General features: G+C 39.9%; 1 protein-coding gene and 1 pseudogene across 2 annotated transcripts; both read left to right on the top strand.

The window, feature by feature from the left end:
- Positions 1-16,195: 16,195 nt before the first annotated feature.
- LOC124726300 lies at positions 16,196-16,313 on the top strand (annotated as a pseudogene).
- An 88,160-nt stretch (positions 16,314-104,473) lies between these two features.
- LOC124788213 (cytoplasmic dynein 2 intermediate chain 1) lies at positions 104,474-280,903 on the top strand. Of its 2 annotated transcripts, none has more exons than XM_047255396.1 (19): positions 104,474-104,612; positions 114,308-114,397; positions 114,495-114,527; positions 114,645-115,119; positions 116,940-117,463; positions 131,840-132,099; positions 133,039-133,189; positions 138,707-138,847; positions 153,879-154,028; positions 173,610-173,720; positions 183,137-183,342; positions 187,646-187,854; positions 187,983-188,095; positions 213,612-213,784; positions 219,266-219,408; positions 221,439-221,497; positions 243,915-244,063; positions 262,776-262,899; positions 280,222-280,903. In XM_047255396.1, exons 2-19 carry the CDS (start codon positions 114,383-114,385, stop codon positions 280,342-280,344), a joined length of 3,159 nt encoding a protein of 1,052 aa, XP_047111352.1. In that variant the 5' UTR covers positions 104,474-104,612; positions 114,308-114,382; the 3' UTR covers positions 280,345-280,903. The 2 variants fall into 2 exon arrangements, with proteins under 2 accessions (XP_047111352.1, XP_047111360.1); XM_047255404.1 differs by lacking the exon at positions 104,474-104,612 and adding an exon at positions 114,150-114,176.
- The last annotated feature ends 7,455 nt before the right edge of the window (positions 280,904-288,358 follow it).

Below are 288,358 nucleotides of genomic sequence, written 5' to 3'. Positions count from 1 at the left end.
AGAGGATGAAATGGACAGAGGGCAGAAGAGGACACGATGGACAAGAGGGGGGAGGGCTTGGAGATGACAGGCAGAGAGAGTGGGGAGGGAAGATGGACAATGAAAAATGGTAGGAGGGGATAAGAAGGGGGCAGGAGGAGATGGATAGAGAGAGGAGGAAAGAGGAGATGGACTAACAGAAGATTGGTTACGAGTACATAACTGGGCAACGCCAGGTACTCAGCCAGTGAGGTTATAAAATATCAACAAAAGTAAAACAAGGGTAATGAAATGTAGTCGAATTAAGTAAGCGATCCTGGAAAAATGAGAGCTGAAAGCAGTAGGCGAGTTTTGCTATTTGGGCAGCAAAATTACTGATTTTGGATGAAATAGAGAGGACATAAAATAGAGAGTGGCAATAGCAAGAAAAATGCTTCTGAAAAAGAGAAAGTTGATAGTTTCGAATGTAAATTTAAGTGTTAGGAAGTCTCTTCTGACTATTGTTCTAGACCGCACTCTTGTATGGAAGTAAAACGTGGACAATAAACAGTTTAGACAGGAGAGAATATACGTTTTTTGAATTGTGATGGTACAGAGGAATGGGATGAGTAGATCCGAACAGGCGAACAAGAATTTTGTGATTCAACTTAACTAAAAGAAGGGATCGGTTGATAGGACAAATCCTGATGCATCAAGGATCCATCAGTTTGTAATAGAGGAATGTGTTAGGGATAAAAACTGTACAAAGAAACAAAGCGTTGAGTACAGTAAGTAGGTTCGAATGAATGTAGGTTTTAATAGTTATGCAGAGACGAAGAAGCTTGAAAAGCATAGCCCAGTGTGGAAGGCTGTACCAAACCAGACCACAACAATAACAGCAACATGGTGACTACACAAATTCGTGACATAAGTCTCGTTTCGTTTCTGTAAGATCATGCCCACGACAATTCCTGATAAAAGTAAAGCGAATAAATGATGAGAACTTTTTGCAGCAGATTTCGGTAGTAACTCTTTCTTAAATAATGACAACAACTCACGTTTTCCGACGTTATTTCACACAATATCTTCTCAGATTCAACAACCAAACATAGATGTTCTGGTTTTATATTATTTCAGACACTATCTGATTCCTCGTTTTCCTCGCTGGTGACATGGGGTCTGGAAAGTCATGTACGCCAGTTGCTTCCTAAACCCAGTTAGACCCTACGAGGATTTGTAGTGATTGTTAAGTATACCGTTTTTATGGCACAAGAACAAAAGTGTAAAACAGTTAATTCCAATTTCCCCGTCTCCTGGCTGCAAGAGTGAAATCAATTATCTGGGACTCTGGTAATCACACCAATAAATTATGGGGAGCAAAATTGCACCGAACTCATACTAATGACTGCCACAATCAGTAGCATTACTTAATCAAAATACTGAAACATTATTGCATGGAGTGCAGAACTAATTTCGAACATGAGGGTCTTCTATTTTGACTGACATGAATAACACAAATAAAGATGAATAACATCTTAAATACACCGTTCAAGCTCCTGTGCATATAGCAGCTTTGCTTAGTAACAGTAATAGTTCTTTTTTTTTTTTACTTAATAGGAGGATAATACGATGGGGACCCATTAACTGGTATATTTTCACTAGCCAAGGTTGTTTGATTATTACAAAAGTAAAAAACTACCTCTAAAAGCTTATCATTCACTTAAATTACTTTGCAAGGTAACAAAATGCAACACTGGGCTTCATTAACTTCAGAAGGAACTACACTATCTTTGAAAATGTACATAACTTCACTTCTAATAGTGCTACCGTAAATCGGTTCATTAAAGATTTATATGTACTTGTGCTGTAATCACTTGTGAAGCAGGTATTCTTAGCAATAATATTTACACAGTCTTTCACTGTAATCCTGCAAAACTATATTTTATAATAAATTAAGGATACTTTGGCAAAAGCCTTCCCAACTTCACTTTTATAGTTTTAGCTTTTAAATAATTAAGATTTTCTCTTTCCTATTGATTGATCTTTAAATTTTTGTACTTAAACTTCCAGCCTTAACAATTTCACTTGGAGTAGTCCATAAACAAAGGATCCAAATTTTACTCTTACATTAACTTCTGCTACTCCTTTTACTTTAGACAAAAAATCACTTTTAAACACATGAATGCCAGGATTGATCATTTAAATCAGGATAGTCGGTTATAGTAGCACTTAAGGTGAGGACCCTGTGTAGGTTCGTTATCAGGATTGAAATTGTGGTTTCGAACACGAATTGATGTTTTATGTGATTATTATTGAAATAACACACAAATTAACTGGTCCATGCCAATATGCATTACATACCTGAACGTATGAAGTCTGTGAAGCAGTGACGAGGATAAGTGGCAGGCGAAATGGCGGCTAACTGTACTCACGAACTGCGAATGCTCTACAAAATCTCTTCTTGGCGTCGGATTTTCAACATATTAGAGCCATTCCATTATTCCGTAAATACCAAATAATAACCAGATCCACATCCGAGGCAAATCCCTTCTAATGCAGCTTCCGATTGTCTCTCTTAGCACCGTCGAGGTGTACCGTGCTAAGGCTAGTCACACGCTACGTGCCCTTCAAACAAAGTTCGACCGCCAAACCCACCTTTTACATTGCGCCATGCCACATTCGTTGCGGAGGGACTTCCCTACAGCGTTTATGTGTTACAAATACGGGGCGTTCAAAAATTCTCTCCGCAGTGCCGTACGATTGTTAGCCGCGCGTGCCATATGACGCAGTGAATATACCGAAATGAAGTATTTCACTTAACACAAGTTCTCCTATGAATGGGTACGGAATACTAGTGCAGTATCGTTGTGCGTTTATTGTTTCGTTGAAAAATATGGGACCCACAATCCGACGTCTAGAAATTGGAATCCAAACTCCTATTTTCACAGAATGAAGTGGTTCCTCATGAATACACAATGGATTTGCAGTACTCCACATACTTGAATTTTGCGAGTTCATGTACCCGCATAAATGGAACCACGCCTCATCAGTGAAAAACGTTTCATTAAGAATATCCCTTCCATTTTGTTGAACAAAATTTTTTAACCATTGACAATGCAGTATCTTGCCATGATCAGTATTTTTCAGTTCTTGCACGACTGTCGCTTTGTATGGGAAAAGTTCTAATTTTTTCCTTACAGCTGTGTGGGCCTAACATCGATTTCCTGGGCGAGTTTTCTTACTGACTTGTTCGGACTCATGGACATTTTATGGGAAATATCGAGTAGTGTATCCTCAGACAAACCGGTAGGACGACCACTTCTCGGTGCATCTGTCACTGAACCCGTACTTCGAAATTTGTTAATCAAATCTCGCACAGTATCGCGATGTGGGAATGTTTCTCCGGGAAAACTGTGTATTTATCGCGAGCTTTGAACACTTGTTCGACTAAAAACACGCGTCTTCAATGGTTAGCATTTTAACAGTGACAAAAACGAAACAAATGAACAAAGGAACTAAACTGAAATTTTCACGTCAACATGAAACGACACACACCAACGATACAATGACGCTGGCTGAGATAAGCGAAACAGTGGGATGTTGGGAGAGTCCACTTGAAGGGGAGTAACCCAGGCAAGCGAACAATCATACGGCACTCGCGGCTAACAATCATACGGCACTGCGGAGAGGTTTTTTGGACACCCCGTACAACTTCCCTACGCATGAACGAGCTTTTAACAAACGTACTTCTTTCTTAAACATATTCATATTACAAGAATTTAAAATTTCAACATATTCTTTTGTTTTTCTCATATATACATTACAAAAATCTAATTTTCTTGCCACACATCAAGGATTTCAAACAACACAGAATGCGCACTTTATAAATTGCAGATACTCATTTACTTAAAATAAACCTACTCCTAATCGATATAAGTGTTTCACCCTCATCATCAAAACATCATGGCTATTACATACCTGCCCGACATCGCCAGTTTCCCCCAGGACAGACCTCGCTGCCCCCCCCCCCCCCCCCCTCCCTTCAGCTATTTATATGGAAAGTATTTAAGTATTTCCATTCTTCCCTCCCACGCTTGCCGTCGTCAGCTTGATTGGCTGAAGTCACGTCACATGCCACTTCCATCCGTACTGCGCACTCCTGTTACGAGTGTGCCATGGGACGCGTGATTCATTTTCGTCTATTTCTACGGAAATAACGCAGCAGTTCCGCGTCTTTGGCTGCCAAAAGTAAGGGAAATCTTTCAGGGTTCTTGTTAAAGGGACAGTTACGCCGCGAAGAATTTTTGTGAGGTAGTGAAAATCGTTTTTCTTTCTAATATATCACTTAAAAAAGAGTTGCAATGTTTTAATGTGAACGATTTCGTGGTCAAAGTTTTGAGTAATTAAGCGATTTTAAATTAGTGATGTATAACTGCTTTTTATTTGTCTACATATGATAAAACACCCAGGAAAAATGGACAACACATTTGAAAAATGTTTCATTCTGTTTCATACTTAGTGTTTGAAAACTACTGCATTCTTTTCTCATGCGTTTACTTGCGTTTAGTGTATCTTTACAGTCAAAGAAAAAATAAGGAAAATATAAGCGACATGCAAATGCAAACGGAACAATGTAGTCGACTTCTTTAATCTTTGGTATTTTGCAGCTGGTTTTCTACTACACAAGGAATTTGAAACGCAAGTACTAGGTACAGTATGTGGTGTTAATGTTTGTTGCACATTTCTCCGAAAAGTTTAGAGCGTTAATACAGTCGTCCATACATACATGACGCATGTAGAAATCACACTGTAGTCTAGGTATGCATGTGTGAGATTTTAAATACTAAGTTAGGATATTATGACAGCTCCTTGCTTTAATGACACATCAGTACGGACGATACTGTTCGTTGTATGCCCTTTATCAGTACGCTATTTGTCTTTTACACAATACTTTGCTTCATTTAAAATTGCATGACAAAAATACGACAGTATTACAACACATGTAATGTACAATATACTAAGATTCTTCCTTTTCAATGTATGAGAGCTTATGAAATATCTGCAGGAGAAAAACTTTTATTCTGATCTCTTAAACAGCCTTACTGCTGGACGAAAATGTTTTGTGTACTAACAAATTTCCTTAGCGAAAATTGTTCCATAATTCTGGTGTTTGTGGTGCAGTTTCGATTTTTTCTTGTGAAGACGATATTTCAGACGTAATACTGGTCACATTTTACGGATGTTGCTGAGGATTGGATGGAGATGATGAATTGAAAAGTACTTACGACTGTACTAAGTATTTGATCTCGCTACTATAACAAGGGCTGCGAAACCCATCCCCCTCGCTGTTAATGAATGACAGAGGAACGAAAACCGATGTTTATCTTCGGCAAAAAACATATTTGTCGACATGTTTTGCACATACGTTTTTGCTGCTGCCGATTCCAGGCGTTCAGTTGGAAACTAGCGCTTAACGTTAGCAATACACGCAGTGAGTGAGTTCGCTACTTCAATACAATCGTGTAAGTGCACTGTAGCGGCCATTGTATGAACTGCAGGACGATGGGACCAAAATGGTGGCAAATAGTGAGCTGGACTGACTTTCGCTACACAGAGCCTTACCCCTCACCCCTGAGGAACTCAATCATCACAAACATAAATATTTTCTCTATTCACACGCTAGATTTGTGGTTACCTGCGGAGAATAATTTCTGATTTATACGGCAGGGAGATTTTACTAAATTATAAGAACGCGGCCATGTGATGCAGTAGAAAAGCTATTCTATTGCTCACCTATGGAAGCACATGTATAATTCTGGTCTAGAACGTGATATTTTCTGCGCTACAAGTGCAGAAAAAAGTTTTGTCAACTTCGAAAAAAACCGCAGCGGCCTGAAGTTTGCATTCTCGACATCAACAAGGTGGCAGCACCATTCCCAGAGCGGAACTACAACTACAAATTCTGTAACGCACTGGAATTACTTGATACAAGGCATCGAACTGGCGGTAAAAAGACCCTTTTGGTGTAATCCTAGGTTGATAACAATGGGTTGTACCAGACAGTATGAGTACGATTTTAGAAGACTGACCACATTATCTAGATTAATACTGGGTCTGCGTCACATTTTGCATCAACAGCCCAAAACAAGTGACTTACCACTTTCAACTTTATGTCACTCAGTATTTAAAAAAGTAATACGAAACTTATGATTCAATTTCAATTTTTTTAAACAAACGAATTTTCATATATCGTTTGGCAGCAGTACTGTTATGAAGTTCTTTTTGGGGGGGAGGGGGGAGAGGGGCAGGAGGTGAGGCTGAAGGATTGGATTCCTGGCAGTAAAAGAAGAAAAAAATCCCTATTGACGTATACCTTAAAAGGTTTCATTTTTCACTTTCTACTGAAAGAACACTCATAAAAATTATCTAGTCACAAACTGCTAAAAAAATGTCCAAAATTTTCTGTGGTTGCCTGTAAACACACATGCGTTTGTAGGACCACAAGCTGTCTCGAATATTCAAACATTTCTACATGGTGTGAATTTTTTTTTTCGAAGCTTTCATGACACAGATATTATTACAAAGTATGAGATCAACCTCTCCGGAGGACAACACCTTGACGAAGCACTGTCCATGTGGATGGAGGGGCTTGCGTATCTGCGTGAAGCTGAGGGCTATGCCGAAGGTAGATGGTCCGCAGCTCGTGGTCGTGCGGTAGCGTTCTCGCTTCCCACGTCCGGGTTCCGATAGTGCTCAGAGCCATTTGAACCATTTGAAGGTAGAGGACCTACTGCCAGAAATACCTCAGCTGATGGATCAGACTAAGAGTGTCCCACAACGTCCCATCTTCCCTATCCACTCCTAGCCCTACCCAATTCCCTTTCCCAACCCAAGGTATGATGCAATCCGTGCCGAGGGGTGCGTGGTACATGGGAAGATGTGTCGCAAACGGAGTCTCAGGGATACCGGGAGACCTCCCTGAGTAAGTAGCCTTACACTGTGCAGGGTATTCGTGGTGTGGACACGATAAAATAAAATAAGAAAAAAAAACTGAGGGGCTAAACTGAGACCTCAGACACCCAAACATCGGCGTCAGGACCGATGGAAGGCATTCCCACAATTGAATCATGGTCTACACCTGAACCAGAAGTGGGTCAGGACCGATGGAAGGCATTCCCACAATTGAATCATGGTCTACACCTGAGCCAGAAGTGGGAACTCTAACTGAGGAGTTGGACCAGATCAAGATTAAAGTCTTGTCTGGTGCCCAGAGGAGGAAACTACTCAGGGAACAGAGGAAAAAGGAAGGGAAAGAGCGGCTTCCTAAAGTGGAGAGAATTAAAGGGGCTTGAACCTAAGACCCCCAAGAAAAAACTGTCTCAGGTTGAAGGGGATATGCAGACCCCCACAACGTCGAAGACAGGCAGCAAGAGGATAAGGGAGGAGTCTAAGACTCCCTCCTCCCTGGATAAGTGAGCCCAGAAAAAACTGAGGCAAGAAATAGGGTAACAGATATACAGTACTACAGTCTCGGTTTTTAAGGTGGGAGTTATCCAAGAAGGCTATCCACTGGTGGCCATCACCTCAAAGCAGGAGGAATCTGCACAGATGGCCCTCTTTGAAAAGATTGTGGCGGGGGGGGGGGGGGGGGGGACGCTGGTCCAAGACCCAACTTAAGGAGGGTCTATCTAGATCGTGGTGCCTTCATTTTTGTCTGTGAGAGGATGCACATGGTGGAATAGCTTAAGGACAAGATGCCCATGATGTCCTCATGGCCTCATGGGAAGATGCGAAGTTGCTGGTCAAGACAGCAGCGGAACTTCTTAAGACCGCAAAGGTATCAATATGGGTACCAAAGATCCTTCAGGATCTCTCTCCTGAGACACTGTTCGAGAAAATAGGGGCTCAGAACCGAAAAGTCACGACAGAAGACTGGAAAGTGATCAATCATAAGGTTGTACCAGAAGGACGAACGCTGGTGGTAGAGGTCAGAGAGAAGTCCCGGAAGGCGATGCGAGAGCAGGATCTGAAATAGTCTTTAGGGTTCTCGCAGGTCACTGTCAGGGTTCTCAAAGACCTCAAAGGCAATTATGGAAGCAAGACGGAGACTGGAGGTGCTGCAGATTAATCTGCAGCACAGTAAAGGGGCCTCTGCTGCCCTGAGCCACTACCTGTGGAGGCAGGAAGTGGACGTGACCCTGATACAAGAACCCCTCTGATTTATGCTAGAAATCTACGAAACTCCAGAACTTGCATCTATGTAAGAAATGTAATTTCTTTAATGTCAATGACGGATTTCTGCTCCAGGGACCTATTAACCATTAAAATGCAGCAATGTGAGGAAGGTATCAAGAGGGAAATTATTTTGGCCTCGTATACCTTCCTTACAAAGACAGTTCTCCTCCTCCTTTGGAGGTGAGGAGACTGGTAGAAGCCTGCCATTGGCAAGGTGACCTACTGCTGGTGGGATGCGATGCCAACGCCCACAACCTAGTGTGGGACAGCAAGGACACTAACAGTAGAGGTGAGTACCTTCTCGAATTTCTTTTAGCTAAGAACTTGGAGGTCCTGAATAGGGGCAATGAACCTACATTGGCTGGTTCAAATGGCTCTGAGCACTATGCGACTTAACTTCTGAGGTCATCAGTCACCTAGAACTTAGAACTAATTAAACCTAACTAACCTGAGGACATCACACACATCCATGTCCGAGGCAGGATTCGAACCTGCGACCGTAGCAGTCGCTCGGCTCCAGACTGTAGCGCCTAGAACCGCACGGCTACACCGGCCGGCGAGCCTACATTCAGGAATAGCAGAAGGGAAGAAGTAATTGACATAACTTTCGGTTCCATGATGATGGACAGCTATTCAAACAATGACATATGGTGTTAGAGCCATCCTCATCAGACCATACGTACATTAAATTCAAGGTTTAAATGGGAATCAGACAGACCATGACCTATAGGAATCCCAGGAAAACGGACTGGGGTACATATAGGAGGGACCTTGACTTCGGATTATCGCAAATTAAAACCTCGATAAGGAATCCAGTAGAGTTTGAGGAAGTAGCAGAGGCTGCTACCTCTGCCATAGTGATCTCACATCAGGACAACTGCACAATCACCAAGTGCACAAATAGGAGTGTGCCTTGGTGGAATAATAACTTGGAAATTCAAAGAAAACAGGTACGAAGATTGTTTAACATTGTGAGACCTAAAGGACAATGGGTTAAACATCGTGAGGCCCTTGTCAACTACTATCTTGCAATCAGACAAGCAAAGAAAACATCCTGGAAGGCATTCTGTGAGGATGTGGAGAACACAGTGCTCAAACCAGACTTCACAGAATCCTCACTAGAGTACCAATCAATCCAGGAGGTACGTTGAGGAAGGAGGATAGGGAATACACCTTTGGGTCAATATTGAGGCAGCAGCTGGGTGGGGAATACAGACTTAAAACTGGCAAAAACTGAATCTCATCGGGATATCCAGAATCACACACTAACGTAGTGAGTGAGGTATAGGAATGGTTGGGGAAATGCCTGACGACTATATAATAACTCCCAACTGCTTCAACAAGCGTTATAATATAATAATTGGAAGCAGGGTGCATTGGAAAAAAACAGTTCGAAACCGTACAGGGGACATTGGTTCACCGATGGGTCGAAATCATACCAAGGCGTTGGGGCAGGAATGTACAGGATTCAGCCAAGACTGGTGGGTATCATCTTTCTAGGAAAACTGTCCTCGGTATTCCAAGCTGAAATTACTGCAATCAGGGCATGTGTGGAGGAGAATATGCGTAGATGTTACAATGACCGTAGCATCTACATCTATTCAGACAGCCAGGCAGCCCTGAAATCACTGGCAGCTGCTGCAAGATCTAAGATTGTTGCAAAATGCCACAGGGCTCTGGTGGAGCTAGGTGGAAGCAATAGGGTAAACCTAGTGTGGGTCCCTGGTCACTCAGGGATCTGTGGCAATGAACAAGTCGAAAGATTGCCCAGGATGGGGGCAACGACTCCATTTATTGGAACGGAACCTGTCCTACAAGTCTCACCAAGGCTATGATCAAACTATTACTACGGAATTGGCTCAGGAAACAGCACGTAGAATATTGGACCAAGGTCCATAGCCGCGCGGGATTAGCCGAGCGGTCTTAGGCGCTGCGGTCATGGACTGTGCGGCTGATCCCGGAGGAGGTTCGAGTCCTCCCTCGGGCATGGGTGTGTGTGTTTGTCCTTAGGATAATGTAGGTTAACTAGTGTGTAAGCTTAGGGACTGATGACCTTAGCAGTTAAGTCTCATAAGATTCCACACACATTTTAACTTTTTTTTAACAACGTCCATAAACAAAAACATGTTAAGGTAATGATGCTCAAGCCATGTTTTAAAAGAAGGTATGTAATCCTGGGATTGAACAGGAAAGAGATCAAACTCATGACTGGACAGATGGCCGGCCATGCGAATTTCAAAAAAACACCTACACACAATGGGTATAATGGAAGAGGACCCTAAATGTATGATCTGTGATGAAGGTGAACAAACTGCATCACATCTAATCTCCGAATGTATGACGTTGGAGAGCAAAGGTACAGAATCTTCGCGGCAACTAGACCTGAAGAAATTGTGTCAACAAAAAACTGGTAAACGGACCCCTTGCACTATTTAAGGGCATTGGTTGGCTTTACTAGATATACAGGGAGCGATGCCATACAATAAACTCGGTTTCGGTGTGGACAGTAGCGGGTTAGACCTAAGCTGTTTTAGCTTCCCTGTCAAAATCAAATCAAATCAATCCAAATGAGATCAAGGGGAATTTACAGGCCTTGGAAATAGTTCAACCTTGTCTTTCCATCTGTCCTCGTATCACTCACTGCATCTCAGAGAATCTACCTGTAACATGCTGCAACCACATAATTCATAAACCAATTCATTCCTGTTGTGGTCAGGGACTTATCGTATTGAAGGTTTAGAAGAATGTTCTGAATAACGTCTGTCTAGACTGAAACTATAAGGCACGCTAGGAAAACAGAGGTAATAATTCCAGCACGCATGTTGATCTTAGACTGCCGCTGGTGTCTTGCCCAAGCTGTAGCGTGGGGATTTTCATATCTTTCTAAAATCTGCTGTCACATCTCTTCCAAATTTTGACTGACATGTAAACAAAATTGAAGATACAGACAACGTATTGGCAGTTTGAACAACAAACAATGAGCGAAAGTCCATTAAAGCTTGTCCAAGTGCTACATTTTATCTGCAAATCTTACATGTGCAGACTCACATCGCTGCAGTTGTACGTCCACAAGGTTGTAAGACTGATTTTCCAGCCTGCTGTCGGACCACCACCTATCAGTCTGCTGTCGGACCGCCGCCTATGAGCCCAGGCGCGAATTATCAGCTTCAAGAATGGTAACTTTGTCCTTTTTTCTATTTTTTCAATTTTTTTCGGGGTGGAGGGGGTGTAATCATCAATCATTGGAGAAGTTCGATGTGACCCACCAGCAATTACTCTTCTGTACCACGTCTTTGTCAGACTAGCACTTGCACCTAATAGCCACAAAATTTTCTGGATATATTCCAACTTTTTATCTCCCTACAGTTTTTACCCACTACAGCTTCCTCTACTACCATGGAAGTTATTCCTAGGTGTCTTAACACATGCCCTATTACACTTGTCAAAGTCTTTCCCATGGTCCTCCCATCGCCGATGCTGCGGGGGACCTCCTCATTTCCTATCTTATCAGTCCACATAATTTTCAAAACACATCTACATCACCACATATCAAACGCTTCGTAGGGGAACTCGGAGTAGAACGGGGTAGCGGGTCAGAATGAAGATGTACGTATTTTCGTGTCGAGGAGGTGCTGCCAACGATCGGAACTAAGTAGAACTAGTTCAGACAGTTACTGCTCAACCTTGGCAGCCATGTTTGTTTGGTTTTCGTAAGCGTTGGATCGTGAAGTTTTCGTTGCTCCTGCCTTGTAACTTCTGGCGAATTGGGAGCAAGAAAAGGTATACCTACTTATTTACAATAAGACTATTCTTAGTAGATGCTTAAGATACGTTTAATAATCTTTAGTTTCATGCGGTTGAATGTTTGTTTTCGTATCTTTGTTTAGTGGCCTTACCTCCACAACCTAAACCATGTACCTAGGGCGGAATGGGGAAGTACCCCATTCTGCCCCACTACATTTTTAACAAAGAGGTCGCTTTTATTAGGCACCTAATCCATTTTACTTTCGATTTCAGATGGTTCAAGTCCATAATAGAAAAACAAATAGGCAGCCATGGTCTACTGAGGCCATGAACAATGCTGTGGAGGCAGTTAATTCTGGCCATTGTGGGTATTTGAAGGCTTCAAACCAAACTGACTTTTCCCAGACTACTCTGGAAAGATACGTTAAAAAAGAAGGGAAAACTCTGACTACAAAACTGATAAAATGGCTGGAAAGTTTAAAAACGTATCTACAGAGGAACAGGAACTTGAGCTCCGTACTTAAAAAGTATGGAGTCTATGTTATTCGGCTTAACAATCACAGACTTGCGTAACCTAGCTTATCAGTTGGCTGTAAGAAGTGGTATTGTTCACAGATTTAAAAATCAAATTGCAGGCGAAGATTGGGCCAACGGATTCCTTAAAACACATCCTACCTGATCTGTTCGCAAACCCAAAGCAACATCTGGTGCAAGAGCCATGGGTTTTAATAAAGTAGCTGTTGATAATTTTTTTTGCGTTACTACTAATTGATAAACACAAACTAATGGCTTCCCAAATATTTAATTGTGATGAATCAGGCGTTTCGGTTAACCCTAAAAACCAATCAAAGCTCATAGCTTGCAAGGGGAAACGTCACGTAGGATCGTCAACATCTGCAGAAAGGGGCGAAACTGTAACATGCCTCATTTGTATGTCAGCAAGCGGAGCTTACTTGCCTCCAATGCTTATTTTTCCACTAAAGAAGAAGCAGAAAGAATTTGAGTTAGGACTGCCACCAGGAGGTTGGGTTGAGGTCCACAGCACCTGATGGATGACCACAGAGTCATTCTTTGTATGGTTTCGAAAATTTGTGGAATTTTCTAAGGCATCAAAAGACTTCCTAGTTCTTCTTATATTAGATGGCCATTCAACACATACCAAGAACATTGATGTTCTAGACTACGTGAGGGAGAGTGGCGTTTCGACAGACTTCAACCGCTTGATGTTTCTTTTATGAAGCCTTTAAGTCTTCATTATAATGATGAGCTTTGAAAATGTCTACGAAGCAACCAAGGAAAATTCATAACACTCTTTCAAATTTCAACGCTTTTTGGTTTAGCTTTCACCAAAAGAGCAACAATGAAAGCCGCTCTTAAAGGTTTCGAAGCTACTGGAATATGACCCACGGACCCATCCATATTCGCCGATGCAGATTTCCTTCCGGCAGACGCAACTGACATCGGGCTTGATAGACCGTGAAATAAAGAGGTTATTGTATCTGGAGCTGAACAATTCGAATTGCCTTCACCTAGCACACCAGCTAAAAAAGACGACGCCAAGGGTTGGATGATCAAGCTGGCGAGGTTTCAGTGAATTGTAACAATGAACTGCCACCTAAGAACGACAAAGTTATGGAGGCTAATTATACTAGTCCTGGGTGCTCTTGGATGACAACTGACAACACGGCCTCCACATTTCATATTTCACCTGAAATTCTGATGTCCTTGCTCAAAGTTAACGAAAGCACAAAAAGGACGAAACGGAAGAGGGGGAAGACCGTTGTTTTAACTGATTCGCCTTACAAAAAAGAGTTAGAAGCCATTATTAAGGAAAAAGAGGAAAAGAACTCTGCCAAAGAAGAAAGAGTTAAAAATCTACTTGTGAAAGAGAATAAAATTAAGAATTCACAAAACAAAGGAAAGGGCCTGAAGATAAATGGAAAAAAGAAGGAGAGAGCATCCAATACTAACGAGAGTTCTGACTGTGAATGTTTATATTGTGGTGAGTTTTATTCAAAATCAGTTGAAGGGTGGGTCGCTTGTTCCATGTGCAAAAAATGTGCGCACGATTCTTGTGCAGGAATAGATAGCGAAGATGATGAGTCTCTCCTCACGTGTGAATTTTGTAAATAGCCTTAAGAAAAGGATACAATACGTGAAAACTGTAGTTTGACATTAACATTCACTTTAAACTAAATAAATACCGAGCAAGACAATATTTTCTGCTTTTCCGATGATTTTAAACGTTTTTATAATCACTTGTACTTAACACCACAACCTGCCCTGTGCACGGGGCAGAATGGGGCAAATGACATACCTTTCTGTTTTTGAGTGATTTATTTTATGGCAATGTTCTTGTATTTTTGTGATTAATAGATCATAATGCGTTCATATGATAATCGGTAACTCTCTTATTTAACACTTTTGTACTTTTAATCAATGTTTTCAACTTTGTATCCCTTTCTACCCCAGGTTCCCCTATCTGGTTTTCTCACATCTCATAATTCACTTCCATACCATGCTGTGCTCCAGATGTACATTCTCTGAAATTTATTCCTCAAATGAAGGCTGCATTTGATACTTCTAGACTTCTCCTGGCCATGAATGCCGTCTTTGCATATGTTAGTCTGCTTTTAATGTCTCCTTTGAGAGTTACCTGTTTGGTATCAGCTATAGAATTTAATTTATTCTGAACTCTGTAACATACCCTGCGACTATTGGGGGCAACATCACCATCTTTGGCCATAAATCAAGCTTTATCAACACTCAGATTTAAATTAGGCAACGATTAACGCAACATTTTTTTTTAATTTAGGTGATGTATTTATACACTAATAGCATTTGAACAGGTCAGGATGAGACGTGGCTTGCAAATTAGAAGACCGAAGGCTTGTGTAAGACTTATTTTCAATCCCAACAGAAATCAAAATCGACATGACGCATTAAATAATCTACATAAGACAATAATCTGTGGCCATAATAAGATGAATTATAAACAGATGACAGGAGAAAGAACTCCCGTTTATTTCAAATAGAGGTTTGGATCATTGAATCATAATGCGAAAATGGGAAAGGAAACACATGGCTTCGAAGGAAAACAATAAAGTATGGAAATAAACACTGTACGACCCATTTGAAAATAGATTAAGCAACAGAGGAGCTACCACACACCATATATATTGAAACTACTGGAGACTTAGCAGAAAATCAAGTAATCAAAATGCACAGGTAAAAAGCGGCGAAAATTCTTTAAAAAGAGAAAAACAAAAATTAATAAAATTCCACTACACACATAGGTAGTCATTCTCCATCAGACAGAGAGTGGAATCGATTACAGAAAGTATAACACACCGAAGTATAATCTGATGATCACGTGGGCAGACAGAAACGATCACATAAGAAAATAATCGAAAGATATTACATCATAGATTATAAAAACAAACAACATTTAGCTACACGAATAGGTGCTCATTTTACGAAGAAAATTTAGCATAATTCAGCGGTGAATACAAGAAGACACCTCAACATGTATTTTTGGGGAAGACTGTCAAGCGTATGAAGTACGAAACTCAACTATTTAGCTACGAAAAACACATGTTAATGAAAAAGCACACATTCTAGACAAGCACTGAAGGTGGAAGCACTTATGGAAGACTACAAAAGCAAAACACACCGGTCCTATCAGAGTATCACATGAAAATAAGGGTGAAAGAATGACTCAATTACAAAAAATCGGAAAATTTAGAACTGGAGTACCATGTTAAGTGCAAATAGGCCCCAATAATCACCTAAAGCGTTGAAGAAGAAACAACATGACAAAATATCTAACTTCAGGTCTTTCCTTTGTCTTACCACTCCATGTGGTAGCTAGACGAGCAATACATAAAGTACCATACATGTAAAAATTAGAAACATTCACACAGGTGTCACACAAGAAATAATTTAATGAATTTAAGTTATTAAACAGCAGTGACCCTAGCATACGTGAAACATGGGCGCTATAGCTCACAGGATGATAGGCAGTTTCATCAAACAAATGATACAAGGGTCACTATAGAGCCATATTTATTACTATTTGCTGTAGACTTCAAGTTAATCACAACTGCACAAGGACATGAAAACGTTATGTTCATTAAATGTTAATACAAGTTACAATGGAATTAAAATATCGACAGCTTGGCAAAGGCAAGCTAATGAGGTTGAGGGGACTACGTTAAAGTCAAAACAACATTTTGCGGTACGGTTATGCTTGTGGAACGGCAACGGCCTTGCCGCAGTGGATACACCGGTTCCCGTCGGATCACCGAAGTTAAGCGCTGTCGGGCGTGGCCGGTACTTGGATAGGTGACCATCCAGGGCGCCATGCGCTGTTGCCATTTTTCGGGGTGCACTCAGCCTCGTGATGCCAACTGAGGAGCTACTCGACCGAATAGCAGCGGCTCCGGTCAAAGAAAACCATCGTAACGACCGGGAGAGCGGTGTGCTGACCACATCCCCCTCCTATCCGCATCCTCATCTGAGGATGACACGGCGGTCAGATGGTCCCGATGGGCCACTTGTGGCCTGAAGACGGAGTGCTTTTTATACTTGTGGAAGGCGCACAGTGACTGCCAAATATTAATCAGAGAGGAAAGAAGGAACTACAGAGAGAATCTTGTATGCACTCACTATCTTGACGGGACCCACGTTGAGTTTGACATTACTAATAAATGTACTTGACTTAGAAATGTAAAAGCCTTAACATCAGCCTGAAAACTCTGTGTACATTCTGTCATTTGATTTGCGAACAGTGCAGTCGCTCACCATACTGAAAATTACGGGTACCTGCGAGTAGAAATTCTACGTCATCTGGCCTCCACCGAAGGCCGCTCTGCCTCAGAGCCCGAAATTGAAGCCCATATCTTGGCTGGAGAGTCCACTGGCTAGTCTCAGATGGAAGAAGTTCCCTAGAGCACTCGCAGCAATAACCAGAATTTTTTACTCAATCTTTCTCATGTGAGCTATGTGCATGATTTTGAGCACCAGTGAGCAGTCAGGTCTGCTCTAATACTGCAACAATCTCACTTCTGTATTCAGTTTTAACTTAATTGACTAGTGGGTGCTTAGTGTTGGAGTTCACAAACAAGCAGCTTCTGCCATCCAAGATTTGTCCAATTCTCCTCATAAACACAGCGATTTCAGTTTTCCCACTCCATAATTTATTTGTATCATACAATGATAGTTAAACAAGGCCAATACTTACGGCTCGGCGTGCTTTGATCTTAAACACAAAAAGTCAGATGGCCTCTTGTCTCACTTCACTTCAGAGATCTTATCTTTGCACAGCTCCAGACCTACATTTCACGGAATATTGACTTCCTGTAGAGGACAGGAACCTGCATTACTGCGCTCCCTGTCACTGTCTACTTGGAGCACGTTTCCTTGATACCAGCAGACTGCCCACACTAGGAACACTATCCATATTTAGGATGCAAAACAAAAGGTTTCCAGAGGAATATAGCCCCCATGCAATACAGCGGTCCCAACGTTTTACTTGCCTTCTCTTCGCTCTCCACAAGTGACGGTGTTGGTAAACTTTATTTTGTGGAACATAATACTCAAAGGGATTACCAGCTCACAGATTTTCATTCACTCTTTTATACCAGTTTTACAATTTTATCTACATAAACTTCTCATTCACACTCATTTTCTTTATAAAATGGAAATGCCTCACTATTATCACATGCTCACTGGTTTACGAATTAATTCAGATATACTCCTTATTGAAGATAGAATTATTAAATCAAATTCACTATTATTTTATATAGTTGAATATTCACGATAAAAATAATATCTACATACCAAAACACAAATAATCCAATTACATATACATTTTCAGTGTTTGTTTTCATGTGCATAACAAAAGTCACATATATTTCTGTAAACAGTGGCACAGCAAAATGGTGTAAGAATTATGCTAAAGCATGTTTGTATCTCAAAGTACCAATAATATTTATATATATATGTACATCATAGTACAAGTAATACGAATCCATAGGTACAGAAATCATAAAAATCATTTCACTATACAGGGTGGTCAGAGAATGTGTGAAATGCTTGTAGGGATGTTACAGGGCAGGTTGTACTGAGACATAAATGTTAAGAAAGAAATTCGATACGTTGCTCCGTTTCCGAGTTATTTAGCATTGAAGTTAGCCAATCAGATCGTCGCCCGCGTAAATTCAAGTTTATGCTAACGAGACAAAGCACTCGTTGGGCAACACCGCCCCTGGCAGGCCGCATGAATGCGAGCGCGCTACGCCCCTATTGGCTAAATTCTATGCTAAATAACTCGGAAACGGAGCAACGTATCGAATTTCTTTCTTAACATTTATGTCTCAGTACAGCCTGCCCTGCAACATCCCTACAAGCATTTCACACATTTTCTGACCACCCTGTATATGTTTGTGTGGATCACAAACAAAATTAATGTACGTGTGCGTAAATAGTGGAAAATAAATATGATATAACTGTTACGCTAAAGCATCGCACAAGGTTTACATCCTCCACATAGTCCTCAAGGTTACATAATATTGCTGTTTCACATTATATTTTATCACAAATGTTGAATGGTTAATGCAGTTACACTTGTGATGGTGTTGTTACTAATTCGCCGTTAGACTGACAGTTCCTTTATGTTTAGATCATACGCACTGTTCATTATTACGGCCTACAGGCCAGTCCCTGCGAAAAAATATTCTACAACTCATCTAACAGTTTGAAGTTTTTTAATCAGTCCCAGAGAAAACCTAACACACAACTACAGCACTGGTTCAAGTATTTTCGATATGGTCGTCATACAAGACAGTTTCTGCCGCTATTCTAAGACGAGGAAACAAGTAAGATTAAGAGTCATAGTTCAGTGGAATGAGGCTATGTTCATTTGCAGTGTGGAATTGGTTTAGTGTAATAGTCGATCAAGCTTGCGAGATTCATATCAGCACCAGGTTCCTCCTATCATCTTTAAGTGTACATTCACTGAATAAGGTATTCATATTGTTTATGACCACACCCTACCTACCAGTATATATGGGTTGTTCAAGTCTAAGATTACGCCACCACTGTTCTTTGTTCTAGCTATATACAAGTTTATGTTATTTATTAAATGTTCAATCTTTCAATAACGCTATGAATTTCATGGAACTTTAAGCATATTATAGTGTCCTTCACTTACTGAAGAGTGGGTATTACTTACCGCCTCGTCCGCCCGACCACAGCTTGCTGCCATGACCTAAACCCGCTGGGGGCCATCTTGGAATTCTGCCATCGCTACATTACGAACATTCATTCAATTGACTGTCCAGCACCAATAATAAATGAGCCAGACATGCTTTATCATATCTGGTGGATAACCATGTTTACATGTTGCGTGCACGTGGAAACTATAGAAATATTCATAAAATGTTCCTCATGTAGCTCAGTGAACTCATCTTTACTTGCATCACACATTGAATTATGACGACAAAAAATGCTGTGCATGGGGGGTAATTTACACATGGCACAGAAAAACTGGAGAGATGAACACTGTTTTTATCTCGAAACAATCTTGTTTGCTAACTGAGAAGGGACAATGTGAAGCATCTCTCTCTCAAGCGATAAGTAATACTTGGACTCTTGAGGAGGTGAAAGGATACTGTAATTTTCTCCAAGAGCTTTGAGCGTAATAGGGCTGACAACACTATCAGAAACACAATTGTAAAACTTAAGATTCTTTCCTTTCTTGCTATGTGACAAAAAGGTATGGGACTTATGAACATGTATAATAATTCAGTAGTAATGTTAAATATGTGAAATTATGCAGTTTAGTGTGAAATATGTATTATAACTGAAAAATGTAAAAATATGTAATTTAAAACTTTTAAATACGGGCCCTTTCAGTGCAATTTGTCGACATTTTAGTTTTTCTTACAACTACGTATAAAAGAACAGAATATATATTTACATGAAATACAGGCTCTAGGGAGAAGGATGACATGATAAGATTCTCCTTCTGTACTACAACCAATGTTCCTCTGTTCCACTGACTGACGCCAGTATTTCCTTTAATTGCAGTAAGCCATTGATATCCTAGTGTTCATGCAAATTTGTCAGAATGGTTCTATCAGATGACGTGTCATTATCTTCACTTGTTCTGCAGCTATGGTCAAGACTTCTACTCGTCCCTCTCCCTCCTTTACTTCATTTTACTGCAACTTGACAGTTCCCTTGTCAGCTTTCACCTCCTCCGTGGCCTCTTGTTTCCATACACTGTCTCCATACTCCTCGCATAAACATCGACATCTTTCCTTAATTCATCGATGGTTTCTTTAATGATTTGCGCCAACGTCTCTAATTTATTATCAAAACCACGTGTATATTCATCATCTTTTTGAATTAGATTATTCTGCATCTGCCTGACTTGATTTCAAGTTTCTTATTTTGCTCACCATTCCTCGTTGCTTGTTTCTAAATCTTTCTGTCTACTTTTTGCGAATTTCTCGACTCTCCCAGCGTTTCTGTATTAAACAGATTTGGTGGTTAATCGAGGCTGGATTTTGAGGATTTGCTGCTGTTTCGTGGCCGGTAGTTTCGGATGCTTTCGTCGCTTGTGAAATTATTAGATTATCCTCTCCCTTGGATTCTGTTTCTAAGGTATCCCAGTTTTTCTGCTTATTAGTGGGTTCCTCTTCTACATTTATTTCGCCCGCATCTCGTGGTCGTGCGGTAGCGTTCTCGCTTCCCACGCCCGGGTTCCCGGGTTCGATTCCCTGCGGGGTCAGGGATTTTCTCTGCCTCGTGATGGCTGGGTGTTGTGTGCTGTCCTTAGGTTAGTTAGGTTTAATTAGTTTTAAGTTCTAGGGGACTGATGGCCATATATGTTAAGTCCCATAGTGCTCAGAGCCATTTTTCTACATTTATTTCACCATGTGAGCTTACCGAGAGAGGTGGCGCAGTGGCTAGCACACTGAACTCGCATTCGGGAGGACGACGGTTCAATCCCGCTTCCGGCCAGTCTGGTTTAGATTTTCCATTATTTCCCTAAATCTCTTCAGGCAAATGCCGGATGGCTCCTTTAAAAGGGCACGGCCGACTTCCTTCCCCGTCCTTCCCTAATCCGATGAGACCGATGACCTCGCTGTCTGGTCTCCTTCCCCAAACAACCCAACGCAACCTGTGAGCTTCCTCTCCGCGGTTCGTTAAAATCAATCTGCTGAATGTTTTCCTGTTAAATATCCAAGATCAATCCTCTCATCCTTGCTAGACTTGTCGCTCGCACACGCGTTATCTTCGGCATACTGTTATAAACCTAATACTTGATCAAAGTCAACAAGATCTCAACGAATTTCGATAAAACTATGTACACAACACAGTAGAACACCCAAAAAAGCAGAGTGTACACAGACAAACTTCTCCAAAAGTGTAACGACACCCTTCAGACTGGACAACGACCCCTCTTCTTGCTGAAAGAATGTACATGGGTTAGTTATGCGCCAACTTAATGATATTTTACCCTCGTTAATTCAGTGATTACCAAGGATTCAACAGTGATTGTTTCAGCACTGCACTATTAAGGAAAAGGTAAAATTATAATTCAAAGTAAAAGCCGGACTGCACCAATCAACAGTGGTGGGATCCCACTGGCGTACAGCCGTATCGACGCTTCCCACGCGGAAATTAGCACTCCTTGATCAGAGAACCAACATTAACATAACTACCGCTCCGACCAGACAAACTCTGATTTCGATCGACAAAAAAAAAATGCTGCCATATGGACGATTGGATAGGCAGCAACGTATACAACAGAAAACAAACAAGCGAATATTATTGGCTAATTGTCTTATATCCTATATGAATTTGCGAAGATCGAAGACGATCCAAAGGCTAGAGAATCTCGGGATAGTACGAAAAGGGCTTTAATTTCAAAGGGTGCAGGGCAAACACGGGACGCCATAAATCGTCGTAGCAGTGTTGCGAAAGAACCTGAGCTCCAAACGCTAAGTTATAGGTACTGTAAGTTGACTAAAGCTGAAGATACGTTCAGGGGAAATTTTGTAATGAACGTATTGGTCTTCAGAAAGGATAAGTGAAATGCGATTGCTGGTGGTGTGTTTTTTGCTGTTAGAAGTAACTGTCCTTGTACCAAAACTGAAGTAAGTGGTTCCTGCAATTTAATGTGGGTCAGGCGGTTTACTTGACAAGAGGAATAAATTAATACGTAGGTTGGAACTTAAATAATGGCAACACTGCTGTGGAGACCTATGCAATGGAATCTACTATTGTCGCTGATAGTACACATTGTTGACATGTCTACCTTACCTCCGAGCATATGGACTCGCCCGTGCCACGTCACCGGCGTGCGCACAATCGAGGGAAACACAATCACTTGTGAGCGAGCGGTCTAACATAAAATGTTACTGTGTTTCCGAAACAGGAACAACGGAGTTGGACAAGATTGAATGTGCCAGATGTCGTACAGCACAACAGTGTCATCAGAGTCTTCAAGAGCCGTGCGGGGAATCGGCATTGCCGTACAGAACAGTGGCACGTTGGGTATAAGCCTTCAACGAAGGTAGGCAGACCGTGGCAGACACGTATCGGGCAGGTTGTCCTAGCGTCTGTGAAGAAAAAGTGCCACGTGAGTGGACAGTGATAGACTCCATGCGATTCGTGAGCGGGCTCACGTGACCGAATTAGCGCATACGACTGTGCTTCGCATCCTGAAGGAACGCCTGGGCATGCGAAAAATTGCATCATGATGGGTCCCGCATGACTTGACGGAAATGCAGAAATCGATGCGTTACTACGCTGCTCAGACGCACTTGGAGCACTATGAGAGTGAAGGAGAGGTTTTCTTACGCCGTATTGCAACACTGGATGAGACATTGGCCACATCGTACGAGCCAAAACTGAAAAGCCAATCCAACGAATGGCATCATTATGGGTCGCCGGGAAAGTCGAAAGTGAATTAGAGCCCCAGTATGGTGAAAATTATGGTGATTGTCGTGTACGACTGTAATGGTGTTATCCTAACGCATTACGTTCCTCCACGGCAGACCGTCAGTGCACAGCATTACTGTTCGTTTTTGGAGCATCACCTGCGACGAGCTTTGGGAAAGAAGCGGCGACACTTTCTGCTCAACCCACCCACCATTTTGCTCGTCAATGCGCGAGCGCATACAGCGCAAGCTGTGGCTGCTCTGTTCGGTCGATGAGACTGGGAAGTATTGCACCATCCACCATATTCCCCGGACTTAGGTCCTTGTGACTTTCCGAAGATGAAGGAACCACTTCGCGGCATTCGCTTCAAAACTGTTCCAGAGGTTCGACGGACAGTAGACCGCTCCATTCGCACCATCAACAGAACAGGCTCTGCTACGGGTATACTACATCTTCTACATCTACATCCATACTCCGCAAGCCACCTGACGGTGTGTGGCGGAAGGTATCTTGAGTACCCTTATCGGTTCTCTCTTCTATTCCAGTCTCGTATTGTTCGTGGAAAGAAGGATTGTCGGTATGCCTCTCTGTGGGCTCTAATCTCTCTGATTTTATCCTCATGGTCTCTTCGCGAGATACACGTAGGAGGGAGCAATATACTGCTCGACTCCTCGGTGAAGGTATGTTCTCGAAACTTCAACAAAAGCCCGTACCGAGCAACTGAGCGTCTCTCTTGCAGAGTCTTCCACTGGAGTTTATCCATCATCTCCGTAACGCTTTCGCGATTACTGAATGATCATGTAACGAAGCGCGCTGCTCTCCGTTGGATCTTCTCTATCTCTTCTATCAACCCTCTCTGGTACGGACCCCACACTGCTGAGCAGTATTCAAGCAGTGGGCGAACAAGCGTACTGTAACCTACTTCCTTTGTTTTCGGATTGCATTTCCTTAGGATTCTTCCAATGAATCTCAGTCTGGCATCTGCTTTACCGACGATCAACTTTATATGATTTTAATCACTCCTAATGCGTACTCCCAGATAATTTATGGAATTAACTGCTTCCAGTCGCTGACCTGCTATATTGTAGCTAAATGATAAGGGATCGTTCTTTCTATGTATTCGCAGCTCATTAGACTTGTCTACATTGAGATTCAATTGCCATTCCCTGCACCATGCGTCCATTCGCTGCAGATCCTCTTGCATTTCAGTACAATTTTGCATTGTTACAACCTCTCTATATACCACAGCATCATCCGCAGAAAGCCTCAGTGAACTTCCGATGTCACCCACAAGGTCATTGATGTATATTGTTAATAGCATCGTACAAGGTTTACATCCTCCACATAGTCCTCAAGGTTACATAATATTACTGTTTCACGTTATATTTTATCACAAATGTTGAATGGTTAATGCAGTTACACTTGTGATGGTGTTGTTACTAATTCGCCATTAGACTGACAGTTCCTTTATGTTTAGATCATACGTACTGTTCATTATTACGGCCTACAGGCCAGTCCCTGCGAAAATATATTCTACAACTCATCTAACAGTTTGAAGTTTATTAATAAGTCCCAGAGAAAACCTAATACACAACTACAGCACTGGTTCAAGTATTTTCGATATGGTCGTCATACAAGACAGTTTCTGCCGCTATTCTAAGACGAGGAAACAAGTAAGATTAAGAGTCATAGTTCAGTGTAATGAGGCTATGTTCGTTTGCAGTGTGGAATTGGTTTAGTGTAATAGTCGATCAAGCTTGCGAGATTCATATCAGCACCTGAAATGCCCTGCGGCACACCTGAAATCACTCTTACTTCGGAAGACCTCTCTCCATTGAGAATGACATGCTGCGTTCTGTTATCTAGGGACTCTTCAATCCAATCACACAACTGGTCTGACAGTCCATATGCTCTTACTTTGTTCATTCCACATCGTTGGCAACGGGTTCTACACAGCGCTGGTGACTACCTTGAAGGACAGTAACAGGTGCAAATATGTAACTCTTTTGTATCGGTCGTGAATAAATAGTTGCCACTTTTAAGTTCCAACCCTCGTAACTGGCTCTCTTTACCGAACTCATGACTCAAATGCTACAGTTGCTGCAAGGTTCAAAGAAAACATGAGTCTCATTTTAAATGGGTACCCCACTTGTACAATTCTAGCTGGTTGTGGTGTCGATCTACCCTCGATATGTTGATGAAAATATATATTTCAAGTCGTTAGTAGACACAAAACATCGTCCGAAATCGTACTAAATGCTTTCTCTGAAAATTATTACGAACTATTAGTTCAGGAGCCCACTCGAAGTGTAAATGATTGCGAAAACGTACTTGACCACTTGCAACATACAGTCCTAAGCAAATAGGGATGATCATGAGAGATACAGGAGTCACGGGCCACAAGGTCGTTGTAGTGAAACTGAATACCGTAACACCCGAATCAACCAAAAATAAACGCAAAATATACACTGATTAAAATGGTTCAAATGGCTCTGAGCACTATGGGACTTAACTTCTAAGGTCATCAGTCCCCTAGAACTACTTAAACCTAACTAACCTAAGGACATCACACACATCCATGCCCGAGGCAGGATTCGAACCTGTGACCGTAGCGGTCGCGCGGTTCCAGAGTGTAGCGTCAGAAAGGTCACAATTCATAGTAACTGACGGACGATCACCGAGTAAAACAGAAGTTATACGTGGTGTTCCCAAGGACGTACTAATTATACGAAGTCTGCTGTTCCTAATCCGTGTAAATGATTTAGGAAGCAGTCTTAGCAGCCTTCGTAGATTGTTTGCAGATTTATCGCCTCGCAAAGTCATCAGAAGGTCTAAACTAATTGCAAAATGGTTTCGACAACACATCTGTGTGGTGTGGGAATGAAAATTGACTCTGAATAATGAACAGTGTGAGCTCATCTAGATCAGTACTAAAAGGAATCCCTTAAATAGATATTATTAGATATTTTATGTTGGTCACTGTTTCTACCAATTTGTCAGCAGTAGCGTAGTTGTACAGTAGCAGATTTCTTTTCCTGTAAATGGGCACTACGTCACATTTATTTACGTTCATAGTCAACTGCCAGTCGCTGCACCACTTATCAATGCTCTGTAGGTCCTTCTGCTAATCGTTATTGTCTTCTGGCGTCGCTGCCTCCTTACATACAATCACATCGTCTGCACATACCTTTAAAGAGCTTTCGACGCATTCTACTAGATCATTAGTATACAATGCAGACAGTAGCGGTCCTCTCATACACCCTTGGGTACTCCGGAAATTACTTTTACATTTGTCGATTTCACAGAGGGAGTTTGAATAAAAGCGCCCACAGTCACAACTTTTTTCGTGTTTTGTTAAATTATACTATGCTTTTCTGACCCCGTGGGTCCATCTTCAGATGCAAATCGTCTAGTACATAATTTATATTTTCTCTTGAGTGAGAGGAAATGTATTTTCCTGCATGAGGAAATTAGATGTTAGGTTTCGTATTTCGTGAATCGAGTGCGGAAATACGTGAGAAACAGCGGGAAAAAACAGTGAAAAACTTACCGAATAAACTAGGAAGGCCATTTTTAACTTTTGAGGCCAGCATACACACTGTCGTCGCACTCACGTCGCTCATTTGTTTACAACTGCTCAAAAACACTTCGCAGATGTAATTTTACTTGATGTTATCAAAGATGAAGTTTATCAGACTGTCAGAGGCCTGAGTTCTAAATTCATATATGCGAGGAATAAATTAAAATACGAATTTAAAATTACTAAAATAACAATGGCTAGCAAAATCTGATTGTTCGTTTAATGCAGATTCAGGTTTTATTTTTTTTTATTTTGTGGAGGTATATTTGCAATTGTTCTACCAGATTTAGGGTCTTACCACTGGCTTCTTTATTTAGTACTACCAAATTGTTGCATATGTGGGGACACAAGCATTATGGACTTCCGCCGCCAAGAATATCGCTGCACCGAGCGAGGTGGCGCAGTGGTTAGACACTGGACTCGCATTCGGGAGGGCGACGGCTCAATCCCGCGTCCGGCATCCTGATTTAGGTTTTCTGTGATTTTCTTAAATCGCTCCAGGCAAATGTCGGGATGGTTCCTTTGAAAGGGCGCGGCCGACATCCTTCCCCGTCCTTCCCTAATCCGATGAGACCGATGACCTCGCAGTTTGGTCTCTTCCCTCACACAATCCATCCAATCCAACATCGCTGCAAGAACAGTATCTCTGGACATTAGGCAGTGGGTTCTGAGACGCCAAGTGTTTCAGTTGTATCTGTCAGTATAATGTGTATAAACAAATATTGTGTATGTGAATCGGTAACGTTGACAGTCATTACACATCATGAACATCGTGTTCGTTACCCAAATCCTACGTATACCTCGTTGATCACATGTTAAGTTTCTAATATATTCTGTGCAGTAACTGATTTTTCGAAGTCTGAAAGCATTTATGTGTTCTTGGAAAGCGATTTTGAGATTTCAGCGTGTTTTTCTTGCATAGTAGGCAGGGCTACTGGAGCATGATGTTTTATACACTCCGCAACTGTAAAAGTTTTGGTTATCTGTGTTTATGTAGTGGGCTAGTAAGTGTCCTAACTTATTATCAATGGAGAATGCAATTGAATCTGTGAGTGCAGAAAGCACTTCAGTCACAACATGCAAGTTTTTCAGGATAGAGAAAAAACGTCATAACTCCTCCAAATTATCAAATATTATAACCTTTTTCCCTCTGCTACAACATGCATTTATGTTTCTGTCATGCAAAAATTTCCTATTTTCGACATAAATTAGGCTAAGGAAAATTTAAAATTTGATCGGGACTTATGCTGTTTCTGCATTCAACTGGTTTTTACAGACAGCTGAAAACTAGGAAAAGGGTAATCATTCATTTAAAGTCTATATTTTTTCATATTATATCAAAATGATGTTACAATATTGCAAAGTTATCAGAAAACAGGAATATAACAAAGCAAAACGCTCTTAAAATAGATCATTCTCGACCAATGTATGATTGTTATGTGCAATGGTTGGCCAGGTAAATAGTGCATCATAAAAAACTTTGAAATTTTCAGCTATATGAATTATCATCTTCTTGATGTACTCCATTTTCTTGATATTGATTGGAACTTTCCCTGATGGGTAGGCTGCAATACTTGAAGGAAAATAAATACCTACCTTCCGGGAAGCAGGTTTCAGCGGCTGATAGCTATGCTTTTGTAATCCATCGATTACCCCTTTTTCGTTAGAGTGGGACCAAACTTGAATTTTGCTTCTTTTGGCACACTCCTCCCTCGACATTCTCTGGGTAATGGGTTTTTTGTATAATATTCCTTCCACCAACCATCAAAATCTTTTACGTCAGTGGTGAGTAGCTTGACGATGTGAAAGTTGTTACTGGACTGAGCACACAACTCTTCATATTCATCAGGTGTATATATCCGATCATTTTTACGTATCATCCTCTTAATACTACCAAAATCTTGATCGTTTGGAAGATATGAATGCCTTAAAGCCGGAATGTAATGAAACCTTTGTTCAAAACGCCCTGTATTTGCAAGAGCAAGGCAGAATCTTATCATGGTGTGATTCCAGTTCTGTCCGCACGTGCTATCGGAAAAGAAATACAGATTTTTAACATTTGATGGAATATTAGAGTCAATGTATTTCAATAGCATGCTGCATATCTCATTGGCTTCTTTGTGGGCTACTCCTTCGTGGTACAGGAATATTTCAGATTTCATTGTTTTTGGGTTTATTATCCCAAAACAGTTCACTCAAAGTTGCCTCAAGTAAAATATGTCCTGAACTGGGATCGCTGGACGGAGGAGATTCTGCATAAAATCAAATGAAAGTACGACTGTGTCTTCACATTCCGCACAAATCTTGGTGACGCTTCGAAGTTTATTGTAAAACTTCTTGGCTCGTCTCTTTTGCATAGTAAGTTCAGCAAGAGCAGCTCTTTTAGCTGTATCACCAATAGCGGAGCTCTTGATTTTTACATCAAGTTCTTCAAATTTTATGCAGGTATCTACCTGCGGACGTCCGAATTGTAATGAAAAGTTGTCATGAAAATATGTAAGACAAAACTCATATTTTACATCCAAACGAGGGTACTATTCTTTAAACAACGAATGAATTTTTTTAACATCAAAGCGGGCATCAAGATAACTGATATCATTGGTGGCATAGTGGGTAATCTTGGTGGGGAATGATGAAATATGCTCATGTATTTCAGAACAAACTTTGGTAGAAATCGTGTTCTTCTTCAGACTTTTACCTCGTTTATCTTGAGGAGATCTACTCTCTATTAGGAGAACAGCAAGCCTTCGAACACTGCCCTCAGTAATGCCTTAGAATGAAATAAACGCCTTCTTATATACCCTTTTCTTTTCTCCTTTGTGTAGTAGGAGATATTCGAAACTGGCTGCTGTTTCTCTAGGCTGTTCAGCACGAGGCCTACAGTGCTCAATGGTATGTTTTACAAACAGTTGGTGTAGGAAAATATCTTGCTCGTCGTTTGATTTCAGCTGATTCAAATTAGCAACAAATTCAGATTTTTCATCTTCACAAAACTTAGTAAAGCATTTTAATTCACACTTACAAGCCGGACCTGTTGTTCTAGATGGGATGAGACGCCCTTTCCAATTGATGTGTTCAACCCCACGAACTTTAGACGCCGGCCGCGATGGCCGTGCGGTTCAAGGCGCTGCAATTCGGAACCACGCGACTGCTACGGTCGCAGGTTCGAATCATGCCTCGGGCATGGATGTGTGTGATGTCCTTAGGTTAGTTAGGTTTAAGTAGTTCTTAGTTCTAGGGGACTGATGACCTCAGATGTTAAGTCCCATAGCGCTCAGAGCCATTTGAACCATTTTTTTTTTAACTTTAGTGGTTCTAATGACGTTTCTTCGATGTTTTCCTTCATCTCTCCTCCTCTTCTTAGGAGAGTTTAATGGTCACTTTCACTGCTTGTGGTACTCACAGACATATTGAACATAGAACAGGAAATGAGCACGAACTTGGAACACATTGAAAAACTGACTCGCTCAGCGTTCGAAAAAGACATCCTGTATCTACTGATCTACTCAACAGACTAACTTGTTTCTTGCACTCAACACGCGTCTTCCCTTTCTAAGCATCTTTTCATCGAAAACGATTTTTCGCATTTTTGTGACTGAAGTGGTTTCTGCGCTCACCGATTCAATTGTTATATGGAATTTTTTTTATGTTTAGCGGATTTTTGCGACATGAGGTTTAGGCATGGAAAGCTGGCATATATTTTTCTTCTTTCTTCCTCTGACACTTTGTTGCCTTGTTCTTGTGTATCTGAGTGTTGCTTTTGTTCCGTTAAGAGCGACGTAGTGAGTTCTGTGGGCAAGGAAGTCTTCAATCAGGTTGCAAATCTGGTTCGATACTCGGAAGGATTACTGCGGTACCTTCGGGACATGCAAGTCGCCGAAGTGACGTTTACTTGAATGATGTGCACTACACCATTGAGCCACACGTAATTATTATTAGTACTGGATCGAGCAGAAGTTTGACAGCACACGCTGTTGTTACGATAACTTACAAGGGAACCTCCCCATCGCACCCCCCTCAGATTTAGTTATAAGTTGTCACAGTGGATAGACCTTGAAAAACTGAACACAGATCAATCGAGAAAACAGGAAGAAGTTGTGTGGAACTATGAAAAAAATAAGCAAAATATACAAACTGAGTAGTCCATGCGCAAGATAGGCAACATCAAGGAGAGTGTGAGTTCAGGAGCGCCGTGGTCCCATGGTTAGCGTGAACAGCTGCGTAATGAGAGGTCTTTGGTTCAAGTCTTCCCTCGAGTGAAAGGTTTACCTTCTTTATTTTCGCAAAATTATGATCTCTCCATTCGTTCATTGACGTCTCTGTTCACTGTAATAAGTTTAGCGTCTGTGTTTTGCGACCGCACCGCAAAACCGCGCGATTAGTAGACTAGAGGACGTGCCTCTCCAATGGGAACCGAAAACATTTGATCGCAAGGTCATAGGCCAACCGATTCCTCCACAAGAAAACACGTCTGATATAGTCTATACGACACTGGCGACGGCATGTGCGTCACATGACAGGAATATGTTGTCGACCCACCTAACTTCTACACTTGGCGAATGGTAAAAAGTTTCTTCTACCTTGGACGATTTAGGTTTTCTTGTGGATGTGATAATCACTCCCAAAAAAGTGATGATAACGTAAGGTTTGTCACATAAACTGCAACAAACGAATGCAACAGTTTCACAGTCGCACGGTTTTCCCTGTGCTCTGTCAAAACATATGTTTTTAACGTTTTCAAATTTTTCCGTGTGTAGAGCGTCACATCCTGCATATGTCCAAGCATATCTGAACATGTCCTGGAATTTTGGAGAGCTAAGTTGATTATGTGTGAGTGACTGAACTTTGATAATTGTCTGAAAATAAAAAATTAAACTTTTTACTCGAGGGAAGACTTGAACCTTTTTTTTGTAACCATATATATTTGGTTAAATATATTAACAACGATACATTTTAAAAAAAGACATTTTGTTCTATTAAACTATTATATTCCTAGTGTTGGTTAATATTACTGTCATTTTATAGGTTTTCGTTTTTATATTTTTCCTTTTTCGTTTCTCTCTTATTGTTGTTCCTTAAACACTTTTACACGGCCATTTGTCATCTTTTTTCTTTTTTTGGGGGGGGGGGGGGGTAGGCATTGCAGGACAGGCATAACAGTTTATATTTAGCATCGATGCATTGATTTTGAGTTCATGTTTCTGTATGTGATGCAGTTGTGATGCCACAGGCACATTGTGTATTCTGGTTTGATCTCTTCCTCTAGTTTACACTGTTAGGTGTGACAGTATGAGGGAAACATCACCATGATAGATGGAGCAGAAGTGGAAGAAACTTTTTCACATATACTACAGATTATACCTAAATTGAAGAAGAGAGAAAATTTATTAATAATAACAATAACAATAATAATAATTATGAGTAGTTGGCACTTTCCACTAAGTAATGTTTGTCTCCTAGACAATAAAGTACAAATAATGAAAAAAAATTAATTAAAAAAAAACAGGTAGTATTACTGGGCATACTTTTGACACTGTTTTGGCTGCGAGCATGACAGGTGTTTCGTGAGAAGCACTTTGTATCACTGATTTCACTAAGAAGAAACACTTTATATTACTATACCTCACTATTTGAGGCGAGAGGAGAAAGCACTTTATCTTTTGTATTGCACTTATTCACTATCACTGCACACGTTATTCTAGTGGTGAATATAGTGAGGTAGCTGGTGGCGGTGCTGGGGGTCACAGGCTGGGAGGGACTCTGGCGATTGCTGTCTGCAGTGGAATCTGCAGGAAGCTTTTGAAGTTCTCGCGGTAGCGCCAAGGACCTTTCGTTCCGCAGCTGCTCACACTAACCACGGGACCACGGCGCTCCTGAACTCACACTCTCCTTGATGTTGCCTATCTTGCGCATGGACTACTCAGTTTGTATATTTTGCTTATTTTTTTCATAGTTACACACAACTTCTTCCTGTTTTCTAGATTGATCTGTGTTCAGTTTTTCAAACCCTATCCACTGTGCCAACTTCTAACTAAATCTGAGGGGGGTGCGATGGGGAGGTTCCCTTTTTAGTAGGGGAGTTGTGATAGACCAGCGGTCGATCCGCAACCCTGCCGGCGCGGGGTCTGTCCGTCCAAGACGTGTCTACCGGGGCAGGGGTTGGAGGTGCCCATTGTGTCGGCCGCATCTCTATAATGCGGCTAATACAACTGACAGAACGCGCGCGGCCGTGATGTATGGCCACCGAAACACGCCTGCGCCGCAGAGCCGAATTCGCTGCAGGCATTGTCCTCATAGCGTCTAGCACCCAGCACTGGGCGCTGTCATACCTCGTGTCCGGGTGCTCTCTGTCCGTTATATGGGTGTCGCAGTACAGATCCGTGGCAGACAGCAAGCGGCACACACACACTGCTACCGCTCCTCCACCAATATATACGTCCCTCCTTCCCTTGAGCTGCAGGCTTACAGTCTCCTACTCTACTGGCCACGAAGATGACGTGCTACACACACGAAATTTAACCGACAGGAAGACGATGCTGTGATATGCAAATGATTAGCTTTTCAGAGCATTCACACAAGGTTGGCGCCGGTGGCGACACCTACAACGTGCTGACATGAGGAAAGTTTCCAACCGATTTCTTATACACAAGCAGCAGTTGACCGGCGTTGCCTGGTGAAACGTTGTTATGATGCCTCGTGTAAGGTGGAAAAATGCGTACCAGCACTTTTCCGACTTTTATTAAGGTCGGATTGTAGCCTATCGCGATTGCGGTTTATCGTATCGCGACATTGCTCCTCGCGTTGGTCAAGATCCGATGACTGTTAGGAGAGTATGGAATCGGTGGGTTCTGGAGGGTAATACGGAACGCTGTGCTGGATCCCAACGGCCTCGTATCACTAGCAGTCGAGATGACGGCATCTTATCCAGATGGCTGTAACGGATCGTGCATCTACGTCTCGATCCCTGAGTCAACAGATGGGGACGTTTGCAAGACAACAACCCTCTGCACGAACAGTTCGACGACGTTTGCAGCAGCATGGACTGTCAGCTCGGAGATCAGGGCTGCGGTTACACTTGACGCTGCATCGCAGACAGGAGCGCCTGCGAAGGTGTACTCAACGACGAATCTGGCTACACGAATGGCAAAACGTCATTTTTTCGGATGAATCCAGGTTCTGGTTACAGCATCATGATGGTCGCATCCGTGATCGGCGACATCGAGGTGAACGCACATTGGAAGTGTGTATTCGTCATAGCGATACTGGCGTATCACCCGGCGTGATGGTGTGGGGTGCCATTGGTTACACGTCTCGGTCACCTCTTGCATCGCATTGACGGCACTTTGAACGGTGGACGTTACATTTCAGATGTGTTACGACCCGTGGCTCTACCCTTCATTCGATCCCTGCGAAACCTTACATTTCAGCAGGATAATGCACGACCGCATGCTGCAGGTCCTGTACGGGCCTTTCTGGACACAGAAAATGTTCTATTGCTGCCCTGGCCAGCACATTCCCCAGATCTCTCACCAATTGAAAACGTATGGTGAATGATGGCCGAGCAACTGGCTCGTCACAATACGCCAGTCACTACTCTTGATGAACTGTGGTATCGTGTTGAAGCTGCATGGGCAGCTGTAACTGTACACGCCATCCAAGCTCTGTTTGACTCAATGCCCAGGCGTATCAAAGCCATTATTACGGCCAGAGGTGGTTGTTCCGGGTACTGATTTCGCAGGATCTACGCACCTATATTGCCTGAAAATGCAATCACATGTCAGTTCTACTACAATATATTTGTCCAATGAATACCCGTTTATTATCTGCATTTCTTCTTGGTGTAGCAATTTTAATGGCCAGTAGTGTACTTCTAGAAGATCTTACAATGGCACCACAAAGTATTGGCAGACATACAATTATGCACTGAAGTGCCAAAGAAACTGGTACAGGCATCCATATTGAAATACAGAGATATGTTAACAGGCAGAAAAAGGCGCTGCGAGCGGCAACGCCTATGGGAGACAACACGTGTCTGGCACAGTGTCCGTGTCACGGTATTTGTCCGGAAAAACCACTTCAATCGGATGTAATTGTAATGGGTAATTTGGAGGTCTGTTTAATGTTGTTGTTGTGGTGTGTAAGTGTTATTGTAAAACATATGAAAACGTAGCAGCAAGAATAACAGTATTATTTAAAAGAAATAAATAACCTCTGATGATTCTTATTTATGTGCTGCTGAGCCCGACTATGATGAGTTTCAATAATGCCATACTTGACATTAAACTGTATGCACCGAATAACTAATGTATCAGTCCACCACCTCTACCCATAACAACACTGGTGTCGCAAATATTTCTATTTAAAGTCACTGATGAATTAGTTTTGGAAACATTAATCTTACGCATCAGCCATTATATTATTTCATTACGTTAAGTCTAAGATTGTTCTACTGAATGTTATCTTCACTTTTACTATAGAAAAATAATAAATTCCTGTGTGTTCTTGTCCACGGAGTTCAAATATTGTAATATCGATCGAAAGAATTAGTGTCTGGTTATTCCTGCAGTTTAAAATTGCCGCTCCATACACTCACGTAATGGCGGCAAACAAAGCACAGTCTAGGCTGCTGCAGACTTAAAACTTAAAACATTCATAGTTGGTTATTTAGTTACAAATAAAAGTCCATACACTAGAATTCCATTTAGTAAATTTTACTTATACTTTTCCTTTGACAATGGTGAGTACTTTTTACAACATTTAAAAGAACAGACCTCAGCTTATCTTCGATCTCATCCGCTTCATACAACACAGGGAAGAAGAACATAAGAAGGAAGAATTCCACAGACAATACATAGCCAATACACTCTTTTAGTGGTATTACCTTTTCTTATGTTTTTATTCTTTGTAGGAAACTGGTTATAAAATAATAAAACATATAGTTGTTATTTCACAATATAATAATAATTCGCAATATAATAATAAGTCTTTTCTCAGTTAAAAGCCATTTCTGCAAAAACACTCGTTATTCACAAGTCCCGAGCACTGTCCCACACACTGGCGACACAAGATATTCGCGTTGACATTACATATTGCCATATCTCGATTTATAAACCCGGTATAGTTTTTAATATTGATACTTGTGTATGCCTGCAGAACTAAGACCACTTGTGACAGTAACATACAGTAGTTGTTGCGAACGTGTTTTTTAACATCTGGCAGTTTATAAGACGTTTACGCTTCTCTTTCTAAGACGCAGTGGTATCGCTCGCAGGAAAAACCTATGAGACAAGTCCACCCATCGCCGATTTTCGGTCAGTATTATTTCGTAACTCAGGCAATCAGTTATTGGCGAAGTATTATACTTAGTAGTAGAGGGTGCGTGATAGGTTCGGCTCGAGAATCAGCCTTATAAAGTATGTGTATGTGTGTGTGTGTGTGTGTGTGTGTGTGTGTGTGTGTGTGTGTGTGTTCTGACATGTGCAAGGGAAATGACTATGTCCAGTTGTAAGGAAGGTATGGATCTGACGTGGAGCACTGTGACAGCAAAGGAAAAGTATGTCACAGTTTATGAATGATTCAGATATTTCTACTTCCAAAGTCGCTGCCATCAGCAGGGTGTATTTCCGACACTTTGCTTATTGTCAAATGTTGTCCAACTGAGATCGCGATCGTAATTGTAAGTACAGTGATAATATATGTATATGGCCGGTTTCCTAGGACGAGTCTGTCTAGGGGTTTGTGGTGGTTGGTTCAAATGGCTCTGAGCACTATGGGACTTAACTTATGAGGTCATCAGTCGCCTAGAACTTAGAACTACTTAAACCTAACTAACCTAAGGACATCACACACATCCATGCCCGAGGCAGGATTCGAACCTGCGACCGTAGCGGTCTCGCGGTTCCAGACTGTAGCGCCTAGAACCGCTCGGCCACTTCGGCCGGCTGCGTGGTGGTGACCTGTGCGTGGAATGAGTCACGTTTCCCGCTAACGGCAGTAGCCGTCCGAATGTAGAGGCTTGTTGGGATGCAGGAATGTAGCTGACTTAACCATGTCGTCCCCTAGATGACCGATTAGCGAACTAATACTTAGTGTGTGTTCGATAGCTTTCGTGATCGTGTGGAAATTTGAGAAGATTCAATATGGATGTGTGTTTGCGCTGGACCATTATTCCCTCCCACGTAAATTGTCTGTTGACTGCTTCTGTACATTTTACGCCCTTATTTAATTGAGGGAATATCGATTGTGGTGTGCGCCTCTAGCAGGTGAAAAACGGGTGGAAAACACATCTGCTGGTTCTCTAGACATGAGAAACACCTTAGTTGGCTTTGTAAATTATAAGAATGATTTGGAATCTGTTACATCACAGACATCGTTATTCGCAAGTGGAGATATCAGTTTCCTCTATTTTTTTGTGGTTTCACGTAAAGTTCTTCGCAGACGAGATCAGTTTCTAGGTACTCAGTGGTTTATAGCAAGCTCCACCTCGCTGAAGTATCGAGTTTCCAGGGAAATAATTTCGAGTCTATATCTTCGGAATTGCAAGCGATACTGCTACGCAAGTGATATTGCTGTGTGCTTGATATCGAGAAGTATCGTGTAAATGGTATAATATTCTGGCAAACCACGTGAAAATACACGTGTGTTTGTAATCCTAGAGTCTGGAGATGGGTGCAAATAGCAAGCAAGCAAGCAGGTCGTGGCCAGAAACAGTAACGTTTTTATACCATGGGAAATGAGCCAGAGTTTGTACAACAGTTTAGATAGTGACTTCGGTCCACTGAGCGCACTGTGGTCACGTGTCAGGAGTGGATGACTTGTGACCGTCGGCTGCGGTGGATGACCGTCCATCATCGCAGGAAATGTCTAGTGCTATTAAGCGTATATATGGTGCATCTACTTATGCTGTCTGTCTTTGCAGTATATGTACGAGTGTCTGGCAGTGGATAGCTATAGGCATGGTGCAAAAGGAGCGATTTTGTTTGGCGCAGGATACGAACTATGTTTACTACATCGACACAGTATGCAGTGATATATTGCAAGGCTGAAGATCGGTTTCACGCTGTAATATTCAAGCTTCTGTCCTCAGCGGCAGAGCAGTGTAATTGAACAAGTGTCTTTCCATATTTGATGATATACAGGAAACTTCTGCAGGGTTTAACTCTCAGTGCAATATGGCGACCTGTACAAAATAGTTTGTCACTAAAAGTCTCGTCTGCAGAAGGAAAAGGGCAGAAAGTGCTTCCACACGGGGGTCGTGAGTAATTTGGCGGGTAAATTCAGTAAGAGCCGATCATAATGCTCCATTCATTCATCAGACATCCTTTGTGCTGGGACATAGGAGCCTATACATAGCGTTTCAGAGATATTTGTTGAAAGCAGGACTTAACGATTTCCAGGAAGGGTAACACGTTATGGACAGGGTGCTACGTTAGGACCATCAGGAGGAATGCATTGGGTGTTATTCTGGGCTATTTTCATAAACAGGTTCTGCGAGGACAAGAATTCCATCCAGACAAGTTGGGACTTCACAGGAGCTCCTATAAAAGCGATGGTTAACTATTTCTGCAGCACTTTACCAATTCCAAGAAGGGACTGATTAGTAATGGATGGGCTCTCCCGTTAGGATCAGAAGGAAGAATGCAGTCGGTGTTATTCTGGGCTATTTTCGTGAACAGGTCCTGTCAGGGCCAGAATTTCCATCCAGACAAGCTGAGACATCAAGGAAGCTCCTATAAAAGTGATCATTAACTATTTCTGCAGTACTTTACTATTTCTGAGAGGTAGACTTGGCTCTTATTTACATAGACATGTGATGTCAGTATAACATTGAGAGCCTTTTAGCTGCACCTGCGCAGGTGAGCCACTATGCAAACATCTCATGCTTGGCAGTTAGGCCTGTGCTGGACCAGCAGGTCCGCATGGTGCCTGAGTAAACATATCTGCAGTCAGAGGCATCTCGCATGTCCCATTAGGATCGCTAGGGAGAATCCTGTGCTATTCTGGGAAGCATTGCAACACATTTCTATAGCGCTTTCAGAGGGGAGACTTGGCTCTTATTTACGTAGACCTGTGGCATCAGTATATCATTGAGAACCCTTTAGTCATGTCTGAGAAGGTGAGCCACTAAGCAAACATCTCTCTCAGCACTGGACCAGCAGATATGCCTCAGCCACGGTGGTTATGTGAACACATGCAAGTCCAAGGGGTGACTTGGCTCTTATTTACATAGGCATGTGACATCAGTGTAACACTCAAAGAACTCTAACTCTATACCCAAAAATAGATGCGACTTCCACCTGCTGGCTGCAGGCTACAGTGGTATGAGAGCGATGGCTCGCACCCCGGTGTTCGTCTCTCCAGGGCTGGCTTGCGTGCAGCTGGCCCAGCAAAGCACCTGTGAAGTATCGGTGGCAGGTGTGCGCATGGGAACAGTTTGCTGGTTCATCGCGGTTGATGATAGTTTCAAAGCGTTTTTTATGTGCACTGAGTGTTTGTGCACTGCTTTATTTTCGGCTGTTCAAGTGTTGCAAGCGTGCTTGCAGAGCCTTTTACATGCATTATTTTGATAATTGACGAGTGGTTTGCAACTCTGTGTGCTATGTACTACATTATTTCGACAGTTTATAATTAGTGAGAGTGCCTGCAGAGCATATTACATGCTTTATTTCGGTGATTTACGAGTAGTTTGCAGATCTGTAGGCTATGTAATGTGACCCCAGGCATGTCAGAGCGAGTGTTTTGTATTAGTGCAATAAATGATGAGAAATTCATCCCTAAATAAATTGTTCTAAAATAAATAAAGTACACTCCATCCTCTCTCCAGCAGCCCAGAACAGCCTGAGTCCTTTACCAGCCATTTTTCCCATACTGTCATCTTGGATTAACTCACGAGATGGATGATGGCACTCTCTGGTGGCAGTACCATGTACTAGGTCAGTTGGACTCTAGACCTCGTAGTGAACACACTGGATGGAGCTACTGCCTGTGGCAACTTATATTTTTAAGTAAATACATTCTGCAAAATAAAGACTGACATCCATCCCATACAGCACCAATTCCAACGAAGAGGCAGCGGTTGCACAACAGTACAGGTAGCCCAAGTGACCTATTTTCCCACCATTTTCTTAGTTTAGTGGAGGTAGCCCGGGTGACGTTTTCCCACAAAAAATTGAACTTCCCGCCATTTTCTGGGGAAGGGGGAGGGGAGAAGAGGGGAAGGGTTAGTTTAGTGGAGGTAGCCCAACTAAACTATTTTTCTGCCAAAAATTTGAGTTTCACACCATGACATCATTGTAATGTTGCCACATGTATCGCCGCCATCTTTGATCCGCCATCTCGAATACATTTGGCAACAATGCAGAGTGGGGCAGAACTAACTTTGTCCAACTACTATCAGTTACTGCTGCTGCAATGGCAGGTTATCGAGATTTATGTGAGTTTGAACGTGTTGTTACAGTTGCTGCACGAGCTATGGGACACAGTATCTCCGAGGTAAAGATGAAATAGCGATTTTGCCATATGACGATTTCACGAGTAATGCGATGAAACATCAAATCTCCAACATCGTTGTGACCGAAGAAAGATCCTGCAAGAACGGGACCAACGACGACGTAAGTAAATCGTTCACCGTGACAGAAATGGAACACTTCTGCAGATTGCCGCGCATTTCAATGCTAGGCGATCAACAAGTGTCAGCATGTGAACCATTCAACGAAGCATCATTGATATGGGCTTTCAGAGGCAAAGGCTCATGTACCCTTGACGACTGCACAACACAAAGATTTACGCCTCGCCAGGAACGTCAATACCGACATTGGACTGTTGATGACTGGAAACATGTTGCATGATCGACTGAGTCTCGTTTCAGATAGTATCGAGCGAGTGGACGTGTACGGGAATGGAGACAACCTCGTGAATCAATGGACCACGTGCCAGAATGTTCGAGCTAGTGGAGGCTCTGTAATGGTGTGGGGCTATGTAGTTGGAGTGATGTGGTACCCCTGATACGTCTAGATACGACTCAGTCAGGTGACACGAACATAAGCATCCTGTCTGATCACCTGCATCCATTCATGTCCATTGTGCGCTTGGACAATTCCAGCAGGAAATTAGACACCCCACACGTCCAGAATTGCTACAGACACTCTTCTGAGTTTAATTACTTTCGCTCGCCACCAACTTCCCAGACATGAACGTTATTCAGCACATTTTGGATGCCTTGCAACGTGCTGTTCAGAAGAGATCTCCACCCTCTCGTACTCTTACGGATTTATGGACAGTCCTGTAGGATTCATAGTGTCAATTCCCTCCAGCACTAGTTCAGACATTAATCGAGTCCATGCCACCTCGTGCTGCGGCACTTCTGTGTGCTGCCGCGAGTCCTACATGATACCTAGATAGGTCAACCAGTTTCTTTGGCTATTCAGTGTATATACGAGGTCTACTCGAAAAATTCCGGAACTTTGTCCACAAGATTTTTCTGTGCTTACCTTTTACTTACTGTGTATTGTCTCCTTCGAAATACTCTCCTCCACAATCGATACATCGTTCGCAGCGCCACTTTCGGAAGCAGTCTTTGAACGTCTCTTGCTGGATCGCGCGAATCGCCGTCTGTGAATTTACGTTTATCTCCTCTATCTTTGAAAATCTTCGTCCTTTCAACGAGGTTTTAACTTTTGAAATAGAAAGAAGTCTGCACGGGCCAGGTCTGGAGAGCAAGGAGAATGAAGCAGTGCTGTGATTTCGTTTTTTGTGCAATAGTCACGCAACTAAAGGGATGACGTGTAGCTGCTCATAGTGATGTAAAAGTCATAACTGTCTAGCCACATTTCAGACGGTATCTTTCTCACATTTTCTCACAGGCGTCTCAAAACATCACGATAGTACAGTGGATTAATAGTTTGTGCCTGTGACACGAATTCATGATGTACTAATCCTTCAAAGTCAAAGAAAACTATCAGCAAGGCTGACATTTCACCTGACCTGACGAGCGTTTTTTGTCTACGAGAACTTTTCCCCACCATTGTAAACACGGAACATTGGTCTGAGCATTATAACTGTAGACCCACATCTCATCACCAGTCACGGTTATCGTAAGGAACATCTCGTTCTCATTTGCCCGATCCAAAAGCTCTTCACATATTGCGAGGCGAAGGTCCTTCTAGTCTTGATCCACGAACGTGGGACAAACTTGCGAGCAACGAGTTGCATTTCAAGGTTCAGTGTCAGGATTTCATAACATGATCCAAATGAAATGCTGCATTCTTCGCAATCTCTCGGAGAGTCAGTCTTCGACTGGCACGAAAAAATTGACTTGCTGACGCGAGCGTCATCTGTAGACGTCGAAGGGCGTCCTGAATGAGGGTCATCTTCTAACTTCCGTCCGGCCATTTTTAAACCGTGTGAACCATTCGTAACACCGAGTACGGCTTAAGTACTCATCACAGTAGACTTCCTGCTTTATTTGATGTGTCTCTGTAAAGGTTTCACACAAAATTTAACGCAAACGCGTTGCTCTTTCAACTCTGCCACCTCGAAATTCGCAAACTTCGTGGCACAACCCCAGTACTGAACAGTAACTAACAGACGTACAACGATGAAACTTCCGTCAGTTACACATTAGACAAATGCAAGGGATGTCAATCAAATTTCGCTCCAACACACCATTGACGCGAAATTACGGATGTTCCGGGATTTTTTGAACAGATCTCGTACATTGATGTGATAAAAGTGAGGGCATACCGATATGCACATATACAGATGCCGATGGTATCTCACGCACAGGGTATAAAAGGGTAGTGCATTGGCGGAGCTGTCATTTGTACTAACGTGGTTCGTGTGATTATGGCCGCCGTAGGAATTAACAGACTTTGAAAGCGGAATGGCAGTTGGAGCTGGACGCATGAGACATTCCATTTCGGAAATCGTAGGAAATTCAGTATTCCGATATTCACAGTGTCAAGTGTCTGTCGAGAATACCAAATTTCACGCACTACCTCTCACCACAGACAACGCAGTGACCGACGGCATTCACTCAACAACCGACAGCAGCGGCGTTTGCGTAGAGCTGTTAGTTCTAACAGACAAGAAACACCGCGTGAAATAACCACAGAAATCAATGTGGGGCGTACGACGAACGTGCCCGCTAGGTCAGTGCGGCGAAATTTGGCGTTTACGAGTTATGGCAGCAGACTACCGATCCAAGTGCATTTACTTGAAATCTGGTTTCGCAGGACAGAGCGAATCAGGTTGTGGAAAGGGGCCCATATCAGTTGCTGCTAGTTGCACAAATGTACAAACTTTATTTGCTAAAACACTTAATCACTCATGCCCTTAAAAGAATTCAGGAACAATACGGCTGAAGGCCAGAACACAAGTTATTAAAATTGAGTTAAGGAATACATATGGCTGAAGGTCTTAGTTACAAAATAGAAGAACTGAGGGCTTAAGGACTGGATAACAAGAACTCCAGTAAGGAAATTTTAAAAAGTTTTAGACAAGGACCTTTCAAATTTTGATTTAAGTAGGCTGAAGGCCTAATCTTAAAATATTTCACATAAGGTTCGGCTGAAGAGCACATACTGAACATAGAACAACTCAAGGCTTAAGGTCTTGGTAACAAATTAAGGTAGAGAGGAAAATTTTGAAATTTCAAATGATTCTTTCTTAGACGGCTGAAGGCCATATCTTAATATACTTCACATAAGGTTCAGCTGAAGGCCATATACTGAACATAGAACAACTCAAGGCTTAAGGCCTGGATAATAAATTAAGATAGAGAGAAAATCTTGAAATGATGACTTTTTTTTTTTTTTTTTTTTTTTTTTTTCAGACGGCTGAACGCAATATCTTAAAATATTTCACATAAGTTTCGGCTAAAGGCCACGTACTGAACATTAAAACAAAGTAAATTAATACACGGCTGAAGGCCTCGCACAGTACTTGAGAGAAAAGAAAATCACAATCCCAAACAACAGAACAGTGGTGCTCAGAAGTGTTCCAAGGGTCGGCCTGGGGAGGAATCACTAACAACAGGTTAGGTGAGACAGGCAACCAAGCGCAACACTAAATAATCGCGTCGCATCACGCGCTAGAGATGCCTGAAGAAACAACCAACAACCTAATCAATTCCCTTCCACCCAACCAACAGCACGACAACCGAAAATATCAGCGAGGATGAAGATCACAGCAGCACTACGTCTTGATAATTGGCATCTAAACACAGTCAAGGCACAATAACCACTCAAAGGAAAAAAAAGGAGAACAACATCAAGCTGTCGAACTACACACCTTACCAGGCAGCATCAATATGGAGAGGAAAACACACTGCCGGAAAACTATACTAACGACCAGGGCAGGTAACCAGAACGTTAACGGCCACAAGGCAGAAGATGCCGCTGGTGCACTTCACTAATAGGTTACAACCATTTCAATAGTTAAACACCATACAGGAAGACGGCTGCAAAATTTGACGACTTCAGCACACCATACGCTGCTGCCTTCAGGAACATCCCAAGAAGCAACAACCAGCAATGAACGAAGAGATGTCACAGGAGTTGAGTTTTCGTAACAGGTTAACTGATTACTCAACTCCAGGATGCAGGTTCGGTGGGCGACGAACTTTGCAGCTGTCGCAGCTAGTGACCAAACGTGCACGCCTCCAGCGGCCCCGGCTTGACCACATGCCATGGAGACTTTCTCACTGCTCTGTCGCAACCGACCGATTACTCACACACACCACCACATGGAAATATATCGGTCACACCAAAGATGGTACACCAGTACTAGTATCGATAAACACTGCTGCTGCCACTGACGAAGGCAAGTGAGCAACTCGTTCAGGTAGTAACTGAGGGAGGCATAAGGCGCCACTTGATGGTGAGAAAATGCCGAAAAAGAAAAAACGGCATCCGCGCGAGCCAGCCACGGCTCAACTAACAGTACGACATCACCTGTAGCGCCTCTGCTTGTCTCGTGACCATAGCGGTTGGACCCCAGAGGAATGGAAACCCGTGACCTCGTCAGAATGAGTCCTGATCTCAGCTGGTAAGAGCTGATGGTAGGGTTCGAGTGTGGCGCAGGCCCCCGAAGGCATGGACCCGAGTTGTCTACATGGCATTGTGCAAGCTGGTGGTGGCTCCATAACGGTGTGGGCTGTGTTACATATAATAGACTGGGTCTTCTGGTCCAACTGAACCGACCATGGTTGTGTTCGGCTACTTCGAGAACTATTTGCAGCCATTCATGGACATCGTGTACCCAAGATGGAATTTTATAGATGATGATGTGTCATGTTCCCGGACCACAATTGCTGGCGACTGGTTTGAAGAACATTCTGTACAATTCGAGCGAGTGATTTGGCCACCTACACCATTCGACACGAATTCTATCGGACATTTATGGAACATGATCGAGAGGTGATTTCGCGGACGAAATCCTGCACCAGCAACAAATTCTCAGTTGTAGATGTCTATAGAGGCACCGTTCCTCACAAGCGCCTTCTAACCAAACTGCGTGCCTACGGAGTATCGCCTCAACTGTGCGACTGGATTCGTGATTTCCTGTCAGAAAGGTTACTGTTCTTAGTAACAGGCGGAAAGTCATGGAGTAAAACTGAAGCAATATCCGGCGGTCCCGAAGGAAGTGTTATAGGCCCTCTATTGTTCCTGATCTATATTAACGACATAGGAGACAATCTGAGTAGCCGTCTTAGATTGTTTGCAGATGATGCTGTCATTTACCGTCTTGTAAAGTCATCAGATAATCAAAACGACTTGCAAAATTATTTAGATAAGATATCTGTATGATGCGAAAAGTGGCAATTGACCCTGAATAAAGAAAAGTGTGAAGTTATTCACATGAGCACTAAAATGGCTCTGAGCACTATGCGACTTAACTCCTGAGGTCATCAGTCGCCTAGAACTTAGAACTAATTAAACCAAACTAACCTAAGGACATCACACACATCCATGCCCGAGGCAGAATTCGAACCTGCGACCGTAGCGGTCGCTCGGCTCCAGACTGTAGCGCCTAGAACCGCACGGCCACTCCGGCCGGCTGAGCACTAAAAGAAATCAGCTAAATTTCGATTACCCGATAAGTCACACAAATCTGAAGGCTGTAAATTCAACTAAATACTTAGGGATTACAATTACAAATAACCTAAATTGGAACTATCACATAGACAATATTGTGGGTAGAGCAAACCAAAGACCGATTCATTGACAGAACACTTAGAAGGTGCAACAGGTCTACTAAAGAGACTGCTTACACCACGCTTGTCCGCCCTATTCTGGAGTATTGCTGTGCGGTGTGGGATCCGCATCAGGTGGGACTGACGGGTGACATCGAAAAAGTACAAAGAAGGGCAGCTCGTTTTGTATTATCGCGAAATAGAGGAGATAGTGTCACAGACATGATACGTGAATTGGAGTGGCAATCGTTAAAACAAAGGAGTTTTTCGTTGCGACGGGATCTTCTCATGAAATTTCAATCACCAGTTTTCTCCTCCGATTGCGAAAACATTCTGTTGCCACTCACTTACATAGGGAGAAATGATCATCACGTTTTTCCCGCATGCCGTTCTAGACTGGAACGGTAGAGCGACAGCTTGAAGGTGGTTCATTGAACCCTCTGCCAGGCACTTTATTGTGAGTAGCAGAGTAATCACGTAGATGTAGATGTAGATTTAGATGGATCAGTATTTTTTGCAGGGGACTTCCGATGACTTCTTGAGTCTGTGCCACGTCTAGTGGCTGCTCTACGCCCGGCACGATATTAGGAGGTACCCCATGACTTTTGTCACCTCATTGTAAGTTCACAGTACATGGAGACATAAAAAAAAAACATATGAGCTGCAGTGCTCAACTCAGCTAAGTAAAAGTTATCTTGTACAGCCAATATTAAAACCGTGAGTATAGCAAGCGACTAGGACTGACATCAGACTGAAATATTTGGCAGCTGATTTTGCCTCTAAGTGGAAACAGCGCAGTGTGTACCACCAGTGGGGCGGGAATTGCATAGAGCGGCACAAATTAAGAAAACAGTAATATTACAAATGAAAATACACCGCTGGCCATTGAAATTGCTACACCACGAAGATGACGTGCTACAGACACGAAATTTAACCGACAGGAAGAGATGCTGTGATATGTAAATGATTAACTTTTCAGAGCATTCACACAAGGTTGGCGCCGGTGGCGACACCTACAACGTGCTGACATGAGGAAAGTTTCCAACCGATTTCTCACACACAAATAGCAGTTGACCGGCGTTGACTGGTGAAACGTTGTTGTGATGCCTCGTGTAAGGAGAAGAAATGCGTACCATCACGTTTTCGACTTTGATAAAGGTCGGATTGTAGCGTATCGCGATTGCGGTTTATCGTATCGCGACATTGTTGTTCGCGTTGGTCGAGATCCAATGACTGTTTGCAGAATATGGAATCGGTAGGTTCAGGAGGGTAATACGGAACGCCGTGCTGGATCCCAACGGCCTCGTTCAAAATGTTCAAATGTGTGTGAAATCTTAAGGGACTTAACAGCTAATCTCATCAGTCCCTAAGCTTACACACTATTTAAGCTGAATTATCTAAGGACAAACACACACACCCATGCCCGAGGGATGACTCGAACCTCCGCCGGGACCAGCCGCACAGTCCATGACTGCAGCGCCCCAGACCGCACAGCTAATCCCGCCCGCCAACGGCCTCGTATCACTAGCAGTCGAGATGACAGGCATCTTATCCTCATGGCTGTAACGGATCGTGCAGCCACGCCTCGATCCCTGAGTCAACAGATGGGGACGTTTGCATGACGACAACCAACTGCACGAACAGCTCGACGACGTTTGCAGCAGCATGGACTATCAGCTCGGGGGCCGTGGCTGCGGTTACCCTCGACGCTGCATCACAGTAGGAGCGCCTGCGACAGTGTACTCAACGTCGAACCTGGGTGCACGAATGGCAAAACGTCATTTTTTCGGGTGAATCCAGGTTCCGTTTACAGCATCATGATGGTCGCATCCGTGTTTGGCGACATCGCGGTGAACGCACATTGGAAGCGTGTATTCGTCATCGCCATACTGGCGTATCACCCGGAGTGATGGTATGAGGTGCCATTGGTTACACGTCTCGGTCACCTCTTGTTCGCATTGACGGCACTTTGAACAGTGGACGTTACATTTCAGATGTGTTACGACCCGTGGCTCTACCCTTCATTCGATCCCTGCGAACCCTACATTTCAGCAGGATGATGCACGACCGCATGTTGTAGGTCCTGTACGGGCCTTTCTGGATACAGAAAATGTTCGACAGCTGGCCTGGCCAGCATATTCTCCAGATCTCTCACCAGTTGAAAACGTCTGGTCAATGGTGGCCGAGCAACTGGCTCGTCACAATACGTAGTCACTACTCTTGATGAACTGTGGTATCGTGTTGAAGCTGCGTGGGCAGCTGTACCTGTACACGCCATCCAAGATCTGTTTGACTCAATGCCCAGGCGTATCAAGGCCGTTATTACGGCCAGAGGTGGTTGTTCTGGGTACTGACTTCTCAGGATCTATGCACCAAAATTGCGTGAAAATGTAATCACATGTCAGTTCTACTATAATATATTTGTCCAATGAAAACCCGTTTATCATCTGCATTTCTTCTTGGGGTAGCAACTTCAGTGACCAGTAGTGTAGTTATGCGAGAGAGACACCTTAACAACAGAAGTAAAAAAAACAAGTAATAAGTTAGATGTACATGAAATGCTGCAAAATGAGACAGCAGTTGATACACGTCAACTGTCCAGTGCAGACAGAATTAAAGTGTTCCAAATGAACAGAGTTGACCCAGCAGGAGAAACAGCCATGGAATACAATAAAAACAATTAAAAGATGAGGAAAACGATTACTAGGAAACTTCAGCAAAGGACGACAGCATGTCAAAAAGTTTGAACAGCGGGTTCGAACCGTTAAAGTAATTTTTATCTGGCAGTTGTAGCTGTTCGTTAAGTATGAGACCATCTTTAACGGACATATCGTTAAAAATTTCCTGCTTTTCATGGATATCAATTCTATATCCTTTGTTTTCTTTGTGCAGGCCGACAACTTCATCGACTCCCTTCAGTTTGTGGCCTGCAACAAGTAAATGATCCGCAAAGGACGAATTACGCAGGTTACTACACTTTCTTCCTAATAAAAGCTCTTTGTATCTCATAGTGATGGGTCTTCCGGTCTGTCCTATGTAATAAACCGGACAAGTGTCACAGGTTATTTTATATACCCCTGAATTAGCCAAAGGAGTAATTGAAGATTTCAAATTGTGAATTAGATATTTCTGGAAACTGTTGTTGGTGGAAAAAGCGACTTTGAATCCATATCCTTTTTTTTTTTCAAGCAGACGATGTTTTATGCAGGAAATTGTCCCTAAGTGCGGTATTGAGAAAATATCATCGCTCTCGTCGCTGCCATTATTAGCTGTATTGCCTGAAGCAGTGATTGTGCTGTTAGGTTTTCCTTTGACTGTAGAAGGTTCGTAACCATTACTAAATGCTATAACTTTTATTAAATTCATTTCAGCTTTTAAGTTTTTGAGGAGGTAAAGATGTTGAAACATCGCGATGAGTGGCTGAATGGAAAAACTTTTTCTATAAGATTGGAGATGTGCTGAAGGGTTAAATTTGGCCTTTACTTGTTTCTTTTCGAAAAATGTCGAACAAGATCTTGTCATTAATTATAGTTAGAGTAAGATCTAACTAATTAAGATGCCGATTCTCACGAATATCATTAAAAAATTTTAAAAAACCTTTATCAAACGATTAATTCTGCTTTTAGATCAGCTGTAGACAATCAGAAACTCATCTGCGTCCCTAGAAAACAAATGAATACCTGTATTAGCAGCTAAATAATTTTTGAAAAACTTTTCCTCCAGTCAGTTAATAAAGATGTCTGCAAGAAACTCTGCCAATGGGTCGCCATTGCAAGGGCGTCAGGTTGTTGGTAAACATTTCCCGTCTAAACTCAGAGTAATTTTACTTCGCTACTATCTCAAGCAAACGAATGAGATCAGTGATTTTTTTGCCATCTAACATGGGGGAAACAAAAAAAAAGAAAACAGAATAACAATGCCGTGGGCGGAGCTTGTGTAGTATGCATTTCTGCCGCTAGGCGTGTATAAAATAGCGCAACTCGTTACCAGTTCAGCGGCCCCAGTGTTGCCGGCCTGGCTTGTTCAAAAATGTTCAAAAGAGTGTGAGTTCCTAAGGGACCAATTTGCTGGGATCATCGGTCCCTAGACTTACACAGTACTTAAACTAACTTACGCTAAGAACAACACACACACCCATGCCAGAGGGAGGACTCGAACCTCGGGCGGGAGGGGCCGGGCGATCCGTTACATGACGCCTCTAACCGCGCGGCCACTCCGCGCGCCCTGGCTTGTTCTGTTCATCTGCAGTGATTATTTTCGCTAGCGCTGTTTTGTTCTTGTTTCGTTTTTTTATGATGGCAAGTTTAAGTGAACAACGTGCGGCTGTGAAATTCTGTTTTCTACTCGTTAAAAATGCTGCTGAAACTGTTTTGATGTTGAAGACGGCTTACCAAGATGACGCTTTGGGAGAAATTCAAGTATATGAGTGGTTTGCTCGATTTAAAATTGGCAACATGTTGACTGATGACGAAACTCATTCTGGACGTCTATCACTGGCCGCATCGAATTCAGAGTTAGTCCCCCAGGTCAGACCGTCAATCAATCCTTTTATTTGGAAGTTTTAAGAAGGTTGCACAACAGTATTCGCAAAGAAAAGACCCGATTTGTGACAGACAGGAGATGGTTCTTCCACCACGACAACGCACTTGCACACACAGCCATCTCTGTTAGACAATATTTGGCTAAAAATGGCATGGTTCCGCTGTCCTACGCACCTTGCTCGTCTGACGTGGCTCCGTGCGACTTTTTCTTATTTCCACACACAGGAAGGAACATGAAAGGACATCGACTTGGCAATATTGAAGAAGTCAAGAAAGAATGAGGCAGGAGCTGTCAGCCATTTCTAATGATGCCTACAAAAAGTATTTCGAAGAGTGGAAGCAACTGAGGGACAAATGTATTAGTTGTAATGGAGAGTATTTTGAAGGGGATAAAGTTGTTTTGTAAACAATTTGAAGATATATTGTTTTTAAAGAATAATTCCGGTTTATTTGGGTACCCGCTCGTAACTTCCGGTTAACCACGTCTGACCACAAGAGAGGATCGCTGTATTCTGCACCAAGCACATTATAACCTCTCCACACTGTGCATGACAACCGATAATAAGTAGTGGGCTCCCAGCGACACTCTACACTAAGGCGACAAGGCATGGTTCAAATGGTTCAAATGGCTCTGAGCACTATGGGACTTAACATCTGTGGTCATCAGCCCCTAGAACTCAGAACTACTTAAACCTAACTAACCTAAGGACATCACACACATCCATGCCCGAGGCAGGATTCGAACCTGCGACCGTAGCAGTTGCGCGGTTCCGGACTGAGCGCCTAGAACTGCGAGACCACCGCGGATGGCGACAAGGCATGGCATACCTCCCAATTTCGTGTCCGACCTCCTCCTGCCCGACATAGTACAGCAGCTGCACGTGACATGGGCTTATCAAATCGTTGGAACTCCACTGCAGAAATGTTGAGCCATAATCGCGAAAGTGTTGCCGGTGCAGGATTTTGTGCATGAACAGACCTCTCGATTCCGTCCCATAAATGTTCGATGGGATTCATTTCGGGTGCTCGAACTGTTCACTGTCCTTCAAACCAACTACAAACAACTGAGGCCTGGAGACATGGTGCATTGTCATCCATAAAAAATCCATAGTTGGTTGTGAGACGCCAGCTAAACCCGCAAGACAGGACAAGTAGTAGGAATTGTGGAAGGGGGCCAGAATGAGCGGTTGTCAGTTACACTCTAAACAAAACACTTTATTTAGCTGTCCAAACATTACAGCGCAACTTCTAAGCTTGACTATCGACAGAAAACGTCTTTAATTCTAAGATGTCTGAAGTCCCATGAATTAAATACGAGGGCAGTTCAATAAGTAATGCAACACATTTTTTTTCTGAAACAGGGGTTGTTTTATTCAGCATTGAAACACACCAGGTTATTCCCCAATCTTTTAGCTACAAAACACTATTTTTCAACGTAATCTCCATTCAATGCCACGGCCTTACGCCACCTTGAAATGAGGGCCTGTATGCCTGCACGGTACCATTCCACTGGTCGATGTCGGAGCCAACGTCGTGATGCATCAATAACTTCTTCATCATCCGCGTAGTGCCTCCCACGGATTGCGTCCTTCATTGGGCCAAACATATGGAAATCCGACGGTGCGAGATCGGGGCTGTAGGGTGCATGAGGAAGAACAGTCCACTGAAGTTTTGTGACCTCCTCTCGGGTGCGAAGACTTGTGTGAGGTCTTGCGTTGTCATGAAGAAGGAGAAGTTCGTTCAGATTTTTGTGCTACGAACACGCTGAAGTCGTTTCTTCAATTTCTGAAGAGTAGCACAATACACTTCAGAGTTGATCGTTTGACCATGGGGAAGGACATCGAACAGAATAACCCCTTCAGCTTCCCAGAAGACTGTAACCATGACTTTACCGGCTGAGGGTATGGCTTTAAACTTTTTCTTGGTAGGGAAGCGGGTGTGGCGCCACTCCATTGATTGCCGTTTTGTTTCAGGTTCGAAGTGATGAACCCATGTTTCATCGCCTGTAACAATCTTTGACAAGAAATTGTCACCCTCAGCCACATGACGAGCAAGCAATTCCGCACAGATGGTTCTCCTTTGCTCTTTATGGTGTTCGGTTAGTCAACGAGGGACCTAGCGGGAACAAACCTTTGAATATCCCAACTGGTGAACAATTGTGACAGCACTACCAACAGAGATGTCAAGTTGAGCACTGAGTTGTTTGATGGTGATCCGTCGATCATCTCGAACGAGTGTGTTCGCACGCTCCGTCATTGCAGGAGTCACAGCTGTGCACGGCCGGCCCGCACGCGGGAGATCAGACAGTCTTGCTTGACCTTGCGGCGATGATGACACACGCTTTGCCCAACGACTCACCGTGCTTTTGTCCACTGCCAGATCACCGTAGACATTCTGCAAGCGCCTATGAATATCTGAGATGCCCTGGTTTTCCGCCAAAAGAAACTCGATCACTGCCCGTTGTTTGCAACGCACATCCGTTACAGACGCCATTTTAACAGCTCCGTACAGCGCTGCCACCTGTCGGAAGTCAATGAAACTATACGAGACGAAGCGGGAATGTTTGAAAATATTCCACAAGAAATTTCCGGTTTTTTCAACCAAAATTGGCCGAGAAAAAAAATGTGTTGCATTACTTATTGAACTGCCCTCGTACAACTGCTGTAACTTTTTTTTTAGACACATGGCTCTAGGCTTAACCTTAATTAGTATTTAAGACCAAGCGATGCAAGACTTGACTAGTCAGATAGATTAAGATTTTTAAGTTTTTCAAAAGTGACTGAAGGCCGATAAATTTGAAACAACATAACTGCAATAACGTTTCAATAGGCAGAAGGCCCAGGCCTTATGACCAATAAGAAACCTTACTCCAAAATGGCTGAAGGTATTTATTTAAAAAAAAAAAACTGGAACCAGTTTTCCAAAGCAGAAGCTTCTAACCTTAAATGGTATTTAATCCCAAGTGATGTAAGACTTGATAAGTAAGAATCCAAAATTTTAAAGCGGCTGAAGGCCCATCGTTTTAAGAACTACGATAAATTTTAAACAGGCAGAATGCCCACAGCTTTATCTTAAAAGAATGTAATACTTGATAAGTAAGAACCTTGAAACCTAAAGCAGCTGAGGGCCCATGCTTTTAAAAAACAATACAACTACAATAAATTTTCAACAGGCAGAAAGCCCACAGCTTTATCTTCCAAAGGGTAATACTTGATAAGTAAGATCCTTAAAAGTTAAAGCAGCTGAAGGCCGATGCTTTAATACAATACAATAAATTTTCAAAAGGCAGAAGGCCCAAGCTTTACCTTCAGGCAATATAAGACTTGCCCAATTTAGAAAAACTTACTTTTAAAACGGCTGAAGGCCTTTGATTTTAAAAACGCAATTACAAGCATACAAATTCTAACCATCGGCTATGAGCCATTAAAAATACACAATTAAACGCCAACAAGAAGGGCAGTATAGGCAACGGTGCTCAAATGTTTCCAGGGCGCTCGGTCTGCCCTTCGCTTAGGTGAGACAAGAAGTCGACCCAACTATACTCGATCTACCGGAAACACAAGCAAGAGACAGTCAGGGACCCACTGACTGGACGACTTGCTAACCACCGACCAGTATACATGAATTCCAAAGCCAAAACATTACAGACATAGCCGCCCACAACCAAAAATACATTAAGCTGTCTAAAACTACATACCAAGTTGGACAGTGACAACAGGTGAGGAAAGGACACTGCCTGAATTCATGTCAGCGACCAGGGCAGGTAACCGGAACACTAACGGCCACAAGGTAGAAAATTTCGCTGGTCCACTTGAATTTCAAACCGACAAATATAGTTAATTTCACCACACGGCGGCTAAATCTTCACCAACTCGAATACTCACTGTTGCTCCCAGGAATACCGCCAACAGTGAACCACTAACCAAAAGGACAACATGAACAGACGTGGCTTCGGTAATAAAATCACCACTCAACTTTCATGTCCTGGGTCGATGAGCAACGAACCTAGTAGCACTCGGAACAGCTCCCACACTCTCCGACACTGCGTAGAGTCCACCAGCGGGCCCGGCCGACTGCGCCGCGCGGAGACTTGCTTGCTGATCCGCTCCAACCTACCGACTGGTTGCACATCGCCAAGTTGGAACTATAAACACCAGATCAAATATGGTATATGGTGCAAATATCAGTACACACCACTGCTGCCACACGTAGAAAGAGGAAGAACAACGCCATAATCGCAATAACCGTGGGAAACCAAACGCAGAGTAACAGCCAAGTTTTAAAGCAGCGCATAAGATGAGTCAGCACGGCTCAGGTTGGGAACATGAAGTTCATGAATGGCTGCAAACGGTCTTCAGGTAGCCCATCATAACCATTTACAACATTGGTTCAACTGGACCAGAGGACCCACTCGATTCCACATAGCTGGCCGCGGTGGTCTAGCGGTTCTAGGCGCTCAGTCCGGAACCGCGCGACCGCTACGGTCGCAGGTTCGAATCCTGCTTCGGGCATGGATGTGCATGATGTCCTTAGGTTAGTTAGGTGTAAGTAGTTCTAAGTTCTAGGGGACTGATGACCACAGATGTTAAGTCCCATAGTGCTCAGAGCCATTTGAACCATTTTTTCGATTCCACATAAACGCAGCCCACATCATTATGAAGGCACCACCAGCTTGCACGGTGCCTTGTTGACAACTTGGGTCCATAGCTTCGTGGGGTCTGTGCCACACTCGAACCCTACCATCAGCTCTTACCAGCATAAATTTGAACTCATTCTGACCAGGCCACGGTTTTCCAGTCGGCTAGGGCCAACCGTTATGGTCACGAGTCTAGGAGAGGCGCTAGAGCACGCGCGTCGGTGGTCTGGTGTCGTAGCTCGTTAACGCCAAATTTCGCCGCACTTTCCAAACGGATTCGTTCGTCGTACGTCCTACGTTCATGTCTGCGGTTATTTCAAGCAGTGTTGCTTGCCTATTGGCACTGAAAACTCTACGCAAACTCCGCTGCTCTCGGTCGCTAAGTGAAGGCCGTCGTTGAGCGGTTATATCTGAAATTTGGTATTCTCGGCAGACTCTTGACACTGTGGATCTCTAAATACTGAACTAACGATTTCCGAAATGGAATGTCCCACATGTCTAGCTCCAACTACCATTCCGCCTTCAAAGTCTCTTAATTCCCATCGTACGGCCATAGTCAATTGGGAAACTTTTCATATGAATCACCTGGGTTCAAATGACAGCCCGCCAATGCACTACCTTTTTATAGCTGATGTATACGATAGTACCACCAAGTGTATACGTGCATATCGCTATCCCATGACTTTCCTTTTCCTTCTCACCTCGGTGTATGGTTTGTACTCATGCTGTGGTACGGAGCGAGGTGGCGCAGTGGTTAGCACACTGGACTCGCATTCCGGAGGACGAGGTTCAATCCCGTCTCCGGCCATCCTGATTTAGGTTTTCCGTGATTTCCCTAAATCGCTTCAGGCAAATGCCGGGATGGTTCCCTTGAAAGGGCACGGCCGATTTCCTTCCTCATCCTTCCCTCACCCGAGCTTGCGCTCCGTCTCTAATGACCTCGTTGTCGACGGGACGTTAAACACTAATCTCCTCCTCCATGCCGTGGCACTGGGAATAGAACATATTATTTTCAACATGCCGACTTCATAATACAAGTTAATGTGTTTCTTTATTCTATGATGTGGCGAGCTTTATTGGAACAGAATGAGATTTTCACTCTGCAGCGGAGTGTGCGCTGATATAAAACTTCCTGGCAGATTAAAACTGTGTGCCGGACCGAGACTCGAACTCGGGACCTTTGCCTGGTTCGCAGGAGAGCTTCTGTTAAGTTCGGAACGTAGGAGACGATGTACTGGCAGAAGTAAAGCTGTGAGGACGGGGCGTGAGTCGTGCTTGGGTAGCTCAGTTGGTTGAGCACTTGCCCGCGAAAGGCCATGGTCCCGAGTTCGAGTCTCGGTCCAGCACACAGTTATAATCTGCCAGGAAGTTTCATTGTAACAGTTTGGTTGTTCAGAAAATGTTGTCGGATGAATAGCAGAATGGTAGTTTTAAAACAATGAACTATGCCTATGCAGTATTAACAAGCCAAATATTTCTGTGGCAGATTCAGTTAATGTTTCATTGTGTACCATTTTACTGCTAACGAATATTCATAGATAAGCCACTCTTTGTTTTAGTAATTTTGTTTCAGGTCACAGAAGGTAACTTTAGTCTCGAGAGTTTCATGGCAGCGGCAGTATCGTCGTCTTGTTGTTGTGGTCTGTGACAACGCTACATTACTATGTCACAATCAATAGAAGTTCGTTTCAGATGCCTAAAGAATTGCGTCTCTGTGACGAATCATTCCTGACACAGTCAGATCGACTAATAATATTATTTCCTTTGGGCTTTATTCACTTTGTTAGGAGACATATTTAACTAGAGCAATGTGAAGTGGAAATGTCATGTATAGTACTATAAGAAAAGTCATGACCCATTTAACTATGTAGGTTGAAACTGTAATGATTAATTTGTTTTGAAACGGAAAATTTATAGAGATGTTTAATTAAACTGAGCTTAATTAATTATATCCTGAGAGATAATACACTACTGGCCATTAAAATTACTACACCAAGAAGAAACGCAGATGACAAACGGGTATTCATTGGACATATATATTATACTAGTGCCGGCCACGGTGGTCTCGCGGTTCTAGGCGCGCAATCCGGAACCGCGCGACTGCTACGGTCGCAGGTTCGAATCCTGCCTCGGGCATGGATGTGTGTGATGTCCTTAGGTTAGTTAGGTTTAAGTAGTTCTAAGTTCTAGGGGACTGATTACCACAGCTGTTAAGTCCCATAGTGCTCAGAGCCATACTAGTACTGACATCTGATTACATTTTCACGCAGTTTAGGTGAATAGATCCTGAGATATCAGTACCCAGAACAACCACTTCTGGCAGTAATAACGGCCTTGATACGCCTGGGCATTGAGTCAAACAGAGCTTGGATGGTGTGTACAGGTACAGCTGCCCATGCAGCTTCAACACGTTACCACAGTTCATCAAGAGTAGTGACTGGCGTATTGTGACGAGACAGTTGCTCGGCCACCATTCACCAGACGTTTTCAATTGGTGAGAGATATGGAGAATGTGCTGGCCAGGGCAGCAGTCGAACATTTTCTGTGTCCAGAAAGGCCCGTACAGGACCTGCAACATGCGGTCGTGCATTATCCTGCTGAAATGTAGGGTTTCGCAGGGATCGAATGAAGGGTAGAGCCAAGGGTCGTAAAACATCTGAAAAGTTGCGTCCACAGTTCAAAGTGACGTCAATGCGAACAAGAGGTGACAGAGACGTGTAACCAATGGCACCCCATACCATCACGCCGGGTGATACGCCAGTATGCCGATGACAAATACACGCTTCAATTGTGCGTTCACCACGATGTCGCCAAACACGGATGCGACCGTCACGATGCTGTAAACAGAACCTGGATTCATCCCAAAAAATGACGTTTTGCCATTCGTGCACCCAAGTTCGTCGTTGAGTACACCATCGCAGGCGCTCCTGTCTGTGATGCAGCGTCAAGGGTAACCGCAGCCATGGTCTCCGAGCTGATAGTCCATGCTGCTGCAAACGTTGTCGGACTGTTCGTGTAGATGGTTGTTGTCTTGCAAACGTCCCCATCTGTTGACTCAGGGATTCGAGACGTGGCTGCACGATCCGTTGCAGTCATGCGGATAAGATGCCTGTCATCTCGACTGCTAGTGATATGAGGCCGTTGGGATCCACCACGGCGTTCCGTATTACCCTCCTGATCCCACCGATTCCAAATTCTGCTAACAGTCATTGGATCTCGACCAACGCGAGCAGAAATGTCGCGATACGACAAACCGCAATCGCGATACGCTACAATCCGACCTTTATCAAAGTCGGAAACGTGATGGTACGCATTTCTCCACCTTACACGAGGCATCACAACGACGTTTCACCAGGCAACGCCGGTCAACTGCTGTTTGTGTATGAGAAATCGGTTGGAAACAATCCTCAAGTCAGCATGCTGTAGGTGTCGCCACCGGCGCCAACCTTGTGTGAATACTCTGAAAAGCTAATCATTTGCATATCACAGCATCTTCTTCCTGTCGGTTAAATTTCGCGTCTGTAGCACGTCATCTTCGTGGTGTAGCAGTTTTAATGGCCAGTAGTGTACTTCTAAATTACAAACAGATGTAGGATATCACACAAACGCATTTGCGAAGAATATGTGTCCGTTTCCTGGAATAAAATAGAGCGTTAAGGCCGCCATATTGAGATCATAATAATCTAGTGCCGCCTATAACATTCAGGATTTGCTAGCGTTCAGTTGCTAAAAAGATTCAAAGTATCCTACCGTTCAGTAAATAAGTTACTAAACACATAGGGAACATACTGAAGAAACAGAAAATCGCCTAGTGGAGCCGGCCGAAGTGGCCGTGCGGTTAAAGGCGCTGCAGTCTGGAACCGCAAGACCGCTACGGTCGCAGGTTCGAATCCTGCCTCGGGCATGGATGTTTGTGATGTCCTTAGGTTAGTTCGGTTTAACTAGTTCTAAGTTCTAGGGGACTAATGACCTCAGCAGTTGAGTCCCATAGTGCTCAGAACCATTTGAACCATTTTTTGCTTAGTTTACAAACCCAATCAAACGGTTCAGGAATGCATAACATCTGCCAAGGATGTTCCCTAGAAAAAGCAGGAATTTACAGGATTCCGTGTAGTTGTGGAAGCATACACACAGGTACAACAAAAAGGACTGAGCAAAAACGACTAGGAGGACGCAAGGAAAACTATAGCAGGAAGAAACAGGCAGGTCAGCAGTTGCCGAACACGATTTGCTGCTGGGAGACCATGAGATTCGATTTGGTACGACTCAGGTCCTGACTACCATGGGCAGATGCTACTATATGCTCTAATAGAGGCGATATAGGTTATTAAAAAGACAGTATTAAAAATGGACTTCATGTAACTGAATGCTATCTGGATCCTGGAGCACACAGATATGTGTGCCAGTCTCCAAACGAGTGGTGACAGCAGTAACGAACGATGGCAAATGACACCGAACAGCTGGGCCCGGAATAAGCAATGAGCCAGGGAGTGCGTGGGGCCTTCATCGAAGCCACAACGTCCGTTGAAAATGTCCTCCGCAGATGGTGACGAAATGTTGGCTCTGTCCAAGAAATTCATTCGACCACAGCAATGGAACAGTTTTATAAACGAGACAACTTCGGCCCTGAAAGTTTCCATTTTCCAAGAATGGTGTAAACCAAAAATTTTAGCAGTTCAGTTGTCTGACTTTAATGTGTGCCTTATCGTTCGTTTTGTATCATCGTAGTAATTATATTTGATAATATTTACTGAATATTCCGTCGGTTCTTGGAGGAACATAGACATATTAAAAACATAAATTCACAGCATTAATGTTCCATATTTCTTTATTTAATAGTTACTTATGACCCGGCTATGTGCCAACCGATGACGTAAATACTGCTGCTGCAGTTTTCTAGTTACAGTCGATAGTGATTCTGTCGGAGGTAAAAAGTCCTTCGGACAACGAATTATTGCAGACCTTGATATTCAGAGTATTGTGTAGCCGAAAGAAATTTGCTCGAGGTGAGAAGACACACACGTGAGAGGAGAGAAAACACTCTATGGAATGTGGGCCCCGAACAAGTTATAATAGGCATATTATCTAATGGTGAGAGAAATATTACTTCTTGATACTTCAGTAAGAATGAGTAATGGAACTGTGTTTGCTCGTTAAGGATCAGATCAGGGTTTATTTGATTGGTTTTTATTAATGCCCATGATTGCGTGTAATGTCAGTTATTTGACGTTGGTTCTCTATGGAGAACATCGCACTTAATATCGTATAAATGGGATTCATTCAGAGCACGTTCAGAAAAGGTGGGATCTTTCTTTTTCGCTTTCCAAGTCCTTTCATGCTCAGTCACTCTAATAGTTGTAGTTCTTTCTGATTGACCTAGGTATAGTTTGCCATACATTGCAGGAAATCGTATAAATTTCATTCTATTCTGAAGGTGCAATTTTATGTTTGTTCTTGGGAAGAATGTGGGCAACAGTATTCCTAGTGTAAATAGATGGAGTGTATTTCGTGGATTTTAGTTTCTTGGTTAGTATCTGTGAAGTCCTACCTACTTATAGTACGGGGGCCCATTTGTTATTAGTGTGGTTTTGTGATATCTGAGGAGGATAAAGAAGTCTGTTACCCTCTGTCTCTTCTTTTTAGTGAGTATATTGTCAATTAGTGTAGGACCATAGTCATTGCTCTATGCTGTTTCTTTAATTATTTTCAATTCATTTCCAAAATCTGGTTTGGTCTGTGGTATGTACAGTATACGGTGCACCATCTGGTGGAAGGCTGAACGTTTGTGTGTTATGGGATACTGCTAATTGGCCGGTATTACTCTGTCTATTGGCATCGCTTTCCTGTATATCTTAAACAAATGTTGTTGGTTACTGTCAATGGTGAGGTCTAAAATGTTGACAGTTTCCTCCCAACTCCATTGTAGAATTAATTTTACTGTGACGTGAATTCAAATGTTGAAAAAATTTATTTGCCTGTCCACAAGCACAATACATCATCCACATACTTAGTCCAGAATTGTATTTCATAGCTTAGAGGCTCTTTATCTAAAAATGTTTGTTCAAAATTATGCATAAACTTTTCAGCTAATAAGGAGGACCCCATTGCCTGAATGAACGTACCGAGTCTGTAGAAACTGGAAATACTTTTGCGTTGAGCATGTCTTAGTTGCCAATGTCATATCCTCTGTCTCCACTGCATTTGTTCTGGTTTTATGTAACAATTATATTTACATTTTCATTTCTACAGCTATGAACTATCGATGAAGCTGTGTGGACTATCTGTTTAGCATTAAGCTATCTGACGATAGCGTAGAAAGCCGAAAGACTGTTCATAACGAACTGTTGTTGTTGTGGTCTTCAGCCCTGAGACTGGTTTGATGCAGCTCTCCATGCTACTCTATCCTGTGCAAGCTTCTTCATCTCCCAGTACCTACTGCAGCCTACATCCTTCTGAATGTACTTAGTGTATTCATCTCTTGGTCTCCCTCTACAATTTTTATCCTCCACGTTGCTCTCTAATACTAAATTGGTGATCCTTCGATGTCTGAGAACATGTCCTACCAACCGATCCCTTCTTCTAGTCAAGTTGTGCCACAAACTTCTCTTCTCCCCAATTCTATCCAATACCTCCTCATTAGTTATGTGATCTACCCATCTAATCTTCAGCATTCTTCTGTAGCACCAAATTTCGAAAGCTTCTATTCTCTTCTTGTCCAAACTATTTATCGTCCACGTTTCACTTCCATACACGGCGACACTCCATACAAATACTTTCAGAAACGACTTCCTGACATTTAAATCTTTACTCGATGTTAACAAATTTTTCTTCTTCAGAAACACTTTCCTTGCCATTCCCAGTCAACATTTTATATCCTCTCTACTTCGATCATCAACAGTTATTTTGCTCCCCAAATAGCAAAACTCCTTTACTACTTTAAGTCTCTCATTTCCTATTCTAATTCCCTCAGCATCACCCGATTTAATTCGACTACATTCCATTATCCTCGTTTTGCTTTTGTTGATGTTCATCTTATACCCTCCTTTCAAGACACTGTCCATTCCGTTCAACCGCTCTTCCAAGTCCTTTGCTGTCCCTGACAGAATTACAATGTCATCGGCAAACCTCAAAGTTTTTATTTCTTCTCCATGGATTTTAATACCTACTCCGAAATTTTCTTTTGTTTCCTTTATTGCTTGCTCAATATACGGATTGAATAACATTGGGGAGAGGTTACAACCCTGTCTCACTCCCTTCCCAACCACTGCTTCCCTTTCATCTGCTTTCTGTACAAATAGCCTTTCGATCTCTGTATTTTACTCCTGCCACATTCAGAATTTGAAAGAGAGTATACCTTTCAACATTGTCAAAAGCTGTCTCTAAGTCTACAAATGCTAGAAACGTAGGTTTACCTTTCCTTAATCTTTCTTCTAAGATAAGTCGTAGGGTCAGTTTAAACAGATATTATCGTAGAACGTCAATACTGCGTATCGAAGTTTATAACTTGTGTTTGACCTTACGACGTCAAGCTGAATGATATTCTCGTAACAATGGTAACACTGTGAGTCGACAAAAAACTGCACCTGGAAACATGGGGTATTGACAACTGAAGTGAAACGACATAAACGTTTCACTTCAGTTGTCAATATTCCATGCACCTCCAGACAAAAGAAGATGTTTAGGTTCAAAAAACGCGGGAAGAGATGTGCTCTGAGGTCAGCGTGGCAGAGAGTTTGCTGCTGTGGAGTGCACGAGACTCTTTGTTTCGAATTCCTAGTAGCGAATGACAAAATCTAAAAACAAATGTGCACCAGGAAAGCAGTTAGCCCCTTCTTGCAGAGGAAACTGCGCCCGCCCGACATTGCCCTAACGCCCAGGCGGCACGAAAAAGTGAGGCGGCAGGCGGAAAGGAACAAAAGGGGGAAAAAGGAAGTACACAAAGCCGAAGGCAGCTGCACGCAAACACTTGCCCTCGTTTTAGTCATGCATGAACTCTCCCTCCCCTCCACCCCCCCCCCCACCACCCAGTCTCCATGAGACCGGGCTCTTTCACCCCTCCCCCCGCCGCTAGGGGTAACGCGTCGCGCCTTTTGTAGCGACTGCAGAAGCCGGGGGAGGACGTTGGGCGAGGAGGAAAGGCGCGTGCCGTGCAGGAAATGCGGAGGAGGTGGCCCTAAGACAAAACCGGGACCTCGGAGGAGGAGGCGCAAAGGAGCACGCAGAAGAGGCGCGGGGGAGAGGGAAGTCGCCTCGGGCATAAAACGTCACCACCAGTAACGAGCAGCGGCGCCGGGTTTATGGATCGTCGCCGTCGTGAGGAGGCAAGAGGTTCATTAGGCGAAAGAACTGCGCGCTCGAGTATACATAAGCCAAAACAACACCGCCGGTCGTGCCCGTGTAGTTCACCGCTGGAGGAAGACCGCGCGGTAACGTGGGGGGAAACCGGAGAGAGGGGGGTGGGGAAGGGGGGAGGGGTTGGAGACAGGTGCCAGCAGCGAGTGTGGCGGGCGGCATGAATGTTTCAATCGGCCACCGCGGACTTCACTCCTGCAGGTGCGCCGTGTCGCCCCCTCGCTCCCAAGGTTGCCGCCGTGCATAATGAATGGAGTAGCGACGCGGAGTGGCGAACGTCAGCGCGATCTGGCGGCGAGAAGCGGCAACTCGGCCGGCGTCTAGCTATACTGTGGCGCGCTCCGGTGTCGGAAAACAGCGTTCACGGATTACTGGGTTGTCAAGCCAGCTGAGGATACAAGAAGGATACAACAAGCAGCACTTCACGATTGGTGTCCTTGACATCGAAAAAGCTTACGATAAGGTGTGGCGGCCCAACCTTATCGTCAAACTGCATCGCACTGCCCCTATTGCGGATTGTTACATTAGACTCATAGACAGCTTTCTGCAGGACAGGAAACTGTATGTCCGAGTCGACGATAAAAACTCCGAAATGAAACTGATCTCCGCAGGAATTCCGCAGGGCTCTGTCATTTCGCCTCTGCTTTTCAACTTATATATAAATGACATCCCAACAGTCCCCCTTGTTACGGCGAGTTTTTATGCGGACGATACACGGCCTTTCTGACAACTGGACGACACTTGGACCAGCTAATCGCTAGGATGCAACGGCAACTTGCTGTAATGGAACGCTGGGCGCTGCAAAATAAGATCACGATCAACCCGACGAAGACGGCAGCCGTTCTGTTCAAACGGAGGAAACCAGTTCTGAACTACAGACTCCAAATAGCTGACCAATTTATCCCATGGTCGCCGGGAGTGAAGTATCTCGGTGTCTACCTTGACAAAAAATTACTCTTTACGCAGCATATTGACGACAAGAAGACGGCAGCCCGGCAGCTGGCCAGGCCATTGATTCCGTTCCTGAAGAGTAAGGATCTCAACCCTAAGACTAAACTCCAATTGTATAAGGCAACGGTGGAACCCACAATGTTGTATGGCTCCACCTCGTGGGGAACTACGTGCGTCTCCAACTACAACAAACTCCAAGCGTTGCAAAACATTTGCTATCGATGGATCACAGGAGCTCCATGGTGGACAAGAAACGTCGACATCCGCATCGCACTCCACGAGACCACTATACAAGAGAAGGTCAAACAAGGCTCTACGAGTTTTTGGCAAGATCGATGCCCTTAGGGACAATTAGAATCGGTAGGGACGGTAAACCCTGCAAGATGGTACAAGTATCGAATACCGAAGACAATAACGTTTCACCCCCCATAGGCAATCTGTCATAACACACCTACCAGCGTTGACACATTTCACCCTTCACAGGAGATAGACATCACCAAAGACAGCAGGCTAAAGGACCCATTGCGTGCCCAAGCCTAACTGAATGTGTAATAAATAAAGTGTTTTCCTTTTATCCTTACATCCCATCCTAGAAGAATAAGTCATGAAGGATGATCTCTTCAGTCAAAAAAAAAAAAGAAAAAAAAAGCCAGCTGAGGTAGTTGCTTGTACTTTCGCTGGAGTGGTCGCGAAATGTCAGTAGAGACCTAGCAAGGTACGCAGACGACACTGTGTACTGGTGGTGCCATTCTGCTATATAGTGGCTGAGCTCACACAAACAATAACTTTCTCCCGAAACTAAGACTCTCTATTTATCACTAACAAACGAAAATAATAACATCATTAATATCTGAAGCAGCCATTCTTTCTCATTTGTTAGTTCAATCTTGTTTATCATGCAAATATGAGTAAACGAATTTTACGTGTTTTTCACGCTGTGGCTCTGGTGGGCCACGCAATGTACAACAAGCAGCACCTTCAGGTTTTTGTTTTAGCTTTCCTTTGTGCCCATATTACTTTCACTCCCTCAGAATGGGCTCTTTCACGCTCCTCAGATCCTTTTGATCCGTTCTGCTTACGTTTTTCTGGCACGCCTGCTGTCGAGTCGCGAATTTGCTATCCAAATATTCTCATATCTGGTATGCCATATTGTGTTATTCCTGCTTCTTTCGAATCTGCTTTTACTGCACCGATCCATTTTATCCTTTCAGCTATCCCTCTCAGATCTCCTGTTAATCCATCTCCTCCCTCCTCCCCTCTCTGTGCATATCTTCCACTCCTCTCTTTTTTCCTTCACTACTCTCTATCAATATGGTCCGACACTCTTCTTCTCTCTCTCTCTCTCTCTCTCTCTCTCTCTGTCTCTTTCTCTCTCACTCACTCACTGTCCATCTGCTCATCCCCTCTTTCTTTGCCCATCTTCTCTTCCCCCTCTCAATGTTCATCCCAACCCTCCTCCTCTGTCCGTTTTTTTTCCTTTCTCTGTCCACCTCCTCCTCTCCTCTCTGTCTGTCCATCTCCTTCTATCTCCTTTTCTGTCTGTCCATCTCCTTCTCTCTCCTTCTCTCCACGTCATCATCGCCCCTCTAGTAGGAGGCTGCTGATTATTATCCCCAAAGTATTTCTTTCCAGATAGTTAGTGGTATATGTACCAAATTCACTTGAAATCATTCCTGGGGCTTAGGAGGCGTTTTTTATTCGTGGCTTTGCCCACGTAAACATGCCACTTATATTTCACATACATTTAACATATTTCATACGCATTCGTACACATATTTCACTAGTATCTGTAAAGAATTTCGCCCTGCTCTTTCGCTTTTACACAGCTCAATGATTATGACTTCATGTCTCCTGAACCATGAACATCTTGATCTACATCTATATAGATACCGTGCAAACCACCATACGGCGCGTGGCAGAGGGTACCCTGTAGCGCCGCTAGCAATTTCCTTTCCTGTTCCATTCGCAAATAGAGCGAGGGAAAAACGACTATCTACATGACTCCGTATGAGCCGTAATTTCTCGTATTTTATCTTCGTGGTCCTTACGTGCAATGCATGGTGGCGGCAGTAGAATCGTTCTCCAGTTAGCTTCAAATGTTGGTTTTCTAAATTTTCTCGATAGTGATCCTCGAAAAGAACGTTGTCCTCACGCCAGGGATTCGCATTTGAGTTCCTGAAGAATCTCCGTAACACTTACGTGTTGTTCGAACCTACCAGTTCAAATATATCAGCCTGCCTCTCAATTGCTTGGAAGTCTTCATTTAATCCGACTTGGTACTGAACTCAAACACTCGAGCAGTACTCAAGAACAGGTCGCACTACCTATCTACATGCCGTCTCTTTTACAGATGAATTACACTTTCCTAAAATTCTCCCAATAAACAGAAGTCGATCATTCGCCTTCCTTAACCCAGTCATCATATACTCGTTCCATTCCAGGTACTTTCAGTGGTATTTGTGGATACTGTCTGCGAAATGTGTTGCGAATAGTTAGCAGTAAAGAAGTAATAAACTGAAACGTCATACATGATGCACCAATTTTCCACGCACCCCAGTATTTATGATGTTATGTCTCAATGGACTATGTGTCGTACAATGATGTATTTTTGGAGCTAATTCAGCGACATATTTGGATATCGTCTGCGAAATGTGGTGCGAAGAGAATTAGTAGCAAAGAAGTAATAAATTTAAACGCCAAGCATTACGCGGCAGTTTTTCACGCATCTCAGTATTTATGACGTCATATCTCCCGACCTATATGTTGTACAATGGCATAATTTTGCTGGTAGATCTGAGGCATGTGTGAATACTGCCTGCAAAATGTGTCGCGAACACAGTTAGCAGTAAAGAGGTAGTAAATTAAAACTACATGCATGATGCGGCAGTTTTACTGCACGAATAGCCATGATGTGGTAAGCGGTAAATTTTCTTCCTTTCATCGTTTTGTGGGGATTTTCAGAGAAAAAAGTATCGTAAAGGTTTGAAATTACGTGTTAAGTTTGTTGCAAGTCACTAAGTGCTCTCATTCTGAAACACTGGATGAATAAAAACTGCGTATTAGCGCTTCGTGAGCTACATTTCGTTTTCATCCCCACCCCCAACCCTTTGTTAGATGGATGGTTCTTACCACACATCAGTTCTTTCCATACAGTAGTGACATGTGTACGAAGTTTCCTTGGAACTCTGTCCAGTAGTTATAATTTGTATCGATTTTTCGATTTACTGAGAATTTCGTAGAATTCCACAAAATGTCCAATTAATCTTATTGGTTCCGTTCTTTTAATATGCCCGTAGAATTTCAGTTTTCGTGTTTTTCACTTCTAAATTCAATATGTTGGTATACTTTTGACTTTATATATTTATCCTTATTCTGTAATTCCTTCTTCAGAATAATTTAGACCTAACATTTTCCTGATTATTTCTAGTTCTCTCTTCTTGACATATAGTTAAATTATGCTCATCTAGTTTATACAAAAGAGAGCCAATGAGCACGTGAAAAGAATAGTAAACATAAAAGTAAGTCATAAATCACGATGTTATGATTGTAAATAGTGAGATAACATGTGAATGAAGGAAGATTAGGGTTTAATGTGCCGTCGACATCGAGATTATTAGAGACGGAACACAAACTCAGAATGATTCATGGAGAGAGATGGAAATCGACCGTGCCCTTTCGAAGCAACCATCTTGGAATTTACCTGGAGCTATTTAGGGAAATCACGGGAAACCTAAATCTCGTTTGGCGGGCGCGAATTCGAACTGTGGCCCTCCCTAAAGTGCCTCCAGTGTGCAAATCACTGCACCATCCCGCTCGGTGAGAAATTATGTGTGCTGCCAGCAAACACTGTATGTCTCATAACAAAATATGTACAGCTAAACAATTATCTCTTATTTTAGAGTCCACTGACGATGCCTATGACAAACAGGTGAAACACCTTTGATGGGAAACAAAATAAAAACTCAGTTGCAAAAGATGTAAATCTTTTTTGTTCTTGTCTACATGATAAATATAATTCCAGGGAATAATTGTAGGAAGAAAAATATCATGTACGAGGGAAAGTCAATAAGTAAAAGCAATTTTTTCTGCCCTTTAGTGAGCCGTGGTAAATTTGCTGTTTTGAAGAGCGCGCCGCAGCGCGTAGTGTAAAGCAGTCGCGTTCCGTTTCTGGCGGTGGCGCCGCTGAGGCAGTCGCAGCTTTGGTGTCTCCGTCTGGTGGAAAAGGGGAAAGGTTGCCTCTTCACGTGCATTTAAGGGGCGCGATAAGCCCGCTAGAAAGTCAGTCGGAGGCAGTTGGTCAGGAGAGTCAGTCTGAGTTGGTCAGTCGGAGTGAGGCTGTGGCAATCTGTCAGTCTCGGCGAGTCTAGCCAGTTGGTCAGCCGGCTCAATGTGGGGCAGTCAGTGTCTGTCTGTCGTCCGAAGTGAAGTGCTAGTATGTGTGAGGCCGCCAGTCTGTTCGAGTTTGTTCAGGCAATGGGCATTGGCGGTTGGATCGATCGGTTGGTCGGTCGCGCACTGAGACACCAGATGACTTGTCCGCCTGGAGCGTTGGCGCATGGGAGGTGGCCACGTGAGTCCAGTGGGCCGCGCCGTATAGCGAGGGGTGGTGGCTTCGCGGTTCACACGAGAGTAACAGGGGCGAAACCACGACATCGGGCTGGCCGGGGCGAGCTGCGACGCCGTGAGACGGGAGATCGGCGCGCCTTCCTGCGTCCCTTGAAGCGGCTGGCAGCGGACGGTTCGGGAGAGCGTTGGGGGTGCTGCGCCAGGTCTTCGCCAGAAATGTTGTTTCATTTACTTGTTAAATTCTACTTGTTTTCTTGGTGAGGTGACCAGCCGCTTTGTTTTGGGGTCGTCCCACCATTCTTCTCCGTCTGCCCACCCGCGGGGAGGTGGTTATTTGTGAATTGGGTGATCCGTTTTTCCCTTGTGGAATTGGGGAGGTTTAGAGCAATCTGCGGTTCGGGTTGTTTAGTAACCCCCCCCCTGTCAATCTGTCATACGTTAATAGCTGCCTCTGTCATGTTTGTCGGATTCGGTGTTAACGAATTTATTGCTTAAAGGCCGGATTCTTGAAATATGTTTTTATCTTGCCTATCATCTTGCGAGGTGGTTTATGTGTAATGTAGAGCATGTTGTACATTTTTGTAAGCCTGCATTTTATGAGTTTTATTTTAATAGTCATTTTACGTTATAAGGTTGCCACACTTCCACCGTAAGAGCCCTTTAAAAAAAATTGCACTTTCGGTGGCAAATAATTTGAGTGTTGTACCATTTCCATCCCTCTTACGGGATGCATAGTTTGCGTTTGTGTGAATTGTTAAAAAATTTTCAGTTTAAAGCAATCTGCTGTGTTGCAGATTTGCACCAGTGTACTCTGTGAGAGGTTATTGCGAGCGGTCATGACTTCGGCCGTGTTGAAAGGGAGCAGGCAAGATTCTCGGCCCGAAGGCTCCTACTGTTAATATTGTTCTTTCTGCCTCTAAATAAAATTGTAACTTGATATTTCGAGGGTGCTTTTCTGCTTATAATTGTAAATCTGTTTCGAAAAAGCTTTTAGGAATTAAATTCACATTTGTTAAAAGTAATTTCGTTTTCCATCAGTTACTTCCTGGCAACTACTGTTCTTCCCTGGTGCAAGTCGCAAGTGGGGCGGTCATCTTTATACTGATACTACGACGATATGTGTACATCTGCACTATGCTGCCACCTACAGGCCATTCTGCACACTGTTTGTAGCAAGCTTATCAACTTACAGGATAACGCCGCGAAATTTCGATTTGTTATTAAAAATTTAAAGTTTTCATTTGACTCACCCTCGTAGTTACCAAATGCGACCAAACACGACCAACATGTTGTTATTGTTTTCCTGGCTGCCGAAGGATGAACACCCGTAGACAACTATCGGAGAATGGATAATGTGTACAGGGCAGTACGTCTGTTGAAAACCACCGTTGCGGAATGGTGCACCAAGTTCCGTGCTGCTGCTTCATGATAACACTCGTCACATATCGCGAATTTCATAACGCAGAAGTTAAGCCAACTCAAATAGGAGGCCCTCGAGCACCCCGTGCGATTATCACGCCTTCGTTCCCTTAAAAAAGGCCTTGAATGGTCGACGATTTCTGTCGGACGAGGATGTCCAGCAGGCGCTTACGGACTTGTTCACGCAGCAGGACACGACGTTTTACCAAATGGGTATCTTTACCCCGGTGCGTCGTTGGGATAATAGCCTCACTGCTCACAGCGACTTTGACTGATTGGCATACGGATTCTAGACTGTAAGGCCTTTAAAAGTGGTTAGAGGCGTCATGTCGCTGATTGCGAGTCCCCTCCCATCGGAGGTTCGAGTCCACCCGCGGACATGGGTGTATGTGTTGTTTTTAGCATAAGTTAGTTTAAGTAGTGTGTAAGTCTTAGGGACCGATGACCTCAGCAGTTTGGTCCCTTACACACACATTCTCCACTGCCCGCCTGCCAGTTCGAGAAACCATCCCACCTTTCTGTCCTGTAGACTTTTTTCTCTGCCGTGTCTTCCAAAGACACAGGATACAGCCATACATACACTGAAACGCCAAGGAAACTGGTATGGGCATGCGTATTCAAATACAGAAATATGTAAATAGAATACGGCGCTGCGGTCGGCAACGCCTATATAAGACAACAAGTGTCTGGCGTAGTTGTTAGATCGGTTACTGCTGCTACAACGGCAGTTCATCAAGATTTAAGAGAGTTTGAACGTGGCGCACGAGTGATGGGACACAGCATCTCCAAGGTAGCGATGAAGTTGGGATTTTCCCTTACGACCATTTCACGAGTGTACCGTGAATATCAGGAATCCGGTAAAAATCCAATCTCCAAAACTGCTGCGGAAAAATATCCTACATGAACGGTACCAACGATGACTGATGAAAATCGTTCAATGTGACAGAAGTGCAACCCTTCCGCAAATTGCTGCAGATTTCAGTGCTGGGCCTTCAAAAGTGTTATCGTGCGAACCATTCAACGAGCCATCATCGATACGGGCTTTCGGAGCCGAAGGCTCACTCGTGTACTCTTGATGACCGCATCACACAAAACTTTACACCTCGCCTGGGCCCGTCAACACCGACATTGGACTGTTAATGGCTGGAAACATGTTGCCTGGTCGGACGAGTCTCGTTTCAAATTGTATCGAGCGGATGGAGCGAATGAATCCACGGACCCTGCATATCAGCAGGGCACTGATGAAGCTGGTAGAGGCTCTGTAATGGTGTTGGACGTGTGCAGATGGAGTGATATGGGACGCTTGATACGTCTAGATACGACTCTGACATGTGATAGGTACTTAATCATCCTGTCTGATCACCTGCATCCATTCAAGTCCATTGTGCTTTCCGACGGACTCGGGCAATTCCAGCAGGACAATACGACACCCCACACGTCAAGAATTACTACAGAGTGACTCCAGAAACACTCTTGTGAGTTGAAACACTTCCGTCGTCCACCAAACTCCTAAGACATGAACATTATTGGGCATATCTAGGATGCCTTGCAACGTGTTGTTCAGAAGAGCTCTGCACCCCCTCGCACTCTAGCGTATTTATGGACAGTCCTGCAGGATTCATAGTATCAGTCCTCTCCAGCACTACTTCAGGCATTATTCGAGTCCATTCCACGTTGTGTTGCGGCACTTCTGCGTGCTCGTGGGGGCCTAACACGATATTAGGCAGGTGTACCAGTTTCTTTGGCTCTTTAGTGTGGAAGAGCTCTGAGCTGTCTAGTACTCCGATGCAACTGAGGCTGGTCTACAACAGAGCTCGCACAATTGAAGGATTATTTTACGCATACATTACAAGATGTCCTGTTGGTGGGTGGGTATGTGGGTGCATCTGATGAACTTTTGCATCTGAATCACTCTAAGACATAGAATCACCACCACCCCTCCCATTTACACCATTGTAAAATTTATGCACAAAGGAATCCAAGCACAAATTTAATTATTGGCCCCGTGTAGTGAAACTGAAGTTTGTCATAATGCATTTATTCCAAGATAATGAAGCAATCAAAGGCAAGCTGTCTAACTGAGCAACAAACGGCGTTTCAGTATTATGACATATTTATTGCCAAATGACATGTAACGTATATCATACAACATCGATAACATTCGTCCTCATGTTTCATGAAACGAAGTGTACTCATATACAGTTGGCAAAGTTCTGGCTTTAATATCGGATAACACGAGCTGGCTGTAGATAACATGATTGGCAGAGGTCGTGAACTGCTACTCAAAACAACCACAGTATCGGACAGCGACTGCTGTAAGAGCATGCCGCACTGGTAAAATTGACTGTAAAGATGTCTAACGCCCATGCTGCAATACGCTCACCATATGCACGTACAAATCTAAAATGCGATGACCAGTGCACCTCTGTCTCGGGTGGAATGGTGGACCTCAATCTCGTTCTCTCGTTCGGCTATGAGAGTGTTTCTGCTAGATAGAGCAGATAATCAGACGCTTAGACAGTGAATTGGCATCGTCTAGTTCCAGGAACATGGATGTAGAGGAATTATGGGCAAAGTTTAAGCAGGTTGTAAATCGTGGTCTGGAGAGTTATGCGCGTAGTAAGTGGATAAAGATGGAAAAGATCCATCATGGTTTAATAACTAAATTGGGCGGATGCTGAGAAAGCAGAGGCTGTTGCACGCTGGGTTCAAAAGTGAACGCATAAATGACGACAAGCGAAGGTTAGTAGAGATTTGTACCTCCGTCAAAAAATCTAGACGTGAAGCATACGACTATTACCACCGTCACAGCTTAGCAAAAGATCTGGCAGGAACCCGTATGTAAAATCGCTAAGCAGGTCTAAGGCATCCATTCAGTCCCTTGTTGACCAGTCTGGTGTGCCAGTAAAAGATAGCAATATGAAAGCTGAAATTTTAAATTTCACGTCAAGAAATCGATCGCACAGGAGAATCGTAACAACATAGCGTCGTTTGACCAGCGGACAGACTCCCGTATGGACGACGTCGTTATAAGCATCTCTGGCGTAGAGAAACAACTGAAGGATTTGAAAGCAAATAAATCACCACGTCCGGATGGAATCCCGGTCCCATTTTAGAAAGAATACTCTAGGGCCCTGGCCCCTTACCTAGCTTGCATTTGTCGTGACTTTCTCGCCCATCGCGAAGTCCAAACCACTGAAAAAAAGCACAAATGACTCCAGTATATCAGAAAGGTAAAAGAACGGACCCACAAAATTGCAGACCAATGTCCCTGACTTCTGTTTAGTGCAGAGTTCTTGAACATATCCTCACCCCGAAATCAGCACGGTTTTTGAAAGCATCGCTCGTGCGAAACTCAGCTTGCCCTTTTCTCACATGATACACTGAGAACTGTGGATGAAGGACAACAGACAGATTCTATATTACTAGATTTCCGGAAAACATCTGACACGGTGCCCCGTTGCAGGCTGTTAACGAAGGAACGAGCATATAGAATAAGTTCACAGATATGTTAGTGGTTCGAAGACTTCTTAAATAATAGAACCCAGAATGTTGTCGTCGACGTGAGTGTTCATCAGAGACAAGGGTATCGTCAGGACTGCCCCAGGGAAGCGTGACAGGACCGCTGTTGCTCTCTATATGCATAAGTGATTTGGCTGACAGGGTCGGCTGATGGTGCCGTAGCGTACAGTAAGGTGTCGAAGTTGAGTGACTGTAGGAAGATACAAGGCGACTCATACAAAATTTCCAGTTTGTGTGATGAATGGCAGCTAGCCCTAAATGTGGAAAAATGTAAGTTAATGCGTATTAGTACGAAGATCAAACCCGAAATATTCGGCTACAGTATTACTAGAGCCCTGTCAAGTCGTTTAAATATCTAGACATAACACCAGTGGCTGAAAATACCGCTTCAGTTGTTAATTTCTCATATTATTACACGACCGGTTTCGGACTCTCATAAGCCCATCCCCAGGTGTCGCACTGGAAATAGCAAGTGACGGGAGATAATTTTCACACGCCGCAACATACATAAAAAACACAAAATTTCATAAAAAAGTTTACTAGGGGACAGATGACGTCAGATGTTAAGTCCCATAGTGCTCAGAGCCATTTGAACCATATACAATGGCACGTCATAAAAGAAGAAAAGGGAACGCGGCTGACTCGCACCTGACTCGTTATCAACGTAGCAGATGACAGTCCCAGAAAAATGTATTTCTTGGATTCGGATAAGGATGGGGCTTAAGAGATTACCAGATGACTGATTGTAATTAATACCTTCAGTGTATTCAGTATTCAACAATAGGTGAAATCCCAACAGTACGCTTTTGTATCACACACAGCTCGCTCAGAATAATTACCCTGTGTTAAGTTAGGAATTTTCGTCGCTCTTGTTTGTCATTAGAATACTACTTAGGTGTGAACGAGAGCGTTTTATGATTTCCGTCTGGTCACCTAAGAAGCGTACGGTAGTACCGAAATTTTGCAGAATATTATTTCATTCTATTTAAAAGCTAAATGACATTCGAAGCTATACTGAACGTCTGAACTGCAACGGCTCACATCATTGCAGGTTAGTTTGACCAGCTGGCTGGCCAGTGCAGTTATAGTTAAATGCGCAGGTAAGGTTATTGTCCCGCATTATCTCTCAGTCTATGTGCATGTAACACAGCAGGAAACGTATCCTTATGATCGTACTTGACTGTGCTGGACACGGCTTGGCTTCCGCTCCACGTGAAACGAAATACAATGAGATTCAAGCAAACGGCGAAGAATAAATGGTTTAATGTTTACATCAGTTTTGTTCTTATAATGAACAGAGCATAGCGCGGCACAACCAGAAGTGGCGTGAGGCATGTCACACAACAAGCGCATTGCTGGCACCAACTCAGCAGCCAGAGGGTTAATGGAGGAGATAGATGAGGTCTAAGTTCCCGTTTACACGTTCCTTAAGGTGCGCAACAAAGCAAATTGGAAATATGGCGTGTGGTTAGTGTTGTACCTTGCCTGCTCGTCGAATATGGGAGGCCTAGGAAACCTGCTTTCTCGGATTGCTAGGCAACAGTTACAGCAAATCGTATTAACGAATCATACAATGTAAGCTTTCACGGCCGGTATTGTCTTCACTTAAAACTTCCGGGCTGATAGGCCGTGGTCGAAGTACAAAACCACCACCCTAGACAAAAAAGAGGTGTAATGAAAACTTTGGTAGACAGGGCGTACAAACTTTGTGAACCTGTTTATTTAAAAGATGAGATTGAACATCTACGGTCAACGTTCGTGAAGAATGGCTATTCTAGCAAGGATATAGATCGAGCACTTCGCTCTAGGCAGAGAATCAGGAGTAACGACGAACAACAGTCGTCCAAGGGCAAAGTTTTTCTTCCGTTCATTAATTAGGTCACAGACCGCATTGGCCAAAGTTTTAGGCAAGTATGGGGTGGAAACTATTTTCACACCCACCAGAAAAATAAAAGAATTTTTAAGGTCGGCAAAAGATGCACGAGACCCTTTGGCTACACCGGGGGTATATAAAATTCCTTGTAGTTGTGGACAGGTTTACATCGGCACCACAAAGAGAAGTGTGAACACCCGTCTTGTTGAACATAAGAGGAATTGCCGCCTGGGTCACACGGATAAATCGGCCGTAGCGGAACATGTTTACCAGGAAGGTGATCAAGAAATAAAATTCAGCGAGACGAGCGTCATATCAAAAACCTCACATTATTATGCACGCTTGTATAGAGAGGCTATCGAGATTGATAAACATCGTAATAATTTTAACAGGAAAGACGAAGGTGTTAAACTGGATAAAATTTGGATGTCAGCATTGCACCGCAAGCGTGACGATCGATTACTTTCAATCGAGAATGTTGGCATTACCAGAGACAATCTCATAGCCGACGCCACGTGATCGACTGTGGCGCCCTCTGTACTGCCTATATAATCAGCGCTTCGTCGAGTTCTCTTCGCAGTTCGCCGCTTTACCTCCGAGGATGTCTCCCGCAGTCGGAGACGAAACGTCAGGAGAGAGTTTTGTACTTCGACCACGGCCTATCAGCCCGGAAGTTTTAAGCGAAGACGTATTAACGAAGTTTATTACAAAAGGAAATGATTACAGTACTTTGTGAGATACAGATGTGTCGTGAACAAAGGGCGATAGGCAAACAAGAAATCTCTTCAGCATGTACAGTTCATAATAAAAGAGAAGTTCCTACGTCGCTGCTATACAAGTTCCTATTCTTGAGGCCGCTGTGGAAGTTGCAGAACTGATAGTCTTCAATTGGGCCGCGGCCGGGCGGCGCGCGGCTTATGTTCGCGTCGAGGGCGCCGCCGTTGGCTTGTCGTGCTAGAGAGAGGTGGGTCCGCGTGCGATTGGCTGACGTCTTCTTCACAGCTCTCTCTGCTCTAAACGCTGGAACAGTTAGAGACACCTCAAAGTGCACATCATTATCTCACTTACAGGCAGCAAGCTATGATGACCTTGAGTGCTGAAAGGATATCAACAATTCTTGCTTTCACTGCGGCCGCTGAGTTTTATACTGTGACATTGACCAACACGGAAAGAAGGAGGTGGTTCTCATGGGTGAAAAAATAGAAGCGCGGAGGCAAACAGAGAGGGAAGGTCGATATTTCTTTGAAAAAATTTATTTTAGAGACGAATATTCACTTGGAAATTGATTAAGAATAACCGAGAGTAATCATCGATTCCTGCTAGATATTGAGCAACAGAAGTTAATGAAGCAGGACACTGTGAAGAGAACGGGAAAAGCAATTACTTCTCCTGAGAATTTCTGATTATTCTAAAATTCTATACCACTGTTGAACCGAAGCCTATCAAAGGACTATATTTATCGTATGTAAACGGTATTACTGCCAGCTCTTCGAGATCTCTACGAAGTGTCTTTTCCCACAGTACTGTGAACGCAGTGTTTTTATTTTCTTTTTATTTTCTTCCGCTTATTTTCTTTGCCGGCCGGAGTGGCCGTGCGGTTCTAGGCGCTACAGTCTGGAACCGAGCGATCGCTACAGGCACAGGTTCGAATCCTGCCTCGGGCATGGATGTGTGTGATGTCCTTAGATTAGTTAGGTTTAATGAGTTCTAAGTTCTAGGTGACTAATGACCTCAGAAGTTAAGTCACATGGTGCTCAGAGCCATTTGAACCAATTTATTTTCTTTCTAAATTCCTCCACTGTAGTCTGTGGCTTACGTTCTTTTAAGATACAGAGTATTTCGTTTAATACTTAATCACTTTCGTTGCTGTTATGATGATATTTAATTCTGATGTGGAAACGACGTGGTTTCAGTTCATACTGTGCAATTAAAACACTCGCGTGTTCTTTGCATAATGTTACTTCCTTTCTTCTCGAAAATCACTTCCTCAGGACATAGGATTCACAAACATTCTAAACTACCCACCATTAACTCACACATGAAAACAGCTAAAGAAACAGTAGGAATAAATTAAGTCGCTGGACCTTCTGCCAATGCAATTTCGGGATTACAAATCCGTACTTACAATAAATCTGTAAAATCGTCGTATTTTTACACTGCAAATATTTCCCAAAAACTAATTGATGCAGGCTGTGTAACTGACTACAATTACACTATTTTTGAAAACTTTGACTGTCTGTCTGAATACGCTAACCTCCTAATTTCGCAATTCATATTAAAAGAGTAACGGAATTGATTTGCTTCTTTCGATACCGTTTATTTATATTTCTCTTCTTCGCTACGAAAAACGACTCTATTCAGTTTACTTTGTGATTTAGGTGCCTTCTTATTACATTTCGATATCGTTTTGTTTGCAAATACAAACGCCTACAAAACCGTTGAGTCTTACTCAGAACACTAGAATGGCTAGAAGAATGAGGACCATGCTGTCCCAAAAATCCAATGAAGAACGTATGGTCAGACTTGCTGCGCCTCGAGAACATCAAGCTTTAACTCGTCCCTCGAAACTCCTTTTACAAGCGAGTGCGACGTAACTCTGTTCAAGACTGCCATGAATTTTCTCGTTCCTCACTGATTTTTATAAGCAAATCGTCCTTTCATAGATACTTAAAGCTAATCATGATGCTAGAAAAATTAATAACTTACGCTATGCTTTACACACGTTCTGTGGTACAAAGGATGGGGCTGGCGTGAAATTCCCTGCCTCGAAATGACTCGGTGTTGTTGTGTTGTCTTCAGCACCATCATTCATCCTCATTACGGCTAACCACCTCCGCCATCACATTCCAATCGCGCTCTGTGGGTGAAAAATCAGAGGACCAGGCAAGCCAGTCAAGGATCAGTACACTCTTCAAGTTGTTTATGGCATGGCATGAACTGCAGAATGAGGGCCTTGTATAATTCTGCTGGAGTATATCTTTTAGCACCCTGGTTATGAAAAATGTGACAACAGGGTTTACCATTGTTGCCACTTTCTGGTCAACATTGAACAAAAATTATTTGATGAGTCTCGTTGTCACATCCAGTAGCTCTCCACGCCATGGTTCCAGAACGTATGAGTCGCGAGAATCACTGCTTTCTGTGACATTTCACAAAATTGTTTGTGTATCGACACGTTGTTGTCGATTTGACAACCAAAACAGAAGTGTGACTTTACTTCGAGCCAGTACCACATTTGAAACTGGCCAGTAGTGGGTAGTAAACGGCAATAACAGCGGATGATGAAAATATTGTTATTTCAGAAAAGTGAGACTCATCACAGAACAATTTATTCCGCAGTTATCACATTACAGCCCTTGTTTGTGCTATCTGCATATACATCTAATTACATCTACGTGTATATTCTGCAAACCACTGTGAAGTGCATGACAGAGGATACCTCCCATTGTACTAGTTATTAGAGCATTTTCCTGTTCCCTTCAGGTATGGAGTGCGGAAAGAATGATTGCTTAAATGGCTGTGTACATACAGTAATTAGTCTAATCTTGTCTTCGCGATCACTATGAGAGCAATACGTAGAGTCCTGTAATATATTCCTAGATCCATTGCATATGTTGGTTCTAGGAACTTTCTAAGGAGGTTTACATAGGAAAGTTTTGAAGCAATCTTCAAGCATCTACCAGTTAAGTTCTTTCGGCAGCTTCGTGATACTCTCCAACTGGTCAAACAGACCTGTGACCATTATGCTGCCTTTGTCCATGTCCATTCAATATCCTCTGACAGTGCTATTTGGTAAGGGCCCCATACATCAGAACAGTTTTGTGTGCAGTTTCCTTTGCAGACCACTTCCCCACCATTCTACCAACAAACCGAAGTCTATCACTTGTTTTATCTATGTCTGAGCCTATGCGGTCGTTCCATTTCATATCCCTAAAAATTGCCCCACCCAGGTGTGTGTATGAGCTGACCGATTCTAACTGTGACTCATTAATATTGTAGTCATAGGATATTATGCTTTCTCGTTTTGTAAAGTGCACAGTTTTACATTTCTAATTATTTAAAGCAAGCTGTCAGTCTCTGCACCACCTCCAAAACTTATCAAGATCCAACTGAATGTTTATGCAGCTTTTTTCAGGCAGTATTTTGTTACAGATAACAGCATTGTCTGCGAAAAGTCTGAGGTTACTATTAATATTGACCGCAAGGTCATTAACATAGTGTGAATAGTAAGGATTCCAACACAGTTCGCTGGAGCAAGATATGATGCTTCCTTCTGCCAATGATTCGACCTTTCTCAAAGCCTGACAGATAGCGGTAAGTTGGACATGCTGTGTTGCGATCTCCACTTGAAAATTTTCAGTGACCTTAGCCATAATTAACATGCGTCTTGTACTCACACCATTCTTCATCTAAAGGAATGACTTTTCGCTCTGGTGAAAATAGTCTCGCGTTGACGATGATATCTTAATCACTATACCTTACAATCATGGAAGTAAATGAGGATCAGTTTGGTAGCTATCCGTCAACGTGTTCATGGTGGAACACTTTCCATTTCCGTCAGCGTCTTTGAATGTCAACTAAATATTATTTTCCTTTCGTCATTTTATACATAAGGTTTCCAGTTTTTATCAGTATAAACTTTATTTCAATACAGCACTCTTTCAGTGGCTGGCATCTACATCGTTTTCCCTTGTGCAGAATATCTACGGAGAAAAACGGTGCTTTTTTTCAAATGCTTGTATAAATATGTGCCTTCTTAGAAGCGTAGGTGGGGTTCTCCAAATTTTGACTAGGTCACAAATTCATAGGTCTTCTTCATCAGCTCTATATCTACATTCATTCATCATGTTGTGCGTATTCCATCAAGAAGATAAAACTTCGGGAACGTGGAACGAGTGAAATTATACATTAACAATAGGAAACCAAGTCTTGAAACTTAATCTGTATTCTGCCATTAATAATGAAGACTCACTTTATTGTTTAATACTATTTGTGCCCATACCAGTTAAATAAAATCTCGGAAATCCACTGCTCCGCAAAAGAAAGCTACTATTTATGACTTATAGTACATAGCTGCTGTTTTTCTTCTACTCGTTGTTTAATATTTACATAAATAATCTTAATCTGTATTCTGTCATTAATAATGAAGACTCACTTTATTGTTTAATACTATTTGTGCCCATACCAGTTAAATAAAATCTCGGAAATCTACTGCCCCGCAAAAGAAAGCTGCTATTTCTGGCTTATAGTACATAGCTGCTCTTTTTCTTCTACTCGTTGTTTAATATTTACATAAATACATTGATAATTTTCAAAGGTAAATGTTATTTACATCTGTACCAACAGCAAGTTTACAATAAACATTGCCACTTTCCATGCAGCTGAGGCAATTTTCAGATACTGAATGCAGGTGTTATCATAAGTTGTAGACAGAGTGGCTAATGAAGTATGGTTTTAATTTTCTTTTGGATTGATAATAGTTTCCAGTTTCATAGTTTACGTTAGATAAGAGTTTGCTGTAAAGCTTAGCACAAAAGTACATTACTCCATTTTGAACCTTAGACAGGAAGGCACAGTCTACATGAAATTTGTATCTTGCATTGTGATTACTCAGATTGGTTCGACTGGAACTGATTTTTTTTTTATAATCAGCAATAAAATTCATAAAGGAGTAAGTGAACTGAGAAGCGAATGTAAGAATTCCAAAATCTTTGAGAGGTGACTGCAGAATATCAGTTAATTTACTCTAGCTACTGCTCGCGTCTGCTAAACACATACTTCGTAAGACAACAGAAATTCGAAATATACTAACACATCTTTCGCAATGTCAACTAAATGAAGTGCAAAATACATCCAAGAGAGCTACTGATTATTTTCTCTATGTGTTGTCTCCATTGTAACTTGTTGTCCAGTATACACAAAGGAATTTTACACATAGAATTTCATTTAAAGTGTGACCATCAATCTCGCATCTAATCTAACAGGTCCTCTTTGTTTGTTTAAAATTGTATAGTATCAGTCTTCGTGAAGAAGAGACATACTGTTCCTAGTCGTAGTGCACGCTTAGCTATTCAACTAAACTTAAAACATATTACAAATCCTCTGGAGGTATATTTTACTCTTTAAGGCAGTTGTACCAAATAATAAAATCCAATTTCGTACATATTGTGGTACAAAGAGTCCAGGACACTTTAATATTATCAATTGTTACTTGCAACTCAGGATGAAACACAAGAGGAATTTTCACGTGTAATACAAAACAATAATGTAGCCACGTTGTTGTTGTTGTGGTCTTCAATCCTGAGACTGGTTTGATGCAGCTCTCCATGCTACTCTATCCTGTGCAAGCTCCTTCATCTCCCAGTACCTACTGCAACCTACATCCTCATGTATCTGCTTAGTGTATTCATCTCTTGGTCTCCCTCTACGATTTTTACCCTCCACGCTGCCCTCCAATACTAAATTGGTGATCACTTGATGCCTCAGAATATACCCTACCACCGGTCCCTTCTTCTAGTCAAGTTGTGCCACAAGCTCCTCTCCCCCCCCCCCCCCCCCCAATTCTGTTCTATACCTCCTCATTAGTTATGTGCTCTACCCGTCTAATCTTCAGCATTCTTCTGTAGCACCACATTTCGAAAGCTTCTATTCTGTTCTTGTCCAAACTATTTATCGTCCATATTTCACTTCCATACATAGCTACACTCCATGCAAATACTTTCAGAAATGACTTCCTGATACTTAAATCTATACTCGATGTTAACAAATTTCTCTTCTTCAGAAACGCTTTCCTTGCCATTGCCAGTCTACATTTTATATCCTCTCTACTTCGACCATCATCAGTTATTTTGCTCCCGAAATAGCAAAACTCCTTTACTACTTTAAGTGTCTCATTTCCTAATCTAATTCCCTCAGCATCACCCGACTTAATTTGACTACATTCCATTATCCTCGTTTTGCTTTTGTTGATGTTCATCCTTTCAAGACACTAGCCATTCCGTTCAACTGCTCTTCCAAGTCCTTTGCTGTCCCTGACAGAATTACAATGTCATCCGCAAACCTCAAAGTTTTTATTCCTTCTCCATGGATTTTAATACTTACTCCGAATTTTTCTTTTGTTTCCTTCACTGCTTTGTCGCCATGTGTTTACTAAATAGAGACCATGTTTTAGTTATTAAACAGCAACTGAGCAGTAAAAATTTCAAGGGTAAGATTTTTTTAATTAGCAGAAATATTGCCTTAAACCTACAATTGTAGGAATTTTAATTTTAAATGGAGTTTTTCCTTTGGTTAAAAACGTATATTTATAGTAGGATCAGTTATAGTAAGGCAGCGCTCAGAAGTGGTGGATGACAGCAGTTTCTTTCTGCTGACGTATTAATCCATATTCGAATTATTACGTACTAGGAACTAAAACAAAGTATGACTATATAATTAGGCTGTCCGCCCGCGTTAGCTGAGCGGTCAGCGCAACAGAATGTCAATCCTCAGGGCCCGGGTTCGATTCCGGGCTGGGTCAGAGATTTTCTTCGCTCAGGGACTGAGTGTTGTGTTGTCCTAATCATTATCATATCATCACCATCGACGCACAAGTCGCCGAAGTGGCGTCAAATCGAAAGACTCGCACCTGGCGAGCGGTATACCCGATGGGAGGCCCTAGTTCAAATGGGTCTGACCACTATGGGACTTAACTTCTGAGGTCATCAGTCCCCTAGAACTTAGAACTAATTAAACCTAACCATCCTAAGGACATCACACACATCCATGCCCGGGGCAGGATTCGATCCTGCGACCGTAGCGGTCGCAGGGTTCCAGACTGTAGCGCCTAGAACCGTGCGGCCACTCCGGCCGGCGAGGCCCTAGTCACATTTAGATTTAGATTAGGCTACAATTTGGAGCATAAAGAAGAAAACAATAATACGGTACTATATCATGTGGCCGTGTTGCTATCACTTTTCATATATCGCACGAATAGATATTTATGTGTTTAATAGTAATAAATAATGAATGTTGTAATGTGACTTCTCTAACGAATGAAATGTCCTCTGTGTCACGACTTTACCCTAGATGTAGCTTGTATGCAAGGCCAGCGGGAATGGCAGATGGCTGTTGCATAATTACTGAGCACCGACAGTCCATTCAGACAACAAACAAAACACATCTGCGGCAGAGTGCTCCATCAAAGGAAGCTAAGGGAATTCAGAAACATAACAGACATCCCATTGGGAGCACTGAAAGCAATGAAAACAAATGTAATTATTGGCAACAGTCTATGATCGATATCGACGGTTTTTTTTTCCAATACGGAACACGAATTTCCCATGACAATCTGAGAGTTGCGAAATATATTATGCTGGGCTCTTGCTAATAATACAAGAACTGTGTAAACCGTAAGTGCAGTTAACATACTATCAGTAACCTATTCATCAAATGCATAAGCCCATTTCATTGTTAGGGAATCGTGCATACACTGAGGTTATGAAACTTCATGGCAGATTAAAACTGTGTGCCGAACCGAGACTCGAACTCGGGACCTTTTCTTTTCGCGGGCAAGTTCTCTACCAATTGAGCTACCCAAGCACGACTCACAGACTGTCCTCACAGCATTACTTCCGCCAGTAACTCGTCTCCTACCTTCAAAACTTCACAGAAGCTCTCCTGCGAAACTTGCAGAACTAGCACTACTGGAAGAAAGGATATTGCGGAGACATGGATTTGCCACAGCCTGGAGGATGTTTCCAGAATGAAATTTTCACTCTGCAGCGGAGTGTGTGCTGATATGAAACTTCCTGGCATATTAAAATTGTGTGCTGGACCGATACTTGAACTCGGGACCCTTGCCTTTCGCGGGCAAGTGCTCTACAAGGTTAAGCCTAAGATCGTACCTCAAGGTGACCATTTGCGAAAAGTGAGTCATCTAGAGTGGTGGAAACTATTCATAGTTGATGGTTCAAGCAAATTTCGGGCCTGCAGCCCGTCGTCGTTCAATACTTCGCACGATATTTCAACCTGCCAGTCATCTTCAGGTGAGCCGTCGCATATAGTTGATGGTTATGTACCATACTAAACAACATGTCATAGTTCTCTTATAAAAAGAAAAAATATTCTAACATATTTCTCTTGGGACAAGTCAATCTCTTACTCAAACACAATTATTCGAAACGAGTTAGTAGAGAAGATTTTGAAAGTAGCCTATCTTACAATACTTATTTCCTACTAGGACAAGATTCAGCACTAAACACGGAAGAAACACGATGGGAGACATAATTATGAAACAGATTATATGTGAAAGATAATTGAAACACAGATTCTAGAAATTTAAAAAAAAGACAGGTTTGTATTTAAAATGGAAATACAGGGTGTGTCAAAAAGAATCATTCGATTTGGCATGTCTATATTTCTGTAACTAATAAACATATAAAATGAATTTTGTTTTTTGGTAAGTGGGAAACTCGAGAAGTTTTTTTTTTTCATGCCTTTTCATAGGTGCACAGCGTATGTCAATGGTATTCAAATTGTTCCCACACTGCAGCGAGGATGTCTTGAGTCACAGCTTCCACAGTTGCTATTATGGGATGTCTCAGTTCATTCATTGTTGTTGGTAACGGAGGGACATAAAAAGTCTTTTATAAACCCCCACAAGAAATAATCACATTGTCCGGTCCGGTGACCTTGGAGGCCAGTAATGTAAGGCTGAATCTTTTGGTCCAGTGCGACCGATCCATCGTTTAGTAATCCCTTGGTTTAAAAGTTCCCGCATTTCCAGATGCCAGTGTGGCGGTGCCCCATCCTGTTGTAAATGATGTCGTTCGAATCGGTATCCAGCTGTGGGGAAAGAAAGTTCCCAAGCTTATCGAGATATGTGCTACCTGTAACAGCGTTCTCAATAAAGAAAAATAGACCTTGCACCTTTTCCCGTGGAACTGCACAAAACATATTAAAATTTGAAGAGACCCTCTCACGTTGTACAACTTCGTGTTGTTATTCCATATCCCATATTCTCACAATATGACGGTTCACCTGTCCGTTTAAATGGAATGTTGCCTGCTATTTACAATAAAGTGCTTGGAAGAGGGTTCAGTGAATCACCTTCAAGCTGTCTCTCTACCGTTCTACTCTCGAACGGCACGCGGGAAAAACGACCACTTAAATTTTTCTGTGCGAGTCCTGATGTCTCTATTTTATCGTGATGATCATTTCCCCCTATGTAGGTGGGTGCCAACAAAATTTTTTCGCAATCGGAGGAGAAAACTGGTGATTGAAATTTCATGAGAAGATCCCGTCGCAACGAAAAACGCCTTTGTTTTAATGATTGCCACTTCAATTAACGTATCATGTCTGTGACACTATCTCCCCTATTTCTCAATAATACAAAACGTGCTGCCCTTCTTTGTACTTTTTCGATGTCATCCGTCAGTCCCACCTGATGCGGATCCCACACCGCGCAGCAATACTCCAGAATAGGGCGGACAAGCGTGGTGTAAGCAATCTCTTTAGTAGACCTGTTGCACCTTCTAAGTGTTCTGCCAATGAATCGCAGTCTATGGTTTGCACTACCCACAATATTATCTATGTGATCGTTCCAATTTAGGATATCTGTAATTGTAATCCCTAAGTATTTAGCTGAATTTACAGCCTTCAGAATTGTTTGTCACTAAATAATACGCGTGGAAGAAAACTGTCATCCTCCATTTTCTCAAGAACGAAATTACAGAATTCAACATGTTGTTGTTTGTCACCTTCACGAAGGGCTTGCAGAAGCTGATTTTTGTATGGTTTCATGTGTAAACGTCGCCGCAACACACGCCAGACGGACATCGGGGCAAGTTGAGCTATCAAGCTGCACGGCGAACAGATTTCTAAGGATTCCTTGTGAAACTATGGCGGATGCGTTTGACGTCTGTGTCACACACTCGGGGACGACCCAGCGATTTACCTTAACACAAACAACCTGTTTCTCGGAACTGTTCATGCCATCGTCTAACGCTCTCTGCTGTAAGAGGATCCACACCTTACCTAGTAAGAAAGTCGTTCTGAACAGTTATTACTGACCAGCACTGCGCAAAAACGTAGAACAAAAAACGCTTTCTGTTGTCCCGACACCATTTCTACTTGAACTGAGGTGGGCGCACACTGCTGCTACCTAGCGGGAGCCATGTAAAACTCGAGAGTTTGCTCTTTCCACACACGTATCTGAAATAACACAATAGTTATGATTTTGTTAATCGGATGATTCTTTTTGATACATTATATGGTCAAAGGTTTCCGGACATATATTAGATATCAGTATGGGGTGTGTCCATCCTTCATCTTTTTGACAGCTTGAACTTTTCTGGGAACACTTCCAATGACGTGTCTAAATGTCTTTGGGAGATGGCAGCTAATTCAACTTCAAGAGCCGAAAACAGCTGAGGTATTATTGTTAGATGCTGCGGTCCGGAGGGAGGTCAGCATCCTAACTCATCCATAAAGTGTTCCAATGGGTTCAGGTCGGGACTCTGGGCAGGCCAGTGCATTTCAGGAATGTTATTTTCCGAAAATCATTGCCTCACAGATACTGCTTAATGACATGGTGCATTGTCATGCTGATACAGACGGTCACCATCTCAGCACAGTTTCCTCTACTGTACGAACTGCACAATGCTGTAAAATGTATTTGTATACACCTGCATTTAGCGTTTTCTTAAGCGCAATTAGGCGACCACTACCTTACCACGAAATACATTCCCATATCGTAACACTACCTCCTCTGTACTTCAGCGTTGGCACTACATGTGATTAGAGTTGCCAGGTCTAGAAATATAAAGGCAGTACTCGACGTAATGTTAGCCGGCCCCCATGGGAGGTTCGAGTCCTCCCCAGGACATGAGTGTGTGTTATCCTTAGCCCAAGTCAAGTTAAGTTAGATTAAGTAGTGTGTAAGCCTAGGGACCGATGAGCACAGCAGTTTGGTCCCACAGGAGCTTACCACAAATTTCCAAAAAATTAGCCAGAGATTTTGCCCTGAAAGCTGGACAGTCTATTTTTTAAAAAAAATTAGCAGTTGGGTATTTTCAGTCGTATTTAATAATAATCAGTTACAGTCTGTTTTCTTGCGAGACCTATCTCAGACATGCTAAACTAAAAGGAAAAAGAATCAGTAAACAGCCTTATAATCTGGCAATTATGAGAGCAACCAAGAGCTCAGTCTTCTAAATTTCTGCCTTGTTCCTAAGAATCTTATGTCAAAATAGACTAAAAGTTCTCCAATAAACAAAATAAACAATTGCCTAGATAGTCAGTAACTTGGGCGATTTCAATAAAACTTATGAAGGAAGAACAATAATCTGTAGCTGAATAGCAATATCTCTTGAATGAGATTTTCACACTGCAGCCGAGTGTGCGCTGATATGAAACTTCCTGGCACATTAAAACTGTGTGCCGGACCGAGACTCGAACTCGGGTACTTTACCTTTCGCGGGCAAGTGTTCTACCATGTGAGCTACCCAAGCTCGGGAAGTGAATCGTCCTTAGGTAGCTCAGATGGCGAAGCATTAGCCCGCGAAAGGCGAAAGTCCAGAGTTAGAGTCTCGGTCCAGCACACAGTTTTAATCTGCCAGGAAGTTTCATATCAGCGCACACTCCGCTGCAGAGTGAAAATCTCATTCTGGAAACATCCCCCAGGCCGTGACTGAGCAATGTCTCCGCACTATCCTTTCTTTCAGGAGTGCTAGTTCTGCAAGGGTTGCAGGAGAGCTTCTGTAAAGTTTGGAAGATAGGAGACGAGGTAATGGCGGAAGTAGAGCTGTGAGGACGCGGCGTGAGTCGTGCTTGGGTAGCTCAGTTGGTAGAGCACTTGCCTGCGAGCGGCAAAGGTCTCGAGTTCGAGTCTCGGTCCGGCACACAGTTTTAATCTGCCAGGAAGTTTCATATCAGCGCACACTCCGCTGCAGAGTGAAAATCTCATTCTGGAAACATCCCCCAGGCCGTGACTGAGCAATGTCTCCGCACTATCCTTTCTTTCAGGAGTGCTAGTTCTGCAAGGGTTGCAGGAGAGCTTCTGTAAAGTTTGGAAGATAGGAGACGAGGTAATGGCGGAAGTAGAGCTGTGAGGACGCGGCGTGAGTCGTGCTTGGGTAGCTCAGTTGGTAGAGCACTTGCCTGCGAGCGGCAAAGGTCTCGAGTTCGAGTCTCGGTCCGGCACACAGTTTTAATCTGCCAGGAAGTTTCATATCAGCGCACACTCCGCTGCAGAGTGAAAATCTCATTCTGGAAACATCCCCCAGACCGTGACTAAGCAATGTCTCCGCACTATCCTTTCTTTCAGGAGTGCTAGTTCTGCAGGAAAGCTTCTGTAAGGTTTGGAAGGTAGGAGACGAGGTAATGGCGGAAGTAGAGCTGTGAGGACGGGGCGTGAGTCGTGCTTGGGTAGCTCAGTTGGTAGAGTACTTGCCTGCGAACGGCAAAGGTCTCGAGTTCGAGTCTCGGTCCGGCACACAGTTTTAATCTGCCAGGAAGTTTCATATCAGCGCACACTCCGCTGCAGAGTGAAATTCTCATTCTGGAAACATCCCTCAGACCGTGACTAAGCAATGTCTCCGCACTATCCTTTCTTTCAGGAGTGCTAGTTCAGCAAGGTTCGCAGGAGAGCTTCTGTAAAGTTTGGAAGGTAGGAGACGAGGTAATGGCGGAAGTAGAGTTATGAGAACGGGGCGTGAGTCGTGCTTGGGTAGCTCAGTTGGTAGAGCACTTGCCTGCGAACGGCAAAGGTCTCGAGTTCGAGTCTCGGTCCAGCACACAGTTTTAATCTGCAAGGAAGTTTCATATCAGCGCACACTCCGCTGCAGAGTGAAAATCTCGTTCTGGAAACATCCCCCAGGCTGTGGCTAAGCCATGTCTCCGCACTATCCTTTCTTTCAGGAGTGCTAGTTCTGCAAGGGTTGCAGGAGAGCTTCTGTAAAGTTTGGAAGATAGGAGACGAGCTAATGGCGGAAGTAGAGCTGTGAGGAGGGGGCGTGAGTCGTGCTTGGGTAGCTCAGTTGGTAGAGCACTTGCCTGCGAGCGGCAAAGGTCTCGAGTTCGAGTCTCGGTCCGGCACACAGTTTTAATCAGCCAGGAAGTTTCATATCAGCGCACACTCCGCTGCAGAGTGAAAATCTCATTCTGGAAGCATCCCCCAGGCCGTGACTAAGCAATGTCTCCGCACTATCCTTTCTTTCAGGAGTGCTAGTTCTGCAGGGTTCGTAGGAGAGCTTCTGTGAAGATTGGAGGTAGGAGACGAGGTACTGGTAGAACTGTAGCTGTGAGAGCGGGGCGTGAGTCGTGCTTGGGTAGCTCAGTTGGTAGAGCACTTGCCTGCGAAAGGCACAGTTTTAATCTGACAGGAAATTTCAGCAATATTTCTTATCTGAATCCACTTTATCAAGAACGTTATTTTTCTTGGAAATCAATTAGAGATCTCTTAGTGATATAATTTTCAAATTAAGCAATAACATCATCTGCGTGATATTGTCAGTTTGCAATTTATTGCATTTCTTTGTCCATGGCGGCGGTAAACCCTTATAAAAGTTGGTGTTGTTTCCTACAACGGCAAAGTAATATTCTGCCAGTTTCAATCACTACAAATAAAATTCTTCATTACGTACTTGCACGTGTCAACACGGATAAGAGAGACGCGTGAACGTGGAGGGCCGGGTCAGGATGGCATCGGCTGTTGAGCACATTCTACTTTGCATCGCTGAGCGTCCTAGTGTCAGCGTGTGTGAGCCTCGTTCGGCCTACAAAGAAAACCATAGGATACAGACATAGCATTGCTTGCTATATCTACGTATCCTTATGGTTGGGGCGATCAAAAACTTTCCGTTTTAGGGCACTGCTGTATTGTTTGTTGTTGTTGTGGTCTTCATTCCTGAGACTGGTTTGATGCAGCTCTCCATGCTACTCTATCCTGTGCAAGCTTCTTCATCTCCCAGTACCTACTGCAACCTACATCCTTCTGAATCTGCTTAGTGTATTCATCTCTTGGTCTCCCTCTACGATTTTTACCCTCCACGCTGCCCTCCAATGCTAAATTTGTGATCCCTTGATGCCTCAAAACATGTCCTACCAACCGATCCCTTCTTCTAGTCAAGTTTTGCCACAAACTTCTCTTCTCCCCAATCCTATTCAATACCTCCTCATTAGTTACGTGATCTACCCACCTTATCTTCAGCATTCTTCTGTAGCACCACATTTCGAAAGCTTCTATTCTCTTCTTGTCCAAACTGGTTATCATCCATGTTTCACTTCCATACATGGCTACACTCCATACAAACACTTTCAGAAACGACTTCCTGACACTTAAATCTGTACTCGATGTTAACAAATTTCTCTTCTTCAGAAACGATTTCCTTGCCATTGCCAGTCTACATTTTATATCCTCTCTACTTCGACCATCATCAGTTATTTTACTCCCTAAATAGCAAAACTCCTTTACTACTTTAAGTGTCTCATTTCCTAATCTAATCCCCTCAGCATCACCCGATTTAATTTGACTACATTCCATTATCCTCGTTTTGCTTTTGTTGATGTTCATCTCATATCCTCATTTCAAGACACTGTCCATTCCGTTCAACTGATCCTCCAAGTCCTTTGCTGTCTCTGACAGAATTACAATGTCATCGGCGAACCTCAAAGTTTTTACTTCTTCTCCATGAATTTTAATACCTACTCCGAATTTTTCTTTTCTTACCTTTACTGCTTGCTCAATATACAGATTGAATAACATCGGGGAGATTCTACAACCCTGTCTCACTCCTTTCCCAACCACTGCTTCCCTTTCATGCCTCTCGACTCTTATAACTGCCATCTGGTTTCTGTACAAATTGTAAGTAGCCTTGCGGTCCCTGTACTTTACCCCTCCCACCTTCAGAATTTGAAAGTGAGTATTCCAGTTAACGTTGTCAAAAGCTTTCTCTAAGTCTACAAATGCTAGAAACGTAGGTTTGCCTTTTCTTAATCTTTCTTCTAAGATAAGTCGTAAGGTTAGTATTGCCTCACGTGTTCCAACATTTCTACGGAATCCAAACTGATCCTCCCCGAGGTCCGCTTCTACCAGTTTTTCCATTCGTCTGTAAAGAATTCGCGTTAGTATTTTGCAGCTGTGACTTATTAAACTGATAGTTCGGTAATTTTCACATCTGTCAACACCTGCTTTCTTTGGGATTGGAATTATTATATTCTTCTTGAAGTCTGTGGGTATTTCGCCTGTCTCATACATCTTGCTCACCAGATGGTAGAGTTTTGTCATGACTGGCTCTCCCAAGGCCATCAGTAGTTCTAATGGAATGTTGTCTACTCTAGGGGCCTTGTTTCGACTCAGGTCTCTCAGTGCTCTGTCAAACTCTTCACGCAGTATCTTATCTCCCATTAACGTATATGCACCTAATGCGACTCCGATGCGTGTCTGTAAGCACCGTCTTGTAGGCAAGGAATTAGTGCGACATTCGTGCCTTTCCGACGTCCGTGCAATAAATGTGGAAACGTGATCAATGGCGACGTTATTACCAAAGAGTTCAAACAGGACCAACGTGCTGTTATTCTTTTCTTGGCTGCGGAAGGACAAACACCGGTGGACATCCATCGGATGCTGGAGAACATGTGTAGGACAACACGTCTGTCGAAAACCAGCGTTGTGGAATAATGCGCAACAAAGGGTGCTGTTTCATGGTAAGCCCCCGTATCGTAAATGAGGAGCGCCGGAACAAAAACCGTAAAATCCACATATGCTGTTAATACAGAAAGTAACAAATAGTGATCTCTGAGTGGTTGCACAAGCTATGAAAACAGTAACACACCGTGATTCAGTTACAGGAAACACTATTCAGAATGTCCAATCGATTAACAGATTTCTCTTACTATTACCCAGATATTAAACGCAACAAAAGGGAGATATCTGGTTGTGATCCGACCGCTCGGAGTTATAGGATCTTGCTCCGACCGCATTGGATATATCGAGTTTTTTGCAGGCAGCTTAGTTCGATACTATCGTACTGCGACTATAGGAGTGTTTCGGCACTGGTCATTTGCTGCCAGTCAAGTGAGGAAAACATCGAGACAGTAATACGGCTCCGTCATACCTACGCATAACACGTTGAGGTTGTGGTATTGTGGGGTGTAAAATGGATGAAGGACGCATAGTGAAAGATAGACCCAGAAGACGAGAAAGGGAAACAGCAGTGGAACGAGAAAACCGGTATGTATAGTAAACGTGTTGTCGCACTGCATTATTAGGGCATGTGGCCTTCATGGGTTATAAGGGTTGCTTGCTTTTTGTGGGTATCGTGATGCTGATCCTCTAGGATTAGACCTTCCAAGCATAATTCAGCAAAGTTACAATATTCAAGAATATCGATGAGATATCTTCTTCGAAACAGGCAAAGGTTTTATAAAAATCATTCAAAAGTGGCACAGGACGTGTTCCTTACTCGTTTAATTGCACACATGCACCACGACGGCGAAGAGAAAGTAGAGTATCACCAGGAAAGGAAAGGATGGACGTGCATTCAATACCACATAGTACCTAACGGATGTAAGACAAAATAGACCTGTATGTAACGAATTGTTTATGAAGCTGTTTTCTGTCAAAAAGGATACCCAGCCGCTGTGGCCGAGCGGTTCTAGGTGCTTCCGTCCGGAACCACGCGGTTGCTGCGGTCGCAGGTTCGAATCCTACCTCCGGCATGGATGTGTGTGATGTCCTTAGGTTAGTTAGGTTTACGTAGTTCTGTCTAGGGGACTGATGACATCAGATGTTAAGTCCCATAGCGCCATTTGAATAAAAAAGGATAGGGTGCATGCAATTGCTAAGACAGCGTTTGAGGGACGGGTTCCTAAAGAAGGACGAGGTGGGGACCGGAAGTCCGTAAAATCAGCTGAGAAGAAGGCAAAATTGAGAGAATTTTTAGGTAAACTTCCGGCATCCGAGAGCCACTATAACATACATAAATCCAAACGTATTTATTTGTCATGCGAGCTAAGTCAAAGGAAACTACAGAAACTATACAACGATCCGATTCTTCCGCATTTGCAGGTCAAGAAGTCTATGTTTCACGAAGTACTTACATCTACATCTACATCTACATCTACATTGATATTCCGCAAGCCACCCAACGGTGTGTGGCGGAGGGCACTTTACGTGCCACTGTCATTACCTCCCTTTCCTGTTCCAGTCGCGTATGGTTCGCGGGAAGAACGACTGTCTGAAAGCCTCCGTGCGCGCTCTAATCTCTCTGATTTTACATTCGTGATCTCCTCGGGAGGTATAAGTAGGGGGAAGCAATATATTCGATACCTCATCCAGAAACGCACCCTCTCGAAACCTGGCGAGCAAGCTACACCGCGATGCAGAGCGCCTCTCTTGCAGAGTCTGCCACTTGAGTTTATTAAACATCTCCGTAACGCTATCGCGGTTACCAAATAACCCTGTGACGAAACGCGCCGCTCTTCTTTGGATCTTCTCTATCTCCTCCGACAGACCGATCTGGTACGGATCCCACACTGATGAGCAATACTCAAGTATAGGTCGAACGAGTGTTTTGTAAGCCACCTCCTTTGTTGATGGACTACATTTTCTAAGCACTCTCCCAATGAATCTCAACCTGGTACCCGCCTTACCAACAATTAATTTTATATGATCATTCCACTTCAAATCGTTCCGCACGCATACTCCCAGATATTTTACAGAAGTTACTGCTACCAGTGTTTGTTCCGCTATCATATAATCATACAATAAAGGATCCTTCTTTCTATGTATTCGCAATACATTACATTTGTCTATGTTAAGGGTCAGTTGCCACTCCCTGCACCAAGTGCCTATCCGCTGCAGATCTTCCTGCATTTCGCTACAATTTTCTAATGCTGCAACTTCTCTGTATACTACAGCATCATCCGCGAAAAGCCACATGGAACTTCCGACACTATCTACTAAGTCATTTATATATATTGTGAAAAGCAATGGTCCCATAACACTCCCCTGTGGCACGCCAGAGGTTACTTTAACGTCTGTAGACGTCTCTCCATTGATAACAACATGCTGTGTTCTGTTTGCTAAAAACTCTTCAATCCAGCCACACAGCTGGTCTGATATTCCGTAGGCTTTGTTTATCAGGCGACAGTGCGGAACTGTATCGAACGCCTTCCGGAAGTCAAGAAAAATAGCATCTACCTGGGAGCCTGTATCTAATATTTTCTGGGTCTCATGAACAAATAAGGCGAGTTGGGTCTCACACGATCGCTGTTTCCGGAATCCATGTTGATTCCTACAGAGTAGATTCTGGGTTTCCAAAAACGACATGATACGCGAGCAAAAAACATGTTCTAAAATTCTACAAGAGATCGACGTAAGAGATATAGGTCTATAGTTTTGCGCATCTGCTCGACGACCCTTCTTGAAGACTGGGACTATCTGTGCTCTTTTCCAATCATTTGGAACCCTCCGTTCCTCTAGAGACTTGCGGTACACGGCTGTTAGAAGGGGGGCAAGTTCTTTCGCGTACTCTGTGTAGAATCGAATTGGTATCCCGTCAGGTCCAGTGGACTTTCCTTTATTGAGTGATTCCGGTTGCTTTTCTATTCCTTGGACACTTATTTCGATGTCAGCCATTTTTTCGTTTGTGCGAGGATTTAGAGAAGGAACTGCAGTGCGGTCTTCCTCTGTGAAACAGCTTTGGAAAAAGGTGTTTAGTACTTCAGCTTACGCGCTCGTTTAATATTGGTTTCCGGTCACCTTGCTCTGATGCTTGCAGTACATGCATGTCCGCCCCCGGTAGCTGAGTAGAGGGTTTACCTACCCTCTGTAACAAAAAAACTGAGTGAACGGATCAACGAACAACCTGAACGAGTGTCATCGGACGTCCGCCATGAACAAATTCAACGAACAATGTAGAACAAAATGAGATCAAAAAAAAGAAAAAAGTGGTGATCGCGACACAATGTCAATCCTAAGGGCACAGGTTTGATTCCCGGCTGGGTTGGAGATTTTTCTCCGCTCAGGGACTGGGTGTTGTGTTGTCCTAACCATCATCATTTCATCCCCATCGACGCGAAAGTCGCCGAAGTGGCGTCCAATCGAAAGACTTGCACCCGGCGAACGGTCTACCCGACGGGAGGGCCTAGCCACTCCACATTTTATTTTAGAACATGCAATGTATCAGCACAAAAAATAAAGGTCGCAACCTATCCTCACAGGAAGAGAGTCTTAATGAAAGAGAAACGAGTACATACCTTATGTGCAAAGGCATTTTATAACTTGTGTAAAACCAATGATCCTGATTCAGTGTCATTCTGTTTTGACTTACAAGTCCAGCCCCTGCCTATCCAAGAATCATTTTATGCACGACAAATCAGTTTCTATACTCATTGTTTCGTCGGAATGGACTCGAGGAACCCAACGCTTTTTCAATGGACCGAAGACGTAGGCGCAGAGGGACTACGGAGGTTGGTTCAGCACTCCTGCATTACTTGGATTCGTTGGCATTGGACAGAACAAGAATGTGGAGGGTCAAAACAAAAATTCCCACATCATACGCACCATCATGTTTTGGCTTGTCAAACAATCACCTGCACAATTAGAGGAAATAAATTTAACATTTCCAGTAAAAGGCCGTAGCTTTCTCCCGGCAGACCGTGTGTTGAGAAGCACCTTTGGACAACACCGGTTATTACACAAATTGACGAATATCAAACAATATACAAGGAGCATGGTACTGTACGGACCTTAGGACAGGATTATGCCTTACAAAATATTAAATCCCTTGGAGAATCCTATAAAAAGGTTCTTGGATTGAGGGACATAAAACGATGTAACTTCAAGAAATACATCGTCATTCAGGGATAAAGACAGAACAGACAGGCAAAAACATTGTTGTTGTTGTTGTTGCGGCCTTGGTCCAGAGACTGGTTTGATGCAGCTCTCCATGCTACTCTATCCTGTGCAAGCGTCTTCATCTCCCAGTACTTACTGTAACCTACATCCTACTGAATCTGCTTAGTGTATTCATCTCTTGGTCTCCCTCTACGATTTTTACCCTCCACGCTGCCCTCCATCACTAAACTGGTGATTCCTTGATGCCGCAGAACGTGTCCTACTAACCGATCCTTTTCTTCTAGTCAAGCTGTGTCACAAATTCCTCTTCTCCCCGATTCTATTCAGTACCTCCTCATTAGTTATGTGATCTACCCACCTAATCTTCAGCATTTTTCCGTAGCACCACATTTCGAAAGCTTCTATTCTCTTCTTGTCTAAACTATTTACCGTCCATGTTTCACATCCATACATGGCTACACTCCATGCAAGTACTTTTAGAAAAGACTTCCTGACACTTAAATCCACACTCGATGTTAATAAATTTCTCTTCTTCAGAAACGATTTTCTTGCCATTGCTAGTCTACATTTTGTATCTTCCCTACTTCGACAATCATCACTTATTTTGCTCCCAAAATAGTAGAACTCATCTACTACTTTAAGATTCTCATTTCCTAATCTAATTCCCTCATTATCACCTGATTTAATTAGACTACATTCCATTATCCTCGTTTTGCTTTTGTTGATGTTCATCTTATATCCGCCTTCCAAAACATTGTCCATTCCGTTCAACTGCTCTCCCAGATCCTTTGCTGTCTCTGACAGAATTACAATGTTATCAGCAAACCTCAAAGTTTTTACTTCTTCTCCATAGATATTACTTCCTACTCCAAATTTTTCTTTTGTGTCCTTTACTGCTTGCTCAATATACATATTGAATAACATTGGGGAGAGGCTACAACCCTGTCTCACTCCCTTCCCAATCGCTGCTTCCCTTTCATGCCCCTCGTTTCTTACAACTGCCATCTGGTTCTTGTACAAATTTTAAATAGCCTTTCGCTCCCTGTATTTAACCCCTGCCACCTTGAGAATTTGCAATTCCGATTAAAATACTACCGGAATTACAAGCATGAAACTGTTGCGGAAAGGAAGCGATTCTGTATTTTAAATGGCGCAGAAACCATCCACAGACATTGGAGACTGTAGATGTACGGCATAGTCTGACAGCGGCCGAGAAACATGATGAGCGAGGTTTGCTGGACAAGCAGTCTGGAAGGGACTGGGCAATGGATGCTCGTTTCCTGTGGTACAAGAGCCTGCTTAATGACTGTGAAATCCACGAAGAAGATGCAGATGAAGAAACAGTACTCGCAGATGAGCAGTGTGATTGTTTGGAAGATGAATTGACATTGATAATATAATAACTATATTGTATTATAAAACATGTTGTCCCCGATAAAACCTGCCTTGTGGTCTCAATAGTGTATTCCTTGGCCGGCCGGAGTGGCCGTGCGGCTCTAGGCGCTACAGTCTGGAGCCGAGCGTCCGCTACGGTCGCAGGTTCGAATCCTGCCTCGGGCATGGATGTTTGTGATGTCCTTAGGTTAGTTAGGTTTAATTAGTTCTAAGTTCTAGGCGACTGATGACCTCAGAAGTTAAGTTGCATAGTGCTCAGAGCCATTTGAACCGGCCATTTGTATTCCTTGCTGGACTACTCCAGGGCGTTGTTTTCCGAGCGTCGAATAAGTGCTTCCCGGGAGTTGTCGGATTTTGATTCAGTTGCGTTTTTCACCTGACGATATAAAAACTTATGTCGCGTTGTGCTGAATATTATGTTGTGGCAGCATGTATTACCCCCGTATCTCCCCCCTGCAGGTTAAACACGCGAATACAGCAAAAGTGGATTTATTGGGTTTTGTTCCGGCACTCCTCAAATGTCGTAACGCCTCATAGCCCACATCTCTTCTCGTGATTATCAGGCCTTGGGCCACTTAAAAAAGGCCTTGAAGGGTCGACTGTTCCTCTTGGACAAGAATATGCAGCAAGCAGTTAGAAACTTCTTCACACAGCAGGACACGGTGTTCTACTACGCCGGCATCTTCAACCTGGTGCGCCTGGTGTTCACGGCAGTTTTGCCTGATTCACATACCGGTTCTGGACTGCACGGCCTCCGAACGGAAACTTTTTGATCGCCCCTTTATAGGATGTTTGAAAATTTCCGTTACAAACTTCTAGGACTTGTATAGGGGAGCGAGTACATAATAATTTGAATAGAAACCCATGTCCGGAAACGTACCGTTTTCCTTCTACGACGCTTTCATTTCAGACGTTTAACGCATCCACTTTTGATTAATTTAGAGAGATCCGCTTCAGTTATGCTAATGTTTATTTAAACCACGACCGATTTAGAGATTTCAATATCCCATCTACAGGTGTCATCCACTTCTGCTTGAGGAACTGAATTAGGCTTGACGCATTACAATTATTATGTAACAGTTCGAAAGGGAACATCCATTTATCACTTAACCTCATTTATTTGTATTAAGACTGAAACAACACATGTTTACTGAGCCGTGCTGCGGCTCGCGTTGGTGTTGTTTGTAGGTTTCCGCCCTCTGTTGGAGGCCAGACGGTATCGTTTAGTTGGCATGGTTGCGGTTGTTTTGTCTTCTGCTCGTGTTAACTGGCGTCACTCGGTTTCGCAAGCGTTGCCTGTCCGCTAGTGGCAGCAGCGGCGGTTATCGATATGTAGTAACTGTTGCCCTGTCTTTGGGGCGACGTTGTCGGTTTTCCGTGTCGTGTGAGTGTAGCAGTTCGGTTGGGGACTCAGGGGAAGCCAGGTCCGCGCAGTGCCAGAACACGCCGGGACCGCTGGCGGCACGCATGGACTGCCGGATGGAAGGGCTGTGGTCACGAGGGTGCACGACCTCGTCGTAAACCGGGTCCAGCATGCCTTAAGGTGAGTGCATTTCAGTCCAAGTAGAGAAACCTCCACCATTGTGATATATCGCGATTCTCCAGTGACTTTGGTTCGTGTTGCTGCTCGTAGTGTCGCCGAGGCGAAGAGCAGCGAGTGGAGTGCTTGGGGAAGGCGGATCTGAATAGCTTTCCTCGACTTCTTTTTACTATTTACTGCGTTCAACTTGTTACAATTTGTTAAGTTAAACCAACGGTATTTTTCCTGCCTGGTGACCGCTAGCGCCCCAGTTACCTGCCCTGGGAGTTAGTTTATGTAACGGTAATGTACACGTTTCCTCGCCTTGCCGCTGCTGTCCGGTGTGGCGTCTAGTTTTGACACCTTTCTTGATTGTAGGCCGGTTGGTGGTTCTTCTACTCTCGTGGTAGTGATTCCTTTCTCGTTCTGGGCGTTCTAAACACAGTATTCTGGGGACTTAGAGCAGACCGCCGGTTCCGGCTTTGGCGTATTATTCCACCGTTGCATTTGGTTTATCGGACGTCAGGTAGCGTCAGCACGATTATCATTAGCCATTCGTTAGTCTGAGTTACCATCTTATGAAGTGAATGCAACTCTTGGCTGCCTATCTCATCGCTCGCGGAAGTGTTTGTTGCCGGACCTTCTCACAAGTCGATTCCTGGAGCACTGTCTGTGGCCACTTGGTTCTTGTAAGATATGTGTGTTCTAAAAGGAGGTCTGATGGCCAGTAGGTCAGTGTAACGCTCCTTTAGTCCTTGTGTTTTTATTATTATATTATTTATTAAAATACCTTGAAATGCCTGCATTGAAGGTTATACAGGGTGAGTCACCTAACGTTACCGCGGGGTATATTTCGTAAACCACATCAAATACTGGCGTATCGATTCCACAGACCGAACGTGAGGAGAGGGGCTAGTGTAATTGGTTAATACAAACCATAAAAAAATGCACGGAAGTATGTTTTTTAACACAAAAATACGTTTTTTTAAATGGAACCCCATTAGTTTTGTTAGCACATCTGAACATATAAACAAATACGTAATCAGTGCCGTTCGTTGCATTGTAAAATGTTAATTACATCCGGAGATATTGTAACCTAAAGTTGACGCTTGAGTACCACTCCTCCGCTGTTCGATCGTGTGTATCGGAGAGCACCGAATTACGTAGGGATCCAAAGGGAACGGTGATAGTCCTTAGGTACAGAAGAGACTGGAACAGCACATTACGTCCACATGCTAACAACTTTTTATTGGTCTTTTTCACTGACGCACATGTACATTACCATGAGGGGTGACGTAAACGTACACACGTGGTTTCCGTTTTCAATTACGGAGTGGAATAGAGTGTGTCCCTACATGTCAGGCCAATAGATGTGCAATGTGGTGGCCATCATTTGCTGCACACAATTGCAATCTCTGGCGTAATGAATGTCGTACACGCCGCAGTACATCTGGTGTAATGTCACCGCAGGCTGCCACAATACGTTGTTTCATATCCTCTGGGGTTGTAGGCACATCACGGTACACATTCTCCGTTAACGTACCCCACAGAAAGAAGTCTAGAGGTGTAAGATCAGGAGAACGGGCTGGCCAATTTATACGTCCTCCACGTCCTATGAAACGCCCGTCGAACGTGTACCTCACCCCTCATGGTAATGTATATGTGCGTCAGTGAAAAAGACCAATAAAAAGTTGTTAGCATGTGGACCTAATGTGCTGTTCCAGTCTCTTCTGTACCTAAGGATTATCACCGTTCCCTTTGGATCCCTACGTAATTCGGTGCTCTCCGATACACACGATCGAACAGCGAAGGAGTGGTACTCAGGCGTCAACTTTAGGTTACAATATCTCCGGATGTAATTAACATTTTACAATGCAACGAACGGCATTGATTACGTATTTGTTTATATGTTCAGATGTGCTGACAAAAATAACGGGGTTCCATTTAAAAAACGTAGGTTTGTGTTAAAAAACATACTTCCGTGCATTTTTTATGGTTTGTATTAACCAATTACACTAGCCCCTCTCCTCACGTTCGGTCTGTGGAATCGATTCGTCAGTATTTGATGTGGTTTACGAAATATATCCAGCGGTAATGTTAGGTGACTCACCCTGTATATGTCTAGTTAATAGTTCTGGTCGCCCTCTGGAATAAGTCTAGCAGTGTAGTGTTCACTGGATGTTAAGGGTTGTGTACAAAGTTTACCATCATCTTATTTCATCCGTTTGGTGATCAGTTGCTTGTTTTTTTAAATTAACCTTTGATACTGTATTTGCTGTTCGACAGCAGGTTTTTAAATTTTTTATATTATTACCGTTCCTGGCGTGCAAGGCCTTCAGCCGTGATTGTGGTCATTTGCCTTAAAATTCTAATTTGATGTTTGTATTTTAGCAGTAAGCCTTAAAACCTTATTTACAGCCAGTCCTGGCGTCTGATGTCGTCTGCTGTGTTTGTGGCTACTTGCCTTTAATATTTCAATGCCTGTAATTTGTAAGTTGCAGCGAGTTTTAAACAGTTCTTAATTTATTGCCATTCCTGGCGTGTAAGGCCTTCTGCCCAGATCACAGTGGCTTGCTTTTAAAACATTATCTGTATTTAATGATGATTTGCTAAATTGTAACTCATTGAAAACACTATTATTTACACAGCTGTTTAGTCCTTCATTAATAACGTCTGATATTTTTATTTATTGTTGATTCTGGAATTACTGGTTAAAATAAATTGTGTGTAACTGTAAAAGGCAACCAATAGTAACTGATTATGGCCCCGTCCACAGTGGTAACCGAATCCTGCCTTCCCTTGACTGTTAGGTTTCATTTACACTATTCCAAAACAAAAAAAGAACCCAAAATACTGTATGTACAGAACGGTTCTGATGCATTACATCAGTGGGTCGATGTGGCAACCCCCAACGTTTCTACAGACATTGTACCTACGAAGCATGTTGTGGTACACACTTTTCATCCCACCTGGTGTCTCCTCAATTCCTATTGTAGCGGCCAGAACTTGTGCCAGCAGATCTTCCTCTGTCTTTACACGAGTCTGGTAAATTAAACTTTGCATGCGACCCTACAAGAAGGAGTCCGTAGGAGTAATACACGCAGCACACGTCATCCTGTTAACCCTATCGCATACCAGGAAAAGCAGCGCTGAAAATTTTATCTTTTTCCAGCACACGTGGCGGCGTTACACATTTGAAATGAAACCGTCGCAGAACGAAACGGTACCTTTCCAGACATGGGTTTCCATTCAAAATCCCCTAAACAGGACCTAGAAGTTTTAAAGGGAATTTCTGAACACCTTGTATATCTCCTTATTTATCCTTTTACTTACTAGGGATACTGTAATAGTACCACAAGGGATACTGTAATAGTATAACTAATTTGCTGGATGTGGTAATGTGTACTGTGGAAGAACAGTTGGGGTGTAGCAAGCACAAGTCAATATATTTATGGAGCCACATTCTTAATAAAGAGAGGAGGCAGCATATAACAGATTGACATTGAATTACTTAGTTACATAATTGCCTATGTCTCAGTGCATAACTTGGTACATATGTTAATAATGTAAGGTGTGCTTGTTTCGCTAATCATTGGGTTTGCTGGGTATCTGATCACTGAAATAGGAGTACTCCATAAACGTAAGAACTCTTCAAAATAGTTCAAAACTCAAATTTAAAGCATGGTAGCAGGGATAATATTCTGGACATTAAAGAACATGTTTTATACAGAAATTAAGTTGTAAGGATGTTTGAGAACCTCTGCATAATGAGTTATTGTCTTTTATTGTGAAGGTACTGTTCAGTTTTCGATCTATGTAGAGCAAAATGAGTATTTCGTATGCCACACCTTTTAGGCAAAGACGTGATTAAACAAAAGAAGAGGGGTGAAACTGCCAAAAAGTGGAGTACCCTTAAATATGTAAATAATCTGATGATTGTCTACAAAATAATATAAGGTATTTTAGTTTTACGTATTTTAATATTGTAATGCATGATGGTCATGTTTGGAAATAATATACTTGACTAATGTAGTGTCAGCCGGCCGGTGTGGCCGTGCGGTTCTAAGCGCTTCAGTTTGGAACCGCGTGACCGCTACGGTCGCAGGTTCGAATCCCGCCTCGGGCATGGATGTGTGTGATGTCCTTAGGTTAGTTAGGTTTAAGTAGTTCTAAGTTCTAGGGGACTGATGACCTTAGAAGTTAAGTCCCATAGTGCTCAGAGCCATTTGAACCATTTTTTAATGTAGTGTCACGTAACCGGACACGGGACAGAGGATAGGGGACAAATGTCGGGGTCTTTTGATCGGGTGCGGTGTGGCGGCACGGTAGCTCAGCGTGTTCGGTCAGAGGGTTGCGTGCCCTCAGTAATAAAAAAAAAACTGAGTTAATCGATTAATAACGAACTTACACAGTTGTCTTACGACGTCCGCCCCGAGCAGATGCAACGATCAAAAGCGAACAAAATGAGATTTTAAAAAAAAAATTTAAAAAAGCGGGTCTAGACGCTACAGTCTGGAACCGCGCGACCGCTACGGTCGCAGGTTCGAATCCTGCCTCGGGCATGGATGTGTGTGACGTCCTTAGGTTAGTTAGGTTTAAGTAGTTCTAAGTTCTAGGGAACTGATGACCTCAGAAGTTAAGTTCCATAGTGCTCAGAGCCATTTGAACCTTTTTTTTCATTCACTGCTGTAATAAGGCTGGCTATTTACTCAATATAGGGCGCGAATGCAACTGTGCACAACCGAACCCCTTTTGCAGACGAGTCATGATAAAAGGTTGTGTACAAGCCCGAGTGAAGTTGCAGTGTGGAATGTGCGTTTGTTGTGTAAAAACCCTAGTAAAAGTCTGACAGGCCGGACTTTGTATGTATTTGGCCAACCACGACCATAAAAATCCACACATATCCGGTAACAGCAGGACATCCGGCAATGCGATACCCAAACCCTTCCAACGAATTGCCATTGGGTACAGTGTGATTCGTCACTACAAATTACTCGTTTCCATCGTTGTCACAAGACAGCCAGAGAAGAATTACTAATTGCAGAAATGCTCTCCAGACCGCGCATTGAAGCAAAAGGAGAGAGAAAGCCGTTTGACGTCAAGCACTTGGCGCGGCCTTGAGGATACAAACGCTGGATGCGGGTGCCTTCGCCAGGTAACCGCCGACAGCAGCTGTCTCTCACCGATGGCGAAGGAAGCAGTGGCAGCTGGTAGCCAGGTGCACAATAGGGAACTGCGCCAGTGAACACGGAAACAGCGTAGACTACGGACGAGGGATAGAGCGCAGCGTGGGTGATCTTTTCTTGCTTACCAGGCTAGCCGGGTGTCAAGGTACGTCTGCAGTGTACTGTATTTCCGTCAGTCGTTAACACAAAACAATAAAACAGAATATACAAACGGAGTACGTTTGTTTGTCTTCAAAGCAGTCTCCAACGCCTACAATACAGTTTTGACAACATTTATAGTGTTACAGGAGAAATCTAAGGCTCATTTAGGAATCAACTCAGTGTTTGGACTCACACGTCTTTTGAAGCTGGTGGAACAAATGGCAGATAGATGTGTTCTATGGCTAAGTTCGTTGCCTCCCTACAGGCACGGATCCAAGGGGCATAGAGGGGAAGAGCGGTGGGGAAGGGGGGATGGGGGCTGTTCGAGCACTTGCGCGGAATGAAACTTCTGTGAAGAGACGTTTCTGCAGAGCCTGGGACTCTTGCTGGTATAAGCGACTCTTCACAGGTAGTATACGGGCACCAGGTTGTGATGACTGACCTATCTGATCGAGAGGTCTAGGTTAGATTGAACGTTGCTGCCATCTATGTGGCGGAGCCAACGAATGTGAAAGAAAAAAAGACCTGGATATGGTGACAGACTGATCTGTAGCTTAGCCTGAGATCTAGGTTAGGCTGGAATGCGACAGTTTGGTTGTGAGTTGGCGAGTCAACGAATATGAAAGCAAAAAGGTACCTAAAGTGTATTCAATACCGCAGAAATGTCAGCACATTCCATCTCTATACATGTGTCACTGCGCACAACTGTCACTCGATCAAGGGGGGCTAATGCTGGGGGGGATGTGGGTCGTGGGGGAGAGGAGGGGGGGGGGGGAGAGGACATCTGTGAGCCTCCATATATCCTTTCTTGTTGATATAAACTATTTTCACTGAATAGGCTCCATGTCCATAGGAACTGTATCCCCCCCCCTCCATCCCCCACCCCTTATACACACACACAGATTATAAATATAAACTGCATCGCCTATAGTTTTAAGGTGCAAAAATGCTTAGGATTTAAATATTAACAACAGTGACAGTGAAATATTTAAAATGTTTTAATTTAACACTTATCATTTATTTAAATTGTGCTTATACATCGTCTAAACACAACTCCCTAGAAAATTCAATTAAGAAAAATCAGACAAATCATTTTACTTTGAAAATTTTAGAAGTACATGTGTCATGCAACGATTTAACTGTGATAGCAGCAAACTCTCACAACTTTGACACCTTCATGATTTACGCAATATAAAATGTTAACCCACCATCATCAGCCTTTCACTTAGCAGTACAGTCGGCGAAAAGCAATTTAATAATCCAAATCGCGAGCAGTTATTTCACTCTTAAACAACAGCGTCATTATCCCAGATACTGGGTGCCACAATTTTTGTGCTATTAAAGTCGCAGAAACCTGCTCAGTTATGTAACGGTAGCCTCTCAGGAAACTGACATATTTCGAGAACCAGTCTCGTTGCATCTCCTGACAGTGTCGTTGCAGTGGAAGCAAAACTTCAGCCAGTGATTAGCCATGTCTTCCATAAAACACTTAAAATAGAATCAGAGAATCCTTCAAAATCCATGCCAGTTTACCAACAATATCGCTGTCCACTAAAAGATATATCACACCCAGTGCAGAAGCAGCGTCAGACAAAAAAAATAATCTGGCTGTTGTGGTTAGAAGAAAACTTAATAGAGACATGACTAGTTACGATGGGCAAGGTGGCGTGTAGTTGCTTTTAAAAGATGTTTAATGTTGACATCAATGTGGTGCGTTTATCATAGGAACCTTGAAAGTGTCTGACAACCCAAATATCTCCCTCAGATCAAACAATCTTAACTCTGGAAATTGTCCTTAATGTTGATGTAATGCATCATTCGTAGAGAGACATGGACATGTTGTTCAATTAATTACCTTGTTCCCAACAATACATATGAGTAAAACTATGTCGCCGACTATTTATAGGACAAATCCATGTCAACTGGGCATATATGATACTTTTGGTCCACAACGTGTGAGTGTTGTAATTGTTTTCTATAGATGGCAGCCATGAGCTGTTATAGGTGTATAGTGCTGTGTTTTTATTGTTGGTGGCAAGGGTGACTGTGCTGGTGTTGAAATCCGTGAAGGAACATATCAAGGCCGTATGCAAGATCTGAGTTGGGTGGTGGAGGGATCGGGAAGGGAGACACAACTCATTTTTGTTTCGTGGAAAGGGAGTGGAAGAAATTAAGTACCGTTCCTACAAAAAAAATCAGAACTCTATAAAAATTGTATTTGTCATCAAATATACTAATGTTTCTACATGCGATCTACTTGCCTCGCTAGCACCGTGGGAAATTTGAGGCGGGGAGCGGAAAAGTAGCCCGGCCATATGCTCACATCGGAACGGCGCATATCAGCAGTGGTAGTATTGCCAATACGATAAATTTTGCCTTACTGTGTACTGAATTTTATTGCCTTTGGGTAGTGTTTCGTTTTCGCCATTTAAACGCTCCAGCTTTCTTCGTTAGCACGTTATACTTTTCTGTTATTTATATCTGCATAGTTTTGTTTTGTTTTTCTTCTGTCAAGAAAAATGTATACTTCACTAACTGATGAGCCATTGGCCGCTGGAATTGCACCATAAGCCTCCGCGATGTTTTCAGATCGCAAGAAGGGACAGAGGGTAGAGAATAAGGAAGCAAGGAATATTATAAAATCATGTGATTAAGAATCAAGGCAGAAAAGTAAAGCAAGGTTATATTCTCGCTGCCTAGTAAGCTAGCGTATCAGTACGATCTGCTACAAAAATTTACAAAGGGATAATCTCCACAGGTGTGATCCCTTTGTTGTTGTGGTAAAAAGCGTCCAAGATCTGAACTATAGAAGTTTCACTGTGATTACTCTGATATGGATGTAATAATGTAATACGACACACTGTACTACATGCATGTGAACAACATATTTCCACAGCAAGCTAGAAACAGTCGAAAAACAGTCACAAATAACAATGTTTTAATTGGTTTGCCGTGATGAGAAAAAGCATTTCAATTGTTGCATGGACATTATCAGCATTAATAAACTAATTATACAACAACAGGCTACACAAATGAAGAAAATGGTCGGTATTATTACGAAAGTAGGGATATCCTAAGAGAGTGTTATGATTAGATACATTTAATTTGTTGAAATGTGCTGCTGACAAAGGCAGATCTACTTTCATGACAATGTTTTTCGAACTCCATCTCACAAGGCACACATGGCTAGCTTGTGCATTCCTGTCACGCGCGTTATCCTTCGCTGCTGACAATACACTGACCATTGTGTTGTGTTTTCTCAATAACAACTATTTTATTCGCGATCACGCATTGTCAGTTTGGCAAGCCCTAGGTGAGTAAACAGTATCTGGCATGTGCCTATCATTCCGCCTGAAGGAACGCTCGTCATTACTTTAATACTGCTCAGATCAAGAGAAGGAATAAAATACTTTGGTAAGTTTCCATTCCAGTCGCTCAGTGTTAAAAATACGATGGGTTACGGGGATTCCACCAAAATTCCAACAGAATTGCCAATCTGTTTTTGTGTGAGTTGTTAACCTTTTCTCATTCGAAGAAGCATCACCATTTATGAGTAAAGGCCACATTTCTCTTGGTGACTGGTTTAATTGTACTTCCTTTGTCACAGTGTAATTTGCCAAACTCATCTCACATCAGCTGTTGAGACAGAATTCCGAAACGGAGGGCCTCATTAAACAAGTAATTGGCAATCACAGAGCTCAATAGCTTACGAAAAACTTCATAGTATCGGTTTGCAGTAACATAAAAGAAGAAATTTCATGTTTATTTTCATACTAGGAAGCTCTTGTTTCCCTAGCTGTCGATAACTCTTAAAAAATACAGTCACTGGAGTGAAATAAATAAAAAAAGAAGTATAAGTAGTGATATATCGCTATAGATAAGAAAGTTCCGTGTGTTTAAGAATTGGCAAAACACTCTCCTCCTTGTGTGCTGTCATTCGCTAAACTTTCGTTTCGATGTCTCGAGCGGTTTAGGAGATACGAGATATGTTGCAAGTATTTCATTCTCGCGGGCGTGAGATCGGAAGTGAGCGCGCTACATGGGATCCATTTTCTCGAGATCGGAGGTAGATAGAGATCTCCTCCCAAGTCTAAACAAAAATTCAGCATGTTAGCTAAATTTCATACGCAGCAACATATGGTGTAATATGCACCAAACGCAAAATCATAGCGACCTCTAATTTTCGTTGCAAACTTTTTGAGTTTTGCGTAGTGTCGTCACGAAGCTGACATATAACGCTACAAGTAAGGCAAAAATCATATATTTTCAGAGAACAGTTTCTGTAAAATCGATTGAGAAAGATAAAGGTTGCGCGCGCTTCGGTTCAGTCAGCGCAGAGCGTCGCCAGTATGGTGTCGTGTCTCGTAACACGTGCTATACGCGTCTCAATTTGCGCCTAGACTAGGCTAGGGGCAAATTGAGACGCGTGTGGCGCGACGCAGCGCAGCGCGCGTTTTTGTAACTTCACAGGTTCAAATGGGACCGCGCAAATTGGGACGCGACGCGACTGGGACACGACACGCGCCTGCGCAAGGTCGCGCGGCGTTGCGCATCCGAAAAATCAGCCTTACGATATACTGAGTTTTATTGTCACTGAGTGGTGTTTTGTTTTTCGCCGTTTAAGGGCTCCATATCTTTTCGTTAGTTCATAAGTTTTCAGTTACATATATCTGTATACTTTTTTGTTTTGTTTATTATTTTGTCAAGAACAGTGCACAGTTCATACATGCTATCAACATTAATAAGCTAATTACACTACAGGCTACACAAATGAAGCAGTGGTCGGGATAATTACAAAAGTATGAGTATCCTGAAAGATTGTGGAGAGCCATTAGCGGCTGTAAGTATATCTTCTGCCTCCAAAATGTTTCCAAATCGTAAGAAGGGACAGACGATTCGTGGTGAGAGTAGTGAATAAGGAAGTAAGGAATATCATAAAACCACGTGATGTAGAAGCAAGGCAGGAAAGTAAAACAAGGTTCTCTACTTGCTGCCTGTTATGCTGACCTATCTCTACGATCTGTTGCAAAAAGTCGAAAAGGCGTTATTCGACAGGTATGACCCCTTTGTGCGCCTCGTAAAAAGCGTCCGAGATATGAAGTGCACAAGTTTCACTATCATTATGTGGATTTTGGTCTAATAAGAGACATTATACTGTGTACATGTGAAAATCACATTTTCACTGCAAGCTAGAAACAGTCGAGAAGCCCTCACGAATAACTATGTTTTAATCGGCTCGTCGTGACGAGAAAAAGCATTTCAGTGGTTGCATACATGCTATCAACATTAATAAGCTAATTACACTACAGGCTACACAAATGAAGCAGTGGTCGGGATAATTACAAAAGTATGAGTATCCTGAAAGATTGTGGAGATTTGATGTATTTAATTCGTTGAAATGTATTTCTGACAAAGGCAGATCTACTTTCATGACAAAGTTTTTCGAACGACGTGAACTCTTCCTCTCGCACAAGCTTCCGCATTCCCATCGCGCGCATTATTCTCAGCTGCTGATTATACACTGACATTGTGTTGTGCCACGTATCAATTGTTTACTTTTATCAGTAATAACCATTTTATTCGCGAATCATGCATTGTCGGGCATGTGCGTGTCATTTGTTTGAAGGGTACGCTCGTCATTACTTTGACAATGCTCAGATGAAGAAAAGGAATAAAATCTTTTGGTAAGTTTCCATTCCAGTCGTTCAGTGTTAAAAATACGATGGGTTATGGGATTCAACCAAAATTCCAACAGAATTGGCGATTTATTTTAGTACGAATTGTTAACCTTTTCTCATTCGAAAAAGTAGTACCATTTACGAGTAACGGTCACATTTCTCTTGTTGACAGGTTTGAGAGTACTTCTTTTGCCAAAACACAATATTGACAGTTGGCGAATAGTTGTTGAGACTAGAGGTGGAAGTCAAATGGCGTTATTGTTAGAACTCGGACGAAAATATGTGAGCCATGCAAAGTAAAAATATGTGCTTGTACAGGGTGTTTCAAAAATGACCGGTATATTTGAAACGGCAATAAAAACTAAACGAGCAGCGATAGAAATACACCGTTTGTTGCAATATGCTTGGGACAACAGTACATTTTCAGGCAGACAAACTTTCGAAATTACAGTAGTTACAATTTTCAACAACAGATGGCGCTGCAAGTGATGTGAAAGATATAGAAGACAACGCAGTCTGTGGGTGCGCCATTCTGTACGTCGTCTTTCTGCTGTAAGTGTGTGCTGTTCACAACGTGCAAGTGTGCTGTAGACAACATGGTTTATTCCTTAGAACAGAGGATTTTTCTGGTGTTGGAATTCCACCGCCTAGAACACAGTGTTGTTGCAACAAGACGAAGTTTTCAACGGAGGTTTAATGTAACCAAAGGACCGAAAAGCGATACAATAAAGGATCTGTTTGAAAAATTTCAACGGACTGGGAACGTGACGGATGAATGTGCCGGAAAGGTAGGGCGACCGTGTACGGCAACCACAGAGGGCAACGCGCAGCTAGTGCAGCATGCAGCAGGTGATCCAACAGCGGCCTCGGGTTTCCGTTCGCCGTGTTGCAGCTGCGGTCCAAATGGCGCCAACGTCCACGTATCGTCTCATGCGCCAGAGTTTACACCTCTATCCATACAAAATTCAAACGCGGCAACCCCTCAGCGCCGCTACCATTGCTGCACGAGAGACATTCGCTGACGATATAGTGCACAGGATTGATGACGGCGATATGCATGTGGGCAGCATTTGGTTTACTGACGAAGCTTATTTTTACCTGGACGGCTTCGTCAATAAACAGAACTGGCGCATATGGGGAACCGAAAAGCCCCATGTTGCAGTCCCATCGTCCCTGCATCCTCAAAAAGTACTGGTCTGGGCCGCCATTTCTTCCAAAGGAATCATTGGCCCATTTTTCAGATCCGAAACGATTACTGCATCACGCTATCTGGAAGTTCTTCGTGAATTTGTGGCGGTACAAACTGCCTTAGACGACACTGCGAACACCTCGTGGTCTATGCAAGATGGTGCCCGGCCACATCGCACGGCCGACGTCTTTAATTTCCTGAATGAATATTTCGATGATCGTGTGATTGCTTTGGGCTATCCGAAACATACAGGAGGCGGCGTGGATTGGCCTCCCTATTCGCCAGACATGAACCCCTGTGACTTCTTTCTGTGGGGACACTTGAAAGACCAGGTGTACCGCCAGAATCCAGAAACAATTGAACAGCTGAAGCAGTACATCTCATCTGCATGTGAAGCCATTCCGCCAGACACGTTGTCAAAGGTTTCGGGTAATTTCATTCAGAGACTACGCCATATTATTGCTACGCATGGTGGATATGTGGAAAATATCGTACTATAGAGTTTCCCAGACTGCAGCGCCATCTGTTGTTGAAAATTGTAACTACAGTAATTTCGAAAGTTTGTCTGCCTGAAAATGTACTGTTGTCCCAAGCATATTGCAACAAACGGTGTATTTCTATCGCTGCTCGTTTAGTTTTTATTGCCGTTTCAAATATACCGGTCATTTTTTAAACACTCTGTATTTATTTATCATAAAAAGAAAAATTTCTGAAAAAATTAGATACATTGTGCTGTTTCCGACCTAATTAGCATTTACGCAATCAGGCCGTTGCGCTCAAATTCAAGCAATCTTCCGGAGACGCCGTCGCCAAACGTGTGCTTCGTTTAGTTATGGATACGCCAACGTAGGGGGAGGGTTATTTCCAGTAACGTATCAATTGTTGGACCATCAACACGCAGTAAGTTCTGATTATCTTTCTTTTCTCGTTCAACCCCAGTTCTCTTAACAAGTTTTGGTGAATGATCTTTTAACCAATTTTTCATCCACCTTTTTTCTGCTTACAACTAGGTACGACAATTATCACAGCAGGAACATTGTCGTCGTCCGACATTCCGAACGACAGTATTATTGTGCAATATTATTTACAATACAATTGACAGTATTACTGAGCAGTGTAGGGAGAACATCAGTAATATTGCAAATTTATTCTTGTGCAATATTATTGACCGCCTAGCGGGCGCTATATGGTATCACACGCGAGCTACGGATCGCTGACTATATCGCGTGCAATCGATCGCTCCATTCGACCCGCCACACATTAGCGATCTACCAAGCAATTTCATTCATTATTTCGAACGTCACGCTCCTTAAGGTCTATTACTCTACCGTAGAAAATGAGCTGCTTTGTTTAGCAACTGTGGCAATTGTTCACTAACACTTGCAAAAAATATTTTTAAGGAAACTGGAATTGTCATTTATTAAACTTGTTTTGAAACGCTTGTCTTGGGAACTGTAGACTAGGTTACACAATACATGTTTCGTTGGCGCCAATTGTGTTGTGCTACGTGTTTCTGGTCTGTATTTCGCAAAAACTGCACTTCTTAAAGTCGTCAGTTCGTTTTTCATTTATTGGTCTTTTGGTTTAACTTCAAGTATTTACGCAGTGGTTTGAAATCTCGATGTGTTTATAGAAATGTTATTAAATGCAGCACTGCTGGTTTAAAACACTCGTAAGTTCTGTGAGGGGCCAGTTTATATGAAATGACAAGGGAATTAAGTAGTGGCACAGCTGTAGAATAGGTATGCCACTTAATATTACTTCATTCCCTTTAGAAGTTAAAAACTGTAATAATGCGTCTTGTTGATTCATAAGTAACTCAAAATCGCCAGATGGAGCCGTGTATATTGTGACTGTAGCTTTGGATTTCCCAGGAATTTTCACTTGTACCATACAGCTTCAGATTGCTAATTACTGCAAAATGTGTGGTTATTGCATTTGTATTTCTTCTTAACACAAGTGTTGGCTTTGGCTTCAACTTCGCCTTTAAGAGTGAATTGTGATTATTGAATAACTGTAAATTCTAACATAAAAGTTCTTACTTTCCACGGACATAGCGAAATAAAAAAAAAGATAACCATGCATTTTGCATTTAAACAAATGAATCGTAGCCAGCCAGCCATATTGTCACACGTCGCATGCGATTCATGAAATTGTATATGAATATCAAGGGGTCAGCGATCGATCGCTGCAATTTACCCACATACATGTGATCTGTGGACAGATCGCACGACCTGCTAGGATTTGTCGCTCGTGTGAGGTAATAGCACACGTGGTGTCAATAAAAAAATGCAATGTATTGCGTAATGTAGCCTACAGAATATCAGCATTGTAACTTGAAAGTTTCGCTGGAAACAATGATTCAAAAATTTATGCGCTGTCAAAAATTACTCGAGTGCTACCAGCTGCGTCCTTGGTACAAGTAAGTATGGGCTATAGGTATTACAAATTTTAGGCAGCATTTAAATGCTTAGGAAGCTCATATAGTCTTAACTTTCCGCCGCCCTGGCGACATGAATGCAAACGGGAAGACACGTGCCCTGCTTTTGTGCTATTGGTCGGTCCCTTGTCACGTTACAATGCTGTGGCGCGCAACTGCCCGTCAGTTTCTTGCTGCGCGAAAGACAGCGCAGCGGAGAAAGTGCGGTAGTTCTAATGTAATGTCAAGACGAGTATTGTATCGCAATTAGATGATAGCAAAGTCAGTATCTGTAGATTATTTTAGTTGTAATTCTGCTTCTCACGAGTAGAAATCCATTAGAGGCATCAGGCTACTTCATAATTCCTCCTTGGTCTGTTTGATCAATAAACAGCGCTCTTCGTTTGTTTCAGCATATTTCCACTCAAAAGTGTCGCACATGGTGCTTGTTCAGAAGCAGTATTGGAGGGTGAACATAATCGCGAAGAATGCCTCCAGATAGGGTAAGAAACAGAAAATGAAGACCATATGAGCGTACAGCAATTATCTAATCCGTTTTCTATGTTTGTGTGGAATATACTGTCTTCTTTTTATCTTTAGGGGTCCACAAGAAAACCAGCACCCCCAGACAAAGTATGTGATACACCAGAAGTTAACATGAGTATGATTTCTTGTTGCATTTATCGCCATAGGCGCGTAACTTTGTTAAGTGTGAAACATGTGTGAAAAATGTTCCTTTTGATTTTCTAGGATGGCACAAAGAAAACGACACCAGTTAAAAGTCACAACTCTAGACAAGAAGGTACTAAAGGCAAAAGAACAGCGGATGATAAAGACAAGCGCAAAGAAGATCAAAAAGCGACTGTCGAACGTACACCGAAAAGTAGAGACTCGTCATCACTGCGCACGAATGACATCCGATCACAACAGAAGACGTTACGAAGGGGAGATGATGCGCCAGTAAAAAAGCGAGAGATTGATAAATCCGATAGAATATCGTTAGATAAACGAGACAATAGGAATACAACAGATGCGTTGAAACAGAAGTCTTCAAGAAATGTAAGTAATGATGTAAACAAACTGAAGGAAACATTAACGAAGAGAAGAAACGCTGGACAGTCTGCTGAAAAATCTACAACACCACGCCGCCCACCAGACGTATCATCTCGAGAGCTACGTACGTCTACTCACAGCCTCTCAAAAAAAACGACAACTTCTCTAAAACGTGAGTGTCAAATTTCAATCAGAGATCGCACTGGCGTAGTGACACTTGCTATAATTTTATGAGCCGGTAATATATAAGTATGTACTGATTCTGACAATTCGCATATATGCTAATTTAAACCAGTAGATATCATTGTTACAAACCGTTTACATTTTTACTGAAAATAAGCAAAACGTGTTTACGACCGTACAGAAAGTTCTTAGTTATGACAGCTGCCAAGTAAGCCATAGATTTTTCCGCTTTATGTCGTATTATTTAGAATATGTCAGTTGTTTCGTTTCTTTTCTTTCCTTTAATTATTAATCCTGCTCTGAGACTACTTTTCAAAAGTATGCACAAGAATTTTGCTAATAAACAGCAAATAGAGTTTGATGGTGAATTTGAACAACATTATATTAGTCAGTTGTTAGAAGAGTACTGCATAGTGAAATCACCCATCTAATGTTGGGCACAGAACATTTGTCCTTCATTTATTTATTTATATTTTTATTTATTTATTTATCTCTTGTTCCGGTGATCCATGTTGTGACACTATCACAGGATATGGAACGTGTCAATTTTACAAGCTTTTGGCCAGAATTTATGGTAATACATAAAACAAAACAAAAACAGTAACTTAGGTCCCACTACAAAAAAAATACATTTTAGAGATAGATAGAGATTACAAAACAAAAAACAGTAAACAGTAACTTAGGTCCCACTACAAAAATACATTTTAGAGATAGATAAAGATTACAAAATAATAAGTGCTACAGAGAAATAAATATTGCAAAATATATGTTTGCAATAAAAATATTCGGTATTACAACACAAATTTGGGCATACATTTGCAATTTACAATACAAAAAATGTTAAACACTTTAGTTCAGGAACTCTTCTAATGTATAAAATGATCCTTGCAATAGGAACTGCCTTAAGGTTTTTTTAAACAAGAGATCATCATCTACCAAACACTTAATTCTTGAAGGGAGGGCATTAAAAATCTTACAGCCACTGAAATGGACTCCTTTCTGCACCATACTTTGCTCATTACACTATTCATCACAATTATTAACAATTTAATTCATAATTACCTATTTTATGGAATAAGAATGTTTGCACATACCAGTAGTATAAAACTGAGGGTTAATATACTTTTTATTGCCTCACTATGTGCATGCACCTAAGAACTGATTGAGAGACACACTGGACTTGTGTTTGATGGTAGTACTGAGGTTGAAATCTAGCCACCCAGATTTAGGTTTCCCATGGCTTCCCTAAATCACTTCAGGCAAATCGCGGGATAGTTCCTTCAGAATAGGCACAGCAGATCTGAACTTATGCTCTGTATCTAATGAATCTTCATCAAAGGGATGTTACATACTAATGTTTCTTCCTTCCTTCCTTCTTAATAACATGTAAATTAAGTTACAGTATTCCCATTGCCATGGACATTTCAAAGGCAATGAAATTCTTTTATGTTGAGTGTTGAAATACAAGGTTGTTCCATTCATTTTGTTCTAATGAAATTGAGCAGCAATTAAATTGGTATATTCTCTGCCTAATAATATAATATTTTTCTCACAAATTATAATTAAATCTTGTACCCAAATACGACCATTATAAATATAAAATGTCATGAGGAAGACAGTTAGGTTGTCACCTTTCAAGCAGAAATGTCTTATGAACTTAAAAGTATCAGTATTAATTTTCATGATATAGAACTCGTTCATAAATATTAAAAGTATTCATTTTCTAAGTTGAGTTGTGTGTATTTGTAATTTTTCTGGTTATAACTAAATACTCAACAGTAATTATAATTGTATTGATATTATTTCCAGCCTCTTCTACTAGTTCTCCAAGATATGATTCAAGAAGTCAACAAAAATTGTCAACAACCACATATAGACAGGTAGATCAGAATAAGCTACAAAGAAATGAAAGCAAATCAAGAACACACGGGAAGGAATCCATTTCTGGAATCAAACAATCATTAGTTACCAACACCACTGATTCAAATGAATTGTCTGCTGCAGTCAATGCAGAGCCTGCTGCATCACATAAAAAGGATTATGAAAGGCACTCACGCAAGAGCATTGAGGAAAATATGGCTCATCAGAGAAGTCAACCACAGAAACTCAGTAGGGACCGAACAAGAACCAGGACCCTTAGCCCAAGGGAAGTGAAAGTTGTAAAAGATGTTGGTACATTTGACAAGCAGAAAATGAAAGATGAAATCGAAAAGTTTTTGAATACACCTTCTACATCTTCAGCTGTACCTCTTATGCCCCCAACTATGGTAGCATCAAAAGAAGAACCAAATATTGAGAATGATGAAGACTATGAGTATGAGGATGATTTTGAAGTAAGTTGCTCATCCTCCATTAATCACTTCAGTGTTTTGGTTTCTTGCAGTTAAATTGTGGTATTGGACCCACCTACCTCCCCCAAAAATCTTGGTTGCGGTGATCTGTAATGCACCCCGAGGTCTAGGTTATGTTGAAAGGTGACAGTTTGGTCATGAGTGGCAAAGCCAACGAATGTGAGAAACAAATAATGGTTGTGGTATTGAACCGATCAGTAGCACAGCCTAATGTTTACATCAATGCCATTTTGAAAAATGCAAGGTGGGTCCAATATGTAACTTTTACTGTTCAGCAAGGTGTGTGTGTGTGTGCGCGTGTGTGTGTGTGTGTGTGTGTGTGTGTGTGTGTGTGTGTAGCTTAAAAAATATTTGTCTGAAACTGTCGTAGTTTCTTTATGCTTGCCTGTCAATAACTCAACACTGCTACTATTTTGTGAGTTGTTTCTTTTAGTCCTACATTGTCATCATCATAATGTATGAGGGCTCCATAATTTACTAGAAGAATTCAAAGATTTGAGTTTTGATCCCTGCACATTTCTGCTGTGTTGTCTGGCATTTATGGTAACAAGACATTAAAAATGAGGTTTCCTTCCTTCTTCATTTCATGGGAAGGATACACCAGCTGCAAAGGTGATCATGTATATTAAAGAACTGTGTTTAAACCAATTATGAGTTGACAGCTATTTTTTATGATCTGTTAATACTGTAAACAACACTAAAGTCAGTGTGAAATCTTTTTTTATGTAATAACTTGAATCTTGTTTGCTTTAATCGTCATGCTTTGATCTGCAGTATTCACTGGATTGGTTTACAATCCATTTTGAGTTTTTAACAACTGGTCTCCAATCACTGTGCACATCTAAAATATTTGCTTCTTTCTGCTGATAGCCATATACATTGGTCAGCTGTACCGATGTCCATGTTGCCAAACCACAGTTTCTCATTTGCACTTTGCTGTAGTTTACAAGTATAAAACAGCACTAATGAGAATTTTTTCATCCCTGTTTGTCTGCATGTCAATGGTACACTTGTAAAAGTTCTTTATTTGAACAGTGTGAATTAGACTCAACATTTTGTTGAAACCTGTTTATTAGAAGGGTGAAAACATGTAATTTGTGTATGAAGATAAGATTTAATTCAGTCATTGTTCTTCTATGGTTTGTGTGGTAGAAGTGTAGATTTCAAACCGTTATTTCTTAATGCAAATTCACCTACATTAACATATTGTAGGCACAAATCAATGATAATTATACTCTACAATTTTGCATGTAAGAGGAAGATGTGCACTCTGATGATGATTCATTTTTATTAGCACTTGCCTCATGATCACAAGTATGATAGGATGAAATTTTCAGTTGTGCTTCACATTTTTCCTCTGCACAAAACGTCAACTGAGATGGCCCAGTCAGAAAGGAATCAATATTCTTTCAACAAGCTTGTGGCAAGTGTTAGGCTGGTGAATAATTTACATTAGAACAAAACAGTAGTGATGCTTGTTTAGTTCAGGATTGATTCCCATTCACAATCTGTGTAAAAAGCTTATTGCAGAAGCAGTAAGTAGTAATTGTTGCTGAAACACTGGTTTTTAAACATGTTGACAGTAGGGAATTCATGAATCACATGAATCATAATCTTGCTATTCACTATGATTTACTTGTACTGAAGCTGACAAAATACTACTTACTGAATGGTTAGTGAAATATGTCTATAATATTGTAGTCAAGATTTTTTTTAAAGAAAGCTGTAAATGTTTACACTGTTGTTACTGTCAGTGTTCAGCTCACCGATGCAGGTTTGTGATAGATAATCTGACAGCAGACTATTACCTTACTGTTGCTTTGTGTGAGCTGTAGAGAATTACATAAACTGTTTTAGAATAAAATTGTATGTACAGTGCTCATTTTTTATTTACAGGAACAAGATATGAGTTTTTTGGCTGTCACCAAACTGCATAATAACAACGTTGTTTTACAGTATTTTCTAATTCTTTTGTTTGTTGTAGTCTTTGTTTCTCATTGCCAGATCACCAATGCACTCCTATTCTTCATAGATATCTTGACAATTAACCATTGTGAGTCAAAAGTTATGAAAGAATTGGAAAATATTCTAGAGATGAACAAAATGAAGAAAGCAAGCATAGTAGGAATAACCCATTACACATACCTTGTGAAGTTTACAATAGGAAAATCACTTCACGTGGCGAGACAACAGTTATCTTTTGACTTGTAGCAATATGCATTGGAAATATTTTAACTGAGCCAAAGACAAACATAAACAGTTTAAAGTCACTGCTTGATGAACATTTCTCTTTTGACTTGAGCAGTATGGATTGGAAGAATTTCAACTGAGCCAATGACAAACATGTAAGTTTTTCACTGTTTAGTGAAATTGTGCAAAGAGATGAAAGTCCTTGTGGAGATCCATTTGATGCTTCTCCTGGAGCAACAATGGTCTCATGACTGTTATATGTGCAAAGAATCAAATATTTATATTTTGATGTGCTTCTGTTCAGTGGACGCCATAGATTTCCTGCTGAATTTTCATTTTCAGCTGCTTGGTTAAGCTCTGTGATTCCTATTCTGAAGTGCTGTTTCAGGATTTGAATGTGAGAGCTGATGTATCAGTATGTAGAGCCAAAATGGTGTAGACACCCTCAGAATGTTTAAATTGCTTAAAATATTCTGGTGGTGAGATCACCTGTTAAGCAACCTATAAGCCTTTCTTGAACCAGTTGAAGTCTGAGATGTGTTCTACAGTAAAATTCTTTACATGAATCTCTACAAAATAATGGTGACCCATGAACTAAGTATGAGAACTGGGAAACCTACCAAATACTTAGCACTATTGCCCAACATGTTCACTATGCATACTTTGCATCTTTTTTTGATGTTAGGGAACTCAAACCCTCGAGTATTTAACTTTCTTGTGCACATAACTAATTCTGATATGAAAACCCAAAATTGGATGAATTTGGAGAGTATGTGGCCTTCAACAGGAAAGGACAACAGCCCTTAGTTCTCAAGCCTCGCTCTGCTGGGCATTTTATAGTGTAGCAGCATCTTAGCACTACCTATCAAAATTTTCTGATCTGTACAATCACCCGGTGAGGATCACAAATATATGTTTGATTTAGATCAACCAAATATTCATCAATGAGGCCAATTTTGACCCTTTTTTGGGTAGAAATGTCTTTACACCAGCCAAACTAAGATATCGGTGATAGTTTAAGTCATTGTCCAGAAAAGGTCTGCATTTTATCAAACTGTACTGTTGTAGTCTCATGAAATAGGCAGATGGACTACAATATGTATAATTTATGCAAATCAAAGAGAGCATCGCATCTGTAAAAATGTGTGGTTTCATGGCAATATGTATCGATAAAATTTTCTGAAGCTTCCAGACATGTCAAGTGGCTAAAACCCACAAGATTTCAGCTAAGTGGTGACTGTTATGCGATTTTATCTGTTTATATCATTTTGAAACCACACATTCGTACATAATGTATTTCTAAGTGGAAGAAAGCTGTGCACAAGAAGGCTAATTTTTTAAGTTTTCTCAGCTTCCTACTGTGCTGCCATGATGAGAAGACAGTTCCACAATTTGCCCTTGTGAGCCACCATATCAACATTGCTGTGACCAAGAGAATATTTTGTCGTGTCATCTTTGCCCTGCTGTGGGAAAGGATACATCACAATAGAAAACAGTTGATAATTTTTTCATAATGTGAGGCCACAGTCATAATATATTTCTTTAAAGTCAGTACCATCATGAGACTGTTTCTTATTTGCAGTGTTACATTTTCACTACCAAGATTTCGGCTTAAAATGCCATTATCAAGTGTTTTAATGTTATACAGTGCCTAAGATGGCATACTGTCATATTTAAAATACACTATTAGACACACTGTCTAAGGTTCAATATTTCTGATAAAAGCCTACTGCTGAGTATACTCAGTGATAAAATAAAGCAGTAGGCTTTTACCAGAAGTATTGAACCATAGACAATGTGTCTAATAGTGTATTTTAAATATGACAGTATGCCATCTTAGGCACTGTGTAACATTAAAACACTTGATAATGGCATTTTAAGCTGAAATCATGATCATGTAAATGTAACAATGCAAATAAAAAACAGTCTAGTGGCAGTACTGACTTTACAGAAAGAAAACAGTTGGATACAAATGGCTGTGAGCTAATGGCCATCTGCCTTTGGCTAACCAAGTCACTTTCAATTTTGGATTGGGACTTGATTGACACAGTCACACAACTGATATCATCACAGAGGATATGGGAAAGGATACATAACATTAGAAAACAGTTGGATACAAATGGCTGTGAGCAAATGGCCATCCATCTGTGGCTGACTATATCACTTCCAGTTTTGAATTGGGACTGGATTTACACAGCCACAGTAACACAACTGATGTCATCACAGAGGAAAACTGTGGAAATACAAAACTTTCGAAACAACATGGGGCAGGACATAAAACAACTGAATGTGCAGTTATCGATACAACAGCTGTGAGTGTCAGACAGTTACAAGGGGTTGAATTATCACCATTGCCACAGTCTTATCTGGTCTGCTGTCATAATAAATGGTGTGGAACAAGCAGATCACAAGATTCTAAGTGAAAGTGCAGGTGAAATATGTCAAGAAATTTTTAAAGGCTTGCAAAAGTTGTGGCCAGTCTCGTTACTCCTATCAAGAGTAAAATTCGTTTCATCAGCCAAATCAAACATTTGCACCTTTCAGAAGAAAATGTGGTGGTCAACTTTGATGTGGTCTCGTTATTCACGCACATTCCCATCAAAGACACTATGGATCTGCTCCCAGTTCTTTCATTACACTTGTAGATTTATTTCAGCAAATTCTGACCTTATTGTGTTTTTTGTGTGGTGGAGAATATTTTAACCAGATGGATGGTATTGTGATGGGAGGCCAATAGCTTCGGTTGTAGACATTGCCCTGCCCATGGCTACTGTAAAGCCTAGGTGCTTTTATCATTATATCAGTGACACATTTGTTCTCTGTATTTCTCTGCCACATTGTTTACTAAAAACCCACCAACATGTACTGACATCTGCCTGCTACCACTTACCACTACCCAGCACAGAAATGATCTGCTCTGAGGGCATTCGCACGTCAAGCAGAAGCTATTTCAGATGCCAAAAGTCTGTTGCACTGAGCTACCATGGAAAAGCTTGCATTTTTCCATTCTGCGGATCAGTAGCAGGATAGTTCTGCTTGCATCTAAAGAGGTATGAAATCGATTCAGTCTTCTGGCCTCCAGCAAAAATTGACAACTCATGTAGCCTTTGAAAGATAATATAGGGCTCAGAATGCCAGGGATGTACAAAATGCCATGTGGGTTGGATGGTTTTATGTTGGAGTGGCTATTCTGACTATTGAACAGCACACAAGAGGTGTTCCTGCCTGTGGTATCCTGAGAAATTGGAGGCAGCAGAACTTGCTCTGGAAAATGGACACCAATTTGCATTCAACAAGAAATCTATTACCAAGTGGACGAATGATTTCTGGGATAACAATATAAATTAAGCAATCAAGGAAAAATAATTGTGAAAACACACTCAGTGGAACTGACCACGACCTGGAACCCAGCCATCAGATGGTTGAAGAGGAAGTGGTGGTCTTGCAACCAAAATGTTATCTTATGTGGTGCTGGACTTGGGTCTGTAGTGATGTCAAAGGAGGTAGATGATTACTTAACAATGAAAATTATCAATTTTTGACAGTATAATGTTTATGGATAGATAAAAAAATCTAGTCACCAAGCAGTGGCAAGAGAACACATATGTAAAAAATGTTTTATGTGTGCAAGCTTTCAGAGCCAGTGGCTCCATGTTCTGGTGGAAGGATAGAAGAGGGGTGAAGGAAAAGGACTGGACACATTTAGGGAAAGGGGTAGAGTTTATAAGTCACCCCAAACACCAGGTCAGGGAGACTTACTGGATGGGTGAGAGGGAAGACTGATTGTCATGGTTTTACATATGCAAGCTTTCAGAATCAAAGGCCTCTTCTTCTGGCGGAAAGGGTGAAGGGGAAGGAAGAGGGGTGAAAGAAAAGAAATGGAAAGATTTAGGAAAAGGGGTAGAGTTTGGAAAAATCAGTTAGGTTAGGTTAACAGTTGGAACAATGAAGTCAGTAACAGGTCATAGCAAGAATCTGATGTGAAACGATACATTCTCACATGGAAATGGATGGTTCACTGTTGCCATAGTGAGAGGTGCTAGTGGAGTGTCTAGTGTTCCTGGACTTGAAAGATTCTGATGTCTTCAGCATTGGCAGCAACACACAAGTGGTAAAATGTGTTCGAGTATTGTGTTGGCTGGCTGGCTAATGTGACTGCTCCTGGTGGTCATGTAACTGTTTGTACAAGTGGGAACCAAAAATAACTAAAATCCCCTCCTGCAAGTAGAGAGGTTTTCAATAGTTTTTGTTTCACCTCTTTTGTCTCCTGAATACACTTCTCACTTAGGTCTTTTTCATTTTAGAGAACAGGGCAAAGTCACAGGGGACTAGATCCATAGAAGACGGATGTAAACCATTGTTATTTTGCTTTTGTCCTAAAACAGGCTGCACTTTTGATGTGTGAATGGGAATGTTTCGGTGGAGGATCTAATACTTTGATTGGCATAATGCATGTCAGTTTTCCCACACTGCATCATGCACTCATTTTAGACCTTGAAGGTTCTAATGCAGCTCAAATGTGGTACCTGTGAATAAAAAAAGTCATTATGGACTATCTGCTTCAGTTGAAGAAATAAACAAAGAAACATTATTTTCATATTGGTTATTGTGTGTTTTGCATGCTTCGGTAGTGCTGATGAAACAATTTTTCACTGATTCACCTAGGATTTGGTTTCTTGGTCACAGCTATAATACCTCATCTTGTCACCTGTCACAATTTTTAACAATATCTTGGTAATAGCAAATTGTTCTGTCAGGTCCATAACTATAAAATCGCCAATCAAATGTAACAATGTTTTAAAAAATAAGTGCTCTATGCTAACTGACACTTCCTCCTAGATGACAGTTGATCATCATATTCAAAACACTGTTTGGATGAAGTTCATAGCATCCAATCCCTCACTAGCCTTGCTGCATGAAAGGAATTCATTTTATTTCTTGGTTCCACCTCCTCCTCAAATACCCACTGATGAAAAAGCAATGCATGCAATGTGAATCACGTGATGTGTTCAGTCTTTGTTGTAATCAATGTCTTGCATTCCAAAGTGAGCATGAGTATGACATGCACTCGCTTTGCCAGAAAAAAGTTCTAGAACAGCTTTTTAAAAAAAAAAATAGAAAAATGCCCTTACCAAGTAATGATACTAGCCTCTATTGAAGTAGTCCCCTTGGCTGTCTATACACAGTTGCCAACTTTTCTAGAGGTTTTGGAAGCAAGCAGGGAAATTTTCGGCTGTGATGCTTGTAAGCACTTTTGTCACAACCCGTTGGATGCCTGAGATATCTTGATGAACCTTTCCTTTGTCACATTTTCACTCACAGTAACTAGAAAAAATTGCAAGATGAGAGGTCAGGCTAATATGGCGATATTAGATGGCAATAACAGAATGTCTGGTGAGATACTCGGTAACAGATGGAGCAGTTTGGGGTCTTGCATTTTCATGCAGAAGGAATCTTTCCTTAGAATGTTACAATTCAGGGCAGTGACATTGAATTGCTTGTTGCAACAATTTCAAGACTTCTATGTAAAGTGTTTGGCACACTGTTTGACTGGGAGGAACATACCAATGGTAAACTAATCCTTTACTATCAAAGAATGCAATCAACATTGTCTTTGTTCTCAAAGGTTGTTGTTTTCATGGCTGGTGATCCAAGACTCTAGCATTCAGCACTCTGAAGCTTTGTGTGAGGTCCTACTGGTAGTACCATCTTTCATTCCCAGCAGTAATCTTCAACAGAAATGCGGGATCACATTTGGTTCTATCCAATAGTTCAACAGAAATTCTTCGGCCTTCCTCTTTCTGTTCATTTGTTAGTGTTTGAGGGATGAGCTTTGCAGTAAGTTCAGTTTTCCTAAATTTTCACATAAAATCTTATGACACACAGTATGACTCACAGTTACAGGATCGTGTTCTTGAAATAACTGCCTTACACACTCCATGTTTGCATCAGTATGTGCTGTAGACAGGCAACCAGCTCTACGATTATCTTGCACTGAATCTCTGCCCTCACAAAACCTTTTGTCCTACTTGAAAACAAAATTTCTTGAATGTGCCTCACCTGCATATGCTTGCTTAATCATCATGCACATTTCACTAAGGGTTTTTCTGAGCTTAACACAGAAGTTAATGTTCACTCTTTGCTCACAATCAGCACCCATTGTGTCACTGTAACTAATGCGCCAAGAAAACAACCAGTGTGTTGCTGAGTACAGCCCTACCACTAGTGAGATTGCATGGGAACATGGCCAAGTCATTTCAAGGTCACACACATACCAGGTAACAGCATTCGTCTCTTTTTAATATTGCAAACTCAGAAATAAAAATACCTGTCCTCGAACTTTTCTGACAAAGGAAGTATTTTTCCAAAACTTTTGAAACCACTGTACTACCAAGTCAAGTGTATAATAGTTTACCTACCTGCTACTTTAGAATTGTTGTTTCTACTGAATAATTCATTATTTCAACCTTGGGCATAAACAGTTGCAAATTTTCTGCGAGGGCTCTCCTATCAGATAAGCACAAAATAATTTGCTAAACAAATCTTTGTAGTCAAAATATGTAATTTTGTTAATTATGTGTCTAGTTTTTTGTAATCATGAAGTATTTGCCGCGAGTCAACATAATGCATTTATATTTAACTTTATATTTTTAGTCACTTGTCAGAACAACTCAGCAAATTTTGTCTTCATTGGTCTCACAGCTACTGTCAAGATTAAAGAAGATTACTGTCTTTGTTTGGTATTTCATAATTTTGACATTTAGCTTGCCTTTACATCATGTGCATGGTGGACAATGTCTGATGCTTGCTGAACTCCTATATTAACTCCTCTTAATACAGTAACTCCTTACTTTAATTCACAATAACTTTCATAGTCTTGAAAACGTATTGTTATGACTGACTGAGCCTTACAACACCTTAATTCAGACAAGTTTCAACTGACAGTTCATTAGATTTTTACTTGTCACCACATTTACACTGTTGTCATGACAGTCCTTTTCTATCTGACAGCAAAACACTTCCAACCCATGATGTCAAGAAATAAGAGACCCCACAGCAGATGGAGACACTAACTCACCACCATGTAGATGTGATGCACCCATGTCTTTCATCACACCTCACAAACTGCTACCCACATACTGGGGTGGGGGGGGGGGGGGGGGGGGGGGGAGAAAAAACAAACTTTCAACTTACTAAAACAACTTGTTATTCATTGAATACAAAGAAGTAACATAACTAATGCTTATCCACGTAATTCTCAGCAATGCCATGCGTATAACTTCAATTCACATCAACAAACTTAGACAAGAGCATGGCTCTCCCACTTATTAACAATACTTTTATTTTTTTTTTTTGTTCGGTTTCGTTCATTGTATCTGCTCTGGGCAGACGTCGAAAGACACCCGTTTCAGTTCGTTGTTTATCCATTAACTCAGTTTTTTTATTACAGAGGGCAGCTAACCCTCTGACCGAACACGCTGAGCTACCGTGCCGGCTACTGGAACATTCACGTGCCACTTTCGGTTGTAGGTGCCTTCTCTACAGGACCTTTGTTTAAATATTTTTCATTTAAACCTTTGTTTTACAAGATATCCCACAGTCTCTTAATTTCAGTTAAATCTATGAATTCATCTTTTCTTCATAAAGATAATGACTTCCTTTAACTTGCATATGCTGTAGTGCATAACCACTGCTTTTTTTTTTTTTTTTAAAAAAAAAAAAAGAAATGCTGTAATTCTTTTAGCGATACATATCTTTTATTGTCTTGTTCCTATACCTTATACATTTTTATTACATAGGTATCTTATCTGTGTAGTCTACATTAGTTTTAAGCTCTCTGTTCTTTGAATTTGTTTCATTTTATATCATACTTAATGCATAAGCTTTTTCGGGAAATTTGTGGAGAGCCTCCACTTAGCTTACTTTGTTTTCGTTCTGTTCTTAAACGGTTAATGGGTACTGTTTTCCCTTTTATTAATCTATAGGTTACTTTACTATTGTTGCAATATACTTGATTTTGTCACTCTTGGGGAGCTATAAGATGCCAGATAATCATTTTTAAATTTCTCTTGTAAATCATCCCACGATTTGATGTCCTCAGAATGAGCTACTCTCCATACTGCTGGCCCGCCTACTAGGTAACTGAGTGCAAAAACTATCTTCCTTGAGTCTTACCACTTACTGGGTAAAAATATGAACACCCTCAAAAAGAAAGCTGTATGCACTACCCCAGCTGGTTTAAATTTTGAAAATTGTTTAGGCAAATTAACTGCATTACCTAATTGTAGTTCATCTAACAAATCTCCCAGAATACCAGTATTACCAGTAGTCTGCCTTTTGATACATTTTCTTTCATTTTTTTCTAATTCATCCTACAGATTTTGAAAATCCCTTTGATTTTCTATAGTATCCCCACAGAAGTAGTATAGTATTAGGAGAGTCAATCCTTTATGGTCCTTTGTTCCATTAATTCTTGTAACCCTGCCTCCAAACTAGTCAATGTATTCTGTGTACTTATTCTTCCATTAGATCTATTAATGTGCTCTAATACCTCTATTCTTCTTTTCATGTCTGAGATTTTTCTCGTTAACGCTGTCAAATTTGTGTGTAGTGAAATCTTTCATTTGTTTCATTTTGTTGGTTACCTCTTTAAACTGCTCTTGAACCTCACTCCTGAATAAGTCACATTGTTTAATTATCTCCATTTGTAACTGCTTGGTTAGAGATGGTATGGTTGTTTGTAAACTTTTTAACTCTTCCCCTTTGGATTTTAATGTCACTAGACAACTCTTCCCCTTGATATTAAATAAATCTGTCTTTAATACAAGATTTGTTTTAGTCGGTTATTCTTTGGTGGTTTTAATACTGATAGATAACCCTTCGATACTGTATGTAATTACCAGTATAGACAACAATATATAAGGACACTGAGGTGATGAAAGTCATGGGATACCTCCTAATATCATGTCAGACCTCCTTTTGCCCAGGGTAGTGCAGCAGCTTGACATGGCATGGACTTAATAAGTCAATGGAAGTCCTCTGCAGAAAGATTGAGCCATGCTGCCTTTATAGCCATCCATAACTGTGAAAGAGCTGCCAGTACAGGATTTTGAGCACAAACTGACATCTCGATTATGTCCCATAAATGTTCTAAGGGATTCATGTCGAGTGATCTTGCTGGCCAAATCATTTGCTCAAATTGTGCAGAATGTTCTTCATACCAATCCTGAACAATTGTGACATGGTGCATTGTTATCCATAAAAATTCTATCATTGTTTGGGAGCATGAAGTCCATGAATGGCTGCATATGATCTACAAATAGCTGAACATACCAGAAGACCCAGTGCCTTCCATGTAAACACAGATGACACTGTTATGGAACCACCACCAACTTGCACAGTGCCTTGTTGACAGCTTGGGTCCATGGCTTCATAGGATCTGAACCACACTCAGTCTCTACAATCAGTTCTTACCAACTGAAATTTGGATTTACGTGACCAGGCCATGGTTTCCAAGTTGTCTAGTGTCCAGTCGATATAATCATGAGCCCAGAAGAGGTGCTACAGGCAATGTCATGTTGTTAGCAAAGGCAGTCACATTGGTTGTCTGCTGCCATAGCCCATTAATGCCAAATTTTGCCACACTGTCCTAGCACATATATTTGTTATACACCGAAGCACGAAAGAAACTGGTATAGGCATGCGTATTCTAATATAGAGATATGTAAACAGGCAGAATATGGTGCTGCAGTTGACAACACCTATATAAGACAACATGTGTATTGTGCAGATGTTAGATTGTTACTGTTGCTACAATGGCAGGTTATCAAGATTTAAGTGAGTTTGAACATGGTGTTATAGTCAGTGCACAACCAATGGGACACAGCATCTCTGAGGTAGTGATGAAGTGGTGATTTTCCCATACGACCATTTCAAGAGTGTGCCATGACTATCAGGAACCTAGTAAAACATCAGATTTCCAACATCCCTGTGGCTGGAAAAAAGATCCTACAAGAACGGGACCAACGACGATTGAAGAGAATCATTCAGTGCGACAGAATACCAACCATTTCACAAACTGATGCAGATTTCAATGCTGAGCCATGAACAAGTGTCAGCTTGTGAACCATTCAATGAAACATCATTGATATAGAGATCTCCACCCCCTCATACTCTTTACGGAGTTATGGACAGCTCTGCAGGATTCATTATGTCAGTTGCCTCCAGCACTACTTCAGACATTAGTTTAGTCCATGCCACATCATGTTCTGGCACTTTTGCATGCTCACGAGGCGTTACATGATGTCAGGCAGGTGCACGAGTTTCCTTGGCTCTTCAGTGTATGTCCCACATCTATTTCTGTGGTTATTTTATGCAGTGTTACTTGTCTGTTAACACTGACAACTCTATGGAAATATCACTGCTATCAGTCGTTAAGTGAAAGCTGTTGACCATTGCATTGTTTGTGGTGAGAGGTAATGTCTGAAATTTAGTATCCTCAGCACACACTTGAAGTTGTGAATCTTCAAGTATTAAATTCTGTAACGATTTCTGAAATGGAATGTTCCATGTGTCTAGCTCCAACTACCATTCTGCATTCAAAGTCTGTTAATTCCCATCATGTGGCCATAACCACATCAGAAACCTTTTCACATGAATTACCTGAGTACAAATGGCATCTCCACCAATGCACTGCCCTTTTACACATTGTGTATGCAATACTACTACGATCCGTTTAAATACATTTTGCTCTCCCATGACTTTTGTCACCTCAGTGTGTACTTGATAGCACTTACAGAATGTCACTGTTTTGACACCACTACACAAAGCCAGTTATCTTTGTTTGTCCAATCTTTGTTCAACCACACACTGAACAAAGGAAACACAGCTTTGTTCTGAGTACAGCTCACTGGATAATTCAAGTAGCTCGTTGCACTTCAATTCCAATAGGTTGTCATGATCTGGTTGACATGACAATGAGCTGGGGCATCGAGGATGGTCTGTATGTAGCTGGATCTCCCAATACCATTGAATGGTGAACCACCTTCATCATGAAATGCAACTGCTGTAGCATTGTCAAGAACTGATGACCCAATTGTAGTACTTCGATCCCAAACAAGAAATCTTCCAGGGTGTCAAACAAATTTTCTTCTATTGCTGTGCCCAGTCTTGCTACAGTTCCCACTTATTATTTCCACAGGAACCAGTAAGACAAGTTTAGACTATTTAGAACTAGTACAGAACATTTAAACAGTCATTCATGCTGCCCTCCATATGCAAATTGACAGGCAAGGAACCCTAATATGTAGTAAAGTACTCTCTGCCATCCACTTCAATGTGATTTCCAAAGTATCAGAGTAGATATGAATACCTATCATTTATTTAATGTTAGATTAGTTTCATACTCAGGGAATGATTGTAGGAGAGCAGATGCAGGACTCTGGCATTTTCATTCTTGGCAAGATCCTAGTTAAGAAATGTCAAGTATGTGTTTGTGTTATGTAGATTGTGTGGTGAGTGCTTCTACACTGTCGTTTTGGGTTTGTGTTGTTACGGATGAATGTTAGAGAGAGGATGAAATTCAGTGCTGGCACATAGCTTAATTCTACTTCCGAATAGCATCATGGTGGTTGCTGAGCTTAATGTCCCCATCCACTGGGCAGATCACCATCAACAGTGTAACATGCCCTCACTTCATGAGACACTATGGAGAGGTATCAAATTTAATCCATGGCATTTTCGCAAGGACTGTTGACTGGGAACTTTATGCCACCACCTCTCATCCTGTTGCCATCCAAATGCTGGGAGTAAATTTTTGCATCACCAGGATTTAAATTCCCTTACCTCTTGAGATTTGCATTGGCATTCTCGGCTACAGAGGCTGGTCATAGGTCATTAACAACTAAATAAAGTGAACACAGTTGCATGGCAATTGTTTTCATGTATTTGAGGTACTGTTTGTTTTAGGCTATTACTTACTCTTTGAAATTGTGAATGAATAGCTTTTAAAGTACATTTTTGAATTTTTGCTGTTAGCCACTCCTTACCTGCTCTGTTAATTTATGATGATATTTCTGATTTTTTGAAATGAGACTCCTGATCTGAATGCTTATTTTTTGAGCAGACAAAAGTTAATACTAGCTTCTAAACAATATTTTGAATTTGTAGGACTATGAATCTGACTTTGAAGAGTGCACGGATTCTGATGAAGATAGTGAATCAAGTACTTCTGACAGTAGTAACAGTGAAATTGTTGCTCAGGATAATGATCTGAAGAATTCTTCACAACAGCAGAAACCTTCAGTTGAAGAAGAAAAGAAAATGGATTCTGGTAACTACGACTTGGCTGAAAATCAGCGCAAAGAAAAAAGGATTCAAGAATTAAAACTGGCTGTTGAAAAGGAAAATGCCACAGTTGCTCAAAAACGGTGAGTATGTATTGTTTTATTACTCACAATGACAAGAGAAAACTGCCATTTAGTGTGTAGAGGAAGTAATAACAGTAGATAAACACAGAAATGAGAAACAGACATTTGGTGGAGAGGGAGGAGGTGGGAAGGACATATCCATTTGGCCCAGGTCATGAAGTCCATTATATTGTGCTGAGAAATATGTTCTTCTGCCATTGAATAATCAAAATTTATAAGGTTTACAAAAGCTGATGGATTTCCTGGGGCACCCCAACGGGAAGTACAGGTACATCGAGTGCATTACATTGTTGGAGGACAATGGATGCCTATCATTCTCAGACAATCTGATAAAGAAATGCCTGGATACTATGCAGCTCAGCTAACACAAACCTGTAACTTAATTGCATGAGATGACATCATCTGGTGCAATACATACTGTACTTGTGAACCCAATTCATGAATCTTGATCGATCTATGAGGACAAACATGTAGTGGCCAAGCCACATAACATGTGCAAAATGACTGAAAGAGTTAGTATTTGAAGATGATTTCCAAATAAATACCAAGAATAAATATGAAGTTTTTAACTTTGGATTCCACAGCCAGCAATACTTTTAAAAAACATATTCATTTTCTGCCTGAGTTGTATATGTGGATGCACATGCATTTATTTGCCCCTTGTCATATGTTCTTGGCTGTGAGTTGTTTTCGAGTGGATACAAAGTACATCAAGTGCCATAGTGATGGTATGTTCCCATGGCTCATGTGCATACAACTTGTAATGACCATCACAGTGTGAAAGTAATACCTGGCATCTTTATGAAGTGAGAAAAATGTTTTGTGTTTCTTAATAATTAAAGTAAATAATACCAAATGATGGATATTAGTCATGAAATGTATAATCTCACAATTCTATATTTATGTCTCATTCACATGTGCAGTACCTTACATTTTCAGAAACAAACCACCGCTAGAAAGATCTGAGCAAGTTTTTGAAGATGAAGGTTTTGAGGATGACAAATCTGAGGAAATAAAGAATGTCAGCATAAAAATGAAACAGAGTTCCATAAATTTTGAAAGTGCAAGGAAGACAAGATTACAACAACAGGTAAGTGGTATTGTTCTTTGCTTTCTTAATATAGCAACAACAGAGCTAGTGCTCCTTTGGGGAAATGGTTGGAGAACTGGCTGAGGAGGACCATAATTTACAAGCTAATGATTATAGCACACTTTGTTGTTTTGTATAAAATGCAAGAATCATCAGTTTCTTGATGCAGTTAGCATGTCTATGAAGCATTTGCTCCCAAAAACAAGACTTTGAAACGAATTTCCATTTCAGTGAATGCCATAATGTGTTGCCTGACAAGTGGTCGATTTAGAGATAATATATTCACTACAAAACACGGAAATAAGAATTGCTGTAGTAGTACTTCTTGACACCCAAAAACAAAATTTTCACAATTTTTAATACTTTATTTAATTGAGGGAAAGGGACAAGTAGTGAAGGTAAGGGTTAGGGTTGCTGATGATGTCATATGGGACAGATAGCAGATTGCTGCTAAGACATCGCTGTTGGAAATTAATAGAGACAATCTTGAAAGGAATAAGGGGGGAATGCAAATGGAAGCTAAATGTAGCCAGAAAAATGTGGAACAAAGAAGAGGACTGCTATGAAAGAGAGTGGACAAATCAAGGTGATACAAACAAGTGTATCTGGACTTCAAAAACTGCTGGAATTAAGAGGAAGGATCCATGTCACTTAAATGGTAAAACAGTTTCAGAGGATTTTTGTGCTATGTTTCATAAGATTAACACATGGTGACAGGATATTAGGTGTAACTGGTGTGAATTTTCTGTAGTCATCCACTCTTATAGATCAATAAAATTCATATAATCTGTCACCAGATCCATTGCTATGTTCCTCTGTGTTGATTTTCATACATTTAATGGCTATTTCCACACCTGTTCTCCTATCAATACCACTAGCTAGTACTAGTGACTCTACATTGACAGTTGGCATGGTACTCCTTGTTTGTTAATAACTGTGTCTCATTGGATGGGACTTCATGAGAAATGGATCTGCTACCACACACTCTCCATCAATAAATATAGGAGCCATTTTGGGACTGCTTTCACATTCTCATGCTGCATTAAAGGGACTGGCACATAATGAGCTCTGTTGCTTCATTGTTACTCAATCCAAGCCCATTGAAAATTAACCAAAATAAGGCTATAGTCGTCCACTTGTCACATATTACCAGTCTACAAAGGAAATTAAGAAAATCACAATTTAATACCTCATCACTGCTAACCTCATTAGGAATAGAGAACCACTTCAGTGGAAAGAGGAAGAAATAGGCTATGTATTTTAAAACATTTCATCAAATAATGAAAAATCCAAGATGGAATGTAATAATGTAATGAAAAGGATAGGAGCTACTCACCATATAGTGGAGGTGCTGAGTCACAGAAAGGCACAACAAAAAGACTGTCAGAAAGTTAGCTTTTGGCCAACAAGGCCTTTGTCAAAAGTAGACAGTGTACACACATGTACATACTCACGCAAATGCAACTCACACACATGACCACAGTCTCTGGCAGCTGGAGCCAGTCTGGCTCGTCATGGTGTAGTTCTTCTTTCAAATGTTCACACTTTGTGTATCTGTCCTACAGTTATTTAATAAAAGAGTTCTTCAACATACATTGTGTTACTGATTATCATTACTACACCATACAGACTGTCAGTGAACACAGTGAACTATACAGCAAGACCTTCAGAGGTGGTGGTCCAGATTGCTGTGCACTCCGGTATCTCTAATACCCAGTAGCATGTCCTCTTGCATTGATGCATCCCTGTATTTGTCATGGTATACTATCCACAAGTTCATCAAGGCAATGTTGGACCAGATTGTTCCACTCCTCAACAGCGATTCGGCATAGATCCCTCAGAGTGGTTGGTGGGTCACATCGTCCACAAACATCCCTTTTCAATCCATCCCAGGCATGTTTGATAGGGTTCATGTCTGGAGAACATGCTGGCCACATTAGTCGAGTGATGTTGTTACCCAGAAGGAACTCATTCACAAGATGTGCATGATATGGGGCCGCGAATTGTTGTCAATGAAGACAATATATGCTGCTGATATGGTTGCACTATTGGTCGGAGGATGGCATTCACGTATCATACAGCTGTTACAGCACCTTCTATGACCACCAGCAGCGTATGTCGGCCCCACATATTGCCACCTCCAAACAGCAGGGCACTCCACCTTGCTGCACTTGATAGACAGTGTGTCTATAGCGTTCAGCCTGACCGAGTTGCCTTGGAACACATCTCTGACGATTGTCTGGTTGAAGGCATATGTGACACTCATCAGTGAAGAGAGCGTGATGCCAATCCTGGGCGGTCCACTCGGCACGTTGTTGGGCCCATCTACACCAAGCGGCGCTGCATAGTGTCGTGGCTGCAAAGATAGACCGCCATAGACATTGGGAGTGAATTTCCACATCATGCAGCCTATGGCACACAGTTTGAGTCATAACACGACATCCTGTGGCTGCACGAAAAGCATTATTCCACATGTGGCATTGAAGTCAGGGTTCTTCTGAGCCATAATCCATAGGTAGTGGTCATTCACAGCAGTAGTAGCCCTTGGGCAGCCTGAGAGAGGCATGTCATTGACAGTTCCTGTCTTTCTGTATCTCCTCCATGTCCGAACAGCATCGCTTTGGTTCACTCAGAGATGCCAAGACACTTCCCTTGTTGAGAGCCCTTCCTGGGCCAAAGTAACAATGCAGACATGATCAAACTGCAGTATTGACTGTCTAGGCATGGTTGAACTACAGACAACACGAGCCGTGTCCTTTCTGGTGGAATGACTGGAACTCTTCAGCTGTTGGACCCCATCTGCCTAATAGGTGATGCTCATGCATCATTGTTTACATCTTTGGGCAGGTTTAGTGACATCACTGAACAGTCAAAGGGACTGTGTCTGTGATACAAAAACCACAGTCTTCAGGAGTTCTGGGAACCGGGGTGATGGAAAACTTTTTTTGATGTGCTTGGAAACCTGGAGGCTGGGGTGGCACTCTCACTTATTGGGGCACCTTGTTCATTGTTAGCATAATGTTGCTTGTGTACTCTTTACTTGTCTGTCTTTTAATTCTTCATCTAACTCTTGTGATGCAGATAAAATCTTTCTAGACTTTCTTAGAGATACATGCTTTAAAAAGCAACTAATTTCTTGCTGACAGGCATAATGAAAAAACTGCTAAATATTTAAGCTTTCAGACAAAATATTCCTGGTTCAGAATAGAAAACACACGCACATTCACACAAGCACAAAGCTCTCTCTCTCTCTCTCTCTCTCTCTCTCTCTCTCTCTCACACACACACACACACACACACACACACACACACACACACACACACACACACGCACGCACACAGACGGCCTCTGTCTCCAGCTGCTGTGGCCTCACAACAGCCAAAAACAATGGCCATGTGTGTGTGATTTGTGCTTGTCAGAATATTTCCAAAGAAGGACTTTTTTGTCCAAAAGCTTAAATGTTTAGAAGCCTTTACATTGTGCCTGTTTTCAATTCAATTCCTGCTCTACGTGTTGAGTATGTCTGTGCTTTTCACAATATTTTTGTTATTCCTTCCTAGACTTTACATTGTTTGACACTACTTCCTTGCTTATCTCTCAACTGCCTTTTTTTGCCAAGTCAATTCTTCCAAGCGGGATGCTCCTTCACATTTTCAACATAGTGCCCTCATCTTTGCCATACTATTCCTCTGCAATAGCATTCTAGAAGCTACAGTAGCTGCCCTTTGTGATTACATTGAATGGAGTACAATTATCAGTTAATGAACCATTGCTTACAGAGGAGTACATTTTGAGTTTAGATAAACCTACATAGCCACGTGACAACCTTTTCACCATGTTCCAGAATTAGCTTCTGCCATCTATCCAACTTTCATAATTAACCTGATGCACCCTATGACACCTTTAATAATACTTTCTTATTCTAAGGCTCATATGTGGGTGATGGATCCAACTGTTAGCTTACTCTGTGCACGTACTGTACTGAATAATGTAGCCAAATCACAGATGAAACATAAATAACCAATGAAGCACACATGTGGTCTATCAGCTGAAGTTTACATTTGTCAAGATTGCCAGTAAACTATGTATTGTTCCTGAATAAATTGTGGACCAAAACGGCAGCAACTACATAATCTGTTTCATCATTTGGACCAGTTAGATATCTTTGCTCAACAGTAGAATGGTGTGCAGCCCTGAAGATTGGTGAGGAATGTACAATGCGACACATCAACCAATAATATCACTCTGTCAGTTGTGTCTGTCATGAACTCCTTTTTGTGTACATTAAACATTTTGTTTCAACCTTATTGTTAGTGTATGAATGGTGACATCTATTTTTCCACTAGTCTTTTTTATGAGTGAGTCAATTTGTTTATGACAGAAGTGGAAACAAGAAAAGAACAGCTGCAGCATGTGGTGTGAAGCGGAGACAAGAAGCAAACAGGTGTCTCTGTAAAGTATTTTTTTCCTCTCTGTGCAGAACGCATCATTCATCCACCTTTTTAACTGCTCATGACCCTTTGACTTCTGGAAACGGAAATAGCGATCCAACATCTACTTAGCCCTTGTCATCCATTATTTCTTAATTTACTTTAGTAACATCTCCCTTGGTGTCTCCATTGTTTCGTACAGCCTTCCTACTACTCTTTGTCATTTACATGGTGGATTATCATTCTTATTATGTTTCCTGCAAGCCTCATTTTTGTTGTTTTTTGCTTTCTGTTCTACCCTGTCTCCTCGGGAATGAACTGGTTAAAAAATTTTAAAACTAGAGTTTAAATTGCAGTTGTAGATAAATATTCTTCTTGTATCACAAATATTGTCAAAGTAATTATTGATCAGGTTTGGCTACCAAACTCAGTTTTCACATCTTTAGTGACATAAATATTTTCAATATTTAATTAGATATTTAAATACAATTAACTTCAAAACTTTTATCAGTTTTGAACTACTTGCTTTTTTCTTCTGTGTGAAGTAAATGTAATAAACATTGTACAGCATGTTGCAGGAAGCTGCTGTTGTATGTCTTGTACACATTATTTAATTTCCTACTTCAGATCTTTCAAGAAGACATAATGTTTTATGCTATAATTGTTCATTATACTTTGTATAGAAATGACACACTCCACTTTTTAATTGTGTATAACTTTATTTTTGTGTTAAACAACACAGTTTTGCTCAAAGAGTTTATGAATTTACAGCCATCTTTGGCAGTTGCCGATATTTCGACAGGTAACCACCCTGTCAGTTTCAGGGCACAAATGTAATGAGAAAACACTGTGCAAGGAAATCTAAAGCCTTAGTAGAGGTAGGGCTATGCCAGCTAAGTCCCACCTGCCAATGGCTTAACTTTCCTTGCACAGTATTCTCCCATCAAACTTGTGCCCTAAAAATAACGAGATAGTCATCTGAAATATGACAAATTCTTGAAGATGGCAGTAAACCCATAAATTGCTTGAAAATTTTATACACTGGGAGAAACTGAAGTTTGAATTATGCTTAATTTGCTTGCTCAGATGTTGAGAAGAGTCAAGAAACGTGGTGAGCAGCTTATGAAAATGATCCATTTTGATGTTGTTAGCTTTGGTCTTCTTGATTTACCACCAATTCCATATGATATTTACATGAGATGTTATGGGAAATGTAATTCTGTTCAGGTAAGTAACTATCTTTCTTTTTTGATACTTTTTCAAGTAATTTTCAAATAATTTTTGTGTATTAATGTTATTCTGTCAGACTGGTGTTATGTATGTTGTCATATTTGCAATTTATAGTACAGTAAAATAATTAGCAGATAGAGGATGATGAAACTTTTCAAAGTGTGTAGACAACCACTGTACTGAAAGAAAAAAAATCACAATAAGTGAATATAAAAATAATTTTAAATGATGATTCTCTTAAGAACCCCCAATTTTATTTTTTCACAAGCTGTTATTGTGATATAATCCATAAATATTGTTGCACATCAATAGTCAGATTCCAAAACATTAGAATTCCACATGACATGAAAGTCAGGGAGGGATAAAATGAAGGACAAGTCACTCAAACCCCCCTTGAAAATTCCTCAACCTACCACTCTCTCATCTATGAAAAAGGAACTACTAGTTTCAAAAGCTAGAGATTGAATCACTTTTGCGGTTAAATGTGTCTGTCAACAGTACTACATATTATGCCTGCTTAGGGACATACTGTCTAGCAATTCTGTCTTGCTTCAGTTACTTAACTTAATTTTTTTTGGTACAAAATATGATACCTGATTATCATGATCATTCATGTTCCTGACAGCTTATGGTCTTATGGTAACCACTGGATATATACACTATGTGATCAAAAGTATCCAGACACCTGGCTGAAAATTATTTACAAGTTCGTAGCACCTCCCATCAGTAATGCTGGAATTCAATATTGTGTTGGCCCACCCTTAGCCTTGATGAAAGCTTCCACTCTTGCAGGCATATGTTCAATCAAGTGCTGGAAAGTTTATTGGTGAATGTCATCCCATTCTTCACGGAGTGCTGCACTGAGGAGAGGTGTCGATATCGGTCGATGAGGCATGGCACGAAGCTGGTGTCCCAAAACATCCTAAAGGTTTTCTATATGATTCAGATCAGGACTCTGTGCAGGCCCATCCATTACAGGGATGTTATTGTCATGTAACCACTCCACCACATGCCATGCATTATGAACAGGTGCTAGATCGTGTTGTAAGATGCAATCACCATACCCGAATTGCTCTTCAACAGTGGGAAGCAAGAAGATGCTTAAAACATCAATGTAGGCCTGTGCTGTGGTAGTGCCATGCAAAACAAGGGGTGCAAGCCCACTCAATGAAAAACATGACCACACCGTGACAGCACCACCTCCAAATTTTACCGTTGGCACTACACATGCTGGAAGATGACTTTCACTGGGGATTTGCCGTACCCACACCCTGCCATCAGATCACCACATTGTGTACCATGATTCGTCACTCCACACAATGTTTTTCCACTGTTCAATTGTCCAATGTTTACGCTCCTTACACCAAGCAAGGCATCATTTGGCATTTACCAGTGTGATGTGTCTTATGAGCAGCCACTCAACCTGGAATTCAAGTTTTCTCACCTCCACTATTTGCAGTGGGTCCTGATGCAGTTTGGAATTCCTGTGTGATGGTCTTGATAGATGTCTGCCTATTACACATTACGACACTCTTCAACTGTTGGCGGTCTCCGTCAGTCAACAGACAAGGTCGGCGTGTATGCTTTTGTGTTGTACATGTCCCTTCACATTTTCACTTGACTATCACTTCAGAAACAGTGGATCTAGAGAGGTTTAGGAGTGTGGAAAACTTGTGTACATAAGTATGACACAAGTGACACCCAATCTCCGGACCACGTTCGAAGTCCATGAGTTCCGCAGAGTGCCTCATTCTGTTCTCTCACGATGTCTAATGACTACTGAGGTCACTGATATGGAGAACCTGGCAGTAGGTGGAAGCACAATGCACCTAATATGAAAAACATATGTTTTTTGGGGTTTCCAAATACTTTTATCGCATAGTGTATGTTGTGCAAATTTATTTTTGCAAAGGAAATGGAAGGCAGACCTTCACATCTTTTCAAAGGCTAATTGTGTGCATGGAATCACTGCTTTCTGTCCTGTTATCTTTTCTAAAGAAAACGTAGGAGTGAAACAGCCATTGTAAGGTAGCTGCGGTGTGGAATGTGATTTATTTATTATATACAATTTTCAAGTCATTTGTTTTGATGTGAAGGAGACATGTCAAGATTTACAGTAAGAACATTTTTTAAGAAAAATACAAAAGTTCACATTCTTTATATACATTTCTGAAATACTTCTACATGAACACTTACCATAATTTTCAGTGCTCAAAAAATAAAACATATAATTCCATTTTTCAATCTTTGAAACTTCCTCAGTGAAGTTTTCAATTGAATAATAACACTTTTCCACCAGGTGAGTAAAGAACCATACTTTCAGTGAACCAATCTCCACGTTATATGTATTACTACCTTTTATTTTATTGTAAATACCCCATATAGTCTGACTGCTTGGGCATAGCATTTTAAATAGTTTGTAGGAAGTTTAAAATTTTTTCTGTAACAAGTGCTGTTGTTGGGTGTAAATGAAAATTGTCAAGTGTATATTGAGTTTATATAAGGACACCAGCACCTCATATGAGATACAATGAGAAAGTAACAGAATTTTTTTTATTTCTTGGCTTTTTGCATTGAATTTTCAATTTTTAATTTTTTTTCTTTTTATTTATCTTGTTGGTACAAATGTAACTGGTGTAGTCTGCATTGACAGTCAAAAGGGATATATGTGTTTTTGAGTGCCTGGCAAATTTTTACTTTTGAAAGAGATGGATTAAAGAATTTGCATTACATTTTGGTTGGAAAATGGAAGAAAGTGCAACACTGCGTTTGAAATGCTGACAATGGCTTTTGGCGAATCTACCATGAGTAAGACAAGAGTTTACAAGTGCTATAAAGATGTCAATGAGGGTTGATAAGACGTTGAAGATGATGACCACCCTGGACACTGTAGCACAACAATTACTGGTAACAACGTGGAAGAAGTAAATAAAATGGTTCTGTAAAATTGCCACGTAATCAGCAGAGAGATTTCTGATGATGTTGGGCTATCTTTTGTCTTATACCATGCAATTTTTTTGGATGTTTTTGGCATGAAACATGTAGCAGCAAAGTTTGTTCCAAAATTGTTGAATTTCGATCAAAAGCAACGTTGTGCAGACATCATTCAGAAATTGCTGAATGAAGTCAACAACAATCCAGAACTTCTAAAGAAGGTTATAACAGGTGAAAAATCATGAGGATATGGGTATGATATTGAAGCAAAGGCCCAGTCATTCCAGTGGAAACTTCCTGAAGAGCGAAGACCTAAAAAAATTCAACAGGTTCAATCACATATGAAGGTTCTTCTCACTGTTTTCTTCAATAACAATGAGATGGTGCCTCATGAGCTCCTACCTTATGGCCATATGGTCTGTAAGGAATACTACCTGTAACCTATGCACCATTTGTATGAAGCAATCAAGAAAACAACTGGAATTGTGCAAAATCACTCGTGGAAATTGCATGATGATAATCCTCCCACTCACACCTCAATGCTTGTTCATGGTTTTTTTGCAAAAAAGTAATCACTATGTTGCCGCAGCGACCATATACACTGGACATGGCCCCCTGCAACTTCTTTTTATTGCCGTAACTGAAGAGAACTGTGAAAGGACATCATTTTGCCACAATTGATCAGATAAAAACAGAATCACTGAAGGAGCTAAACATTGTAATGAAAAGTGAGTTCCAGAAGTGCTTCCAAGACTGGAAAAAGCGCTGGAACAATTGTATTGCTACTGAGGGAGATTACTTTGAATGGGGAAAAGCTGACGATGAATAAATAAAGATTTTTTAGGAAAAACAAAAATTCCCATTTCTTTTTAATCACACCTTGTACGTGTAAAGTGAAGGAATGATTAGAAATTTTAATTTTTTTTTAACTGTGGCCAACAGGATATCTGTTGTTTGACAACATGCATATTTTAATCATTTTATTTTGTAATTAGGAGCCTTGTAAATTTGCTAAATTTCCTCAGAAGATTATGCCATAATGAATTACTGACTCAAAGTAGCAAAGACAGACTTATCTTTCTGGTGTCTAAATTTGTGGCATATGAAAAAAAAAAATGCACATTGCAAATACTAAGCAATTCAGTTTGTTTTTTAAGTAGTGTGTGGGTATCTTCCAATTTAAATTTTTAAGAGTTAGACCACCTAATAACTTTACATGGTTTGCTTATGTGATATCATGATCACTGAAAGTTCTTCATCACACACACATACACTACTGGCCATTAAAATTGCTACACCATGAAGGTGACATGCTACAGACGCAAAATTTAACTGACAGGAAGAAGATGCTGTGATATGCAAATGATTAGCTTTTCTGAACATTCACACAAGGCTGGTGCCAGTGGGGACACCTACAACATGCTGACATGAGGAAAGTTTCCAACCGATTTCTCATACACAAACAGCAGTTGACTGGTGTTGCTTGGTGAAACGTTGTTGTGATGCCTCATGTAAGGAGGAGAAATGCGTACCATCATGTCTCTGACTTTGATAAAGGTCAGATTGTACTCTATTGTGATTGCGGTTTATCGTATCGTGGCATTTCTGCTCGCGTTGGTCGAGATCCAATGACTGTTAGCAGAATGTGGAATTGGTGGGTTCAGGAGGTTAATACAGAACGCCGTGCTGGATCACAACGGCCTCGTATAACTAGCAGTCGAGATGACAGGCATCTTATCTGCATGGCTGTAACGGATCGTGCAGCCACGTCTTGATCCCTGCATCAACAGATGGGGACGTTTGCAAGACAACAACCATCTGCATGAACAGTTCGACGACATTTGCAGCAGCATGGACTATCAGCTTGGAGATCATGGCTGCGGTTACCCTTGACGCTGCATCACAGATAGGAGCGCCTGCAATGGTGTACTCAACGATGAACATGGGTGCACAAATGACAAAACATCATTTTTTTCGGACGAACCCAAGTTCTGTTTACAGCATTATGATGGTCGTATCCGTGTTTGGCAACACTGCGGTAAACGCTCAGTGGAAGCGATCCCTGCGAAACCCTACATTTCAGCAGGATAATGCACGACCGCATGTTGCAGGTCCTGTACGGGCCTTTCTGGATACAGAAAATGTTCAACTGCTGCCCTGGCCAGCACATTCTCCAGATCTCTCACCAACTGAAAACGTCTGGTCAATGGTGGCCGAGCAATTGGCTCGTCACAGTTGGCCAGTCACTACTCTTGACGAACTGTGGTATCGTGTTGAAACTACATGGGCAGCTGTACCTGTACACACCATCCAAGCTCTGTTTGACTCAATGCTCAGGCGTATCAAGGCCGTTATTATGGCCAGAGGTGGTTGTTCTGGGTACTGATTTCTCAGGATCTATACACCCAAATTGCGTGAAAATGTAATCACATATCAGTTCCAGTATAATACGAGGGCTATCCACAAAGTACATTACGTTTTGAAATTAAAAATAAATAAAGTATTGGAAATTTTTTTTATTATATACAAATGAAAGCCACACTTAAATACTACTTTTCTACATAGTTGCCATTTAAATTAAGGCACTTATCATAGTGATGGACGAGCTTGGAAATTCCTTCGTCGTAAAATTCGGCCGCCTGCGCCTTCAACCACGTGGTTACCTCTTCTTGAAGCTGTGCGTCGTCATCAAAACGCTGCATAGCCAACCACTTCTTCATTGCTGGCAATAAGTGGAAGTCGCTCAGTGCCAGGTTGGGACTGTACGGCGGATGAGGAAACAACTCCCACTTAAAAGATTCGAGAACTTCATGAGTGACATTTGCCATGTGGGCCCGGGCGTTGTCGTGAATCAGCAAGAACTTTGAGCCCAACTTCCCCCTGCGCTTGTTTTGTATTGCTCTTCTGAGGTTGTGCAGAGTTTGGCAATACCTTTGAGAGTTTATTTTAGTGCCTCTTTCCAGGAAATCCACAAAAATTGTATTTCTACCGGGTTACTCATTAACCACGTGGTTGAAGGCGCAGGCGGCCGAATTTTACGACAAAGGAATTTCCAAGCTCGTCCATCGCTACAATAAGTGCCTTAATTTAAATGGCAACTATGTAGAAAAGTAGTATTTAAGTGCGGCTTTCATCTGTATATAATTAAAAAAATTTCCAATACTTTATTTATTTTTAATTCCAAAACGTAATGTACTTTGTGGATAGCCCTCGTATATTTGTCCAATGAATACCCGTTTATCATCTGCATTTCTTCTTGGTGTAGCAATTTTAATGGCCAGTAGTGTGTATATGTATAATAGAGGGAAACATTCCACGTGGGAAAAATATATCTAAAAACAAAGATGATGTAACTTACCAAATGAAAGCGTTGGTATGTTGATAGAGACACTAACAAACACAAACACACACACAAAATTCAAGCTTTCGCAACCCACGGTTGCTTCATCAGGAAAGAGGGAAGGAGAGGGAAAGACAAAAGGATGTGGGTTTTAAGGGAGAGGGTAAGGAGTCATTCCAATCCCAGGAGCGGAAAGACTTACCTTAGGAGGAAAAAGGAACAGGTATACACTCGCACACACACACATATCCATCCACACATATACAGACACAAGCAGACATATTTAAAGACAAAGAGTTTGGGCAGAGATGTCAGTCGAGGCGGAAGTGCAGAGGCAAAGATGTTGTTGAATGACAGGTGAGGTATGAGTGGCGGCAACTTGAAATTAGCGGAGATTGAGGCCTGGTGGGTAACGGGAAGAGAGGATATACTGAAGAGCAAGTTCCCATCTCCAGAGTTTGGATAGGTTGGTGTTGGTGGGAAGTATCCAGATAACCCGGACGGTGTAACACTGTGCCAAGATGTGCTGGCCGTGCACCAAGGCATGTTTAGCCACAGGGTGATCCTCATTACCAACAAACACTGTCTGCCTGTGTCCATTCATGCGAATGGACAGTTTGTTGCTGGTAATTGGCACATAGAATACATCACAGTGTAGGCAGGTCAGTTGGTAAATCACGTGGGTGCTTTCACACGTGGCTCTGCCTTTGATTGTGTACACCTTCCGGGTTACAGGACTGGAGTAGGTGGTGGTGAGAGAGTGCATGGGACAGGTTTTACACCGGGGGCGGTTACAAGGATAGGAGCCAGAGGGTAGGGAATGTGGTTTGAGGATTTCATAGGGATGAACTAACAGGTTATGAAGGTTAGGTGGACGGCGGAAAGACACTCTTGGTGGAGTGGGGAGGATTTCATGGAGGATGGATCTCATTTCAGGGCAGGATTTGAGGAAATCGTATCCCTGCTGGAGAGCCACATTCAGAGTCTGGTCCAGTCCCGGAAAGTATCCTGTCACAAGTGGGGCACTTTTGTGGTTCTTCTGTGGGAGGTTCTGGGTTTGAGGGGATGAGGAAGTGGCTCTGGTTATTTGCTTCTGTACCAGGTCGGGAGGGTAGTTACGGGATGCGAAAGCTGTTGTCAGGTTGTTGGTGTAATGGTTCAGGGATTCCGGACTGGAGCAGATTCGTTTGCCACGAAGACCTAGGCTGTAGGGAAGGGACCGTTTGATGTGGAATGAGTGGCAACTGTCATAATGCAGGTACTGTTGCTTGTTAGTGGGTTTGATGTGGACGGACGTGTGAAGCTGGCCATTGGACAGATGGAGGTCAACGTCAAGGAAAGTGGTGTGGGATTTTGAGTAGGACCAGGTGAATCTGATGGAACCAAAGGAGTTGAGGTTGAAGAGGAAATTCTGGAGTTCTGCTTCACTGTGAGTCCAGATCATGAAGATGTCATCAATAAATCTGTACCAAACTTTGGGTTGACAGGCCTTGGTAACCAAGAAGGCTTCCTCTAGGCGACCCATGAATAGGTTGGCTTACGAGGGGGCCATCCAGCATTTCCTTTCACGCTGATCACCTGCCACCCTACCTAAAACCTCTTTCCTCATTACCTTAGCCAGCTTCATCCTGACCCACAACTTCTTCACTTTTGAAGGCCAGACATACCAACAATTAAAGGGAACAGCCATGGGTACCAGGCTTTCTCATATCAAAAATAGTCCTGTTGCCTTTTTACCATTATCTAATGGAACATGCCTTTTGAGTAAACTCATTGCCAATATTTATAGTCCTCTTTCTGTGCTAGAATCTAAACAGATTTATGAAAATTTTCGAACTTGTGTTCTACACCTACATCTATACTCAGAATACCACCATGAAATGCATAGTGGGGGTTACATCCCATTGTACCAGTTACAAGAGTTTCTTCCCATTCCACTCATGTATGGAGCACAGGAAGGATAATTGTGTGAATGCCTCTGTGCATGCTATAATTATTCTAATCTTATCCTCATGACCCCTATGTGTGTGATAAACAGGGGGATTGTAGTATATTCCTAGAGTCATAATTTAAAGGCACTTCTTGAATTTTGCTAGTAGATTTTCTGTGGATAGTTTACGTCCATCTTCAAGAGTCAGCCAGTTGTTTCTTCAGTATCTCTGTGACATATTCCCACATATCAAACATACCTGTAACCTTTTGTGCTGCTCTTCTCCATATATGTTGAATATCCCCTGTTAGTCCTGTTTGGTACAGGTCCCACACACTTGAGCAGTATTCTATAACCAGTTGCACAACTGATTGTTAAGCAATTCCTTTGTAGACTAATTGCACTTCAGTATTCTACCAATAAATCGAAGTCTACTACCTGCTTTATCCATGACTGAGCCTGTGTGATCATTCTATTTCATATCCCTATGAAGTGTTACACCCAGGTATTTGTATGAGTTGAATGATTCCAGCAGTGACTAATTGATATTATAGGATACAATGTTTTTTCGTTTTGTGAAGTGCACAATTTTACATTTTTGAACATCTAAAGCAAGTTTCCAATCTCTGCACCACTTTGAAATCTTATCAAAATCTGACTAAATGTTTATGTTTCTTCTTTCAGACAGTACATTATTATAGATAAGTGTATCATCTGCAAATGTCTGAGGTTACTATTAATATTGTCTGCAAGGTCATTAATATACAGCATGAACAGCAAGGGCCCCAACACACTTCCCTCGGGTTCTTCTATATTTGACGATGACTGTCCATCCAAGATAACATGCTGTGCCCTCCCTATCAAAATGTCCTCAGTCCAGTCAAAAATTTCACTTGATACCCCAAATGATTGTACTTTTGCCAATATGCTTAGGTGTGATACTGAGTCAAATGATTCTCTGAAATCAGGAAATACTACATCTACCTGACTAACTTGATTCAAATTTTACAGTATGTCATGTGAAAAAAGTGCAAGTTATGTTTAACATCAATTTTTTTGGAATCCATGCTGGTTGGCATGAAGGAGGTCATTCTGTTCAAGGTATCTCATTATGTTTGAGCTCAGATGATGTTCTAAGATTCTACAACAAACTTATGGCAAGCATATTGGACGTTAGTTTTGTGGATCACTTCTACTACCCTTCTGGTAGACAGGTGTGACCTGTGCTTTTTTTCCAAGAACTGGGCATGGCTTTTTGTTTGAGGGATGTACAATAGATGACCATTAGAGGAGGGGCTAACTCAGACACAAATTCAGTATAGAACCTCCTATGGATTCCATAAAGCCTTGGTGCACTGTTCAGTTTTAACAATTTCAGCTGTTTCTCAACACCACTGACACTAACACCTAACAATATATTTTGGATAAATGACAGCATCAATCATAAATTTTGAAATTCTTTGTTTTACAGATTGATTTCGGTCACTATGTGATTTAAAGTTACTAGCTAGTTGTTAAAAATAATATTGGAGTTTTATTTTTTTATTCATTGTGATCTGTCACTGCCATGATCCTGGATTCTTAGACAGCTACTATAAAATTTAACTATAAAGTTAAATGAATATTTCAAGTATAATGTTTTAACAAAGTATTTATTGCGATCTCAAAAAATCAAAGCATCTTTACAAAACTCAAATAAGTATTAACATACTTACAATAATGAAATGAATCTTACCCCACAAGCTACATGCTTCCTGTCCAACTTCACACAAAGTACTGACCGACTCTGCCAACATGGCTGACATCTTATATACCTTTTAAACAATTCCAAACAATCCTCGGCATTGTTTAAAATGGTTTTTTGATTAAATAACAATTAAAATATGTATTTAAAATAAATATATAAATGTATGTTTGCTCCTGTACAGCAAGCACATTACTGTATTAGTCTGTGTCTGTGATTTGTTTTGAATATAACTTCTTGGATATGTAATTGCAATAATGTATTTACATATTTTATTAATTACTAGAGGCTCCCTTCACAGAAAATATTCCTATCATTTACAGTGCTTTTGTACTTCAACATAATTGCAATGTAGTAGTTAGTTTTATTGATATAATTTTTTCCGGCATATTACAACTTTTTGTTTACATGTCTCATCCCGAATTAGACTGGAGAATGTACGTTTTAAGTGGTTTTTTTATGGACTGTTACATTTTAAAGTTCAGGGATATAAAGGCATTATATTAATTGTAAAATTGCAACTAGGTTCCACAATAAGTTTCATATACTTATTATATAAAACAATGAAAAATCCATGATGGAATAATAACTATATTATGAAAAGGCTGCACTGCTACTCACCATATAGTGGAGATGCTGAGTCATAAAAAGGCACAACAAAAAAAAGCTAAACAAGTAAGCTTTCAACCAGAAGGCCTTCTTCTGAAGTAGATAGCAAACAAACACACTTTCATGCAAACACAACTCACATGATCACTCTCTTTGGCTGCCAAGGCCAGATTGTGAGCAGCAGTGCATGATGAGAGAAGCAATCTGGGTGGTGGGAGTAAGGAGGCTGGGGCAGGGAGGAGGAGGTATAGCAGTATAGGGATGGGGGATGGTAAAATGTTGCTAGTGTGAGAATACACGGTCGAGATGTGAGAGGGTAGGGCATCTCCATGCAGTTAGGAGGTTAGACAGATTGGGGGGGGGGGGGGGGGAAGAAGAGAGGTAAAAAGACTGTGGTGCATTGTTGGAATAGAAGGCTGTGAAGCAGTCATTGACATGAAGAACATTGTGGTGAGCAACATGCTCAGCAACTGGGTAGTCCAGCTGTTTCTTGCCCACAGTTTGTCAGTGGCCATTCATATGGATAGACAGCTTGTTGGATGTCATTCCCTTGTAGAACACAGCACATGATTGAAATATAGTTTGTAGATCACATGATTGGTTTCACAGGTAGCCCTGCCTTTGATGGGATAGTTGAAGCATGTAATCGGACTGGAGTAGGTGGTGTTGGGAGAATGTGTGAGACTACCATTGCATCTATGCCTATTATGGAGATACGAGGCGAGGCATTGGGAGCAGGGGTTGAGAAGGGATGGACGAGGACACTGTGTAGGTTTGACGGGCTGCGGAATAACACTGCGGGAGGGGTCGGAAGGTTAGTGGGGAGAACATTCCTCATTTCTGGGCACTATGAGAGAATTTGAGAAACTGATGAAAATTCCAAAATAGGATTAAATAACAAAGAAAATTATGAAATAATAGTAAATTGTTTTGACAGGTTTTTAAACTGTCCAGTTCCAACAGTTAAACTGGTGTTTCCAGCAATATCACAAAATCTGTAAGAAGATTTCTTACCAGCAGAGTAAGAAATTCATGAAGCCATCAAACCACTCATAGACAACAAAGCAAGTGGTGAAGACTCCATTCCAGTGGAATTGTTGAAATGGTCAAAACCAAAAATTATAAATGATCCACAGCAGTTTTTTGTGGACATGATTCCAGAAGAGTATAAAACAGCACTAATTCAGCTGCTACATAAAAAGGGAGACAAAGAAAATGTCAGCAATTACAAAGGAGATTAATTTCTTCCAGTGCCACACAAAATACTATCAAAAATTCTCTTGGACAGAGTTGTAGAAACTTTAGACAAACAACATCATGGTGTTTTTCAAAAGGGAAGATCTTGTACAGAACAGATATTTAAATTAAAATCAGTAATTTTTCACAGAGTGTTAAGCAGCAAACTTTCAATAGTATCATTTATTGATTTCAAGAAAGCATTTGATTTGGTAGGCATGGAAATGATATATAAAATCATTAGAAAATTTGATGTTGAAGCAAAATTAGCAAACATTGTTTGTGAAAATCTAACATACAATATGTGAAGTTAAAGTTATGAGAGAAATATCTTAGCCATTTGAAATAAAAATGTGTTGGACAAGGGAGTGGTTTATCATCTTTACTGTTTAACTATTTCTGGAAAAAATAATACGTATCTGAAATCTGTAGCTAAAAAAAAAATCACAAAATTGAACCAATGATTTTAGCAAGGAAAACAAATGGAATGAACATAAACTGACTGGCTTTTGCAGAAGATTTTGTAATACTTTCAAAACATCTGACAGACACAGTTATTCAAATAAATTAATGATTTTACTTTTGTATGGAGACACAGTCATATAAAACTTTCTGAAGGATATAACAGCCATTTGGCTGTACAACAGGTTTTGTTTCACAATTTAGATTTTGGCCTTAGGCCATTATCAAGTGTTGCAACTGCAACAGATTAAAGCACAATAAAAGTACAAGTATCTGAGAAAGCATCGAAAAATATCGGAGCAAACAGTTAAATCAATGTATGAGCCAATTGATTTGTTCTCTTACTTACATACAAATCGTTAGATGTGAGTAGAATCCAAGTCATTGTCAAAATATAACCTTTGGTTATATAAGCCAATTTTGTCAAAGTAAATGCAATAGTGTTTGTGTAATATGCTAATGTACTGGCAGTTGACATGACCCAGTTGATATGGTTGTGGAAAATAGATGATCAAACCACAGGTTTCAAACTTTGCTACCTTATGTCTAAGCAGCCACTGACATAAACATAAGTGAAATGATCATCTAAGATCATCATAAAGGCATCCCAGTTTGCACAATGCGATCTGTGGTGTGTCATGGGAGCTGGTAGTGGGTCTCTTTATTATGCAAGCTGCTTACATTATCTTTGAAGTGGCCAGAGGATGCCGGTGGTTATATAATATGGTGTGAAGAGCCAGTTTTCCAGTGTGCATGTAAAAACATGACTTATACCATCACAATTAAAGATACATAAAAGTACAATCTTGCAAGAGTGAAATATTGATACATGGTGAATTATAAAATAAGCAGCTATACATTGATATGAATTCCCAATTGTTAAATAAATCTTCTGGAAGAAACAGCAAATAGAACTGCTCTCAAAATTTCAGCTGAAAAAAAAACAAAATTAATTACAAATACAAAAAATGCACCGAAATTCTTAGAAACACAAATAGGTAAAATAGAATGAGTAAGTAAAGAAACTATACAACAGAATGGACTGGAAAAATGCAGTAGATGTCAATGTTAACAAAATGGAGAGAGAATATGGTTTGACAAACAATATTTACAAGAAGAAATGCACAGCTAGATAAACAAAACTAAGACACACCACAGTGATAAAACCAGAAAGGTTGTATGGATATAAATGCCTAACACTGGGCTAGAAGCTGAACAAAACAGAGGTATTTGAATGATGGATTACTGGAAAAATAGTGGGTGCAATAAACTAAAGATGGCTGGAAAATGAAATGTAACTAGAAGACCTACAAAAATGTAAGGAAGATTAATCTTTTTGGTCACATCTACTGAATTAATGAGAAACGGCTAATGAAAAAAATCTTCCTGTATTTCTGGAAGAATAAATTGACAGTAGCATGGTTTACAGAAATAAGGAAAGAACTAGAAAAAAATAACATCAAAGAATAATAAATAACAGGCAGAAAACTTTTTAAGAAAAAAATACTAAATTTAGAAGCTTTTCAGTGCAGAAGAAATAAGAAATTGGGAAAAACATGGGCAAAAGAAAAGAGAAGATAACATGAGGAGAAGATGAAGGAGCGCTGGAAAAATAAGAAACAACATCAAGCTTTGAACATGAAACTTAAAAGTGTGGAGACGTGACAATAGCCACTGTGCCACTTTTTGGTTGAGCTACTTATTTGCTGAAAGACACATAAAGCACCTTGAAAACTTTATCTGCCATTTCCTCAGAAACTATCAAATGTCTACAGGTAAGCCAAGACACATGTTCACTTGTTTTGACCTCTCTTCTACTAAGCAATGGTTCGCAGAATCTAGGTTATAGCACTTGCCATGTTCTCCTCGTAAGTTGGAAGGTGTACCCAACCTCTGGATTTACAAGTGCAAACAGGCCCAAATCACTTAATTTCCTGAAAGACTGCCCTAAGCAGCAAAGAAGACAAATTTGACTGAAGATGCAGTAAAAATTGCATAGAAAGGGATAAGCTGCTGTTGTACGCCATATGACTCTCAAAATTGCTTCAGCAAAATTTCTAATTTGTGAGATGAAAAACAGAAATAAACATTTCACAGTAAAATGTGTTACCCATAAATGAAGTTAATAATGTTTGACAAATAATTTTGTTTTCTTTCAAATGATGAAAGTTTTGTCAATATCAGGAAAGGAGTAAAAATGTTTTAAAAAAATGGTATTATTAGACTTCCAACTGATTTATGATACATGTATACTTCTTAAAAGACAGATATTGAAATTATAACATATTAACTTTGTAAACTAGTAAGTGCATAGGTGTTTGTGTGTGTGTGTGTGTGTGTGTGTGTGTGTGTGTGTGCATGTGGGTGTGTGTGTGTGGGTGTGTGTGTTATAATGCAATTTTTCTCAGGAGATTAGTTTTAATTCAATTTCTGATCTGTGAAACACCATTCATTTAAAAGTTTATGAACATAAAGTAACAAATTACATTACATTTGAATCACATTGACATAAAAAAAAAAAAAAAAAAAAAAAAAAATTTACATGTGCAATCGCAAAACAGGAAAACATGAATATTTTGTAAAATCTCTGTCTTCCAAGATTAAAGGTTCTTTTACACAAATTCTTTTATATTGCTGTTTACTGTACCTTCATGTGTAGTTCAGTGACTACATATGTTTAATGAGTCTTTACATGACTTAACTCTTATCTGAAGTTTTTGTTTTATGAGTTTTTGCAAAAACTTGAACTACTGATTATGTGCTATTTTCACAGGCATATGTTCAAACTAATGAAGACAATTTAACTGAAGAAACTCAGACAGAAGAGATAACAATGAAAAATAAATGGACACAGAACCCAGTGTCTTTCCATACTCTCAAAAAAGATGATGATAAGAATAATGAAATACAATTGTTTTCACAGGCAAGTCAGGCAGATGCTTTAAATGTTAGGTTGTTAATAATCCACAGAACATATGCATGATATGTCAGCAACATCTTTTGTATTATTTTTCACTCATTTTATCAGTATCGGCACACATTTGATATTTCAAATTTCATGTTTTTGATGTCTTAAATACGTCTATTAAATATTGCATTTACTGAATGGGAAATAGTAATATGGAAAGGACAGATTGCCACTCACCACATTGAGGAGGCACTGAGTCACAGACTGGCACAATGAAGAGAACACCAGAAATACATAAGCTTTTTGTCTCCAAAATTGTATATAAATCAAAGACAGTAGCCGGGTATGTAAGAGCTGTTGTTGCATGGATATGTGTAGATTCTACTTCTGTGGAAGTGATTTGTCTGAAAACTTATTTCTAGTATTCTTTTCATTGTTCGTGTCTGCAACTCAGTGCATCATCTATGTGGTTAGTGGCAATCTATGCTTTACATGTTGTTGTTATTCCATCCTGGACTTTCCATTGTTTAAGAGTGCAATAATCTTTTTTGCTTCAGAAAGTGAGATTAAAATAAAAATAAATTTACATTAGTGCACTTATTTTTATATTTTTATCAGTTAACAGAATTATCATTGCAATTACAGAGGAGGCAGTTAAAACACAGGCTACTAAAAATTTTTCACTTGTGCCATCTGTCTGCACAAAGCCATCTGTCTGCACAAAAGATCTTTATTCTGCGTGTAGATTTGTCAAAAATATAATTTTGATTACTGTACAGATGTTCTAGAAATAATAAGTAGCACTAAATATTGTTAATGTTATCAGTGTCCACCCTAATTAATGTGTTCCATTAAGAAAAAGACACCAAAATGAAGAGAGATCAAAGTACCTTTACAGCAGAGATGAAATGAAACTACGTGTTTATGTAATTGGTTTTTGGATAAATAGTTGAATCGCTTGAGTGACTGGCTAATGATTGTGATGTTTGGTTGTTCATGGAAATGTGTCAGTGAAGAATTGAACTGCTGATTTATTGTATTCTGACCCATCTACTTGCTTTTACAATCCACAGTTGTTGAAGTGACTGCTGTGGTCTATTTGTTGCCTATGACAGCAAACCTTTGTGTTGGCAGTGTTACGCTCTTTACATGGTGATTTCCAAAGAGCCCAATGCCTGCACACTCTTGAAAATAAAGAGGGCATTGCAATGGGCATCCATAAAAAGACTGTGGTCATATCCATTAATTCATGTGCCTTTCCTATCCTGCACTCTACTACCACACTAATATCCAGTACAAGGGCAGTCACCTGACACTGTCAACTTTTCAGTCCTTAAATGCTTCATCTCTTAATGAAGTTACAATTGCATTATGAAAAGGATGGATTGCTGCTCACCCCATAGAGGAAGCATTGAGTTGCAGACATGCACAATGAAAAGACTGCCCAATGCTGGCTCCAGACCTACAACCTCCTTTCTGGTCACCATGACTAACTACATTCTCATTTAACAATAACTTCTCTTTTGTGGATATCACCTGCAAACAGGTCCATGGCACACACATGGCACCATCCTTTGCCAAATCAAATCAAATCAAAACCTTTGGACAAATAAGTTCTTCTTCGGAAATAGAGAAACACACATACATTCATACAAGCACAACCCACACATATGTGGCCACTGTCTCTGGCTGCTGTGCTCCAACTGTGGACTGTGACTGTATCTGACCAGAGCAACAGTCTGGGGTGAATGGTGGGGATAAGGAGGAGGCATGGGGCAGGGAGGGGGAGGGGTAGCAGGGTAGAAATCCAGCATTATTTCCTGTCCTCCTCAAACCCTTTGTCCCATCCCAGAATATCTTCCCTGAGTCTGCCTCTCTTCTCACCCGCACCACTCACCCACACTTACCTTCCATGAAGTTCATTAACCCAACTACCCAGGGAGCTCCATTGCGACCAGTTACTGTGCCACCACAGAGAGAATCTCTATTCTTGTGGACTAACACCTTCAACCTATTACCCATAACTTACCCTGCTATATCAAAGACACCAAACATTTCCTCTGCAGACTGTCCATAGTTCTTTTTTCTTTATCACCTGGCATCCTGGTCACCACTGTCAATGCCACTGCCTCCTACACTACCATCCCAATGCCCATGGCCTTGCTGCTATTGAACAGTACACTTCCAAATGCCAGACTGGCTCCAAAGCTACAACCTCCTTTCTGGTCACCATGACCAACTACATCCTCTCTTAACAATAACTTCTCCTTTGTAGATATCACCTACAAACAGATCCATAGCACAGAAATGGCACACACATGGCACAATCCTTTGCCAAACTATTCATGGACCATTTAGAGGAATTCTTCCTAGAACCCAGAATCCCAGACCCCTTACTTGGTACAGATTCATTGATCTGGACTGAGGGTGAGATCACCCTATCCACATTCCTCCAAAACCTCAACATCTTCTCCCCCATTCACTTCACCTGGTCCTCCTCAACCCAACAAGCCACCTTCCTTGGTGTTGACCGCCATCTTAAGGATGGTTGCATCAGTACTTCTGTTCACATCAAAGCTACCAACCACCAGCAGTATCTCCAACAGCTGCCACCCATTCCATATCAAGAAGTCCCTTCCATATAGCCTAGCCAACTGTGGCCACTGCATCTGTAGTGATGAGCAGTCCCTCTCTAAATGTGCCAAGGGTCTCACTAAGGCCTAAACAGACTGAAATTACCTTCCCAACCTTGTTCTGAAACAAATCTCTCATGCCTTGTCTCTCCATTCACCAACCACCTCCCACATGTCCACTGATTGACCACAGAGGAGCACTCCTCTTGTGAATCACTATGCCTCACATTTGGAGCAACTGAATCACGTTCTCTGCTGGGTTTTCGACTACTTCTTGTCATATCTTGAAATGAAGAATATCCTACCCACTATCCTCCCCACTGCTCCCACAGTGCAACTACACCACGCACCAAACCTACACACCATCCTTGTCCATCCCTACTCCACCCCTGCTCCCAACCTGTTGCCCCATGGCCTATATCCCCGCCGTAGACCAAGATACAAGACCTGACTCATCTTCCCACTACCACCTATTCCAGCCCTGTCACAAGCACGTCCTATCCCATCAAAGGCAGGGCTGCCTGTGAAAGCTGTCATGTGATCTACAAACTGAGATGCAATCACTATGGCACTCTCTATATGGGCGTGTCAACTGATAAGCTGTTTGTCCACATGAATAGCTACTGCCAAACTGTGACCAAGAGACATCTGGAACATCCAACTGCTGAACATGCTGCCCAACACAGTATGCTTCACTTGAACGACTGCTTCACAGTCAGTGCCATCTGGATCCTTCCTAGTAAGATCAGCTTTTATAAACCACAGAGATAGAAACTCTCCCTATAACATTCATTTCTGCAAACCACCTAGCCTTGGTCTTTGCTAGTCCCTGTCCTTCACTAACCTGTCCCCTTCCCTGCACACTCTCCAGCACCATATATGCATTCTATTCCTCCAATACATGTACAGTCTTTTTCCCTTCTCTATCCACCTCCTCTACCCCTGTATTTTTTGCTCCACCACTTCTCCCTTCCAACTCTGCACCTAGCAGCCCTATCCTGTACCCAACACATCCCTGCATGTTCTCACAGCCAGCACATCATCTCCCCCACATATCATTACCTCACTGCCTACCTGAGATTGCTGCTCACATCAAAAGCAGTCACATTCTGACCAAAGTGGTCATGTGTACATGGGTGTTTTCTATTTCTGAAGAAAGACATTTTTGTCTGAAAGCTTAAATGTTTAGGAGTCTTTTCATTGTGCTTGTTTGTGTCTCATTGCTTCCTGTGATGAGTTCCAATCTGTCCTTTTCACAGTTTGAAAATGTTTAACAGTCTTTCCATTGTGCCTGTTTGTGACTCAGTGCCTCCTGTGGCGAGCACCAGTCTATCCTTTACATAATATTGTTATTATTCCATCCTGAACTTACCATTTCTTAATGAATTTGCTATTTATAATTCAATACTTATGAGTATATCCAGAATGAAATTTTCACTCTGCAGCAGAGTGTGCGCTGATACGAAACTTCCTGGTAGATGAAAACTGTGTGCCGGACCAAAACTCGAACCTAGGACCTTTGCCTTTTGCAGGTTAACTCCTCTACCACTTGCCCGCGAAAGGCAAAGGTCCTGAGCTCGAGTCCCAGTGCGGCACACTATTTTACTCTGCCAGGAAGTTTCTTATGAGTGTAATTAGTCAAGCCTCATAACAAGGTGCTCAGGGTTTCCAGCCTCCCAGAAAATTTATTAATCATATGATTTTTCAGTGTTGTAAATGTATTTAGAACATAATAGTTGGTATTTGTTATATGGCAGACAGAATGGCGAAAACTAAGCTTGTTTAGGTAAGCATAATTATTCCTTGCATTGTACATCATTGTTTTACATTATACTAATGGACAACCCCCCCTCCCCCCCAACCCATTTCATTTTGCTTAATACTATATTGTAAAATGAAATTATGATTTCATTTTGTTGTGAGCTGTACTGCTGTTGACAAAGAGTTAATAACATTTTTTCCACTGTCACCAATATAGTAACTTGTATGTTGTGTATGTAATTATCTGTGTTCATATTCACAAACGTTAAACAGGGTTATAAACCAGCACCACAGCTCTACATAAAATCATTGCACTTATGCTTTGGGCTGCATGTAGCTATTCATTGTAAATGGATTTTCAACTGACCATCTGCAACCTAAATTTGTTTTGTACAGTCTAGAATAGTCTGATTGTTGGGTTTTGTACAGAAATATGTCAGTTGAAATTTGTCTTGTTCTTGCTGAACTTATATAATGTTCATTCATCAAACCATAGGGCCTACTGCAGCTACTCATGAAGGAGGCTACACTGTAACAGCAACCACTGGGAGGTACTTCAATATTGTTTTGTTTGAAATGAAGATTGAGACCAATTATTTTATCAAAAGCCTTGTCAATTTTCATATGTTCCTTTGATCTGCAATGATTGCATGTCTGATATTTAGCAAAAAAAGAAAAAATATTGCAGTTCCTGTTATTTTGCATGTTATTGCTGATTTGTGTGCTTCACAGTAACATAAAAGTTAGAATGTGTAACTAACAGCAATGCAGCTGGGTATGTAATTTTTTTGATCATTTGTATTGAATCCCTGGTTTGTTGCAAAGATGCTTATGACTGAAACTCATAAGTTTGATTAAGACTTGTGGTGGGGACCATTATGCAAGATGTTCTCTTTCAGTTTCAACTATTCAATTCAAATAATTTGTGAAATTTCTACTATTAATCATTTGTTCATAACTGAATTGTTAAAAATATATCACATGGAAGTTAAAGACTCCTACTATGTAAAATAGCATACTGATGCCACTGCAGCTTCGCTTACTTATTACAAAATATATTGGTAACCAATATGCTATTTATAATAGTGACTACTCAAAATCCTTGTCTAAAAATGAAATAAACAGTCTGTGATGCTAATGTTGATTTATGTCTCCACAGCAGATATTCCAGAATACTCTCTGAACTATAACATGTACTAAAGCAAGAAGGGCACTTGGTACTCCACCCCCCCCCCCCCCTCCCCTCCCTCATAATCTGGAATACAAGGTTTTTGTTCGTATAATGAGCAGATAACAATAATTCTCAGGAATATAATAAGAATTCAGTGTCAGCTATAAAATTTAGTTCTTATGGCATATGGCATGACATGTCTTGAAACTGTAAGCTCATTTATATCCACACAAACACACACACACACACACACACACACTTGGAAAAATTTTCATGGATATCCACAAACAGATAACAAATGATTTTCAATCAAAGTCATGGAAAACCGGTATTTGGTAAAGGGAGCTGTTACCTAACAGTCACAGAACAAATAAACTACAGTTTATGAACCTAAGTAGAGGCATTATTGATTTCATAATGGGTCATGGACCATTCACTCTGTAGCTGCATATATGTTGCAAAAGACAATCAGACAGAGTGAGTGTGGAGAGATGGCACACCACATCATGTTGTATTGCAGTGTCCTCTAAACTATGATTTGGTAGGCATTACGAAATACTGATTCCAGGGCAATTATAAGTAAATTGCTACTCAAATACTCTTCATGTCATGTTAAGGTTCAGACACAGAGAAATGCAACTAGCTGAATTGAAACTTCCTGGCAGTTTAAAACTGTGTGCTGGACTGAGGCTCGAACTCAGGACTTTTGCATTTCGCGTGCATGTGCTGTATCAACTGAGCTGCCCCAAGCATGACTCATGGCCTGTCCTCACAGTTTTACTTCTGCCAACCTACTTTTCAAACTTCCCAGAAGTTCTCCTGTGAAACTTGCAGGACTAGCATTCCTGGAAGAAAGGATATTGCAGAGACATGGCTTAGCCACAGTCTGAAGATTGTTTCCAGAATGAATCTTCACTTTGCAGTGGAGTGTGTGCTGATATGAAGTAAAGCTGTGAAGATGGGTCATAAGTCATGGTTGGGTAGCTTAGTTGGTAGAGCACTTGCCTGTGAAAGACAAAGGTCCCAACTTAAAGTCTCATTCCAGCATACAGTTTTAATATGCCATGAAGCTTCATATCAGCACACACTCCACTGCAGAGTGAAAGTTCATTCAGGAAACAATCCCCCATGTTTTGGCTAAGCCATGTCTCTGCAATATCATTTCTTTCAGGAGTGCTAGCCCACCCCCCCACCCCCCTCCCCCAAGTTCTGAGAAATTTGGAAGCTAGGTGATGAGGTACTGACAGAAGTAAAGCTGTGATGATGGGTCATGAGTTGTGCTTGAGTAGCTCTGTTGGTAGAGCACTTTCCCATGAAAGGCAAAGGTCCCAGGCTTGTTTGTCAGTCCAGCATATAGTTTTAATGTGCCAGAAAGTTAGATATCACCTCACACTCTGGTGTAGGGTGAAAATTCATTTTGGAAACAGCTGAATTGTTCAGCACTTCTCCAGTTTCCTCAGTTAAATTTTCAGACATCATTAAATACAACTATTGTCACCTGATATATTGAATATAAGTGTATAAGAGTTGTATCGATTCCCACTGTTTATTATTGTCATTATTGTTATTCACATATGGGCCCAATAGAACCACGCAAGGTACAATCCATGAACATCACTTTTGATGGTTGGCCTTCCTATGTGTCCATATTTGTTTCATCCTTCCAGACTGAAGTCTCTTTCTTTCATCAGACCATGGTGCTCCAGCCCGTTTTCTAATTTCCCTCTGACCAACTTACCAAAGCAAATATCTTTTGTCTACCAAAACAAATATCTTTTGTCTGAATGTTTTTTTTATTTGTAGTGTCTGTCCACATTATACTGGCTACTTTAAGATCATCCTTAATCACAGTGATCCATTTAATTGGCCCAGTTTTGGCCTTACTTCTGTTCTCGTAGAATTCTGCTGTTTGTTTTGTCAACCTAGTGGATGCCATTCTTTTAATGTGCCGATAAAATTTAAGTCTTCATTTTCTCAAATCACCATGTATGTCTGAGTAAGTCTTCTATTTCCTTATTACTTCTCAGCTTATAAGTTCCTCCATCAATTTTGGGTCCTAATATTTTCCTAATAATCTTTCTTTCTTGCTTTTGAATTTCTTCAGTTTTCCTCTTTCTATTTAAAATTAAAGTTTCTGCTTCACAAAGACATTCACATTTGATTACAGTGCTGTAATGCCTAAGTTTACTGAATTTAGAAAGTGATTTTTTATTATGAATTTTTGCGTTAATCTGAATGCAGTTGCTATTTTTTGACAGCGATCTTTGTTTGCAGCTTCTTCAGACTGTTTTCTTGTATGATTTCCCCCAAGTATTTAAATTGAGAAAACCTTTTTATTTCCCCATATTTTGTGTTCAAAAACTTTGGTGCTTGTTTGTTACAAGTCATACATTCCATTTTGTCGAATGATATTTGTAGCCCTACTTTCTCTGCAACTTCTTTAAGAATTTCAGTTTGTTTTTGAGCAGCGGTAATATCTCTAGTTAAAACTGCCAGATCATCTCCAAAGGTGAGGCAATCTTCTCTAATATTACTTCTACCTAATTTGATTGTCTTATCTATATTTTGACTCAGCTATTGCTCTCTCCATTCTGTACTGTTTATTTTGTATTACTGTTTCATAATCAGAATCACTGTACTATTTATTGTTAGTATGGGAAGACACAGTTCATTTGCAGCAAGTTGTGTATACTTCATAATTTTCATTCATACTCCATATCATAAAACTAAACAACTGGCAACTCCACACATGGGCCTTAGTGATTCGAGCCATGTTGAGCTCAACAAAACTACAGGGTGAGGCAGAAGCCTGGATACCCACTCTAAAAGTCAGGCAGTGTGAGGAATCATAATGGTGTCTGGTATGAGATGTCTGTTGATGGGGGCGCAACTTATAGGAGCTATGGGAACAGTGGCGGCCATCTTAAAATGTGCTATCTTGGATTTGGATTATGTGTTTCAAATGGGAAGAGGGTCATGTGGCACATCATTTTGAATTACCTCTTTCTCAGGAATACACATGTGAAATCTGTTTTAAGATATCTGTACTTGTGTAAGAGTTATGAGTTGTTAAAGTTTAGGACACTTGTCAGAATCTGCATTACAACGTATGCTCAATATGACCTCCATTGTGCTGGACACACAATCAGAGTATTTTTTGCCAGTCCTGTTGCACACGTCACAGCATCTGTGGGTCAGCAGAGGCACACACCTCCTCAGTATGCTGACAAAAATGGGCTACATTGTTGATTTTTACCTCGTACACAGTTGATTTCAAATGTCCTCACAGATAAAAGTCAGGAAGTGTAAAATCAGGGGACCATGATGGCCATTCAATAGGACCTCCCTACCTATCCAGTGACATCCAGACTGTTCATCCAGAAACTGTCTGACTTCAGTAGCATAGTGGGGAGGTGCACCATCTTCGAAGAAGGTTGGGAAATCACCTTGCAGATTCAACAGCATTGGAAGCACATAATCAAAGGGCATGTTATGATATCTTTCGCAACTGAAAGTTCCATCAATCAACAATGATCCCATTGTTCTTGTGTCCAAAATCCCACACCAAATCGTCACTTTTTCACCACCAGCACCTTGACAGGAATCCACCCACGAGGGGTTTGTGTCTGACCAATAATGATGATTCTATTTGTTTAGTTCTCCCTGCACATAAAAATTAGCTTTATCACTAAACAACACGTGTCATATGAAGTCTGGTCTCTTCTTACACTGATTCAGAGCCCATTCTGCAAACTGCACCCACTCATCAGGGTCATCCTCTGAGAGCTGATGTTGCAAATGTAACTTGTTTGGATGCTATTGGTGTGTGTGCAACATGCAGGATTGAATGCTGACTGATAGGAGAACCAGCACATACTGTAATGTGGACTTTTCATAAATTTCCGTTGCAGTCTCCTCATCAGTGGCTGTTATTGACTGTCGACTGTTGGCTGGTCCATCACAGAACCTGTTGCATAAAATTTGTTCAATAACTTGGATACTGTCATGTGTGAAATGTCATTTCTCTCAGGATATCGGACACTGAAATCAGAAAAAAATCACTCTGGTACTTTTTCCACCTCTTATTAACACAATTTCATGTGTTCCTGCTGTGTAAGGACCATTGTGTATCACACGCAACAGTAAACAGAAGTGATCACCTCCTAACAGGACATCACTTCTACGCAAATAAACATGTCTTAAAACAGGTTTCACCAGTGTATTCATGAGACAGAGGCAGTTGAAAATGATGTGCCACATGATCCTCTTCCCATTTGAAACACATAACACAAAAAATCACAATGGCAGATTTCAAGATGCCCACCACTGTCGCTGTAGCTCCTATAAGTTGCACTCCCACCTACAGACACCCCATACGAGATGCCATTATGATGTTCATATTGTTCAACTTTTGTAAGTGTATTAGGCTTCATCCATGAAATACAAATTTCAGTAAGATAATGATGAAGGTTTTGTGCCTCTTCAGTAACAGATGCATCACAGAACCAGAGGGTAAGAATTAAGAAATAATTTGAGAGCTACTAAAGGTTCATAAACTTTACCATATACCACCTTTGTCATGTTATGTAAACAAAAAGAAATATTGATAAAAGCTGTTGTTGGCCACTAGGACACAGACAATAAAAATTTATAGCCAAAGTAAATATTGCAGACTCCTCATATTTTCTCCTTTATCTAAGTTCCATACCTCTCTTTTTACAAGTTTCTTGATCATGTGTTTTTTTCTTTCTTCATCTCTATATAGATTGGTTCATTCCATGTGAAATCAACCAATAGGCTGGTTCTTGATGTCTAAAATTTTGATGATTTTCAGTCTGTTGATAGTCATAGGTGTTTCTATAAAAAATCCCAAATTAAATTATTTGTCATTTTGGTTGTAAGTTATTAATTTGTAAAGCTTTCGAAATTGTGCAATTTTTGAAAACTTAAAATAGCAATATTGCAAAACTATTTGCCTTACAGCCCTAAAATTTGCAGTGTTTTATTGCTTATTATAAGTATTAAAAATATGGGCTACTTGACTATAGTGCTCAATTTTCACAAGACAATTTCTTTCTTTTTTTTAATTTCTAAACTTCTAAAGAAAATATATGTTAGAATTAAATTGTTTGTTCAGATGAGTGCCATATTTCATGATGGTAGTCCAGCAGGAACAAATTAAAATAAATTTTATTGTCCTGGAAAATGCAGCATTTGACGCTTAGTCTGTAGCACTTTGGGCTTACTATGGTGTAATGGAAACCTTAAATTAGAACCAAATAAGACTGTCAAATCATTGTTATTTTTTATTACATTACTAGAATAACACATTTAACTGTAAATTCAGAGTTGATCTTCCTATAGTAATTGAGAAAATGTTTTACCATATATCTGAATAACACATCCTCAACTTAATTGTACCTTTAATTTACATTAATATTAATACTATTAATTAAATGTTGGTGTAGTTGTTTACTATTTGACGTGTTATGTGGGTACCTTACAGAGAGAAACTTGAGAAACTTTCTACTAATCTTCAACAGGAAAATGCTATAGTGATCTAGTTGCAGAACTATAAGAGTCTAAGATTATGCCAGGTGTCTCTCCTAAGAGTCCCCAGGCATCTTTTCTCTAGTTTTTCTGCAGATATTTGCAATTTCATTTTTGCGCTGTGTAGCTGGAGTCAGCCTAAACAGTTACTGCTCATGTCTTTCATGTGACACCTAATGGCAGCACAAATTTATTTTTAAACAGGAGTTTTACTTGCCTATTCGGTAGCTCCCAAATTAGTCTAGTCCAATATTCATTTCATTGATCTGTATTAAAAGGGATAGTAAAACATGAAGAATAAACAGCCATCCAGCAGTGACTCCGTAGTACTGGATGCTAGGTGGTAGCAGTCAGCACGGGCCAGGGCAATGCTGTCGCTGCTGGAGTACTGGTTGTTCTTCATGTTTTACTGTCCCTGTTAATACATCAAAAAATGAATATCACACTAGACTAATCTGAGACTGCTCTATTGAATGGTCATGTAAAATTCTGCTTTAAAAATCTTCTTCTTCTTTTAATGAGAAACAAACCAGTGCTTTCCGTTGACACTGTGCACCACATTAAAGAAATGATGGGCACTATTTGTTTGGGATGACCCTAGCTGCACAGTGCAAAAAAAAGGTATCTGCAGAAACATGAGAAAAAATGCACCTGATGACTCCTTGAAGAGACACTCTCTGTATATTGCAATCTTTTTTAAGTCATACAAATAGATCCTAGCCCACTCAAGTGGTAATAAGAGATTATTGATATAACAACATGTTATTTTCCAATATAATCTGTGATACTTTTTGCATTTCTTCCTCTGATAGTATCTATTTTCTTCCAGTAGCAGTTGTGCAGTTTAATTTACAAAGGATGAATTTTCTGGAAGTCAATTTATTTGATATTGTTGGATTGAAAAAGAAAGAGCGTAAATAAAGAGCTCTCCTTCTCCTTCTTTGTCTCTTCATAGCACACAGGCCATCAACCATTTGTTGCCATATATGCAAGCAACAAATTCTGTAATCTGTTCAAAAGGCTTGCCATTTGCATCTGGACCCATTTGAAGTCAATGAACACCAGAATCCTTAACATCAGAAACAAATGTTGCTTTAATTTTGACTTTGTTCGTAGGAAGTAATATGTGATACTTCTGAGTCCCAGTGACTGATATGGCTTCATAAACTCTTTTTGAAAAATTTCTTTCTTCTGCTGGTCATTTGCCACATATAAAAAAGTGACTGATGGGTTATTTGTTATATCCCACTCAGTTGGGAGGGAGATAATATTCAATTACTCACAGGATTTTCCAGACTAGATTTCACTGCAAACCTTTTTATTGTGCTGCCAACACCATCACACTCTCCATTTCTGTGTGAAGTTGCATAAAAGTGCCTAACTTCTTCAAAATGAAGAAATAAATTAGAAAATTTTTTCCAACTCTTATATTGTGCTTCTGAGTCATAAGTGAAGTAATGATGGTTTTCTCCTATGTTGTGATGAAGTCTGCAAACTTTTTTACAACATGAATACAAGAACTGTGTTGTCCATTTAACTGTCTGAGATGATTATTTTATTGATTGATGTAATTTTCAGCAACTGTAGTGTATATTTCAGAATAAAATTCAACTGTCAATTATATTTTTATTATGCGTTACTGGTTTCAACTAATTAATTTGTCATCTTCAGAAGCATACAAAATTAGGGATATTATACATTCTTAGACCTTAGCTATACATTTATATGAATTATAAGAAGTTTATTACAGAGACTTACTTACTGTTGGTTAGCAGTTGTCAATCTCTTCTTCATAGAAGTACAGAGCCATGATATGTCCAAAAAATGTACATATTTTTTGTGATTATTGTAGACACATATTGAAATTTACAGTAACTGAATCACACCTATGAAAATATCAAGTTTTTGTGCTAGCGCATAAGCACATAAAAAGTACAACTAAGGTATATGAAGAAATACATCTTAAAAGAATGAGGCACATAGTACCAATATATAAAAGAAAGTGGTTGGTTTCCACATTCAACAAGTGGTGCTATGTTTTAAAAATACTGTCTGTTTTTTAATGCAAGTTGATCATTCAGTAAATCTTTTGAATTTGAGTGGGAATATTTATACAGTTCAGATTTTTGTAAAATGTTCATTTTGTTGCTCTTGTCAGCTGCATCCAAAGGGTGGTGGATGTTTTGAGATGTTCTGCAAGAGGTGGCTGATATGAATTGTCACTATCTTTGCTGAGCAATTGCTCATGCAAGTGGCTCTTAAATACCCTCCCTCTCTGTTGTATATAAAAACTTGGACGTATATTACATTGTATTTTATATAATCCAAATTTGAGATATTTGTCAGTTGGAGGTTTCATTATTGGTTCTAAAGAACATGATGATGTCATAATTTTAAACAAATTAACTATGTAATAAGCAAAGTCACGTTGAAATGGGATTTTAGTGTATTTCTTAACAGTAAGGCCATTTTTATTGAGCCTAGAGGGTTTTAAATTCTTGTTGCTTTTGTTCTTATAAAGTTTTTGATCAAGGCTGCTTGATATCCATTTTTGAGTGCTATGTACTATAAATAGTCGAGTTCTGTAGCAATAGAAGTAGAAGTTAAGGGCACCTCAACAATACAGTCTATCATAGCATGAAAGAATGCCAACTTGTGCTTAAAGGGGTAAGAAGAAGAGGCATGAATGATGTTGTGGGTTTCCTGTAAATTAGATGATTTTCTGTTTCATATGTTGAATGATCAATTTGCATAGAATCTCTTTTGAAAAGTGAAAAATCAGCCCATTCCTTTTATATATTGGAACTACATGCCATGCTTTTTAAGAGGTATTACATGTAACTTCTTTATATACATTTGTTACATTTTATATGCATTTATATATGCTCTTTGCTGCTAGCACAACATCATGACATACACACAGATGTGATTCAGTCACCGATAATTGTCAATCTGTGTTTACAGTACTCACACACAGTATGTTAATTCTTGGACATATCATGGCAGTATGCTTCTCTGAAGAAGATATTGACATCTAAACTGATATTAATTAAGTTTCTGTAATATACTTCTTTTACTTCTCATAAATGTACATCCAAGGTCTAAAGATGTATAATATCCCTATTGTATAGGCTTCTGAAGATGACAAATTAATTTCTCAAAGCATAATAAAAATATCTTTTATGTAAACTGAAGGTGGAGGGGGTGGGGGCAGGGAAGGGGGGGAGTTGGAGAAAGGAAACGAAAGGGAAGGGATTGCTGATGTCAGCTGCATCGGGCATGTCCAAAGCGACGGACACCATGCATTCATATAGAAACTTATGGCTGAATTTTATTTTGAAACTGTCTGAAATAAAAACAAAACTATAACTAGTAAGAACATTTTTTCATAATTTTGGTGAATGCATGTACTGTGGCCAGGAAATTATTCCAAATTAATCCTTGGGCTTTATTCTGAAGCACAAAGGAATAATAATAGGCAAAATCACATATAGTAATACCCTCATTTTGCAGTAGTGAATTTTTCGTGTCAAAAGAAAAAAGCAGGTTGCTGTTTTATAACAGTCATATAATTTTAGATGTGTTATGAGGGCATGCTGAAAAGTAATGCCTCCAAATTTCTTACATATATTATGTTGTATTTTATATATCCCTTATATACTGGTCTCTCACTGAGAGACATATGTTCAGGATGGGGTTGATTATGTTGAGAAATACATATGTGGACAAGAAGAATAAAGTTCTTTAAATAAAACAAACGTTATTAACATTCTACTTCTTTATTCCTTGTGCCTACATATTTGCAGTCCTCTGACACTAGATGGCTCCGAATTGTAGTGTACTGTTGTGTAATGCAATTAAAGTCTGTGCGTTAGAAACAGTGTGCTGTAATTGAGTTTCAAATTTAAAGCATTTGTCATGGAGCACTCTTTCCTTCAGCATGACAATGCCAGACCACACACGAGTGCTGCGACATGTGTAAAAATTCAATCCCTTGGGTTCCCTGTCATCGATCATCCTCCATGCTGTCCCAACCTGGCCTATCCAATTTTCATCTGTTTCAGAAACTCAAATAACACCTTCAAGGACTTCACTTTAATAGTGATGAAGGAGGAGGAGATTAGTGTTTAACGTCCCGTCGACAACGAGGTCATTAGAGACGGAGCGCAAGCTCGGGTGAGGGAAGGATGGGGAAGGAAATCGGCCGTGCCCTTTCAAAGGAACCATCCCGGCATTTGCCTGAAGCGATTTAGGGAAATCACGGAAAACCTAAATCAGGATGGCCGGAGACGGGATTGAACCGTCGTCCTCCCGAATGCGAGTCCAGTGTGCTAACCACTGCGCCACCTCGCTCGGTTTTAATAGTGATGAAGCCGGACAAGCAGAGGTGAGGTTTTGGCTCTGTCAACAAAGTCAAACATTCATGTCAATAAACTGGTCTGTTGTTGGGAGAGATGTATTCATCGTCAGATTGACTATGTTGAGAAATAAATATGAAGACATGAAGAAAAAGATGTAGAATGTTAGAAATGTTCGTTTCATATAAAAAGCCTTAAGATTTTTAACATAAAAAATTCAGAGGCATTACTTTTCAGCATGCCTTCATAGTTGTGTACAAAATCTTGCACAAATTCCTCTATTGATTTGAGTACAGTTTACGACATGCAGTGGTCAATGGTAATCCACTCTTTGTGAGGTACATTTTCTGTCACTTCCTCTTCAATTGCAGAAATTAAGCCATTTTGCATTGTATTAGGACAATAATCACATTCGTTTGTGACGCATGGAGTATTTGGTGGGTGGCACATAATTTTCAACATGTTTGGTTGCAATACAGTTGGCAAAGCAAATTGCAGTAAAATAAAGAATATGAGTTCCCATTGGAATACCATAATGATATTTGGAACACTCATTAACAAATAGTGTATGACTGACATAGATATTTTCAACAAAAATAATTCCAATTTTGAAATTTCAAGAATTTAAAATTCTTGTATTGTGAAAAATTAGCATTTTTACGAACGTGGTGAAATAGCACAGATTTTGAAATCTTATAAAAACTGAATAAATTTAAAAATGTCAGGTCCATAAGTCAAATAGTTTTTGAAATATGGTCGTTTTAAGATTTCAGAACATGACAAAAATCACACAATTTTGTAAACTTTAAAAGTTAATAACTCAAGAACAAAATGTCCAAAATATCTTTAATTTTGAATTTTAAATTGTCCAGCTTCTTGAACTGGTGACTCCAGTACTGGTCTGTTATGTGCCTTTTCCTCACTAATTGAAACACTGGCAGACATCACAATGTCTTCTAATTTTACCTTTATTGCCACAGCTTTTCCTTGTGAGTGCTTTAGTGGAGATTTTCTTCTGTGTAATATTTTCTGTAGATACTGTATTTCACTAAAACTGGAAATAAATGAGCAACACTACTTTATCAACTCTTCAACGTTCACTCACAACACCATAAACAAATTTACAAAATAAGTGCAGACAGTATCAACATACATCATCCGATTAAGCAAAATTATGTCATCTTGAGTCTCAAGTGACAATGCTGCTCGTAGTTCATGGGCACGCCATCTGTCCTATACTACCTGTGTTAATGCTTGGTGAGTCAGTACACTTTCTCTTTTGCTCACTATGCCTAAGCTGATGTAAGTATGTCGGCAAGAGATTAAATCTAAACTCCCTCTTCTACATCGTGTACGCAGCCATTGGCGACACAGAATATTAAAGTGTATCAGCAGGTACAACATGGTATTATCCATATAATTGAAATTAACAAGGAGATAAAATATTCCATAAAAATGCCATCAAATCTATATGAAAATGCTCTTGAGAAAAAATGAATAGGGATTTTAAATAAATTTATGAATTCTCATTTACAGTTCTGGTGTAGGTTCAATAGCAAGCCACAATGATAACAATATATCCTTACATTGCTTGTGGGTGCTTTCAGCATCAGCCAGTCACAGCATATGGTACGTCAAATTTAATTCAGCAGTTTGTATCTAACAAGGAAACCATTCAGTGGGAGTTCACAAAAGGCCAATGATGTTTGCAGCATTCAATGTCCCACATACTGTCTACCATACAACAACAATATTGTTTGCTAATGGCAACAGGGTATGGGACTGAAGGTATCAAGCAGTGAGCACAGCATGAGGCTTCAGAGTGTAGATGAACTGCTTAGTCGATGAGTAACTCACAAAACTGCTACGGTGCTAGTGGTGTTGATACAAAGCAGAGCAATGGCAATGATAAACAAAGCAAACATTGCCATGTAGTTCATCACTCTTGCCAGACAGAGCCACATATCCTGTCTTCAGTTAAACAAGTAAAGGACAATTGTTGTCCAAGGAGCAGGTACTAGACATAATTGTGTACATGGAACATTATCCGCAGCATAGTCAAAAAACAATTACGAACAGGTTTCGAATAGGTACCCAGCAATATGACTGTGTAATGCATAAAAAATATGAATATTCAAGGGAGGACAAAACTACTGTTTTCGGATTTCAGGGATGCCCAGTATAATTTACACAATGTGTATGATAGTGACCTACTACGTTATGCACATCAAATGGTGCACAACATAGATTAAAGTGATCTCAAAGGAAACAGTGGCTAGTTGCGTAACTTATAACAGTGCTGCAGAAGACATAAAATAACGAAATTTGAAACAAAGCGTCAATTTGATGATGCGCAACAAACTGCAGAATTGGCCTGAAAATTTGTAGGCAGTATAAACACAGTTATCCCATCATTCAGTAAAGAATTTGTTTTCATCTCCAACCAATCATGTTTTGAAGAGGAAATGCATGTGAAAAGAACCCTGGAAGTTTAGAGCTACCCACATCAGTGCCTTAACACATTTGTATACAAGTATGCTGACTGTTAATCTGGATAGTAAATTGGCTAGAAAGTTATTTATTGTGCTGTGAGAAGTTGGAGATGCTCTGCCCCTTATGATTCTTTCTTGTGTACATGATCTTGTAACGTCAGTAGGGAATAATTACGTCACAGCAAGCAAGAGTAGGAAAATGGGCATTAGGGAACTACAACTATGGTATGAGCACTGCTTTTGGCCAATAGCTGGTCAATATAACTTCCTTTTGCTTGATTCCTGGTCTGCATGTAAATATCATACTCATTTAGAGCAAACTATCCCTCCTGGAAAGTGTGTGACATTGCAATTCGTATCACCTCAAACACCTGGACAAATTCAGCCTCTGGATGTTTGTTTTTTCTGTGCCTATAACACATATCGTACTATCAGCAGCTACACCTTGAAGGATAGGCTATTTCCTGATAAACTCCATGAAAGACTCCAGAAAGACTGTTTCGTTTTCGGTTGCATGCCATCACGTACCATCAGTTCTCATCACCTGGTTACACAAATGTGATTCTGTATGCATTCTTTAAGAATGGAAACCTAGCTGAATATTCTGCACTGTTTGTAACTCCCAAGAAGTTCACCTTCGATCTTGATGGTGCAAACTGTCATGATGACTGTGGCATTTCATTTCTCATTCAGTGTTCATGGTTAGAGTAAATGGTTTGCTTTGAACATTTCTTTAATGTCGACAATGTCCATTTTGTGAAGTGTAATACTGACATCCCATAAAAGGTTCATCTCTGCACCTTTCAGACACTTAGTTTCTGCCGCCCTCCTGAGGCACATGGTGACTCATTAACAGCTAATATTTTTTGTCATAATTATTAATACTACACTTTCAAATGAGTCTTACTAAAGACTGAACTTGTGACTTTGCACTCAAGGGGTTCCTTGTAAGCTGGGTTAACCCCCTCCTGAGAACTCAGTTTAATTAGTCTAAAAATGAGGATAAATACTGTTTTCTAATTTAAGCAGAATTGCAAAATTGCTGGAACATTTTATATTTGAAGGAGAAGGGTATTAGGAAACAAGCACAATTAAAACATTGCTAAAATAATGTTGCTAAAATGAAAGTCTAAGCTGTGGATTTCTTATCTAAAATTTCATTTTTAATCTAATTTTGAAAGTTCAGATAAATTGTTATTTTAATGAACATATTGTTTTGTGGTTGGGTGTTATAAAACTTGCATATATAGCACTTTTCTAAATTGAATTGTTTGCATTTTCTTAGAAGTTTCTTTGTAATGAACAAACCTATTAAGACTATAATGTATTGGTGGTAAACATATTGCTTCAGCAGATACTGATTTATTTGTAGCTCCAATCGGAATAAATTTATACCCTCAAATTAAAGATAAAAGAAATACATTCATTTTGTATGTTTGAAATGTTTGAAACTAATGCCATAAGAACTATTTTATTTTTCTACTGGAAGTTTAGGCTGTCATCTTCTACAAATTTGAAACAAAATGTCTCATTGTTATGCATTTTAAAAGCTACTTTTTAAGTTATGGCTACAAAGTAATACATAACTAGGTAAGGTACTTGCATATTTTTATTTATAATGGTTGTTACAGGAAAGCAGAGGTGTTGGTGGTGATGAAGTAGAAGAGAATGCTGATGTGTGGAAGTCATTCATAAAGATTGACACTGTGAGATTATCTCATTTCTTGCAGTCAGCTGGGAAGGTTAGTTAACTTCATTAGGTTTTATTATTTTTATTTATTTTTTTTATAACTGGGGCATAATAATCAGATAATAGCTTCTTGCATTGTTGAGTAATGCTTATCTTCTCTATAGTGGATACAGCCATTGCATTATTAGTCAGAAAGAAGAAACTATCTTTTTACTTTTTTACTTCGAAATAACTGTGCAAAAGGCAGACACACATCTTGGGTCTTATCAGTTAAAAGTGGGTCGAGTGAGAAGCATTACTGAACAGGATTTTTGCCTCTGAATTCTTGTTGAAATTCTTCTTGGATAATCCTCCTGCACTTATGGTTTTTCTGACAACTGTTAAATAATGAACACAAGACTGCAGAAATTAATTTTTGAGCTTCTCATGTTTATTAACACATTTAACATTGTGATGATCAGCTTGTATTCAAGAATTTAGGCAGTAAATGTATCACAAGTCAACACTTCACCTAAACTGAGATTGTTTTGATAGAGAATTTTTAAAGTGGCAATGTATTAATTTTACACTTTATCTCAGAGTTCTACCTGACAAACAACATGATGTATGCATCTGTTACTTATTAATTGCACACATTTTCGGTTTAACCTAGACCTCAGCTGACCAAATGCACATTTGGCGAAACATAGCTTGTTTGCAAGTTCATTCTCATGTCCTGATTAACAAAGAAGTTTAGAGTTTTGTTAGGTAACCAATGACTAACTGAGTCTTTGTGTGACACACTTAAGCATCTGACTCCATACTTTACTGTTGGATTAAATAAGTGCATCAGGTTGTCATGGGTCATTATGGGCCCTAGCATTGGTAGAGCGGAAGAGAAAACCTAGCATTTTCAATTCTGTTTACCTATGTAGTGTTGTTAAAAAGGTTTTTATAGGTACATAGTCTATTAGATTTGCTTCTGGGTAAATGTTTTACATGTGTGAAATAATTCAAAATGTGGTGATACATTTTCAATGTCATACTTCCACATTATGTTATGATGTTATCTGTTGCAGTTTTTGTTTCCATATGCTGTAAGTGGTGCTGCTGTTGTTTACTGTTCAGTACTTTTAAATGTCCTGCTGGTTTTGAAAAAAATTGATGGAGCTTTTAAATGTCCTGTTGTTTCTGGAAAATTTTAAAAAGCTTAAATGGGGTGTTGACTTGTACTTTTATTGTGTTAATTGCTTTATCCTCCATGACTGGAAATTGTAATAAAGAAATTCACTGCTACCTGATCGAGTGACCAATACAGGAGGTTTCCTTGTGGTAGAGTAGGAAGTAGACTGTCAATTGTATGTTTTTCTGCCAATGTTCGTAGAAAAACTTGACTGTGATATATGTGTATGTACAATCTTAACATGGTTTTTATTTATTATTTATTTATTTATCTCTTGTTCCGGTGATCCATGTTGTGACACTATCACAGGATATGGAATGTGTTAATTTTACAAGCTTTTGGCCAGAATTTATGGTAATACATAAAACAAAACAAAAACAGTAAACTTTAACTTAGGTCCCACTACAAAAAATACATTTTAGAGATAGATAGAGATTACAAAATAATAAGTGTTACAGAGAAATAAATATTGCAAAATATATGTTTACAATAAAAATATTCAGTATTATTAATACAAATTTGGGCGTACATTTGCAATTTACAATACAAGAAATGTTAAACACTGAAGTTCAGGAACTCTTCTATTGTATAAAATGATCCTTGCAATAGGAACTGCCTTAAGGTTTTTTTAAACAAGAGATCATCATCTACCAAACACTTAAGTCCTGAAGGGAGGGCATTAAAAATCTTACAGCCACTGAAATGGACTCCTTTCTGCACAGTACTTAGATTTGGCTGTTCATAGTGGATATCGTATTTCCTTCTAGTTTTGTGACTGTGATATGCACTATTCAGCTTAAAGATGGATTTTTCTTTTCTTATGAAGCACATTAACGAGAATATATATTGTGCAGTGGATGTAAGTATTTCAAGCTTCTTAAAAAGATTCCTGCATGTGGTTCTAGGATGGACTCCACACATGATCCTTATGGCTCTTTTTTGTACACACAGTACTTTTTAGCCAGTGGGTGATTTCCCCAAAATATAATTCCAAATGCCATAATTGCATGAAAGTAACCATAATACGCTGACTTCATGGTTTCCATATTTCTATAAGAAGAAACAATGCGCAATGCATATGTTGCTGAACTTAGTCTTTTGCATAGATCCACGATGTGGTTTGACCAATTCAGTTTGCTATCAATATGCAAGCCTAGGTATTTTGAGGCATCTACCCTGGTTAATGTCTGCTTACCTATTTTTACTACTATTTCCTCATCTTTGGATGTTTTGTGGAACTGAATGTAGTTTGTTTTACACTAATTTAAAGAAAGACCATTAATGCTGAACCAGTTCACTGTTTCATTTAAAACCTTATTTGTTGTTACCTCAAGTTTATCTATTGAATTATCAATAAGTAGTGTAGTGTCATCCGCGAAAATTCTGAAGATACTGGGACACCATCTTGACTATCTACTACAACTTTTTGTTTCCTGTTTGACAGATATGAGTCAAGCCATTTCCCTGCTACACCACTTATACCGAGATGTGCAGTTTTTTGTAAAAGAATTTGGTGGTTTACACAGTCAAATGTTTTTGTTAGATCACAAAATATGCCAATCACTTTCTGTTTTTTGTTGATAGATTGCAAGAGTTTGCCACTAAATGCAAATATTGCATCTTCTGTTGACAAACCTTTCTGAAATCCAAACTGACTTTTGCTGAAGCTATTGTGTTCACTGAGATGCTTAACTATCCTGGCATGCATTAGTTTCTCTAAAACCTTTGAAAAGCTTGTCAGTAGTGATATTGGCCTATATTTAGCAGTATCCGTCTTATCCCCCTTCTTGTACAGCAGTTTTACAACTACATGCTTAAGCCTCTCAGGAACTATTCCTTGCTTAAGTGACGCATCAAAAATGTGGGAAAGGACTTTACTTACATGGCTGGAGCAGTATTTTAATAATTTGTTAGAAATGTTGTCAATTCCAGCAGAGTTTTTACTTTTCAGGGATTTAATAACTCTTTCAATTTCTTGAACAGTGACTGTTTTTACCTTCATGTGTTGTACTGAACCAGATACTCTAGCTTTCAAAAGATTGATGGCTTGCTTCATGGACCCTTGTAAACCTATTTTTTCTGTTACTGTCAAAAAATTGTTGTTGAATGTGTCTGCAACTGTTTTTGGATCACTAACAAGATTACCCTCACTTTTGATTTGAATATTTTCACTACAAAATGCATTTTTCTCTGTTTCCTTCTTTACAAATTTCCAGATAGGTTTTACTTTATTACTCGAGTTGTCAATTTGTGCCTTCAAGCACATGTTCTTTGCTGCCTGAATGGTCTTATTCAGAACTTTATTGTAGATTTTATAGTGTGTAATCCTACTGTTATCATTTGAACTCCTGGCTGCAGCATATAGTTCTCTTCTTGTTTTACGAGAGATTTTGATGCCTTTAGTAATCCAAGGCTTGTTTTCAGATTTGAACAGGTTTTCTCTCACTGATTTTTTAGGAAATGCTTCTTCAAAAAGGCTTGTAACTTCATTGATAAATATATTAAATTTTGAATTAACATCAACTGTAGCATATACAGGAGACCAGTCCACAAGCCATAATTTATGATTAAAGGTTTCAGTGGTGTGTCTGTTTATAATCCTAAATGTTTTCAAAATGAAATTTTCTTTTCTTTGTACATCCATTTGGTTTAGAGTGAGGAATTGCCATTCATGATCAGAGAGACCATTTATAATACTTTTCATGGTTAAACTATTGCACATATCCTTATCTACAAATACATTATCTATTAAAGTGCTACAGCTGGCAGTTACTGTAGTTGGAGTGTCCACCACTGGTACTAAATTGTAAAGGTACATTAAATGTTCAAAGTCTGTCTTGTTTCTATTTTCTGTTAAAAGGTCCACATTGAAGTCACCCATAACAATGACAGATTTAGTTTTCCTACATAGGTGGGCCAGAAGTGATTCAGTTTGTCTTAGAAATACATTTAGATTTCCAGCAGGTGCCCTGTAAACAGCCAGAACAATAACAGTTGCACTGTCTGCTGTTAACTCAATGCCACACACCTCAAAATGTTGTTCATCACAGTATTTGCTTAACACTATATAATTTTTTATAAATATTGCAACACCACCTTTTTCCATAACAGATCTACAGTAATGAGTAGCTAAACTAAAGTTCTCAATCTGTAGCATGTGGATCCCACTCATAACGTGATGTTCTGAGAAACACAGTATATCAGGCTCACTTTCACACTTGTCTTTTAAATTTATTAGCAACTGGTCTATTTTATTCTTGAGGCTACATATATTTTGGTGGAATAAAGACAAAGTTTGATTTTTTCTCACCTCTGCATTTGCGTGATGTTTGCTAGGAGTGGCTTCTTTCAGTACATTAGTTGACAGTATTGCTTGAGGTGTGGAAAACTCATATTGAACACACAAGAGAGATGCTTACGCAACTTTGAATCCTCGTCTTTCGTGTTACTCACCATAAAAAACACTGAGTTTGTTTTCTGTTGCGTATAGGACGGGCAATAGTTACCGCTGAATATGTTGTTTTTAGCTGTTGGTTCTGCCACTGATGATTCTGTTGCTTTTGAGGATGCTTCTTTTTCTTTTGCTGAGACTGGTCCCATACCAGTACATGGAATTTTTCTGTTCGCTCGCTCTCTGTTCACAATGATTTCATTTATCATTTTACATACAAAGTTTTTTTCCTTCATGCTATTACTAAATATACTATTCTGTTTGTTTGATATGTATATCCTGATATGATATGCTCTGTAGCCTGTAATATGCACTCAGTTTTTTAAATTGTTTATTGGATAAATTGTAATTTTAACTTTCCATCTCACAGAACAACTTGAAAATGGGATCAGTTTACACAAAACTAGTCTTTGACTAGCTAAAAAACTGACTCTTGCATTTTGGCTGTTTTCTACATCAAACACTTACTTAGAGACACATACAAATTCTAGAATCACATAATGGTAAAATACACACTTGTGACATATTAACAAATAACAGTAAAAAACAAGGAAATCAAAAGAAACAAAGACACAATAGACAGTGATGTAATTTTGTTTAAGTAATAGCTGTATAATTAAGAAAGTGTCACTGTATTGGTGCCATTTTTAACAAAAAAAGGGGAGATTTAAAAAGTATGCCAGTATAATTGAAGAAAGCAAATTTTTTTAATTTGAATAATGAACAAACAAACAGGTTATTCAAATGAAAGTAGGAAGTTTTGGAATCTTAAAAATTAGTGCTACAAAACCATGATACTGAATTTTTGAAACAATCACAATTTATGATGAAAATATTCTAGAACAGAAAATTTTGAAATAAGAAGTTTTTGGGAAAAGACTCACCAAGCAGTGGCAAAACGCACACATAAAAGACTGTTGTGATTGGCAAGCTTTCGGAGCCAGTGGCTTTTTCTTCATGCAGAAGGGTTCAAAGGGAAGGAAGAAAAGTGAAGTAAAAGGACAGGAGAGGTTTAGGAAAAGGGGTAGATTTTGGGAAAGTCACACAGAACTTACCGTACGGGATGACAAGGAAAAAAAAGGGGAAAGAAAAGAGTCTCCCCTGACCTGTGGTTCCGACTTTCCCAAAATCTACCCCTTTCCCTAGACCTTCCCAGTCCTTCTCCTTCACCCTTCTTCCTTCCCCTTCAACCCTTCTGCCTGAAGATGGAGCCACTCGCTCCGAAAGCTTGCCAATCACAACAGTCTTTTATGTGTGTGTTCTGCTGCCACTTAGTGAGTAGATTTTTTATCTATCCAATTAAATAATTTTATCAATAATTGATTGTTTTCATTGAAAGGAGGAGAATAAGGACCCTCAAAAGAGTTCCACCAGTCTAGAAACAAATAATTTTTTGCTCACTGAAAATTTCACCTTCACATTGTTTGCATGTATATTAAATCAATAATATTTCTTTAAATAATGTATTCCTTAGCGAGCTAACTACATTATTTCCATTAATAATCGAGAGATTACATCGCAAATATTTAAGTATTAGAAATTGTAGCTTGAATAAGAAATTGTATATTTTAAGTAACTGTTGTATATTTACTGTATGTAAACTGTAAAGAGTAAAAAAAGCTATTGTGTATTTAAGTGGTAGAACTACTGTAAGTGGCATTACCCCTCCTTCCTACATCTCATTACCTCCCATTGGATTATACAAATAGATGTTACCAGTAGCTAGCTGGATAATTCAATGTAAAAAAATATTCATTACAGTTAAAGCATGTTAGCTGTTATCAGAAGTTACAAGGAATGTGCTGTTTTGAAAACTGTATCCATGAGAATTAAATGATGCATATTCCTACATAACTTATAAATTTCTTAGAAAAACTCTTCAATTTTTTGCCATAAAGCAATTTAGAATTATAGCCAGTACTCATTACATATATTACACTTTAACATATTGAATGAGGCCAAGCAGTTTATTGTCATATAAAATAGACAATACAGAATATAAAACCATGAATTATAAATTTCTTACATATAATGTAATCAGACGGATAAAAATATATTTACCAAGCAGCAGAAGAATGCACATATAAAAGGTATTACAGTTTGCAAACTTTTGGAGCCAGTGGCTCCTTCATCCAGCAGAAGAGTTTAGGGGAAGAAAGAGAGGTCAAGGAAAAGGACTGGTCAGGTTTAGGAGGGGGCGTAGAGTTTGGATTGGGGGAGATTTACCAGATGCATTAAGTTACACAAGCAGAAATCCTGTCTCACTCTCAGGAAAGGGAAAATAATCATACCATAAAGATCCAGAGCAGTTTATGGTTTTGAAGAGTTACCAGCAGCTACACAGTCACCATCATGTAGATTGCAACTTAGTTGAGGAACACTGCTGATTTTATTCTAAGAATGCTTTTACTATAACCCTGCACATAATACTTGGGTACGTACCATGGCACCAGACCACCAGTGCACTACACTTCGAATATTCTGCCAGTGGCATACATGGCACAGCATCCGCTGCACCATCTACCAGAGCCTTCCTATTTATAGGCGCAGTGTAGCAGGTCCTCGTTCTCAATTTGCGTTCATACTTACTTTCAGCAACTGCTTGTATGAGTACCGGGATTGTTTCTGTGTTTATATCTGCATTCTCAAGTGTTTTTCACCTGTATGTGGAAGAAAAATAAACTTTGGTTCATTTGGCCGTGCTGTTGTTTGTGTTTTACAGTAGAATACAGCATTCTGATATTTCTGAGTAGGGGGTCATAAAGGCAGCTTATTTCACTTATATACATGGCATCATGTCATTTGCAATTATTTCCTGAGAGAACTTTTCTCTTGATTTCTTCATCGCCCTGTAAAAAAGTGATTAGAATTGTTTTATAAAGCATACATAAGAACTTCACATTGCAAATTATTTAAGCACTTGGGAATATTTAATACTGCTTTGCAATAATTTTTTTTCTCTAGGATACTTTGTTCATCCATGTGAGCTACAAAATTAACTGAAATGTTCATATGCATCAAACCACAAATAAAAGTGATCTCCACTATGAATTAAAAGCTGTCTTCGGTGCAAATATGAGTGTAGTACTCTTGGACAAAAATTTTAACTTACTTCCCAGACTTGAAAATAATTAGAAATGATTAGAAAATTTTAAATGTGAATTTACATCAGTGTGTTGGATTGCTCTTTGACCGCCACTGATAAGTTTGTAAATGTGAATTTACTGTATCAGTGAATATCTCAAACAATTTCGACAAATTTCACCAGTCTTCATATAAGCATTATGTATGTAAGACTATTATCATTTAATCATTGTGGAATGGCCTCGGAATCCAGAGACTGTGGTCATGTGTGTGTGATTTGTGTTTACGTGTGTGTGTTTTTTGTCCAATTTCTATGAAGGCCTTTCTAGGCAAAAGCTTACTCGTTTGACAGTCTTTTTGTTGTGCCTATCTACAGCTCAGCATCTCCACTATATGATGGGTAGCAATCTATCCTTGTCTTAATATTGTCAATATGTATTGTTGTCCTAACAGGAACCAGCACAACATACTTAAATAGAAAAAAAAATTTGAAGACCAAACTCACATTCTGTGCCAAGAAACATACAGGCATATCAATTCAATTACAGGTTGAATAAAGCTACAGAGGCATATCAATTCAATTACAGGTTGAATAAAGCTACAGATCCTGGGTATGCACTTAGGTATCAGACTAATATGACAATATCTGGACCTGTTAACATTTCATCTCTTGTCATAAGGTAGTAATCATTTATTGTTATGCTCATATCACAACAGTATCTCAAACACAAATCTAATTGAGAATTTAATGGGTATCTGAGGTACAACTACACATTTGAAACAAAAAATATTGACTTCCAGGATTGTATGCATGTATCAAACACAGATCAGTAGGGTGCACCAGTTTGTTTTGGCTCCTCTACCATACTGAGTGTTTCAGTGTTTACCATGTTTGCAAATACGTACCAATAAACAAACAAAAAATTAATCATGTAACTTTATTTTTTTGAGGTGATAATTAAAATTTTATGACTACCCCTCATATTGCAGTCTATCCTTCATGTATCTCTTATCTCCACACAGATTTTGATAATCATGGCAATTCTCTCTTACCTTCTTTTCCATTTTTCTCTGTTTTCCTTTCCCTCAAAGAGAAACTTTTCATTTGTAATATTATGTGGTGGGTTATGTGAAGTGATGAGTTAGTAATTGTTAATGCAGTGCCATAGTTTTGAACTTATCTTAAGAGAAAAAATGTTGAGTAGTAAGTGCTGCTGAAGTGGTAGTCAGCTAGTAGGAAATGCATACATAATGTCAATGGAATACTACAAAAATGTGTGTGTGCCTTGTACATTAAGCTTAAAAACTGAATATTTAACATTCAGCCCATAGTAGTTATTGAGGCAGAGCAATCATTTATTAATATGAGAAACTGAAAAATAAAACCCTCTCCCTCTTACTTCTAACTTCTCAGGTTCAGTTTTGGGTATTATCTGGTAGGTCTTCTTCGCTCCATCCCCTCCCCCACCATCACCACCAAATATGCCATTCATGTCCTGCCCTGCTCTGCTATCTTTTGTGTCTTTAGCCAAAGTCCTGAATCACTTGCTTCTTAATCGCTAAATACCTTTCCTTTCGTATTTCCCAGGGAAGGGATATTTGCTCATGAAAGCTATTATTACTGTTATTATTTGGTTGTATGTATGTCTGCTGTTATATTGCAAATAAAAGTTCTTATGGAGAATACTCTTTTAATTCTGTATCTACTGCACTGTTTTTAGAAGTGGAATTTTACTCATACAAAATGTTATTTTCAACTTATCATTTACAGGCTGTTTTAATATTACTGGAAGAATCGTTACTGCAGAAAAATGAAAAGTGGAAAAATAAAACAAAGTTACCTTTCAGTGACAGATTTGTGTCACTGAATGTAGAATCAGTGGACTGTTTGAAAAATATACCTGTCACACTTATTCGATTTCCACCAGGACAGGCCACCATATTATTGACTGCTCACCAAGGGAAAGATCAGGTTAGGTAATGTAGATTTGTTTTCATTGTATGTGTAATTTTATCTATCTACATTGTTCCTAGTCTATGTCTTATTTGACATATGCAGCTCCACACTAAGCGTAAGGCTGCCTTTTGAATGCAGACAGTGTATTTCAGTAAAGAAAGCTGTTAAGTTCTTTTGACAAATAGATAATATAGAAATCATTCCTATATTGTTAATAACAATCAGCATTAGCACACTCCATTACCCAACACAATTACTTATTTTTTAGTGAATCACAAGCACGCTATGAACTAAGAGAGTTTGAGGTGCAGAGATTCTCAGCTAGCATATACATTAATTCAGTAGCACAAAGTAAGAAAGCAGCTGTGTGATAACATTTCCCCCCCCCCCCCCTCTCTCTCTCTCTCTCTCTCTCTCTCTCTCTCTCTCTGTGTGTGTGTGTGTGTGTGTGTGTGTGTTGTAGCACTGTTGTTTGAAATCCATGTATTCTGTTTGCTCCCATATAGTAAATTACACTTATCTATTAGTGGTGATAAGTCAAAAGGCTTTATGTTCCATTACTATCCAATCGAGAAGCTTTGTTCAATGTATGTTGATCATAGATATATACATAAGCCACTGTTCTCTGTTTCTTCGCCGCACATAAAGTGTCAAAGCAGTTCTGCATAAGGTATAATAGTCTCTTTTCTACTTCCATTTCTGCATAAAGTATAATAGTCTCTCTTCTACTTCCCCCTTTAAAAAAATCAACAGTTGATGAGTAAACAGGAAATTTTCAAATGGAAATAAATCACAAGGAAGACAAGAATATTCTCAAATACCTTTCCTCTCTCTGTGGGTATGGAAAATGAGTTAGAAGAGGAAGAAGATGATAACAAGACAGTAGATGAGCTTTTAAATTTATAAGTGCCAAGCAAAGTGTCCGTTGAGGCTGAAGTTCCCTAGTAGGGGTGTACGAGCTTTTTAGATGATGAAGCTGAAAATTAAGGCTAACAAGAACAGCATGAGAAGTGGCTGGAAGCATGGTATTACTTACTTTGGGAATGTGATCAAGAACAAAGGTACCCAACTTGAAAGCAGCTTAGGGTATAAGTGGATACTTTACAGTTTTTACTGAAAAAAATGTGAAAGAAGTATGAAAGTCTGGCAATAAAATATCGTTGATCTTAGCAGTTCATTTGTGAGGATTAAAAATATTTATTTTTGGTCAGATAGAACAAATTTTCAGAAAACTCTTTTACGTTACTGCCTTCTTGATATTCAGTGCAACATATCTGCCTCTCGTCCTGCTGTTATTAAGATATTCAGTCTGAAGACTGGTTTGATGCAGCTCTCCATGCTAGTCTATCCTGTGTAAGCCTCTTCATCTCCGAATAACTACTGCAGCCTACATCCATTTGAACCTGCTGACTGTATTGAAAACTTGGTCTTCCTCTACAATTTTTACCCCCCTCCTCTCCCAACACACAAGCTTTCCTCCACCGCCAAAGTTACAGTTGTTTTTTGCCTGTATTACTATTTTTTAAATACCAAAATGCTGAGGGAAATTTTGTATATTTCTTTCTTGAGAATCTCTTTCCGGCCAAAACCCAAATATTCAGCAGTAGATTTCAAAGAGAGGGAAAACTAAATATGGCATTAAAGACATAAGAGAAATAGGGAAAAAAGGTGCAACAAAATTATGATTAGGAGTGATTATTTCATGTTTTCCTTACATAAAAAGTTATTAACAGTATTGAAATAACAAAAAATTCAAAGCATAGCAAGTACCTAATTATACTGAGACTACTTAACTGTCAGTATTATTGTACAGTTCAGGAAATCCAGTCAACTCTTTAGGCAGCCAGTCACTGTCAAGGGAAAAATTAAGAGTGCCCATAACAGTTTCAAAATAGTCATTCATCATTAACCCTGGTGACATATAAAAACTTTCACTGCTCTGACTGCCACCAATTGTAGGACAGTAGGCTGGCAGAGATCGCAGAGATGCCCCATCTGTTGTGGTTGTAAACATTGCACCAGAAGTACTAGTAATAATATATGTTGTAACATATAATAGTGGTATGTTAATGCATTGTAATTCCATACAAATATTTTGTGCTCTTTAATAAATAAAATTACTGCATCAGTTATCTTCCCTCATTTTTATTATTCATCTAACTTTTTGAGAAAAGAACACTTTCACTCTTTTGCAGCAGTACAACCCATCACACATTGTCAGGAAACATGAAAACAGAACAGTGTTTATCTTTCACTAACTTTGGCATGGTAGCCAGTAAACTTAAAATTATATATTTCCATAAGCATGGTATCAAATCTAATCACTCCACCACCATGAGGGCTTCCATGATGGCCCTGTCACCTATTTGCTAGAGCTATTCCTCTCCGCATAAGCAAAAGGATGCTCTTCCAATAGGATACTGCTCTACTGTCTTCTACTCAGCAAAAGATGAATGAAGTGTTTGGTTGCAGGTAGATGGAGTGTGCAGGTTCCTGATAGTAGCTTCCCAGACTGCCAAATTAAAAACCACTAGACTTCTTTGTGTGAAAAGACTGCATCTACCAGATACCAATAAATATCTCTAAAGAATTGCTTTCAAAAATTTTTAGGCTATGAAAATAATTTGCAATACACCAGGAATTTTTGACAGGGTATACCAGTCATTTTTTCAGTGATGTCAGCTGTGTAGTGACAGAGGAGGAATTTCACGTATTTGCTACAAAAATAGTTAATTGAGAAAAAAAACTTTTAAAATTTAATTTCTTTTTGTTTTTCGTCAGTGTTGTAGTTCACATTTCCTGGTCTTCTGTACTTGTGAGAGTAGATGTTCATCATGCCCCCTGAACAGTAGCAAAAATTAAAACAAACAGCCTCTAGATTTCATTATTAGTAACACTGCGACTTACTGTATCATATGTTGACTATCTTACTGACATACTGTTTGTGCAGTTCAGCTAATTACCTTAGCAAATTAATGGAATTATGGTACTTTTAGCATAACTGATTTAATAGTCAAGCTGTAGCCATTAAACACCACAGAAAATTTTTGTCTAACATAACCAACCATGAATCGGAATTTAAAGTTTGTCATCTTTGACTGTTCAGCTGAAATTCAGCTGATTTAACTAACAGCTGTGCTCCTTAGCATAAAAGGTATTAGTTGGTGCAAGTTAATTTAAATACGCATTTCCACACATTCATCATTCATTGGTTCTTTTAAGGCTGTAGCTCCACAATGGCGCATTTCCAACCTGTGGTTATTTGATGTCTCCCACCCTGCTGCAACCTCATTATGAGGTTTGTTTTCCCAACTCTGTGCATAGAACTAGAATAACATAACACCAATTAATCACCTTCATGAAACTTGCCAGTAATATTATCTGGCACATTGAATTTTATTTCAAATCATAACATAGTCACAAATCCTGATTAACTTGAATGGAATTGGCTCCAGCTTGTGCTTAAATGTTTGGATTTTTGTTTCTGTAAGCTAGCTGTTTCCTACTGTGTATTGCTACAGTTTATAATAAAACTTCTTCAATTTTTATATTTAGTATCATTAAAAAGAGCATCCTATTCGCAAAATATCATATAGCACAGAAAAGTACCTTCATTGTTATAGTTTCATAGACTGTACAATTTAAACCAAGGGTCTCATAGGTTTGAACATGTAACATTGTTAAGATCCTGGTCACAAACCTAGAGTACTTGATGTACTGTCACTGTAGAAATTTTTGTAGCAGCTATAACTCTTTGTATACCATAAGGGTGTCCGTTCCATGTGTGCAGCGGAGTTAACCAGTCAGAAATATTGGAGATTTCCTTCCTCATGCTCAGGATTGACAAACTCCAGGCAAATGAATTCCATTTAAAGAAGGAGCCCCATGAAATTCTTATCATTTAGTAGCTTTGGTGAGCAAAATGCAACTAAATTTGTATCAGTTGCAGGTGCACAAGATTACCTGATAGACATGTTCACCCATCTTAGATGACAAAGAATGAGTAAAAGTGCTTAATAGTTAAGTGCTCCGTGAGAGTCTTTCTAAATTGCCTTCTGGACAACTCATATGAATTTCTTGCATGTTGATCTCATCTGAATCCTTTTCTTCTGTGATCAGCCAGTCATGTACAGCATCTGGAGATACACATTATTTTCAGGCAAACCTTTCTCATTGGAAATTATTTCATTACTAAGCAAATGTAATAGGTGTTAAAGGAAACTGTAGGAAATCAGGCATTTCTATTTCAGGCTGTAGTTTAGTTATTATTGTAGTTACTAATTATTCAGATGACATTACTGTATTTCATGAAATTTAATATAGGTCAGCAAGTTATGTGTATGGAGTCTCTTGGAACCATCAAAAACCATTCATGGTGCTTTCATGCCCTGGCACTGTGTCAGCCACCTGCTTTGACAGTCGTGCACATGTGGTTGTGGCTGGTTTATCTGATGGGACCATCTGTCTTTGGGATCTTAAAGAAGATTCTGCACACCATATAACTGGGATGAGATCACCAACATATAATACAGGTATGTGAATATAATGTAATTACATACAAATGTTGTCTACATTTTAATGAATAAAATTATAAAATTACTACAACAGTTATCTTTCCTCATTTTTATTAGATATTGAGCCTCTACTTCATATTTTTCAGCTAATTTTTTGAGAAAAGATGGGCACTTTCAGTCTGTTGTGGCAATAGAGCCCATCACACACAAAGTTGATAATACTGGTACTGTACTTAGCAGTGAAGTTTCTCCAGCACAGGTATGTTCAACACAAAAGAAAGGTAAAAATTCTGTATCTGAGTGTTTTGTACTAATAGGAAGAAACTGTGTTGTAGTTAAATATTACATCAACCTTGAAGTCATTACAGATGTTCTGAAATGCATTTCATACCTTTCATGATGTATAAATGCAGGATTTTATTTTCCTATTATAATGTGATGAAATATTTAAACAATGGAAAGTCCAGGATGGAATAACAACTACATGAAAAGAATAGATTGCTACTCAGAGCATAGAGGAGATGTTGAGTTGTAGACAGGTGCTGATGCTGGGGCCCAACTGTGGACTGGGCCTGCATCTGACTATGTGATATGTGCAGCAATATGGGGCGAGTGGTGGGAGTAAGGAGGGTGATACATGAGGTGGGTGTGGGAGGAATAGCAGGTCAGGGATGGGCCAAGATGTTGTGCTACTTGTAGGAGTATTCTAGGAGGTAATGCGACAGAATGGGCTGCGAGGTGCAGAGTCATGATGCTTGGGGAGGGGTAAGGAATGGAAAAACACTATAGGTGAATTGGTGTGATAGAAGCCATGTATTTAGCTGAAGTCTGAGTAAGAAAGAGATGGATAGGGGGAGGACAGGGACTAGCAGATGTTGAGGCTGGGGGGCTGTGGAAATGAAGGATATGTTGTAAGGAGAGTTTCCATCTGCATAGTTCAGAAAACAGATTTCACGTGCCTTGTCTCTCCAGTCACATACCACAAAGGACCATAAAGAAGCACTATTCTGATAACTCAGTACCACCCAAGACTGAAGCAACTGAATGACATTCTTTACTGGAGTTTCGAATATCTCTTGCTGTGCCCTGAAATGAAGAATATCCTATCCAATGTCCTCCTCATCCCACCCACAAAGGCATTCTGCACCCATGAGCTTACACAATATCCTTGGCCATCGCTACTCCATCCATGCTCCAAACCCTTTGCTTCATGGCTCAAATCCCTGCAACAGATCTAGATGCAAGGCTTGTCCCATACATTCACCCCCTCGCACCTACTCCAGTTCTGTCACAGGTGTCTCCTTTCCTATCAAAGGCTGGGCTACCTGTGAGAGCAACCATGTGATTTACAGCAATGTGATTTACAAACTAAGCTCCAAACACTGTTCTATTTTGTACATGGGCATGACAACTAACAAGCTTCTGTCCTCATGAAAGGCCACCACCAAACTGTGGCCAAGAGACAGCTGAACCACACAGTTGCTGAAGTTGCTGTTCAGCACAATGTGCCTCACTTCAGTGATTGCTTCACAGCCTGTGCCATTTGGATCCTTCCTGCCAACACCAGTTTTCTTCAATTGCCCAGGTGAGAACTGTCCCTGCAATATATCCTGCACTCCTGTAACCCCCTCTGGCACAGAGGTATCAGACCCATCTGCTGACCTCCTAAGAACACTACATGCTAGGTGGAAATCATTGAAAGCTCGAGGTTTTACTCTGGATTGATGTGGCAAGAAGCCCGAAAATATTTTATACAACATGACATTGTGAAAGACTGGGTTCTCATACAAAATTTTGTCAACCGATCTGAATAAATACCATAAGATGTTTTGGTCTTATGTAAAATCAGTAACCAATTTGAAATCACCTATTCATCCACTCAATGACCATACTGGCACCTAAACAGAAGATAACATTGAGAAGGCCAAAATACCGAATTTGGTATTCCAAAATTGTTTCATCGCAGAAGATCATTATGCATTCCCTCTTTTCAATCGCCATACAATTGTGAAAATGGCAGATATAGATATAATTGGTCATGGAACAGAAAAGCAACTATAGTCACTTAGTATTGGAAAGACACCAGGGCTAGATGAGATACCTGTAGGACTGTACAAAATTTATGCAAAAGAACTTGCTCCTTTTCTAGCAGCAGTTCATTGTAAATTGCTGGAGCAATGAAAAGTACCAAGTGATTGGAAAAAAAGTGCAGGTCGTTTCCATTTTCAAGAAGGGCCATAGGACAGATGCACACGGTTATAGACCTATATTTGTGATATTAATCTCTTGTAGAATTATGGAGCATGTTTCATGCTCAAGAATTATGACGTTTTTTGAGAATGAAAATCTCCTCTATAAAAATCAGTATGGATACCACAAACAGAGATCTTGCAAAACTCAGCTCACTCTGTTTGTCCATGAGACCCATAGCAGTGCTCAGTTTGGTGCTGTGTTGCTTGACTGGGGGGGCGGGGGGGGGGGGGGGGGGGGCATTTAACACTGTTCTACACTGCCATTTAATGAAAAAAATACGAGCTTATTGAGTATCGGACCAGATTCATGACTGGATTCAAGACTTCCTGGCAGATAAAACTCAACATGTCACTCTTAATGGGAAAAAAGTTGTCAAAAGTAAAGGTGATTTCTGAATTTTGCTATGGCAATTACTGTTTATAATGTGTATAAATGATGTAGTAGAAGGTGTTAGGTGCTCTTCAAGACTGTTTGCAGATTATGCGGTTGCCTATAACAAAGTAGCAGTACCACACCTGTGCTTATTGTCAAAAGTACAATCATATGCTGTATCAAGTGAAATTTGTGAATGGATTGAGGACTTTTTGGTAGGGGGGAACGCATTCATACCACATCTGGGATGAAGATTCATTATCAGATGCAGAAGTAACTTGAGGTGTGCCCCAGGGAAGTGTGTTGAGACCCTCGCTATTCATACTGTATATTAATGGCATTCAAGACAATGTCAATAGTAACCTCAGATTTTTGCAGATGAAGCAGTTATTTATTATTAAGTACTGTATGAAAAAATCTACATAACTATTCAGTGAGATTGTGGTACGATTTCAAAGTGGTGCAAGGATGGGCAACTTGCTTTAAAGTGGTAGAGTGGGACATTATGCATTTCACGGTGGTTTGCAGAGTGTAGATGTAGATGTAGTGATGGCAGCAGACAGAATCGATTTGCAGAAAGACCTGCATAGGATTGATGAACGGTGCAGGCTTTTACAGTTGACCCTGAATGTAAATAAATGTAACAACTGCACATGCATATCAAAAGAAATCCGCTACTGTGCAACTACACTGTCGATGACAGACTGCTGGAAACAGTACATACCGTAACTATCCAGGGCAACCTTAAGTGGAATGACCATATAAAGAAAGTAGTAGGAAAAGCAGATGCCAGACAGAAATTCTTAGGAAAAATCTTAAAGAATTGTAACTTGTCCATGAAGGAAGTGGCTTATTAGGCACTTGTTTGGTCAATAATTAAGTATTGTTCATCAATATTGGATCCTTACCAGGTAGGATTGATAGAAGAGAGAGAGAGAGAGAAGATCCAGTGAAGAGCAGTGCATTTCATCATAGGATCCTTTAGTCAATGTGAGAGCATTACAGAGATGCTCAACAAATTTCATTGCATGCATTACAAGAGAGGTGTTTTGCATCACACAAAAGTTTACTATTGAAATTTAGATAGAGCACTTTCTGGGAAGAGTTGGACAATATATTACTTCCTCGCACATACATCTTGCATAATGACCAAGAGTAGAAAATTCAAGGAATTTGAGCCAATGCAGAGACTTACAGACAGTCATTCTTCCAACACACCATTCGCAAGTGAAACAGGAAGGGGGAGGGGGGGGGGGGGGGAGGGGAGATCAGCTAGTGGTACCAGAAGTACCCTCCATCACACACCATTAGGTGGCTTGCAGAGCATAATGTACATGTAGATGTAGTTTGATGTTGCACAGTAAGAGGATAAAAAAGAAAGCAGCACAGAATCGATAAGCCTGGATGTCAAGAACTTTTCCATCTACATTTTAACTGTTCGCATAAAATATTCACCCATGCCATTAGAGGCAGGGTGAAATAGATGTAAAATAATATACTTGAGTCCATTCCATGAGCAAAACATTTAAAAACCAGCAGATGCAAACTATGGTCCATTATCCTTAATGAGCACTTGTGAAGCTCCTTCAATACAAAATGCAGTGGCCAGGGCTGTAGCTGTATTCTTCATCATGCTCTTCCATTTTGATGACATAATGGAAAATGTGAATACTCATCTGTTAAAATTAACCACATGGCCCCATGGTATGGACTACAAAATCCACACGCACGTGATCCCAAAGCTGGGTAGGCATAGGCCACAGTTGGTAGGCTCAGGACATTGCTGGTTGCTGCATCAGAGAAACATGGCAGTGTTGAGCTACATGCACAATATCCTTATCAAACCATGAGCAATACGGATGTTGCACAGACCAGTTTCTTCATTCAGAAATGTCCCATTGGGGACTGGTGCAAGAGTCTCGATATAGATGAGTGCAGAACCTCCAGATTCACCATTCAATATTGACGGTCATCTTGATTCAACCTTTCAAGAGATGACAGGCCTTGTGTCATGAAAGGAAACAAGGAAGTTCCACAGAGGCTGCTGAAGGAAGGGCCTGTGGCCATCTGGTTTGTATGGACTGGTAAACTTGTCTTGAGTGTTGATCCTTTGGTGTGACTGCAGCAACATTACTGGAAGTGATGGATCTCTTCCATTGAGTGTTCTGATTGTGAATCAATGAGAAAGCAGTCTCTTGTCTGTCAGATTCCTCATAGAGAACTGTGGCAACACATCTGCATTCATGTTCTGGGCCAGTGTACAATAATGAGTGGAATACTGCTAATCTGATAAGAAAAGATCTTATCATTGTAACATTTGAGATGTCTGTTCAGACAACTTTGGCTTTGAAAGACTGAAGCGAGGGGAATTTCAACAAGTTACTCTTTAATCCAACTTGTAACAGGATATAAAAATTGCCAGAGATTGAATATAGGCCCCTCCTGAGTCATTCATGTGATCACTATTGTCGTCTACATAATTGACACACTGTGGAATATTGGCCGTAACTGGTTCTAAAAATTTCTGAAAGATTGCTGGTGCACAAGCAACACTGAAAGGCACTGTGTTATTTTGATAGAGACCCTAAGGAGAATGGCTTTGGAAGCAGCATCCAAAGGAAGTTGAAAAGAAGCTTTTGAAAGATCCCTCTTAAGAAAGACACTGACCTCCTATCAAGTCTGAAAACAGATCGTCATGATGCAGAAGAGGATCTAAGTCCACAATCAACTGAGCGCATAACATATTTTTGAAGTCTCCATAAAAGCATAATTCACCGCCTGGTTTGCAAACAACAACTGATGTTGATGCCTATCTGCTGTAGGGTATTGTGCACAATACTTATAATTCCTCTAACTGATCTGGCTCTTGTTTAGCCTCATCTGCAAGGTTAAAAGTGTCAGATGGGATTTGAAAGATTTCAATAGTGGAAGAAGGAAGTGAGATTAGGGTTTAACTTCGCATTGACTATGAGGTCACTAGAGATCGAGCACAATCTCGAAGTGTTCAATGATGAGGAAGGAAACTGTCCTTTAAAATAAACCATCTCTGCATTTGTCAGGAGTGATTTAGCGAACACATAGAAAACCTAAATCTATGGATTTTAACCATCTTATTTCCAAATGTTCAATACTGCTGATACTTTTAGTGTTACATGGGCAAAAAATTATAAGCCCTTCCTAGGCTTGGAGAAAACAAGGGAGGGTACTGAAGACACAGAGACTCCATTTCAGCACATGGAATGGTACTCTGAATTGCTTGGACTGAGTGTTTGTTAGAAAACCCAAAGGCTTTATAAGCACTCAAGCCAAAAATATTTTCGACTGAGGATTCTGATGCAGCAAAGAAAGTAAGGATTCTGGTTACTTGCTTGTTCCTGAAGTATCTGTCCTAGTATTGGAACTTCATGATGAATGTAAGCCCACAGTTTAGCTGCTATGGATTTTAAGGGTGGAGACTGTAATCGGTGATATGTAAGCTGATTCATAATTGAGACAAAGACCACTGTATCAAAAAGGAATAAATTGGGAATACCGTGAATTGCCGACAGTGTAAGACTGCATGGTGCTCTCTACTGCTGACAGGCACAGCTGGCTCTAACAGATATCTGCTGTGTAACTCTGGTAAAAACTCTGTTGACAGAAATCATTATAATGTGGGTAACTAAATGTAAGATGTATAGAAAAACAATTAGGACAGCTGGGCAGTTTGCAAAAATTGTGCCAAAGCCTGGCAGAAAAAAATGGTATGGTACTCTTTTTGTATCCTGTCAAGCCAAGTGGGAGCCACTCCGCTGCCAGCTGCACTACTGGACATTTTTTGCAGTTCCATCATCAGCTGGATTAGGCCACACTGCATTTGCCAGTTGAGATCACAGTTCTGGTGTTTGACAGTCCATGGAAATTGCTTGAGAAATCTCAAAAGTTCTAGCAATACAAAAAACTTCAGCTAAAAAAGGATCTGACTGTCGTAACACTTCAGCATGCACTGTATAGTGCTAATGTAATCACCATGTCACATATTAATGATTCTTCATATGATAGTCCACAAGGACACTTACCCTTGCATCACATGTTAATGATTCTGCATATGATACTCAATAGGAACTCATTAAATTGCATTATTTATTCATGTGATCCGTGATTCATAGCTGTCTGATGTTGCCTTATGATGTTGAAGGAACTCTAACAAATGGTCACCACATGTATTTTTGTTGGAAAATCTTCACATAAAAGTGAGGGAATAGTGGTGAGGGGCAGCATAGCTGGCTGAGGCTGAGGAGACAAGTTTTTGCACAAGATAATAGAACTGTGAGTTTGTAGATAGTAGAAAGGCTTGCTTTCATGCGGGGCACTTACTATCACTTTTCTAAAAATGAAGTGCTAAATGATTATGATACACCCCTGAGTCATCATGAGTTTCATTGAACAGCTGGAAAATGGGGTTGTTGAGAAGAATTTGTAGATGTGCCTCATCCATCAGCATCTGTACGAGATTGTGCTGCTTTTGTGCTGTTATATCCGGCGATTGAAAACTGCTTATCCATTGTGGTTGAAACACTCAGGAATATAGCCTGACAAGTCCTATTCCAGCACAAAGTGGACAGCAGTTTCAAAAAATCTCCATTGCCACTGTTATAAGTTTTTTCTCCAACAAAACAGATTCTATGAAATACATATTATGTACAAATAAATCACAAAAATGGGGTAGTTCTTCTGGATATACACAACAGTGAAGTTATGGAGGTGGATATCACTTTACTAATACAACACTCTGGAAGTTTATTATGCCCATATGCTATTGCTTTATTCAGTGTCTGCATTAGGCAGACAAGAAAGTCCTTGTGCCAAACAAGCCACAACAGTATGTAACAATGAAGTCCAAATCACAGTCCAGGAGAAAACCACATATTGCAGGGTCATCATCAATAGGTACACCGAAGAACTTGCTGTAAACTTTGGCTGGTTATGACAAGTGAGATTGTGGCAGTCCATGCTAGCCCTTAAATCTGCCACTGCTGGTGCCAGCAGATGAATCCTTCCATGCTACAACTTTCAACCTTGCTAGACATATGCATAATTATATCAGTTGATCCATTGATACAGCTGGTGGGATTAAAATTGAGAGTGACAGTGATTCTGCTGGAAATGAAAGAAAAACTGTAATCAGAAAGTGAGCCATCAGTCTCTCCTGTTAATGATTTTATCTTCGTCTTCAAAAGATCATTGGATTTGTCTCATGTTCCATAGTGATGTGCACTTGACATATACAAATCTGCCGTAAACCTCACTTTTTGTCTACTGGGCCTCTTGACTATGCATTTTCAAGTGACAGAAGATGATGATTCACAGATCTAAGGCCCTTTCTGGATGACAAATTAATGACTATTTTATTTGGAAGAACTAATAGATAGCGAGACAAGGGCAGTTTAGAACAGCAGCAATTGGGAATAAGTGAAGAAATATATATATATTTTTTACGTCACTTATAATTTTGCAAAGCGTAATGTAGCTACCTGAACTGCAGTTACATTGTTCACACAACCAAAATATGTCTCCTCCCTCGTTGACAACAGCAATTCCATTTTAAAGCTGCAGCACCTGGAAAGATTATTACAGTTCTGCAACAATGAAATATGTGATCCAGTCATCTCAGTTCTAAATTAAACAATATCTGGAACTTAGTTTATAATCTGCAGGAAAAAAGTATGCTGTCATAGCCTCTTGTTTCACTGAAAATTAATCTCTGTTACTATACAAAGGCAAAGCAGCCAAATAGAAGATTTTCAAACTGAGGGTGGAATAGATGTACTATGCCTGTCTGAACACCATATAGTCACAGATATGGAAATGGTAAATATACGTGAATATAAGCTTTAGATTAGATTAGATTAGATTTACTTTCATTCCAATTGATCCATAGTGAGGAGGTCCTCCAGGATGTGGAACATGTCAGAAAAACAACAATACATGACACATATTTACAACTAAAACAAATAAGCTAATGTACCATTCGACAGGTCCCAAGTGGAATGATCATCATTTTTAATGAACACTATATGAAAGTCATTTTACAAATACTAATGCACTGAATTTAAAATAAAAAAGTTTTTTATTTACTTATAAGGTAATAAACATGTAATACAACTACTATAATACTTATTTACAATGAACACATTACTGCACTGAAATGGTGCAGAAGTTAGGTTGTACTTACACACACACATTTACAATGAACACAGAAGGAGTTGGCCACCAATAAATCCTTTAGGCTTCTCTTAAACTGAATTTCATTGGTTGTTAAGCTTTTTATGGCTGCTGGCAAGTTATTGAAAATGTGTGTTCCTGAATAATGCACACCTTTTTGTACAAGACTAAGTGACTTTAAATCCTTGTGAAGATTATTCTTATTTCTAGTATTGATTCCATGAATTGAGCTGTTGGTTTGAAAAAGTGATATATTTTTAATGACAAATTTCATTAAGGAATAAATATATTGGGAAGCAATAGTTAGTATCCCTAATTCCCTAAACAGGCTTCTGCAGGATGTTCTTGAGTTCACACCACATATAACTCTTACTGCACGTTTTTGTGCCCGGAAAACTTTAGCTTGGCTTGATGAATTACCCCAAAAAATAATCCCATATGACATTATGGAATGAAAGTAAGCATAGTATGCCAGCTTTTTCATTTTTATATCCTCTATGTCTGACAAAATTCGCATTGCAAACAGAGATTTGTTAAGACACTTCAGCAGTTCTGTGGTGTGCTCCTCCCAGTTGAATTTATTATCAAGCTGTAATCCCAAGAATTTAACACTGTCCACTTCTTCTATCTTCTTGTCATCGTATGTTAGACATATACTCATGGGATGCCCGTTACAAGTTCTGAACTGCATGTGGTGTGTTTTTTCAAAGTTTAGTGACAAAGAATTGGCTAGGAACCAGTGATTAATGTCCACAAATATTTTATTAGCTGATCTTTCTAAGACTACACTTGATTTGCTGTTTATTGCAATGTTTGTATCATCAGCAAACAAGACGAACTTGGCATCTGGTAGTGTTATTGATGAAAGGTCATTGATATACACAAGAAAAAGTAAGGGCCCCAAAATGGAACCTTGTGGGACCCCACATGTAATTAGTTCCCAGTTGGATGATGCCTGATAGCTTGATACATGTCTCTTTCCTAATAACACTCTTTGTTTCCTGCCAGAGATATAAGATTTGAACCATTTTGCAGCATTTCCTGTTACTCTATAATACTCTAATTTACTTAAAAGGATATTGTGATTTACACAGTCAAATGCCTTTGGCAGATCACAAAATATACCAATTGCCTGCAATTTTTTGTCTAATGAATTAAGCACATTTTCACTGTAAGTGTAGATAGCGTTCTCAATATCAGAACCATTTAGAAATCCAAACTGTGACTTTGACAGTATGTTATTTGAGATAAGATGGTTATAAAGCCAACTGTACATTACTTTTTCGAAAATTTTTGAGAATGCTGGCAACAGTGAAACTGGACGGAAATTTGATGCTATTTCTTTATCTCCCTTCTTAAACAGTGGCTTAACTTCAGCGTATTTCAGCCATTCAGGAAATATTCCACTGATAAATGACTGGTTACACAGATAGCTTAATATGTTACTTAGCTCAGAATCACATTCTTTAATTAACTTTGTTGATATTTCATCATACCCTCTAGATGTTTTTGATTTTAAAGATTTTATGATGGACATTATTTCTGTTGGGGTAGTGAGGGTCAAATTCCTATTATGAAAGTTGCTTGAAATTTCTGGTCTGAGGTATTCCATAGCAGCATCTACCGAACCTGACAACCCCATCCTTTCAGTAACAGTTATAAAATGTTTATTGAAAAGTTCTGCAACACTATACACATCTGTCACCAATGTATCATTTACTCTTAATGCTATTTGTTCCTCTTCATGTCTGGTTCTACCAGTCTCCTCCTTCACTATATCCCATATTGTCTTTATTTTGTTATCTGATATGACTATCTTTTCCTTGTAATATATTTGCTTTGACATCCATATTACAGTCTTTAATATTTTGCAGTATTTCTTGTAATGTGCTATAGCATCAGATACAGTTTTCTTTTTGTTTTACAAGATACCCCTATTCCTCGAGTAATCCATGGCTTTTTTGTAGACTTTGCTCTAACCTTGGTAAGTTTTGGGGGAAAACAGTGTTCGAATAAGGTAAGCCCTTTATTAGCAAAAGTGTTATATTTTTCATTCATGCCATGAGCGCTGTTAACATCAGTCCAGTGAATGTCTCTGAGGAGTGTCCTAAAATAATCAATTTTTGGCTTATTGATTACCCTCTTGAGCTCAGATTTAACAGATTTTATATCCTGTTCAGTATTAACATTTTACAGAAGGAACTGCACGTCATGGTCTGAGAGGCCATTGCCTATTGGTTTTGTAATATAATTTTGTTCATTGGACTTTTCTATAAAGATATTATCAATGGCTGTTTGTGAGCAAGTGGCTACCCTAGTGGGGAACTTTACAGTGGGAATTAAGTTGAATGATAGTGTTACTAACTCAAATAAGTTCTTATTGGGAGAGTCTGTAAGGAAATCTACATTGAAATCACCAGCAACCACTATTTCTTTGTTTTTGGTTGTTAAATGGGCCAGTTCAGCTTCAAGGTGGCTTACAAACAGATTAAGGTTACTTGCAGGTGCTCGATATACACTTAATATTATGAAGGATTTTTTGTGAAGTTCTAATTCTGTTGCACATGCTTCCATATGCTGTTCTAGGCAAAATTTATGAATGTCTATGTTCTTAAATTTATGTCAGTTCCTAATGAATGTGGCAACTCCTCCTTTCTCCATTTCTGATCTACAAAAGTGAGATGCTAACCTAAACCCTGTAACACTTAAAAGTTCTATACCAGTGGTCACATAATGTTCAGAGAGGCAGATTATGTCAGCTGGGTTTGAAGACTCTAATTCATCTATGCAGATAGTTAATTCATTAATTTTATTTCTCAGTCCTCGAATATTTTGATGCAATAAAGATAGCTGACATTTCACATTGACTGAGTTAAAATTTGGTAGAGTTGTAATATCTGCTGACTGTTGAAAATTCTTAACCAATAGCTGTTTATGCTGATGTAATAAGCTGGAATTATGTTTTTTGGTTTCTTTCTCAAACTGAAGGTTTGTCTCAGTTCTAACCTCTCTTAAAATTTGCTTTCTTTCTGTCCTCCCTACCCTAAAAAGGGTCTTTTCTGAACCCTATAACCACTGGTATTTTACCACTCATGACAGTACCTCCCCCCTTTAACTTTCCTGCTATTTCCCCAGCCAATTTATCCTTCCCCTTCCTGTTGAGGTGAATGCCATGTCTAGTATAATCCCACCTACTGAGAGAATCAACAGGAACCACACCAATGTGTGACCCTGCACCCGACATAAGCAGCCGTTCCAGCTCCAAATTAACTCTCTTGACAGAAGAGTTCAAATGAGGTCGGTCATGGTGTCTCAGGACAGATACAAATTCAACACTGGTGTGTCTCGATGCCGACGCAATCTTTACCAGGTCACACTCTATACTGTACCCAGGATCTCTGTCGATACTGTTCCCTGGCCCTCCCACAATAACCACGGTGTCTTCCCTGGTAAATCCTTTACAGAGTGAACCTAAATCCTCTGTCACCTGATCCAGACTAGCACTTGGTTTAAAAAAATTTGTGACCTGGTATTTTGGTCCTAATTCCTCCTGCAGAAGTTGGCCTACACCTCTGGCATGAGAACTGCCTAACAACAAAACTTTCTTCCTTTTCGATGACTTTCGTACATTCTTTTTCAATTTCCTATTGAAAGTTTGTTGTGTCCTGTCTACACTTACTTCTGCTTGAGGCTCACCAACTTCTAACTGAAGCAGCAGGTCAAATCTATTTTCCACATTCACCATGAAGCTGTCAGACAAAGTTCTAGGCCTGTTCCTCCTGTTGCCTGTTGCCACTTCCCCACCTCTCTTTACCCTTCTCCCTCCTTAACCTGTCAAGATCTCCCCTGGCCTTGTCTAACTCAGCCTGAAGGGCGGCAATTTTCCCCTCCTGTTCTAGTATCTTCCTGTCTCTACTACAAATCCTACAAAACCACTGATGAGTCTCATTTACTTCCCCTATTCCCATGCCACTACAGTCACCCACATGGAAAAAACTACAGCACCCATCACACCAAAGCCCCGACCTAACAATTCTACTGCAAGTCAAGCACTTTTCACTCGTGATAAACCTAATGGTTTATTATTTCAACATATGTAAGTAGAGACACTATGGAGAGAGGAGGAGGTGCCATATATGTTAAAATTTATCGTAATGTGAAAAATTTAGAAACTAAAAAAATTTGTGTAGAGCAACATATAGAAGCATGTACCTGTGAGCTTAAACTAAATAATGATAGTTTTATAACTGTAGTTGTGTATGGGTCCCCATTGGTAAATTTGCAGCTATTTCTGAAAAACTTGGATTCTATGTTGTGCTGTCTGTCAGATAGAGAGCGGCAAATTATTGTTTGTGGGAATTTCAATGTTGATTTTCTGGAAAGATTTAGTCTCATGGAAAGTATGATCAGTCATTGATTATCCTACTCAGGTGTACAGGAAAGCAGGACATGATAGATTATGTATTTATAGACAAAAATTAATTTAATCAAATAAAATGTCTTCCTGTTAAGAATTGTCTTTCTGATCATGATACATTGCTAGTTGCAGTATATGACATAGCTCCATACAGTAATGCAAAACAGTCCTCCAAAATAGTTCATACAATTAATGATTTAACAAGTGCAAATTTTAGAGAAAGCTTGCAACAATTAGACTGGAATGAAGTGTACAGGGCACCTGATGCTAATTTAAAATTTAACATATTTTATGATACCTTTGTGAGTATATTTGATAACAGTTTCCCTAATACAACAGTGAAATGTAATTGTAAGAAACCATTTGAAAAGCCAGGCTTACCCAAGTGATAGAACAGAAAAGTAAAATGTATCTTATAGCTAGAAGGAGTAATGATCCAGAAACAGTCAAATATTAAAAAACTACTGCACTGTATTAAGAAAAGTTATTAAAAAGTTCAGAAATATGTACTTTAGGTCTGAGATTAACACCTCTGATAATAAAGTTAAAACAATTTGGAATATTATTAAAAGGGAAACAGGGCAACCGAGAGTACAGGAAGAATGTGTTTCCATCAAACTCAAAGAAAAGCTTGTTGACAAAAAGTCAGAAGTAGCAAATATTTTTAATAATCATTTTTAAATGTTGTAGAGAAAATAGGATGCAGCTATTCATTAGAAAACGCAAAATGGAAGTGGCTATATGTAAGCAATTTGATAAAATTCAAATTCAACCCATCTGTCCTACTGAAATTAGGAAAGTAATAAATTCACACAAAAGTAAAAGCTCGTATGGAATTGATGGCATTTCCAACAAATTACTAAAAGCTTATTCCCAACATATAAGTAAGATTCTCAGCCACATGTTGTAGCACACTGAAACAGGGCATTTTTCCAGATAGACTAAAATATGCTATCATTAAACCATTCCATAGAAAAGGGGATAGGTCTGATGCTAACAACTACTGCCCAATCTCACTTCTGACAACTTCATCCAAAATTCTTGAGAAATGAATGTATTCAGGAGTAACTTCACATATTTGTAAAAATGAAATACTAACAAAATGTCAATTTGATTTTCAGAAAGGATTTCCAACAGAAAATGCTATATATGCTTTCACTGATCATACACTAAATTCTCTGAATAACCAAACATCACCCTTTGAGATTTTTGTGGTCTCTCAGAGGCTGTTGACTGTGTGAATCATGAAATTCTTCTAGATAAACTTAAGTATAGTGGTATGAGTGGGACAACACTCAAATGGTTTGATTCACATATAACTGGAAAAATGCAGAAGGCTGAAATTAACAGTACAGACAATCTGCAAAAATCAGCAGAGTTATCTAATTGTGGAGGTATCAAGAATGGTGTCCCACATGATTCAGTCTTGGGTCCCTTGTTGTTCTTAATATATGTTAATGACTTGCCACTCTGTATTCACGAAGATGCAACACTAGCTCTTTTTGTTGATGATACAAGTACAATAATCACACCCAACAAACAAGAAGTAGCTGAGGAAATTGTAAATAACATCTTTCAGAAAATTATTAAGCGGCTATCTTCCAATGGACACTCACTAAATTTTGGGAAAACACAGTATATACAGTTCTGTAGAGTAAATGGCTTAACACCATTGATAAATATAGTCTTTGAACAGAAGTCTGTTGCTAAGGCAGAATATTCAAAATTTCTGGTGGGTGCATTGATGAGAAATTGAACTGGAAGAGACACATTGATGATCTTTTGAAACATTTTGGTTCAGCTACTTATGCTATTACAATTATTGCAAATTTTGGTGATAAACATATCAGTAAATTAGCCTATTATGCCTGTTTTCATTCACTGCTTTCACATGGCATCATATTTTGGGGTAATTCATCATAAGAGAAAAAGTATTCACTGCACAAAATCATGTAATCAGAATAATAGCTGGAGCCTACCCAAGATCACCTCACAGACATTTATTTAAGGAACTTGGGATATTGACAGTACCTTTGCAATATATGTATTCATTTATTCATTCCAATGCAAAAATAATAGCAAATTGCATTGCTACAACACTAGAAAAAAGGATGATCTTCACTATTCTGGATTAAATCTGACTTGGCCACAGAGAAAGGTGAATTATGCTGCCACAAAAATCTTTGGTCATTTACCAAGCAGCATTAAAAGCCTGATAGATAGCCAACCAACGTTTAAAAACAAATTAAAAGAATTTCTGAATGGCAACTCCTACTCAGTAGTGAAGTTTTAGGTGTGAAGTAGTATCTGAGGAAAATAAGAAGAAGAAGATTATATCGTATAAAAAAACTTATGTTAAACTGACACATTCCACATTATTACAAAATGTTGTATTCATGATCTGTGGAACAAGTATTAAAGTAATGTAATACAGTAAATACCATTAAAAAATCTTGATTTGGCATGATGTCTTTCACACTATGTGAATTCAAAAGTGGGTTTGTAATATCAACTATAATGTACACTGAGAGGGCCACACAATTTAATGAATAGTTGTAATGATGTTGATAATATCAATTTCAAATAAGGAGTATTGTAAGGCAACTGATAACTTTTATATATCATACTGTCAGAAATAAAAAAACAAAAATTTAAGGTAAATTAATGGCTCTGAACTGAAAGGATAAAAGAAACATTTATTGCCATACCTGTGTTTTTTTTTCTTTTTAAATATATTTTATTTCTTATCTTTCGCACTTTCAAGCACATATTATATTACTGGTAATACTTTTAGCACATTAGTTTGTTTTTATTTGCAACAAAATTCACAATCTGTTATATTCAGAATTTAATCTACACACTACATTTTCTTACATTATTTTACTATAATCATTACAACATGTAGTTGACAGATCTATGGACCTCACATTTCTTTGCACTTTTTGACATTGAATTACTCTTAGTAAACATTTGTTTATTAAAGATCTGTCATTGCTCTTTCACCAGCACCAGCAATACCGAGATTTTTAACTGATATCCTTTAGTTACATATTAAATATATTGTTAATTAGTTCAATTAATGATTATGCATCCTTTGTGTCACTGCCTTTATAAGATAATCAGCATACTTGTTATTCATATGTGCTGTAGGTCAACAATAATATTTCACAAATTTTGAAATACTTTTATTTTAATTTCCTTTTATAGTTATGATAGTTTTTTATATGAACTAAAATATGACTAAGACCACATTTAAATATCAAGAACACTGGCCGCCATAATGGTCAAGTGATTTCATTCCAAATCGCTTTAGTGTTACATCTGTCACTGATAACATGGGATTGTCAGGTTCAGTAAGTAATACCCTAGAATATCTGAGACCCAAATTTACAAATAACTTCATTGTCATGGATATGAAGCTCACTTTAGCAGATGAAGTACGAGGGCGATTCAGAAAGTAACCTCTGATTGGTCACAGTGCGGGTTGTGGGGGGAGTAGCGACACCATCTGTGCGTTCACGCACTCAACAGGTCAGTCGGCATCAAGCCGTGGTCGAGTGAACGTCGTACCTGCGCTAGTTTAGTTTTTGTGGCAGTTTGAAATGTGTGCTGCAATAGAAAACCCCACCAAATGTGAAGTGCGTGCTGTCATAAGGTTTTTTACAGCCAAAGGATATTCTGCAGCAGCTATTCATCGTGAGCTTTGTGCCGTGTACGGACTAAGAGTTATGAGTGAAGGAGTTGTCCGTGAATGGGTACGTTTATTTAAAAGTGGACGAGAAAACGTTCATGATGAAGAGAGGAGTGGTAGACCATCATTGGTGACTGACGAACTTGTTCATACAGTTGATGCAAAAGTTCGTGAAAATCGACGTTTCTCAATGTCGGAGTTGTCTACTGGTTTTCCACAGATTTCTAAGACTCTCTTGTACGAGATAGTGACAGCAAGATTGGGTTACCTTAAGTTCTGTGCACGATGGGTGCCCAAAATTCTTACCGACCACCACAAAACTCAAAGAATGGCCTCTGCATTAGACTTTCTGTCACGTTATGAGGACGAAGGAGAACCATTGTTAAACAGAATCGTGACCGGTGACGAAACCTGGATTAAGTACGTATGTGAACCCTGAGACAAAAGAACAATCAAAGATGTGGGCACATTCAAATTCGCCTACCAAACCAAGAAAAGCCTCGCAAGATTTTTCTGCCAGAAAACTGATGGCAACGGTGTTTTGGGATGCCAAAGGGGTGTTTTTGGTTGAATTCATGGAACGTGGTACGACCATTAATCAAGACGTGTACTGTGAAACAATAAAAAAGTTACGACGGGCTATACAGAACAAACGCCGTGGTATGCTGACTTCCGGTATTGTTTTTTTGCACGATAACGCCCGTCCTCACTCTGCTCACAGAACAACGGCCCTTCTTGAGTCCTTCAAGTGGGACGTTATCAACCATCCACCTTACAGCCCAGACCTGGCGCCAAGTGATTATCACCTCTTCATGCATTTGAAGAAATGGCTCGGGTCACAGCGGTTTGATGACGACGAAGAGCTCAAAGATGCGGTCACAGGCTGGCTCCAGGCACAAGCGGGTGATTTTTATGCAGAAGGAATTTCAAAGCTTGTGAAGAGATGCGATAAGTGCCTCAATCGCTATGGAGACTATGTAGAAAAATAGTGCAAAGATGTAGTTGTAAGATGTATATATTAAAATATTTTTATTTAACTTGGTGTATTTTTTTAAATCAACCGGAGGTTACTTTCTGAACGGCCCTCGTAATATCTACCATACAAACTAGAAATTCAAAAACAGTTAAATGTTTATGGTAAAATAACAAAGTTAATTGAAAATAACTTTTGAAAGTGTCTTAAAATCAAAAATTGTTTATGCAAATGGTCATTTACTTGGTTCAAATGGCTCTGAGCACTATGGGACTTAACATCTGAGGTCATCAGTCCCCTAGAACTTAGAACTACTTAAGCCTAACTAACCTAAGAACACCACACACATCCATGCCCGAGGCAGGATTCGAACCTGCGTGGTTCGAGACTAGTGCCTAGAACAGCTCAGCCACACCATCTGGCGGTCATTTACTGACTGGCTGAAGTATTCTGATAATATGCTGATATTAAATTCTATAAGGGAGTGTATAAAGAAGTATCATTAAATTTTCTCGCGACCACACTACTAGAATTCTACAAATTTTTTGGAAGGCTTATGCATATGCGACCTCTTAACCATCTGATAACAATTAGTATATTGTCCAAGACAAGTTAGAATTTCTGAAGAATTACAATATTAAGACATCTGCTTATACATACAGCAAGAATGTGCTAAATACGCTGATCAGCCAGAACATTATGGCCACCTGCCTAATAGCCAGAATGTCCACCTTTGGCACAGATAACAGTGGTGACACATCATGGCATGGAAGTAGTGAGGGAGCTGACACCACATCTGCATACACAAGTCACCTAATTCCCATAAACAGCGGAGAGCGAGGTGATGAACTCTTGACGCCATGTTCAATCACATCCCATATGTGTTCGATTGCATTCAGATCTGGTGAGCTGGGGGAACAGGGCATCAACTGGAACTTGCCACTGTGTTCCTCAAACTACTCCATCACATTCCTGGCCTTGTGACATGGTGCATTGTCTTGTTGAAAAATGTCACTGCCGCCGGGAAACGTGATGAAGGGGTGTAGATGGTCTGCAACCAGTGTACAATACTCCTTGGCCATCATGGTGTCTTGCATGAGCTCCACTGGACCCATGGGTGCCCATGTCATCGTTGCCCAGAGCATCATGCAGTTGCTGCCAGCTTGTCTCCGTCCTGCCACACAGGTGTCAAGGAGCTTTTCCCATGGATGACAACGGATCCGTGCCCTCCCATCGGCATGGTGAAGATCTCTTGATTCATCAGGGCATGCAATGCTGTGCCACTGCACTAATGTCCAGTGCCGAAAGTCGTTTGCTCATTTCAGTCATAGTTACAGATGTCATGTTGTTAATTGGCACATGCATGGGTCATCACCCACAGAGGCCCTTGATAGGAGCGCTTGGTGCACTGTGTGTTCAGACACACTTGTACACTACACAGCATTAAAGTCTGGTGTTATTTCCACCACAGTTCACCATCTGTCCTGTTTTACCAGTCTGCCCTGCCTACAATGTCCAACATCTGTAATGAGGGTTTTTCAGCCAGTTCCATGACGTCTGTACATGGTTTCACCTTGGTTTCTCTGCATGTTGAAGATACTCACCCTAGCACTCCTTGAACACCTGACAAGTCATGCAGTTACCAGAGTGCTTGAGCTGAGCCTCCAGGCCATCACAGTCTGCCTTCAGTCAAACTCAGATTCTACACATGGACAGCACACTCATTGATACTACATGCACCATGGATGTGTATGACTATCAGTCATTCCTCTCCAGGTGACGCTGCTGTCACCTCAATGGGTTTATATCGATAGTAGGTCGGTAGTGATAATGTTCTGGCTGATCATTATATGTTACATGATAGTTATATCATTTTAACCAAATCTGGATATTATGCTTTATTGCACAAATGGTGTTAATATGAAAGACCCTTGAATTAAGATATTATTCATCATCTGATTGGAAATTAATCTCATGAAGTGCTTCCAAAGTTTCTATGTTAGAGCTACTGCCTTTTCCTGTGTGTATTGATGACATTTTATCAGTTACATCACCATATGCCAAGTTTTTTTGTTTGCAAATGATAACAGAAAGTCAAGTTAGTTTTAGAAAAGACTTCAAATGAAATTTAAGTGGACTTTATTAAATAGTTTGCGTCCAGTTGCAATTGCCATTAAATTTTCAATATCACATTCTGGGGTAATGTCTTTACTGAAACAAATGTTTTAATAATGTGATGAGTAAATGTAATCACAAACCATACAGTTTAGGTGTTGGGCAGTTGAGGAAGAGGGACACAATGAAGAGGAAAGTGTGAGTGTAGATTAACATGGTGAGATATGTGTGGGACGTGGACTAGTGGAGATTGAGGTCAAGAGGATTGTCGGATCAAAGGATGCATTGTAAAGAAGCTCCCTTCCATATAATTGGGGGAAGCTGGTATTGGGGGAGAGGATCTAGATGGTGCCAATTGTGAAGCAGTCATTACAGTTAAACATGTTCTCAGCAGTATTTTCTGCCACCCAATGGATGAAGTACTCAGCTTTGAAAGTTGGACAATATATGACACTGTAGCTGATGCATTACTCTGACCAAGACACTAAAAATGAACCATCAAATCTATAGATGTTCAGTTTGAACTGCTACAGCAAACTGTGTGACTTTGTCTCTGATTTGTAGAACAATTTTAACACACCTGATACTCAGTGTTTATTGTCCAACAGCCGGCCACTGGTGGCCGAGCGGTTCTAGGCACTTCAGTCTGGAACCGCGCTACCATTACGGTCGCAGGTTCGAATCCTGCCACGGGCATGGATGTGTGTGATGTCCTTAGTTTAGTTAGGTTTAAGTAGTTCTAAGTTCTAGGGCACTGATGACCTGAGATGTTAAGTCCCAGCTCAGAGCCATTTTTTATTGTCCAACAATTGCTTGTTTGTAGCACTTAGCTATAACAGTGACAACTGATGATAAACATTGATTAGAACTGTTGCTGGATGGACTGCAGCTGTGGAACCATGACAGCAACTAGATGAGTGTATGAGATGGCTCTCCATTTAGCCACGATCAGCAGAATGATGGTCATCTGCGCTCTATTTTTCAGAAGAGGAAAATAGTTCCAAATATCAATGGACTCTGCAGCAGCTGACACAACTATAGGCAGTGGACCTGAATATTTGAAGGCCTCATGGAGAAGCGTAAACAGGTTCCAGGTCATGAGTGTCATCTAAGCAGCAATAGTTCAGAAATCAATGGCACCTAGCGTGAAGAGTTCCTGCTTGGTGATGTCCTACGGTGCTGTCACTGGGTATGACTTGACCACATACCCAGCAGGTAGATGGGACAGGTTTTATACTTGAGTCTTCCATGGGGTATGACCAATGTGGCAAGGGATTGCAAGTAGATACGACATAAAGGTGGACCGGGATAATTCGTAGGTCGGGTGGGCAGCCGAATACCAATTTAGGAGAGGTAATAAGGATATTCCACATTGCAGGGCCCAAATGATAGATAGTCAAAGTCCTGGTGAAGAATGTGATTATGTTTTACAGGTGTGGGGTGATCTTTGGTAATGGGGAGATGCTCCCTTACAGGTGGTTTTTGTGAGTGATTGGAGGACTAGTTAGCATTGTGATTATGGCATGGTTGACTTGTTTGCAGATTTGCAAATCTGTGTAGGCCTTAGTAAAACCTTGAGCATGTTGGGTAATGATTGCTCATTGCTCATCACTGCTGATACTGTCCAGGCCTGACCAGACTGCAAGGAAGAGACTTTGTTGTGTCGAGGAAATGGCAGCTATAAGAATGGAGATACTGTTGGTGGTTAGCGAGCATGATATAGACAGACATTTTTAGGAAGCCCATTGAGGTGGCGGCAGTCATTGTCCAGAAAGGTGGCACTCTGAGTTAAGGAGGACCAGGTGAGACAGATGTAAGAGAAGGTATGGAGGAATGAGGGTAGAGTGTCTTGATCCTGGGTCATGGGCCATAAAGAGGTTGGCATTTGAGGGTGACATGTGGATGCTCATGGCCATGCTGCAGATTTGTTTGTGTATATTCCCCTCAAAAAAGAAAGAGTTACAGGTAAGAATGCTGTTGGTAAGGTGAATAAGAAATAAGGTGATAGGTTTGGAGTTAATAGTATGTTGAAAGAGGTCCTATTCACTGGTGGGAAAGTAACAGACATGAAGAATATTCATGTAAATGTAACTGCAATCAGTAGTGACAAACAAGAATCAAGATGTTTACAGAGGGGGTGTGGTTCACAGTCGATGAATGAAGCAGTTTGTGCTCTCAGTATAGGAAGATAGATTGCAGACTATAGGTTGGAGGTATTAGATTGTAGAGTAGTTCCCTGCTCTGACAGAGAGAATATGGGATCATGTTGTACAGCACTTGCTACACATCTTAAATGCAGGAATGTGATCAACATGAGTATCAAAGTGTGCTGTGTCTCAAACAATAAGTGATATAATGTACACTGTTTAGTCTTCAAAGTGTCATTTCAGCCTAGATTCTGTGAGCATTGTCACTTTATGGCAAGAAGGTATGTTAGCATGGGAAGTTGTCCATGGAGTTCATATATTAGGTGTGTAAGAAAAGTAATGAGATGATTTTTTTATCAACCAGTGGTGCAGCTCCAGTTTTTAATAGTAGTCTAGATCTAATTATTATTGATGGGATTAATTCTCTTCCCCATATTATTATTAGTATTTTTTTTCAAACAACAATATTTGTCCTTCAGAGTAGTTCCCATCAGCAGCTAGATGCTGACAGAGTTGTTGTTCCCTGTCTTGGTAGCAATGCTAAAAGACTTCAACTGGTAGGGTCTTTAACATGTTGGTCACATTATTTTGAATATTCTTGAGAGCCCCAAAGTGACATCCTTTTAAGACATTTTTCAATTTTGGGAAAAGAAACAAGTCAAATGTTGGCCACATTCTTTTGAATGTTCTCTAGAGTCCCAAAATGACGTCCTTCTAAGACATTTTTTGATTTCGGTAAAATAAACAAGTCACATGTTGGCCACATTCTTTTGAATGTTCTCCAGAGTCCCAAAATGACATCCTTTTAAGACATTTTTCAATTCCAGGAAAAGAGAAAAGTCACAAATACTCAGATCAGGTGACTAGGGTGGCTGTAGAACAACAGCAATGCCTGTTCAGTCCAAAAATTCATGAGGGAAGTGGCAGTGTGACATGAGGTGTTATCATGATGCAGTGTCCGCTTGTTTCTGCAGTATCTGGTCTCACTGGATTCACTCTTTTCCTGAGCCTTTCAAGGATATCTTTGTAAAACACTCTGTTGGCAGTTTGTCCTGGAGAAACAAATTCTTTATGCATGATACCACTACCATCAAAAAAGCAAATCACCATTGTTTTGTTCTTTGATTTGCTCATTCAAGCTTTTTTCAGCCTCAGTATGCCACTCCTCTCTTTGTTGCTTTGTCTCAGGATCACACACAAACATCCAGGATTCATTACCTGCTTTACATAGCTTAGCCATTCATAGGCATTGATACTTCTCTGAAGAAGATCAGTGCACATTTCTTTGATTGTCATGCTCAGTTGTGAGGTTTGTCAGCATGATTTTGGCACAAACTTTTTGCATGTGCAAAGTCACCAGTCATCCTTATTGTTAAACATCAGTCTGATCTCACAAGAGCAAGCACATATTCAACATTTTTGGCAGTTTTTAAGTTGAAGGTCTCCCTGAGTAAGGTTCATCTTCAACATGTTCTCGGCCTTCCAAAAATGATTTGTGCCAGGGAAAAACTTGTGCTCCTGATAAGTAATGTTCCCCATAGGCCTGTTTCAACTTTTCAGAGGACACGTTTGCTGGTTCCCCAAGTTTACCACAAGACTTGATGGTATAACTTTGCTCTAAATTCTGCTGTTCCATTTTCATAACACACAACTTCACTGACGGCACACTCAAAACTCATGTGATGTCTGCATGAAGCTAAAACTTGGACTGAGCATCAGGGATGAGCATAGTGTTGCCAGTTGTTTTTTTTTTTTTTTTTTTTTTTTTTTTTTTTTTTTTTACTCACACACCTCGTACATCACAGCAATGTGATTCACATTTAACTGCTACCATGTGACACCAAACATTGAAAAATCTGCCTCTTTCTGGTGACCTGCAATCAGCAACAGTAGCTGATGAGTGCTACTTGTAAATTAAGGTTCTTAGGTGCTGTGAAGAAAATTCAACAGAACTGCACCTGGATATTTTTGAGGCAGCTGGAAGAGCTGTGTCAATCTAGGCAGCTGTCAACTGTCACCACACACTAATTTGGCCTCTAGGCATCCATAATGAAAAACCCAGCACCATGGGGCATGTGAAAAGTGGACAAGGGAGCACGTGAAACAGAACCTAGATCAATGGTTCTTCACTGACATGTGCAAGATTTGTTGATATTTGATGGTTATTGTAGAAAAGTCTAAAGGTGACTAGGTACCAGTGCACATCTTAGAGCTGCAGGTTCAGCAGGAAAGAGGGTCCATTATGTATTAGGCTGGTATCGCATGTAGATGTCAGATTGAGGGTAATTTGATGGTTGTGCAGTATCAAGAAAGGATACTCCAAGTTATTGTCATGTTTGACAGTCAATATCTAGGATATCTATAGTTTGGCCATCTTGTCTTAATGTCAAACACATTGTGGTAAAATATCATGGGACTCAATCTTCATTTAACCCTACACAGATATTCCATCATGACAAACACTAAATTTAGAATGTTTATTCTTTGTGCTTGACATTCTAGTTTGAAGATGATTTGAACATTCTTAATGTGCTCCGTCCATGTAAGCTGGATGGCAACTTCCAGGCAGGCTTCTCCTCTTTTACAAGGCATCATCTTCTGGCTGATCATTTCACCATCCTTGCTGCTGGATAATTTTTAGCTGTTGTCATTTGCAACAAATTTTATCTAGATTTCAGTTCTTTATTAATGACTCACAGCCACACAGTCTCATGCATCCCAAACTGTTCTTTAACATCCATTTCATCTAGAACATACCTTTGTATAGATTGTGAAACAGATGGTAGTTGTTTTCAAGCATCAGATGGTGATTCAATTTGTCTCACTATAATGTCATCTTGTTTTGCACACTAGGAAGCTTGTTATGTGGCAGAAAAGAAAAGCATGTGAGTATGTGTATGAAATGGGGATATATGGTTTCTACTTTGAGTTAGTTATCCTGTGATTGAGATTCTCACAAGCTGTGACTTTGTGTGGAATTTTTTCTTTATTGCTTGAAATAAGATGTTCAATCCAGAGGTATATCAATACATGCATTTATAGAATGTCATTCTGTCTTCTTGAAGCATCAGTGTTTTGGAGATGGAATCACATATTTTCAATCTCCTTATTTAAGCATTCATTTGAAAGTGATGAACACTTCATCTTTTTGTCTGTGTTAAACATCTATGGTACATTCCCAATTTTAAAAAAAAAACCTGTTGGAATAATTGTATACTTTTTTGTCCCATTCACAGTAGCCTTAGAATAACTGAATTTTGATGTAGCCTTTATTAAATTGGATATCTTCCATTCCACAGTCACACAGCGTATTTTCAGTCTCTCCTAAGAAATCATTGGTTTTCAAAATGTCAGGTCACAGACTGTACTCTTTGGCATGGATAAAGGACGCTGTGATTTGAGTGTTGCATAAAATAAGTACTGTTTAACATGTGTCACTTATACTATGTTTAAAATTACAGATGTTGTGCTCTTTCAGTACAAAAATATTACATTATATGATAATAGAGCTAAATAAAACTCTAGTGCATGCTATGTACCATTAACAAGACCATGAATGTTTATTAGTATCATTAAAATATCACTTCTAATGATGTGTTGCAGATATGCAGTCTAGATGCTGGTGGTCTGATTGTCATATGGACAGTGATACAGAATTCACAGACTGAATTATTGCCTGCCAGGGCATCCCAAATGGACCTAGGTCTTGCATACTGGGGTAGAACCAGGCTTATACTGAGCTCAGTTATCAACATACCTGTCAGGATGGCCTCTTTGTGAGTACAGAAACATCTATTCTGTCATGAGTTAAAAGTCAATTGTGTGATAGAGCAGATCCTTAATCACACTCTGTAGTTTCTTCAGCCAAACATGTTTTCATAAATAATTTGTGCATTGTTGAACAGTTTCTAGCTTTTATTAAATTTTTATTTATATATTACCTCTTGTTGCTTGTCCACCTCCATAGCATAGCAGTAGCGTTTCTGCCTACCAAGCATGGGGCCCGGGTTCGATTCCCAGCGGGGGCTGGGTGTTGTGTGTCTGTGTGTCCTTTATCATCATTTTCATCATCATCAACCCACAAGTCGCCGAAGTGGCGTCTACTAAAAAGGACTTGCAATACGGTGGCCGAACTCCCCCGCATGGGGCCTCCCGGCCAACAATTCCATACGATCATTTCCATTTTCTTGTTGCTTGTGTCACCAGTGTAATGTATGTCAGATATAAATATTTTAAATACATACAGATTGAATCACTGTTCATGTTTCTTAAGAACTTTTTTAAGAACTGTAAATATCAGCACATGATCAGATTCCAAAATGGTGCATTTCTGTATGTTCAAGTATAAGAACTTACTATGGATAAATGTATTCAAAGAGTAAAAGTGCGAATATGATATTCTTTGGAAAAATAAAGAAACATTCATTGACACCACCTGGTGATGGAGGTTTAAATACTTCAAAATACACAAAAAATCATAAAAAATTAAAGTGACTCATTACAAGTTCCATGTTTTCTTTTCACAGAGATCTCTTCACCTATAACCATTCAGCCATAATTAGTATTGTATATCAAGCACAATAATGACTTTTGAGTTCCTAATATCAAATAGTAGTACTGTAAATTACCCATGGAAGAAACTGTCAAGTGAGTGTTAAAAGTACATAGCACTGGACGTTCCAACAATCTTCCATATGTGTCACATTAAACAAATGAAGAAAAATGGCAAATAAACTAACAAAGTATTAATATTTTATTGACAACTTGTTAACTTCATTGCTATGATGAATGACTGAAATTTAAAACACTTCACATATTAACATCTTTGATAATGCTACTTATTGCTACATATTATGTATCATTTCTGAAAGGCAATATTAAATTAATAAAATATTTCTTAAAAGCAGTATCAAATTAAAAAGTCGTAATTTATTATGTCAGAATGGCTTGAAGTCTAGTGAATTTTTTTAACATCTGATGTCACTATCACTTTGTATTATGACCGGCATTAAAAAATAAGGACTAAGAAATCATTCCACCTTCACTATCACCCACATCTGTATGTGATTACTTAGTCTGATCATCACTACTGGCAGGTTTATCTGTAGTAATTAATGACAATTTGATATCATTGTTGAGCAACTATTATTTATCTTTCAGCTGTTGTGTCTTCTAGCAGAACACTTTCTACTTTTCTGCAATGGCTGACTAAAAAGAATAGACTGAAAGCTTCCTTACATTTTCAGCTTATATGTTACCTGTGATACTGGGATCCCTAACATGCCTTTCAGTTTTAACATATCTGTTACTTTACATTCTGGTCATGGTTGTATGGCATCAAGTAGACTAACCCAACTTTGAATTCCCAGCAGATTTGCTCACTCAGATTAAGGAGTGCAGAACCTCTTTCCTTATACTGTCACCACAGGAACACTTCCAATTTGTAAGCAATTATCCTTATTTGAGTGTCACATGAGGATGTTTTGTAAACCTACATGCTGTAGTATATAACAGAAATGACACAATTTCTTGAACTATAGAGAACTTTTTGATTGTATTCTTTATACATTCATTCTTTCAGTGACACTCTTTTCAGTGTAATTGTTTTATTCAATTTTAATTAATAACACAGAAATCATAATATTTTTTTAAAAATAATTAGTATTGTCAAAAGGTCAGAAAAAATGTTATTAACAGTTTTTTATGGAGCACTCATCATGTCCTGTGGAATACCAGTTTTCTGCAGAACACAGTTTGGGAAGTCCTGGAATAGAGGATAACTATGACAACATTTCTAGCAATATGCAGCTTTGGTTATATAGTAAGTAATTAGCCAGTAATAGAATAAATATTGTAAAGGAAATAATTTAAGGAGTGAAGGTAACAAACCACCAAATAGTTGAGGTGCTGAGCTGTAGACAGGCACATAAACAAGACTGAGAACACTGCTAGCTGTGGACCAATCTGTTTTCTGACCTATAAAGTACACATACACACACATTCATACACACACATGTGCCTGTATGGCAACATTGTCCCAGCTAATTACATTGACACGACATTGCAGCTTGACTGGGGGGAGGGGTTGTGTCGGATGGAGTGGGTGAGTACAAAAGGATGTAGGGAGTGGGAGGGAGGGTTGAGTAAGGGTAACTGCTAGTTGAGAGGGAGAGAAAGGGTGTGCACAGGATAGGAATACGGCACTGAAAAGTCTATTCTGAGCACAGGCAGAGAAGACTGTGTGCAGTGCACAGTGATGTGGCCAGAGTGTATTTAGAAGGATAGATAGAACAGAGGAAGAGGGAGACAGTGGACGTAAGGATTTGAGTGTGTCGTAAGTGAAGTTAGAATCATAGGGTAGGGGTAGAGGTGATGTAGCTACCAGATTGAAGGTTCTGTTGCATGACACAAATCCTCATCCCAGTTGAGCTGCCTGCTGCCACAATGTTCAGTTGACTCTTGCTTATATGAGCCTCAATAAATCAAGGTTCTTGATAAAATGAAATAGTTTTCACTTAAAAAGACCTTGATAGATCAAAGAAGTTTTATGCCTTTTGGCACACTCAATAAATCAAGGTGGTTGTCCTGACAGGCCGCCTGTGAACACTCAGTAATTCGAAGTTAGTAGCTATCCGAAACATAGTATTTTGAATTTTTCCATACTTGTATCACAATTCACTAATTACTTTGGTTATTCAACAACATTGAATGTACTACAGTTCATAAATTAGTTGTAAACATGACGTAAGACAGATACAAAGTTTGACTCTTGCAGAAAAGAAGCAGAGTATGGAGGCCATGGAATGAGGTATGAAAAAGTTAGGTGTAGTGAAAACTATTGGGATTTTGCACCATCCACACTGTCAACTATCCTGAAGCAGAAGGATCAGTTTGCACAAAACATACCATAAGATGGGAGAAAGCATCCTGAAGAAAGGTTTTTGTGATTACTTAGTCAATTTAAAGGACAAACATAACTTTCAGAGGTTCTTCACTTAAAGGAAAGGCTAAATCATTAGCTGTTACCCTCAACATTGACGGATTTACCTATATTGAGGGGGGGCTCATTAACTTAAAAAAAAGATATGGCATTGTTTTTAAAATTTGTGGATCCACACAACATGTCAAACTGATGAAATGGCAGTTTCATTCAAATGTCTTCACAGCTGCACATTCACTTTTAAAGACAAAAAGCCATGGGGAAAAAAATAGCAATGAAAGTGTAACACTGTTGTTTGCAATGAACATTTACAGACCACAGACACTAAAACCTATTTTGACACCAAAAGCTGCCAGTCCTAGATGTTTCAAGGGAATCAGGTCTTTTACTGTGTCTTCTGTCCCAACAGAGAGGTGTGGATGACATCAGAACTGTTTGATGGGTGGTTGTTGAGCCTGGACAAAGAGATGAATAAATGGAAGAATAAATTTCTTCTTTTTATGGACAACTGTGCAGTTACAACTCACTACCTCTGGATAATTTTTTCCTTGTGGCCACCACTCGGAAAATACAACTGCCTGACTAGGGAATAATTCAGTGTTCTAAATCACAAAGAAGTAGTGGTGACAATGGTGTTTTATAGCTTTTGAAGATGGTTACAAGCCCAACATACATTGTGGCAGTGACAACCACAGCTAATAAAGCATGGAAGAATGTTACTCCAACTATTATTTCAAACTGTTTCAAGAAATGCAGATTCATCAAGGAGCCATAAAATTAATTGCAAACAGGAGAGCAGAAGAATGGATGCACATTTGAACTATACCTGGAGCCTTCTTCCTCATGCAGGAGAAAATGTAACATCTGATGATTTCGTACAGTTTGAGTATCATTTGGAAGCCTGCAGTATACCTAGCCTGACGTATTTTGGCTATTCCAGATGACAAGAATGAGGACAACAATGCAGAAGAAGATGGAGAAGCAAAACCAACTCCATCTGTGACTGTAAAAGAGGCAAAGTCATCATCTTAAACATTGCACATGTACGTTTTTAGAATGGAAGTAGATAATGATATATTTTCTGCTTTGATCACTACAGGAAATGCACTTGATCATGACTGGATCAGATAAATATTACTGATTTCTTTACAAAATAAAACCAAAATTTTATTATGTATTTTCAGAAATTTGTATGTGCCTTTCATCTGAATTGTTAAAATAAATAAAACTGGTAAAAAATTGACATATCTTTTGAGTTCTAGTTGTTGTTCTGCAAAGGTATGTGAATGTTATTGAAACTCCAGTAATATTTTTAACATTGTTTTTGGAGGGGATACTTTTCATTTGATTTTTTCTTAATTGCTCCTTAATCAGTCAATCCTTTGTTAAGCCAAACTCTCAGTTATTTAAACTTTTTGTGAGCTCTTTTGAACTATGAATTATTGAGAGTTGACTGCAGTTAACCAAGACAATGTTGCTGTGTAGATGTGTGTGTGTGTGTGTGTGTGTGTGTGTGTGTGTGTGTGTGTGCTCTATAGTTCTGAGGAAAAATTCATCAGAAAAGTAACAGTATTCGTAGTCTTGTTTATGTGCCTACCGACAACTCAGTGGCTCAACTGTTCAGAGTGTTCTTATTTTTATTCCTTGAATTATTTATATTGCACCAAGAACCTTGCCATATACCATATTTTCAAGCAATTCAGGCCAAATAAGCTGTTATTTTGAGGGATTATTGAACTGAAGAATTGAAGCTAACTCTTCATGCTAAAAATGGGAACTAATCTCTTCACGCTAAGAATTCAAGTGGAATTGCCAGGATAATTTATCCTCCTTGTGTTGCTTAAATTTATCCTGGTATAAATGGCAGCATGTTACACCAACTGAGCTATGGGTGAAATAGTCCCTTTGTCTATCTTTTTTTGTCACAGTAGCCTGCAATGTTTTTAACAGTTTTTCTGGTTTCACTGTTGATAGGAAACATTTGTTGCTAAGGAGTTGTAAGTAGTATACATAATGGACCATAATCTGATTTATCACTTACTTTTATCAAAAAGGTGCAGTACAAGAAATTTTCCTGTAGCTACTAGAATGTTAGTGCACACAAAAGTAGTTGATCACTAAAGTTGGCAGCAGCTGGAGACAGAATGCTAGGAGTCCTAGTCTTCTGACTCCTATTGCATCAGAACAAGGTGCAGGGTGCACAAGAAAAAGTGTATGCACTACACTTCATTTTTCTCAACTGCAGCTTGCTCAATTAATTGCTTAATTTTTATTGAAATGCACAATTTTTATGATGGTACAAATTAAAATGTTACAGCACTCTGCTCAAGGACGCAGAATACCTTTCTTTAGGAATTGATGACAAGGACCATTTATATGTTGGAACAACAGCTGGACGTATTATTCACTGCCTGAGATCTGGTATGAAACCTCGGCCAAAGATGTATCTCACTTCAGATGGTATGTATTGGTGATTTTCTGAGTTCTTTTCTTGTAACATATCATTCAAAAATAAGGTTTCATTTATCACTACTTATTAACAGAATGTAGGAAGGCTGTTTGAAATGGCTACTATTTAAATGGATTTAATGTTTCTATTTACTGTCTGCTGAGACATGAGGTGAATGGAACTTCAGTGTACGGAGACAGAATAAACTCAGTTCTGCTGTTGTTTGAGTTGGATTTTAATGTGCACTTTCTCCCTACTTTGGTAAGTGAAAAAAGAATCCACACACTTCGTTCATTCAGGGTTTTCTTACCTGAGACACAAAAGAATAAAGACAAAGAGAATGAATTCTGACTTTTCATAAATTTAGGTTCTCTTTTCAGAAGTTACAGATGCAAAAGAAAAGCCATAAAAATGCAGTCTATATTGCACAAAGGAATGTAAGACACCCAGTCTTGTATCCCCACTCAATGTATTGATTGAAGCCATGGAACTATCGACAATAGTCATTACATCTGCATCTAACGAGGGCACTACCAACAAGGAAAACACAGCATCTTCAGCTGACCGATCAGGTGATACCAGCTAGCCAGCTGATTTAAGCCCGTGTAACCACAGGCTCTTTCTCATTCTCTATGAGGCAACAAATGTTGTGTTCTGATCCAACTGATGTTTCCATAGGTGGGCCGCTATATTTATGGACTCTGCTCAATATCAAAGCAGACTTCTCTTACTATTATGCAAGTGTATGTTTGAGATTGCTGAAGAGGAGTTACTCTTCAGCACCTTCAGACTGGTATCCTTATTCAGTCAAGTGAACTAACCAGTGTTGTGGTTTTCACTATGATTATGAGTATCACCTCACTTGTGTTATGATACACCAACTGGCCTGTATTCAATTTAACCTATTATACATGCATAGTAAATTAGTTGTGCAAATTACTGAAATTCTTATGGCTGAGGATAATTATTTTATTTTATTGTGGACTTATTGATTTAGGTTTCATGCTGCAGGAAACTTATTGGAGTGTAATAAATAACTTTTGCCTTAGAATAGTGAGATATAAAACCCAGAGATCTGTTTCAGAACAGAGGTAAGCAGTTGCAATGTTGGAGTTAAAATTATTGTACACAAGCAAGTAATTGTCATTTTCTTTGAATTCTTTGAAATTGTTTTCCATATTTGTAAAACTTTTCCTATTCTTTTCCTTCTTAAATGGAAAGCTAATATCTTTCCAATTAATTGGAGAATCAGTATTCTGTCCTTTGTTAAACTCTTAGATGCTCTTATGATTTCCTAGTCTTTCAGTAAGCATAATGTACTTGTCTTAACAGGCAAAATATCTTATGTTTTCAGCAATATTAACCAGCCAGAATCCCATGAAATAATCAAAGAATCTATGTGCTGGGAAAATCTTAGAGTTGTACATGGAATTAACTTGCCTTCCAAATATAATTTTCAATATTTACTTTGTTATTTAACATGTTTGTTTAGTGGTTCATGAAAAGTTCTTACAACTATTTTTAAGTTCATATGTATCGTCAGTCAAGATGTTTGTTATTGGAGAAATACAAGTATGATACACTGAAGCCAAGACCAGTTAAGAAGATTTAATATGCAACATTTCAAACATTGGTGTGATTAAATTTCTCCAATGACCCATCCTGAAATTAAGAAAATCTTCAATAAATGGCAGACTTTTGCATATGCAGCTTGTTTTCTCCCTGCATTCTTCAGTTCCCTTAAAGTAGTGATGAAGCAGGAGCCTTTCATAATCTTCTAAACGTTTCCTCTTCACTTCTTTCCCTCAACTGCAATTTGAAGAACACCAAGGATACATGTGGATGAAGTAAAGGTGACACATCATTGACATGCAGATACAACATGGAGGTCAGTCGGACCAAGATCATGACAAACTGTTTATTTCCAAAACTATATCCTCAGATGACATACAGTCTTGTATCTTAGTAAAACAAATGTATTTTTAAGAATTATTATACAGTTCACTGTAATGAGTTATATTTTTTTTCTTTGTTTTCCCAGATGTTTGCAGTCTTGCCACATGCATTGATGTTTGCCCTTTTGGAGAACCATTCTTTTTGGTATGTATTTTATGTGTTAGCATGTTGATACATCATTCATTGTCACCAATACTTTGTGTCAGTGGCAAATGAAAACTAAACTTTTTTCCACTGTTATCTAGCACTGTTATGCATTGAAATGATCAGATTTATTTATTTTAAGAAATTGGTGGATAAAATTGCATGTGAGAGTTCCTTTAGTAGTCCCTCAAGAATTTCAGCAGCAATTACGACTCTTTCCACATCTCTAAGTGATAATATACTTTCACTGGGCACTTGTTTCCTTTTTGGTACATTACTAGTTTTGTCTCTACATCACTGCTATACCTGGTGTACAATACAATGTGTTTTGCTTATTATACTCCCAGTTTGTCCCTATCCCTATAATTTTTCCCTTCTAGTGCTTTTCAGCACTAATTTAATATTCCAGGATGTCACATCAAATGTGACCCTGTTCCTCATAAGTATCCTTGTTTCTCATAAGTGTATTTCATGGTCTTTGATTGCCTAGCTTATCTTATCACATCTTTTACCCATCGTTCCTTAATAAAAGCACACATCTTATTTTCTTCGGCTGCCTTGAGGAGCCTTAGTGACTAGATAATAGAATTCAGTTACTTCGTAATGTGAAACTTCCTGGCAGATTAAAACTGTGTGCCAGACCGAGACTCGAACTCGGGGCCTTTGCCTTTCATGGGAAAGTGCTCTACCAACTGAGCTACCCAAGCACAACTCACAATCCATCCTCACAGCTTCAGTTCTGCCTGTACCTTGTCTCCTACCTTCCAAACTTCACAGAAGCTCTTCTCCGAACCTTGCAGAACTAGCACTCCTGGAAGAAAGGATATTGCAGAGACATGGCTTAGCCACAGCTTGGGGGGATGTTTCCAGAATGAGATTTTCACTCTTCAGCAGAGTGTGCACTGATATGAAACTTCCTGGCAGATTAAAACTGTGTGCCGGACCGAGACTTGAACTCGGGACCTTTGCCTTTTGCAGGCAAGTGCTCTACCAACTGAGCTACCCAAGCACAACCCACAATCCATCCTCACAGCTTCAATTCTGCCAGTACCTCGTCTCCTACCTCCCAAAATTCACAGAAGCTCTTCTGCGAACCTTGCAGAACCAGCACTCCTGGAAGAAAGGATATTGCGAAGACATGGCTTAGCCACAGCCTGGGGAGATGTTTCTAGAATGAGATTTTCACTCTACAGCAGAGTGTGTGCTGATATGAAACTTCCTGGCAGATTAAAACTGTGTGCCAGACTGAAACTCAAACTCAGGACCTTTACCTTTTGTGGGCACGTGCTCTACTCTTCCAGGAGTGCTAGTTTTGCAAGGTTTGCAGAAGAGCTTCTGTGAAGTTTGGAAGGTAGGAGATGAGGTACTGGCAGAATTGAAGTTGTGAGGACGGATTGTGAGTCGTGCTTGGGTAGCTCAGTTGGTAGAACACTTGCCCGTGAAAGGCAAAGGTCCCGAGTTCGAGTCTTGGTCTGACACAGTTTTAATCTGCCAGGAAGTTTCATATCAGTGTACACTCCACTGCAGAGAGATAATCTCATTCTGGAGACTTCTTAAAGTACCAATTTTGATGCTAAGTCACTATTCTCTGTCTACTTCATAATATCACATCCATTTTATCATTGTCTATTGTGAACCCATGTTTGATCCATTCTCCCATTCAGAAGGTCTGAATCTAACTTACTTCATGCTGGAAGTGCTCTGACATTGATATCTGTTGCCTTTGACTTAAATTATTCTTCCAAAATGTTCTTTGGTGTACTTCAGTGCTTCTTCAAAATACACCTTAAACAACAATGGTGACAAACTATAGCTGTTCCTTAAATCTTTATTAATATGATTTTTTGTTGATCTTCCTCTTTTGTTACTCCCACATCAATTTCCTCCTCCTCTTCCACTTGTACAGGCATTTAATGCAACTATTACTGGGTGGAGATAGAGGGCACATTTCTGGAGCCAGTTCTAATGCTGTGATGCTGTCTCTAGTATGGCTTAGAGTGGGCTAGAGTTCTGCTGAGGAAGGGTGTGTTGTGCATTTGAAGAAGGACCAGTGATGGTTACAGAGGATTCTATGTTTAGGCTTATTTACCATCATTGGTTGGCGGGTTAGAGACTATCAGCATTTCTGCAGCTCAGCAGCCAGTTCCCAAGAGCACTTGCCTTTGGCTGCTGACTGCACGTTCTTCTGCTACGGTTACTGCTGCATCACCATGTTCTCATATTTCCTGTCCATAATAAGTATGGTGTACAGTGGCAGCTACAAGTTTGGCAGGCTGCCTCACACTACAGGGCTCGGTGCATAGTGATCTTCTGTTGACATTCCCGCCAAGGGCCGAGAGCGTTGGACCGTCGTGTCATACTCTTCGAATGGTGTCAAAGTGTTTTACTGCCCCTGGTGTCCAGATGCTTATGTGGCAGGCAATGGTTTGTATCCTGGTGGAGGCACTGTGCTGGACAGCACAGGTCTGATGTCGCATAACTGTCCAGCTGTTCGACAATGATGACTCCATTTGTGCATACTTAAATACTGATGCCCCCTGCTCATTTCACAGTAATGGTGATGTTATTGTATCATGATGAATAGTCTGCAATGGGGCAACAACCCAGTTGTTGTAATTGGGCTGCAATATGCCCTGCAGGCTGGCCTGGCTTTGGCACATGCGGCCTGTCATTACAGAGGTATTGCAAAGCACTCCACCTCTGGTTCTAAGTCTTGTTTATTACTTTACTCTCATCATTTCCTACCTTCTACAAAGCAAATCCATCCTTGAATTTTGCTAAAACACAGACACAGGTTTATTTACAATTATTTACATTTCAAATTTCTAGTTCCACTTATTGTATCACTTTGTACTCTACATTTGGGTCTATACGGAGGTCTTCCCCCATGAACCATGGACCTTGCCATTGGTGGGGAGGCTTGCATGCCTCAATGATACAGATAGCGGTTACAGTGTGATTACCTGTAAATACCACATTAAGGCAATAAATGCTCAAAATGATGTCCGTCAACCTCAATGCATTTGGCAATATGTGTAACGACATTCCTCTCAACAGCGAGTAGTTCGCCTTTCGTAATGTTCTCACATGCATTGACAATGCGCTGACGCATGTTGTCAGGCATTGTCAGTGGATCACGATTGCAAATATCCGTCAACTTTCCCCACACCATGCAGGCCATGGTATGGTGCTTCAACGACCAATCCACCTGTCATGAGATATGCTATTCAATACCGCTTCAACCACAAGCAAGCTATGTGCCGGACATCCATCATGTTGGAAGTACATTGCCATTCTGTCATGCAGTGAAACATCTTGTAGTAACATAGGTAGAACATTACATAGTAAATCATCATACATTGCAGCATTTAGATTGCCATCAACAAAATCGGGGCCAATTATCCTTCCTCCCATAATGCCGCACCATACATTAACCTGCCAAGTTTGCTGATGTTCCACTTGTTGCAGCCACTGTGGTTTTTCCATTGCCCAATAGTGCATATTATGCCAGTTTCCATTACCACTGTTGGTGAATGACGCTTCGTTGCTAAATAGAACGCATGCAAAAAATCTGTCATCGTCCGGTAATTTCTCTTGTGCCCAGTGGCAGAACTGTACACGACACTCAAAGTCGTCACTATGCAATTCCTGGTGCATATAAATATGATACGGGTGCAATCAATGTTGATGTAGCATTCTCAACACCGACGTTTTTGAGATTCCCGATTCTCGCGCAATTTGTCTGCTACTGATGTGCGGATTAGCCATGACAGCAGCTAAAACACCTACTTGGGCATCATCATTTGTTGCAGGTCATGGTTGACGTTTCACATGTGGCCGAACACTTCCTGTTTCCTTAAATAATGTAACTATCTGGCGAACGGTCCGGGCACTTGGATGATGTTGTCCAGGATACCGAGCAGCATACATAGCACACACCCGTTGGGCATTTTGATCACAATAGCCATACATCAACATGATATCGACCTATTCCGCAATTGGTAAATGGTCCATTTTAACACCATTTTAACATGGGTAATGTATCACGAAGCAAATACCGTCTGCACTGGCCGAATTTTACGTGATACCATGTACTTATACATTCGTGGCTATTACAGCACCATCTATCACAAAGCGAAAAAAGTGGTCCAACTAAAACATTCATATTTCTTTATGTACTACACGAATATGTTATAAAAAAAGGGGGTTCCTATTTTAAAAAATGCAGTTGATATCCGTCTGACCTATGGCAGTGCCATCTAATGGGCCAACCATAACGCCATCTGGTTTCCCTCTTCAAGCTAGACAAGTTTCGTTCTTTGTAGTTTTTTCTTTTGATGCTTATTTCGTGAGATATATGGCCCGGTCACTATCATTGGACCACCCTATATAATGGTAAGACAGAGATTTAGGAACCAGGTTTTAAATTCTAAGACATTTCCAGGGGCAGATGTGGACTCTGACAACAATCCATTGCTTATGAACTGTAGATTAAAACTAAAGAAACTGCAAAAAGGTGGGAATTTAAGGAGATGGGGCCTGGATAAACTGACAGAACCAGAGATTGTACAGAGTTTCAGGGAGAGTGTTAGGGAACGATTGACAAGAATGGGGGAAAGAAATACAGTAGAAGAAGAATGGGTAGCTTTGAGAGATGAAATAGTGAAGGCAGCAGAGGATCAAGTAGGTAAAAAGACGAGGGCTAATAGAAATCCTTGGGTAACAGAAGAGATACTGAACTTAATTGATGAAAGGAGAAAATACAAAAATGCAGTAAATGAAGCAGGCAAAAAGGAATACAAACGTCTCAAAAATGAGATCGACAGGAAGTGCAAAATGGCTAAGCAGGGATGGCTAGAGGACAAATATAAGGATGTAGGGCTTATCTCACTAGGGGTAAGATAGATACTGCCTACAGGAAAATTAAAGAGACCTTTGGAGAAAAGAGAACCACTTGCATGAATATCAAGAGCTCAGATGGAAACCCAGTTCTAAGAAAAGAAGGGAAAACAGAAAGGTGGGAGGAGTATATGGAGGGTCTATACAAGGGTGATGTTCTTGAGGACAATATTATGGAAATGGAAGAGGATTTAGATGAAGATGAAATTGGAGATATGATACTGCGTGAAGAGTTTGACAGAGCACTGAAAGACCTGAGTCAAAACAAGGCCCTTGGCGTAGACAACATTCCATTAGAACTACTAAAGCCTTGGAAGAGCCAGCCCTGACGAAACTCTACCATTTGGTGAGCAAGATGTATGAGAGAGACGAAATACTCTCAGACTTCATGAAGAATATAATAATTCTAATCCCAAAGAAAGCAGGTGTTGACAGATGTGAAAATTACTGAACTATCAGTTTAATAAGCCATGGCTGCAAAATACTAACACGAATTCTTTACAAATGAATGGAAAAACTGGTAGAAGCCGACCTCGGGGAAGATCAGTTTGGATTCCGTAGAAATGTTGGAACACTTGAGGCAATACTGACCCTACGACTTATCTTAGAAAATAGGTTAAGGAAAGGTAAACCTACATTTCTAGCATTTGTAGACTTAAAGAAAGCTTTTGACAATGTTGACTGGAATACTCTCTTTCAAATTCTGAAGGTGGCAGGCATAAAATACAGGGAGCGAAAGGATATTTACGATTTGTACAGAAACCAGATGGCAGATATAAGTGTCAAGGGGCATGAAAGGGAAGCAGTGGTTGGTAAGGGAGTGAGACAGGGTTGTAGCGTATCCCCATTGTTACTTAATCTGTATATTGAGCAAGCAGTAAAAGAAACAAAAGAAAAATTCAGAGTTGGAATTAAAATCCATGGAGAAGAAATAAAAACTTTGAGGTTTGCCGATGACATTGTAATTCTGTCATAGAAAGCAAAGGACCTGCAAGAGCAGCTGAACAGAATGGACAGTGTCTTGAAAGGAGGATATAAGATGAACATCAACAAAATCAAAACGAGGATAATGGAATGTAGTTGAATTAAATCGGGTGATGCTGAGGGAATTAGATTAGGAAATGAGACGCTTAAAGTAGTAAATGAGTTTTGCTATTTCGGGAGCAAAATAACTGATGATGGTCGAAGTAGAGAGGATATAAAATGTAGACTGGCAATGGCAAGAAAAGCGTTTCTGAAGAGAAGAAATTTGCTAACATCGAGTATTGCTTTAAGTGTCAGGAAGTTGTTTCTGAAAGTATTTGTATGGAGTGTGGCCATGTATGGGAGTGGAACGTGGATGATAAATAGTTTAAACAAAAAGAGAATAGAAGCTTTCAAAATGTGGTGCTACAGAAGAATGCTGAAGATTAGATGGGTAGATCACATAAATAATGAGGAGGTATTGAATAGAATTGGGGAGAAGAGAAATTTGTGGCACAACTTGACTAGAAGAAGGGATCGGTTGGTAGGACATATTCTGAGGCATCAAGAGATCACCAATTTAGTATTGGAGGGCAGTGCGGTGGGTAAAAATCATAGAGGGAGACCAAGAGATTAATACACTAAACAGATTTAGAAGGATGTAGGTTGCAGCAGGTACTGGGAGATGAAGAAGCTTGCACAGGATAGAGAAGCATGGAGAGCTGCATCAAACCAGTCTCTGGACTGAAGACTACAACAACAACAGAGGTCTTTGTTCATTAGCTCACTTTGTCCCTCATGAAGTTGCTTCTGGTTAGTCCTGTTGTGACTAATTTGAACCCATAGTTTGAAGGTTGACAAGGATGGTACTGGGACTACTTTTCATTTGCACTGGTAGTATACAATTCCTGTTTCTGTGAAAATCATACAGGCAGTTGGAGGCAGTTGAGGCTGAGGATCCTGTAACTGACATAGCTGTGTCTCTAGCCATGCAAAAGCTAACCACATCTATTGATACCCTTCCTGCATATCTCTGAACCTTGTCTCGTTGCACTGTAGTTTTCCTGTTGTTAGTATATTACTTTGGGTCAGGGCATAAGTGCATGGCGATGTGTTGGGGTAAGTACAGAACTGTCTCACTTTTCTTGCATAACCTTTCCCTTCTTTCCCAATTCCCCAATTCTTCCCTTCCCTCTTGCAAAGATGCTGCCAACTGTGGAGGCAGCACCTCTGTGTTTCCCGTAAAAGGACAAATTTGACTGATGTTGCAATGCTATTGACCTGTTATTCGTAACCTCTTCTTGGTAGCACCTTGTCTTGATCATTACAAAGGTGAAAGTTCTCATAAGTACGGCATGGTGTTCACTCAGTAATGTACACTATGCTAACAGTATGATGGACATTAACACATTTTATTTTTTGTAAAGCTCACATATTAATTATGGTGACCAGTTTTTACACTACAGGTCAGCACTCGCAATTACGGTGGGAAGTAACTTGTTACATTATGGCATGCGATTAACACTTCACATTATTCCAAAAATGCCACAGTTTGAGTTTAGCACAGTCCTTCAGCAATTTGTTAAATACTGTTGTAGTTCATTGGTTCATTTAAGTAAGCCCATCACATGTATTTACTGAATCCAACAATTGTTCAGTCCGATGACAATAACAGTTCACACTCTTGTTAATTAAGACACAGATCAGTTCAAACAGTCATTAATTTAGGTTGCAGAAATCACTTGTAAATAATTAAGCATTAAAATTCTTTAGTTTCACAGTGAATGGAAGGCATATTCTGCATACAGAATATACATCATTGTGGTTTGACTCATATGAGTGTGCCTCCGACATAGATGTTAACTGTTCCTTTTCAAACCATGAGCTGACTATTCTGGGTAATGCCCAACTACTGTTAGATGTGCATAAGAACAAACAGTTATTCTGAAAAGTACTTAATACTTTGTAAAATGACTAGGTTGGAATTCATTGTTTTTGATGATGTACAAGAACCAATAGAACTCTGGATTACAGAAAATGTTGCTGGTAATAAATTTATAAAAATGCCTTGAAACTATTTTTCTTCTGCAGTTTGATTCCCCTCATTTAGATGAATAGATGCCATTTTGCAAATCAGTGTGAATAACATAAAATTATTAATTCTGTATGTCAAACTGTACATGAAAATTAAGGTAACAAAAGTAAGTAATCAAAATCAGCCATGGAAAACAGTACCAGTTCAGAAACTAAATTTTAATTATTGGGGAAGATAATTAGTTTTTGGAAATTTAAAATACTTTATGGAAAAATGGGAATGCTTAACTTTCATATGTTGTAGGTCTCTTCCCTAAAATATACTGGTTAGCTCACTATGGTTTTGTATGTAGCAAACTATTGTACTAACTTTAGATAATAATTACTTTTAATAGACTGTGCTCTAATGAAAATTAATTACAGAAATGGAATCTGAACACTTTAAATAAGAATCTGAACCATAAATTACGATGAGATTAGGTCCAAATAAAACCTTATTTCCAAGTAGGTACTACATATTACTGAGTAAACATATTAAAAATAAGCTGAAATTTAGTGAAAAAATGTTTAGTTGTTTTTGAGATTAGAAAAACATAACAGGTGGAAAGAATCCAACTACTTTGTCACAGAGTGAACTGTTGTGGGGTGAGCTGATAGTTGTAGCTTAATGTTAACAGGTGATGCCATTTCTATCAGGTGAAAGGGTCCCTGATAACATGTCACAGACTTCTTAGTTTTTCTTTTCAGCGCATATGGGTTGGTCATCACAAACCATTGACCTGCATGAATTGTGAATTGTGGCTTATTAGTCTCATAACGTACATAATCTAAATCATTTGATTCAGGTACAGGAGACAGATCAAAATTTTTGTAAAATTTTGCCATATACATAGAACACCTGATTTTAACAAATGGTACCGTAACAATAATACAATATAACAATACACATACTATAAAAAACTAACAATTAATTACAACAACTGATTTTAACAAATGGTATCATAATAATAATACAGTTTTGTTACACATACAATAAAAGACTAACAATTAATTACCCCTTGCTCAAATTATCATGTCATCCTCTATGAATTCTTCAACTGAATAGTAGCATTTCTCCCACATAATCTGCTGTAGCCTTATTTTTAACTCTCTGGCTTCATATTAAATATATTTTTGCCCATTAGCTTGTTATATATTGTCATTCCCATATATTGTGGAGTTCGTGCATATAATTTCAAATGGTGTGTGAGTAACATAAAATTATTTTTATTTCTTGTTTTGTATGTGTGATTAAAATAATTTTCCTCAAATAATTTTTGTCTGCTGTGTACAAAGATTATAATTTCATAAATGTGTATGGAGGGAGCTGTTAGGATTTGCAGGTACCAAAATAATGGGCCACAAGATTCTGTTTGTTGTGCACTACACATGTATCTTATAAATTTCTTTTGCAGTTTCAGTATCCGAAATACATCCTTGAATTTCCCCAGAAAATGATACCATACCAAATGACAGATTCAAAATAACTATGATATGCTATTTTTCGTGTACTCATGTCAGTAGAGTTTGCTAGTATTTGCATTGCAAATGCAAAGCTGCTTAGTTTATTTGATAGGAACTCAATATGTGTACTCCAGTTTAAGTTGTTGTCCACATTTAGTCCCAGGAATTTGACTGTGTTAACTTCTTCCACAGGATGATAGTAATGATGTCTTTTAAGATCCACACATTTCAAATGTTTTTTCTTGTTATGTGTTCTGTCTTACCATTCAAAGCTTTGGTGTTCATCTTTCCTACCTATTGCCAAATAGCTTTTATCTTTCTAGAGAAACTTTTCACTGACGAAATATTGCTTCCTGGGGGAGGATTACAAAACTCAAAATGGGAAAGGATCATCTGGACAAAACAACCATGTACAGGGAAAACCCTGTGGTCTCAAGAATGTTTGAATTATTTGCTCTCAAGAGGTGTACAAGTAGAGGATCTCAATTATTATCTTGCAAGTTAACATAATAGTTTAACATCATTTGAAATTGTTTGGTGGATAATCTCTGTTTGACCATTTACCTATGGATGTAAAGCACTTTGATTGATTGATTGATTTTGACAGGGAAGCTAAAACAGCTTTGGTATAACCCACCATTGCCCACACCGAAACCGAGTTTACTGTGTGGTACTGCTCCCTGTACATTTAGTAAAGCCAACCAATGCCCTTAAATAGTGCAAGGAGTCCCTTTACCAGTTTTTTTGTTAGACACAATTTGTTCAGGTCTAGTTGTCCCAAAAATTCTGTATCTCTTGCTCTTCAATGCTGTGCATTCGAAGATTAGGTGTGATGCAGTTTCTTCACTCTCATCACAGATCCTACGCTTAGGGTCTTCTTCTGTTATACCCATTGTATGTAGGTGTTTTTTTAAATTCCCATGGCTGGTCATCAGTCCAGTCATGAGTTTGATCTCTTTCCCGTTCAATCCCAGGATTACAGAGCTTCTTTTAAACCATGGCTTAGGCATCATTACCTTACCATGTTTTTGTTTATAGACCTTGGTCCAGTAGTCTACGTGCTGTTTGGTAAGCCAATTCCATAGTTCTAGTTTGATCATAGCCTTGGTGATTGTCAGGACAGGTTCTCGTCCAATGAATGGAGTCTTTGCCCCCATCCTGGCCAATCTGTTGGCTTGTTCATTGCCACCGATCCCTGAGTGGCCAGGGACCCACGCTAGGTTTACCCTATTGCTTCCCCCTAGCTCCACCAGAGCCTTGTGGCATTCTGCAACAATCTTAGATCTTGTTTCAGGAGCTGCCAATGATTTCAGGGCTGCCTGGCTATCTGAATAGATGTAGATGCTACAATCCTTGTAGCACCTACACGTATTCTCCACACATGCCCTGATTGCAGTAATTTCAGCTTGGAATACCGAGGCCAGTTTTCCTAGAGAGATGATTCCCTCCCGTCTTGGCTGAACCCCTTACACCATGGCCCCAGCACCTTAGTCTGATTTAGACCCATCAGTGAATGTCCCCCGTACGATGTCGAACTGTTTTTTCCCACTGCTCTCTGCTTCCAATTAGTATAGTGTAAGGCTTGTTTAAGCAGTTAGGAGTAATTATATAGTTGGCCAGCATTTCCCCAGCCATTCCTATATCTACCTCACTCACTGTTTTAGTGTGTGATTCTAGATATCCCAATGAGATCCAGTTTTTACCAGTTTTGAGTCTGTATGCACCAGCTACTACCTCCATCTTGACCCAAAGGTGTAGTGGAGACATGTCCAGCATGGCTTCCATTCTAGCAGTTGATGTGCTGCTAATTCCACCTGTTATGGCTAAGCAGGCCAATCTCTGCACGTTAGCAAGCTCCTTAGCTGCAACCTGCTGTTCTACCTTCTTCCACCACACTTCAGCCCCATAGGAGATCCTAGGTCTATCACCATGGTGTATATCCAGTGCATACCTCTGGGGATTAGGCCCCAGTTTTTGTCACAAGCCCTTCTGGTACTCACTAGAGTACCTTTCGCCTTGGAGCAGAATGCTCTTAATGTGAGGGGTCCATGTTAGTTTTTCATCTAAGGTTACCCCTAGATATTTCACCATCCCCTTCACAGGTGGGGTTTCATCGAAGAGCTTTAGATTCCAACTTTACTGTTGGATACACCTATTTGTGAATGGCACCACAACAGTCTTCGTAGGATTAACCCTTAGATCCTGCTTAATGCACCAGTCTTGCACAATGTCCATTGCATCTTATGCCATATTTTTAACTGTGTCAGTAAATTTGCCAAGTATTACAATGACAACATCGTCTGCATATCCTTGGCAAAAGCATTGTCTGCAATTTAGTTCCTCATTGAGTTGATTCACCAATAGATTCCACAATAAAGGGGACAAAACTCTTCCTTGTGGACAACCTCTAGTGGTGTTAACTACCATCTTTTCATTCATCATGGTAGCCTCTACTTTCCCTCCCTAGTCGACATACATATAGTGGTCCCTAGGTCATGCACCTCTGCTGCCCTAACCATGGAATCAAAGGTTGTGTTACTGAAGGCCCCCTTAATGTCCAGGAAGATGCAGAGGGCTATTTCTTAAGTGAAGTGCTTTCTCCACCCTCCCAACGAGTTGATCGAGAGCTGTTTCACATGATTTGTAAAGCACTAGTCTGAAGTTTCTTAATATGTGATAACCAGCATGACTGCATCATTAAATTGGATACAAAATTTGTTCCTTGATCAGTTATTATTGTTTCAGGCATTTCAAATTTTAGTAATCACTGATCCATCATTGAATGTGCAACTGTTTTCAGCCTGCCAGTTCAATATGGATATCGCAGGAATAAAACATGAAAAATGATGATTATCATCAGTACATAATGGTTTCCTGTGCCTATTTGCATGAATAGCCCAAGAATATCCGCTCCACTCATTTGAAATGGTATATTTGCCTCAGGTAATCATATGCAACATAATTCTTTGGTGACTGGGCTGTGCCTTTGTGTGCATGGAATCCAGTTCTTGACATACCAATTGACATCTTGTCTATGTGTTAGATAAGAGTAATTTTGCACTACTCTGTATTCCATTGCCTTATGACCAGCACGTCCTGCTAAAATCATATTGTGGACCTGCCTCAATACCTTTTACTTTATTTTTATTTACATGTAGGACCAAATTGAGGAGCAAATCTCTAAGATCATGAAATATGTCAGTACATGAAATTACAACATAGAAGTAATAATAGATAAAGTAAAATGTTTATGAACCCAAAAAAAGTCAAGCCATAAGCTTAAGTAAAAACAATCAACAATATAACATAGGTGTCAGCTTAATTTTTCAGGGGACTCTTCAACAGAATAGCAGAAGCGACCCATGAGGAAACTCTTCAATTTCAGTTTGAAAGCATGTAGACTACTGCTAAAATTTTTGAATTCTTGTGGTAGCCTATTGAAAATGAATGAAGCAGTGTGCTGCACACCTTTCTGCACAAGAGTTAAGGAAGTGTGATCCAAACGCAGATTGGATTTCTGCCTAGTATTAATTGAATGAAAGCTGCTAACTCATGAAAATAAGCTGATGACAGTAAAGAATATATATATTGAGAGGCCAATGTCAGAATACCCAGACTAGTGAACAGGGATTGACAAGAGGTTCGTGAATCTACACCACTTATTGCCCGAACTGCCCATTTCTGAGCCAAAAATATCCTTTGAGAATGGAAAGAGTTACCCCTAAATATAATACCATATGACATAGGCGAATGAAAATAAGCAAAGTAGACTAATTTTGGGGCAAACAGTCACTTACTTCAGATACCATTCGAATAGTAAAAATGGCAGCATCAAGTCTTTGAACAAGATCCTGAATGTGGGCTTTCCACTACAGTTTACTATCTATCTGAGCACTTAGAAATTTGAACTGTTCAGTTTCACTAATCATATGCCCATCCTGTGAAACTAAAATGTTGAATTTTGTTGAGTGGTGTGTTAGAATCTATAAACTGAGTCTTACTGTGATTTAGCGTTTATTTTCTACAAGCCATAAACTTATGTCATAAACTGCACTATTTGAAACAGAGCCTATGTTGAACACAACATCCTTTACTGCCAAGCTAGTGTCATCTGCAAACAGAAATGTTTTATAATTACCTGTAATTCTAGAGGGCATATCATTTATAAAAATAAGAAACAGGAGTAGCCCCAACACTGATCCCTGGGGCACGTCCCATTTGATTGTACCCCGCTCAGACCCCACATCACAGCCATTCTCAACACTCTGACCTTTTGCTGCTTGTTGTTAAAGTAAGAAGTGAACCATTTGTGAACTACTCCCCGTATTCCATAATGGTCCAACTTCCAGAGCAATATTTTGTGATCAACACAATCAAACACCTTAGTTAAATCAATAATAAATCAAAAAAATATACCTAGCATTTGAAACCTTTTGTTTAATCCATCCAGTACCTCACAGAAAAAGAGATTATAGCATTTTCAGTTCTTAAATAACTTCTAAAGCTGAACTGTACATTTGATAGCAAATAATGTGATATAAAATTATCAATTATCCTTACACACATAGCCTTTCCAATAACTTTAGCAAACCCTGATGGCATAGAAATAGGTCTGAAATTGCCTACATTGTCCCTTTTTATAAAGCTGCTTTACTACTGAGTACTTTAATCACTGAGAAATTGACCTTTCTTAAAGGAAAAATTACAAAACTGGCTAAGTACAGGGCTAAAATGTGCAGCACAGTACTTTAATATCCTGCTAGGCACTCCATCACAGCCATGAGAGTTCTTAGTCTTCAGTGATTTAACTATTGACTCAATCTCCCCCTTGTCAGTATCACAGAGGAGTATTTCAGAATCAGTCTCGGAAAGGCATATATCTGACTTATCAGTTATAGAAATATTTTTACTGTGAATTGACTTGATATAATCAACCTTGTGCTGCTGGCCAGACCGTTCCTTCACAACTGACCATATGGTTTTAATTTTATCCTGTGAATTAGCTATTCTATTTGCACACTATGTACTCTTTACCTTTGTAATAACCTTTTAAGCACCTTACAATACTGTTTGTAATGCGCTACTGTAGATTGATTGTAACTACTTCTAACATTTTGATATAGTTCCCACTTTGTCTACATGATATCCTTATCACACTAAGGAGCCACCCAGGCTTTCTTTTACTGCTAGTACCCCATTTAGAACATTGTAATGGAAAGCAACTCTCAAACAGCATGAGAAAAGTGTTGAGGAGTCTATATTATCGGCACTATAAACATCCTGCCACTCTTGTTCCTTAATGAAGTTTAAAAATCTCTGTATTGCCATTGGGTTAGCTCTCCTACATAGTTTGTAATTATATGTGACATTTGTTTGAGTACAAAAGCCTTATAGTGTTAAAATTTGTACATCATAGCCTGAAAGGCCATTCACCCTTTTACTAACAGAATGCCCATCTAGTAATGAAGAATGAATAAAAATATTGTCTATAGCTGTGCTACTGTTCCTCTGCACCCTAGTTGGAAAAAACACATTCTGCATCAGATCATATGAATTTAGAAGATCCACTAACATCCTTTTTCTTGCACAATCATATACAAAATTATTATTGAAGTCACTGCAGGTAACTAATTTCCTGGTACTTCATATAAAGTGAATCAAGAACTCGCTCTAGCTTGAGCAGAAATGCTCTGAAGTCAGAGTTAGGAGACCTATAAACAACAACAATTAGAAGTTTAGTTTCACTAAATTCAACTGCCCCTGCACAACATTCAAATATCTGTTCAGTGCAGTGCTGTGATATGTCTGTGGACTCAAATGGAATATTGTTTTTTATGTACATGGCCATTCCCCTACTCCACAAGGAACTCTTTGAAAACACCAGCTAATCTGTATCCAGGTAAAGGATGCCTCTGAATTGTCAAATTATATAAGTGGTGATCTGATATACCAATAATGTCAGAGTCAACATCTATAAGCAGTTCACTAACTTTATCCCTTATTAGAGATAAAGATATTTTATGAAATATGCTAATTCCTTCTCTACTTGGATACTTGACCACCTCTGAAGGTGATTCCTTTGTTAGAGGGACTTCCTTTAAGTAGGTATACCTATCAGCTGACTTCAGTCTAAAAGGGGTGCAGCTCTAACACCAACTACTAGAGGAATTTTTCCATGAGTGATCCTACCACCACCCACTACACTGTCACATATAAGCTTTACCAGCCTCCCCTTCCCATACCTGTTGAGGTGCAGCCCGTGCCTAGTGAAGCCCGATCTATTGATCTATTGATAGACTCAACTGGCACCACTGCCATCAGTGCCTTCTCCAGCCACATGTTAACTTGCCTAACAGTAGCACTAAAATGAGGCCAATGATGACGCTGAAACAGTGCACGAAGTGCGCGTTAGTGCCACCAGTATGAGTAGCTATCTTTACCAGGTCACCACCTACATCATATTCCCTGTCCATAACAAGATTATTCCCAGCTCCATTCACAATCACTACCTGATCCTCTTTTGTAAAATTCCTACATAACTCCCCTATATTGTCAGTCACCTGAGCCAACCCTGTACTAGGCATTACAATGCTGATGACCTGGTACTCCCTCCCCAACACTTCCTGCAACTGCTGGCCCACATCTGCTGGCCCACATCTCTACCGTGCAAGCTACCTAGCAGCAGAATCTTCATGGTTCTGTTAGGCTTTGCAAAAGACTTAGGCTTCTGAACTGCTGAGGTCTACTGCCTGTTTCCTACACCTACAGCTATGAAAGGCTCCTCTCCTCTCAACTCTGACAGTTGGCTAAATCTATTGTATATATGCAGAAAACAACTGTCTGAATACCTCCTCCTCCTAGCTGCCTTCTTGCCAACTGCCGGGTCACATTCCCCAACACCCTTCACCCTCCTCAACCTATCTAGTTCTTCCTTTGCATATTGTAGCTGCACCTGAAGGCCACAGATCTTACGCTCCTGCTCCACTATCAACTTATTTCTGCTACAGATTCTGCATTCCCAGGAGAGGATCTTGCTAGAATGCCCACTGGCTTCCCCCCCCCCCCCCCCCCCCCCCCCCCAATGAAACTACTTCGAACAAATCCAACAACATAACCCACTACTCACAAACCTACGACTAAGCCCACACTACTCAATCATTGTAAAATTTTACAGTTACTGAAAATTCTAAATGTCTATGTTACCTAAGTTCAATTACACCAGTAGAGCTATTTATAGAACTAACAATAGTGGTCTCGAAATTCTGTCTCTACCAAGAGAGCAACAGCTTTTATTAATACTACTAAACCACAACAAATGCCAATACCATGAAAACTTAATGCAATTTCTTAGCTAAAACCGAAAATTCAAGTGACCACTGGAACAGTCGATGAAGTTAAAACAGTGAATGAAAATTTTACTGAAATATTTCACAAAAAAAAAAGGCTAAAAAATGTGACCCAAAAACTACGGCACAAAATTTGCTATACTACTTTAATGCACAGACAGTTCTAAAAAACACAGTGAGTGAACGTTTCCAAAAGTTTATTAAACCATTATTTCACCACAAACAGCACAAGACACCATTGAAAACTACTAAATTTAATAACCATATAACAGTGCACAAACAACTTTGTTAGTACTTAGCTTTATAACCACCACAGCTGCAACTGCATGCAACGAAATGTAAACACACTGCTGAGGCATGAGACTTGGATGAACTATGTAAGCACACTCACAAATAACAGACCACTCAAGTCAATAACACAGAAACTTTGCTTCATAATTTCTCTGGTACTACTATGTATAGATCGTGTCTCATATTCCTGTAAAACTTTCATCCCTCATGTTGAATTGTGACTGTCTGGCCAACCACTGACAGTCTCCTTCTTTTCACCCTTATTTATATCAGCGCATTCCACAGTGCATACGTTGCAACTCAGACTGTCTGCATTTGTTTGTGACTTTCCTGGGCAGTGTATTTATTACTTTGAAGTCAAACTCCATGAGACACAATGCCCATCTAGTTAACTAACTAGATGGGTCCTAATAACCATGAGTGCCGTGTGAATAGTTATTACTTTAAAATGCTGTCCACATAAAGAATACCGGAAATTAATTTTTCTGCATATTAATGTCAACTGTCTGGATACATATACTGTGGGGTGTTCCTGTCCATTTATTTCCTTATTCAAGAGACAGGCTAATGCAAAATTGCTGGAGTCGCACTATAGCGTTAACTGTTCCTGGTAATCTCGACAGGTAAGAAATGTACTAGACATTAATAAATCTTTTAGTTTTATAAAAGTTGCTTCACATTCTGGTGCCAATGAAATTTTATCCCTCTCCTTAATAACTGTGGAAGGGGTCTTGCAATAATGGAAGAAATGTTTGATAAAAGTTTATGAGGCCTAAACATGACTGTAATTCTTTTATGGTAGTGAGTGTTGGAAAATTCTTGACAGCATCAATATGACACAGACTGGACCCCATTTTGACTGTATTAAAACATAATGGCACTTTTCCAGGCTAAGGGTAAAACATACTGCATGTAAATGACTGAAAACTTTGCTCCTGGGTGTCTTCAAAAAACACAATTATATCATCCAAACAGACGATGCATTTCTTCACTTTCAATCCTTGCAATGATCAATCTAATAATCACTGGAAAGTAGCTCATGCCTTTTGAGCTCAAAAGGCATGCGGCGATAGCGATAATGACCAGATGGTGCTAAGAATGCTGCCTTCAGACGATCTTCAGGCACTACCTCTAATTGAAAGTATCCACTCTCAGTACTTGTGAAATACTGACCAGATTGTCTAAGGTTTCTGGTATATTTGGTATTGGGTAGGTGTCTGATACTGTTTTAAGTAGTGGTAGTCATAACAGAACCGTTGACAACAGGTGCTGACCAGGAGCTATTACTTGTTTTTATGATCCTGTCTTGAAGCTGTTAACGTAAAAGGTCCTCCATTACAGGCTGTAGGGCTTCAGGAACTCAATACAGTTTCCCATATAATGTTGAGCTAATGGTGTGGTAGGCAATAGGCCAGGAGGATCAGACAACCCTGTGGATTCCTCAAAATTCGTTCAATGCCCTCCTTGTCCTGTCACTCTAGATATGCTACTTTATTTCCTAGTGCAGTCAAGCTGACAGACTGTCCCGGTGTTGTGTAATTGAACATGACATCCCTGTCTAGCTCATCTTCACATAGTATATCTATATTAGTTATCAGCATATCACTGATAGCTGTATTTCCTCAGTGCTAAAGTTATCAATACTGACAGGCACTACTTTGCTTCCTTCAATTTCGTGTACGTGGGATAAACTGCATGGTGCAAAACATTTTGCCTTATCCAATTTTTGATTTTCAAATGAAGTTTCAACATTACACAAAGAATTCACCAGAAAATCAGCTTCTACATCAACCCAAATTATCTTTCTAGTATATTTTGGTATGATATCCTGCGAGTCGAATTTAAGGCAGTTTAGGCATCTGCCCCTTGCTTAAGGGTGAACTTTGTGACTTTAATAGTATTCTGGCAGTAGAGCCAGTTCTATTATATGCTACTCCAAGTCAACTTTGTCATGATGTGCAAGCAGGAATCTAATGCAAGAACAATTTTTCATAGCCATTGCTGACCATAGGAAGAACTTCTACATCAACGCACAAGTTACCTTTCCCACTCAGAAACTTATTACTGTTGAACTTAGTGAATCTACATGACCCCCATCTAAGCCGTTTAATGCCCAAATTTCCTATTATGTAACAAGTCAGAAAAAAGTCGGCCACTGATTTTGCACTTGTGATTACTTCCACTGGGAGCGCTATACAGTGCACACGGTGCCCCTTCCCCATTTAACTGCAGAGTGCGAGGTCTGCCCTATGACTGTCTTCTATGCCTCTACAGGTTTCTGCCATTACACCTCTACTCAGAATGTCCAAAACTTTTGCATATATGGCACTGATGTTCTCTGCAGTTATGCTTCATAAGCTCTCTAACCACATCTAAAACATTTAACAGTCATATTAAATATTGCTTTTTCCCTGTGGTTTGGTGACCACATCAATTTCAGCTAGTGCTACCTCAGTTTCTATTGCTTTATTCAGAGCCTTTGGGAATTCCAGCCAAACTCTTCATGACAACCTACATAAAAAAAGTGTCATCAGTTCTCAGCTAAGCTACTTGTAACATGGCTTTGCTAGCTTTATCACACTCTGTCATCTCATGTGTGTTGCCATTAATTTTGCAAATAATGCCTATGAAACTCTATTGATTCCCCATGCTTTTAAAACATTCCATTAAGTTGCTTGTGATAGTATCTCAACTTACTCTTTCTCCTATATCTGTCCACCAACCCTTACCTAAGTCATCGAATGACTGTGCTTCTCTCAACTTTTCATTGTTCATAATACATGCGGTAGTGTCCCCTGCTAGTTTTAGCTTGCTTACAGTCAACAGTTACTCATTATTCCAATTTCCCAAAATAACAGCTGCATCTACATTATCAAAGACCTCCTCCCCTGAGTTTCCTGAATACTGGGTAATCAGTGCAGCAGTGTTGGTGTCCAAGATAGCTAGACTAGGAAGTTACTGTTTCCACCTTTCCTCACTTAGTTGCCCTAACTGTGCCTGCAGCTGAGCTACTTAATTTGTTAGCTGGTGAATAGCTTCCTGAGCCAAAACTTGCCTCTCCATATTGCCTACTTATTACAGTGTGTTTATAATTAAAGTGCAGCTCCTCAAGGGGGCCCATTGTGAACTGTAATTGTCACATGGCAGCAAAACTTGGTAGATATGGTGATACATTAATGCAGAACTGATGTACTCTGGGGAAAAAAATAAGTTCCAGTTTTGGCCACCAGGTGCAAATATGGTGCTATACAGCATCTTGTTGATGTCTATGGTACTCATGTTGCACAAATTGTATCAGCAATAATAAGTAATAAACTCAACAATATATCTGTCTGACTTGTTTGATCTTCTCTGCCATCATCCCATTCCTAATTCATTGCATACAAAAAAATTTCTGCATGTCTTTCTTGCATTGACAGCTCCATATTTTCCTTCGTAAATAGGTTCTGCATTGATGCATTAGAATGTCTACCAAATTTTGCTGCCATACAACAATTACAACCCACAATGGACTTCTTTGAGTAGCTGCACTTTGATTATAACCACCCAGTACCAACCTAAGTATATAATACACCCAGAGTAAAAATAAAAAAGGAAGAATAAAAGAAACAGCCATACAGGCCCAAACAAAACTTTAAATTCAGCACTTACTCATATTGTCAAGTAGGATGTTCCTCCTGCAGAAGGTCAATGGTTCTGGCTGCTGTCTTCTGGCTGTCCATCTTCATCTCCATCCTCGTCATCTTTCTGGCACCAATTGCAACAGGGTGGAGGTAGGGGGCATACTTTTAGAGGCAGTTCACCTGGTGTGTCAAGGATTGCTTGGAACTGGCTAGGATTCTCTGCTGAAGGATGTGTTGTGCAGCCAAAAAAGGACCAATGATGGTTACAATGTTTCTTTATTGAGGTTTGTTTACAATCATTGGTTGGGGACCCAGAGAATATCATGGTGTTTCCCAAGTGTGGCAGCCTCTGACTGCTGACTAAGCATTCTGCTGATGCTGCTGTGACTACTGCCACAGTAAGTGTGGCCAGCGGCAACACCTGCAAGGACCTCAGACTGCATCACACTCCAGGGCCCAGAGCATAGTGGTCTTCTGTTGATTCCCTGGTGATGGCAGAGATGGATAGACCTTCCCATCATATTCTCGGGATAGTGGCAAAGTGCGGGACTTCCACTGCAGTAATCAGGCTGCAGTACTTCCTGCAGTCTACTTCATGTTTCCCAATTTTGATATTAAGCTTATCGCTAACCACTTTGGCTGCTCCTCATTATTTTCACCTTTCTTCAGTTTTTGTGCTCATTAGACTGTTCACTCCATTCAACAGGTGCTTAAATTCTTCTACACTTTCATAGGGGATAGCAATATCAGCAAAACTTATCATTTATATCCTTTCACTATCAATTTTAATACACCCCTGAACCTTTTATTTCTATCGATGTGCAATTAAGCAGCAAGGGCAAAAGATTACATCCTTGTCTTACATCGTTTTTAAACTGAGTACTTCATTCTTTCTAGGTTGACAAATCCTATAAATGTGTCTAGATTTTTCTTAAGTCTTGCTTCCATTATCAAGTACAGTGACAGAACTGTGTTTGGTGCATTTACATTTCCTAAAGCCAAACTGACCGTCATCTGACAAATCTTCAGTTTTATTTCCCATTCTTCTGTACATTATTTTTGTCACCATCATTGATGCATGAGCTGTTTAACTGATTGTGCTCTCTTTGGGAATGTGCAGGCGATATTTTTCTGAAGGTATGGTGTTATTGTCTCCAAACTCATGATTCTACAAACCAACTTGAATAGTCTTTTGTTGCCACTTACTCCATTTATTTTATAAATACCAAAGTAATGTTATCTAGGCTTTCCGTCTTATTTGATCATAAGTCTTCCAAAGCTCTGTTAAATTCTATAGTACTGCATCCCTTATGTCTTCCTTATTGGCACTATTTCTTCTTCTATCACATCATCAGACAATTCACCCCATCCCACCACTCACCTCATAGAGGCCTTCAGTGTTGTCTTTCCACATATACACTCCCTCCTCAATTGAATTTCCTCACTCATTCTTTATGTTAACATCTTCACTTTTAAAGTCACTGAATGCTATTTTGACTTTTTACTGAACTGTGCATGACACTTTTAAGGTGCCCATTGGGCACTACCTTTGAAGAATTTCTACTTCATTTCATTTTGTCATAAAATCTCAACAACATATTATCTCATGAGTAGTATGGCAAATTATGTAAAAATATTTGCATTTTACAGTCTTGTCTATTTTCTAAGACATCCACTTATATTTTATTTAATTGATAATAAAGTTTTAGTCTTATCTGTTCAGTTATATCTTAATTTTGTTCCTTTATATTTTTTTAGGTTGGCTGCAGTGATGGCAGTATGAAACTCTTCTGGCGGAATTCAGAAAAAGGGATTGCACAGACACCTGCTGGCACATCACCATTGGTTTCTGTCCAGTGGTTGTCCCATTCACCATGTTCAATTTTCAGTCTTGACCGTACATCCAGGTATGCAAAGATTTATAAATATTTTTGTTTTACAGCTCAAAATAATAGATAAGCAGCTATGGACGGCAACCAAACAAGGAATATTGTTCTGGAAAGTCAGTTTATAATGATCGTATCCTTTCTCTGTGAAATTCAGCAGTTGCTCAATAAATAGTACTAAATTATTATTTTCAATCTTTGCATGTGTTAGCATCCCCCCCCCCCCCCCACACACACACACAAACACATAAAAAAAAAGAAAAAACACATGGTCAAAAACAATTCCTGTCAGTCCATTTACAGCCACCTTATTCAGATGTTGCACTGACAAAACTTAAAAGCATAATTTTGAAATAACCTATATATGAAGTACACAAATGAAAGTTTTATTCTAACTAAAGTGTGCTCTCAGATCCATGCCAACCGATGATTATTTCCTGTGTATTTTTAAAATGTAATATTTATGATGAAAGAAAAAAATATAAAAATGCTGTAAATGAAGCAGGTGAAAAGGAGTACAAACATCTCAAAAATGAGATTAACAGGATGTGCAAAATGGCTAAGACAGGGTGGCTATAGGACAAATGTAAGGATGTAGAAGCATATATCACTAGGTGTAAAATAGATACTGCCTACAGGAAAATTAAAGAGGCCTTAGGAGAAAAGAAACCTGTATGAATAACAAAAGCTCAGATGGGAAACCACTTCTAAGCAAAGAAGGGAAAGCAGAAAGATGGAAGGAGTATATAGAGGGTCTATACAAGGGCAATGTACTTGAGGGCAACATTACGGAAATGGGGGAGGATATAGATGAAGATGAAATGGGAGATATGATACTGCGTGAAGAATTTGACAGAGCACTGAAAGACTTAAGTCGAAACAAAGCCCCAGGAGTAGACAACATTCCACTAGAAATACTGATAGCCTTGGGAGAGCCAGCCATGACAAAACTCTTCCATCTTGTGAGCAAGATGTATGAGACAGGAGAAATACCTTCAGACTTCAAGAAGAATATAATAATTCAAATCCCAAAGAAAGCAGGTGTCGACAGGTGTGAACATTTGAACTATCAGTTTAATAAGTCATGATTGCAAAATACTAACATGAATTCTTTACAAATGAATGGAAAAACTGGTAGAAGCTGGCCTCAGGGAAGATCAGTTTGGATTCCATAAAAATGTTGGATCACACAAGGCAATACTGACCCTACGATTATCTTAGGAGATAGGTTAAGAATAGGCAAACCTACGTTTGTAGCATTAGAAAAAACTTTTGACAACATTGTCTGGAATACTCTCTTTCAAATTCTGAAGGTGGCGGGGGTAAAATACAGGAAGCAAAAGACTATTTACAATTTGTTGAGAAAACAGATGGTAGTTATAAGAGTCGAGGGGCTTGAAATGGAATCAGTGATTGAGAAGGAAATGAGCCAGCCTATCCCCAATGTTATTCAATCTGTATATTGATCAAGCAGTAAAGGAAACTAAAGAAAACTTTGGAGCAGGAATTAAAATCCATGGAGAAGAAATAAAAACTTTGAGGTTTGCTGACGACATTGCAATTCTGTGAGAAACAGCAAAGGACCTGTAAGAGCAGCTGAAAAGAATGAACAGTGTCTTGAAAGGAGAATATAAGACGAACATGAACAAAAGTAAAATGAGGATAATGGAATGTAATCAAATTAAATCAGGTGTTGCTGAGGTAACTAGATTAGGAAATGAGACATTCAAAGTAGTAAATAACATATTTGGGGAGCAAAATAACTGAGTGTCGAAGTAGAGAGGATATAAAATGTCATCTGGCTATGTCAAAGAAAGGTTTTCTGAAGAAGAGAAATTTGTTAACACCAACTACAGATTTAAGTGCCAGGAAGCCTTCTCTGAAAAAATTTGTATGGAGTGTAGCCATGTACGCAAGTGAAACATGAATGATAAACAGTGGAGAAAAGAAGCTTTCAAAATGTGGTGCTACAGAGGAATGCTGAAGATTAGATGGGTGGATCACATAACTAAAGAGGAGGTACTGAATAGAATTGTGAATTGTGTTTTATTCATCTCATGATGTACATTTGCAATCCATTTGGTTTGCATACAAGAGACATGTTGGAAATTTATAATACAGTTACAATGATTTTTACACTAATAAATAATAGCACCACAATATATAATAATATTATGAGAATATTTCTTGGAATATGTAGCACATTGTATCCAGCTCAAATTTCCAGTTTTTCCTTCATGAATTCATCCACTGAGTAATAACCTTCCAGTGTCAGTACCTCATATAACTTTCTCTTAAATGAACCTGAATTCATCTGCATCAAGTTGTTTCCTTTTTAATTTATTAAAAATTTTCATTCCCATGTCTTTGGGCCCACAGTCTGAGGCAGCAGGTGGGGAGCATAAAATTTTCTTAGTTTCTAGTATCATGTGAATGAACAAAATGGTTTCCTTCAAATTTTTCATGTCTGGCATACAAAAATATAATAATCTCAATATGTTAGGTATGGCAGAGTTAATATTCTAAGTTTTCTAAATAATGGACGACATGGTTCTTTATGATTTGCAGCTTTTCATGTTTCAATGCAATAGTTCCCTGTTTTAGCAGCATCAGTTCTGCTTTCAGAGCATCAATGTCACTTTGGAAGAATATGAATAATTTCATCTTTAGAACATAGTACAGATGTTAATCGTACATTTTCATCACTTATTCAGTCGAGGCATGTCCACTGAATATCGTCATTTATAAATTTCAGATATGCATCTGCGCACTTCTCGTGTAACCAAAAGTTGCACTTAATGCACTGAATTCCTGTGACTACATGTTTTTTACATTTTCTGCACAAAGAACCATTTAATGTCAACTTATTTTGGAGCATCTTATCACCTCAAAATCCCACCAGTGCCTCTTGACACAGGAGAAGGGGAATTTGTGGCACAACTTAATTAGAAGAATGGATCAGATCGTAGGACACGTTCTGAGGCATTAGGGGATTACCAATTTAGTATTGGAAAGAAAAGTGGAGGGTAAAAATTGTAGAATGGGACTAAGAGATGAGTACACTAACCAGATTCAGGAGGATGTAGGTTGCAGTAGTCTCTCGAAGATGAAGAGGATCACACAGGAAAGAGTAGCATGGTGAGCTGCATCAAACCAGTCTATGGACGAAGACAACAACAAAAACAATTTTCATGTGTTCATAACACTTACTTGGCAGCATTTCTAATTTCAGAATATTCTCTATATCAAAATAAAATTGCAAATGATTGTTCTTTTATAATTTCCACTCATTCTATCTCAACATTTCTGTCTGCTCCATTGACCAGGACACTGGACTCGCATTCGGGAGGACGACGGTTCAATCCCGCATCCGGTCATCCTGATTTAGGTTTTCCGTGATTTCCCTAAATCGCTCCAGGCAAATGCCGGGATGGTTCCTTTCAAAGGGCACGGCCGACTTCCTTCCCCGTCTTTCCCTAATCCGATGAGACCGAAGACCTCGCTGTCTGGTCTCCTTCCCCAAAACAACCAACCAACCATTGACCAGGACAGTGCCTTTTTTTCACCTGTCGAAAATGGTCTAATTTTCATATTATCTTTCCACTTTAATAAACAGTTGTTCTGTCTCTAGCTATGCCTAAAACTCCTAATTTATCACACTCTTTGTCATATGTCCCTTTTAATTACCTCTTCACAGGCTACCTAGATACACTTCCTGAATGTACCTTTATCACATTGTTCTTATTTCATTAGTTGTCACTAGATCCAGTTTTTCAAGCATTACAAAAATCATAAAGTGTAGGCATTCATGCAGTGTCACGTCACTAAATGTGCATGATGAAGCAGCAAAACAATAAAAATTTGTGGAATCAAAATTCAGTTATATAGTTATTGCTATTTCTTTCTAAAACAGTACTCAACAACCAGTTACTCCATATTTTCTTCAATGAGGCTCATGCATTCCCATTTTTGTACACAGAAAATGGTTCTACAACACAAGAAGTGACAGGTGAAGAAAGTTTGGGCAAAATTAGATCAAGTTGGAAGTCTTTTGCATTTTTGCCCTTGTCTTAAGAAAGTCAAAATCAGGACTTCATCTGATAACTTTGTTCAGCTTATCTTTTGCTGCAACTTTCTCTTCTCCACAGGATGGTTGCGAAGATTTTCAATCTCTTCAGAAACTGCCAAAGATTCCACCAGTTGTATACCTGTGGCTTCCAGTTTAATTACTGCTGCAGGGAAGTTCACAAGATTTGATTTGATGTAAATCAGGTCTTGCTTCAAATCTGTTTTCTTGAATGCCACTTGCACATCTTTAATGAAGCTGCAGAAGTGGCTTCAAAGGTGTCTACAACCCAAAAACAACAAAAAAATCAGTAAGCTTTTACACAGAATGAAGCAAACAGGTGTTAACTTCAATAAATCTGCAGGAATTTGAGATTCCTTACTTATGTAACTCCATCAAACTTATCACAGTAAAAGATACCAGCATATATCCAGGTACCCCATTTGTTTACAATATTCATAGGGTGCAGTGGCAAAGCTAAAACTGGCTGTATATCTCTAAATGCTGAAACTGGCTGTATATCTCTAAACGCAGCAACATGGGCAGGCACTTACAAAAATACCTTCAATAGGAAAAAAGGTATTTGATTAATTAATGATGTCTGAACTATCAGACCTTTGTATTTTGTCAGTGTACTTACCTCCTTTGTGGAGCGTATCAATGTACTCACATTTTCATATTTTAGACGTACTGGTTCAGTTATGTGGTGTGGCACATGAGCTAAAAATGTAATGCGCTTTATGTTGGAATGAAATATTTTAATTACTGTCCTGCACTTTACCATATATGGGACAGCAATGCTCAATAACAGGATCTTTTTTATTTAAATTTGTTGGCCACAATATTCCTAAAAACTAATAAAAATATCAGATCATTGGTACATTTTAAAATAAGACATACAGTCTGCAAATATTTTAGCAAACATACCTCCCTTGGTTTGCAGGTAGAGGGGATAGAGCACACGAACTTTCAATTGGTGATGGATGTTGTGGAGAGATTTAGTTACCACCACTTCTCCCAGTGCTGAAAACATACATTTCATGCAAATAATCTGCTATAGTAAAAATGTCACATACAACTCAGAAGCATCAAAATAATGTGAAAAGACGTAATAAAGAAGCCCATGTTAAAGTATTGCATACTTTGAAGAAATGAATATGGAATTAAGTTAAACTTATGGGAACATTTACAAACAGCTAACTAGTGCAGAAATACCTTGATCATATAACATTAGTTACAGGCAACTTTAACCTACACAGTACAGACTGGGATGTCTATGTATTCACTGCAGTTCACACAGATAGACAGTACTGTGAAGTGCTTCATTACACATTTTCTGAGTACTTTCTTGAGCAGCTTCTTCAACAGCCCAAATGCAGCGGAAATATATTTGAACTTGTAGCTGCAAACAGACATGATTATATCAACAATGACAGTATAGTGATTATGGCGATGTCTTCATAGTGACAGTGGTTAGTAAAGTTGATAAATCCATCAAGAAAGCTAGGTGAGTTTTTATGCTGGAAAGAGCAGATAAGCAGTTACTACGGTATGTTGATGATTTTCACTTATGGACCGTCTGACAGCAACTGAATAAAACACAATTTTAGTGCCATACGCGTTTCGCCTTTATTTTCTGCAAGGCATCATCAGTGGCCTGTAATATGTACATATGTTAGCTATTTTATTTACATTTTTTGTCACTGTGCCTATAGGTTATAAACAGTTCTGGTGGTTGGTATTTCCTATTAAGTAGTAATGTTTTGAACTGTACTTACAGGTTGCGTAGACAGTTTCTTACATATTACGCTCCTGTTGCATTTTTGGTCTTATTCTTCTTCCTATGAGCGCCAATTTGCTGTTTTTTCTGCATTCCACAGCACTATGCACTGAACGCTTTTTTTAATGCAATGTTTTGGTTTCTGTTGCCGACTGTCAAATGTTTTTGCCAAAGATCGAATATTACTGCCAAACTTATGAGTGTAACACACACAAGCGCACACACAAATGCATACACGAACAGACCACTGATACTTCGATAGTTACACTCATAAGTTTGGCAGTAATATTCGATCTTTGGCAAAAACATTTGACAGTCGGCAACAGAAACCAAAACATTGCATTAAAAAAAGCGTTCAGTGCATAGTGCTGTGGAATGCAGAAAAAACAGCAAATTGGCGCTCATAGGAAGAAGAATAAGACCAAAAATGCAACAGGAGCGTAATATGTAAGAAACTGTCTACGCAACCTGTAAGTACAGTTCAAAACATTACTACTTAATAGGAAATACCAACCACCAGAACTGTTTATAACCTATAGGCACAGTGACAAAAAATGTAAATAAAATAGCTAACATATGTACATATTACAGGCCACTGATGATGCCTTGCAGAAAATAAAGGCGAAACGCGTATGGCACTAAAATTGTGTTTTATTCAGTTGCTGTCAGACGGTCCATAAGTGAAAATCATCAACATACCGTAGTATTACGCGCAACTGAGGAGGACAGGACCCAAAAATTGAAGATAAGCAGTTGTTTTTATCCTACTTGAACAATGAATGGACATCATTTATTTCAAATATGATGGGTGTAGAGGAGTTATGGGCAGTGTTTCAACTGATTGTAAATAATGCTCTGGAGACGTATGCTTTGAGTTAGTGGATTAAGGACAGAAAAAAATCCACTGTGGTTTGATAACAAAATTCAGAAAATGCTGACGAAACAAAGATTTTTATATTCTCAGTTCAAAAAATAATGTGGAAATGCTGACATGCAAAATCATACCCTGGCAAAAGTCATGCCAAGAACCCAAAAATATTCTAGTCTTACATAAAATCACTAAGCAGGTTACAGGCATTTATCCAGCCTCTCATCAACCAGATTGGTGTGGCAACAGAAAACAGTAAAAGGAAAGTTGAAATTTTAAATTAAACTTTTAAAAAATCATTCATGCAGGAGAATCTTACAGATGTACCATCATTTGACCATCACACAGACTCCCTGAATGGAGGACACAGAAGTTGGCATGCCTGGCATTCAGAAGCAACTGAAAGAGTTGAAAACACATAAGTTTCCAGGTCCAGATGAAATCCCAGTTCAGTTGTACAGTGAGCACTCTTTGAGTTTGGTCCCCTTACTTAGCTTGCATTTAATGCGAAGCTCTCACTCAGTGCAAAAGTGCAAGCAACTGGAAATAGCACAGATGCCCTGGGATATAATGATGGTAAAGGAGCAGACCCATTAAATTACAGATCAATATCCTTAGCATCTTCTTGCTGCAGAATTCTTGAGCATATCCTAAATTTGAGTATAATAAATTTCCTTGAGACAGAAAAGCTTCTGTCTACAGACCAGCATGGATTTAGAAAGCATCAGGCATGAGAAACTCAGTTTGCCCATTTCTTGCACAATATCCTTTGAACTATGGATAAAGAGCAACAGGCAGATTCCAAATTCCTAGATTTTCAGAAAGCATTTGACACTATTCCCCACTACGGACTGTCAATGAAGTAAGCATATGGAACAGATTCTCAGGTATGGGAGTGGCATGAAGACTTCTTAAGTAATAGAACCCAGTACATTGTCTATTGCTGTTTGGTGTGATGAATGACAACTTACTCTAGATGTAGAAGTATGTAACATGAGCAGGAAAAATAAATCAGTAGTGTTCAAAAACAATATTACTAGTATGCTGCTTTACACAGTCACTTCAATTAAATATCTGGCCATAGTGTTGCAAAGTTATAAGAAATGGAAGATAAGAGGTGCTTTTAGCACGTAAGGTCATCTGTAGGAAAGGAGAATGGTTGACTTCAGTTTATTGGGAGAATTCTAGGAAAGTGTACTATCTACAAGGGGGATGGCATATAGAACACTAGTGTGGTAGCCCATTCCTGAGTACTGCTCGAGTGTTTGGAATCCTCACCATGTAGGATTAATAGAAGACATCGAACCAATCACAGGCATGCTGCTGGATGTGGTACCAGCACATTCAAACAGTGTGGAAGTATTGTGGTAATACTTTTTGAACTCAAATGGGAATCTCTGTATGGAAAATGGCATTCTTTTTTGTGATACACTATTGAGGACATTTAGACAACCACCATTTGCAGCTGACTGCAGGACAATTCCACTACTGTCAACATACATTTTGCATAAGGGTCTTGCAGACAATAAAAGAGAAATTGGGGCTTGTATGGAGGTGTATAGGCAATCATTTGTGCCACACTCTATTTGTGAGTATAACAGGAAGGTGAATAGCTAGTAGTGGTACAAGATACACTCTGCCAAGCATTGTATGGTAGCTTGTGGCATACATTTATAGTTGTAAATGAAAAACTATTAGGTAATGAAGATAGGTAGTAGCCACAAACTCTACTGGTTGAAAATGTGGCACCTGAATATACTAAAATGTTTAGAATACACAATGTTTTTCTGTTTACAATTACTCATGCAGTCCTTCATCAAAGTAATTTGTAATTGTAGACTGATTTGGTTTTTGCAAAAACTTTGCAGAAAACTAGACGAGGCTGTCCTTCTCTGTCCACATTTAATTTTCCAACTATTAATATGTAATATATTGACGCACACAGTCAGTAATTTTGTTTGCAAAGGCCCACATGTTTAACGTTTCTGAGGCCTTTCAAATTTTGCGCCCACATGTTTAATGTTTCCAAGTCCTTTCAAATTTCATCCAACACCTAAGTGGCAAAATAAGAATTTATATGAACGCTGAAGCAAGTTTAAGTTCATAAAATTAATTTTTACATTCTTGGAAGGAAATCAATCAAGTCATAGATATTCTTGGAAGTATTTTACAAGATAAAATCACTGCAGCTCCCTGATGCGGTGTCAAAAATAAATTACTTTTGGATATTTTTAAATGTGTGCTCATGGAAACTCACTTTCATGCCTGTGCATATGGTGTTATTGTCATTGTGGTCTTCAGTCCATAGACTGGTTTGATTCAGTTCTCCATGCTACTCTATCCTGTACAAACCTCTCCATCTCGATTATCTACTGCAAGCTTTTGAATCTGCTTACTGTATTCATCTCTTGGTCTCCCTCTACAATTTTTATCCCCCATCTTTCCCTCCAGTACTAAATTGGTGATCTGTTAATGCCTCAGAATGTGTCCTACTGTTTCCTTCTTCTAGTCAGGTTATGCCATAAATTTCTTTTCTCCAAAATTCTATTCATTATCTCCTCATAAGCTGCATGATCTACCCATCTAATCTTCAGCATTCTTCTGTAGCACCACATTTTGAAAGCTTCTATTCTCTTCCTGTCCAAACTATTCATCGTCCATGTTTCACTTCCATACATGGCTACACTCCATACAAATACTTTCAGAAACGACTTCCTGACACTTATATCTATACTTGATGTTAACAAATTTCTCTTCTTCAGAAACGTTTTCCTTGCCGTTGTCAGTCTACATTTCATATCCTCTCTACTTTGACCATCATCAGTTATTTTGCTCCCCAACTAATAAAACTCATTTACTATGTTAAGTGTCTCATTTCCTAATCTAATTCCCTCAGCATAACCTGGTTTCATTCTACTACATCCCATTATCCTCATTTTGCTTTTGCTGATGTTCCTCTTATATCCTCCTTACCAGACAGTGTCCATTCTGTTCAACTACTCTTCCAGGTCCTTTGCTGTCTCTGACAGAATTACAATGTCATTGCAAACCTCATAGTTTTTCTTTCTTCTCCATGGATTTTAATTCCTGCTCCAAATTTTTCTTTTGTTTCCTTTAATGCTTAAACTCAATGTACAGATTGAATGAAATTGGGGATAGGCTACAACCCTGTCACACTCCCTTCCCAACCACTGCTTCCCTTTCATGCCCCTTGACACTTATAACTGCCTTCTGGTTTCTGTACACATTGTAAATAGCCTTTTTCTCCCTGTATTTTACCCCTGCCACCTTCAAAATTTGAAAGAGAGTGTTCCAGCCAACATTGTAAAAAGCTTTCTCTAAGTCTACAAATGCTAGAAACATGGGTTTGCCTTTCCTTAATCTATCTTCTAAGATATGTCGTAGGGTCAGTATTTCCTCACCTGTTCCATCATTTCTATGGAATCCAAACTGATCTTTCCCAAGGTCAGCTTCTACCAGTTTTTCCATTCATCTGTAAAGAATACTCATTAGTATTTTGCAACCATGACTTATTAAACTGGTAGTTCACATCTGTCAACACCTGCTTTCTTTGGGATTGGAATTATTATATTCTTCTTCGAGTCTGAGGGTATTTTGCCTGTCTCATACATCTTGCTCACCAGATGGTAGACTTTTGTCAGGACTGGCTCTCCCAAGGCTGTCAGTAGTTCTAATGGAATGTTGTCTACTCCCGGGGCCTTGTTTCGACTCAGGTCTTTCAGTGCTCTGTCAAACTCTTCACACAGTATCTTATCTCAAATTTCATCTACATCCTCTTCCATTTCCATAATATTGTCCTCAAGTACATTTCCCTTGTAGAGACCCTCTATATACTCCTTCCACCTTTCAGATTTCCCTTCTTTGCTTAGAACTGGGTTTCCATCTGAGCTCTTGATATTCATACAAGTGGTTCTCTTATCTCCAAAGGCCTCTTTAATTTTCGTGTAAGCAGTATCTATCTTACCCCTAGTGATATATACCTCTACATTCTCACATTTGTCCTCTAGCCATCCCTACTTAGCTAATTTGCACTTCCTGTTGATCTCATTTTTTAGAAGTTTGTATTCCTTTCTGCCTACTTCATTTACTGCATTTTTATATTTTCTCCTTTCATCAATTAAATTCAATATTTCTTCAGTTGCCCAGGATTTCTGCTAGCTCTTGTCTTTTTACCTACTTGATCCTTTGCTGCCTTCACTATTTCATCACTCAACACTACCCATTCTTCTTCCATTGTATTTCTTTTCCCCATTCCTGCTCAATGTACAAATTGAACAATATCAGGGATAGGCTACAACCCTCTCTCACACCCTTCTTAGCCACTCCTTCCCTTACATGCCAATCAACGCTCATGACTGCCTTCTGGCTTATGTACAAATTGTAAATAGCCTTTCTCTCCTTGTATTTTATCATACCTCTCTAGAATTTAAAATAGGGTATTCCAGTCAAATCTGTCAAAAGCTTTCTCTTAGTCTACAAATGCTATAAAAGTGGGTTTGCCATTCCTTAACTTGTCTTTTATGATAAGTTACAGGGTCAGTATTTCTTTGTATATTCCTACATTTCTCTAGAATCTAAACTGATCTTTCCCGAGTTCAGATTTTGTCAGTTTTTCCATTCTCTTGTAAAGAATTCATATTAGTATTTTGCAGCCATGGCTTATTAATCTTATAGTTTGGTAATATTCACAACTGTTACCACTTTTTTTTTTTTTTTTAAAAAAAGTTGTAGTTATTATATTCTTCTTGTAGCCTGAGGGTATTTCGCTTGTCTCATACATCTTGCTCACCAGATGGAAGAATTTCGACGTGGCTGGCTCCCCCTAGGCTATCAGTAGTTCTAACACAATGTTGTCTACCCTTGGTGCCTTTTTTTGACTTGGGTCTCTCAGACCTCTGTCAAATTCTTCATGCACTTTCATATCTCCCGGCACATCTTCATCCACCTCCTCTTCCATTTTGATAATACTGTCCGCAAGTATATCTCCCTTGTATAGACCCTCTACACACTGCTCCACCTGTCTGCTTTCCCTTCATTGCTTCAGGCCAACGGCCTTGCCACAGTGGTAACATCGGTTCCCGTCAGATCTCCAAATTTAAGTGCTGACGGGCTGGGCTAGCACTTGGATGGGGATACTATCCGGTCTGCCGAGCACTGTTGGCAAGCAGTTTGCACTCAGCCCTTGTGAGGCAAACTGAGGAGCTACTTGATTGAGAAGTAGCAGCTCCAGCCTCATAAACTGACACACAGCTGGGAGAGCGGTGGGCTGACAATGACATGGCAGCCAGTAAGTCCCATTGGGCCTTCCAAAGCCTTTCCGGATGGAGTATTTTTTCATTGCTTAGGACTGGTTTTCCATATGAGTTCTTGATATTCGTACAAGTGGTCCTCTTTTCCCAAAAGGTCTCTTTAATTTTTCTGTAGGTGGCCTGTATCTTGCCCCTAGTGATATATCCTTCTAAATCCTTAAGTTTGTCCTCTAGCCATTCCTGCTTAGCCATTTTATAGAAATTTGCATTCCTTTCCACCTGCTTCATTTATTTTTATTATCTCCTTTCATCAGATAAATTCAGTATCTCTTGTGTTATACTAGGATCTCTACTAGCCCTCATCTTTGTACTTAGTTGATCCTCTGCTGCATTCACTATTTCATCTCTCAAAGCTATCCAATCTCCTCCTACTGTATTCTTTTCCCCTGTTCTTGTCAACTGTTTCTTAATACACCCTCTGAAACCCTCTGCAACCTCTGGTTCTTTCAGTTTATGCAGGTCCCATTTCCTTAAATTCCTATCTTTTTTCCATACCTTCAGTTTTAATCTACAGTTTATAACCAATAAATTGTGGTCAGAATCCACATCTGTACCTGGAAATGTCTCACAATTCAAAACTCGATTCCAAAATCTCTGTCTTACTATTATATATTCAATCTGAACCTTCCATTGTCTCCAGGTCTCTTCCACATATACAACCTTTTTCATGTTTCTTAAACCAAGTCTTAGCAACGATTAAATTATGCTCTGTGCAAAATTGTACCAGGCGGCTTCCTCTTTCATTCCTTTTCGCCACTCCATATTCACCTGCTATTTTTCCTTCTCTTCCTTTTCCTACTATCAAATTCCAGTCCCCCATGACTATTAAAGTTTCATCTCCCTTAACTATTGAGTCCCATGGCGCTCAGAGCCATTTGAACCATTTGAACTAGTGTGGTGGGTGTAGGCTTCGAGTTCATCTTGGTTACAATAACGCATTCACTGTGCTGTTCATAGTCACTTATGCATGTTCCTATTTTTTAAATTCATTATGAAGCGTGCCTCAGTGATACAGATGGCCTTACCGTAGGTGCAACCACAACAGAGGGGTATCTGTTGAGAGGCCAGACAAACATGTGGTTCGTGAAGAGGGGCAGCAGCCTTTTCAGTAGTTTCAGGGGCACAGTCTGGATGATTGACTGATCTGGCCTTGTAACACTAACCAAAATGGCCTTGCTGTGCTGGTGCTGCGAACAGCTGAAAGCAAGGGGAAACTACAGCCGTAATTTTTCCCGAGGGCATGCAGCTTTACTGTATGGTTAAATGATGATGGCGTCCTGTTGGGTAAAATATTCCGGAGGTAAAATAGTCCCCCATTCGGATCTCCGGGTGGGGACTACTCAAAAGGATGTCATTATCAGGAAAAAGAAAACTAGCGCTTTACGGACCGGAGCGTGGAATGTCAGATCCCTTAATCGGGCAGGTAGGTTAGAAAATTTAAAAAGGGAAATGGATAGGTTAAAGTTAGATATAGGGGGAATTAGTGAAGTTCGGTGGCAGGAGGAGCAAGACATTTGGTCAGGTGAATATAGGGTTATAAATACAAAATCAAATAGGGGTAATGCAGGAGTAGGTTTAATAATGAATAAAAAAATAGGAGTGCGAGTAAGCTACTACAAACTGCATAGTGAACGCATTATAGTGACCAAGATAGACACGAAGCCCATGCCTACTACAGTAGTACAAGTTTATATGCCAACTAGCTCTGCAGATGATGAAGAAATTGATGAAATGTATGATGAGATAAAAGAAATTATTCAGGTAGTGAAGGGAGACGAAAATTTAATAGTCATGGGTGACTGGAATTCGAGAGTAGGAAATGGGAGAGAAGGAAACATAGTAGGTGAATATGGATTGGGGGTAAGAAATGAAAGAGGAAGCTGGCTGGTAGAGTTTTGCACAGAGCATAACTTAATCATAGCTAACACTTGGTTCAAGAATCATGAAAGAAGGTTGTATACATGGAAGAATCCTGGAGATACTAGAAGGTATCTGATAGATTATATAATGGTAAGACAGAGATTTAGGAACCAGGTTTTAAATTGTAAGACTTTCCAGGAGCAGATGTGGACTCTGACCACAAATCTATTGGTTATGAACTGTAGATTAAAACTGAAGAAACTGCAAAAAGGTGGGAATTTAAGGAGATGGGACCTGGATTAACTGACTAAACCAGAGGTTTCACAGAGTTACAGGGAGAGCATAAGCGAACAATTGACAGGAATGGGGGAAAGAGGTGCAGTAGAAGAAGAATGGGTAGCTCTGAGGGATGAAGTAGTGAAGGCAACAGAGGATCAAGTAGGTATAAAGACAAGGGCTAATAGAAATCCTTGGCTAACAGAAGAAATATTGAATTTAATTGATGAAAGCAGAAAATATAAAAATGCAGTAAATGAAGCAGGCAAAAAGGAATACAAACATCTCAAAAATGAGATCGACAGGAAGTGCAAAATGGCTAAACAGGGATGGCTAGAGGACAAATGTAAGGATGTAGAGGCATATATCACTAGGGGTAAGATAGATACTGCCTACAGGAAAATTAAAGAGACCTTTGGAGATAAGAGAACCACTTGTATGAATATCAAGAGCTCAGACGGAAACCCAGTTCTAAGCAAAGAAGGGAAAGCAGAAAGGTGGAAGGAGTATATAGAGGGTCTATACAAGGGCGATGTACTTGAGGACAATATTATGGAAATGGAAGAGGATGTAGATGAAGAAGAAATGGGAGATAAGATACTGCGTGAAGAGTTTGACAGAGCACTGAAAGACCTGAGTCGAAAAAAGGCCCCGGGAGTAGGCAACATTCCATTAGAACTACTGACGTCCTTGGGAGAGCCAGTCCTGAAAAAACTCTACCATCTGGTGAGCAAGATGTATGAGACAGGCAAAATACCCTCAGACTTCAAGAAGAATGTAATAATTCCAGTCCCAAAGAAAGCAGGTGTTGACAGATGTGAAAATTACCGAACTATCAGTTTAATAAGTCACAGCTGCAAAATACTAACACGAATTCTTTACAGATGAATGGAAAAACTGGTAGAAGCAGATCTCAGGGAAGATCAGTTTGGATTCCGTAGAAATATTGGAACACGTGAGGCAATACTGACCTTACGACTTGTCTTAGAAGAAAGATTAAGGAAGGCAAACCTACATTTCTAGCATTTGTAGACTTAGAGAAAGCTTTTGACAATGTTGACTGGAATACTCTCTTTCAAATTCTAAAGTTGGCAGGGGTAAAATACAGGGAGCGAAAGGCTATTTACAATTTGTACAGAAACCAAATGGCAGTTATAAGAGTCGAGGGGCATGAAAGGGAAGCAGTGGTTGGGAAGGAAGTGAGACAGGTGTGTAGCCTCTCCCCGATGTTATTCAATCTGTATATTGAGCAAGCAGTAAAGGAAACAAAAGAAAAATTTGGAGTAAGTATTCAAATCCATGGAGAAGAAATAAAAACTTTGAGTTTCGCCGATGACATTGTAATTCTGTCAGAGACAGTAAAGGACTTGGAAGAGCAGTTGAACGGAATGGACAGTGTCTTGAAAGGAGGATATAAGATGAACATCAACAAAAGCATGACGAGGATAATGGAATGTAGTCGAATTAAGTCGGGTGATGCTGAGGGAATTAGATTAGGAAATGAGACATTTAAAGTAGTAAAGGAGTTTTACTATTTGGGGAGCAAAATAACTGATGATGGTTGAAGTAGAGAAGATATAAAATGTAGACTGGGAATAGCAAGCAAAGCGTTTCTAAAGAAGAGAAATTTGTTAACATCGAGTATAGATTTATGTGTCAGGAAGTCGTTTCTGAAGTATTTGTATGGAGTGTAGCCAGGTATGGAAGTGAAACGTGGACGATAAATAATTTAGACAAGAAGAGAATAGAAGCTTTCGAGATGTGGTGCTACAGAAGAATGCTGAAGATTAGATGGGTAGATCACATAACTAATGATGAAGTACTGAATAGAATTGGGGAGAAGGGGAGTTTGTGGCACAACTTGACAAGAAGACGGGACCGGTTAGTAGGACATGTTCTGAGGCATCAAGGGGTCACAGATGTAGCATTGGAGGGCAGTGTGGAGGGTAAAAATTGTAGAGGGAGACCAAGAGATGAATACACTAAGCAGCTGCATAAGGATGTAGGTTGCAGTAAGTACTGGGAGATGAAGAAGCTTGCACAGGATAGGGTAGCATGGAGAGCTGCATCAAATCAGTCTCAGGACTGAAGACCACAACAACAACAACAATGAAGCCTATTCCTGCGTTACCCCTGTGTGGTTTTGTACTTATAACCATGTATTCACCTGACCAGAAGTCCTGTTCCTCCTCTGACAGAATTTCAGTAACTCCCACTATATCTAACTTTAACCTACCCATTTCTCTTTTTAAATTTTCTAACCTACCTGCCTGATGTGAAGTTCTTTTTGTGTAAAGTAGTTGGGTCTGGGGTATCATATTTCGGGTGTTTTTCTAAAAATGATTTTAATGCAATATTTGCCAGTTTTGCAAATAGTATGTTTACTCCTGCCAAAGCATCACATAGATCCATGAAAATGGATTTTGCATTTGCTTAGTTGGTATTATACTAATAAATGATTTCATGTTTAGAACTTTGTGTCTTTTCATGGCTTCATCTTTGCAGTATGACACGTGGAAGCTACTTGCTGATCTACTTAAAACTTTTTTGAGCATGTGATCTGCAAACAAAATATAGCTTATATCAGTATTATATTTTTATGCACACATGTTCTAGGCTTAATAAAGATTAAACAAAATAGCACGATATTGTGTACAAGTGGTTTGGAAAAATATTCTTTAAAATACACTACTGTCTGGTAATAATAAGGCAAATACACAGTTATTTACATCCTTAATGCAACAGTCTCAGTAAATGACAACACTGTCCATTCTTAGAAATTCATTTCCCTCAATCCATTTTGACACAAGGTCTCTTATTACAGCCCTCATAACAGCTATAACTAAACTTTTTAATTTGACACAAATATATCAAGTACCTGTGTTCATTACATCCCGGGCAGTACAGAATTCAGGCGTTTTTCTTTGGCAGCAAAAATTAAAAGTGTTTCTGTGTTGACTGACTTTCTAAAACAAATGTAAGAAGAAAATGGTTTAGTGATAAGTTGTTGCCATATTTACACACTTTTCTGTGAAGCAACATCCTGCTCATGATTGCTTAAATTTTTCGCTTCTAAAGTTGAAATTTCATGTTGAGCTCACCTCAGAGGCAATTTCAGATAGAGGGTAAGGAGCAGGGGAGAGTAGTGCATTGGAAGGAGTATTTGTGATAAGATCGACTAAATTTAACATAGTGTGCCACCATTTTGAGAAGGTAGGAAGAAAAAAATGACAAGGTAAAGTTAATAGAGGAAAATGAGGTGAATAAATTAAAAATAACAAGAAATGAAAACGTACTAACCAAAGAAACATTCATTAACAGCATATCTCATTATTGTGCCTTCTGTGCCCTTAAGGTTGACCTACACTGAATTGGGTGTTGAATGTGCCTGGTGTAATATGAAATTATTTTGAAAGCTACTGCATGTGTTCATGATTTTTCAATGAAACCACTCCCCAGGAATTACAATATCATCAAAAAAGCTACCAGAGCATGACTTAATATTGAGTAACAGACACTGTAACTGGCAGGTGAAGGTAGTTATAAACAATTCCAATGCTATGGTCTTAAGCTATCAGACAATTATCAGCTCATTGAATTAATTGTGTCTTCAAATAATTTTGTACTGATAAAATTATGTCAAGTGCCAATTGTAAAGCAAGTTGGAGGAAGAAAATGAAGGTCTATTTTCCCATGAATTTGCTGCATAAGCTCCATTGAACTCAGGGGGAGTTCATCATAAAAATCTCTTTGATATCTTCACTCAAGCATGTAGAATCCTGCAAAAGACCAAGTGGGGCAATGTAAGTAGTGTCTACAATGGTTGCCTATGTACAGTTTGAGCATATGCACAATGAAGTCCAGTGAGATTATTACAGTTGTGTGCATATTTTTAAAAATCTCCTTAGTAATATACAAAGTTTTCTGTGTTTGTAATTATTAGTAGATTACCCATCCTATCTTAATTATGCTGACCAACACTGAAGTTCAACATTAATCTTGAAGTTTGTAGGTAAGAGTGTTGGGCCACATACACAATAAATTTTAAACACCACATATTCACTCTTCTGAGTCACAATATAATGTTAACAGCATGCAAAATTAGTTCATGCATAGTTTACAAAAATAACAGTTTTAACAAAAATAACAAATTGCCAGTTTATTTTACAGTAGACACTGGGAACAGTTATGTTAAAGATATGCCTTTATTGTTACATCTGGACTTGTTGGTTTTAGTTCTCATTTATTCTCCTCAACAGTAACTAAGACCTCCATGCAAATACACATTTTTTTGTCCTCAGAATTGTGAATTTATTCTCTTATTCAAGTTTGCATTACAATAAAACATGAATTCTAATATAATTGTATCTGGTATCATATTACTGCAATAGAGGAGTATACAAAGGTGTACATTTTTTGAACACTACATCTGTTGCTCATTACTGTACTCTTTTTTAAGTATTTAGTTGGCCATATCCTGTGATTAGTGTTCCATATTACTACACAATCCTTAAATTTATAAATGCACTATTTATATTGTTTCTGTTTATTAGGATACAAGTTTGGGATCTGAATGTAAGCGATGTGTCACCAGTTCATTCTGTCTGCTGTGAAAAAACAGCAACATCTATGAGGCTTTCACCAAGGCATATTAATGGAAGAGAAATTCCGACACTAGTAAGTATGTAACTGTAGTCACAATTGGTATATTACTATTTTTTTCCTTCAGAAATGTCAGATTCTGATGTTAAGGCAATAGATTATATCACCAGCACTACTGGTAAACTTGATCTGAATGTGGTCTATTTTCTGGCCAAGAACCTGCATATTTAATGTCACACACAAAGAAATGTTATGGAGAACAACACTATAATGTCCATGGTCTAGCCCATAGCAGCAGTGCACTGAGATTGTCTAAAGAGTAAAACAAAAATAACCAAATGAGAACACAAAGTCCATCAACCATAGGATCAGTAAATGCCATATACTCGTATAACTGCCCGAAGTCTGAGTACAGTGATAGTAGCATTGCACAACCCAGTTAGTGATGATGACTTGGCATAGATAAGGACCAGATAATGAGAAGTGGCTGTGGGTCACATTATTTGCATGGTACAAGGACTCAAATCACCCATGTCAAATGGCACTACCATGGTCATGGCCCCAGTACCTGGTGGTACTTACTACTTGTGTGGCATCCTCATTTTGTGTATTGACTGCCTTCTGTACAATTTTCATGTTTTGTTGAAATCCTCTTCATGCTGTGGTCCTAAATCCTTCCCCTTATCACTGGCACTTTGGCCAGATACGGCCAGCCTTGTATTAACTTATTGAGGGGTATATATAAGTGCCAGCAGTTCTCTGGCAATGTCTTGGGTTGTAGAGCTTCTCTTTTGAAGTGCTGCTATTAGATGTGGCATTGTTGTTTGACCAGAGCTGTGGGTCATATCACTGCTTTGGTTCATGAAAACTGTGTTAGCACCTGCTCTAAGATGGCCTTCATGTTGGCCAGTCGTGACAGCTGGGGAGGTGCACTTGGTGCCCCTGGCTATTGCCTCCCATATGCTGAAGATGGACCACATACCCTTCAGTCATCCTAGTACTCAGTGATGTGTGTGTGCCCATGCTGCAGCAGCTATGATAGTGACATCAGGTGGCCACAGCATTTGGGTGCATGGCTTGTGATTGTGGAGGATATCTGTTGACTGTTGATTGGCATTGTGCTGTACATAGTGAAAAATAGTGTGTTCCATGCCTCAGTTGAGAACTCTCGCATGGTCCTTGTCACCTACTGCTTAAAACTAAATATCATTCTCAATGCTTTGCCATTTTAAGATGGCTGGAGACCATCACTATGAGGTGTGTAATGCCATTTCAAGTGCAGAAATGTGAAACACTTTGGACAAAAACTGGGGCCATTGTTTACCAGTATCCTATTGAGAAGATTTTCAAAAGTTAAAAGTTGTTATCATAGGCCATAGTTTCACTTCTGTAGTGATGGACTGCATACTTACTACATAAACTCCATCTGAACAGGCCTTGAAAGGCCCAAAGGTACCGACCAACCATTGTTTACCTTCAGCCATCAGGCATCATTGGATGCAGATGTGGAGGAAAATGTGGTCAGTGAACTGCTCTCCAGGCTGTTGTCAGTTTTCATGACTGGAGCTGCTACTCCTCAATGTACTCACTCCTCAGTTGGTCTCAAAAGGGCTGGGTGTACCCCACTTGGGTTGAGCAGCACTTGGTGGGCCTGAATGGTCATCCATCCAGGTGGTAGCCAAGCCCAACAATGCTTAACTTCGGTGATCTGACAGGGACCGGTGTTACCACTATGGCATTTTTGTTGATGATTTCTACCCGAAAAGGAGTTTTAAAGGGCTTCCAGTTTAATTAAACATATGTATTTCAGAAAATGTCCAACAAAGTCTACAACAATTCTTCCAATGGATGGTAGGTGTTAGCCAGATTTTGAGTTGGTGTTTTGTGGGCTTTGTGCATGCATGAACATGCTTCTTTATTTTTTTTATCCATCTCACGCCAGGTGAATGACAATGGTCTGATATTATCAAGAGCATCATCCGGTCGCAATCTTGGTGTAGGGCTTGTAAAATGTGTGCCCTGTGTGATTCGGAAATTATTATATAATGTTGTTGTTATTATCACCAGTCCCAAGATTATTTTAATGCAGTTCTTCATGCTAGTCTATCCTGTGCAAGCCTCTTCATCTCTGCATAACTACTGCAAACTACAGCCATTTGACTTGCTTATTGTATTCAACTCATGATCTTCCTTTACAGTTACCCTTTGCCCTTCGCCTCCCCAATGCTTTTCTGCATTACCAAATTGTCAGTTCTGTGATGACCTTTTTTTATGAGTCCTACCAACCAATCCCTCTTCTTTTTTCCCAATTTGGATTCAGTACCTCCTCATGAGTTATTTGCTGTACCAACCTAATCTTCAGCATTCTTTTGCAGCACCACATTTCAAAAGTTTTTGTTCTCTGCATGTTTGAATTGTTTAACTACCATATAGGGTCACACTCAAAAAAAAAAAAAATAAATAAATAAATAAAAAAAAATAAAAAAAATTAAAAAAAACCCTCAGAAAAGACTCCCCAACACTTACATTGAGATTACATGTTCACAAATTTCTCTTCTTCAGTTATGCTTTTCTTACTGTTGCCATTCTCCATTTTATTTATGTCTTCTCTTGTTCAGACATTGTCAGTTATTTTGCTGCCCAGATAGCAATATTCATGTACTAGTTTTAGTGTTTATTTTCTAGTCTGATTCCCTCAGCATCACCTGATTTTATTCGTTTGCATTCCATTACCCTTGTTTTGAATTTGTTGATGTTAATCTTATAACTTTTTTCAAAAACCCATTCATTCCATTCAGCTGCTCTTCATAGTTCTTTACCATCTCTGTCATTGTAAAACCTCAAAGTTCTAATTTATTCTCCCTTAACTTTAATTCCCTTTCCAAATTTTCTATAGGTTTCCTTTACTGCTTGCTCAAAGTAGAGATTCAATAACATCTGGGATGGGCTAAAATGCTCTTTCATTCCCTTCTCAACTACTGCTTTGCTTTCATATCCTACGAATGTATCACTGCAGTCTGATTTCTTGCAAATTTTAGATAGCTTTTCACTCCCTGTATTTCATTCTAGGTACTTTCACAGTTTCATAGGGTGTATTCCAGTCTATGTTGTCAAAAACTCTCTCTGTATATATAAATACTGTAAATGTGTGTTTGCTTTTACTCAGCTATCTTCTAAGATAAGTCATACAGCTAGTATTGACTTGCATAGTCCTATATTTCTCCAGAATCTGAAATGATCATCCTCAAGCTCAGCTTCTACCAGTTTTTTCATTCTTCTGTAAATGACTTGTGTCAGTATTTTGCAACCTGCCTTCTTCGCAGTTGGAATTATTACATTATTCATGACAGTCTGAGGATATTTCTCCTGTCTTGTATATCTTGCACACCAGGTAGAATAGTTCTGTCACGGCAGACTAACTCGACAATCTCATCAGTTCTGGTGGAGTATTATCTGTACCAAGGGCCACAAGGGCAGTTTAGTGAAGAGTAAGAATGCATTTTTACTCAGAAATAATTTAGGAAACATTCCCTTTGAGTTGCTTTACTTGACTGCTTACATCAAAAGATGTTCTTTTAGCTACCTGCTTAAGTGTGTCTGATATTATCTCTGCTACGTTCAGAACTACTTATGCTAACTAAAATGGCTTATCATGTATTCCCAACTTCATATGGGAAAAGGATAAAAGCAACACAGGGCAGTACCTGTGGAGGTACAATACGCATTCAGTTGTTAGTTTTCATAAATATTGGGTAACAACATTGCTGGCAGTCTGAGAGCACAATGGTGATTAAATATAGTGTTTGTGACTGAGGGGAACAACACACTATCATTGATGTACCCACATAGCCAATAACAATGAAATTTTGCTGAGTCTAACAACAAAATATAATAACTCTTTCTTGGAACATGAATCTGTGCTACTTGGTTAAGTCTGATAGTTACTCACTGAAGCACTGCAAAGTCCCAGCATGAAATTATCAGGTATTCGCAGGTGGACAATGTTCATGGTATTAGTGTACTGTGAGACAGTGAGCTTGGAGATGAAGTCTTGCAAAGGACTGAGCTGCTGTGGACTCAGATGGTGGGCTGGTAGGTACAGCCAGCAGAGGGGACAGAGAGTAGAGTGTGCTCGAGGAATGAACTCCGAGTGGTAGATCACTAGACACGGCCAGCATAGAACCCAGAGTGTACAGTATGCTCAGCAAAAGTGGTCTGATTGAGGAACCACTAAGTGTGGTCAGCATGAAGTCTGGAATATGAAGTGAATTCAGAGTGAGCGGACGACAACCTAAATACTCCTCCAGTGGAAGGATACCACGAAGGCAGGTAACTCGCAGAAGCCTCTGGCAGTGAAGCTGGTAGCACATGTTACTGTGACAGCTGCTGGTGTATTTGAGAGGTGCTGGAGACTGTTTTTGTCTGAGCTCCAGAGGAAGTGTCATTAGCAGGCTAGAGCTCTGGCTGTCTACAATACAAAACTGTGTGGTTGGTGACTGTGTCACCAGAGGATACAGTACATAATGATCACATTTTTTGCTGTAACAGTAGCACCTGAGTTGGCCCATTTTAAATCTAATATTGCCCTCCATCAGAATGCAAATGTTAATTGAAGAATGTATTCGTAACACATTCCGGTTTCGATGCTACAAAGGTTAAATTCAAATTGTTTAATAAAATTTGGCTCTGCTTCTCTTCATCTAGGGGCAGGTTTATTTACCTAAAATGTGTCACTAATTTACAATAAACTGTTGAATGGTTACTGACAACTGGTCAGAATTCCACTAACTGCTAGATTGAAACATAGGTGCAGGTTTTAAATAACTAACACAACTACAGTTGATTTAAGTTTTCACAAACCAGATGTATTGTGGAAACAACACATGTTACTGTCTCTAATGATCAACACAAGCTATTGTGCAGCAGTAAATGATATGACTCGAGCCCCCCAATGGTGGATATCAATGCACCATAAATTTAATAGACTAATAAACTAGCCCCATAAACAGAGGATCGTTCCATTGGTGAGGTGATTTGTGTGCCTCAGCAATACATATAGCTGTACTGTATGCCAGACAAGTGTGTGATTCCTGAAGAGGGGGAGCAGCCCTTTCAGTAGTTGCAGGGGCAACAGTCTGGGTGACCAACTGATCTGTCCTTGTTACATAAACCAAAACAGCCTATCTGTGCTGGTGCTGCGAATGGCTGAAAGCAAGGGGAAACTACAGCCGTGATTTTTCCCAAGGGCATACAGCTCTACTGTATGGTTAAATGATTATGGCATTGTCTTTAGTAAAACATTCTGAAGGTGAGATAGTTCTCTATTCGGATCTCCATGTGGGGACTATTCAGGAGGATGTCATCATCAGGAAAAACAAACCTGTCATTTTACAACTCAGAGTGTGGAATGTTAGATCCCTTAATCAGTCAGATAATGGTTAGGTTGAACTTAGATATAGTGAGAATTAATGAAGTTTGGTGGTTTGATGCAGCTATCCATGCTGCTCTATCCTGAGCAAGCCTCTTCAACTCCATATAACCACTGCAACCTACATCCTTCTGAATATGCTTAATGTATTCATTTTGTGGTCTCCCTCTGTGATTTTTACCCTCCACACTTTCCTCCAGTACTAAATTGGTGATTCCATGATGCCTCAGAATGTGTCCTACCAACCAATCCCTTCTTATAGTCAAGTTGTGCCACAAATTCCTCTTCTCTTCAATTCTGTTCAGTACCTTCTCATTAGTTACATGTTCTACCCATCTAATCTTCAGCATTCTACTGTAGCACCACATTTCAAAAGCTTCTATTCTCTTCTTGTCTATACTGTTTATCATCCATGTTTCACTTCCACACGTGGCTACACTCCATACAAATACTTTCAGAAAAGACTTCCTGACACTTAGATCTATACTCAATGTTAACAAATTTCTCTTCTTATGGCTTTCCTTGCCATAGCCAGTCTACATTTTATATTGTCTCTACTTCAACCTTCATCAGTTATTTTGCTCCCCAAATAACAAACTCATTTACTACATTAAGTGTCTCATTTCCTAATCTAATTCCCTCAGCATCACCCAACTTAATTCGACTGCATTCCATTATCCTCGTCATGCTTTTGTTGATGTTCATCTTATATCCTCCTTTCAAGACAGTGCCCATTCTGTTCAACTGCTCTTCCAGGTCCTTTTCTGTCTCTGACAGAATTACAATGTCATCGGCAAACCTTATAGTTTTTATTTCTTCTCCATAAATTTTCATTCCTACTCCAAATTTTTCTTTTGTTTCCTTTACTGATGGCTCAAAATACAGATTGAATAACATCGGGGATAGGCTGTCTCACTCCCTTATCAACCAATGCTTCCCTTTCATGCCCCTGGACTCTTATAACTGCCATGTAGTTTCTGTTCAATTTGTAAATAGCCATTTGCTCACTGTATTTTACACCTGCCACATTCAGACTTGAAAGAGAGTATTCCAGTCAACATTGTCAAAAGATTTTTCTAAGCCTATAAATGCTAGAAACGTAGGTTTGCCTATTCTTAACGTATCTTCTAAGACAAGTCATAGGGTCAGTATTGCCTAGAATGTTCCAACATTTCTACAGAATCCAAACTGATCTTCCCTGAGGTCAGCTTCTACCAGTTTTTCCATTCATTTGTAAAGAATTCATGTCAGTATTTAATAACTATGACTTATTAAACTGATAGTTCAGTAATTTTCACCCCTGTCAATGCCTGCTTTCTTTGGGATTGGAATTATTATATTCTTCTTGAAGTCGGAAGGTATTTTGCCTGTCTCATACATCTTGCTCACCAGATGGAAGAGTTTTGTCATGGCTGGCTCTCCCAAGGTTATCAGTAGTTCTAATGGAATGTTGTCTACTTCCAGGGCCATGTTTTGACTTACGTATTTCACTGCTCGGTCAAATTCTTCACGCAGTATCATATGTCCCATTTCATCGTCATCTATGTCTTCTCCAATTTCCATAATATTGCCCTTCAGTACATTGCCCTTGTACTGACCTTCCATATATCCCTTCCTCCTGCATTCCCTTCTCTGCTCATTACTGGTTTTCCATCTGAGCTCTTGATATTCATACCTTTTCTCCAAAGGTCTCTTTTATTTTCCTCTGGCAGTATCTATCTTGCCCCTAGTGATATATGCTTCTACATCCTTACATTTGTCCCCTAGCTGTCCCTGCTTAGCCATTTCACACTTCCTGTTTTATCTTATTTTTGAGACGTTTGTATTCCTTTTCGTATGCTTGATTCACTGCATATTTCTACGCACATAAAAAAAAGTTGTGCATCACCTTGTTTCCGAGAATTCCCGAATCTGCACAGAAAATTGGAATAGAGACCAACATAAACATCATTTCCACCCTTTTTATTCCTCATGAAAACCACACATTGGGTGTTGTACCACCGTACAGTGAGGCCTTCAGAGGTGGTGGTCCAGATTGCTGTAAACACCAGTACCTCTAATGCCCAGTAACATGTCCTCATGCATTGATGCATGCCTGTATTCATGATGGCATACTATCCACAAGTTCATAAAGGCACTGTAGGTCCAGATTGTCCCACTCCTCAACGGCAATTTGGCATAGATCCCTCAGAGTAGTTGGTGGGTCAAGTCCTCCATAAACAACCTTTTTCAATCTACCCCAGGCATGTTGGATAGGGTTCATGTCTGGAAAACATGCTGGCCACTCTAGTTGAGCGATGTCGTTATACATAAGGAAGTCATTCACAAGATGTGCATGATGGGGGCGCAAATTGTTGTCCATGAAGACAAATTCCTCACCAATATGCTGTCGATATGGTTGCACTATCAGTCAGAGGATGGCATTCACATATTGTACAGCCATTACAGTGCCTTTCATGACCTCCAGTGGTGTACACAGGCCCCACATAATGCCACCCCAAAACAGCAGGGAAACTCCACCTTGCTGCACTCGCTGGACAGTTTGTCCAAGGCGTTCAGCCTGACCAAGTTGCCTCTGAACACGTCTCCAACAATTGTCTGGTTGAAGGTATATGCGACACTCATCGCTTGGATGCTTAAGATCATAGCAGTTTTGCACCCTAAAACCATAACAAAAATAAAAAAATTAAAGAAACATCACTGAAGAGAATGTGATGCCAATTCTGAGCAGTCCATTCAGCACGTTATTGGGCCCATCTGTACCGCACTGCATGGTGTTGTGGTTGCAAAGATGGCCGTCACCATTGACATCGGGAGTGAAGTTGCGCACAAGGCAGCCTATTGCACACAGTTTGAATCGTTACATGACATCCTGTGGCTGTACGAAAAGCCTTATTGAACATGGTGGCATTCCTGTCAGGATTCCTCCAAGCCATAATCTGTAGGTAGCTGTCATCCACTGCAGTAGTAGCCCTTGGACAGCCTGTGTGAGGTATGTTATCGACAGTTCCTGTCTCTCTGTATCTTTTCCATGTCCCAACAACATTGTTTTGGTTCATTCCGAGATGCCTGGACACTTCTCTTGTTGAGAGTCCTTCCTGGCACAAAGTAACAGTGCTGACATGATCAAACTGTGGTATTGACCGTCTAGGCATGGTTGAACTACAGACAACACAAATTGCGTAACTCCTTCCTGGTGGAATGACTGAAACTGATTGGCTGTCAGACCCCCTCTGTCTAATAGGTGCTTCTCATGCATGGTTGTTTACATCTTTGGGCAGGTTTAGTGACATCTCTGAACAGTCAAAGGGACTGTGTCTGTGATGCAATATCCACAGTCAACATATATCTTCAAGAGTTCTGGGAACCGGGGTGATGCAAAACATGTTTTGATGTGTGTATTTTCTGCTTTCATCAATTAACTTCAAAATCTCTTCTGTTACCCAAGGATTTCTACTAGCCTTCATCGTAGAGGTTATAAATGCAAAATCAGATAGGGGTAAAGAAGGAGTGGGTTTAATAATGAATAAGAAAATAGGAATGCGGGTAAGCTACTATGAATGGCATAACAAATGTTTTATCATTGCCAAGATAGACACAAAGCCCACACCTACTACAGTAGTACAAGTATATATGCGAACTATCACCACAAATGTTGAAAAAATTTAAGTAATATATGAGGAGATAAAAGAAATTATTCAGATAGGTAAAGGAGACAACAATTTATTTGTGATGGGGGACCAGCATTCGATAGCAGGAAAAGGAAGAGAAGGAAAAATACAGGGTATCCCACATAAAACCAGTACACCTCATACTTGAGATTCAAGGAATAATGAAATAACTAAAAAAGAATAGATAATAGTAACATGAAAAAACATGTAGTTACCTGTATATGGTAAATGCTGGAAGTGGTGGGCATGGGTATCCAAGTATTGCAAGTTTCACATGATGAGTAATAGTAACAGGCTGTAATTCAGCCACTGTGGTGGTGTTAATTTCTCTAGTAATGTTCTATCTAAGATCATCTGTTGTGCGAGGACACCTTGTTGGGATAATGTATACAGCTTCTCTGCATCTGTTAATTACTCATTGGAAGAGTCAAAGATCTCTAGATATCTGGCACTGTTTAAGGTATAATTGAAAAATATGGGGCCAATAATGTGATTCCGGGCAACACACACCAACACAAGTATCTTCTCCTAGTGGAGAAGTTCTTCATGCAAAATATGTGGGTTGTCCTGCGACCAATATCTGAAATTCTGTGGCTTCACATAACCTGAAAATTGAAACCAGGCCTTATCTGAAATGAAGTAAAGCAAGGGGTCTAAGTAACCGTTAGCAATTAATGTTAACAGCTAGATAATATAATGAACTCTTTTTTTCCTGATCCTCAAATTTTAACTTGCACCACACTCGAATAATGGGCTTTTAATTTTATATCTTTTAGTACATTATGACACCATGCGAATCCTGTGTGTAGTTTCAGGGTTCCTCACTGTCACTCACCTTTTCCTTCGCACATTCTGATTGAATTTTACAGCCCTCCATTTCTTTTACAGATCTTGTATAGTGCTGGTCATGGGGAGTTTCCTACCACGATACTTCACTTCAATCCTTACATTCCTTGATGAGGCCTATCTCTATGTAACACTTCACAGTATCAAATCCCTGTTATAAACCAAACTGCCCCATTTCTGCAACAGCAATATGAGCTTCTCGCAACAACTGAGACACAAACAAACAGCTGTGCTTGAGTTTCCAACGAAACACAGTCTACCCAACATTTGACACAATGTTGTCACTTCACAAGCAATTCGACTAGAGATGGTTAACCAGTATGTGAGGCTTACCGGTTTTATGTGGGACATCCTGTAGTGGGTCAATATGGACTGGGGTCTAGGGGAAAGGAATGAGAGAGGAAACTGCCTAGTAGAATTTTGCACAGAGCATAATTTAATCGTTGCTAACACTTGGTTTAAGAAACATGAAAAAGGTTGTATACGTGGAAGAGACCTGGAGACAGTGGAAGGTTCAGATTGAATATATAATGGTAAGACAGAGATTTTGGAATCAAGTTTTAAATTGTGAGGCATTTCCAGGGACAGATGTGGATTCTGACCACAATTTATTGGTTATAAACTGTAGATTAAAACTGAAGGTATGGCAAAAAGATAGGAATGTAAGGAAATGGGACCTGCATAAACTGAAAGAACCAGAGGTTGCAGAGAGTTTCAGAGCGTGTATTAAGAGACAGTTGACAAGAACAGGGGAAAAGATTACAATAGAAGGAGATTGGATAGCTTTGAGAGATGAAATAGTGAATGCAGCAGAGGATCAACTAGGTACAAAGATGAGGGCTAGCAGAGATCCTAGTATAACACAAGAGATACTGAATTTAACTGATGAAAGGAGGTAATAAAAATAAATTAAGCAGGTGGAAAGGAATACAAATTTCTATAAAATGGCTAAGCAGGAATGACTAGAGGACAAACTTAAGGATGTAGAAGGAAATATCACTAGGGGCAAGATAGATGCCACCTACAGAAAAATTAAAGAGACCTTTTGGGAAAAGAGGACCACTTGTACGAATATCAAGAACTCATATGGAAAACCAGTCCTAAGCAATGAAAAAATACTCCATCCGGAAAGGCTTTGGAAGGCCCGATGGGACTGACTGGCCGCCGTGTCATCGTCAGCCCATAGGCATCACTGGATGTGGATATGGAGGGGCACATGGTCAGCACACCACTCTCCTGGCCATATGTCAGTTTATGAGACCGGAGCTGCTACTTCTCAATCCAGTAGCTCCTCAGTTTGCCTCACAAGGGCTGAGTGCAACTTGCTTGCCAACAGTGCTCGGCAGACTGGCTGGTCAGCCATCCAAGTGCTAGCCCAGCCCGATAGTGCTTAAATTTGGAGATCTGATGGAAACCGGTGTAACCACTGTGGCAAGGCCGTTGGCCTGAAGCAATGAAGGGAAAGCAGAAAGGTGGAGCAGTGTGTAGAGGGTCTATACAAGGGAGATATACTTGCGGACAGTATTATCAAAATGGAAGAGGAGGTAGATGAAGATGTGATGGCAGATATGAAACTGCATGAAGAATTTGACAGAGGTCTGAAAGACCCAAGTCAAAAAAAGGAGAGCCAGCCACGTCGAAATTCTTCCATCTGGTGAGAAAGATGTAGGAGACAAGCGAAATACCCTCAGACTTCAAGAAGAATATAATAATTACAATTTCAAAAAAAACAAGTGGTAACAGTTGTGAATATTACCAAACTATCAGATTAATAAGCCATGGCTGCAAAATACTAATATGAATTCTTTACAGAAGAATGGAAAAACTGGCAAAATCTGAACTCGGGAAAGATCAGTTTAGATTCTAGAGAAATGTAGGAATATACAAGGCAATACTGACCCTGTAACTTCTCATAGAAGACAGGTTAAGGAAAGGTAAACCCACTTTTATAGCATTTGTAGACTTAGAGAAAGCTTTTGACAATGTTGACTGGAGTACTCTCTTTCAAATTCTAGAGATGGCATGATAAAATACAGGGAGAGAAAGGCTATTTACAATTTGTACATAAACCAGATGGCAGTTATAAGAATTTATTGGCATGTAAGGGAAGCAGTGCCTGAGAAGGGTGTGATAGAGGGTTTTAGCCTACCCCTGATATTATTCATTTTGTACATTGAGCAGGAATGGTGGAAATAAATACAGTGGAAGAAGAATGGGTAGCTTTGAGCGATGAAATAGTGAAGGCAGCAGTGGATCAAGTAGGTAAAAAGACAAGAGCTAGTAGATATCCTTGGGTAACTGAAGAAATATTGAATTTAATTGATGGAAGGAGAAAATATAAAAATGCAGTAAATAAAGTGGGCAGAAAGGAATACAAACTTCTCAAAAATGATATCAACAGGAAGTGCAAATTGGCTAAGCAGGGGTGGCTAGAGGACAAATGTGAGGATATAGAGGTATATATCACTAGGGGTAAGATAGATACTGCTTACAGGAAAATTAAAGAGATCATTGGAGAAAAGAGAACCACTTGTATGAATATCAAGAGCTCAGAAGGAAACCCAGTTCTAAGCAAAGAAGGGAAAGCAGAAAGGTGGAAGGAGTATATAGAGGGTCTATACAAGGGCAATGTACTTTAGGACAATATTATGGAAATGGAAGAGGATGTAGATGAAGATGAAATGGGAGATGTGATACTGCGTGAAGAGTTTGACAGAGCACTAAAAGACCTAATTTGAAACAAGGCCCCAGGAGTAAAAAGTGAAATGGGTAGGTTAAAGTTAGATGTAGTGGGAGTTACTGAAATTCTGTCGGAGGAGGAACAGGACTTCTGGTCAGGTTAATACATGGTTATATATACAAAACCAAACAGGGGTAATGTAGGAGTAGGCTTCATAATGAATTTAAAAAATAGGAAAACGCATAAGTGACTATGAACAGTGCAGTGAATGCATTATTGTAACCAAGATAAATGCAAAGCCCATACCCATCACAAGTATAAGTTTATATCCCGACTAGCTCCACAGATGATGAAGAGACTGAAGAGCTGTATGATGAGATAAATGAAATTTTTCAAATAGTTAGGGGAGATGAAACTTTAATAGTCATGGGAGACTGGAATTTGATAGTAGGAAAATGAAGAGAAGGAAAAATAGTAGGTGAATATGGACTGGCAGAAAGGAATGAAAGAGGAAGCCACCTGGTACAATTTTTCACAGAGTATAATATAATCATAACTAACACTTGGTTTAAGAATCACGAGAGAAGTTTTTATACATGGAACAGACCTGAAGACACTGAAAGGTTTCAGATTCATTACATGATGATAAGAGAGAGTTTGGAATAGATTTAAATTGTAAGACATTTCCAGGGGCAGATGTGGACTCTGACCACAATTTATTGGTTATGAACTGTAGATTAAAACTGAAGGTATGGCAGAAAGATAGGAATTTAAGGAAATGAGACCCACCTGAAAGAACTAGAGGTTGCAGAGAGCTTCAGTAGGAGTATTAAGGAACAGTTTACACGAACAGGGGAAAAGAATACAGTAGAAGGAGACTGGGTAGCTTTGAGAGATGAAATAGTGAATGCAGCAGAGGATCAACTAGGTAAAAAGAAAGGTGCTACTAGAAATCCTTTTGTAACACAGGAGATACCGAATTTAACTGATGGAAGGAGAAAATATAAAAATGCAGCAAACGAAGCAGGCAGAAGGGAATACAAACATCTAAAAAATGAGATTGATAGGAAGTGCAAAATGGCTAAACAGGAATGGCTAGACGAAAAACATAAGAATTTAGAAGAATATATCACTAGGGCAAGATAGATGCTGGCTATAGAAAAATTAAAGAGACCTTTGTAGAAAAGAGGACCACTTGTATGAATATCAAGAACTCAGTTGGAAAACCAGTCCTAAGCAATGAAGGGAAAGTAGAAAGGTGGAAGGAGCATATAGAGGGTCTATACAAGGGAGATATGCTTGCGAACAGTATTATGGTAATGGAAGAGGAGATAGATGAAGATGCGATAGGAGAAATGATACTGTGTGAAGAACATGACTGAGCACTGAAAGACCTAAGTCAAAACAAGGCACTGGGAGTAGACAACATTCCATCAGAACTACTGATAGCTCGGGAGATGACCTCGGGGAAGACCAGTTTGGATTCCGGAGAAAAATGGGAACATGTAGGGCAATACTGACCCTGCGACTTCTCATAGAAGATAGATTATGGAAAGCCAAACCTACATTTATAGCATTTGTAGCCTTAGAAAAAGCTTTTGAACAAGTTGACTGGAATTCTCTTTTTCAAATTCTAAACGTCTTATGGGTAAAATGCAGGGAACAAAAGGCTGTGTACAATTTGTACAGAACCCAGATGGCAGTTATAAGAGTCGAGGGGCATGAAAGGGAAGCAGTGGCTGAGGGAGGGTTGTAGCCTATCCCTGATATTATTCAAAGTGTACATCGAGCAAGCAGTAAAGGAAATCAGAGAAAAATTTGAAGTAGGGATTAAAGTTCAGAGAGAAGAAATAAAAACTTTGAGGTTTTCCGATGACGAAATTAGATTAGGAAATGAGACACTTAAAGTTGTAGATGAGTTCTGCTATTTGGGCAGCAAAATAACTGATGATTGCCAAAGGAGAGAGGATATAAAATTTATACTGCAATTGCTAGAAAAGATTTCTGAAGAAGGTAAATTTGTTAACATTGAATATAGTCTTTTCTGAAGGTATTTGTCTGGAGTGCAGCCATGTATGGAAGTGAAATAGGATGATAAACAGTTCAGACAAGAAGAGAATAGAAGCTTTTAAAATATGGTGCTACAGAAGAATGCTTAAGATTAGTTGAGTAAATCACATAACAAATGAGGAGGTAATGAATAGAATTTGGAATCAAGAAATTTGTGACACAATTTGACTAAAGGAAGCAGGCGTGACACAAAATGTTGAAAAAGTTTATGCCTTTTGGGGACTGCAGCAGTCACTGTGGTCTGATTGGAATGCATTAAATGAGTAAAATTTCATCTATCTCTTTAGTGGTTCCAGCTGATATAAGCACTATTTCTGAGGATGTGGATGGTTCACAAAGAAACAACCTTTTTTCCATTGCTCATTGTTGGCCATAACAGCTTATACTGATATGTATGTGCATGTGCATTTTGTTTTTGTGTTGACAATCCTGTGTGGTTTGTTAACATCCACAGTAGATTGAAACTTCGAATTTGCATCTTAATGTACGCTGAATTGCATTTTTTTGAAAGGTGAAACTGTGTGCCGGACCAGAACTTAAAACCAAATTTTCACTTTTTGCAGCTGATGGTGTATTCTACTTCATGGACTGATATGTTTATAATCTACCAGCATATCCCCACTCTTTTCTCACAACTGCATAAGTGATATATAAGATATGGGGGCAAAGATAGTAACAGTGGTATTGAGATTATTTTCATAACTAGGCACTCTGTGTAAGAGTATGTATTAAAATTAAGTTAATACTAGATTAAAACTGTTTGTTACATTTATAAGTTACAGCTTTCAGTTAGAGTGATACATGATGCATGAGACAGCAGAATATTGGTCTGAAAGGTATATTTAACTGCAGAATGAAATGAGAAGAGACAGCCACTCACCTGCGGATGATGTGTGTGTGTGTGTGTGTGTGTGTGTGTGTGTGTGTGTGTGTGTGTGTGTGTGTGTTTGTTTGTGTGCACATGTGTTGCATAGACACATGTACCAGCTCAGAAAATTGCTGTAGGTTTTGGATATTTGCTCATTTATAGTCTAAATATTTTGTCTCTCTCCAACTCTCTCTCTCCTCACACACATACAAATAAATATAAATGCTCACCCTGTGACATTCCCTGTAGCATGGCACTATGGTAGCACTGCATGTGCTTGTCATAGCACATTAGTATGGCTGGATCATGAGAGGGAGGGGGGGGGGGGGGAATTGAGCATTGTTCATTTTAAATATTTTTAAATTTTTTGGGCAATAAAATTATTATTATTATTATTACAAATTCAAATTATTGTTAATTAAAGTGATTTTGACAAAGGAATCACTATTTCATTAGAAAGAATATACATGTAAAACAGAACCATTAAAACTTGCAAGATACCTATTTAAATTTGGGTGCTCTTTCAAGATATGTTTTTGTCCAAATATCCTAATAAGCAAGGTTAATTAAGAGACAAAAACACACACACAATACCAACTTTTCAAATGATAAGAGACAAAAATACCAAATGTAACAGGCAGATTACAGACAGAAGTGGTGCCTGTAAGGCATGATCACTAACAGCATATCATAAGGCTGGTCGAGGCTCCTAGCAGAGATATCAACCAAACCTGGCATGCACCAGATCTGCCCAGGCTATGCAGACACACGCCAAACCTGATGTGAGGGACCAAATTGTAATTGACTTTTAGAACACATCAAAATTCTTAAGACAAGTGAGAAAATGCATATTACAACCACTCTTTTTAACGTAATTCAGAAAAAGGGGCGTCTCGAGAGAGGTTGCATCTTTTAACAGATTCAGATGTGAAATTCCAAAAGGTGGCCCAAATAGCCAAACATTCTTTAAAAAACTAATATTGGGTACACTAGCCTGAAAGTGACAATATATAAAGTCCAGTCAACAGGTGAACACAATAAAACAGAATAGAAGCCAAAAGCAAAAACAAATTACTTCCAAGAGAGGGGCTGGGCATAGTGTTGCCAGGTCGGCATGAACATGCCAAAGGTGCACTAAATAAGCAATATGCACATGTGTCAAAATAAGTAAGAAAGTGATGCACCACAACAGGGCAAATGGGCAAGCTGCCAAATAATATTCCAAGAAATATGCTAAACATTCCACTGCTAGGATCTGAGGAAAACCACCAATGCATGAGAATTATGGTACTCACCCACTCTTAATAAGTGCAGGAGCAGGAAGGTTTCTTCCTCTAGATAAACCAGCACCAACAGTGAGATCTGGAAAACAGAAGTTGCAATAGGCCATCTGAGCATGGCATGTGTATGCTGTTTTTCCTTACTCACCCTGTGAGCTCCAAACAGAGTTATTCAGTACCGAGTGCCTCATAGCCAAATAGAGTGCCACCAACCTTTTTCAGTGGCAACCGCCAGAAATCTCTCCCCGTGCACTGCCCCATCCTTCTCTGTCCAAACAAACCAAAGAGAGCCCCACATCACAGCACCAAAGTCACACTCAGGAGTCAGGCATGAGGTATCGACCTTGCAGCATATCTCACCTGACTGTTCTTGAGTGGGAGATTTGACAGAGATGGCATGTTTGTGGAAAGGAGAATAGAGGGAAGTATAAGAGGAAAGGAAGGGTGGGGAGTTAGGTGATTAAGTTTGATTATTTAGTTTTGCTACAATTTCAGATAAGTAATTAAATAGTCACATTGTGTTCCAAGTAATATCAAGCAATCGTGTTTTTCAGGTCCTGTCATTTGAGGATGGAACCATGGAAGTTCATCAGTTGAGAAAAGAATTTTGGAATCACTCTCAGAGTGATTTTAGAGATAAAATTAACAACTTTTTGAGGTATACTGGTGTCTTCTAATATGAAGTAGACCTGGTCCCATACACAAATATTTCATTGTTGGTATTGGTTATATGAAAATCATGTACTGTAGATATAATTTAATTTTGTAAATATGAATGCATTTATATGAATATTGTGTCAGAGATTTCTTTTGAACCAGTAGACACTCACATGTTTCTCAGTTTTGTTATTGCATGTGAAGCAGACTGTGACCTGAAATTTAATACATCAGAGTATGTATCCATGATATTTTTGTAGGATTACATAAATGTGATTTATATGTATATACTCTGTATGTAATATCAGAACACATTGTTTATATAAGTTGTTATTAATACTGAAAACTATGGTCCAGTTGTCTGATAATGACTAATGTGTTCTATTAAAACTGCCTTACATGCTTTCAGGTTCCCCATGCACTTATGAGTTGTAATGGAATCCATATTGAATACAGTTCTTTTTGTCTATTTTGCTTTATCCACCAAAACAAAATATTGATACTATAACTGTGAATATATTTATTTTTGGAAAAGCTTTTAGCTTTTTGTCTCTTGAGGAATGTTTGTTGTAGAAATGAATGAACGAATGACTACCTTATTATATCCAAATCGAAAACTGATGCTGAGGCAGAAACAAAAACTGTTTCTGCATCCAACTGCACTTTTCAATTTGTGGATATTATTATTATAAATAAAGATTTGCAAGTTTCATTACACAGATTCATCCATCTTCAAGGTACATTCTAACTTGGTAGATACACAGCTCATAGCTGCCAGGATGACTTCCCAAAGAAGATGACACTGATAGTCTAGGTCTTCCTTCATGGGTCATTGTGCCTATGAAACACCAGTTCTGTTGTTCAAAAAGGCAGGTGTCTGCCTGGTTGTGGCAGTGAAGCTTCAAAACCAGGCCAGCCAAAAGAAAAGCTTACCCAAAACTGTAATTCTGGAGGCGAGGGGGGGGGGGGGGGGGGGGCATTTTTAGTTTTGCTGCCAGATGGCAATACAGTTTTCAGATTCCATGACAAACGGCCCTGGATACATTTGCTATTAGTCAGTATCCAACATTCGATTCAAGCTTCAATTTGTGAAGTTCTTTCTGCCCTTGAGTCAAATAAGAATTAACTACCGCTGCACATTCACACCATGAAAATGGATAGGAAGAGCCTGTGGAACATGTCCAATAGCTGGGGCATTAGATGAAGAAGTTCTTGACCTCCATGTGCTTTTGAAGTATGCTCAGCCGATCTTCACTCATAGTATCAGTACTTCAGGTGTCAACAATAGGGGCAAAGTATTGCCAAAATCATCTGATATGTTGTAAGAGTGCTGCCAAATCAGAAAGTCTCTGTTAAGATGAATTACCAGTGTGCACTCACTCTGGTGGTTCACATTGCAAATTGAGATGGCTCTGCTGCCTTTTCAGGCTGCAGTTGTGATAATGACAATACACTGACCAAGACAGTTAACAAGATGAATTTAATCACAGAAATCAGGATTTTACAGCCAGTATTTGTGTTATTGCTGATCAGTGGTAGACTAAGCCCATCAGAGGTCCGAAGCAGTGAAACTAGATGAGGCCCATAGTCTGCTTAGAAATTGATGTATTTGTAGTGTACATTTTGTAAAATATGGTGATGTAATGGCTGACCAAACAGAAAATCAAGTATTTATAATATGTGTACTCCATTTTAGTAATTGTACATTCTTAAAGATATATTGAGAAACTTATAATATGAATCAGTATTTAGCACAGCAAACATCTGGTGGAGTACAAAGAAATAATAAACAATAGAATAACAAACTTATATACCTGGAAACAAAGAATGCACAGTTTTTTAACCTTAGTACAAGATGGTAGTTATCATTGATACCATATCTTGCCTTCAGTTATGGCTGTCACCAGCCCACACACAGTCTGGCATCCAGTGCGCAGAGGCTGTGCACATGTGTAAGTTCTCTTATGTTGTATTTTGATATTCTCTTAGTTTTTCCCTTTGATCACCCATTTCTTTAAGTAGTTTGTGTTTCATTCTGACTAAGGTGACAGTATCAGCTTCATATTTACAGTTTGGAGTGAATTCCTATTATTATAACTAAACAAGTGTTAAGTGGTTTATGATCTTTTATTAGAGTTTCTCCATGTTTCTATTGCAGACTTGTTTCATCTAAAGGTGGCCTTATAAGTGCACGAAATCAGTTGTGATTTAACAAATAAATCTTTTAAAACTGAAGCATTTTATATCTGATTTCACAATGCTCAGTTCTGGATGTCCTGTCAACCAAATTTTAAGATATTGTTATAATCTGATACAGCAGTGCACCCTCTCAGTCAGTCAGTTATGATTTCACTGCATTATAGTATTGATATTACTATACATCATTGTTTAGCTCTGGATTCACTCTGTCTTACCGTTTGATATTGGTTTAGTTAGTGGACTTATTCTTCCAGCATATCGTCACTGTTGTTTGTCCTTCTCTGTTGTTATCTTTCTGTTTCACTGTTGATACTCAGCCGAACATCCAGGCCCTGTAGGTCTGTGAGTCATTCCCAGGCTTGTCAGACACCAGTGACTGTATAAAGTACGTTTCCATGCCTTTATATAAAGTACGTTTCCGTGCCTTTATTTTACTGACATTCTCCATGACATCATTGAAATCTATTTCATTTGTAACTTTTCTTTCATTTGATAAAATGAATAGATTGGCTAGCCAATCTTGATTGATCACAGAGCTATGGCAATTTTTGTTATTTTCAGTTTAGAAAAGCTTCTCTTGCATGATGCAATTGAGACACAAATAGTCAAGAAGTATTGGATTATAAGTGATGTAAAAAATAATATTTCTGTGAAGTCCCATTTAATTACAAATTGAAGGATTTCATTTTTGGGGACACCTGTTCCTTATCAGGGTCACTGTAAATTTCTACCAGATTCTCCAGTGCTTTAGCCAGAGCACCATCAGAAGCTTCAAGCATAAATTTTGTTTCAACAATTTGGAAATTTTGTTGATGTCCTTCATGGACCTGTGTCATTGTGACAATTCTTGTACAAATCAGTCTGTGCATTCAAACACTGATAGGTGATCTTCTCCTTATGAGCTAGTTCAGCTGGCATTGTTTCTTTTTCCCCTCAACAGTCAATGTTAATGACTATATGATTGCATTTTTTGGTGCCAAAAGTAACATTGTGTATAGCTGTGGTTTGATCCGTCACTAAAAACTCATTCATGGTTTTTAATTTGGTGAGCCCTTTATCGAAAATCATTTTTGGAAATTTTAGATATGTAAATTGGAGGCAGAGGGGGGAGAAAGGGAAGAAATTGGAGGGACTAGTGCTGTCAGCTGCATCAAGACTTGACACAGAATCAGTGGTGACAAGCAAAAATGTGTGCCAGACTGGGATTAAAACTCAGGATCCTCTGCTTAGTACATAGTTGCATTAACCACTGTGCCACTCAGAGCACAGTGTTGATCGTAACTGCAGAGACTATCTTGGCATGCATCTCAGCTGACCCACAGTCCCACCCAGCATCACCTTTCTGCAGTCCCTGTCCATGTCCTCCATGCTCATTACTCAGATTCCTGCAGGAGGTCAGACGTAGTTGTGCATCTGCACTGAAGATAGTGGATGCACTGCCCGTGTAGGCAAATCAGTTATATGAATGTATGGTGTCTGTTCTTTCAGGCACGTCTGAAAGGGCAGAAGCTATGCATTCATATAATTGATTCAGCTAGATGGACAACATATCCACCCTTCTTCAGTGTGGGTGCACAACTACATCCAATCTTCTGTGGAAAACTCAGCGTAGCAAGCACTGAGGACATGGAGAGGGACTGCGAATAGGTGGCAATGGGTGGGAATGTGGGTTGGCCAAGAGGCGTACCAAGATAGTCTGCACAGTTGCAATAAACACAGTGTTCTGGGTGACACAGCGGTTAACGCAGCTACCTAATAAGCAGGAGGTTGTGCATTTGAATCCCAGTCCGCTTGTCGCCGCTGATTCTGTGTTGAGTCTCAATGCTGCTGACATCACTAGTCCCTCCCCTTTCCTTTCTCCCCACTCCATCTTCCATTTACATATAATGTATCACAGCTGCAGATGCTATGTGGTGTCAGTTCTTTCAGATATGTCTGAAAGAAATGTGCCAAAATGTGAAATAGTTCAAAAAGATAAAATCGCATACATCTGGAAGGACCAAGCTTTCTGTAGATCCAATATCAAAGTTTGCCTTGGATGGCTCTTGCATATCTTCCAAAGTGCTCACAATGGTTTCTACATTTTCTTTCATGACTTTAACGGAATTGTTATGAGCACTCCATTGAGTATCAGGTAATTGTGTCAGACTTTCTGCTGCCTTTTTCTGCAAGTAATTCCCAAGTACAGAATGAATATACCTTCTCTACAGTTCCAAAGTAGGGCTTGCTAGAGGTAGCATTTGAGAATGCACAAACTCCTCGAAGAGTTAAGGTATGATTAGCACAGGGATTGAACAGAGATTTTGGATTGACTTCTAGAATTTTTTGTTGTGCTCCTCCTTGTACTCCTGACATTGACGAGGCATTGCCATAACCTGAGCTGTGCACAGCACAATATCCTTCCCATCTTTTCTTTTTCCAGCTGCTGTTTGACTATCTTTTGACATATGCTCTGCAGTCTTTCCTGACATAAAGAAGAAACATAAGACAGATTTTTGAATTTCCACATTTTTGTCTTTTACTTGAATATGTATGATGAATTGACTCAGTTTGTCAGTTCTTCTGCTGCTGTCAAAAATTATTCTGTGATGTTTAGCCTTTTTGATATCTGCAATAATTTATTATTTAACAAGTTCACCCAAAATAAAAAGAAATGAATGTTATATCCCTTTTGACAAATAAGAAGGTACGGTACTCTCTTTGACCCACCAGCAGACTCTTCAAGTTTTAAACTTTTGTCTTTCAATACTGGATCATATTTCTCCATCAACTGCACCAATTCTAAGGAATTTCCTCTGTTTCCTGATGAAACATCTTCTCGATGACCACGGAGAGCAAGGTTTTCCTTGGCTAAAAATAATGTTATATCTAAAAGCCAATGTAAGATGTTTCTCCATTTCTTGGTCCCATCATTAACAAACTTTTTATTATCTTTGTCAATGGTTTTATTAAGTTTACATTATTTACTTTTATTTACACACATCAAATTCCGTAGGACCAAATTGAGGAACAAGTCTCCAAGGTCATGGAATGTGTCAGTACATGAAATTACAACATAAAAGTAATAACAGATAAAAATAAATCTTCATGAACCTGAAAAAAAGTCGTTCCATAAGTTTCAGTAAACCCAATCAACAATATAATAAGAATCAGCTTAGTTTTTCAAGGAACTCCTCGACAGAATAGAAGGATTGACCCATGTTGAAACTCTTCAGTTTCGATTTGAAAGCATGTGGATTACTGCTAAGATTTTTGAATTCGAGTGGTAGCTTATTGAAAATGGATGCAGCAGTATACTGCACATCTTTTTGCACAAGAGTTAAGGAAGTCCGATCCAAATGCAGGTTTGATTTCTGCCAATTATTAACCGAGTGAAAGCTTCTTATTCTTGGTAATAAGCCAATACTATTAACAAGAAATTACAGAAGGAATATATATATTGAGAGACCATTGTCAAAATTCCCAGACTTGTGAACAGGGGTCGACAAGAGGTTAGTGAACTGACACCACTTATTGCCCAAACCGCCTGTTTCTGAGCCAAAAATATCCTTTTAGAATGGGAAGAGTTACCCCAAAATATAATACCATATGACATAAGCGAATGAAAATAAGCAAGGTAGACTGATTTTCGTGTCAAACGATCACTCACTTCTGATACCGTTCGTACAGTAAAAATGGCAGTATTAAGTCTTTGAACAAGATCCCGAACATGGGCTTTCCACGACAGCTTACTATCTATCTAAACACCTAGAAATTTGAACTGTTCAGTTTCACTAGTCATATGCCTGTTCTGTAAAATTAAAATGTCAGGTTTTTTTGAATTATGTGTTAGAAACTGTAAAAACTGAGTCTTACTGTGATTTAGTGTTAGTTTATTTTCTACAAGCCATGAACTTGCGTCATGTACTGCACTATTTGAAACCGAGTCTATATAGAGTGATTCGTATTTCTCTAAATTTGATTGATATTCAGGCTATGATTCATGCTTTGATATCTTTGGATTCAATTTCCATCACTGACAGAATCAAGAAATATATTTATTTTTGTTGGTATCACCCTCAGAGGCAAATAATCAACAGCAAAAGCAGTACAGTTTGTTTGTTGATGGTGAGTATAGCACCCATTTCCTTAAATAATTAGTCTTGTTCAAATGTGAGTGAAACTATGGCGAAGTTAAACAACACAGTGTTCCTTTAGTTCCTTCACCTGGTCATTCTATAGATTCAAAAGGTCCTTCCTTTTTTGATATACTCACTATCGTTTTCAAGAATCACAGTTCTGGTATGCTCTGGATCATGTGTTATCCAATGTTCATAATCATTGGGCATAGATCTGTGTTCATAGTATAACATCAATAGTTATCTGTATGCTGGAGCCTGATTTAACAGTCTGATTATTCTTTCCTTCACCATCTTTATTTCCTCTGCAAACGGAAAGGTTATTATCTAAAGATCCAGTGAGTGATTCAGCCTGTCCAGTTTTTGCTTTTCTTAACTTCCTTATCCGAGAGTGCTATGGGTGAATTCTCTTCACTAAGAAAAAGATTTGTAAGATTATTTCAGTGACAGATGATTGCCTATATGTCCATTAAAAGTAAATTTTTCTCTCTGAGTAACATATATGCTCGTAGAAGCAAAGTAGTTATGTATCATCATGATCCTAAATGCATGACATTTTTCCATAAATTTTGTGTATAGCATTTATACTGTGGCTTACAATAAAGTCAGTTTTCTCAGTGGATAAAAAGATTATTGTTGCGTACTGAGTAAGAGGCACACACAAACACCGCAAGAGGTCACCACCACACAGACAAAACTATTCGCTCCTGCTTCCACACCAATTTCTGCAGCACATTCTGTACATCTGCCAATAGTGTTGACAGGTGATAGGAAACACTGTCAACCATGGACTACTTTGCTTTCATCCTGTACTTGCACACACGGGCATTCTTCCATCAACAGGCTTAAAACAAAACATGCCATGAACATACACACACAGTTCCACACCATCAATTAGACAATTGAGACACTGCCTGTAGTTAGGTCCATACAGCACTCTGAAGACTGTCTTCTGGCTTACCATTCATTATTAACAGAGACCTAGAACCAGTAACAGAGTATCTGCAAACATTACTGTCAGTGATACTAGCAAGAGAGAGTAAAGGGTGTTTCGATATCATTGTGTTACGTTGAAGACATCAAGTACCATGCATATCACTGTGCCAAAGTTAAGTACTAAACACTGTTAATAAATGTTATTTGTTATTTCTTATTGTGCTGCCACGTCTTTGCTACAGTCGATGGTTTTATTACATTCCAAGCCCATAGAGATTGATTTCTATTTCTCTAAATTTGATAGATATTCAGGAAACACAAGCACGCTGGTTTGTTTCCCCCACGATTGCCGCTGTATTGTTAATGATTAATATCTGCCTTACGGTCTGATTTATTGTAGGTGGTTTTGGCAGAGGTTCTCGAAAGTGAGAGCACCTCTGTTATCAGAAAACCCATGCTTGTAGCTAGAAAATCTTTCAACATTTGCTGCAATTACTGGAGTGTGCACTTTTATATTTTACAAATAGACATTACGTTTGCTTGAATATCCATACAAACTATCAATTTTTTTTGTTTCAATATCAATGTGTGATAGAAGGACACTGCAGTGACAGGACAATGACACAAGCCGATGAACCATCAATTCCGTTTATTTTCAGTATGTATGAATACATTCTTGAACAACTTTTTTCGTTAAACCTAGAAGCACATGCATTGTTCGTTTTTACTAACACTAAAAGAATGAACGGTTGTGTCATAAACGGACATTAAACACAACACG

The sequence above is a fragment of the Schistocerca piceifrons genome, chromosome 1, assembly GCF_021461385.2.
Source record: "Schistocerca piceifrons isolate TAMUIC-IGC-003096 chromosome 1, iqSchPice1.1, whole genome shotgun sequence".
NCBI lineage: Eukaryota > Metazoa > Arthropoda > Insecta > Orthoptera > Acrididae > Schistocerca > Schistocerca piceifrons.
The sequence above is the reverse complement of the archived record's forward strand: the minus strand, read 5'-3'. Positions and strand labels throughout refer to the sequence as shown.

Excerpts from the sequence above, each read along its gene's own strand:
- LOC124788213 (XM_047255396.1), top strand. Across the intron at positions 173,721-183,136 it reads TCTTGCAGTCAGCTGGGAAG|GCTGTTTTAATATTACTGGA; the intron begins GTTAGTTAACTT and ends TATCATTTACAG. Across the intron at positions 221,498-243,914 it reads TTGGAGAACCATTCTTTTTG|GTTGGCTGCAGTGATGGCAG; the intron begins GTATGTATTTTA and ends ATATTTTTTTAG.